Consider the following 277873-nt stretch of genomic DNA (forward strand, 5'->3'; position numbering starts at 1 on the left):
AAATCTTTCTTTTCGGAAAAAATTTCATCATTTCTAGAATTGTATGCTGGAATTTTTCGTTCATTCCTTTATCGGATTATTTGTCGAAACCAGTATCTCGTCGGCACGAGAATAGAGATCAGACGTCACCGCGTGAGATATATCGACACACACACACACACACACACACACACACACACACACACACACACACACACACACACACACACACACACACGCACGCGCGCGCGCGCGTATATGCTTCATGGACGATATCGGAGCTGTCGTTTTTGCGTCGAATTACGCAGAAGAAAAGGAATCGAGGCTGGAGGATTGGCGCGCGGCGCGGCGAGAACGTGCGAGTTAGCTAAGAAGGTGCAAAAACTAAACAAACATCATGAAGGGTAGAACAAAGGAAAAGATCGTAGACTGGGATCACTAGGATGATCGAGTATCGCAAAGTTGCAAGATATATTGAAGAAAAATATGCGGGGCGATTACGCCTTACTAAAATTATCCGCGACGGCTAAAAGCGATCGAGCATTTGCAAAAGTGCAAAAGCTAATATTTGTATGCATAATATGTAATTTTAAATAAAATCTCAAGTATCTCTTATCGACGGGACAGATCGATTTGAAACGTTTCTGCTCCATGTCGATCGCTCGATGTCCTCGTTATCATCATCGACAGGATGACACGGGACAAAAGTGGAAAGCATTCCAAACGTTTCGTCCGGATTATTTATTATGAATTATAACTGCAAAAGCTAAGTATGTACGATGCAAAATGCAAGTCAGATATATATTTAAAAAAACGGATTTAGATATGCTAAAAACGATTGACCTGCTGTATAGATTTGTACCAAATTATCTATTTCTTTGCGCCTCGTATCTATTCAAGTTTACGATTGTTATCAACATTTTAAACAATGATGAAACCATATGAGAAAATAAAACTTAACATAACGTTTCGCGCGTGCATTTTTTAAGAGTCGTATACGACAATTAAGAAGGATTCGTAGCGCCGCATCTATAGAGATGCGCACGAACGAATACGAGAACGAGATAGATACACGTATACGTACTACGTAGTATGAGAGAAAAGGTTTAACCAAGTTTCTTCGAGCGCGAAGCCAATGTTGATTCTCGTCATCATTAATGTAATCCAAGAACAAAAATAACAAAAAGTGCATCAATGAGGGCGTAATAGAGGCGAAGAAAACATTTATAAAGATGTGGAAGAAGGGGATGAGCAGGAAAAAAGAACGGCAGGAAAGAAGGGAAAGAGGAAAAAAAGGAGGACGAGAGAAGGGCAGAGAAGGAGAGGATCGGCTATATATATATATATATATATATATATATATATATGTATATGTATATAGGTGACTAGGCGCTTTCGCATGCGGCCCTTCGCCGCGTCGCGTCTCCGTTCCCGTTCCCGTTCCCGTTGTACATTTGCCATGCGCACATGCGCCACAGCCACCCCCGGAGACATCGGAGTCGGAGAGCGATCCTGCGCCCTGCCGTTACTACGGGGGTGCGTCCGTACGTAAAAGCCGGCGTACGCTCCTCGCCAACGACTCGCTCGTCGTCGTCGCTCGACTCGGCTCGGCTCGGTCTGTACCTGCTCGCATTTCGTTCGCGCCAACTTGCCGACTTCGCAATTGCTTCGTCTTGTTTCGTCTTTTCGATCGAAGCTCGACCACGGCCGCGGCCGCTCCGACCGCGCGACCTCGATTCGAATCTCGTCGATTTCGTCGATCTCGTCGCCCGTGCCGTTGCCGTTGCCGTCGTCGCCGAGCTCGTCTCGAGAATCGCTGAAACGCTCTATCGCTCACCACCGACGCGACGCGACAGTTCGGTGTCGGCATTGTCGGCTTGATATTCACTAACAGCGAGTTTCAAGTTTCAAGTTTCAACGTATCCCAATGTTGAGACATGACAGTTGTTTTAAACGTGAAAAGTTTTACGAAATAGAATAGCTTTGCGAAAATGTTTGTTGGATTTTGCCCCAACCACCAGTGTATCTGCTACGAGGAGTGATTTCTAGAGGAAGCTATAGAGGAGAAGGATCTGCGGGAACAGACGGCCGCGAACGAAGACACCCTCGTCCTTGTCCACAGAGTGAAGCTCGATTGCTCTATCGGAGCTCGCCTACGTCCGGAACGGCAATTTAGTTTACGACGTTTACGACGTTTAGTATAGCGAGAAAGTGCATTCAACCATCGCTGCGACAATCGCTGCGAGACTCGATCGTCGTCAACGAATCTTCTTTAATCGAGAATCGAAAACATAGTGAAGGGTTTGCATGCGCGCGCGACTTAATTCTCCTACTTGGTCATGGACTTTCGTTCGTCTACTAGCGTGAATATTAGAATATTAGAATAGCTGTTGCTGACATGATGATTCTTAGAAGATAAAACGAGATGGAACTTGAATTTCGAACAGAGTGAGTAATGTGACACGTTTAATTGATCCACTAAATAGAAATTTTTTATTTCATGTTATCAAGTTGTTTTCATTTGGAGAATAACTCGATTTTTTCTCAATTCTTTAATCTTTATAATCGTTACTTGCATAAGCATAAGGAAAGCATATTAATTATTTAACAGGTCGTTGAGTTACAATGGAATCAGCGATTAGTATAATTTAGAGATTGCTAATATTGTAAAAATAAAGTGGTTTTTATATAGTCTGCAAACGATTCTCTGGTCTTTCTCCAGCTTCTTTAAATTTTCCAACTTGGTCTAAAAATCAGTGTGTAGAGTTTCATAATTGAAAAATTACTCGCGCGCGATTTATTTAATTCGTGATTTATTCAATTCTTACAATCCGATCGTTCAAAATTAATCACCTCGTATGTCCAACGGTCGAACGTTCATTTTTCATAAGGGACGTTTCGGAGCAGCCCCTCGGGGTAATGACTGTAAAGAGCGAACGTGATTCGAGGTGGTCATCGTGCTCCGATTCAGAAGAATTCTTCCAACGACGCCTGTCACGGCCCGTGTGATGGGCGATGGCCGTCACCGCGGCAGACCGAGAATCGAGAACCGAGAACGGATGCATGACCATTAAGTGACTCGCGAACGATAATCAGTGATGCCGCGCGGAGACGAATTTATCACGACGATTTTTCATTTCAAAAAATACTTTCTGAAAATGGTCTTTTTTGAGAGAAAAAAGCGACAAAGAACTGACAAGACGAATAAAATAATATCGAATAGATTTGCAGTCTGCATTTCGCGAAGCGAGGGAAGCATCATGCTTTCGATCTTGCTCCGTTTTGAGAGAAATCAGAGTAGCGAGTCGCTCTCTTCGGTTGAGTCGACTTATATCGGTCCGACTTACATCGGTATATCGGTATGTTCGACGTAAGCCATACAAATCGATTATAATCAGTCGTCATAAGTGATACGGGCCAATCATAGTCAGACGGTATCGAACGTGAGCGACGGTATCCCAGACCATAGAACCCTATGTCAAACCGTAGAGCTTGTCGACCATAACGTGACATTATTATTAATGATAAGTGATAGACCAATTATAGTTGGAAACTTGTTAATATTGTGTTGTATATGTATATGTATTATACACATACGACGTGTGTATGTATTATAAAAATATCATGACAGCGGACTAATGAAACGTTGGTTTCTCATTGGAAAGACAAATACGAATCGTTCGGAATAATTGAAAAAAATCAGCGCTTCTAGGCACGATTTTACAAAACTCCGCGTGGTCGCGCGAACAACGAGGTGACGAACAAGTTTCTTCCACTTTAGCGGTGCGATATGCTCCGCGAAACCACCGTGGGAATTTGAGGACCACCGCGTTGTGTCACGTCGCGTCGGAAACGCGAAAAGCAAGAAAATTTTCAACACGCGAAGCGACCAACTAATGCATTGGAAGTTATCGCAATGCATGCGCTTAATATTTTTAGCGTTTTGTCTCGTTCGCGCGACGTGGAAATCTGGAAACACATGTGGCGATTGTCAAAGAGAAAAACATCCTCCGCTCTCTCGTTGCGCGGTTCGCCAAATACGATATTACGATATTACGATATTATCGATTTAGATTTGTGAAAAACAAAAAAGATATTGTCATTGTCGTAAACAAAGTAGAGTATCATGAGTGCACACTCCTCTATTTCAATTTGTATGCACCCCTATTTATTTATACCCGTGATTAATAATTGGCGAGACAATTTTGCTTCTTCGAGCAAAGTTAATCCTTGCTTCCTGATAAGAGCATCTCAGCGAATGAACGTGCGATACGCGACGCTTTCGAAGATCAAAATAGGAATATCTGATTATGCTGACAGATTATACTTATCTCGAACTTGATGCGCGAAAATTGTCCGAGCGAGATTGATGTGGCACTCGGCAAAATTTGCATTCGCTTACACTTCTCCTTATTACGTGTATCGCGAAAGATATTACGTCTCTCATCACGAAAGTAAAGCCGAGATTCAATTACGAGCAAAATCGAATTTAAAAACGTTTGTCTTTCCGGCCGACAGCCGCTCTCACTCGAAAGTAAAGCGGGCTCTCCTCGTGCAACATTCATTTAACGTCCATCTCGAGGATTACAAGCTTTACACGAAGCTCATTAAATTTTTAACATCTCGCTTAGCAAACGATAGATACATATCAAACGAATGAGCGCGAATGCAAGCGAAAAATCGCGTTTCGTGGAAAGTTTTCGAGTTTACGAGCAACCTCCACTTCCTCTCCACCAACGATTTGTTTTTGTTCCAAACAGTTTTTCCCCTCACAAATTATGCCCTCGTTTTCTCGCCGATTGACAAGTGGATAAACTAGCCTTTGCGTGACTTTTTTTAATTTCGAGGAAATTTCTCTTTCTTCAAAGAGAGTGATCTATGCCGCGAGTAAAAATTTAGTTAAATTTCCTCTCGGATCAGGTATAGGACTCGACTTACAAATTCTCGATGCACAATTTTCCATTTTAATTCCGTCTTTTTAATATCTCCTTTTAAATTTCTACATTTCTCTCTCTCTCTCTCTCTCTCTCTCTCTCTCTCTCTCTCTCTCTCTCTCTCTCTCCCATTCAAAAATACATTCGTGCATTCTTTCCTTTCATGTATCGAAGACGCATGTTTCGTCATAAATGTAATACAGCATGTATGCAGTGTACTATGTTGTACTGTGTCCTATACATAATACATCTTTTCTAAAAAAGAAACACCAAAGAGAATACCTGAAAATTTGATATTGCGCGAAGGGAACCAATCGCTTTAAAAGACCCCTTGTGCGGTTTCTCGATATAAAGTTTTGTCGAAGAAAAATGAGGCAGTAAGAACAAGAAGGAGAAGTAGCCGAGAAAGGAAATAAAGGGTCTTACAAAGGGATACCCAAGAGAGATTCTGTATGGCAAAGTGACAACTATACGCGCTTCGACATTATGAATTATCTAGCTTATAGTAACACCTGCGCTTTTACTCAAATTTCACCTACATTTTTGAAGCACTATTGCGTTGCTTTTGCCTACGAAGCAAAGGAAACATATATAAAAATTAAATAATTAAGAACCTATATAAAAATATATGATAGAGAGAGAGAGAGAGAGAGAGAGAGAGAGAGAGAGAGAGAGCAAAGCGGATAGGAGTATCCTTTTTACCCTCCTAAGGAATATTTTACCTTTGTTCGCCAATAAGATAAAGCATGAGTGTGTGTGTGGTGATGTAAGATAAAAAAAGGCGAAAGACCAAGTAAGAAAAATCTGGATGCATACAGGCGAACAAATAGTGATCATAAATATGATAAAAATTCGCTCGATGCGACCAATGGGCTCTAATTAAATGCTCATTTGGATGCATCTGCATATAATGATATCTCTTCAAAAGGTACGTAAAGCGATAAAAGTAAGATAAAGTTCCATGGAAAAGTGAAAGTAACTCGTGAGCGCGCGACCGCTTGAAAATAAATCGATGCCAGACTATCCATTTGATCATACATTCGCCCACGTACTGCAAAATTCACCCCTTTTCTCTCAACGGATACCCTGTTAGTTAAAGGGATGTTGAGGATACAAACATCAGCTCTGTCCGATGGAATATGATACATCGCGCGAACCAGCTATCGTGCGTGGCCGGTATATGCGTTTTAATTAACATCGTCAAAAGTGGAGCACTCTCTCTCTCTCCCTCTCTCTCTCTCTTTCTCTCTCTCTCTCTCTCTCTCTCTCTCTCTCTCTCTCTCTCTCTCTCTCTCTCTCTCTCTCTCTCCTCGTGTTCGTGGCAAACGTCACGAGCGATGATCCCGTTAATTCTGTAGCGCAGAGTACGCGCGTCGGTTAAATAAACTTTTCGATTGAAAACCGCGTCCCACGCGAATTAATTGCAAAAACGCGTGAGATCGCGCAACCTCCCTGATGCGCTCGCCGCGTCGCGAATACGATTTTTCCGGAAGTCGCGTTTCATTTTCGACGACGAATGATACGCTTTGTTGTCGCTCTCGACGGAAGCCGTTGGGAAAAAGCTCATTCGCGGATGCATCGCAGAGCACACATTTTCTCACACTTTATTCGGAGCACGAATTTTAAAATTTAAGAGAATGAGGATACACCACCGTTATTATTGTTATTTTGGTGATGCACGTGATGTATAGTTGTTCTAAATTAAAACTTGATTATGTGTATGACGCGACTGTGTATCGCATGTTGATTAAAAATTATAGAAACCTGAAAATTTTTTATTTACATGAAAAATTTCTATCACGGTAACTAAACAAAATTTGTCAATTTAGAATTTAGTGTTTCTTCAATGATTCTTACTAAATTGTTTTTTACAATCCCACTTTATTGAAGCCATCATCCGGTGGCTGTTTTGCATTTTTTGCATGAGATAGAATAACGGAAAAAAATTTTTTATTGCAAAATCAAGAATACGGGAAACGTAACGAACAACCGAGAAACCGCAAGCCGTCCCTTATTCTTCACCAAGCAAGAGAAAGACTTTGGGGGGGAAAAAAAGATGAATTTACTCAAGCACAGGCCAAAAGTTAGATTTTTGCTGCATCACATCAGGAAGAAGAAGCAGATCGAGAGATAACGAGTGAAAAATGTAATACGCGTAATTAACTCAGTCGACTACGTCATCATTGTCTAAACATTCCTATAACGAATATAATACGATAAATTTATCATTTCTAACGTAATCGTAAACATGGGCAACTATTTACGACATAACATATATATGTCGAGTGTATCGTCACACACACGTGTACGACTCGTCTATAAGAATAAATTCTGTGATTAACAATAAGACAAAGTCGATTTATCCTTAACAAAAAAAACTGATGTCATCTTCTTGGCATGTTCCTTATTTTTTAATAAATAAGAAATGGATATAGTAAATATCCTCGTGTATATGTATTATAATTAGGTTTTAAAATAAAATAAAATGCTATCAGCAAAAAATCTACTTGTGTAGGGAACTAATTAAGAACACGCTTTATCATCTATTTCTGTTTCGATAGCTTAGTTTATAAAATGACTTTTATTCCGTTGACACGAGAGACCCAATGGCGCGTACCCCGTTCCGTCAATCAGCCCCGTACATTTGATAAAGCAATCGTCACCGTGTAAAGTCGAAACACGTGCAGAAATAGCCAGCTACACGATCGACCCCCTCGGTACTTATATGTATATTCACCGCTCGCGCTCGCTCGTTACAGAAGCGCGTACATCAGATGCACGGTGCATAATAGGCGCACTTGCGCGACTCGACTCGACACGTCACGCCTCACCAAAACGGAGAAAAGCGGAAAAGCGGAGACTGAGACGGAATGCGAATTCACTATCTCAGATCACAAGACCGCGATAGAAATACCTGTAAATGACTGAGAAGCTGAGAGAGAATAAAAAAAAAGAGGGGAAAGAGGGTGAATATATATATAAATGTATCCAAGGTAGGAAGAGAAGAAGATAAGAGTCAAGACGGAGAGAACGAGTTTCGAGCGAATAAGTACGTGTTAGATTTTTGAGATTTGAAGAGCATCAACGACGAGCTACCTGCTTCGTCTGAAAAGGGTGTCTCGTCTTCGCGTGTAAAACGAGAGGGAAATATCAACGCGCGATTGGAACTCGTTACCAATGTGACGAATTGGATAAACGTTCGATTCGAATATAAGAAATAAAATAATTGTTCTAGAGGTGAGACATTTAATCGACATTTAATAATTACAATTTAATGCAGGAATATTAATTTTTAAAATTTTTACTTTATATACGACAAGATGAACTTTAGATAAGAGAAGCATTAAAAGTGCAAGATGTGTGTACTTTAAATTAATTTCTATTTACTCTAAGTACCTGCTCTAAGATAGAGAGAGAAAGAGAGAGAGAGAGGGGGGGCGAAAGAACGAGAGAACAAGAGATCTTCTGTCTGAGAGAGAATAGAAGATATATATATATATATCTATATATATAAATAGAACATGTGCGAGAGAAGAGTAAAGAGCGAAGCGTATAGTATATACGTATGACACCATTAACAAACGAATGTGTACGTATGCGTATGCATATGCGGTGGTTCCACGTGTAGCTGTGCGCGCGCGAGAAAGAGATCCGCGACCGTCCCAGTTGAGGCATTGTACCACGGCTACCGGCGATAAGGCATGAAATTAAATTCGACGGAATGTGGGTCGTCGTGCCGTACGACTCCTTTCGCTACCCTCTATGTCACGTCCTGTCTGACAACAAGAGAGTGCCGGAGAGATACATTGGTACCTACCTATCTGCATGCACACATATAGGTATATGTATCGTAAATGCCGTAACTCTAAATAGTCGCTAAAAGAATATTTTTTAAACTGCCTAAACATGAATCTGTACATTGTCTATACATTGATGCCGTAAGGTGTCCCACGGATCTTGCAAATCGCTTTTCATCTATGAATTTTTTAATTAATTTGGAGTTAATTTGTTTTTTAATTTCTCTCCGATGAACGCATGCGATTACAATGGATCGCAATAGAGTCAGCAACTTACAATTAGCAATTTCGTCGAATCAAAATCGTCAAATAACGATTATATTCTTGCTATTGTGACATGTCGCTTTATTGTATTGCGGCGAAAGTACAATTTTCCTTCTTTTTCTCGCGAGCGTAAATTGATAAGATATCTGAATTGCTATTTTTAATTTTTTTTTATTTTTGAACCATTTAACACGTTTTTTCGCGAGGCACGTGAATGATTGTGATCGCTGTGAAAACGCCGGAAGTGTGTTTACAAAAAAAATGGAACACGCTGTTTCAGATATCTCGATGCCGTATGATGTACTATCGGACTGAAAACAAATAGCTTTGGAGATACACATGTGATCTATAGAGAGTATGTCAGAATCTAAAATAGATTTTCTCTCTTGACAAAAATCAATAATTTTCCAATTGCCAATTGCAGATATACAAACGCAATGTCTTAGTCTTTACTTAACTTGAAGTAAATTTCATTTCAATGAAACTTTTAGTATCGAATATTAAGAGTGCGATGAGAAACATGACGTTCTCTATCATATTTTCATTGAGAAAATATTAAGGAAAGGTATTGAGAGAGATGGAAGAAAGTAGATTATATAAAGGAAATATCGATTAAGATCAAGGTCGGAAATTTTGGGACATACAATCGAGATGTGCGAATCATCTTTTATAATTTGAACATAAAATATGTGCCGTTATCGCCAAGTGCTCGTTACATTAGGCACCGTGCCATATACGCATCCATTGGCATTAGTCGACCATACGCATTCGTTTAATTGAAATATACGCGCAAGCAAATATTACGTAATTGCGCTATCGGCTATTGTGGTCTGGGATCGTCATAATGCACACGACTGGGCGTGAGAATAGATTCGAACTTTTATTCCGTATTCACGTGAAATAATCAAACGTGGCAGGATTAACTTGTGTTTTAATTAAGAATGACGAATAAATTTAAGTTCGTAATTAAAACAGATTTTCCTGCGCGGCGGATACTAATCCAAAAATGTTCTCTAATGTAGGGCATACGAAATAACTACGAAGGAAATACGATTGGACCATATCTCTGGATTGTCCGATTTTTGCGGGTTAAATCCTCTCGGTAATATTCTCAATATAATAGTGATCCACTATTATCAATGTCTGAAAGTATTATAAAATACTATTTTCGTTTTACGTTTAATTTAATGAAAGAGCAATGATAGAAATTATCAGTTTTATTTATACTAGTTAATATCATTTGATACTATAGATACTAAATACCACTTGGTATATTTGACGGCATGTTATACTTGTATGTAAAATTTTAAATAAAATGTACGTAACACTTTTTCATTTTTATACGAGCTTAAAGATGTAATTACCAACTTGGATCAATTTTAAATATTTCAATTGCGTGTCAAATATTGCACGTTTAATTTAAATCAAGCACATACCATATTTGGATGCATGCTATTGTGCGCGAGCTTGAAAATAATATAATTGTCAAATAAAAACAACCTTTAATATTTCAGATTGAATGCCATTTGTGCATCAAAATATCGAATGAAGCCTCTTGTATATTATATATTATTCATAAAGCTTCGTGACGTTGACATATAGCCCAAGTCAGTATAGCTTTGGGCGGAATGCATTAGGCCGTCTATACAGCGAGGCAGAGATTCGAGTCTGTCAAAAGTCAAGGTGTGCCCATCACGTGAAGTAGACGGAATAAATGATTTTCCAATACTTATACTTATAGGTACGGTTAACCGTTTAAAGAAGAACTATTTCTCTATCTCTATTACAATGGTATTGTGTATCACTGATTCCAGAATTATATACAATCGTATGAAGATGCAAACTATGCACTTACCGTCACATCTTAACAAGCTCACAGAGATCGCAGTTACTGCTAGATATAAGATATACTTCCACTGACAGTTCCCGGGGGGTAATATACGCATCTCAACTCTACAGTCACATTGTCGTGTGGTAATCGATTGGCACGCGAAAGGAATTCCGGGCGTTTAATTGGAATTTGTGTGTGAAGCGTAGTACAGTATATCTCATTATCTACTGCTATAACCATACTTAGGGAAACGGTAGCGTCGTATAATACGCGGCTTGCCTGCATCGTTCTCTAATGACTATAATATCCGATTCGAAAATACCCGATTAACTACTAAATATGGATAACAACTACTATTACTACTACACATTATATGAAATAATCGATTATGATTGCGACAAAAATATGATGTTTAAAGCTTTCTTTTAAAATATTTCTTCTCAGTTGGATTTTAAATGAAAAACTTATGTTGAATTGAACTTTATATGAAATAAATTAAAAAGTATCGAAACCAACTTGAATGTGTACCTAATTACGACTTTATAAATTAATAACTTTAGCGATTAGTATCATTAAGGAAGACTGGAAAGGAAATTCATATCCAATATTAAACAGTTTTATTATCAAAATTAAAAATTAAAATTAATGCTCAAATAGAAGCAAAAGAAATCAATAACACATAAATAAAAAGAAGAAGATACGATATAATCTTTTCACATTTGGAGTAATTAACTGCTTTCTTCTCTCTCTCTCTCTCTCTCTCTCTCTCTCTCTCTCTCTCTCTCTCTCTCTCTCGTCAATTTACGATTGATTTCTCTGCTAGAAATGGATTAGAAAACATATTTTAAGAGCAACATTGACAGTAGTTTTAGGAGTAATTCTGATGAGAGAAGATGACTATTGTACACATTGAGCGAATGCCCATCGGCGCGACAACCAGGAAGGAATTCCATCCCATAAGTAGCGGACCACGCTTAATTGGAATTTATGCTCGTAGTGGTACATAAGCCACCCTATAGACAGGCACGTTGTACAGCACGGTAGTTGATAGGAAACGCGGTAGCACCGCGTAACGAGTTAGCACAAGTAAGCGAGAGATGACGAGAGATGAGGGGGGGAGAGAGAGAGATAGAGGGGCGGGAGGGAGGGAGAGAATGTCGAGAGGGTGCCTTCTCGTGGCCCTGGCGGCTCGCAATCGATAGCCAAGCGGCAGTTGGAGGCGTAGAGGTCGGTGCGAGGGTCGATGATGAAGAGAGGAACAGAGAAAGAGCGAGAGAGAAAGAGAGAGAGAGAGAGAGAGAGAGAGAGGGAGAGATGTGTACTGAATCTCTCTCTAATCGCTTCCACGGAGACTACCTAGTTAAATAGATGCATGTCCGTAGCTAGAGAGAAGCGTAAGACCTATTTAAACCAAACTCAGATCTGCTATAAGGTTCAACCGTGACTTTTCACCACTTTTCGATTAACTCTACAAAATAAAGAGACCTTTTCTAAGCTTTTCGATAAATACCGATTTTTAAATACAATTCTAATAGATGGCATTACAATTAAATTTTCCAGCTGAAATATTCATTAACACAATTGAGTCATCTTTTAATATAAATAAACAACTAGAGGAACAAATGGGGTCCAAAAGCATTAATTGAACGTGTACGGAAAATATGAAGGATTTTAAACACCGCCGATTTTCCACTTAATTATCGAACTGGAAGTTTAGTCGATCGAATAAAAAACGACAACAAATGTATCAAGTTATGCGGTTAATGATGTAATTAAGGTGAATCGTTACGGTAGAACCAATGGGAAAGGACGCCGAGCGCGAATGCCTAATTAGGTATCTATCGATCAGGTTTCTGCGCAATCATTATTTAGATATAACGACAGTTTAAAATTTTTATAAAAAATTTTATGTAGATCCTAAGATGCTTTTGTAATTTTATACAGGAAAGGAGCAATATGCCTAATTCATAAATGTACAGAATGGAAAATCTATGCCTGAAAATGTTCCGAACTCAATCGATATTTTTATAATAGACTCTTGGATGAATTCTGATCCGCTTTTTTGAAGGAAAAGAGTTATTTTTGGAAAGCGTCATAGTTTTTTACGATTCTTTTAAAGAATATGAGACAACAGAACATGATAAAGTTGAGACATTGTGTAGAATGGTACGAGACCGTGGTTAATCTCCGCATTCATCGAGTGATAGTTAAATTCGTAATCTTGTTGATTCTCCGCCTCTTTCGGGATTTTTCTTGTCATTGAAAATCTGATTTATCTTGCTGATCCAGCCTTGCAACTCGTAGTGAATAATAGAATATGCTGCCCCGAATGAAAAATAAGGACAGAAAACGACGATTTCAACTCAAATTTCTCCCAGAATTTCCCTTTCCGACAAAATTATAGATAGACGAATGCAGATACTTATATATATCGTTAAAAATTAAAATCCATTACAAACAATAATATACATATAAGTAAGTAAAAGAGAAAGAAGAGAATACATACAAAATAAACGATTTTAAAAAAATTCCGATTACTTATAATAAAAGTCCGTATTAGAAAAGTTAAGTAAGCTTATTGTAAGTCCCGGTTAAACACATATGTGCTTAATCGAGATCGAGATCGAGATCGAGATCGTGATCGTGATCGTGATCGTGATTACAGGTCAAGCAGCCTCGCACCGGGTGGATGGCGACGACGACGGTCGTAGGACGGCGACGGTAGAACAACGTTAGAACGTTACCGCTTGCGGCTGCAGCTGCGGCGTCATCGGTCGCTGCACCTGCAGCTGCGGCGGTGGCGGTGGCGGCAGCGCAGCGCGGACGGCCGCGGCGGCGACGATATAATCAGAGGACGAAACGATGCAGAACACCGGCGACTATTATCAAAGGGCGCCGAGATGTTGTCCCGGTAGAAGTGGCAACAACAACAACAACAACAATAGCGCGAGCGGCATCGCGGGCGGATCGGTCCGAGGCGCGGAACTGCTCTGCTGTTGTTGCAGTTGCAGCACCGCTACCTCGACCAAGACTCCGGGGCTGCTGGCGAGCCTTGGCGTGTGTGTGCTCGTCCTTGGCTACACCCTGCTCGGCGCGTTCGCCTTTATGGCCCTCGAGGGAGGCCTCAAATCGGTGAGCGGTCGGAGAATCGACGACAATTAAATCGCCTCATCCCAGCACGAACTTAGACGACGTTCGACGTCGATACTCATCGGAAACGGCAATGAATTATAAAATAAATAAAAACAAAATTTACGAAACAAAATTAATGTCAATCGAACAATCGGAATTTATCATATATCATCGCGTCAGCATTGACCCTGACTATCTGACTTGTTTTATTCTAGAGATTTGACTCTTAAACTGAAGATGATAAAAATGAAACAAGACTAAGTTTTCCAATTAAACATACGTTTACACATTTACGTAGAAATGTAACATTTTCGTATTTAACGATTAACGCTAATCGATATCGAAGCACTTGACGCTAAAAATTGTTTGGCAAAAAAAAAGATTATTATATAACCGAAACGAACCGATCAACTGAACGGCAAATTGCCGTTGATATGATTGATCGCTTCACGATTCCGATTCGCTAATCACGCAGGAATAATGATGATATCTGTGCTTCTCTCTCATAGGATTCACTGACCGAGGTTGCACCCTCGAAACCCGATGGAGCTTCCTACGTGCCGCCCAACCTGGAGAACGACTCCGCCGCCACGGAATTGAGAGCACGCACGGTCGAGAAGCTGTGGAGCATCACCGAGGATCTCAATGTTCTTTACAAGGAGAATTGGACTCGTCTGGCGGCCCGAGAAGTCCTCGAGTTCCAGGAGAATCTAGCTCGCGGCCTCAGGCGCACCTCGTACGAGCAGATGCCACCGTTACCTCCGCGGTCCCGAGACCATTACAGCGCGGACAGACGGCTGCACAGTCGACGATGGACTTTCAGTAGTAGCTTGCTGTATTCTCTGACGTTGATCACGACAATAGGTTCGTCCAAATTCAGATGGTCGCGTTGGAAACGCGAAAAGGTCATCTCTCGACTCGCGTATATTGTTCAGCAAACGTCAAACGTGCCCGTTACGTGCTCGCCTCGGCGCGGCGCACCCGGCACAGTCGGCACAATTAGCCGAGACATTATTAGCTCATAGCCACGAAGGTCAAGTACTTGCTTTTCCCATGTGACATAAATCCCGCGAAATGTAGAAACAACGGTTTCGGTTTCAGGATACGGTAGCGTAGCGCCACGCACAGTCTGGGGCCGGCTCATTACTATAGTCTACGCCTTGGCGGGAATCCCGCTGATGTTGGTCTACTTAAGCACAGTGGGCGACGTGCTCGCCCGAAGTTTCCGTCGTCTGTATGGGCGTGTGTGCCGGCAGCCGCGTAACTGTGCGCGAAAACAACAACCGCCGCCGCCACCACCGCCAGTCGGCGGCATAATGGCTAAGGCATATCGCTACGACAATCACGTGGAGACCAAGGGAAGTGGCAACTACTACTCGGCAAGCAGGGAAAGCTCATGCGACGATCTGGGTATCCGCAGCACTGGCAGTGCGATCCTGCTCGACTGTGGCAGCGAAGGTCTTTTGCACGCCACCACCAGTTCGACAGCCGCGCTCCAGGTAATGCTGTAACGATTAATCGAAATTATATTACCGCCTCTCTCTCTTATTGTCAGAAAAATCTTCTCTCAGAAATGTAAAAAAAAAATTAATATCTTTCTCGTTACCGCGACATTGTGATATTGTGATATTTATTCGAAAGTTCGCACTAGAAAATGCATGCTTCAAAATGATAATTCCGACGAGAAATGGCCATCATTCCCTGTAACTCGTAAAGAAATAATTATTAGAAAAATTATATATGCCATATACAACTATAATTAGATTAATTAGAGTTGTTACATCTACTTTAACATGATCTACTTAACATCTACTTTAACAATCAATTCGATCACATACGACACTTAACTTACTTACGTCACGTATCTTTCATATCGAATCTTTCTCGTCGCACGGGCTCAGGATGTGACAACGGGCAACGGCAAGCGGCATTTTCACCCGTGCTCGCTGTCCTTATCATCGACCTCGTCACCGGCGTACATGCTAGAGGCCAACCCTGTCAGGATACCAATCAGCCTGTGCCTGGCGATAATGCTGGTGTATATATGCGGCGGCGCGGTCATGTTCAACCGTCTGGAGGGTTGGAGCTTGTTGGAGGGCGGGTACTTTTGCTTCACCAGCCTTGGCACGATCGGCTTCGGAGACCTGATGCCGGTGGGACGTAACGCGCCCTCGACCACCCTGGAGGAGCTCAGCCTGTGCGCCTGCTCGCTCTACATCCTCGCCGGGATGGGCCTGATCGCCATGTGCTTCAACCTCGTCCAGGAGGAGGTGGTACGCGTGGTCAGGGTCTTCGGTAGAACCTGCGGCATGTCGTCGGGCGTGGTGGTCGGACCTATCGGTGGTACAGGTATCCCTGATGAAGGCATTCGGTGGGGAATCAACGATGAGAGTCTTCCACGAGAAATATAGAGAGAGAAAAAGAGAGAAAGAGAGAGAGAGAACATCGTGAACCGTTAATTATTTTGGCGACCGTCACGCACTTGTCGCGTTCATAAACTACAGCGACATATACAACAGTTCTGTAACAATAATTAGTTAACTCAATACCAAACCGATAGATAAATGCATCGGTCAGACGGTAATCGCTACGTTGCGAGACAGTTTTATCTTCCGAATGCCTCGTTATTTTACGTAGTAAAAGTTTTCGTATTACCAATGCCAATCGCGACCGAAAAAAAAAACACTGAAAATTTCCGAAAAGTACGATCGAAAAACAACAGCGCGGTTGTTGTACGACCGTCGAAACGAGTGGCAGTCACGAGTCACGCGTGGTCCCTCTCTTTTTCTTTACAGCAAGCGCCACTTCCGGTCTCAAGGCCGACCTTGATGATGGAGGCGGCACCAGCGACTCGCGATTGTCTGAACAAGAGGAGGAGGCGATCGCCATGTCGATGGTGCCGGCCGGTTCCTGACAGCATCAGGCCAGGAGCTCCGGCGACGGCAAGCTCCTGGCCCACCCCTCGAACACTGCCATAAAGTTGTCGCCAGGCCATCATTCGCTGCCGCGCAAGAAGACGTTGCCGTTGGACGCCGCCGGAAAGACGGCGAGCAACTCGTCGTCCTTAGGCGTCAGCGTTCAGCAACAACAATTCCAACGCGGCCAGCCGTTGAGAAGGAGCTGTTTGTCGCCGACGCAGCATCATCATCAGCAGCAGCAGCAACAGCAACAGCAACAGCAACAACAGCTGCCTCATCATCATCATCAACACCGACAGCAGGAGAATTCGTTGCATTTTGAATACTTTGTGCCGCGCAGCGTTAGCGAGTTTAATCTCGCGGCCGTCGTGACAGACATGGCGGTGCCGCCACCACCTCCTGCGTCGCTTCTTAGACCTTCCTCTGCAATCACGCCATCGGTCGCCACCACCAGCCAGACGCGATTGCTGGACGGTGGCAGTGGAGGTGGTTGCAATACCGCTACTAGAAGTCGTGAGAAAATGGTTACGTTTGAGGACGAAGGGGTCAGTTGCGGCATCACCTCGACACCCACCAGGAAGAATTTGCCCACCTTAGATAATATCTTTATGTGACGTGTACCGCAGATTTCACAGATGTTGGAGCCCTTATTGCTGTGGATGGACGAAAGTCTCGGAATTTCTACACCTCGAGTCTAAAGAGACAAACAACGACAAATACCTAGTCGAAAGAAATTTTGAAAGAATAAATGAATATGTGATTGGGTGTAACGTTAACAATTGAGAAATATCGGCAGGGAATTGTTAATCTGATGATTAGCGAGAAGTCCTTCAATGTTTTTGTCAAAAAGAGAAGAAGAGAAAGAATTGCCCGTATTCCGGACCGAATACATAAATTGAAGAACAGAGTGGTTGATATCAAAAATTAAAAATAGAGTCATGGAACATAAATAGTAAAAAACAAGAACACATACTCACGATTTATATAAATTCCAATTGAAAAAAAAAAACAGAAAGAATACGAAAAAAGCAAAGAGAAACGAGATGACAGAAAGATATCGACAAACCGTTGCAAAAGATTGCATATCTGTATAACAATACAACGCGATGATCTCTTTGCGAAAAAACTAACAAAGGAGTATTGCAAATACCAAACGTAGCGAAGGGTGTGAACAATGTTAACACAATTGATAAAGAAAACTCTAAACGGAATCCGACATTATAGGAAATATTTTGTTCTCCGATACAACTGTTGTCAAAAAACATTTAATATGAGTTTTCGGCACTAAAAACTTTTTTCTCATTACCATGCACACGAGAAGAGATTGCCTAAATGATTGTAAAATCCAAAACAATATTTTAAGGACGCTTGAAATATCATCTGACATCTGACAGACATTCTATTTCTGTAAATATCTTTTAGACATTGTTGGGACATATTTGCGTTCTTTTTAGAATCATTTTTATGTCTAACAAATTTTTTAAGAAAGCTATAATATATATTCCACTTATTGTTAGTTTTATTACATATTTTAATTTGCGATGTTAATATAAAACGCATAGAAACTATATAAAAGCGAGGAATAAAAGACAAATACCAGGTAAACACTCGAAAAGACAGGAGAAAAATATTTGAGATTGAGATATGTTATAATCGACAGATATAACACTGAAGAATTTTTCATAATAATGAAAACTTCTTTTCGGCCGAATGTCGACTGTATATTTCTCATTATTGATCGAATCGTAATTATCGTTGTCAAATTACTTGCGCGCAGCATAGATTATCTGTCGAGTATTTGAATTTTATGTCCGATTGTATTCCGAATATTACACGAATAGTTTGTACATATATTCAAAAAATATATTGAATAATTCTAACTTGTACAATATTACCCTATCATATATTAATATATGATATTATTTGTGTGTGTGTGTGTGTGTATGTGCGCGCGCGCGCGCACACCCCTATAATAATTGAAAGATATGTCTCTTATGTTATTCTTTTTTAATTTTAAATAATTTGTATAACGCATCATAATTTTATTTCATAACCATTGCAATTAAATAATTTTAGACCAATTTTTTATTCTTTCTTATTGTTAGTAGATACACATATATTTATTTATACCATATCTACTTACAAGATTTATCTTCTTATATAAGAAGAAAAAAAATTGAAAATATAAAATCACAAAAAATCGATACATTAAAGTTGAACGAAGAATAATTCACGGTAAGTTGATTAGAATTACTTTAGTAATTAAGATGTATACAATAATTTTTTGTATAAGCAAAAACCGATATCATCCAGTTGTTAATTCGAAATATTGAAATCTAATTTGCAATTTTTTAATTACCCAATTAGTGGATATACTTATTGCGCATGATGCATATCTGTTACGTCATATGTACACTGTAATCGTTATATAATCAACTGCAGTATTTGATAAAACGCTATTTGGTTTATATAATATCCGTGCTATTCACATTAGGCGGAAGATTGTTATATCAGTGCAGTCAATAGTGTCGCATCACTGAATAGCACGGATATAAACCAAATACTTGGCGTTTTACCATTTCGAAAAGTGGATGTGGCTACGTAGTTTCTACGTCCACGGCAAAATGGATGTGATCGTAATGCCGCTGCGAATCAGCACAAGACACACTTCTGCACAACGCATAATGCGTAAGCATAAAAAAATTGATTGGTTAGTACTTAACTACAGAAGTAACGCTCGCGTATAGTGCTATAAGTTAGAATGAAACAAATATATGTTCTTTCATTCCAACTTATAGCACTAATTCAGAAGTGCAGCGAAAACGAACAGACCAAAGAGAGTCTGGCCATACGGTAGCAACTTTTGATTGGGTCGCCATTTCTTGGCAAAATCAAGAGAAACAGAAAGAGAAAGAAATATAAAAAAGAAAGAGAAAGCGATATAAAAATATATTCGGACAATGGGTGCGATCTATGTACACTAGACTAGGACTAGACGCTTCAAGAGCATTTTGTTAACATTTGTTTAACATATATTTGATAAACAACAAAAATAAAATGTTTCCAAGAGCGTTTGGAGCGCCAAGTGGATCGCACCTTTAAGCCGGTTCTACAATACGTCGCAAACGATGGCAACCTATCGGTAGAGAGAAGGATGAGAGGCGCAAATCCTTCTCTCTGCTATCGGGATACGCGCTCGTCAAGCGGTCCACTCTCGATTGGCGGAGTCCGCGGAGTCGATTCGTCACTAGTACCTAGTACCTAGTACCTAGTACCTAGTACCTAGTACCTAGTACCTAGTACCTAGTACCTAGTGCCTAGTACCTAGTACCTAGTACCTAGTACCTAGTACCTAGTGCCTAGTACCTAGTACCGCTAGTACCGCTAACCGTCACCGTTTCTGTGTGGCTGTGGCGCCGTAATCATCACGGTCCGAACACAGCGAACACTCCGAACGCATCGAACGTTCAGCCGTTTCTGGCATTCATGTCCAAAATTAGTAAATAAAGACGAACGAGATGGCAGCGTTCGAGCCGTGCGCCGTGTCGTCGTCCTCGTATTCTTCGTCTTCTTCGTCTTCCTCGTCTTCCTCCTCCTCTTCCCCCTTCTCCTTCTCCTCCTCGACGACCTCGACGTCTCGCGATTCTCGCGAGGAGTGCTCAGCAAAATGAAGTGGAAACGTGCCGTGTGTCTCGTGATTGTCCAGGAAAGCTCGAGGGACCTCACCGTGTGACCGGCAAGTGACAAAGGCTCTCGGTTCAGAGGAATCAGGATTCAGAGGGTCAGAGGGTGTGCGTGAGACATTTACCATTATAGTGCGGTATCAGTCTCGGTCCCGCTCGTGGCTCGCGTTCGCTGGTGGCTGGTGGCTGGTGGACGGTGGACGGTGGACGGTAAAGACTTGCTCGAGGATCGCGAGGACGGACAAGCGAGCGGACAGTCAGTCGGATGAAGCCTGGAAGAGCGAGAGAGCGAGAAAGAGAGAGAGAGAGAGAAAAAAAGAAATAATCCGCGCTCCAGAGTTCACGCTGTAAGGTACGAATTCCCGCTATTTTTAGCCGGGCCGCCGCGGCCGCGGCCGGCGCGAGCGTGTGTGCATGCGTACGTATGTGTCTTCCTCGGCGACTCCCATTCAAAGCTTTCCATCGTCACCGTGGGCGACCGACATCCGCGACGAATTTATTATCCGTTGCAGTCAGGGAGAACACGGGAGAGAGAGAGAGAGAGAGAGGGAAACGAAATGACGAGACGATTGTTGCCGCGGAGGCTAACGCTAGAAGCTAGAAAATCGTGATAAACCTGCTGACGCAAATGTCAGGCTGTCCGAGAATAATTGGAGGATATCGGAAAGAGAGAGAGAGAGAGAGAGAGAGAGAGAGGGAGGGGAGGAGGGTGAGAGGTATTGCAATGGTAGCGACGAATGCAGAGGAAAGTTAGAGAGATTTAAAAGAGACATTGGAAAGGCTAAATTTAAAGAGAAAGTAATCGTAGGAAGAGTACCTAGGGTCTAATTTTATGTGAAACGGCGTATCGTGTTATTTTACCTTTACTTAATTTGCCAGGAATTCTCTTTAATATTCCATTCTTTTAGTTATTTCAAAAACAACCAATGTACTCGGCCGATATCTCAAGTGATCTAAATATTGATATGTACAAATGCTCAAAATCAAAATGACTAAAAAGTACAGAGAATACTACAGAGAATTGGAGAAGAAAGAAGAAAAAACATACGTGGAGAGAATGCCGACGAAAGCACGTATACATATATTTAAGAGAGGCAGATTTTCTGAACGTGGTGTCGCCATGTTCTTTTTAAAAAAAGATATCTAACAGGAATAAAGTAAAAAAGGTAACGTTATTTAAAAGCATCACTGTATTGACCTTATTGAAAGTACTAGCAATCTCTCGGTATATTTTAATTATACGTACGCAGACGCACTCTTGACAGCATTACCTGCATTACTAGTTGAAAGAAAATGTTACAAATATGATTGTTGTTTCTCTCAGATCTCGCTATTGTGGACAATATAGACTGATGTGAGCGGTTCAGACGGTTGTCGTCGCGCGGTTTCCTAATGATAAAAGAGGAGCTCAGCGTGCTCGCCCACGAGAGGACCAGAGAATGACGCGCGTGTACGTAATCGCAAGCTCGAGCCTACTGTTCCGTAAATGGTTTGTTATCAGAAAGAAATTTCTTTGAGGTATCGGAACGCTATTTTCGTCGATACGGTCATGCAACGATAGCGGCCGCTCTCGTAAATACAATACACTGTACGTCCTCGTCGTGTTTCGTTTCACTCGATCGAGTCGGATGTCGAATGTCGAATGTCGGACTCTTGGAGAGATTCTCAAAGAGTCGCAAAAGCCTCGAGGAGACAAGATAATAGGTACTAAATGATATTACGATATGTCCTACCTAGTAGATCGTGATCGCTGAATCTCCGGAATGGAATTCCTTGATGAGATTCTCGACCAGTAGCGACCGGAGTGACCAGAGATCGAGTGATCGGCTGATTGCGCGCGAAGAGAGGAAGAGACGAGGGTTGGAGAGTCGGTCCTTGGAAATCAATTCAAACCGCCGACGCGACGGCGACGGCAACGGGAGGAGCTTTGCCGTCGCGAATCTACGCTCGCTAAAAATACCGTAACGCATCGAGCGAGCGACCGATCGGGTCGGGAGTGTATCGAGAGCAGAGCGGGCGAGAGATTCGCACCCATTTTCATTGCCGATTTTTCCTAGTTCAAGCGACGTAGTCGCGAGTACTACGGTCGAACGAAGCTTCCGTATTCCAGCCGTAACGTGAGCCATCGCGACGTCGTCGCGTCGCGTCGCCTTCTCGGTTTCGTTCATCCTTGGCTCAAGCACCTCGAGCTCGAGTCAGCCGTTATCCATCGGGCGATGCATTAATAGCCGAGCGACGAGGCTGAGGCTCCTGTCTCGAACGACTCGGACGAGGGCAGAATCGCTCCTCGCCCCTCGGATCTCGGATCTTATCTTCCAAGCGCTCGCGCCGCGGGAGGCGAACCTTGCTGGGTGCGCGCGACGAGATGTCGTCAGTTTCATCAAGTCGCACTTTTCCTTTTCGCTATCTGTTATAATTCCCGATATTGAGCATCTCGACGACTAAACACCGAGTGTTTGCTTTTGTCTTGATTCCTTCAATGTGCATCATAACTGACGATGAGTCTCGTCTTCGTCTTCGATCTCTTACAATCTTACTCGCAATCGTTAGTAACTCTAACACGGAGGTCGTCGATATATCGGTATTTTGTGATACGATTGATGGAGGATTGATTTGACGAGATAGAATTCAACCGTTTTGAAAACGTTTCACGTACTTATGTCTGTGATTTATGCTTTATGCTTTACGTGATGCTTGTGGTAATTCGCCGGCGAACCAGGCAGCGTCGAGGCTTGACGAAACTGTGGCGTAATTTATGCGAGGGCTATTTTGGCGACGAAAAATTCTCTCGAAAGACTATGAGAATTGGCTGCTTGACTCGTGATTCGCGATCGTTAGCACCGGCCAAGTAATAATAATGTCTTTAGTCGCGAGAGTGAAATTAATCTCCGATTGCAGAGCTAAAGTCGGCGTAAGTCACGTGTAGACTAAAGGTGGAGTAAGTACTCGAGAGAACCGACTAGAGACTAGAATTTAGAATTAGAGTTTAGAATTTGAGCTCGTTAATACATACCATACTGTCCATACCGTATATCGAATTAACTGACAATGAGCTCCAAATACTGTTGTACGTATCATTGTTATACTGTTGACACTTTCGTTTTACATAGATTATATAGATTATAGCCTAACAAAATCAAGTATGAGGAATCAGTAAGAGAATATGTCTAGCTCTCTTTGAGGAAAGTCTCTTTTCTCGTTTTATACTTAATCTTCCATTTTTCCCAATAACATACTATTCTATCGCAGGTGCTGAGATTTTTTTCTGCTATTTTTGATTTACATTTTATTGTACTTAACAATTTTAACTTTACTGTCATTTTATCGAGTCTCCTTCAAGGTATTCCACTGAAATACTGAATACGTTGATTGTACCGGCATGTGATGCCCATCATTTATACATAGATATCAGCGATCGATGAAAAAATGTAGACGATTATTGTGCTCAGTTAACGTATATTTTACTAAAAACGTTACCCTGAAGAGTTTTTCTGACGAATTTTTTAAATTAACGACCAAGAGTCTTTTTGGTGTAGGGAGGACAAGAAGACAGTGCGGAGAAGAAACCCACCGACGATGGGTCGGCACGTATACTGGCGTCTCGACGCCTGAAATAAACTTGCCACATTCTGCTTCTCTCTCTCTCTCTCTCTCTCTCTCTCTCTCTCTCTCATCTCTTCGCTTTCGCTTTCTTCATTTCTTAATGTAAGACTCAGATAGCTATAACCACCCTTCGCCGCTGTCATCCTCGTTTACGAGAGAGTAGGACGTCGTCCGCGTCGACGCGACGGTTTCGCCTGGAAGACAGAAAGCGACTAAAGAGAGAGAAAGAGAGAGAGAGAGAGAGAGAGAGAGAGAGAGAGGGAGAAGAATCGTGCTATGATAATGTTAATATCTCGACGAAATCACAGTGAAATTGAAATGTAATGTACAAGTACACGTCGGAAAAACATTTGAATCTGTGATGTGTCTTCTTTTCAGATAAACGCGGACAAGATGGTTGTCGGAGAAGCAAGTATACATAATATAATGGGGGGGATGGAGAGCACGGGTGGCGTGCGCCTTCATAATCACAAGCGGAAGCTGAAGCAAAGGTTTGTAAATCGATAATTGATAAGTCGCGTAACTCACTCTCTTTTCTGCTTATAAAGATGCGCTTTCAAGTAGCTTCAAAAAATATGAATACAAACAAGATTCCAATATGCAGTAATTGCCAAGTATAAACAGTTTGAGATGAATAAAAGTTTAGCGTAGCACTGTAGCCAATCCAAGTAGCGATTAATCCAATAGATAAATAGCAATTGCAATTTATTGCGTTCCACAGTCAGATTCGGATAGACCGATTTTCAGTTAAACCGATTAAACCGTCTGATATATTATCGTCTCGAAATGTCTCGCAGGTTCGACATTATAAAGAAATTAGGACAGGGCACCTATGGTAAGGTGCAATTGGGAATAAACAAGGAGACTGGTCAAGAGGTGGCAATAAAGACAATTAAAAAATGCAAAATAGAAACGGAAGCTGATCTGATCAGAATACGGAGGGAGATACAGATCATGTCGAGTGTTCAACATCCGAATATTATTCACATTTACGAAGGTAACGTTGTTTGTGAAATATAACATAATGTATTACGATTTGAATGATACAGTTAGTGTAGGAGTGTGACTTATACTATTTATAAACTAGTTATTAATCTTATACACAATTAGCCTCGAATAAATTCTCCTTTATCTACGTGACAGCTGATAAGTTGACACGTAAGAAAAGAGAATCGATCGATTGATATACGTAGGTATAGGTGTAGGGTGTAGGTATACGATTTTGAAATTAGCTTCAATCAATTATATTGCCTACGCTCTTGCCCTTGCTTGGGGGCTTATACCCACAGCGAGATTCTTGAGAGACAATCTCGCGTTGTACTTTTACTTTTACAGTGTTCGAAAACAGAGAGAAGATGGTGCTGGTAATGGAGTATGCGGCCGGGGGAGAACTATACGATTATCTAAGCGAGCGCAAAGTTCTGGGCGAGCACGAAGCCCGCAGAATATTCCGGCAGATAGCCACCGCTGTTTTCTATTGCCATAAACACAAAATCTGTCACAGAGACCTGAAGCTCGAGAACATTTTGTTGGACCAAGTCGGAAATGCCAAGATAGCCGATTTTGGTCTCTCGAACGTGTTCGACGAGCAGCGATTATTAAGCACGTTTTGCGGCAGTCCGTTATATGCGAGTCCGGAGATAGTGAAAGGAACTCCTTATCACGGGCCGGAAGTGGATTGCTGGAGTCTAGGTGTTCTACTGTACACATTGGTCTACGGTGCTATGCCCTTCGATGGGTCCAATTTTAAACGACTAGTCAAACAGATCTCACAATCCGATTATTTCGAGCCCAAAAAGCCATCCCGTGAGTATAATAAGTATGCTCGTATGCGCGCGCGGCCGCGGCGTCGACTCGCGCGGCTCTATAAATTACGAGAAATTGTTGTCAATTTCTCGGATATTGAATTAGCATAGGACTCGATAAAGAATAAACTCTCGTACTGAAGCAAGTTTTTTATTTGCGAAATTTTTATTAAGTAAATAGAGCGACAATTCGATTCTATTCAACTCAATCGATCTTCCTCTGCTTTAGCCGCTTCGCCGCTTATAAAGCAGATGCTCACGGTATGTCCCGGCAGACGTGCCGATATCGAGAGAATCTGTACTCACTGGTGGGTGAACGAAGGTTACGAGCAGAATTGTCTCGATATCGCTGAGGATTTGGCAGCTCAGACGCCAGTTCGACTGGATCTGTTGCTCTCTCTGGTGCCACAGTCGGCCAGCGCTGAGAAATTGCTAGTGGGGGGCGATCAGCAGGCAGGCGGGGATGTCGCGAATAATGTGTCTTCCGAAACTTTGGTGCCTACTAGATGTCATTCGGTCGGTAGCTTAATGGAACTCGATCAGAATAGCTCCGACAGGAGGATAAGAGAGTTGTTCGAGGAGGAACAACCGAGGTCTTCCGCGGCTGGAGACGCTAAGAGAAAACTAGAGACAACACCGTCGATGGACGAGACGGCCGCGGCGGGCGTGAAGAGGAAAGAGAGGTCCAGAAGGAAAGAAAAGTTAGACGAGAAAGAGCCTAGGGCGTACAGATCTTCGTCAAGGTAAATCCTCGTCGAGATATTATAGATATATTTGTCTTGAAATTATTTTCTAATTGGCATGAAAATTTAATTTGTCCTAGGCATCATTCGGCTCCAATTCCAAATTCTATTTCGGAAGAGGCGATGGAGGTGGAACCGGCAGCCATTGTAACTGTTCCTATGAGTAAGACTGTTGATTTTGATAAAATAGAAGATACGGCAGCTTGTCTAGAGCTGATCGAAGAATCGAAGGAGAGATCGTCAAGTAAAGAGAGAAGTAAGACTCCGTTGATAAGCGAATATCAACAGTCACGTGAGCCATTGTCTACCGAGAGCGTTCAGCAGATCTGTGAGATCGATCGAAAGACTAGCGATGAGCGAGACAAGTCGCAACAAAAGTGTACCAAGTCTCCTAACAATAGTTTATACGAAGACGTGATCGAGAGGATTGTTTTAGAAAACACAAATAAAGTAGCGAACGAGATAGCGCTTAACAATAATAAGTCAGGCAATATGGAATCAAAAGTGCTAAATAAAAGCGACACGAACGTCAGAAACGAGACGTACGTGTCGCAAGATAACGTGCAGCAATTAGAACCAACGGAGAACGATTTTAAAAAGCTGAAAGAAAAGGCACTCTCCTTGGACTCTGAGCTGTCGAATGAGGTGGCAAACGCTCCACCTGCTAAAACCGTCGAGAGACGGCGCTCTAAAATATTTGAGACAGCTGAAAAGTTCAATCAACTGTCGTCTACCGCGGAAAACGAGAAACCTAAAAAGATCTTTATTCCTGGCGTTAATGTAGGAGGAGCGAAACGAGCCTTCGAACGAAAGGCTAGTCTCTCGTCTATAACCACACCACCACCTGCGAAAGTCAGCGCGTCCAAAGTTATCATCGATGTACCAACCAACAAGAAAGACGAGAAGGACGAGCAGAAGCTGGCACTGGGAGATTGTGGAGATCGAGAGATGGTTACCGAGGACAAATTGGATAAGCGAGATGAAGCGAAGAAACGCGCTGTCGATATTATTAGTGGTGCCATCGGTAAGCCTCCAATGCAGAAGAAATTGAACGGCTCGCCGCTTCAGATATCGCCTCAGAGCCTGGATTCCAAGAAACTCGGATTGAAGATACAGGTTGCGCCGAATGACGTGCGATCGGCCACGGTGTCGGTCTCTACGCCGGTCGAGACGAAATTCGGCCTTGATGTTAAACCAGCGGCACCGGAAACAACTGTAAGTACGAAACTCAAATGCTGCTGTTAATGTATTTCATATCATTTCATATCATTCGATTGTCTACACATTCGGCTCACATCTAGTTTTGTTTTCTTTTCTTTTCTTTTATATTCTTTTTTTTTTTTTTTTAATATAGATCACAAGTACGTCTGACACAACTGGCGTCGAAAATTCGCAGTTGGAGGAACCTAAGATATCTAGTAAAATGGAAATAATGTTAAAGAGTGCAACGTTACCGAGACGAAAAACAAGCAAAGCTGAAATTACATTGTCCGGAGTCAGGCCGCCAGAAACTGTAGCGTTCAAGTCTGAGGTAGAAGCTAAGATTGATGCTTTTCAGCCGCAGAAATTGCGCACGCAAAGATCGGAGGTGGCGTTCCCAGTTGCCGCAGCGGTGCCTCATGCAAACAGAAGTTCAAGCTTAGAACCAGAAGGCAGACCTAAGGCTGCACCGCCGAAAGAAAGAATTATACCTATCCAGGTACAGAGAGATCAACAGTGTTTATTTTGGAAGCATACATATACTTTTCTAGAGTTTGAGAATTGACAAAATAAGGATCGATTTTTTTAACATCTGCGAAATTGTCATGAAAATTATAGGTAGAGGCTGGACTTGAGCGTACACAGCATTCGTCCACACCACCGCCTAAACCGCCAATGTCCCAAAGATCGATGTCTCAACGATCAGATTCTCTGTCTCGCCAATCGACCGCCGATTCAGACACGGACAGCGCTCTCGGTTCAACCATAGGACCGGAGCCAATCAGGAAGAGTCCTAGAGAGTACATAATTCCTATCGCGGTAGAGGGAGGCGGTTACGTTACTCCGAGATCGGGGAGTCTGGAGCCGGAGAATAAGACTGGCACACCGACAAGTACGAATCCATCGAGATCCCGATTCGGTAGACCAAGAAGAATGAGCTCTCTTTTATCGGACGCTAGCGAAGACGAGTCTCCCTTCTCTCCGTTGCATGGGTAAATAATATAGTTAATCTTGACATTTCGTCAAATTCAGTTTCGTAATGATTCGGTTTTAAGTTTTGAGAGCGTCAGCTCGGCAACAATAAATCATAAATTCAAGATTTTACGAAACTTAAATTTGTATAATACTTCTTCTCTCGACAGGGAGGATTTGTTGCAAAGACATATGCATCGGTTGAGGAGTTCGCGACCATCCAGGCAACCATCCGAGCACGCCGACAGCTTGTCGTCTGGCGAGGACGATGATGATGACGGTTTCGAGTTATTGACTGCTGAAAACTTGTTTTCCACATTGCTGTCCAGAGTGCGAAGTCTGACGCAGCGACTCAACGTTGATGATAATCGATCTGCTGGTTTCCCAAGCAGTAGACTGTTTGGTAGACTCGGCTCCCAATCATCGCAAGCGTTTTGGGGTCTTAACAAACCGTTGTCCAGGTAAATACACAATCTCAAATTATTATTCGTATGAGTACTATGCTCATCATTTTCCAAAGTTAAAATTAATATATCGCACAGGCATATATCGAGAATAAGACTAGATTAATACTGAGATCTCGAGATACGTTATTTAACTGGACTAACTTGTTATTTAAGAATGTTTCACTTTGATAATGATAATGATGAGAGATGATGGTTTTACGCTTGTCTGTGCAAGCTACGAGAGCTATGTCGAAACACGGACCATGACTACGTGAGTCCAATTGTACAGAAAGAGATTGTAATAGAGAACTTAGTGTACGCGTCTGCTAGCTGAGATACAAGTAGTAGGAATCGCCGTTTAATAAAACGAAATACAGAAATTGCAATTGGACACACGCTACAAGCAGGTTAAAAATTAGATCGCATTATTTATACGTGTACACGTTTGTGCCAACCTAATTTCTCCCACTTTGGCTTAACCATGCGCCACTTGAGATACCCGAGAGTAGTGTACAGGTTGTGAAAATAAACAAGCCCGAAATACCTGCTATAGGCTGACACTCTTTGCTTCTTGCCAACATCTTTGCACCTTGCCAGTACTGATAGTTTTGTCTTTGTAGACTCCTGCTTATTTTGCACTCTCTCGTTTCACACAAGATTTTCCACTCGATGTGAACATCTTTCTCTCGCTATCTTCTTTCTAACATATGTTTTCCTAATGATCTACCATAGAGCTAATTTGTCGTACATACATCTGCATAGAAGTGACGTTTTGTCGTTTTCTTGTGCGCACAGGCGGCTGTCGGAATCGCAATTTAAACATTCTCTGAATCGCGATGCGGATATATTTTCGAAGAGAGACTCCGCCAGTACTTCCAATCCCGGAACTCCAAATAGTCCTGGATCGCGTAGCACACCTTCCAGAGAGAGTGTCTTTGAAATCGGGAACAACACCTTACCCAGAGGTAAGAGAATACAGTCATATTTTACAATTTAATGTGGTACCTTACACGCGAGAGATCGTAGAATAAATTATACGCAATGATTATACGTAATGAAAGTCAGTGTTTAAAGTGACATATTTCCTCAGCATTTAAATAATCTACGAATCCATTGTTGATCAAGGTCCACTGCAAATTGTACATGCAAATATTTAATGTTGTAGAATGTTGATCCACATTTTTACAGAAGCCAAAGATTTTGTAATTTTTTGCCTTTTACCCAACTTGTCTATTTATATATATATATATATATATATATATATATATATATATATATAAATGTGTGTGTGTGTAAACAAGTTGAGTATCTTAACGATGGATGATAGAAGCTTCTGTTAAATCGCTGTGATCATCATGCTATTTCGTTACTAGTTAAACTTATTAGCCTTGTGAGAAAATGCTGGATGGTATTCAGTATGCATCTCTCCTAGTATCTAGCTGTTGTCGAGTCGTTGATAGACAAAGCACATCTTTTTGTTTACTTTTACCCTTATTGTTTCTGTATTTTTTCTTACTTCTCTTTCCAATATATTAATTTTTTTTATTTCTTGCCTGAACATGTTTGCGACTTTTGATACTAACACCTTATAGATTAATTATATGGTTCATGTTTGGCACAGATGGGTATACGTTTGGAACAGATCTTTTATTAATTGCGATTTTATAAATTTGAATATTTGATTCGTAAGAAAAAAAGAAGAAAAAATTACATAAATTGATATAACATTAAATAATATTGACTTGCATACATATATAAGTTATACGCGTGCGCGTGTGGTAATTCTTCATAATGTGTCGGTACCTCAAGAGATGAATGTAGAATCCAAAGAAATAAGAGAAAAGAGTTACATGAAAACAGACAAACACGGATCGTTTATTTGCCGAAATTACTTTAATTAGGATAAATTCAAGATGATGTTCTACATAATGTCCTAAATATCTTTCTTTTCCATCGTAATGTATCTTAAAACAAAAAAAAATCCTATTCGTATTTCATTCTTGTCTCAAACTTCAGATTTAACTTTTAAGTACCGACATGTTATTAAGAATTATTCTATATAATTCTCTTAAAAATATAACTGAGGGATTACAAATCTCTTTTACAATACTATTTTTAGATCCTGCATGCTTCTCAAAAGCATGTTTGCATGACCCAATTTTTTGGGGTGGGGCAACCTACCTAATAAGTTTAATTGTTTATTTCTTTTTTTTTACTTTTATTTATTCAAATCTACATAAAGCTGTGCAGGGTCTGTAAGTCTGTAATGGGGTGGTTGCAAATTAATTTATTTTTTAATACGAAATACACTTATATGTTTGAATATTGAGAATAGCTAATAAAATAACAAATAGGATCTGTCCCCAATAAATGAAGGAAACATCAGGAAACATTAGAGTAAAAAGCAAGCTCACTCTGCCTTACATAGAACCTTGTAATATGCCATAGTTATTGCAATGCACTGCCGCTGTTGATTTTAATTATCTCATAACATCGTAGTAGCAGTTTCTTCTTTTTCATTCGCTTAGTGTACATAAAAATTTTGGAGCATGTCTGCATACATATCCACATACAATGTACAATAGTCTCAATTCCACTACCCAAGACAGAAATCCATTTTATTATATCCATTTAAATTTAATTCAAATTCATGCATTAATTTACGTCTATCGTCGACTCTTCAATCAGTAATTTAAAATAATTGTTTGTTAGCACTCTCGTGTGCATATCAGAATCGTAGTAAAAGTTTTATGATTTTTTGACATGATTAGCTTAACGACAGGGACTTCTAAAACGACCTTCTTTTTATTTACTTATGAGAAAATTCAATCGATAACGTAAAGTAGCTTTTGTTTCACTATAGTCTCGATCCCGTTTCTAAGAATGTAACAAAGTTACAAAAATACAAAGTAAAATTATGCAATTAAGGATTAAGGAAAATAATCACGACGATAAGAGAGAAAATATAACCTTTTTTGTAAACGATGTAAATTACAGAAAATTGTCAGAAAATCCAAGGAAGACCCTGTTTAATTTAATAATGGCATTTAGCCATTAAGTTAGCAAACAATTATTATCAAAGATATATCATTAAAAAAAAAATATTTACAAACAGCGTCGTTTTGTGATACGTTGATTGACGGCTTTATTGACGGTTGTTGCAGCGACCGTGCGAGTGACTCTACGTAGGCGGGCTGACGGTAATCCCCAGTAGACAAACCAAGTTAGGTAGTGATATCTTGTATGCCTAATTCGAAGTGAATGTGACGCCAATAAAGTCGCACGTAGCCTTATTGTATAATACATCTGAGAATATATAAAAGAAAAAGAATATAAGGAATCTTTCGCCGTTCGGTGAAATCGCGCACTTGCCCGATGTGTTTTTCGAACATGTACTTGGTTCTTTATGTTATCACATAGAGTCTCTCTGATCGATGCGTCCGGAAAAACGGTACAATTTTCATCACGATGGGAAGACATACGCATTCTCGCATTATAAATGATTTTGCTTGTGCGCAACAACGTACAAAGCTCGAAAGCAATATACACTTTTAACACCTTTTGTTACGTGCGTTTTCAATGAGATCAAACATCCGGTTCGCGAGTCTTTATGAATCTTGGATTACTTTTGGTATGATTTATTCTTGAGTGTACCGCAGATATATGTAAATATACATATTTGGATAAAGTGATATAAAAACATAAAATAAATGAGAAAGTACACGACAGTGTACATATTTAATGCATATTGAACCGATGGTGAGTGAGGTGCGTATACCTATAGTTTTAAGCACACCGATTGTACTTGAAAGCTCCGATGTTAGCGAGTGACGGCCATAAACGTGATGCGACATTGTCCAGCATTGGAATAAGTCATACCGAACCCGCGCACTCGCAAAAATCGTTATTAGATAAGTTATCTGTTGCCATGTTTTAAAAAACTCGAGAGTAACTTTGTTATACAAAAGAGAATTATCTATGTGACATTGTTATTTGATAAAAAAGGGAAAAAATTGTATACTTGCAAGCGCGGAAGCTAACCCTTGTCTGAGATGGCTGATATTTGTTGTGTTTTTAAGAGTTTAAATAACAGCGTTTTTATTACTTTATATTGTCTTCGCATGCTTTGATGTAAAAAATGCAATATATATATATTGTATTTAATATTATATCCTACTGTGTGTGTGCACTTGTTATTCTGAGTCTACTCATTTAACATACTGTGATTTAGAAATGTACCAAGTCCAAGTGATATGCATATATGTATATTTATTCTACAAGACATAATTTTAATACTATTACTTTGTGTGTTATTTGTTGCTTGAAGTCTATAATTGTTTCCCCGCGAGGAGTAATGGGGGAGAGAGAGAAAGAGAGATGTAAGACGAACCTTTTAGTTGCATGGTCACTGTTAAATGAGTATACACTTGTAACACACTTTCTGTATTAATATTTAAATATAAAAAAAAGATACGGTATGTATACACGCTAGTGCTACAATTTCGTTGATGCATATTTTCAATGAGCTATTACTTGTACATGATTTTCTTTTAAGACTATTTCGAAATCTTCCACTATACTCTAAGTTCATATCCCGCAGAGCGTAATAGTCACGTTTAGAGAGCTTCCATGACTTGAAAATATACATCGACGTATATGAATACAGTTGCACAACGTATAGCCATACAGGGAGAAGACATCCGGTGAAATTTGACAAAATTTTGGAGGGAGAGGGGGAAAGAAAGAGTGAGAGAGTGAGTGAACGAGTGAGCGAGTGAGCGCAAGAGGGGATGTCTCTTCTTATTTATTACATTTTTCGACAAATTTTATAAAAAGGATTTATGTATGTAGAAATAAAGGTGTGAAAAAATAATGACATTACGAGAGTATTTTTATGCATACATCCTACAACACAACAACAGCAACAAGAACAACAATCACGCATATGTGCAAACACATATATGCGGACACACACCCATGTGGGAATATGCATAGATTCTGTCTCGATTGCTTTCAGATAATGTAGAAGAAACACGCGAAGCGGAAGACATGGAAGCGGAAACAGCGGCGAAAATGAGGAAAGAAGCGCAAGAATCTCTGGAGCAGAATTTCACTCCCAGCTTGGCACGTAGATTGAGTAGGCAATTTATCGAGCAAACCCGACAATCCGTTCCGCGTTCACCATCATCCGCGCGCGACAACAACAGAAACAGTTATCAGTCGCCAACGAGAGATATGGCGCAAAGTCTGGTAGGGCCGAGCGAGGTCGCAAAACGTTACTCCACGTCCACGTCCACGACCACGACTTCCGATCGGACCGAATACAGAGGCAGATCGCTCGATCGAGGTATTAGGAGGGCCAACAGCTTGCTAGAGCCATGCAAATACGATAAATCGGAACGGCACTCCCCACGAAGAAGCATCAGCCTGTTCGACGACGACAACTGCGATGACAAGCTATTGCCGCCTCTACCGAAGCATATAATGACGCTCGGTCGCAGATACAAGGAATCGGTTAGATCGAACGTCATTGGTAACGTGAGGCGAGATAGCTTTCACGGTTACAGAACGGACAAGATCCAGGAAGAGCCCGGCGACGATACGCACCTGTCCGCCTGCGGACTCAAAGAGGACATGGACAACATTACGGAGGACGGTTCCATATTGGAGGATACATCGATATCCGGGTGCAACTCGAACGCTACGTCGATGAACAACACCACCGTCACCACCACCATTACCTCAAGCCAGTCGGCCAGATCCTGCGAAATCTCACCCACGGAATCCTCGTCGAATCTGGGTGACTACGGCAAGTCGGTCTGCAGGTCCGATCTCTCAAAGAGTTTCGAAAACCGATTGCTCGCGGCGGAGAATCTAATCAAGGAGTCGAAATTGAAGAATTTGACGTCGCAACAATTTAATCCGAATCTCAACTGCAATTACAAGGATACGGACAAGTGCGACAAAGAGACTCTGATGACCATTTCGGATCCATTGTCATTGGGATGCACCAAGAGACGCAGTTGCATTCCGAGTCTCAGATTACGTTCGGGCTCGTTGACTAGAGAATCGAGCGTGAGCGTGGACCGCGGAAAGTCGCTCGCCGGCTCATCTGACTCGTCAGTCGGAAGCGTTAATCAGGAAAGATCAATTCTGAGCAAACTCTTCAGAGGCAGCGGCAACGGCAACGGTAAGGAGGCCGAACCCAAGGACCCAAGCAATAGAAGCCAAAAACCGAAACATCGTATCTCACGCTTCTTGCGACCGGACTTTTTCGACACGCCGCGAGAGGAAAGTCAGTACGTGAAGGAGAAGGAAGCGCAGAGAGCGGCGGAGAACGAGCGTCGGAAGTCGCGGTTCATGAGGCGAAAAAATGAGAGCAAGGAGCGCAAGGAGGACGACTCGAGGGACGAAAAGATCTGTAAGGAACTGAAGAATGAGATGAACGCGCTGCAAAAGGATAAGTTGGACGGTGTCGTCGCGGCCGCCGCTTTTTCCTCCTCCTCTCCCTCTTCCTCCTCGCCGTCTTCCTCTCCCTCCTTCAAGGACAAGTCCAACAAGGAGGAGAAAAAGAGAGCGAAGACCGAACAAGGCTCGAAGAGCAGTTTTCTGCATTCGTTGGAAAAGAAACTGGAGAGATTGCGCTCTAACGATGAGACGACGACCAGCACGGCTGCAAAGCCGACGATGAACGGCGGCTCGATCTCAGGCGATCTCACGAAGGAACACGAATTGCGTGAGTGCTCCGCGCCGCCCGTGTCCGCCGAGTGTCCGTCCGCGGAACCGAGCTTGTCCGAGGTGAAGAGAACGTTGAGCGTGGAGGATCTCTCGCGTCGTGGAGGATCGAACAAGGACGCGAAGAATGTGACGCCATCCAAGGGACGAGTGACGTCGGTATTGGGACTGTTCAAGACGAACGCGGATACCACCAAGCGGAACGCGAACGGCGGCAGCCGGACGCAGAATGCGATTATGAGCAAATTGAAGAGGAGCCCGCCCAAGACCGTCAAGTCGGTCGAGTCGTCTTTCATGGAGGAAGACGTAACCGCGACGAGCAAAATACCGACGAAATTCCCTAGAACCGACAATAAGTCGACGAAAAAGCTCCCGGAGAACAAGAGATCGCCACCTAAGGAGAAGATAGGGACCGAGTTGAAAAGATCGCCGCCCAAGGAAAAAGCTAAGGAAAAAGAGTCGATCGCTAAGGAAAGGAAAACTTTGGTGGAAAAGCAATCGAGGGAAATTAAAAGAGCGCCGGAAAAAATGGCGCCATCCTCAGACTCATCGGCGTCGTCATCCGTGGATAAAATAAAGCTAGACAAAACAGTGGACTCACCGAAGAGAAAGTCGTTGGACCAGTCGGAATCTCTGCGGAAAATCGTGGAAGATAAGCACGCAGATTCCATCGTCAGTAGCGAAGATAAGAAACTGATAAAAACCAAAAGGAACATTAGCTCTCTGGTAGGCATGAGGAACGAGTCCGTCGCGACAAGGATCGACAAAGGCGAGAATGTCGATAAAGTCGATAAGAAGATTAAGAATTTGGTCAAGCCGAAGGAAGATGCGGCCTGTGGTAAAGATGAGATCGATGGTTCTAAGAAGAGAATAGTGCGCGTCGTGAGGAAAGTCGTCAAAAAATCGTCCGACAGCTCTGAGAGCAAGTCCGACAAAAAAAGCAAATCATCGAAGCTGCCAAATGCGAAGAAACCCGTGACGATGAAGAAGGAGAAGAGTCCCGAAGGTCCAAATGTCACGGCACGAGGAAAGGAAGGTTCGATTTCGATCGAAGGAAACGATCCCAATGATCAGACTCCCGCGGCCGCGGCCGCGACACGGGCCAAGTCGGACTTGCCGGAAAAGCCACCCATGAATGCCGATCATGCTACGGAAAATACAAATGCGACGCGGAGTGGCATTGAGGAAACCCGTACTGCATCGGATAACGCCGATGTAAACGATGTTAAATCGCTTGCCGCAGCCCCGCGGGCGAATTCTCAGAACTGTCCAAGTTTGAGCGTTTTGCCGCGGGACTTGTCAGTTCCCGCGGTTCCCACGAGTCCCGCAGCTCGGATCGACTCGAGCTTCGATATCTGCCAGTCGAGGCAACAGCCGTTGGAACAACCTCGGCCGAGTAGGGCGAATCTGAAACTCGATCTGTCCAAGATACCGCAACACGCATTTAGACACGCGACTCCCAAGAGAGAGCCGGACTCGCCTAGGTCCGTGTCACCCAGGGCAAATCCCGCCATCCCATCTGTCGGATCGCCTAAAACGGACGATCCGTTAGGGAGGAGTGGTTCGGACAAACTGATGGAGTGCTTGTCCAAGATGACGCACCACGCCAACATTACCGGCAACAAGATAATCATCGATAAGCCGTTGCGAGCGAGGGACGTCGCCGATCTGAAGCGAGAGGTCACCGAATGCGCCAGGATCATAGAAAATCACGTGGAATCGCGTGGAAACGATCCAGCTCGCTCCAGCCAGCGAGCCGTCGCCGATCAGGCATTCGTTTCGGGCGAACCGAAAGAGATTGTACAGGACGAAGAATCGAGAGAGATCAAGCTGAATCCTTCTCAAGGGATCAACGATGTTAACCACGGAGTGACTAAAGAGGCTAAAGAGCCACCGGATGATTGCACCAGCGAGATATTCTCGCCCGAGGAGCCCGAGAGTTTCGATTCCTGGTCAATCTGCTCGGCTGACCTGAATCACAATCGCAGCGATTTGCACTCGCCGACATCGCCGTCGTACTCTCTATTCATGCGTGGCGACAGCTCGGAATCGGTGATAGATCGAATACGAAGGCGCAGTTTCTACTCGAGATTCAATGACCGAAAAAGGCCATCCTTGACGGCGCCGCCACCGGGAGTGAGCAGCGTGACTCTGCCTAGAAGATTCAGCTTCAACAGTTTTAGAGAGAGGGACCGCGACCGAGACCGATCGTATAATTATGGAGTTCCCAGGATGAGGTAAATTCGCTTCTCTTCGAGGCGACTTTTCGCCCGTTTAAATATAAGCTTGAATATATCCGTAACTATAGATGAAATAAGAATAGGAAGAATAAATCGAGCTACGTTTTTAATTCATAAATCACTTTACAAATCAAGAGTTCTCCTACCAACCGTTGCGAGTAATTAAAAATATTTTGTAGGGCGAAGGACAAAAGTTACATTTTGTACGGCGACGACGAGGTGTCCTCGAGGAAATCACCGGTCGACCGAGAGAGATGCAGCGACGCATCGAACATGTCGTTGCACGGTCATCAGACGGAAGCGAGAAAGTTGTTCGATCCTTACGGTAGTACGGGCTTGCCGTCTTCCTCACACGAGTCTCTCAGGAGATACGTGAGATCCCCGACGCTGGACCTCGTCGCGTCTCGCGCCAAGTATCACAGCACGGACGTCATTGCGGACAACGATCTCACTCGAGTCCCCTCGTACAAGAGTACCCTGTCGAGATCGTTTCTGAACGACGGTGTTGCGGACTCTTCCTATTGCGGTAGAAGCACGTCGACTTTGCCAAAAAAGTATGGCTCCACCGTCAGTGGCCTAGAACCGAAGAGCGTAGAGTATTACGAGGAGATTCTATCACCGAGCAATCCCGATTATCTATCACCACGCGACACCTGCCGTTCGCCGTTGCTGGATACCTATCTGAGCAGATGCGAAAATGGATGTAATCACAACGGCAATTTGGATTTGCAACAGTTTAGCGCCGATAAATCAAGAGCCTGCACGACGGCGGAGATCGCCGTAGAAAGGGATAGTAAGCTGCTTGGTGAGCAGAAAAGGTATGTAATGAGAAAATAGCAAAAAGTCGATGAAGAAAAAAGAACGAGCACATCCACCTATCCGCATAAAATTAAATTCTCTGAAGTTTTATTTTAATTATCGAGCCATTAACTTGAAAACCTGAAAACCCATTTTTACTATCGTCAATCGCCTTCGACAATTTGTTTGTTTAATTTTATATACCTTTTGAATTTTTCGTCTTATTTAAGATTTAGCAGTGTAACATTATAATTGTGACCGCATGAAGAATTTCTCTTTTTCAGAAACATAATGCAACGCTTCAGCGAAACGAGGGATACGTCCTCGACAGCTGCGGAAATCCTAACAAATATATCTATTACCGAACGAAATTGATTTAATTCAGGCAAAAAGTAATTTTATAAAAAGATAATATAATATGACATTTGCCGAACACATTTTACTACAACAATTTTATAATACAGATTTGTACGAAGATGTCTCGCGCTTTTTCATCAGGGCGATGAAATAGTATCGCGATGGCAATAAAAATGGAACCATAAATATCATTAAATTACTGAATATACAAATCGTCATATTAAATGCTTGAAGTTTGAAAATTACTGTTTTAGATGCTAAAATTCTCTTTTGCGGATTCTCTAATAATCGAATTCTATCTGAACCCGCAATTAATTTCGTTTAACACGGAAATGAGAGAAATTTTAATTTATTTTTTTTTCTTTTTCAACATCTACATAAAAAATTGACAAAAAAAAGGGTGATGGAAAATATTTCAATTATTTTTCACCGCCCGAAAATGTTCAAGCTTTTCTAACATCGGAACATTGTAATTGCATTGACATCTTCTCTATGACTAAACGCAGATTAAATGAGTATTTTGTCTCCGATATTTGTAGAAATATAAATGTAAAAGTTCGCCGCTATTCTCCTATTATATCGCAGCGACAACAAGATGCGAAAAATCTTGCCATTTAATTCATCGATTTAATTTGCGTTCCAAAGCAATTTATCAACTTGATAAATTTAAACTGCGTGTAATAGGGGTTTTTTTTTTTTTTAGAAAAGTATATCAGATGAATCTTTATCAGTCTATCTTTTGTCGTAATTATTGTACATATATTCGTAGGGTGAGGATAAAAATAGCTTTTAAATACATAAATACTTTAAGAGTAACCTGTCAAATACATTATTGACAGCATATTGACATTGACCGCGGCAAGAAAATTGTCTCGCCGGCGTCATAGCGTCACGGTGTAACGTCAATTAACAACCATTTAACGAATCGCTGATGATCGAAGCAGCGTGACGCTTTAGGGCACGATAGGTCAAAGACTGGTAAAAGAAAAATCGCGAAAAGAACTCGCACGTTTTAGTTCCTTACGCAAGTATCGTTTTATACAGTCAGATTTTTGCGATTCTCCTTTCTGTATTTTTTCCCCCTATTCTCTCTCCCAGTTCGCTTCCATCGCGCTGCTCTTCTCATTATCTCACGTCCGTCACTTGATTAATAACAGGAGAGCGGAATGAGAAGACAAATTGGAAGAGAATGGGAAAACATAAAGGAAGAAATATCAAAGTTTGACTGTGTACTTATGAAAGCAATATCGCTGATTGGATCGATCAGAGATCGCGGAGAGAGAGAGAGAGAGAGAGAGAGAGAGAGGAAACAACGATGTTACAGGCCTGAAAGCTTCTGACTGATCAGCCCTACGGTCTTCCGCTTGTTACGTATGTGTTTTCTATTGATATACATATTTTAAAATAAAATATCGATACTCTTCAAGTACTTTGTCTTCAAGCCTTTGTCCGTTACTCTTTTTACCTTTCACGAATGCGAGTGCTATTCAACAGCGTGATGTTGAATAGCGACGACTGATGCACAAGTGCAGACTGCGAACAGTGCGAATAGTGCGAATATAAGAGACCTTGAAATTAGTTTCGAAAACAGTCAACTTTTCTGCTCCGTTTGCGAAATAATAATTTAATCGTCTAGTTCGCGCGTTATTTGCAAAAACATCCAGAGAGCTTAATAATTTTGAGGTAATTTTGAATAAATTTATGACAGCCAATTTGCTGGATATAAATGTTTAGTATAACGCTCTCCTCTCCGATTTTCTTGTGTAAAATAGTTTATTTTTGTGTGTAAAATACATTCTGAGAAGAAAAATCGTCGCTCATGTCTCGTTTTTTTTTTTTTATTTAATTTCAAAATTTTATGATGTCGGTAAGTAGCAAAATAATAATTTACGTTTTTAAAATACTGCGCAACTTCATTTGTTACTATATTCACAAATTAAGTTGTCCGCATATTCATTAACGGTGCAGCGAAATAGAAGTGATGAAGAAGGTCACGTGACAACTGTCTGCTAATTAAATACAAAATATGTGCTTAAAGCAAAGCACACACATGTGTGTGCCCTGCTTTAACGAAAATCACAACTTCTATAAAGCAGGGCATACACACGTGTGTGTTTTTTAAGTACTGCGCAACTTCATACGTAAATTATCATTTTGCTACTTACCGACATCATAAAATTTTGAAATTAAAAAAAAAAAACGAGACATGAGCGACGATTTTCCTTCTCAGAATGTATTTTACACACAAAAATAAACTATTTTACAAAATTTCAAAAAAATCGAAGGAGAGAGCGTTATACTAAACATTTACCCAAATGCGTAAGCCAGCTATCCAACGACTGATTTATTTTTCTTTTTCGTAACTTGAGGGTAAATTCGTGAATTGAGAAAGCATTTTAATCGATTTTATTTTCTAATTGCGTCATGTATATTATTTTATGTGTCTGTAAAAATCTTTTCTAGGTTTTTTATTTCGCGCGCGAGATTTATTTTATCTCGTGTATCTCGGGAGAAAGGAAGATTACATGAATAAATTGATTATATAAGAACGTTTAGTTGCTGGCAAGCATCTTCTCAGATACGTTCACGTGTTCTCCGCGTTGGTTAATTAATTTCTTTTGATTTTGAAAATCGAATTATATATATATATAGTATATATATATATATATATATATATATATATATATATATATATATATATATATACGTGGAGAAAGAATTAAGCTTTTCCAATCAAACTTCTCACAGCTGTTTCTCGTTCTCAATAAATTGCCTCATCACGGCAATTTATTGGAGCAAGAGGAAAAAAACAATTTCCTTCGTACGTCGAACGCCATATCACGAATTATCGCGAATAATTATCATGTTGTAATTCTTTTCTTGGCGAGGAGAAGGCCGCTTGCGAAAGTCGACGACGCGAGCGATAAGCTATAGGATATAAAAGAAAAGGCCGATTTCGCGATGAATCGGCACGCATCACACAAACACGTATTCTTGCATATATGTATTTATTGTATATGTATTTACATATACAATATTTACATATGAGACATAAAAATAAATATATGTGGGTGCGTGTCGCGCTGTAAACACACATATATACATATGCAACATATTGAGCGGAATAGAAACAATTGAAGCTGAAAAAAGTAGTCAAGTCTCCGTGCGCGCGCGGAGTTTACAGATTGTAGGTCATACGTTGGGGAGGGGGGCGGAGAGGGGCACGGGGAGAGGAGACGAAATCCGGTGGGGGGAGGATCGAGCCATTCTTCCGACTTCTACCTTCTACCGCAAACTAACTGGACACGCGGTGCGGACGCGAGTACTCAGTACGGCAGTTTCTTTCTCCCGCAGGCCGCAGGTTCGATTCAGGCACGACTTGCCAGTTGTCAATTTTGCCATTTCGCTACGCGCGCGGTACGTAAGAGAAAGCGAGGCGAGACACGAAAAGGCGCGTCCCTCCCGTATGGATGTATCGTGATCGACCGATCGATCGCGCAACGCGACTATACGTTGGATTACTTACGTTTCGCTTCGCTTCGCGACCGCGACACGGCGGCGACGGCCGCGGCCAGGCGCCCACCACGCGGACGCGGCGGTCCGGTCCGCGCCCCGCGGTCGGCGCGGCACGACGCGACGCGGTGCAGTCGCGCGGCTTCTTGGTATATGACGCGACGTAGGTAGGTACGTAGGCACGTTTCTCCGCGCAATACGCGCAGACAAAATCTTGATATTACGTCAAAAGAGTATGAAAAAGAGAGAGAAAAAGGAAAATATAGACGATAATTTATCGATTTATAGATATCTGCATGTTTACTCGCGGATACGTACAAACTTACAAAATTGGAAAGATAATTGATTGGAGGCGCGTATTGAAGGCGAGGCGTTGAACGTTAAATTAAACTCCTCGCTTTTCCATCCTGTCATCTTGTGTCGTCTGTACGTATCACGGTATCGATATTAGTGCCGTGTTATCAATCCGTATCACAGTCCACGTGAGTAAGTAAACCAAGTGTGAGTGCGACGCCGACGAGTGTTTCCGGAGCGGAACAAGAAGGTGCGCATCTCATATACGTTATACGTGTACGCGCGCATGGACGACCAGGACTGATCAGGACTGAGCAGAAACCAGGACGACCAGGCGGGTTACCGGTAACGTGGCCATATCACCAGGCGATGACGACGTGACCTTCGATTTGAAGCGGGCACCGCTCGAGGGGGGCACCATCACCATGTCGACGAGTTCGCTCTTTTACAAGGACAAGTACGCGGTAAGTACTTGCGTATGATGCACGTGCACGGTACCTACGTATATATGTTTCTCCTCCGTTCCGTGTGTGTGTGTGTGTGTGTGTGATGGCCGTTTTTAATTATCGCAGTCAGCACTGCCTATAAATAAATAAGACGCTCGCATATTATCGGTATGCAAACGGTAACGCAAAAACGCTCAATCTTAATTACCGCGTGTGTTGTACGATAGAATATTTTTCACCGTACAGAAAAGTCGCGTGGCGCGACAAATAATAGTCGAAAGGTCGACAGGTATAAGTTATTTAAAAAATATCTATCGGTCAGACCGGAAGAACGATATAGTTAGACAGCGTTCGCGTCACCCATCACACCCATCAACGATGCGGCTACTCGGCTGCTCCTCGGCGCGGGCGCCTCGGTGCCCGCGCGCCCGTATAGCGATGCTCCGCTTCTGTGAAGCGAGAAACTCCACGACGCGACGCTGCAAAAGCGGTAAAAGCGGTATGTACATCTGTTTCTATAACGGCGTGCTTTCACTCTATCCTGACGAATCCGGCAAAATCGCACGCGTGCGATTGCAGCGCAGTGCGCAGTTCCGCGTCTCTAAGTAAATAATGATATCGCCGATCGCCGTTGATCGCGCGTGTACCTACGATACCTACGTTATACCTATACCTATACGAGCTGAAACGTAGCCGCGGTCAATCGGTTATTATCCACGAATGACTAAAGCCGGATAATTATATCGTCGTGCAACAATCGTCTCGATCGGCTGCACGGTATCGTATACTCGTGGCCGCGGCGTATGGCGTATGTGTTATATGTAGGTATATACGTGTATCGGTATGCGTGTGTTTCAAGACTTTCAAGCGCAAGATTTCCGCGGATGGTTGCGAGTTGCAACTCGCATGCAACGCGAATATGCGAATATAGCGCGTTTCTGACTACACACGCACGCGCGCGTATTCGACACATCTATAATGCTTTCAAATGCTCCACGATAAATTCGTCCCAAGATGAAACATGAAATTATTTTATTCTTAAATAAGTCCAACTGCATTACACACATATATACTATAGCGTTAATCAGAGTGACTAAAATCACATTGCGATGTTAAATATATTTGGAATTTTGCATTTTAGAAGTGTGAAACTGTTGAAGCAGTTTGTGTAATTACGAACAACAAAAAGATAATCCCATCAGAGAAAAACTCTAATCAATGTTGATGGTTTTTCATCTTTATCTCACGTCGAGATAAAGATCTCGCATGCGACACGCAAACACGCGCGCGCGATAACCGATTTACCGTTTCACCATCATCGCAGAGCGAAGCAGCATAGTCAGTGGCATGCTCGCCATTTACCACTGCAATCGCAATGTTGTAATAGTGGAGGCAAATGAGACCAAAAAAGTGCGTTATCTCGGAACCGATTAAAACTACTCGGATTTGAAAACTGCGTTTTTTTTTTTTTTTTTTTTAATGTAGGTAATTAAAAACACTACAATGTTTATGGGTTAAAAATTGACGCTTTAAAAAAATAATTAAAATAAACCTGAAAATTTATTAAATAAATAATTAGCGTCAATTTTTAACCCATAAACATTGTAGTGTTTTTAATTACCTACATTAAAAAAAAACGTTCAAATCCGAGTAGTTTTTACCGGTTCCGAGATAAAAACCTAATTTGCCTCCACTATAATGCGCGCGTTTACGCACTGTTTATACGCAACAATTAATGTTGACGGTTAACTATAATATGTATCACCGGTATACGACTTGAGAACTAGTCGCCGAGTCTCGAGAGCTTTTAACGCAGTTTTCAAACGCTCGCTCATCGAGGATCCTGATAAATATGACAGACAGACGGGTACATAATACACTGTCAGATATAATTTTGCTGCGCTGAGAGTTTCCGCGGTCACAAGGAAACTCACAATCAGTCCCGAGCAATGAATCCCGCGATGCGGTGAACCGAGAGCCATCGGGCCGATCGTTGCGGAGAGCCCCTCGCCTCGGGGGTGAAAGTCTTATGTCAGAGACATACATCTTATTATGCCGGACAAGCGCGTGACCCACGCAGCGGAACGGATTCCGCTCCCACGGAAAGTCCAGGAACGTGCCCCAACGTGCTCCGTGCTCTCCTCGAGAGAGAGAGAAAGAGAGAAAAAAAGACGCTCTCAATTTCGTAGCGGCGCGACGCGACGCAAGTATATGCTAATAGCTATACTACTATATAACACACGCTTCAGTACGCGCCTGCAGATGTATATATATAATACCTGCGATCTCGAAAGTGATCCGAATGATTCCCATAACGATAATCCTTACACGTTGGTTCACATTTTAATGACCGCTTCCGGTACAAGAATCGTGTAGCACGATTCAATTCCTTAATTTAATTAATTGTTATATATAATAATGCGTGCATTAAACGTTATATAAAAATGTCGGTATAATAGCTACTATATACTGTACCTATGTTTTATTGTATCATTAAAATATCAATTGTGAAATGTTATCATTAAAACTCGTTAAAACGTTAATAATATATTTTCGTTATGAAGCTAGGCTGATTCGCATTCAATTTTTACTAAATTCTCTATTAATCTAGACGATTTGATCGTTTCTTTCGCGAAGCAGCAAAGGATGAGAGAGAGAGAGAGAGAGATATTCCACAACCTTTTGTGGAATTTTGTTATGAACGTAACTCCTATTACTCGTATATCGCCCTGTGCGAGGTACGATGGCCAAGTGTGAGAAAATGCAAAGTAAACGATCGATCGGCAAACCAGCCGTCTTGCATTACGCCGATCGATCATAAGGCGGATCGGATCGTGCGAATTATTGCGATCGCTATAATTTTTCACCTCATAAAGGTTGCTGCAATGGTCGCGATGGACACGCTTGTTCTTGCTGGTATACAATCTGTAATCGTTCGTGCGAAATAATAATAATTTTCACAATTCGATCTCTCAAAAGGGATCTCGCCCAGGGGGTCGCTCAGGGGGGGGGGGATTTTAGGAATTTTAATTCGAAAATTCAATCAAGGCTTCTTTGTAGATCCGATAACGTTACAAACCTGATATTGGCAGAGATGATTCCTGATCGGATCTCAAGACCCATTACACTCTAGATTCGATAATGATACATATGTACTCATTGATATACTAATATACATATTTTAACTCGAATTGAAAAACATTTACCTACAGAATTCTAGAATCTATAGATTAAAGTTATGAGATTATACAGGGAGTTTCGGAACTAGTAGGACAATCGAAAGTAAAAAAATGAGAAAGATAACGGGTAACAAATCTTTTTGCACCGATTCTTTTTGAGAATAACAATTTTATTACACTTGTTACTCGTCTTGTACAATATATCTATATATGTAGGTTAAACGCTTACGGGGGGCGCGTAGTTTTTGCGTTTGTCACGTACCTGTTGTCGAGCGGACGCGCGGTGTCGAGCGCGGTGAAAGAAATACCGGTTCCGGTAGACGCTTCCGGTCAGCCCCGACTGGTTCCGGCGGTCCGGCTGTAGTACCGCTACGCGATATCGTACGTTGTATTGATATTGCCTAACGATAAAGCATGTCTGTACAAAAGAACTGATCCGTGCAAATTAATCGAGTCTTTTCTATTTTCTAACGAAAATTATCCTCGTGTCTGTTTCAAGTAAAACTTTTGAGGGACCAAGTACGAATCTCTGCTTTGGAAAAGCTCGTTGTACCGTTTGACAAAGCGTTTGACAAACTTGTCGACACATTACCTACAGAAAGTTCAATTGCAATACTTAATTGCGAACAAACTGTCTAGTTTTGAACACAACACTTAATCCTCGAAAGCCACACTCGGGTTTTCAGGGACTCCAACGAAATTTTGAAACTACGTTTGGAGCTATTATTATTTATATTTTTTAATGTGTATTTTTTGGTAATTCTTTTTTACAAAAATTCCGAGATTACCATCATAATTCTCAGAAAATTTACGATAGACGGAAAAAAAACATTACAATACGTTGATTTTTTCAACTAATGAATGAAAAATGGCTGGGGTCTTCCAGACCCCAGTGTGGCTTACACATATGTAAAAAATAAGTGTGGCCTGCGAGGCACACTTAACAAAAGTCGCGTCAGTTATCACTGATCAAAGAGACTCATTGACACCAAACAACGTAAAACACGTAACGATATTCGTATCGTATCGTAACGTGTGATCTCTTTGCGTGTGATCTCTCGTCGTCGAAGGAAATGGCTTTATGTGTATGTGTTCGCGCTTGAACAACGAAAACTTGTTAACGTTATCTATATTGACATCATCGCGATAGAATGACTAACCATCGCCATGTTTTCTTCTAAAGATTTTCTGATCAATCATTCAATCTTCTTTTTTTTTAAATTCCAAAATACGATAATTTACAACACTTTTCTTGAACGTGACGTTTTAAAAATAAGTAATCTCATATAAAGTTTTACACACACACACACATACACACGCTACCATAAAAAATATAGATTAAGTTTCACTTCTCGTCTCTCGCGAAATAAAAGAACCGAGTCCAAATTTGTCGAGGGATCCAATGCAATGACAAGGTAGGATGACGAAGCGTGCGTCTTGCGCGCTACCAAAGACCAATGTTTTATCGAACGATGTAACGGGGCATAATTCCCTGCGCGTGCGTTTTTGCGTGCGGTGCGCTTACGCGCTATTCCGCGGAACGTATAGTAACAGGTTTATGGCGTACAATTATCCGAGGATGACGTTTCCCTTTATTTTTTCTTTTCCCTTCTTTTTTTTTATCTCTCTCCGTTCCGAACATTCAGAAGGTCAAACTAGATTATTTGTGAGAAGAGAAACATCTCGCCGGTACTTTTATCGCACGCGTTGGCCATTTCACGGTCTACAAAAGAGGAGATGCCTCGGAGACGTACTTTATGCGTACTTTTAAAACTTTTTTACGCGAATACGAAATAGAGAAAATAGTAGATCGCACACCATTTTTACGCGTAATCGTAGGCGAAGTTTACGCAGAATTTAGAATAGTAAATTTTAAAGATTGCGAAATTTTTGTCGAACATACGCGGTTGATACGTATACGTTGTATATCGGGTTGATCGAGTTGCGAGCCTAAAGTGTATCTTTTAAGCCGTTGTAGAAAAGTATCTGAAATTGATTGAAATTCGAGAGAGGGACTTGGACATCTTGGAGAAATTTGTCGAGTTATTAGATAACGTGATGTCGCGATGATTAATAATAAGCGATAAGCAACAACGATTTCGTACGCGAATGCCGCTTCGGGCCAGTCAATTTTTATCTTTAGCTCGCGTAGGTAGAACGTCCAAACTTTTCAATGGTCAATTCACAATATTGCTCTATCGATCGAATTCGTTGAGCCACAAAAGATTATCTCAGTCAAGAATTAAGCGTTTCGATTCTTAATCGTGGATCAGTTAATCGATTAATATAATATCTTCGGAATTAGACCAAAGTTAAAGGATTGATAGAGGACTTTGAAAGGGATATAATTGCGAGACGAGTCGAAAGCTCGAAAGTTGAAAAAGACCGTTCACTCGTTCTTCGTTACGACACTTTATGACAATCGGTACAACGATAACGCGATCGCGTATGGATATCGTACGTCACATCGGCACGACGCGACGTTAGAATGTTTCCGGTCTCACGTCACTGGCTCCCCGGTTGGATTCGTCCCAAGTCCCAGCAAAACTCCCACGTGAGTACGTACAATATGTGGTCGGTAAGAAAAGACACGCTGTGTTATGCGCGCCTGTTATTATAGCGGTGTACTTTATTCGGCTTCTCTTCTCGATATGCCGGATACGCGACACGTGTTCGAAATCCGCTATACGCGTCATATAAGAGCGTCATGTGTCACGAAAAATGCGCACACGTATTTATTTATACGAATTTCCTGGAGTTGGTCGCTATATTATTTCGAGCACTTTTCTAAATTAGTAAAAGAAAATAACGTCGATATAGTCGATAAATGAGAAGTAGCAATACAACCCTTGGTTGTATTAAAAGATTACGGATTGGACAGATTGCCGCGTGCTTATTAATGATTCGAGAGTGGCGAATAACGTAAGGTGTGTAAGAGATATTAATACTTGAGAAAGGATAGGAAACGTCAGCCGCATACGCGATGTTTCCGTATATAGTTTCAATACGGCGCGGGCGGCCTTTCTCAATATCCATAACCCATAAGAGCTGAGACAACCTGCGCCCAACAAGTTCACGCGTGAAAGCTGATTGCTCTATTAATTTTACATAAATAATTTTCCTAGACTAGCGCGTTTCCTGTAACACCACTTTCTCAACATTTTTCGCACGATTTGTCGCTATCTGATATATACCTGCTTTTCCGACGTCTCCGTGTAAACTCTGCCCAATATACGTATCTATACTTTTCAAAATCTTCTATACGTGTTATGTATAATATCCAACGATAATTATCGCGTTTCCTTTTATATTGCCACCGTCGTTCCTTCAATATCGATACTGTCGTAACGTTGCCGTTGCCCGGCGATTTCCGCTATCGTTATTACCGCGGTTAACTACTCATATGTTTCGTTCGTTAGTCCCCTAGGCCCTAGGCAAAAAGATGGCAAAAATGGCAAAAAGATATACCTAGGAATGTACTTTTCGACGAACGCGATTTTCGGACTGCGCATCCTCGTGCAGTCAAATGTGCTTAAAATACAATAAAATTTACCTGCATATACGCATATAGTATATAGAAATGTACGAGGGAAAAATGTCACCAGAGTTTCAGTTCTTTCTATTGTCGCGATCGATTCTTATCGCAAGATGCACGTATACTCTGTGTCTTTGACGATAACGTAACGCTTACTTAGCATAAAACAGCGCGATGCTTGATTTATTCTGGTTATTTATTACCATGTAGTACGCATGATAAGAGCTTTTAGATAGGCACGCCAATGGTTATACTTTGCTTAATAAAACTTGAATTATTCGAATATTCTCTTTTTAGCACATTATCATATTTAAATACTTTCATCTCTATTAACAGATTTGCCGTCATTTTATGACAATTATTTTATTTATTCCGAATGAAGGTATGTGCATTTGGTTGATTATAAAATTTAATATAATGAGTCACTCTAATGAGCAAATATACTCTATAAACTTGATAAACTTTTAATTAGATGTAAATATAGATAAGAGAGGAGTGTTCAAACTCTTATCAAAGGTACAAAAGGGGATGCAAATACGTGCGTCTCCCTTTCTCTCTCTCTCTCCCCCCCCCCCAATGCAAGAAGAATTCGGCGCGAGATACTTGCGTTACACGACGCACGCACGTGGTGGTGCAACTCTCGTTATGCGACACGGGCGAACGAGCCGGCAAGCGAGAGTGGAGAGGCGAGAGATACCGGAGTGCCTAAGGAGTGGCGGGCTAAATATAATCCGTAGATCAGAAAACACGCATACAAACTGCGTAATCCCCCGCCTAGAAACACGTACGTTTAGTCGTCTTAAAACTATCCACTGCTCGTTACCATTCGTTTTGGGGTTACACCGGTGCAGTGGTGCACATGCCAGTTCTTTCTCTCTCTCTCTCTCTCTCTCTCTCTCTCTCCTTCCCTCTCCCCGTTCGGCCTTTGCGCGTTTCCGCACTCTCGTTCGCGTTCCCGTTTCCCGCAAGCGCGACAAACGGTCCGCTCCGCGACCGCTGCAGTGACTTCGGTGCAACGCTCGTGCACGTACAATGTGCGTTTTACGCGCGTAATACACGCGCCTACAATTACGTGCACCTGCACACGCATCAACGACGGTGTGTTTCGATTATGATAATGTTATCGAAAGATTCTGTAAATTCAAAAGATTAATTCTGTGGTCTATGATCGTTGCGGCGATCGGGAGGCGCTTGAAATCGGTAGAAGAATTCAGGTATCTTATATTATATGCGAGGAGAGATATATGTGACGAAACGAAACTTTGATTAATTCTCTTTTATAGTGTTTGGACCTTAAAGTACGGTATCATTCTGTATACGCGCGCGTTATTCTTGTCGAAGAAAGCATATAGTATATATATTATAGACATAGTGCGTTTCCAGCGCGTCACTTTCGTGTCTTTTAGCATCGAATTTTCATTTCCGACGAAGACAATCGACGATCACTGAGCCAGTAAGATAAGAATTCAAAGTTTGTCTCAACGACAAACCTCTTGGTCAAATTTCTTGGTCGTACGCGGTCAAGTAGTGAAACTGATCGAAATCAAGATGAGTCGGAATCGCGTATACGGAACGCGAACTCGCGTCAAAGATTAAATTAAATTTATTTGGGAGATGTTATACTCTCTCTCTCTCTCTCTCTCTCTTTCTCGGTAATGTACGCCAAACTACATTATAGTCTTGTATCGCACACTTTGATTGCCTAATATTACGTTATGTCTCTCTCTATACATATCCTGCCATATTACGTATCTCGTATCTCGTATCTCGCATCTCTGCCCTCTGCCTTTCTTGTACAAGATCTTGTGTATTTAGCGTTATACATCTTGTCTAGGTACATTTTGTTTTTTAGTGCTGCCAAATGCTAACTAATTGTAAGATTATAGTTAAAATTATACAGTAATTTAAACATTAAAATGACAACTTTGCGAGGGACTAGCTTTGAGTTGTAAAGTTTCTGCAGTATTTTCGTGATAACCACGTTGCTTACTCGAGCAACAGTGGGAATGCCGGCGAATGGCCTCAATTTTTACAACTTTGTAGAGCGGAATGCTAAGCGATCGTATCGCGCGCAAGAGTTTTCATATCAGAAGAAATATATAAGAAGTCTTTCAAACAAAAAAGAATCTCTCGTCTCATATGTGAGAGGTTTAGATATATAACAACTATATTTCGTCAAGTATCAGAAGGAGGGACACCGGAAGAAAGAAAAAAAAGGACAAACAGATGTGTAGATTTGTTGTTCCCTAATAGTTATTTTCCTCCGATTGCTACGAGGCGAAGGCAAGGAACGAAACACATAAATTAAAAATGCAGAAAAACACGGCTGTGTACTGTGTCGCGAAAGTATCTCGCGAGAATGAAAAAAGACCAAGGCAGCATGATCTCTCTAAGCCTCTAAAGCTTAAGCGATCGCTTTGTTCCGACGCGTAATAATATCGCGCATGTCGGTAGAAGAGAGGGAAGAAGATGAAAGGGGGAATGGAATTTTGGCTAATTTGAGATCGAATGGAGGATTCTTGTATTGGGATCGAAAACGAAGCAAGCGTGCGTCTCCACCGCGGTGGCGGTGCCGCGGAACCGCGGAACTCGCGACGATTGTGCGACAAACGGTATGCGTAAGTGCGTACACGCGGTATAATACGGACGTAATTGTTCACCGCGGTTGTATAACGTGGCTTCCAGGCGGCCTCCGACCGACAGTCGTCGTCGGAACGTCGCGTCGCGCAGCGTCGCGTTCCGACACGAACGCGTTGTGAAAACTTGGGCGATATTCCGCCGTGCGGCCGTCGTTTGACATCATTCGAAGATATCGATCGAAAACCGGTGAAATACTGGAAATGCGACGATCGGGCGAAAATCGTTCGGCGACCGTCATCGACGACAAGTGCGTATCAGCGTATCAGAAAATTACTTTCGAATAGCTGGAGCCTCGAGTGGAAACTCGAGTAATCGTCATCGCAATTAATCGTTACGTTCGAGAACAATTGGAGCATTCAGTCGGTATTCAATTTGTCGAAACAAATTTTGCACTTTTTCTTCTAAAATGCAAAATGTATTTTTCTCTACTCTAGACGATATCGGTCTTTCTACCTACATCTACATCTACGATGTCCATCGAACGGGAACGCAAACGTGAATTCTCGCGCTCCCGTCGCGTGTCGCGTCGCTTCAGGATAGCGATCGCTTTTTGCTCGTTATGCGAAATTGACCGATCTTGAGCGACTTGAGCTTCGATCCGACCATCCGTCTCGTTCGCGGCCCTCGCGCGCTATTCAGGGCGCAACGTGACGCCAATTGCCAGATTGCCACGCGCGTGATAAGCGAAGAGAAGAGAGCGTGAAGCAACGAGAGAAAAAAAACAACGGCTAAACAACTATATTTAAACAAAATTGGAACGCGGTACTTCGCACCGTTCTCGCGCACCCGTTCCCGTTACATTCGCTCGTCATACGGCTCCGAGTAATTACGTAATTACGTAATATGTAACACCGACCGAGGACGGTGCAACGTGCGACGACGTCGTAGCATCGTGGCGTCGTTCGTTTGGATTCGTGAAGGCTCGCGGCAGTCGCGGCTCGCGCGCGCGTGATCGGCGTGATCGTGCCGTCATCCATTCGCTGCTTCCGTGCTCGACGTCGCGCTCGAATGAAACGTTCGCACATGTACGTACATTTGTGAGCGTATATGTACACGCGTGCTTATAATTCTCGTATGAGCGGACGAGCGGACGAGCGGCCGAGCGGCCGAGCGCGCAAAACCGCGACATCGTTCTTCAGCCGTTCTCCATCGCTCGTGACGTCGCATCGTCGCGTCGCGGCGTCGCGGCGTCGTCGCACGTGAGTCGCGAGTCGCGCGCCAGTCACGTATGCACAGTATGCACACGTTAAACCGATATGACTCGAAATATGATAGAAGTAGACCAACGAAAGAGATGGGCAACGCGAAATTCAACGTATATCCGGTTGAAATGTACCTACACGACGCCACTTTCTTTATCCCGCAGGAGATCGTCGATTCCACGGCGTGGTGCGGCGTCGCTTCGCTTCGCGAAGCGTCATTACTGCCGCGGAAAGTCGCGTCGTTCTGTTTTTTTTTTCACGTCACGCATTGTACGGTATTCCACTATTCCGCTATACGTTCCATGTCTCCTGCTAATCGCGGTACTAAGTTCCACTAAACTCCTCGCCGCGATCTAACAGCAATTGACGCGATTGAACAAAAGTTGACGATTTGTAGCCGACGCCGCGACGGAATTTACTTGGTCGGCTAAGAGTATTCGTCGGAGAAATTTGAGGCTTATGCTCGCCTAGTATTCTCGCTATAAGCCAAGTTTGTGGGACGCAAGAGATACGTCTTGGCGATACGCGTAATTACGTGTGATATATACATATATTATAGAATGCAGAAAATTGTAACGAGCACAATTGGAATGCGGTAGATGCAGGATGTGAGAATTTCGAGACTAATTATACTTTTCTCATTCTTAATATAAACGAAATTTCGGAAATTTGTCGAATATGGAATACAGGAATGTTTAGATGTCGCCGACTATTCCTTCGATAAGCAAATTTTGCGAATCGCCATAAGCGCGAATCTCGCGCAAAACGAAAGCGAGCTTGCGCAACTTGTGACGAATAAAACTTGGAATATTATATGCGTTGAAGGAATTTGTGTAATGTACATTAGTTTGTGCGTGGTACGAAGGAAAATGCAAAAGTGCCATCGGGAATTATTGCCGGGCTATTACGCGACTACTTTCGTACGAAGAATAATTCAGAGATCTTTCACCAACGAGGTCATGCAGCGTGGGATGTTAATCGGAGTATTAATTACTCTCACTTTCTCACCGCTGATGCAGAGACAAAATAAACTTAATAAACTGATCGATCGACGCCACACCGTATGGTGTCGCTTCCTCCGCGGACGGATCGACGAAAATAATTAACGTCCAAGATCAAAAGACTTTTCTCTTCGTTCGAAGAAAAGAAAGGAGCGACGTGTTGTCTTGCGTTGGACGCTACGTTGATTAACGAGCAGTTTTTCCTATGCGTTATGTGTTATGCGTTATCGACAACGCGTGACGTAACATAGCGACACACGTTTCACTTGATTATTGTCCGCCGTGATTCGACCGTCATCTCTTACGATTAACGTCGTTCCGTTTCGCAACGATATTCGCAAACGGAGAGAAGAGAAGAGAACGGAAAGGTAAAGGCGAAGAATATCGATTCCAGAAGCTGCAGAAGGCTCGCGTCACCACACACGAGAAAAAAAGAAGGATTTTATATGTATCAATATACTGTATATAATATATAACAGCGCGGAGAAGATGAACGAGATGCGGCACGTTTTGACAGGTCTGAAGACTCCTGCGAAGAGTTCGACCTTGAGCAGTGGCATCGCGAGTGCTGCAACGGCAACGTGGTACGATGTCCCGATGCCGATTATCGTGCATTGTCATGAGTTCCACGAGAAGGCGGAACGCCAAGACAAGAGCGACGAAGCGAGGAAGAACCGTAAAAGACCCTCCGAGGACGAGATGGGAACGAGGGTCGTCGAGGAAAATACGAAGACCGAGTTCTTGGGGAGAGAGAGTCCTACGAGAGTCTGGTTGTCGAAGGACGCGACGTCGAGTCGACCTGGAGGCCTCGCCCTGTCTCCCGACAGCGTTGGCGAGGTGTCGCGGAGCGAAAGCTCACGAGCGGAGACCGTCGCCGTCGCCGTCGCGAGTAGATCGAGTCGAGTCTGTGTCTCGGACAATCTCCAAGTGAATCCCGCCGAGTCTCGCGTGAACAAGAGGACTCGGGATGAGAAGAGACACAGTACTACGATGGAATTGAACGCCACTACGACACTGAAAACGGACGCCGATGGAGTCCCGACGATCAGTTTCAGCTTTTTACGCGCCGGTGAGAATTTTCACGAGAACGACGACGAGAACGACGACGAGATTGTTATTCTGGAGGTCGACACGAGCGATCAAGCTGACTTGTCGGGAAATCAGTTGTATGACTTTCCTAAGAGCGCCATTCTGGAAAGTAGTCGAGCTTCCTTGGAACGACCCGGTCGTGATAAGGACCAAATAATTTCGGGCGAATCCTCGTTGCCGGCAGCTCGTCAGGATCCTTACGACCGCGACGTGCCGAAACTAACGTGCAAGGACGTATCTTGGAACGAATCGCGAGAGGAAGAGGTGCCGACGATCTCCAATACCGATCTCGAAAACGATCAGAAAAACTACCAAGTCGCAAACGCGATAGTTTCGCCTGAAAAGAAGAACCGACAACGAGACCGGATGAAACGTTCCACCAGATCGCTCAAATCTGGCAGAAGAAGCTACGGCGCGTCGGACAGCGACGGTTACGACGCCGGCATAGCGTCGATGTCGGGTTCGTACTCGGACCCCGAGTGCCCGCGTGGCGCCGGCGGCGAGGAGGCAGCGTTGTCGGAGAGCGGCGGTTCGGACCACGGCAAACGGCTGAGGTTGCAGAAGCGACGACTGGGCAAGGCTTGGGGCAGGATGCGTAGCTGGTTGCGAGAAGAAAAGACGAGGATCGGCCAGGTGGTCAACAGGCACGCCAAGTTGCAAGCGGTCGGCGCGCTCAATCCTGAGGTATATAGTGTCGAAAAATTGAAAGAGAAAAGAAAAGATAAGAAATCTTGGCGCGACTAACGATAAGTAAACTAGTAAACGTTAGTTAAAGTCGATCGAAAGTAAAGATTATTGATAAAACTATAAAAAACTGCGCGCCCGTACTTTGTTTTCAGAAATGTTAATTTGAATCCCATCCGCGGGGCTGATTCTCGATCCGATTTTCCAAGATGATATTAAACGTGTGTATATCTTTGTAGCATTGTAGAGACCGTATACCGTAACAGATAAAGTAATAGATGAAAAGAATCAGCCGAGCTGCTTAAATCGTTAGTCAGTCAGTCAGTCAGATTTCAACTAATGTTTATGGTCACGCTGCTCGATATGAAATTCAGAGCGTGAAATTCGCCGTTGAGAAGCGCGAAATTTATAATTTATATAACTCATCGCTTTAAATACGACGTTTACACTGGACCTTTTAAATTATGACCTTGTTTTGCTCTCGATTTAATTTCTTCACACATTTTTCCAAGGATCCTACGCTCGATCGTGCAAACAAGTGCCGACGTAATTAAGTTAAATAACGTGATACGAGTTTTTAAGATTTCCGACTTGGCGATACCTCGAACGTGCATTGTTATAACAGTTAAAACGGAGAAAATGCACGGGTTACCTATAATTCTCGCCTTTGATAATTTCGCGCGCAAAAGCGATGAGTTTTCTAGCTTGCGCCATTTTACTTGGACCGATGTTTTATCGAGGAAAATTCTCGCCTCAAGGTGCGAAGCAATCGTGCCACTCCCGTGCAAACATCTAAGAGCAAGCAGCGTGGCTTCTACGATCTGACGCGGGCTCACACCCAGGAATCTGGCTCGATCACCAGGGTGGAGGAGTTTGGTCTGTCGTCGGTGTCGGAGGAGGTGAACGTTTCCGATGATATCGAGAGGCCAACGTCAGCATCGCCCGATTCGGGAAACACATCGGCGAACGACGCGAGAAGATTGCGCGGCAACCTGCGAAGAAAGACGGCTAGTTCGGACGATATTTTGGAGAACAATAGGACGAGGTTGCAGCTGCCAGGGTCTTTTAGCATGGATAAGCTATGCTCGCGGGTGACGGAGAACGACGAGATGAAGGTGACGACGGCGACGGCGCCAACACCAGTAGTGACGATGGCGATGGCTGGGACCAGTGGTGATGCCGAAGCGTCGAGGGACTACGGTGGGAAAAGTGGTCTGATTAAGAGGAGAATGCTCGGGTCAATCAGAGGGTTAATGGCCTCGACTCATCTGTTGCAGACCTACGAGTCCGACGAGGTACTTTGCGCTCTTGTTGTTTCTTTCTCTCATTACCAGGATCCAGTACACGTTTGTGCGGTTGTTGTACACTTGCGTACCCTACGACCGAACGTGATGCTCTTGAAAGCTAGAAAGAAATATGCGAATGGAAAGATAGATGCGAATGAACAAACAATAAAAGTCCAAAACGAGTGACTGTAATGAATTAACGTAACGCGAAAATGTATCTCAAAAGATGTACCTCTTGTACATATATAGTTTTTTAAATGTTTGCTTTATACGATTGTGCATACATTAATATGTTGGTTACATCTGTCTAAGACGAAGGAATCTCTTACGAAGAAAAAAGTTTTCTTCGTAAGTCGCAAATGTTTGACATTTACCGGTCACAGCACGTTCGTCACTGGATATCTAAATGATATTGACACGTTTCCACGAATGTTTTACAGCAAATACAAAGTAGCAATTTCGGCGAGACTTTAAGAGATGCAAGCGCGATAAATCAGCGACACGGGGCATATGTCAGCAGTTCTGATGTAGACTATTGACATAATTAACGCATTTTAAGAACTTCAAATTTTAAAACGTAGTCGTCAAAGATGCGATTCACAACTCAAGTAGTGAAAATAAATTATACAAATCGTTAGCGCGCGTCAATAAATATTTACGCCGTAAAAATAAAAGGCAAAATAATATCTAAATCAATTTCAAACACGGAATTTCATTATAATTCGCCAGTTTTGTCAAGTACCGACTTTTTGCTCGGCAAAATATTTCTAGGTGAGAAAGGGATAGTCATCAATGCAAACCCGTCATTTGATCATAATGTGCAATCGTATTACGTAATATCTCTCTACTGATAAATGGTAATAGTAGTAGTAGTAGTAGTAGTAGTAGTAGTAGTAGTAGTAGTAGTAGTAGTAGCAGTAGTAGTAGAGGAATTAACCGGTAAGAATATTACATTTCCGCCATCCGTGTGTCTGCATATATACTCTCACAATTATAGCGCGTATAAGTTATGCAAGACGTTAAAAAGTCACACTGTCTTAAAATCTTAGAAAATGAGTCGGCAATGAAGTTAAGATACATTCCTAGTAAATTCAGCGCGTCTTTTTCAAATATGCTTGTTTTCCTTTAAAAATATGTATATAAGTACATGCCGTTATATCCCGTGGACAAATAGCGCGTGCTCGTATAGCTGATGCGATTGTGTGCATTCACACACTGGGTAACGGTAACGATCGAGATAAAACGAGTTGGTGTAACTATTACCAATTCGGACGGCTAAAAGGTTAATCGATACAGTCGATTATAGTAGGTTTGTCGATGACGACAAACGGGCGTGCACTTGCAACAGGTGGTTTATTTTCACTCGCCTCGTCTCGCAATGGACAGGTCAATGACCAATCGCCATCGAATCTATATTACAGCGCACTTTACGTGAATAAAGTAGAAGAGCACATAAGCGATCTAGCATTCCCGAAATAATCATGATATATGTATGGTAATACATGTAACTATAAATTGAAGCGTATTATGTATTATGTAACTATAAATTAAAGTGCTCGCACATTGGCTCACTTGGCTCACTTTTATTGGCCAATTTAATAAAAATTAATTTATTCGCGCGTCCAACTCATTTTGAACGCGTTAATACGAGAGAGTCCAATCGAAAAAAAAGGAAAAATATACGGCACAATTGTAAAGCCAACCCCTCGTATTAACGCCAACGTGCATGCCAATCGCTCAATGCGAATTAATCTCTTACTCTCCTCGATCGCATCTTCAAGCGAGACAACGCGTGCGAATTCCCCCCGAATTTCCGATGGGCTTGCCTTTTATCTCGTCATATCGGAGCACATTCATCTATACATATTTATCGTTAAACAAAGGAACTTTCATCGTCACGAGCGTTTCTTTGTTCTTTCCGATTGTGAGTCGCGCGTCATCGTCAACCCGTTAAATTGTCACGCCCTAATTTTGTAATAATACCACAAGTACATAATCAGAAATGCACGCGATAAAATGCAGACAAAAATGCATTTCACCCGAATTCTACGCAACAATTAGTTTGCGCAGATTATCTTATAGGGCACGGAGCAGAGATTTTACGTTCAATTGAGGCTAAAATACTTAATGGATCGTAAGCAAAACAGAATTTGCGTTCAACGTTTGACAGACCTTAATGAAAATTATTGACCGTGGCAACAATTGTCGTATATCGATCGATGCAGCTCGATGACAGCGTGACGCTGGTAATAAAATTGCTCGAGATATTTCTAAATGCAAGAAGCGAGCGTCACAGTATGTTTATTTCGCTTTCAACTGATAATTTTGTTCACGGCGTTCGTGAACGAATTATACGTCACACGTATACATATATGTGTTTTCATATCGTCTAAAAAAGTGCGCGGAGAAACTCATCGACTCCTGTGCCACGCTATCGAAAAATTCGTGGCTGAATGTAGCTTGTACAGTCTCTAAATACGCTTACACGTGCATATGATTTTCAGGACACATATGAAAACACGTATAGGGAAGGCGGTCAAGCCTTGTGCATCGTGCATGTGCGCATTTGCGCGCGCGCGCGCGCTTGTGCGTGTGTGTGTGTATGTGTGTGTGTGGTTGTGAAACAAAGTCGGCTATTTTCTCCGCGTAACTTTCCCACACTTTCCATACTTTGCTCTTGCGATGCTTCAAGGCATGCTCGTACCTGGCCGCTTACCGCCATTTCTCTTGGACAGTCGATAAATCTCTCGATCGGACAAGCGGCCATCAAGTAAAATTTCAACTCGGGGAAAGCAGAATTAGAAAACGACAAACGACATTTTCGATATTGACGATTTGGAAATTAATTATTAACATTAACCTATATTTTTCAAGATTTATATTTCTTAGTTTTTATATCGAGTTTTATATTTTTATAGATTTTACATGCAAGATTTACATTTTACGTGTACAGATAAATTTTAACTGAAAAATTTCAGTAAGGATTTATCGAGAAAATATCAAATCTTTCGACAAACGTGTTCGATGAATAAATCTTTCGGTACATCACAGAGATAATTAAGAATCAGGATTTCACAAAATGGGAGAAAAAAATTTTCCATGCATGACAAATCCGCGTAAATCACGTAACGATGAACGAAAAGCATTCTAAACGCGCTAAAAAAGTCTGTTATGGTGAAAACGATTTTCGATGGAAATGACGTCATCGCTGCGAGAGCATCACCCGAAAAGCCTCTCGTAAGAGCGAAACGCGTTACGAAAAAGCGCGCAAACATCGATTTCTATATAGAGACTAATTTATTTAACTGACAATTATTATCAATCGTATATCGTATTTAACACGCCATGCTCCAATAGCTCCGTAGAAAGGCGGTTTTCCATTATCGGCGTCGAACTAAATCTTATTTGAGCGAACGTACCAATGAATACTCGACAAACTCGCGATGACTATATATCGACAATTTTGTTTTCTTCCGCTATAGTTCTATGTTATGTACATTTGATATGTATATTTGTATATATACGTATGTGTACATATATATAAATTTATCGTATCTTTGTGTATATACGCATCTAGCTAATTAACACGCAACTCTTTGGACTTTCCTCAAAGCCTATGCGAGTCAACGCTTGCTTTCACCGAGTGCCGCGGGCTTTAATTCGAATCAAGTGTCAGTCACCTTATAGCGCGGCAAACGAAAAGAAGTGCGATATCCGATAGCCGCGGGAACGTTTATCGTGCACAAACAAACACCTTTCCATTATAAGCTGGTGTTTTACGATTTTATCATTCCCGCAGCTTCCGGGAGTCTTAGAGAAGAGAAGTTTCCTTTCTCCATAAGATATGGCAATGTTATCCAAGTTGGAAACGGTGCGCCCGTTAAGATACAAAAGGATTTAATAATGAGAAAATAAAGAGAAAGAAAATTACGCGTACAAACAATGTCCATACATATGTATTACACATATCACAAATTTTTTATTCTCGTATAGTATACATTCTTGGATAAAAAAAGAGATAGAAATGTTTTGCTTTATATATGTATATATAAGTCTGCGCATAGCTGCAGGATGTATTTTGTAAACAAAATAGAGTCAAATTAATAGCGTTCGTGCAAAAATACCGTTTACGATATAGTCACATGCGACAAATATTTGAAGAAGCTAAGCAAAGATATAACAGCGACAAATCAAACAATTGGATGATAACCGATAGATACATGTACATCGATCCTTTATGACTAGAACAATTTCCGTTGTAGGAGAAGAACAGCGTAAGCGTGAGAAAAATAATGGTATCGGTCGGTACAAGACAGCGGTATAATGTTGCATACAATCAGCCCGTGACGCGGGTTACCGCTATCTTATGCTTTCCCCTCGAGAATCGAGTGTATTCGAGTTAGGCGTAGAACCAAACAAATCAATATAGTATAGATTTTTATCTCTTGAAGACGAAATGATAATCTTAAAAGATATCGAACTTTCAAAGATCCACAAGACTTGTCTACGAGAATGATAAAATATATAATTCTGTTATCGCTATATATATTCATAATTAAACTGTATCAAACTTGCGATAACTCGGTGCAAATTGATATTTACTCTGTATTGTCTTTCTTTTACTATCGAATTTTTCCAAGTAACACTTTGCGCACTCTCTCTCCCTCTCTCTCCGAATTTTATCGTACGTAATAGAAATTCTCCTTTTGAATTTTAATACGACGCGGAGCTTTCTACTGTGGTTATATTTAATGACGTTATAAAGAAATTTTAGGGCGATAACGCTGAATATGAAATATATATCAACTTGATATTATTAAATTTATCGCGAAAGAGAAATATCTAGATCTAGAAGATAGCGAAGCGGAGCGTTTTTGTAAAATCCTCTTCCTAAACTTTCTTGCTTCCCTTTTTTATGCCATCAAGTATGCCAGAGTCTCATGGTTGCGCAACTTTTTAATTGCCTCCTTGTCACGTGCAGGGAGGACAAGGTGGCTTCGAGGACGTGCGAAGGTACGTCAAACAAGGAGGCGATTTTTGCAAGGAACTGGCATCGATTCTTCACGAAAGGTACTTGAACTTGTTTCCTTTCCATCGTTCGTCATTTGCGCGGGCGCGATTTTTCAATAGGGAAAATATATGTTTCAGAGCCGAACTGGAAGCTACGTACGCGAAAGGGCTCAGCAAACTCAGTAGCAAGCTGACAAAGGCCTGCGCCAAGGATCAAGGTGACTGTCGGTTCTGTTCGGTACAAGAGGTTTTATGCCATTGCAATCATTGCATCCATTGCGTCGCGTCGGTTACTTGCATTCGATTCGATCAATAATAATACGTGATAATTGCAATTATATTTATTTAACAATGAGATGAATTACAATTAGAGTATCCAGAATATCTCTTTATACATAGCGAGAACTTGACTTGATTTAATAAGTATAGATAAGAGCATCGTAAAATTTTTCTGCATCGCAAATATTATTGGAAAAATTCATTTCATACCCTACATATATGTATATATTACATTTATGTATATTGTAGATTCGATGCGAGTTTTACTCCGCGAAAGATATACATTGTGCAATGTATCTATCATATGTATAAGTGAGTTACCTGATTAGACCTTTATTTAGATTTAGATTTTGAAGTAAGAATCTTTGCTCTCCTTTATATTATTACCGCTCTCAGTTTATCAGGCCTACGAGGCCTCTACGAGGTTTATCTTTTCACTTTTCGAGCGTATAGCAAATAAGTATCCATCGATGAGAGAGCGCGGCGCGAGATTAGGCAAGATAGGCGGTGCCCATAGCAATATCATCTCCTCTTTCGTAATGCAGGTGGTAATAGCAACGGAGGTGTGAACGAGGCATGGAGGTGTGTCGGCGAGGAGATGGAGGCTGCGGCGGAAGCCCACCGACTATGGGGCATCGCGTTAAGCGAACAACTCGCCAAACCGCTCAGAGTAAGTTAAGAGTGAGTCTCTTGTCAATAGTCAATATTATAAGGAGATGAAACGGTGCCTTTATAATCGTGATTTATAAAAACGAAGCTTGCGATGGCCGCGAGGAAGAAACTAGACGCGCGCAACCGCGTCGACTTACGCAACGTCGCGTCGCGTTGCGAAACGATGATGATTGATTAAACAATTATTAAAATCGGAGATTGCGCGCGTGAGGAAAATTTACCCTGGCACGTTATCTCTCTCCTCTCTCTCGTCTCGTCTCTTACGAATTACATTTCGAATTACATTGGCGAAAAGTACGTGTCGAATCGCAAATATTAAGGTGGCAATTTAGTATATGAGATTACATATTGCTCCGCAGACAGATACGTTTCTAGACGACTAGACGAATTTTAAGCCGACTTTCTTTTAGCGAAAGCTCGAACCGAAAAGACGCACGAAAAACGGGGTGATTCGATGACCGTAGGACGTAGGTAGGACGTTTACATCTCATGAAATGTTGAAAACCTCGAGAGAGTCGAGAGAGGAAAGGATTCGACTTCGCGATCGAGAAACGAAAGGCGATAACGCGTATATTGTCTCGTGTGCAGGTGGGCGTAGCTGAGACGCAGGGCCGGTCGAGGAAGAGCATCGAAAACTCGGTGGACAAGGCGTCCAAGTCGCTTCAGGAATGGCGTGGGGTAACGGCGAAGAGCAAAAAGCAGAGCTTTGCGTGCGCGCGCGAAAACGAGAGGCTACAGGATCTGGCGCGGCTACAGACCATCGGTCAAAGCCAGCAGAGCAACAACAGGTCGTCGAGTCATCACATGACGGAGAAGGAAGCGAGCAAGCTGGAGGCTAGACGGAGGAAGGCCGAGGACTCGTCGCGCCGAGCGGACACCGAATTCTACACGGTCAGCGTGAGAGCTGAGAGGGCCAGGCTCGAGTACGAGAGCACGATGAGGAAGGGCGCGAAGCAGATGGAACTGCTCGAGGAGGAGCGACTGAGCGCCCTGAAGGACCTCGCCAACGTGTACTTGACGCACTTGCAGGCGCTCGCTCCGCGATTGCAGCAGGTATAATACGAATTAATCGATTAACCATCAGGGAGCCCCGCGGAGGACTACGCCCACCCTCTTTATTTCTCTCTATTATTCATTTATATTCATTTACATTCGTCGGGCCTGAGGGCCTGAGCCTGACCTGACAATAAGTATTATAATATTCAACGTCTCACTTTGAATATGCATGTATATTATACTTTCTCAGAGCGTCGATCGCTTGTTGACGCCTGTGCGTAGCTGTAACGTGTCGCAGGATCTAGAGATCCTGAAAAATCTCGTACGCCGAATGGACAATCACGATGTGACGAACGCGGAACAATTGCTGCCGGATTTCTACGCCGAGCACGTCACGCTGGCGATGAATCGCGAACGGCGAAAGCAGGCCTTGGTGAGGGTGCTGCATCTGATAAGACAAGATCTGGAGAGGGAAAGACGAGGTAGAGAAGGTCTGGAAACGTTACACCGAGCCTTTGTCAAGACTCCGGCGTTCGCGGCGGACGAGAGCACGCAAAACGTGACGGACAAGCTGCATCACGTACGCGTCTCCTTACACTTGCATATATCGCCGTAATACTTATCTGACGTAGTTAGATAGGGAATTATTTCGCGCTAGTGAATAATTGTCACGCATATATATGTTTTTGCAGATGCGCTCGATGTTGCTATACTTGGAGGCGGCTAGATATAAAGTCGGCGGTACGCTTGCCGAAGTGGAAGGTAGCAAACGGAGCAAACATCCCTTGTCGGAGCATATCTTGGTCTCGAGAGACAAGCAGGGTTTGCAACAAAGTGTTCTCAAGGTATAGTAGCGCGCCAGAGAAATTTATATATGTAAATCAAGCTCGCGGAGTGCGCGGAACGATTATCGGGCTGAATTATATTATCGGACAAACGTACTACTTGCTCTAAACTTTTATGTACAAAATCATACGCTCTCTCGATAAAATGAAGAAGACAACGCGTTCTCTCTCCTTGCAGATTCCTTCTTGGACAAAGAACGAATCTTTCGAGATTCAGGACAGCGATGACGAACTCGAGATGCATTTGACCAAGGATCAGAACGCCGAGACTCGCGATTGGGCTGATCGAACCGCCGGTGATGGCAATTCGGAGAATCCACCGGACGAGGATGATTTCAGCGACTTTGACGAGTTTAGCAGTCACTCGGAAGACAACAACAACCAGATTGATGGTACGGAAGTAGCGACGGCCAAGACTGAACGCACGGAGCAGTGTCGAGCGATCTATCAGTACTCCGCGAATCTGAACGACGAGCTCAGCCTCAGTCCGGGAGACCTGATAACCGTTCGTCAGAAACAGCCAGACGGCTGGTGGATAGGCGAGTGCAGAGGCCGTACCGGCATATTCCCTGCCACTTACGTCCAAGTCATTAATTAGTAAACGCGAATGATTTATTGTCGATTTGCTTGGACTACACGTTGAAAGAATTTGAAAGAATTCCACATGACGCGATGACGATAGTATCCTCCTATATAGGAGCTTCTTCCATCTGGCTTCGTTAAATCAAGCAAGAGTATCATAATGTGCCAATAGCGTTACACGCAACGATTACTTTGTACGCACAAATCGAGGGTATTTCAACCGCGAACTCGCTCAAGCCCTCAAGCTCGTATAAAAATTAATTGAGAATTAATACCATACCAAATAGTAGTTACCACCCCGCATCCGATACGTTTGGTGTCGACAAGGTCTGGCGGAAATATTTTAATCGTGTCGTCACACTATTTGCGTTTATACATACGTTTATATCATTCTTACTACTATACAATTAATATTTCTTTGTGTACCGTTCTGAAAAAGTTGATCCGAGTTACACACGTATCTCGACTCCGAGTATTTTTACATTAATTCTGACAGTGCATTTTAACTTATCGTGCGTATATATTACCTATTTTTGTCGAGATATGCGATACATTATGTTTGAAAACTTAATTGCACGATCTGTCTTACTGACAAGAAATCAAGTTACTTATTCCTTAGCATGAAATGCTGATAAAAATTGTATTGATTTTTTTGTTTACACTGATAAATTATGTTGTCATAATGACTACGATTACTTATTTGTGCACTTAACAATTATATTCCTTAGAGCTGTCGCTGTATTTCCGTCTTGGGAATATTACTTTTCAAGCATGCTGAATACATATCTCATTTTTAACGAAGATTATCACATTACGTATGATAACGTTCTCTTTGTAATTTATTGAGGAATTGTGAGAGAATAATAAGTATAGTGGACTCTCAAAATAATTTACGCGAGAGGATAAAAACGCGCGTGCAAGGGTAGACCGAGGCGAATCGAATTACTGATTGTTGGTGAATTTGGCGAGGATCGGTGAAGGGATTACCGATTTTTGCTTAAAAAGTGTATAAGATGTACATGTAATTTTATATAGAGTATTATTAAAAGAAAGTTGTTTTGAATTTTGCGAGGTAAAAGAGTTACCGATTTCTGCTTTAAAAAAATGTGTAAGTTATTTAATAAATATCTATTAATAATTATATATATATATATATATATATATATATATATGCATTTAAAAAACAGGCTTCCTCATAGAGGAAGCAATGTACAAGTTTCCACTTGCACACTTAAAAACTATGAGGAAGCACGGTGCAAGTTTCTACTTGCACACTTTTTTTGACTATGTTTTTTGAATTAAGGAAACTAAATTCAAAGAAATCAAATTTCTTGCAAATAATAAATTTTTCGTTCAGTGTAGGTGTACATGAGATAAATGATATCAATAACGCTTTATTTCGCTTAACAAACTGTAAAACAAATTATAGCCAATCTTAATACAGATTCGAATTAATCTACCTCCGTGTAACGTCTTTTGCTTTCTGTAATTGCAAGCGGTTTTATCATAATTTGCCGTGTATATAGAAAAAGAACTTCTCATTGTTTCGTAAAATTATATACATTTCTTTTTTAAGAGGGGCTCTGATAGAGTCCCTCTGTAAATCGGAGTCTGGGCCAACTTGCAATTTAAAATATAAGAGAGAAAGAAAAAGCGATATACATTCATATCGCTTTCTTTTTTTCTCTTATATCTCTTTCTCTTTTTGTTCTCTTGCTTTTGCCAAAAAATGGCGAACCAATCAAAAGTTGCTGTCGTATGGCCAGAGGCTTATTAGAGAGACTCTAGTTTACGAGATACAATTATTTAAACAATCGCAAAATGATGGAACCTTGTCAATTTTCAAAATATCCTGAAACTGATTGCGGAACTCGATGCGGAATCGTTTATAGTCGATTGTATCAATGATTATCATTTTCGCATTCTTAAAGGTAAGTACGTGGGGACGATGGGTGAACATGCAAAATTTCGAAAAGAAAAAGTACCGTAATTTGAAAATTCGTATATTGTCAAGAACAGTCAAAATCCCGCAAGAACGATATTCATGTAACCATGTTTTACGACCACCATAAATATTCAAACCGAAAAAAAAAACAGAAATACACCTAAGCGATATGCATCCGCAATGCGTTTTTTAAGCAAAGAGCTGAATTAAATAGATATTTCATTAAAACGTGATTACTTTTATAAAGTAAAATATGTAAGATTATCAATCATAAAATTTCACGTTTCTTTTACTCACCGGTCTGTCATATCTTTACTGCAAAAAGCGTATTTTTATCTCGGTGATATTGAAGCGTTTAATGCGAGGTAAACTGCGTGTACGGTCGATTAAGTTAAATACTTTTACCATAAAAGACTTAATTGAATTATTGTAATCAAGTTGCCACCGTTTAAAAGAGATGTTAACCGTGATTGCTATAAACATCCAAGTGAGACAGAAAACAATTATACGTCTAAATAAGTTGCATCGATAATGCCCTCGTGCCGTGCTGATATATTGATCAGAAAATATTTTGTCCGAGACAGGTATATTATTAAAATCACTGCCGGAATTTTTAAATAATGGAGTAACAAACGGAGTTCTTCATTATTCAAAAATGATTGATTCGCGTTGAAATGAAAAAAATCACTCACCGGCCGATGCGCAACAGCGGAGTTATAAGTTGTGACCCTGCGTTGATCTGTAACAGAAATATTTTTACATCAAAGCCGTGCAGTGCCCAAGATACGCGATACTTGTATCGTACGAGTAATAAATTAACGCGTCGAGTATAATGTAAGGACGACGCACGTCGCGCTTGAGAAAGTGACAGAATCCGCCACAGGACAGCAAAATAATAAACGAATAACGCGCAAGTGCTCACCCCACGGTTGCTCCGCCGTCACCCGATGCCTCCCAGACCTGGTGGTCCTACTCCGGTGTCGCGTCTCTGTCGGCGCACTCACTCGAGTCACTCACGACTCACGACGCGGCGACGTTCGCGAGCGAAAATCCCAGCTGACGACTACGATATAATACTTGCTGCACCGATACCAGCATCTCCACTGCAAAAAAACAATAATTATAAAACACTGAACTCTCTCATAGAACTGTCGAAAATAATTGTTAGAACCCCGGAAAACGGAAAGAATCGCGGTGTCATTAGCGCGACACTTCTCGCGAAACGTCGCGCTGCGCTGGACGCGGATAAAAATTGTTCGAAACTTGTTAATTGATGGGATCGCATTCGCGAGCGCGCGTACTCGCGTCGAACAAATATGAAGCGTTGCGTACTTACTTACAGGAGAGGCGAGGCGCGATACTCCGATGCCTCCGATGCCTCCGATGTGTGCCTCGATTTAAAATTGTCTCGCGCGCCAACGCCGGCCTCGATCGCGGGTCGATATTTCCGGGATTCCACCGTCGTGCTCGTTACCACGTCACACACGTCACGCACGTCACACACATCACACACATCACGCTCGTTCGCGACCGAATACCGAATACGATTACGTCGATTACGATCGAAGCTGATCGAAGGATCCACGCCGCGTCGCGACGTCGGCGTCGCAACCGTACCGCGCGACGTCTCGATGGGAACTGATCCCCACTCCTTACATTCCTTCGCGCGACGCGCAGCCGGGCGCGCGCCGAACTCTCTCATCGATCGATACCGTGCTACCGCCCGCGCCGCGCGCCACCCGTCATGCCTACCGTGTTGCATTCATCGTTTGCACATGTATGCACATTTTGAATTTTCGTTTGCACACTTCTAGTAAAAAAGTTATTAACAAAACAATTTTGGGGGGGCCAACTTCACATTAGCCCCCCCCCCCCCCCAACTACGAGCAACGTAGATCCAAATAGTCTTGATCGATAGATTTCTCGCCGAATAAAAACGACGGTGGCGTTGTCGTGCACGCCGCGCGCCGGCATGTCCGGACTCGGCGATCTAGGTCAAGGCCATTTAGAAAGTAAATCGATAATGTACAGCTGCTCGTCGAAAGTAGGTCAAGGTCAAGGCCATGTGTCGCTGGCTTGGCGCGAGAAAAAAATGTCTTCCCTATCGTTTATCGCAAATATCTGGGCAACCACCCAAGATATAGAGATGATTCGAAAAGGACCGTTTAGTTTATACTCTGCGCTATTGGAATATCTCGATTTTCTTACTAACACGTACGTCCTTCCGTTTATTTAACACGATCAAGCGCGCGCGTGCCGTAAAAATCGGGCGCCAAATGATTTCTGACTTTCATAAAACGCTTATATTTCGGCAACCGTAAACGATAGAAAGATGATTAATGAAAGACTTTGTATTACTTTATACTTTGCCCTATTGGTATTACTCAATTATATTAGACACACGCGTATGTACTTTCGTTTATTAAAGCAATAAAGCGCGCGCGTGCCGTAAAGATCGCGCGCCAAATGATTTCTGACTTTCATAAACCGCTTATATTTCGGCAACCGTAAATGATAGAAAGACGATTAAAGAAAGACTTTGTACTTTATACTTTGCCCTATTGGTATTACTCACGTGTATTACTTGCACCGCGCGCGCGTATGTACTTTTGTTCGTTAAAGCAATAAAGCGCGAGCTGGCCAAAAGAATCGTGCGCCTCGCCATTCATCATTTTCATTAAACGCGTATATCTCGGCAACCGCAAACGATAGAAAGATAATTTAACTGTTACTCGTTAGTTTGAAATCTGTATATGTACATTTCGGCAATCATAAATGATATATAGAAAAATGATAGAAAAACACAACAAAATGGTTTTAGCCTTTTTTCTCGTTTATAATGTTTTTTTAAAGCTGATTTCGTGGATTTTTGCTAAGTATTTTTGTTGCGCGCCGACTCCTAATAATATATAGTATTTCTTATGTTTCTTATATTTCAAGATTACCTATAACTTTTCGGAACACAGCGTCTTAACGAATCCATATATATAATATACTTATCGCTATTATATATATATATATATATATATATATATATATATGTAACAATAATTAAATATTAATATGTATTGTTTGTCAAATTAGTAATGTTTTTATTAATTACTTTTTTATGTATGAAAAACTGAAACTGCGAATGCGGTGCTCGTGCTTGGCGGAAAGGTTATAGAAGCTCCGAAAAATGCGACGAATGACACTGCAATGGACATATGACGACATATCTCGAGAAATACATTTATTTTAACATTATACGAGAATTCAAGTTACTTCCTTAGCGTAAAACGTTGATACAAATTGTATTGATTTTTTGTTTACAATGATAAATTATGTTGTCACAATGACTATGATTATATACTTATTTGTGCGCTTAACAATTTTATTCCTTAGAGCTGTCGCTATATTTCAGCCTTGGGAATATTACTTTTCAAGCATGCAGTATACATATCTCATTTTTAACGCCAAGTAGTTCTCTTTGTAATTTATTGAGGAATTGTGAGAGAATAATAAGTATAGTGGACTCTCAAAATAATTTACGCGAGAGGATAAAAACGCGCGTGCAAACAAATATAAAACACGCGGGCACGCGATTATTTGTATTGTGCAAACAATCAATTATCCAGTAAATATCCAGATATAATAAATTATTTGAGCATATTTCCACAGTGCACGTGCCGACACATTTATTTGCAAATAAGTTGTCTAGTGCAATGTGCAATTTGTCAATCCTCCATGTCGCCAAGGTGATCCTGTTGCAGTTGCCTCATTACCTCCTCTATGACATCGGTGCTATTGGCTGTACGACAAAATGATTGTAACAAGATTGCCAAATAATTACGTCATTATTTAACGCGAGTACTACAACACATTTACCGCAAAATGGACTGATACTGGCTGTAGGCACGAAAAAGCTTCCACGCTGATTGTATTTTTCTGCTCTAATGCCCATTTCCGTGCAGATGTTTCTATCGCATGGTTCCGCGATTATTTGTAAAAGATGCCTGTATGTCAAATTCCATTGATGTGCCCAGAAACTGCAATTGTGCGCGGTATCGGATATCAAAGATTCAGTTAGATAGACGTAAGAACGTCCGTGGCTGCATATCGCTCGTTGTATCTCTACGAGTGCAATATAATAACATTTTTTTTTTTTTTTTTTACTCTCGTTCTTTAGTCCAGCTAATAATCGTGTTACTAGCACTAACCAGTTACAGGAATCGGTAAATAATTAAAGTACGATGATTCCGATTTTGCACAGCCAGGTTGTGTTTTACCGCCATTTGGATAGAAATCAATGTGACCTATAATTAGGATAACGATTAAAAAATTAAATAAACGAGTTTTTCGTTGGGAACTTACGATCCCAAAATTATACATCGTTTAACAAGTACGTCGAAGAAAAAAAAGGAGAAGAAAAAAGTGCGCGACAAGCTATTGATGGATTAAGCTTCGATCAACGAGCTACCTATAGCTTCGGGTAAGCCAAGACCTAGACTCGTGAGTAATCTGCCGTTTGTATGTATCACGTCAACGAACGGTGCGTCACTTTTATGTAAGTGAACAGACGTGTCGGTATTGCGAAAACACGGCTGCGCTGGATCCAAACCGGTGATTCTCTGCACAGCCCATCTGTTCTGCCTTTTGTTTAGCTCTCTCGCGGTGAATCCGCAAATGTGAGCGCCAAGACTATGTCCTACCAGATGCAAAGGGCCCCAATTATTCACGCCTGTCCCGTTATTGTTGATCGTAGCGTTTGTTACGTGTTCTACAAATCTAGGGTGAATACGAGCGGTACGGTTAGAAAGCTAGTACCAGTACCGATTCGTTCGAAAGTGTCTCTTGGAGCTTCTTTCGAGCTTGTTGTATTACCTAGTTACAAATTACTATGCGTATACCGCAATGCAATGTTAGCTTACGCACTTTGATACTTGATATCCCACTATTCTGGTGTTAACCGCTGCTTTATAATAATTCCACGTATTACCGCCAGCGCTCCAATCTATTATCACCACGTTGATGTCACCCTGTACACATAGACACGTACACAATTCCATAAGAAATAAGCGACCGTTTAAAAAATAAGATCGCGATCGACGGACTCACCCATTCGAGTAACGCTTTTTCCATATCTCCGATCCATGTCTCCCGGCCGTGAGACAGGAAACCATGCACTATGATCACCGTCCTGCGTTCTATCTTGAAGTCTGTCCATTCTAAACCGAACTGCTCGCCGAGCACCACTTGCGCGCGATGCGGCTGCTTCCTAGAGGACAGAAAAAACTGCACGTCCAGGGCGTCACTCCCGTTAGGCTTACTCCTGAAGAACCATTCCAGAGCCACCGCGACTGTCTTTCCCAGCCCGAAACAGTCTACTTGCGACGACTCGCTCGCGTTGCCTACGCGAGTGTATGTAAAATTCGTCAGGGTAGTCTCATTCGATAGAGGCACAGCTTTTGCAACGAGTGCCGTTTTGTTCGTTGCATATTCAAGAAGCTGAGACACGTTCGTCGCGTGCGGATTCCACAGGCGAGAACACTCCCCCATGGAACATTGATACGACACGGCAAACGCGAGAACGATAAATATCATCGTTGTGCACCTTAGCCCGTTGACTTGTGATGTGACGGCACGACACGGCATGGTACTTGTGTTACCCTCGATTAATATATATATGTACATACGAAATACCCAATCGTTACATTTGGCTAGATAAGCCACGACTAATCTACAGAAAGTCTCTAGATAAACAACTTTTTTTTCGGTCTCGTACGGTCAAAGCGACACTGATTAAGCAAAGAAGACGTGCCCTCTGATAATACGAATTATCCGAGAAGCCGACAGTCTTGTTGTTATATACATACATGGTTCGCTCAGAGAAGTGAAATAACGATTTAAATTTTTCAATTTTAATCGTGCCTCATTTTTCACGGGATACTTCTCTTTGTATCCTGTGATGTATCAATTGAAACTAATTACACAAAATATTTCTAACACAGACATAAGTATAGACGGACGTAATTATTATATGGATTTTATGGGAATTTATTTTCATGAAATTGCATAACATTTACATTTATACATAACATGTCTTTATAACGATGTACGATCTGTACATTATTATTAAGGAAAAAAAAAAGAACGAGTGACGAGTAATTTTATAGGCAATTTACACTTATGTAGATTGGCAGATTATTTTCAAGTACATATTTTCATATTTTAGAAAATATAAAAAAATCTTGTGAAGAACTTATCAGTATAGTAAAAATCGATATTAAATATTAAATCCTAAATCCAGAAACAATATTTCTATATACGGTACATATTTCTACATACAGTAACTATTGTTGTCAGGATTTTTCTTCTTTCTGAGGATAATTTGATGATGAAAAAACGAAAATCGTACGTAACAATTATATGTTAAATTTCTGCTTCTTCCAGTTCCGTTGTCTCTCTTTCTTCTTTCGCTGTTGATAAAATTTCCACGTAAAGATATCTTATATATTAATTATTCATAAAAAGATAAAACGATATTTTTACTTACTCGAGGTTGCTGAAACTGTGACTGATTTGCGTTACTTTGCGTACTGCCACCTTGGAAGCTGCCGAAGTCTACTGATTTGTAATCGAATTTTTCGGATGGCAACATACCCCGTTCTTTCAGCAGCTTCTCGTTCGCTTTCTTATCGCCTTTTTTCCTAGCTCTGTCGTCGAATTAAAAACTTTGTTATTAGTATGGAATATGTTATACATATTATATAGTATTTTCTTTCCTAGAACAAACAGCTTACCTTATCGATTTCACTGTTTCAGAATTATTGTCACTCTGAACTTGCGCGAGGCTCTCTTGTATCTCCCGTTCTTCGATCGCTTCCCGTGCTTGTTTTGCTTTCTTGGACACATGCATAGTTCCAGCATCCAAATACGGTGTCGGTACCGTAGAAAAGTCATTGTCGCCCTTCTTTTTCTGATACTCATTTCCAATATTAAATTTTCTCTTCCTTTTTCCGCCATGTATCTGGCTTAGAATTAATTGCTTAGATTTATTCTTCTTCTTCTTTTTCGGTAGAGTCGCAACTTTATTTGTTTGAGATACCTGTTTAAAGTGCTCATGAACTCTATTTTTACTCTCGTTAATCTCAGCCTCGTTTACATATTCGTTCTCGAGTTTTACACTCGGACCCTCTTCTTCTTCTTCTTTTTCCCTCTTTTCTTGTCGCGTCTCACGTTCTTTAGTTTCCTGATCCATTATCATTGGTATGACACATTTGTATCTCATGAACGGGCTTATAAATATAGTCTTCTTTTTATCTTCTCTCTTACTGCCTTTCGTTCCATCCTGAAATTCGTCCTGAAATAAGAATATAATTCATTGAACATTTTTGCGCGTGCGTATATATCTATACATGTACATTATATTCGAGAAGCATTTTCTCTCCATTTATTATCTTATAGTTATTTTCACGCTATATTACTTCACCTCTGATGTAACTGGTGTATCGAATATCGTTACGGTAGGCTTCGCCATCCGACGCACGCTTGCCTCTGGCAATGATCCTGACACGGCCGTCTTATCCAAAAGACATGGCAAGTCCGCTCTCGCTTCTGTGCCGCTCGGAACATCGTGCGGTATATACAGGGAAGCCCCGGTGTCCGTCGCGTGATTCTGTTGCGTCGGTCTCTGCCGAATATCCTGCTCGAGAATAGATTGTACAAGCGGCTGCTCCCTAGCCTTCAGCACTATCTTGTGCATTTTCAATAAGTTTTGTCGCACTAATGGCGGGATTGGATTACAACATGCCAGAATACCCTGCATCTCGCGTGGCAGGGTCTCGGCTATGTTGAGCAGCATGTGGTTCGGTAACACGTAGCCGATACTGTCGTCCTCCTCCCTCGCGGTGATATCTCGCCATCTGTGCAATTCGACGAGCGCATACATCTGCTTATTGTTGAAAGACTTCTGACTCTTCCTGTACAGGTTGACGCAACTTTCCTCCGTCCAAATTGGTTTTGCGTACGTGCGCTTACAAATCTCGGTGCTTTGATCGTACACAGCCTTCAAGATATTGTTCTTGCCGTTAGCCACGTCGATCAACTCGTTCTTCAGCACGTCCTTTATGTAAAGTAGATAGTGCGTATCTTCTCTCGCGTATCTCATCAGTTCTAACGGTAGAGGCCTTATACGCCAGTCGGCCAATTGAAACTGTTTATTGGGATCTATACCGCAATATTTGTTTAACAGATAAGCTAGATTGAGATAGGGTAGGTTGAGCTGTTTCGCGGCTCGATGGGTGTCAAACATGTTGACTACGTAGAGCGACAAGTCCCTTTGAAGCCACAAAATGTCCATGTCGGCGCCGTGAAAGACCTTGAGGATCGAAGGTTTCGTAAAGATTTCGTTGAGTTGACTTAACTCTGATCGCAGGGTCAAAGTATCAATTAAATAATCGGTTGTTGTCGTTGATATCTGCATTAGGCAAGTTATGCCTTGAAACGTTCTGTAAGAGTGGTGCTCCAAATCGACAGCTATCTCCTTATGCGTTCGCAGATCTTCCAAGAGAATCTTGATATCGGCTGGCTTGTCGATAAATATGACGTCGGTATCGTCCAACGACTCGTACTTGACGGGTATCGTCTTGTTCAATTGACATTCCGGCGTTTCAAACTTATCCAGCTCAAACTCGTAAGGGTGATTGAAGACCTCGCCGTGTTCGCCTTCCTCGACGTAGAGAGCCAACGGCTTCAGGGAGTTTGGTTTCTCCTTGATTCGAGGCATCCATGGCTTCGGACTATTGTCAATTTTATCTTTGAACATCAATTGTGGCCTTTGTACATTTTTACCACCCAACAAGCGTACTTTCTCCGAACTAGCCGAGACTTGGTCGGGATGATTAGTCCTTATATTCCAAGCGCCATTCACAACTGATTTTGGAATTTGCGACACGACCAATTCCACCTGAGGATTTCGTAAAATTCCACTTTCCTCGTCCATCAATATATTCTGTAGCAGAGAGAGAGCAGGAAGAAACGATTAAGAAACTAAATTTATATGACGAGATTCAAACTGATGCCGGAGTAATTATAAGACGCTCACAGCTTGATCCAACAGCTGATCGTTGGTTTCCAGTAAAAGATCAAACTTTTCGTCCACGCCTCGAGTTTGGATGTTGGTAGAGCCACCAGCTATTTTTATTACGCTCTGCATCGTAGCCAGAATTCTCTCTGTGTCTTTGCGTTTAGCGTCGTTGAAGCTTGGAAAGCAAGCGTAGTAGTTGAAATTGTCTCCGACAGGCAGATTATTAGCCGCTTTGATTCCGGCTCTCATAGCGTCGAATGCATCCTGAAATACATAGCATTTTAAGATTGTATATGATTTCTCATTTTACTTGCCAAGATTTTTACGTAAAGGACTTAATCCTGGCGAGAGGGAGTAGGGGAAGAGAGGGGCTCACGGGTCTCGAGCGAGGGCCGAGGAACCATACCTGAAGGTAATCGTCGAAGGTTGGATATCCAGGAATAAGGCGGGTCGGTAGCCCATTCTTTTCCTCGGCTTCGATATCGTCATTTCGCGAGACACCCGCCTCACTGTCCCAATTTTCGGCAAATTCCATGTTTGCCGCACGCACCCTCGCTTGTTTCTCTCAAAGCTGTCCTCTTCTTAATTCTTTCGTTGCGACTGTGGTGTAGCGAGCGACTGGCGAGTATAAGCGACCAAGAGAGGCTCATCCACTCTGTAGTACACGCTCCACGATCTTCATTTTCAACAGTTTTCGATTTTCGAATGTTGGAGCTGTTAGAGGTTATCCTCAGTCTCACGTTCACGTCGCAACGGTGCGTGGACCGTGGACCGCCAGGACCGCCTGTTTCTTTTGCACTGGCTGAACTAGGGGTGCGTTCAGATTTCTCATTCTGAGGGTGAGGGTAGGGTGGACCGGGAGTGGGCGGAGCTACTGTCGGGTGGCCTCGGTAGGCTGGAGAATCTGAACGCACCTAGGGGCCGTATGAAGGCGCCACACAAACAAAACGTCTAACAACAAATACCTAACCTTAATGGATCGCCAAGGAATTGTAGCATTGGCTGTAACTATGAGCAATAATTTTTTACAAGAGATAATGGAAAGTGATAGTGACAGCAGTAATGATAGTGATGCCTCTGACGATGAGTTGGATATGCGAATACATTTGCAGTTGCGAGGACCCCAACGTAAACCTGCAAGAATTTTAGATTATATAGAACGTACAATCCCACAATTTCATCATGAACAGTTCAGACAGCATTTTCGCATGACACCTACAACGTACAATCGACTCGAACAGAGATTGGCACCAACTTTGCAAGGAAATATTGGTGTGAAACCTCCCATTCCAGTCAGGAAGCAATTGCTTGCAACCCTTTGGTTGCTGGCTACACCAGATTCCTACAGGTAAGTTTCTCTTAAATATTTTTTTAAAGAGACAGTGAAAACTATGTAATTACAGGTTTTAAAGTGTATTATGTTGATATGTGATTTACGACCAAGAAAATTAGAACTATGTGAGTATGAAGTATGAACCTTGCCTGTAAATAAATATATTTGTTTCAGGTCTGTAGGGGAAAGATTTGATATGGGCAAAAGCTCACTAAGTGTCAGTTTTATGAGAGTTGTACAAGCCTTGAACGACATCGCTGGAGATGTCGTACAGTGGCCAAGAGGAGACAGATTAGCAACAGTGAAAGAGAAATTTCAGAGGTTGTCAGTGCTACCTGACATAATTGGAGCTGTGGATGGTACTCACATTTCCATAAAGCAGCCACATGTAAGTTTTTTAGTTTAAAATACAATGCAAATATTTTATTTTGTTGAGTTTCTCCAATATTCTAATCATAATATGATTTTATGCGTAAAATTTGTTGAGCAGGTTTGAAATTAAAATAAACATTATCTCTGAATACCGGATATGCTTAAACTTGCCATGATTTTTTTTTCAGAAAGACTCTCTGTCCTACAAGACGTACAAGAAAAACTATGCTGTTATACTTCAGGCTATATGCGACTCTGAGTTGGTGTTTCTGGATTGCTTTACCGGTTACCCAGGATCTGTCGGTGATATAAGGGTGTTCAGGAATTCTGATCTTTGGTCAGAAGTGCAGAGGGATAGACAGTTATATTTCCCTAACGAGGAATACATCATTGGTGACAAAGCTTACCCTGTCTTGCGTTGGTGTATTTCTGCTTTTCGTGATCGTGGTAATCTTACAGCGGTGAGTACGTACGAATGAGTCCCAGTTACGCACAGAACAAATCGGACACAGCAGGTTAAATTAATCGGACATAATAAGAAACGGACAAATAACGGTTGGAATCGGACACAGGGCCAATCGGACACAATTTCTATCGACGAGGTGAAACGAACTTCGCTTCGTGCGGAAAGTTGTAAACCTATATGTAACTGTACAGTTATAGACCTTGTCAATGATTTAGGGCCGGTTGTTCCAACCTATTGGTAAGCTACCTAGTAGTTAAATCATATATCTATCTTTGTCTAATGTAAGAATAAACAAAGACATATATCTGATTTAACTATTAGGTAGTTTACCAACAGGTTGGAACAATCGACCTTTAAAGCACCGGTCGATATGTGTAGATCTCGATTTGCGTAGAAAATTACAAACCCATGTGAAATTGTGTCCGATTAGCATTGTATCCGATTCTAACCGCTATGGGTTCTTATTGTGTCCGATTCATCAACCTGCTGTGTCCGAATTATTTTGTGCGCAACTGAGATTTCCCGGTACACCGTACGCACATACTTTCTTTGGATCTTCGGTGCTTGTATCTATACAATCATATTAGTTTTTCATTTTTTAGTCTTTCTCACATGGTAAACATTTTAAATTTTTTTGCTGCATGTCCAAACCATGAAATTATCAGGACATTTTTCTTTGCAGGCTCAAAAAAGATTCAACGACATACTGTCTAAAGTTAGGCAAGTCATTGAACGGGCTTTTGCATTGTTGAAAGGAAGATTTCGGAGGCTGAAGTATCTAGACATGAATAGAACGGACATGATCCCTTTTGTGATAATTGCTTGCACAGTTCTTCACAACATCTGCCTCGAAAAACTTGATGAAAACATAGAAGAATACATCATAGAAGGCCAGGAAAATGAAGTCCATGCTGTTCAAGACCTAGTGGCAGATGAAGATGATGCTGGTGGTGTGGCAAAAAGGAATTATCTCGCAACGCTTGTTTAGTTTAGTATAGTCATGTAACACTTCTAATCATGTATTATTTTGTCAGTAAACAAGGTTTCTTGATGGAAACTAAAGTAATTGAATCAAAGCATAAATATTTGTTATAGAACTGTATTTATTCTCAATCATGTCATTTTACTTAGAAAATATATATCCTTAGAACTTATATATTTAAAATTATATATTACAAAAAATATATATATCCTTAACATAACTCAAAGTGTTTCTCAGTCTTTAATCATTAAATCATACTAAATACCTGAATTGACAACATATGCAAAGAATCTAATAACCCCAATAATACTTGAGGTAGCATCAATCACAAAAAAATGTAACTCCTATATCTTTTGTATGATAATTAATATCCTACATTCTTACTATTAAATCATGTCTAAATTCTTTTATACTTTTAACATAAAAATATAGGAGGTACATAAGAGCTGACAATATTTAAAAGAAAATCTTAAAAATATTTGAGGTAAGACCATCCTTAAAAAATCAAACTCTTCTATAATTATATACAATTAATTTCACACAATTATGTGAGTTTGATTTTTTACAACTTAAGAGACAAGTACTTAAACTATTAAAGATTAATATAAAAAAAAAATACTACTAAATAATAATAAGAATAATATTAAGAGTAAATGCAAATTAGGAACAAAACAAAAATTGCACAATAAACGGAAATCATCTCAGACTAGCTCGAGAACTGTATCAAATAACGAAATCATACATTAATTTAATCTTTGGTCATAGACCTTCTTGGTCTCTCTAGTAGCCAACGGAAGTGTCAAGTGCTTCAATAATATGGAACTCCACAATAAAAAATAAGAGAGGAATTAAAGAAAGTAATGCACATTGTCAAAACAGAGAAAAACTATACACCACTTACAACTCCTATAACTTCTCTAGGAGTCGGTTCATTGCACTTTGATAAACCTCAATGGCACGATCCTGTCGCTCCATACGCTCAGTGTGCCTCTTCTGTTGCGCCTCTTCTTTTTCTTAGATTCCTCTGTTCTTATGGTAAGTAGCCTTTCAATGTTTCTTTCAGTAATACTTTTCTTTTTTTTAGATTTAGGAGTAGAAATACATCCATTTTCACTGTCGCCTTCACTGCTGCCTATGAGTACAGAAGATGCACTTGAACAGTTCTGAGTATCAAATTCATTACGCCTCTTTAGTGTTGAAGCTATGGACACAGGCTTCACAGCTGGCTTATCGCCAAGAACATCATCCATTTCGTTATAAAACTTGCATGTAGCAACTGGAAGACCACTGCCCTTCTCATTCTGATCCTTAGCTTTTACATAGTGTTTTCTGAGGTCCTTAAATTTGTCTTCACATTGCTGTCCGGTATAGTTCCAGAATGGGTTCTCTTTTTTTAACTTGCTAGCTATCATTTCCCAGACTTTTTTGTTAGTAATGGTAGTGCTCTTGAAATAGCTCTCATGTCCTTTCCATTCGTCAATGAGAGTTTTAACGGCATAATCATCCTTCCATGACGCTGCACCTGTGGCAAAAAAAAGAATTGGTAATGAATAAAGCAGACAAAGTGCATAAGAAGAAAAAAATTACAATATAAAAAAATGCGTATGTTTACCTTTCTTGCTAGAGATGTTAACTGTTGACTTTTTATTTTCTTCAGAATTTACAACAGGCTGTTCATCGAACAACAGTTCTGTTTCTGGCACTGAAGTCTCACCTGTTTACCAATAAATATATTATTTGAGAAATAATTAAGTTATTAAATCAGAAAATAATTAAAAACAACTAGTTGTATTTCTTATATCGATCCAGCTGGCCAAGTTTATTAATATTCAATTCACTATTTAATTAAATTTATTATTTAATATATTAATTGAATATCAATAAACTTGGCCAGCTGGGTCGCATAAGAAATACAACTAATATATTATGTATCTTTAAAGATTCGTCGAATAAAATAGTCTCACATACAATATTTAGTAAAACAGAAGTTACTAAAACCAATAACTTGCCTGAGGAATTTATTTCAACACGCAGATTGAAAGATGCTAGATTTTCAGGTGTTAAATCAAGGTACACCGGACAATTATCTGTTGAAATAAAAGAAAAATAAATCATTTGAAGATTGACAAAGAATTGCATAAGTCCACCGTACAAGCTACGTTACGTTAAGTACGTAACGAATTTCTTTGTACGTTGACATAAACTTGGACTTATGTCGAATGTGGCCCAGATGAAGAAACCATTCACCATAACCTCCTGTTGTTCAGAACGTTAATAAAATCACATCAGTAAATAACTTACCATCATCGTTCCATACGACCAGTTTATTATTCTCAATAAGTGGAGAACCATTCTCCGTGACCAGGAGCTTACGATTCATATTGTAAAATTAAGCACCCTTCCCCTCACTTCAGAGTTCAGTTTGCTATTCGCGCACTTTTCTTTCGACGGCAAAATCTACCCGCCGGCACCCTGTGTCAGAGACAGAGTGCTTTCTCCCCTCACCCGGGTGTGTTGGCGAGGAATCTGAACGATACACTCGGACGCCACCTGGGTGAAATAGAAAGAATCTGAACGGCGCTTGGGTGGCTTGGGGCACCCGGGTGGAGAATCTGAACGCACCCTAGGCTGAACTGGTGCACTTTTTCGTAACAGTACAGTAAAGTTTCGACCAATCGCGTTGCTCGATTCGTAAACGTACGGCCGTACGTTCCCGATTCGAACAACGTGATTGGTCGAAATTTTACTGTTAAAACGGGGAGCACACACTTCTGCACAACGCATAATGCGTAAGGTCCATACACCATACACATGTGCATAATAAAATAGACCAATCAATTTTCTTATGCTTACGCATATGCGTTGTGCAGCAACATCGAGGAGAGAAGTAAAGGTTATCTGTTCCTTAAAAATTCTACTTAACCTCTATCAAGTAACCGGCACGTAGCGAACACAGCGAACGCAGATAAAAGGAAAGTGTCAAAAAATTGGAGCCCCCAGTTGGAGGCACGGCGATAGGAACGTAAGAAAACCGGTGACACATAGCACTGATAGCACCCTGGAGCACGTGTTGTATCTCATCTACAATGTTGTCCGTAAATAATATTAAACTGATTACTTTCGCAAAGCATTCTGCGTGGAAAATGTACGGAGGTAATACGTATCGTCATTTGAGAGCCTGTCGCGATAGGTACAAGCTGGCGAAGCTGGTTCAGACTTTCAATTATTCAACCAAGTGCGACAGGAAGAAGGATTTTGTTAAACCGTCCCTCGATCCCAGAGTCGAGGCACTGCGAGAAAAATTACTATACTGCGACTATTTGGATCGTCGGAAAGTGAAAATTAATTACATGAAGCGCTTCTTGTCGAAAAAAAGGATCGAGTACGCTGAGAAAAAAGCACAAAGCGACAGGCTGACAAACGTACCCATCTACAGCGTACTCCTGGACACGAGAAATGACGAAAACGACGAAAGCCACGAAAGCCACTTTCGTCGGGAGCAGGAAGATACGAATACGGAAGAGGATATAGCGAAACCACCCGTACATATGCCGTACGCGAGTACAGATCTGTACAGTAATGTGCTGACGGACACATCTTTGAACGAGTCGAATAAAGGTAATCTTGATGAAAAGACGATATCGTTGAACGACAAGTATAAAGCTCTGTATGAAAGATATTTAGAGGAAAAGGATGGAGTTTTAGGAAAAGAAGAGCTCACTTTGCTCGATTATTTAGAAGAAACGGATAGAGATGCGTCATGCGAGAGAGATCTTCCGTCGAGTGTTCCGTCCAATTGGATGGTAGACGTCGAGCAATACGACGATGCTTCGTATCAGGACAGTACCTGGCTCAACGATTACGGAACCCCCGATCCAACCTCCAGTCTCAGTTCCGTTCCATGCGGTGGATGTGGCGCCTTGCTGCACTGTAAGGATCAAGCTCTACCAGGTTACTTGCCCTCGGAATTGTTTCGGAAGAGGAGCGAGAAGGAATTGCGAGTTATGATCTGTCAAAGATGCCACTTCATGCGGTATTACAACACCACGTTGGAGGTGAAGGTATCCGCGGACGAATACCCGGCACTTTTAAAAATTATAAGAAAGAAGATATGCGCCGTCATTCTGATGGTCGACCTTACTGATTTTCCGTGCAGCGTATGGCCCGAAATAAATAGCGTGCTGAATCCTTTGACCCCGGTGTTCGTCGTGGGGAATAAAATAGATTTGCTGCCCCCGGATTCGAAACATTTCTTTACTCACGTTAAAGATTGCCTCTCAAAGACAGTAATGGACAGTACGGGAATCAAGAAGGAAAATATCAGACACGTGGCACTCACGTCTGCAAAAACTGGCTACGGCATAGAAGAACTTATAAATAAATTGCACAACATCTGGAAATACAAAGGTAAGAGGATACAAAATTTATCGACTATCGTCTAGGTCGCGTCTAGACTCAAGGACTAGGGAGACAATATACTCCATATTTGTTATATTTAATTAATATAATTGTAATTTAGGAGATGTTTACGTAATCGGTTGCACAAACGTCGGAAAGTCTTCTCTGTTCAACGCTCTTCTACAGTCCGATTACTGCAAGGTGCAGGCTGTGGATCTTATACAACGCGCAACCATTTCTCCTTGGCCGGGCACAACGTTAAACTTGCTGAAATTTCCTATTTTAAATCCTCTCAAGTGGCGACTTTACTTGAGGACGTTGCGATTAAAAAAGGAACAGCGGTACAAGTGTGTCGAAGAGAAATTCCGAATTGATCAGTTCAAAGCGACGCGTAACTTGGAATACGCCACGTTGCAAAGTACGCATCGTATGTGCTAAATGCAAAATTCCTGTCATACGCAGTTGCGTATAATCGATTAAAAATTTTTGCATTATTATCGGTGGATAAAAGTACATCTCTTACGCATCTTCTAAATTTAGGTCACATTGGTAGGACATTTCAATCAAAGTCCGGGCCTGAAGTAGGAAAAAACGATCCGTTCGTGGAAGGGAGATATAAGAAGCATACGCAACAATTCGGTTTTGACGAGACTAAGGAGGAGTACAAATACAGTCGCTGGTGTTACGATACTCCCGGTACCATTCAACCGGATCAGGTGTTGGATTTGCTGACGATGCGAGAACTTTTGTCGGTTTTACCGAAGAAGATAATTTCGCCTAGAACTTTCGTTCTACATGTAAATCAAACGATATTTTTGGGCGGAATAGGCCGATTGGATTATGTAGAGGGCGATAGTTTTATTAGGTAAGGTGCAAACTTACGATTGCCCCGATAGTAATATAAATATAATAAATAATAATAAATTTAAGATATCCAAGTATGTGTTAAAAAAGAAAACGATTGCACACGCGTCGTTGTAGGTGTACAATATTTTCGAGTAGCGAATTGCCGGTAACTTTAACTCGTACCGAGGATGCGGACAGTGTATACAACGAGTTACTCAAAACGGAAGTGTTCGTCGTACCTGAAAACAGTCCGGACCGATTGAAACATTGGCCGGCTTTGGGATCTAAGGAAATGGAAGTTACTGGTCTCGGAAAGAACGAATCGATCGCCGACGTTATTTTATCCAGTGCGGGTAATTTGACGTTACAATAAATTTACGTTTGCGCCGATCGTTGTCTTCCGATCTCGTAGCCATAGTTTTATAATTGTTACAGGATGGATCGCGATCGCCGCCGAAGAAGCCGAGCGTGTCTTATTGAGAGCTTGGAGTCCACAAGGTCGCGGCTTACATCTAAGAACTCCGGCGCTTTTGAGAAAATCTGTCGCTCTACGTGGCAATCGAATTTCAGATGCGCCGACATACAAAAGCGGACGCCAAGCGTACAGAAAATAAATATCTTTTTTATACGCAGTTATACGCAGTTACTGTACGCATATATCGTACATAATACATCCAAACCCACTCTTGCATTACACATAGGTATACATTTGCGTGACAACGATTGAACGACAAGTTCTAGTAATATTTGTAGATATAACTTACACATCTCAATTAATACTTTATATAGTTAATCGCAATTAAAATCTTCCGGTTCTTTCACTAAATAAAATTGCTTTGTTCGATATATATATAATATCACGGATATTAAATAATCTTTCTCAGAATTTTATAACATAAAGATATAAAAATCGCGTTAGAAAGATCTGAATGGCAATAATATTTTTCACGTCAAACATCGACCTCCTGCGCGCGCATTTTCGCCTGCTTATACATTCTTTTGTAAAATTTTTCTAGATTCTTATAAAATCCGCGGCCCGGAGAATAATCTCGATCGCACTCCACAACGCTGAAATAACATTTTCAAATACATTTACACGTTGTATCGTTACAGATGAAGATAATTTCATTTTTCAACGCTACTTACTCGTCCTTCGCTCCAGTGGCATACCATTTTTCTTTAGTTTTCTGAAGATTTTCAATTTTAGTTTGCAATCTGTAAAAACATAGCGATCGTAATGTGACAAACGTTCGAGAAATTGATCTGTTTTCAATCGACTCACAATGGCATTGCCGCTTCTTCTTTCGCGTCGAATACGTCATTTCGACGAATACAACCACGTTGTCTAATCTCAGACATATTTCTGCAATATCTTTGCTTAGCGTCAACATATTTCTCGATTATATCAGAATCGTCGTGGGATTTCGGGAAATAACAATTATACTTGAAACAAACTGGACAATCGTCCGTAACGTGGGTATTGTCGAAATCTGGTCGACAAGTGCGTATGGAATTTCTCCTTATTGAATGATAACATTGATCAATTTGCGATCCCGTCTGATGACTCGTGGCATACGAAGGACATTGGTGAGAATCGCTCGGTCTCTGACGGTACCTATTTGGTATTCACAGTATTTACACGTAACATATACAATGTTTATATTTTACACATTAATAACACGTGACAATAATGACAATAAGATCCACTCACGGTCGACAGCTTTGAGATCTCGGTTTACTCTTAGCGTGACACACTCTCCGTTGCCTTATAATACCTTTAATCGGCCTTTTCCTCTGTCCACATGCCGTTTGCTGAAATTTACACATAAAGGATTGATATTAGAAAAATTCGCGATTCTCAAGCGAATGCGATAAAAGAAAAAAAATTTTCAACGACACCGATCTGTAACTATGAAAATACCTTAGAGTTAATCATTTTTGGATTGATGACACAACATCTGCTCGCACTCGTGTCGTAGTAGTCCAAGATTTCCTCGACAATCGTTTTGGTGGAGACCTCAATTTTGGGCGCTATGATACCCTGAGGCAAAAACGACAGTTTTGCCCTAGCGAAAAGTGTTTTTATCCCAGATTAAAGAATTGGAGAGCAAGAAGAAGAACAAAAGACATACGGGAAAGCATTTAGTCGGCTCCATCAATAGGTCTATATCCACACCGGCCAGTAAACCTTTGAAGCATGGCGCGGGATACAACAAATCTGTCAAATTTGTCTCAAACGTTGCCAGAGTAATGCCTCGGCTAGCCGGCGTTGCCCACTGTATCAATTCCGCGTAGAAAAATTCTCGCTCCAAGGCGCTTTGCAGCTCCGTCAGGGAACGTCGTCGAGTAAAGATTTTACCGAAGGTAACGTTGTCGTGGAACAAGAGCGGGAAAATCGGACTTATCCTGTCGGATTCTGCACAGGAATCGAGGATGTTGATTCGCAGAGCCACTTTGCCATTGGGGCACAGCCAAACGCCGGGGCACGTTACCTAAAACCGCCGTGCGCCGTGTGCCGCGCGTGAGAATGAGAATTGCGAGTTATTGCGAGACAACTGCGAGGCCGCAGCGCGACAATATCGCACGATACGTACCGCGTGTACATCTAGCTGTACTTTAACGCGAAAAGCTCTACCTGCCATCCCGCCCAACTGTCCAATTTAGTTTAGACAGTTTCATCAATCGTACGATATCGTCATTGACATTGACATCGACAGCATTGTGGACACCCGGGATGGGCGGGATGACGTACGTCTCTGTACCACGGATCTCACTATATCGCTTCGACAGCTTCACGATGGACGATAGCAAAACGCGAATTTTCTCGACAAGTTGAATATCCGTGTCCAGATCTTACTTTCCGTTGGACTTAATTCGATAAGAGAACGAGTTGTTGCCAGGAAACAGTGAGACACAACATCACCGCGCTCGCGGCTCGCGGCTCGAATCAATGTATCGAATTTTGTCGAGTTCTGACTTCTGGCTTGGCTTATTCTGGCCGACCTTAGCGCGATTAGGTTTCGCTGAAAGATCTCATCCCTCGCATTAACGTTTAGATATATATATATTTAAAAGAATAGTTTGTCGAACCTTTAATTATAACAATTAAGCGACATTTTATTCCATAATTTGTTGAAAACTATATAATGTCTATAATCTATAATCAAATAATTGTCATGTTTTAAATGGCACGCCAGCGAATCTTTTTTCCGGCGGACCTCTCTGCAGTTTTCGACGTACGAGTTCACTCGCGATAAAGTCCGATTGTTTCCTGGAGAAGCGTAATCGTGGATCCTTGGTGACAGGTACCAGCGGTACGGTGAACCAGCCGTATCTATGTATATGAATCAAAACGGTTCGTTATTACAATTAATAGTATAGTTATTCTCAAAATTTTCATTTACTCGTTCGTCGACTCACTCCATGTTCACCGCCGGCGGCCTAAACGAATAAATGTCTTTGGGTATCATCTCCGTCTGTCGTTCAATCAAGTCGATGTCGTCATCTCTAACGTCAGACGGGGAGAAAACATCGTGTTTCGCATAGAACTTGCCGGTTAACGATTTTGTACGGGTAGTAGGCACAAATGTTTCTCGTACATTTATCAATTTGTTCTCCTTTCCATACCTTTCTACATAGAAGCGCAGTTTTATCGGATTTATCAGCAAATTGGCCGCCATAAATTTATTCAAAATTATCTCAAAATTATATATATTAAGCTCTCTGGAGCTGTTTTTGCAAATAACGCGCGAAAAAAACGTAAAACGTTATTATTTCTCAGGAAGACGGCTTGACGACCGCGGCACGGGCCGCACGGGCGATGTGGCCCGCGCAAGTTGCCAGTTGGTCGATTGGCCGCGAGTCGCGAGTCGCGAGCCACACCGATCGAGAGATCTCGAATCCCGAATCTCGATTCTCGATTCTCGATTCTCGAATCGGGTCCGCGGCGCGCGCGGCGCGGTGTGCGAGGTGCGCTACGCGCTACGTGCGCTGTGTGTTTGTTTCGTTCTCGTTGCGTGCGAAGCCGTCGGAAACATGACGCAAGAAAGCCAGTAAGTATCCTAGGATCGACGTTAATTGACGCGGCGGTTTGCGTCGCTTGACCCGCGAACGAGCTCCGCGACCGCGTGTCCGCGTATACAGCCGCGGTCAACTGTCGCGGACGTACGAATGCCGCCCCGTTCTTCTCCGATCATCGCCATGTTGCTGGAGCGGTTTTATTGATTCTCGAACTTTCCAGACGAGCGACGATCTAACCGCGGCGGTCGGCGGTCGGCGGTCGTGTTTTTCTCGAGCGAAAATTCCTGACGCGATTATTCCCTCGCGTCGCTCTCCGTCGTTTTCTATTTGCCTCCTCTCTCTCTCTCTTTCTCTCTGCCTCCTTCGCCTTTCTACTCTAATCGAACGGTCACGATGGCGCGTTCCGGAGGAGGAGGACGGTGGCGACGGTGACGACCGATGACCGATGACTTTCGTTTCTCAGGACTCAGGGGTGCTTGTCGCGTTTTCACCTGGTAACCATCCATGCGATTAACTACGCTCTCGACCTCGACATCTCGATGCGTCGCGCACACGTAATGACTCGAGGGCGAGCTTTTGTCCCTAACCTATGAGGATACGACGGGTCTTCTATATATGTATATGCGTATATGCCTCAACAGGACGCACCGTACACGTGGTGATCGGCCGATTTACTCACGCGATTTTCTACGATGCGTAATAATGAGCGGAGTAGGGTATAGATTTTAGACGTAACGTCGAAAATTTTGTGAGAATTTTGTGCGTAATCAATAGTCGAAATAATCGTCAAAAATTGAGAGTAGAAATTGAAAGAGAGAGAGAGGTAGGGGGGGGGGGTACAAAAAGGAAAGACTCGATTTCGACCAGATCGGACAACTTCTACTTTCAAATTTCAATTGCTCGAATCCGTTTTTCGATAACTTTTTTCCCTCACCTTTCTTTTTCGAGCTAAACAAGATTTGCCGAAGCATGTCCGAGAATCATAATTTTTTTCCTACCTCGTTATAATTATAATAATTGAGTCGAATATATCTCGAGTATTGCAAGTTTTACTCTTATCCTATACGTTTAATATTTATCTCTGTTTCTCTTTTACAACTTTTGCAGGATACCTCCCCCACCGGTCATGTGGGCTCAAAGAAAAGATATCTTATACGTTACTATCTGCTTAGAAGACTGTAAAGATCCTATTATCGAAATTGAACCGGAAAAGATACGCTTCAAAGGAGAGGGAGGAACGGATAAAAAAATGCACGAGGTTACGATTAATCTGTACAAAGAAATTGAGCCCAGCAAATCCGTAAAAAATTTGAAAGGCAGGACTTTTGAATTGATTCTCGCTAAGAAGGAAGAGGGACCATATTGGCCACGGTTAATTAAAGACAAAACAAAGGCTCACTGGTTAAAGAGTGACTTCAACAAATGGAAGGACGAGGACGATACCGACGACGAAAGTAGCCCTCCAGATTTAGAAGAGGTAAGAACGCACGTTGCATATTTATATATACGCGTATTCATAGCCCGACCCAAAAAGCAACAAAGGCGTGCGTCGATTGATAAATAACGATACTTTCTCCCCGATTTCGTAGATGATGCGACAGATGGGTGGTCTGAGCGGTTCCGGTGACACTAAGCCAAATTTCGAAGACTTGGATGAATTAGGGGACAACGATGCCGATAGCGACGATGAAGATCTTCCCGATTTATACGACTAAAGCGATAAAAATAAGATAATCACACACACACACACACCCACATCGATCAAGTAATTAATTACATTAAAGACAAATGGCAACCTAAGGATAGTGCGCTATCGGGCAATATTTCAATAGGCTTTGCTGTTTGTATCTTCAATTGCAAATTTGTTAAAATGGCCGTGTTGCGAATAGCAAACGGGACGCGCAAACTGGACTGAAAAAGGAAAAGAAAAGTAAAGAAAAAGAAACTGTAAAGATTGCAGTGCGGCAACAGTCGACGAACAGTAATACAGCTCTCGAAGAACCTCCACAGGTCTCTCCCGCCTCCCCTATTAGCCTGTAGTTGATATACTAAGTTATAATGGACAAGCTTTTTTAATAATGTACTTGTGTAAAATAACGCAAGAAGATAAAAAGGGAAAAGAAATGAAAATAACCAAAATTATCTATAGAATTGTTCATTTTGGAAAATTCTGCATAGCGCTATTGGCAGACGTGATCAAATGTTATAAATGGTGTCTGAGATAAAAATATCGATACTTTATTTACTCTGTCTTTCTCTCTCTCTCTCTCTCTCTCTCTATCTATTCTCTCGATCGAATCGTTCCGTTTCGTCTCCATTCCTACCGAAATACCTCCATTCTTTGTGAATAAAACTCGTGGGTGTTTCGAATTTCGAAGCAACGTTGCGAAATGTATAGACGTTTACATATTTAAAATACAAGTTGCCAATTTGGGTTAATCCTGGATGTCGCGGATATTGCCGGACTATGCGTGGGCCACGATGTACAACGCGACTGTTGGTCGACATCGAGCGTCGGGTCGTTTAACCAACGATACTAGACGCTCCGCGTAAAGCCAGATATCCGGCCGTTATGTCCATCGGTAAACTGCGAACCGTTGCGAATTCTTCGGCAGTGGCATAATATAATTTAGTTTGTGGATCCGTGTATCGTGCCTGTAAACGAAATGCAAATTATTTATTTAAATGCAGTTTACCGCGTTTACGAGCTGACAGCGTCGCAAGACGCGGGAAAGCGTAAAGGTTGGTTTTTATCGATGATTATCAGAGATAATTTTTACACTCACCGGTAATCCGGAAATATCCGAGTATTTCTTTGCTGGTTTGAAGCTCGGCGGTGCGTTGATAGAACTGTCTGAAATTTATGCGAATTTACGTTACAATACGATAGGATAGTGTTTCTCTCTCTCTCTCTCTCTCTCTCTCTCTCTCTCTCTGAATATTTAATACATGTCGCAAAACTATATTTCGCTTTTAGTTACGTGCAGATTATTTCAAGGTGTTTCGTTACAGTTCAAATTATTCCCGACTAATGTATAAATGCAATGACGAAAGGAAATAAAATTTCCGGCGCACTCGACGCATACAGTGTTTTACTGTCGCTGGCCATGGTAACGAACGCTCCTGAGCCAAAACTTGTTTCAACGACCGCCAAGTGCGTTTCTTCCCGGTGGTGCTGGTCTGCCGAAATTTCTGTTGAAACGAGCGGTTCTTAAATACGGGCTGTGGTTTCTTATTGGCCTCGATTATTTCCTCGCTCGCCATCTCTCGTGATCTTCTAAAAAATAAAACAGACGGATATAATAAATGAACGCGAGCGTAGAGATCCAGGAGGAACTTTACGGCCGGAACAGAATCAAATCGGAACGAGAGCTTATCTCGCGCCGGCAAAAGAATTTATTTTTATATTCGCAAAGAAAAACAAAGAGGATACGAGGAGCTGCGGGGTTATCGCTTTGCCGTACGTAACACTCGCGTAAACTCATCGTCAACCGAGTCGACCCTACACCCTACACCGCCTAAGCTTTCGAATCCTCGCGCGACGGATCAGAAAGTTTTCAAGCGAGAAGTTGGTGGCTCTTTAGCACTCGTCGTTAGCAAATTTTAGCAGATTTCGCAATGTTGGCGATAAGAATTGTATCGACGAACGCTATCTACGTGACTCGTAGCGAGCTATTGCTCCGATATTCCATCAGTCGTCGTGTATACCGTAAGTACGGTATAAGCGTATAGTATATACGTATGTACCTACCTACCTTGTTTTATCGACAAGAAAATCCCAATTTATAAATTATCACCCGTTGACCGGGCCGTTGAGAGACTAACGAGCGAGAGGTCAGAGGTCTTGATCTGATTTTAAATTACACGCGATATATCTTAAAAGAGACACGAACGTGAACGAAATTTTTTGAAAACTTGCGCTGATTTTTTTTGGTCAAAGTGAGAGAGATTATGATAGATGGATAAAATCGCGCGCGAAGGACCTATAGGGTGCTTACGAAGAAGCGCTCGGGGTTAGATTTTGGTATAGCATATGTTAACCAAAACCTAACCCCGAGCGCCTCTTCGCAAGCACCCCTAACCTAACCTAACATAACCTAACCATTGAACCAAGCGGAGCAAAGTGGAGGGGAGAATTGAACGCCCAATGAACGCACAACGCACAACGCACGCACATCTGATACGAGATGCGAGGGGGGCGAGGCGAGAGGCGAGAGGAGCGTTATTCGTTCACCTTGGCGCCCGCGTGTGAAGGTCGAAAGAGTAGATCGTGGACGCGGAGTAGGTAGGTAGGTAGGTTCGAGGGTTCACGCTCGACGAAAAGAAGATTGCTCCGTTCGTTGCAGGTCGGCTGATCGCACCCCAAGTGTCGCGAGACGTGCAAACGAGAAAAATGGGACGCAGATTCTTCGTTGGCGGTAACTGGAAGATGAACGGCACAAAGAGCGAGATTGGCGACATTGTCGCGTTTCTCAAGACCGGGCCACTCGATCCTAACGTCGGTACGTAAATGCAACCGCTGTAGAGACGTAGATATAGTCGTTCTAGTCGTACTTTACATCGTCCACGGGATTACGAATTACGTTTCTCGTCTCGCGAATCGCGGGATAGCGTCGAGTCCCGACAGTGTTAAATTCGACACACCTGACGTTATATCCGTTATCGTTATTTACTATTTATCCCGAGTTTTTTTTCTTTTCCCTCCTCTCCCCCCACTCAAATTAAAATCGCAGAATTGTGGACATTTGGATACGCGAGAGGAGAAACTTACGGTGAAGACGATAGAATTTTTTTCACAGGGGACAGGGCGAATAGACGAAAGGAAAAGATAATAAATATTAAAAAGTCGAAAAACTGTCGAGTTACGTTGTTACGGAATCTTCGGATACGTTCGCAAATTTAACAGTCTCGTCTGGTTTCTCATTCGACACGAGCCGAACGAATCGGCCGTAAAGGTAAAGAAAGGCAGAAAGAATAATACTTTTGTAATTTTTAGAGGTTGTAGTTGGCGTTCCGTCGATATATCTCACGTACGTGACCTCCGTCGTCCCTAGCAACGTTAGCGTTGGCGCGCAGAACGCGTACAAAGTTCCTAAAGGAGCGTTTACCGGTGAAATTAGCCCGGCTATGCTTCTGGACAATGGCGTTCCCTGGGTAATTCTTGGCCACTCCGAGCGTCGAAACGTCTTTGGCGAAACGGACGAGTTAATTGCGGAGAAAGTTGCGCATGCCTTGGAAGCTGGATTGAAGGTAGATATACATAGGTATATGTTGTATACAACGTATAGGAGAATCGATTATTTTATATTTAAAAAGATGACGCGCGTGTGTGCAAAGTGCGTATCGTACGTATCAATATAAATACGATCGCGCGTAATTGTCGCGAAGGATAGAGATAGAGATCGCTTTTGGCTTTTCTAGGTGATCGCGTGTATAGGCGAGAAATTGGAGGAGCGCGAGGCGGGAAAAACCGAGGAAGTGGTCTATAGGCAAACCAAGGCGATAGCGGATAAAATTAAATCTTGGGACAACGTGGTCTTGGCTTACGAACCAGTATGGGCGATCGGCACAGGTAAAACCGCGTCGCCGCAGCAAGCGCAAGAGGTTCACGACAAATTGCGGGAGTGGTTGTCCAAGAATGTCAAGTCCGACGTCGCGCAAACTCTGCGAATCATCTACGGCGGTTCCGTAACAGCAGCCAACGCCAAAGATTTGGCGAAGGAGAAGGACATCGATGGATTTTTGGTCGGCGGCGCGTCATTGAAGCCTGAATTTGTACAAATCGTCAATGCTCGTGCTTGTTGAACACGCACGAGATTATAAATTGTATCGCATATCGGATGAAATTGAATTCTCTATTAGGATTACGCGCGACAAGTTGCTTATTACGTTTCTGACGATGAGAAGAAAACGGATCATACATATACGTATATAGCCGTTCCGCGCGATTGAATGAATTCCTCGAACGAGGGTGGAGGGTTCCGTCTTCACATAATTTTCACGCCAAGTTCTCAAGCTCTTGCAACGTAGCCACGTTATTAGGGATGTTGCGTTGTACACACGTGATTCTTACGGTACTGCAAAAGATGTACTCGAAGATGAAAGATCGATGCGTCGTCTAGCAGCTTCTCTCCGTATAGTATCGGAAGTATTGTAAAAAGTAACAAATAAATGTGGAAAGAAGAAAACTTGGTACTTTATTTGCGCGACTCGTCAAGGATTATTTGATTAAGCCCCTTACGACAACGCTCTTTGGTACTTGAACATTTGTAGTGGCCTTGAAACGGTCTTGCTTCGCTCTCGCGCATGCGATATCGGTAATAGCTTTGAAAGATCGAGGTTCCCAAATTGCCAAGTCAGCCAGTGACTTTCGATTCAATAGAATGTTACATCTCGTTAATCCTTCTTTAAGGGTCGCAAAATTTATACCGTGTTCGCTCGCAGCAGCTTCTAGCCTCTGTTCCCGCAGCTAAAAGCAAAAAGGAGAAATGGTGTAAATGTCTTAAAACTTTAAATAAATGTTGAGAGCTTTACGCGCAATTCTTATTCCTACCCCCCACGTATCTCGGTAAATTTCATCGTACCTCCGTCATATCTTCCTTCTTCAATTTTCTGCCTCGAGTGCAATACGTTAGAGCTCTGTGTACGTTCCTGATAGCTATACCGTAACAATTTCTCTTTCTGCCGAAATAATGCTGAAAACATATTGAAAGTTTCCCAATTTATTTATCGTCTTATCGATACGCATTGCAAATTCACGGTCAAAAGCATTTAGAAATATCGAGAGCCTTACCGCGGCAAGCTTAAATATTTTCCGCTTTCGCCAAAATTCGTCGGGCCCGCGGGCTCTGATTAAAAGGTTCAACGATAAGAAAACCATGCTTAATTGTAAATCAATCGATCGATCCCAGTAAACTGCTTTAAAAACTTGTAGTTACAAGGGGCAGGCAGGTTACGGTTGCGTTGACGTGAAAGGTTACGTCGTCGGTTGCGGTGAGAGTAGAGAGTACCGTACTTGAGAGTGCAGTAAGAGTGTGGTATGCGTGTGTGTGTGTATATAGGTCTGCTCGTTTTAGCTGAACTTGTTGCACGGTTCATTTTTCCTCTCTTTCTTTTCACGTTGGAGAGAAAAAGAGAAAAGATGAACTGTGCATCGTGCAACAAGTTGAGAGTTGAGCTAAAACGAACAGGCCTGTTATGTACCGCAGCGTCCGCACCCGCAGCAGAGAGAAACCTGTACGCTGTACGTATATACGTACGTACAGCAGTGCCGTATACGTGGTATATCCTAAATAAATATAGACAATATCTAATATCGATAATGAAAAATTTGTTTGTCCTTTCCGGAGACTCGAATATATTATATACTTAAATGTGGGGCAAAAATATTGATACGTCGCGAACTTGCCTGCAACGCCTTACCCCGAAAACGAAACCTTTTTAAATTTTCTAATTCTATATTGCGTTACGTTAAAATAGAACGGCGAAATTGAAACGTTTGTACGATTTGTACGCTCGATTATGCCCGTCCTGGCTGTCGGCTGTTGGCCTTGTTAAGGGCCACAGAGGTATCGACTCGGGAGATCTGACGGTAAATAAAACAATGCCGAGTATCGTGAGACGATTAACAACTTTATTAATCGCGTTGTCAATATGGCACCAAAACGAAATACGACTTTGATCGGATATCTCCTAGGCATCGAACGATCAATAAGGATGTCACTGAATTGTTCGCTACACGATGGATTTAATCTTAATATCACAATCCGAGACACTTTTGAACCGAGTCAAAAGCTTTGCATTTCCGTTCGTTCTGCTAGATTAGCTAGATTACATTATACGTCTCGCACACGCCTTCGCGTTCCTCGAGCTTTCAGCTTCAGTCCTCTTTCCTCTTTTGCGACTGACACGGTCAGCGAGATACGAACAAAAAGATATGCGATGACACAATCAGCGAAATCACAAATCACGATGGCTTGCAGGATGGAAATCTTTTAATACCGATGCACGAAATCGGCTTCCGCCACCTCCGTTTATTTTGACTGTTCGCGTTGCACTTGGCGCGATGGCTGTTACACGTGGTTTTTCGATCCTCGCTAACGCGATCCAGCTCTCGAAGTCTTCGTTCTTCTAAAGAAAAGGAAATCTCGATTATAAATTCTCTGCGTGTCGTACGAAAAGCGCGTGGTTCGCGACCGACACTCGAAATTTCGTCCCGCGTCGCGCTGCCGCGAGGAATCGAGGATGTCGTTACGTTTTAATCGACGGTTTATTTTCGAAGAGAAAGAAGGAAGACGAAAAGAAGGAAAAATATCGACCAACGTAACGCGGACGTACCATTCAGCTGATGTTCCGTATAGTATATGGGATTGTCATCGACTCCATAATGATGCTCCATCAGGTATGGCAAGACGGTCATGCTATGGCATCCATTACTTTTAAGGGGAGGTATGGGTACTTCCCGTTGCGTTTTAGAGTGCTCGCACACGGTCCACGCGTGTCTTTTAACCTGTTGCAACGTAAATCTTTTATCCGCATCTTTCTGCAACATTCCCTCTACGAGCGACTTTAAAGGTTCCTCTATTTCTTTCGGTACTGTATATTCACCCCTTCCAATGTTTTCGTACAATTTATATATATTGTCTCCCTCGAAAGGATATAAACCTGTGGTTATGTTGTACCTGTAAAACTATCGATACACCAGTCCGATCTTTCGGCAATGTCGTAGGTTTACGCACGAGCGTTACTTACAACGTAACTCCGCTACTCCATATGTCCACTTTGAAGCCCGAGAAACTTTCGCAGCCATTTGCGATTTCTGGCGGCTGAAACGCCGGTGATCCTTGACCTATCGTACACGTATCGTCTTTGGAAAACATGTCTAATGCCTAGCACAGTGGAGAGATGCGTAATCACAAATATAGGAATAAAAAAACACTCATAGTTGCAAAATGTATGTGCGCGCGCGCGCGGCTGTGTGTATGCGTACGAGTGTGTCCGACACTTTCCGAATAAATATAATTTTGTCCGCATGTCGATACCTTTTTTTGTCGTTGTTATTGTTCTTGTTACAAACATCGGTCTTAATAATTTAAATTAACAAAAAAATGCGTACAACTTTGTTCGACTACGCGTTAGATAAGAAGTTGGAAGATGGAGTTTGTACCTCCGCGACACCAAAGTCACTAATCTTCAAGGTACCATCTAGGGTTAACAATAAATTTCCAGGTTTTATATCTTTGTGAACTATTCCCTTACTGTAAAGATATTCTAAGCCATCCAACAATTGACAGAAATAATCGTGTGCCTGCCAAAGCGGAAGCTTCTTGGTCGGCGTGCTTTCCAACATGTCCTGTAAAGAATCTAATAAATAGAAATCTAATTGTCGTTAACATTCATGCGAGCCATTGTTACAGATGTCAAAAGCGACAAGTTAGCGCGCAAATACGATAAGAATGACGAATGATGAATTTTCAGGTATTATCGTAAATTCTTCGTTTGCAATTTAATCGTACCATTTGAGATGAGAAAAATCTTAATATTGAGATAAAGTATCTCGGTGTTACGATTCAGTCAGCGTCAAAAGTTATACCGATACATTTCGAGCGACACGTTCACTAGCTCTTACAAAATATATATATATATATATGAAACAAATACGATTCAATATCAAATTGAAATAAAAATCTTTCTTCGTACCAATACATCTAATACGATACAAAACATTGCTCGCGCGCTCTCTCTCTCTCTCAATACTTGTATATAATTATACGAGTCAAATACAAGCATAAATAATTGTAATCAAACGTAATAAACAAAGACACGATCACACAATATTCATCGTTCTTAGCTCCATTATATATCGAAAGTAATCGATGCGTAAAATTTAGGGATTACAGAATTAAAGCGAATGTCAACGCGAAAGCACAAAGCTAACGTGACGTGCAAACTTGAAATAAATCAATGTTTCCTTTCGACGTCGATAATTAAAGTAGGATAAACAATCATTTTATAGAAACGCCAAATCGATATCTCCTGAAATTCACCCCAAATATATTAACGCGCGTGCGACGCGCGTACAGCAATTTAGAGTAGAGTAGGTAGGAAAGAAGGTATTCGTATGAAAATTTACCTGTAATCCACATACGCAGAATTCCATAACTAGGTACATCTTTTCTTTTTCATCGTTGTATAAAACATCTACGAGATTTATTACATTTTTATGTTTTAATATTCGCAACAATTGTATTTCCCTGTAAAACACCAATCGTTATTAAGATAGAAAAAGGAGAAACGCGAAGAAAGATATTGCAACGAAGAAAGGATTTCGTCGATGTATTTGTGTGCGTAGCGCGCAAAAAAGAAAAAACGCACCGTTGAACGTTCTGTTCCCCGTTCGGTATCCTTCGAAGTTTCCTCTTCTTCAGTATTTTGACCGCCCTTCGGCAAAGCGTCTGCGAGTCCAGCACCTCCTTCACCTTGCCGTAACTACCCTCGCCAAGAACATCACCCATGACGTATTTACCGATAAATTTGCACTTTTTTCTTTTCTCCTCGTATATAATTTGATCCGAATCGACTCTGTGGAAAAACATGTTAACCTCGTCCAAATCGTAGTTCGGATCGTCGTTGATCCACATGACCGGTTCGATATCGCGCAATATATCGTTCTCCGCTTCCTCCTCGTCAGGGTCGCATATCGTTATTTTATTGTCCATTTTTACTCCGTCGGGGAGAGCTTATAAACTACGGGATAAAGAGATCACACGAGTGATTTAACCTAAAATACAACCGGCACGATCATTGTTGTGAACACTGGTGGTGGTGGGATGGGAACGGGGCAAGGTGGAACCCGTGGAACTCGTGGAACGTGGAAATGTGGAATCAGGGAATAGGGATGCGCCATCGCCACCGCCAAATGCGAAGCTAGCCGACAGCCACGACGGCACGCGGCACACCGCGAGGCTGACGCCGCTGAGGGCTGACGAGACAGTGACGCGTGTTAGTTGTTCACTTTAGACGCCAACTTTTTCGAAGGAAAAATTATATTAAAGGAACATAATTATGTATTATATAAGACCTGTAAGTCTATATTGATTATTGCGATTTTATTGTTTATCGTAACTAATCACCGACGTTCGATGGTTCGATTCAGGAAGAGTTGGAGAAATTGAGGAAGGACGCGATGGAGAAGCAGGTCCTGCTTGATCGGGCACCGGGCACCCAGAGCTTCTAAATTTACATGAGGAACGGAAAGCAGCGCGACTTCTCGTACTCAAGATCAATATCGGCAATCGCGCTTGAAAAAGAACGAGAAAAAGTAACCAAGCTTGAGGGAGGTAAAAGAATGTCTCTCAAGCTTGATTATTTTTTCTCATTCTTTTTTATCTGCTGCCTGATTAGCAAAGAGAAAAAATGTCAGAAAACCAGCTACGGATTGAAACGTTTCTTTTCTTGGGGATAAAAAGGAAAAAGCAGATCATTCAATTGAGGGCACCTGTAAAAACATGCGATCTTTATTTTTTGAAATAAGATGGCACAAGATTCTGATTATTTTATATATCGGTGCTAGGAAAATTTCTTTAATTTTGAGGCAATAATCTTGATCTTTTGTCTTTGAACTAGATTGTACGTTTGCAGTCTTATGACGTGAGAAGCATAATTTTATGGGCAATTAATAGTTCGAATTTTGCTTACAATTTCACATTAACGTTCCGGTTATTAAAGAATTAATAATTTTATTGTACATTGTTGTTATAAAGCAATTCTTTACACATCTCAGAAATAAAAAAGAGAAAAATAGCATTTTTGATATATTTATTTAAATAATTTCAAAATTGCATAATTATTGTGTAAATGTTAAATTATATAAATGTCAATTCAAATGTATTTAATTTTAAGCTTAGACATTTCTACTGCTATTCCAAAAAATTTAATTTTGATATTTTTTTTATACCACGCAATGTTACAATTGAAATGAGACTGCCAATTTTTATCTAAAAATTGTCTCGAAATTGTATATGCCGCACAAGTTTTTCCGGATCAGCCGATTGGCCATCGGGGCGGAAAGGGTGCTCTCGGGACTTTGGGAATTCTCTATCCGACAGCCAATCGGCGCGTCCGAAAAATCTCGCGACAACGTTCGAAGCGCATCGAGCGGCGCTCGAGCGCACCGAGCGCACGTGGTGCGCGCGTTCGAGCGGTTTGAGGAACGAGGAACGCGTCATGGAAGAGAAAGACGAGAGAAACTTTAGCATATACGTAATTCGTATTTAATTTAGTTAATTATTATGATTTAATAAATTTGTTGATTTTCGTACGAGATAAAGTTGCGGCGGCGATATATTTCAATTCGAGAGGATATTGACGAGTTTAGCATCCGTGACCTGTGTTCGCTTAGCGTTTGTGTTAACCTGTATAATGTAAATAAATTTGATTTTTCGACGCGAAATGGCCAAATACGCGTACTTTTTGTCGCGTGAAACGTCGTTAGGACTCTACCAGCCGAAACCTTCAAGATTTCTGCGTACGTGTAGCCGAACGTTGAACGTGATACGAACATTTGCGGATGACGGACCGGCTATCGTCTTGGGAATCGAAACGAGCTGCGACGATACGGGATGCGGAATCGTAGATGCCACGGGAAAAATATTAGGCGAAGCGATAAATTCGCAACATCTTACTCATTTGAAGTAATCACGACTACTTCGCGAGTTGTTCACGTTTATTAAATCGATATTAATTCAGTACCGTTGACTCGTGGACTGCTCGAGAGATTTGTGAAATCAAATTCGCGTTATATATTTATAACATTGAGTGATTAGATATGCGAACGTACTTGTATGTTATTCTAAAAGTCTATAAAATTTAATCTATATCTTCGAAATAAATGAATCGTACAAATCTAAAAACTATTTGAACGTTTTCCAGCAAGTTGTACAACTCCTATTCTCATTTTTAGACACGGTGGCATAATACCTACGATTGCCGGTGAAATGCATAGGAAACATATTACTACGGTTTGTGAGGACGCCCTAAGATCGGCGAATCTAAGATTAAGAGATGTAGATGCCGTCGCAGCTACAATTAAGCCAGGTCTTTCCTCGTCGCTTGTCGTTGGAAATAACTTTGGCAAATATCTCTCTAGGATCGGTGACAAACCGTATATACCGATACATCATATGGAAGCTCATGCGTTGACCGTACGGATGGTGCGGAAAGTATGTTAGAGCTAATTTATATGTGTTAAACGCATACATTGTATCAAACAAATTATTGATATATGTATCTTGTAGGTAGACTTTCCTTATCTTGTTTTGCTTGTATCAGGTGGCCATAGTTTATTAGCGATCGTTGAAAATGTTGATAAATTTTACTTGCTGGGTACTACGCTGGATAATGCACCTGGAGAAATTCTGGACAAGGTATATTTTTCAGTTTTCGTCCATCGCACGTTCAACCGTAAATTGTTTCGTCTTGAAATTGTCTTCGCATAAACAGATTTGTTTTCAACTTTGCAGATCGCTCGTAGGCTGAAGCTCGCGAATTTACCGGAATTCTCGCGTATGAGCGGTGGCCAAGCGATAGAAAGCGCAGCGAGCAAAGCGTCAGATCCAACTAAATTCGTTTTCGAACCTATCTTAACTAGAAAGAGAGATTGTCAATTTAGTTTTGCAGGTATAGCGAACAAAAGTTTTAGATACGTTGATAAAGAAGAAAAAAAATTTGATGTTGCCGATAGCACGGCAATTCCCGACGTGTATAATTTCTGCGCTGCCCTCCAAACGTCTCTTACGAAACACGTATGTCTCAGAACGCAGAGGGCAATGGAATTTATTAATAATGCGAATTTGATATCGCAAGAGAAGCGAACCCTGGTACGCTTAAAATTATGATCATTAATTTCCGATTATTTCTCGTTCTTACATACTCGTTTGAATCTAGGTAATATCCGGCGGGGTGGCTTGCAATAATTTCTTGGCAAAGGCTTTAGAAATTGTTTGCTCGGAAAAAGGCTTTAAATTTGTTCGAACTCCACCGCGTTTGTGCAACGACAATGGTGTAATGATAGCGTGGAACGGTGCGGAAAGGTGGACGGCGAATACAGGGGTTCTCCGAGATAGAGAGGAAATCGAAATGGTAACTGTCGAGAAAAATGCATCGTTCGGGGAAAGTTGGGTCGAAAGAGTGCAAGATGCAAACATAAAATGTAAATTGGTGAAATTAAATAGTCTTTGAACAAATATGCAAATTTCTATCCAGTCTCTCCACTTTGAAGTCCTATAATAAAAATTATTCAATTAAAAAAACATTTAGATCTCTGCATTTTTTTTTCTTTCCGCCGAGTCATTAACGTTAACATCAGCATTATCTACAAAATATTTATTTTCGTACGTTACAAATTTATACAACGGTCGGCGTGTGCTCTTCAAATTTCCGGTTTATCCTTTCCATTAGTCGAGAATCCAAGTTACCGTGTTCAACAGCGTGTTTCTTCTCTTCATATTTATCCAACAAACTCCGTATTCTGTCTTTGATCGCTGCTATCGTTTCTTTGTCTTTCGAGATCAAGGATGTCGGCAAAATGTCGTCAAAACGTATCACCTGTTCGGGCCGTATTTCCTCCGGACACGTAGACACGTAGCTCGATAGATCGTGCAACGCTGGCTTAATTTCTTTGAGAATATTATCAGCATTGTCAGTGTCCATTTTATTAATTATAATCATGGCTGGCATTCGTAATAAATCAGGTTTGTAAAGTTCGATCTCTTTGTTCAATAAGACCACGGTTTCCAAGCAGGATCTATGCCCATGCTTGGGTGACAATTGAAACCCCTGTATATCTACGATAAACATAAGTAGCTTTGTTCTTTCAATATGTTTCAGGAACTGGTGACCCATCCCGATATTCATGTGCGCCCCCTCGATAAGACCTGGCAAGTCTGCAACGGTGATCTCTCTTAAATCGGGGTACTTCACGATTCCTAATTTGGGCCTTATGGTAGTGACTGCGACAGAAAAAGTAAGATCTCTCTCTAAATTAATGAGCATAAATGAAATAATCTGATAATTAATTAATAAAATATGCGAAAAGTCTTACAAGGATAAGCAGCGATTTTAGGCTTGGCATTTGAAACCGCTGCCAAAAATGTACTCTTGCCAGCGTTGGGAAAGCCAACTAATCCGATATCGGCAATCAATTTCAAATCTAACTTTATCGTCTGAGATTCTCCCTTCAATCCGCAGTAGCCCGTTTCTTGGGTACCACCTGCGCCACCTCTGGCTACTAATAGTTTCGAGTCCTCTTCGTTTAATTCTCCTATATAAATTTTCCAATAAAAATAAAAAGAAAATCATGACGAACGAAAAAAATCATATATAACTATAAGTATAAGGCTTTAAAAATTATGCCCACCTAACAATACTCCATTCTGATTATATATCACGATGCCACGTGGAACTGAAATAATCTTGTCTGTACCAGGTGTACCTATAATTCCCCTTGCCGAGCTGTCACTCCCCGAATCTGCTGCGACTCGTTTGGTCTTCAAGGTCTTGAGAACCTTCTCCAATGTTAGTCCATCTTTTGCAACCACATATATATTACCCCCTGCGCCGCCCAACCCACCGTAACGAGACAACCCAGCACCTCCTGTACCTCCCCTAACGTGAAGGCGCAAGGTGTCGATGAATCTGGAACGTAGATATTTTCTTGGTAGCTACAATCAAACGAAGAGTTCCCTTTGTCAGTTAATACACGCGTATAATCGTAAATCTTGTAACACTTAATTCACCAAGATCTACCTAACCTAACCTTTTTCACGCAAGCCAAAACTTGTGTCAAAAACACCATTGTATAAGTGTTATAGCACGAATATATAATTACAATTATTTTTTTATGATCTTACACTCTACTTTCCAATTTATTTGCGTATATTAAGCGATATAATCATTTTGTCGCGAGAGGTTACTCGCTGTTGCATCTACTTGCTGCAACAAACACGCCACTCGGCCACTTCGACTAATCGACTTTATTCATCGAGTTTGTATCTCGATTCTCGATTAATATTCGAGTTGATCAAAAAGTTGGCAAGTTGGTCTCTAGGTGGCACCTCAGTCTTTATTTCTGTCAAAATTAAATTTATTCTGAAATTATCAACGTAGTACGATTGTGATTAATTAAGACATCATTATTGCTGCAAAATATTTATTTCATGTCATGTAGGAAGCTTAAACAAAGAGATATTTTATTGCGACGAAAATAATAACAAATATTTTGCGATTCCCAAAAGTTTAAATTCTTAAAAATTGATAAATTATAAAAAAGAAATACTATGCAATTTGTACAAACGTCAAAAGTTGAAAATTTTATTTAACGTCGATAACTGTCGGACAGATATCAATAACTAATGACAATCGGTAAAGTTCCATACATTTTTACTGAAAAATATTTTATTAATCTCAAAAGTTTAAATATTCAAATATTGCTAAAATTATGAAAAGAATAAAATAAGAAACAAACGGATACAGAGCAATTTAATTTTTTGTTTGGCTCATAATACACAGATACTTACAAGGTTTATTAAAATTAGGTAATAATTATAATTTAGAATACGAGATTTCGAATTACAAAATATCAAGTCTCGAAAATCGAGAAACAATTGGGAGAATATAAGTAATCGGCAATTAAGGAATTTGTACTATATATATATCTAAAATTCCAAGAATTTTCCAAGATTTCAAAAAATTGTGATTCCAAAAATTCGGGATTAAAAATCACAATTTTGAGATAGTCTTAAGGCTTAAGGTGTTAAAATTTTAAAAACATCTAAAAAGACCGTTTTTAAGAAATATTTTAGACACGCGTGTTGTCTAAATAGATAAATATAGCTTATTATTTTGCTGGCTACTTAGAAATAAACCCACGTGACGAAATAGACGCGACGCGACGGAAGTCTATTACATATCGCGGCATAAATATTTCATTGGCGCAATCACATGATGTCTAAAATCGCAAAATACTTTTTATTTAAACGAGAACAACATAAAAAAAAACACGGTTCAATATTTTAAAGATATTAAGCAACGAAAAGAATTACGACTATATGAGAAAGAAATTAAGTATATTATATACGTATACAAATGGAAGAGATAATTAAAATTCAAGAACATAATAAGGCCAACTCGCGGTCTTGATTCAATTGCAAGAATGTCACAAAACAAGAACAATAAAATAATGAGGAAAGAAAAAAAAAGATCTCTGTCATCTTCAAATACATCTTAAATGCATCAAATACATCGTAACAAAATTAATATTAACGGTCATTTTATTTATATAAGTCAGCGTGCGTGCGATAAATCTTAAATATTAATTAAGCTTCATCAAAGCTTTTCTAATTTTTTGTTTTTTCTTCCACATTTGTTTCTAAAAAGTGGATATTGCGAAGGACAAACTGGACAAACGCGATCTACATCTTCAGGAAAGTGAGTCGCAGTTAACGGGCGATTCTCCAGGAGCTGAACAGAGTTGCGATGCATATCCTCAGGTCAAGTGAAATCAATTACGAGAGCATCGCGCAGCGCATCAATTGATAGCGTCGTCGGAGAAACGAGGGTCGAGGGAGATCTTCTCTCTTCTCCGATGAAACTCGGAGATTCGTCTAACGGTGGAGGCGCGTTCGCGAAGCGAAGCGTTAAAATTAAATCTAGCCAGAGGCCGTCGGCGACGATGAGTCGTCCTCTCAAGCTCAGTCTCAAGAGCATCCCCTGGCTGCACGGATGCATTCCGGTCACCGATCGACCTAGCGCATTCCCCGCCGCGAATCTCTCTCCTTCCCCGTGAACCGCCCTCTCTTTGTGCGACGCGCACCCGAAAATCTGCGAACGTTCGAGGATCCCTCGCGAGACGCTGAATTCGCGCGAACTCGAGGCTCTCGATCACCCTCATCTAAAAACTTTGCCGAGGTAATGCTTCGTTGTATTCGATCCATTGAGATCCAAATTTATAATTGGAGAGCACACAATTTCTCGTCCTTCCTACTCGTTATACTCATTAGCGTCAACTTAATCGTAGAGCTTCTCTCACTATTTAACACACATTGTCTACCGTCGCGTAGATTAGGACATCGGGGATACTGTATTCAGTGCGCATACTTGAAGCGAATAATTAAGTTCTGAGACAATGCGGATCTTACATTTTTACAATGCGCCAGGATTAGCGGGATACGCTGCGTGGGATTTAAACGCCAATATCATCGTTCGCCGTCCAACCAGATCCGAGAGAGAGAGAGAGAGAGAGAGAGAGAGAGAGAGAGAGAGAGAGAGAGAGAGAGAGAGAGAGAGAGAGAGAGAGAGAGAGAGAGAGAGAGAGAGAGAGAGAGAGAGAGAGAGAGAGAGAGAGAGAGAGAGAGGAGAGAGAGAGAGAGAGAGAGAGAGAGAGAGAGAGAACGCTCGACTATGCAATCACCAGAGGACACGTACTGTCAATTTTCCAATGTTTTCTCGACTCGATTGGGATTTACGGGGAATTTCACCATGCGTTATTGACAATATATTCTATTTATATAAGAGAGAATCGGATAATCTTAGAGATAAAAAAATTTTCTTTATTCCTTTTCAAGCTCTGGAAAATGTGCGTAAAAAAATATCGACGAGTACTTGAAATTAACATCTAGACTAAACGTAGAATCGATCTGGCGAAGAAGTTGCCAGAATTTTTGTCGTCCAATCGTTGCTGAATGGTAGGACGAGGAGGAGAGCACACACGTATGCGAGGAGTATGTCATCGGGTTACTAGCCTTGATCGTCGGCCAAATACTTGACGGGGAAAGCGCACCGTTGTCACGCTACTCGTGCTAATTTTACGTACGCCACGTACGACGCAGAAAAACTATGAAAATTGACAATAACGGCGGAGCCTCGTGACAATATGTAATTAATTGCAGCTTCAACAAGTTGTTCCCCGCAAATGCTTTTAATCACGCGACTTATTTATTTGTCGATAAAACACTCGCACCATAACGATCACATGCGCTAGAATCGTACATCTTTAAAAACATATGTCCGCATACGCAAGACGTGGAGCGATACAATTTTATTTTATCCTGCTTTTTGTCGGTCTAGAAAATAAGAAAATCTTTCATTCTTAAATGGAAGAGGACAAATTGAACTTTGCGGTTTCAACTTTAAAAGTCGCATTTCCGACAGATGGACCGAGAGGACGAGGACTTTGGCGAGGGCTACATCGCGGAATCGCACCCGTTGAGGCCGACGCATCTCACGGTACCGCTCGGTGGACGCTCCGATTCGCGGGCACCCAGCATCAGCAGCAGCGTCAGCGATCTCGACGTTCCGATATACGCCAGAGAGACCACGATACCTCTCTCAGCGAGGAAGGTAAAGCTCTCGTCGCGATGCGTTCGTCGAACGAACGAGCGACGTATATATATATATATATATTTGTTGTTTCAACAAACAAAGCTGAATACGCATGAAATTAAATTCGTTCCTCGAAATTAAACACGCGCGTCAAAGTGAAGTGTGATGAGAATTTATAACGACGTGAGAAAATTCAAGTCCGATAAAACAAACTCTCGATAATATAAGGATTTTAATTTAGTATTAATTTTATTCATTTTTACGTGTTCTTAATTATTTACGGCATTACGGCATTTTATAAGTAACTACGAAATGTTTTTTTTTCTCCCGAAGAACAGAGGTTCTTCAATTCTTCTCAATGCGCGGTCGATGTAAGAGTTGCGTAAGCGAAGCTGGGAATTGATATATATCATTCAATCGGAGGGACTCGAAAATAATTCGCTTGCTCCTTATATCGAAAGATGTCGCGGTAATGTTGCCTAGACTTGTGCCGTAGCACAATCTCCGATTGAACGCGAGCGCGTGAACGCGCCGTTTAAATCGGAGCGCGGCAGACAACGAATATAACGAGGTGCGCCGAACCGCGAACGGACTAACGGAGACGAGCACCTATATAACGAAACATGCGCTAGCGGGAAAACACCCTATTTTTAGAGCAATGTCGAAATCCCGTGGTTATTCGAAGTCAGGTGGGCGGACATGCGCGCTCACGCGCGCACGCACGTCTCGCGGACTTTGTAGAAATGATGTGGAAGAGACCCGCGTCTTCTTCAATCTTGTTTACGAGGTGGCAATGGTGGCATCCGCGCGAAACCCGCGTGCGTCGAGCAGCACGCGCTTTATCGAATTGCAAACTGTTGTAGCTGCATCTCGAATCAATTGGGTCGCTGCAATGTTCTTCGTGTCGGTCATGCAACATGTTGTACTATCTCCGTCTGAAATGAAATAGATATGTAATTAGACGTTGGAGCGAAAAGGAGAAAAGATATACAAAAGTACAAAAAATAAGAATAGAACGAAAGTTCTCTGACTCTGGAGGCTTGTCGTAACGTTATCGAATAACACGGTAGTTGAATAGCGCGGTAAAAAATTATGACAACCTTACTCTTTTGATCTTCAAAATTACATATGAATCCTAAATATCGAATAATACGGCGCTTTTTCAATTAATTATGTTATTCGAGAGTTATATATATTACGATCTCGCGAATCCATCTCGTTTTGCGATCAACCCATTGCGACCGACCGCGTCCGGCCGATTTATCGTCACATTCCATTCGTGTTTTTTTAGGGACCGATCGAAAGTGTGTATCGATTAACGGTGTGAGAGTAGTGGATGAGTGTCGAAAGATTGATTTTTAGTTCCTCAAACGTTGACAATTGTTTTAACGAACGCCCAAACGCCGCGACGTGTGCTCGCGTACATGCGTTGCGCTTAGGAATTTTCTCGGAATACAGGCCGGCGCGGCGCGGCGGCGTCTAGAGATGATTATCACGTCGGATTATTGGCAAGAATTCCACGCGGCGTGTGACTCGTTGTAAAGCTCTCCTCGCCTTATACCTATATATATTTTTCTCAAGTGCAATGTCGTCGCGCGAAAAATATTAAACGCTCTATAAAATACGTTTAACATCCCTTCTCTATACCTCTATAAGATCATCTCATCTTTTTCATGCGTCACAAAGCCTGGGGGGGGGGGATCTTTCCTTTTCTTACATTTTATTTCTTTCGAACATTACGCCAATGAATGCAACAAAACACGATTGACGAAGCGTGCCCGCGAGTGATGCAACAATAAGCGCGTTGCGCGCCGGGCCTGTACGCGCATTTGATCCAGGTTTAATGGTGCTCCAGGCAGTCGATTAATTTGCTCTCGGTGCGTATCACCGCGGCTAATTAAAAAAAAGAAAAATATATAGTGACGCGCTCCAGGCACAAGGTTGCTACCGCCGTTTATCACTTTGGCTGTTGTTTGATATGACAGAAATAGTCCTGTATCCGCGTGCACGCGCGATAATCGCGCAATAATCCGCGCGTGCCGCGAATCGCGTTCGCAGTCTCAACAGGTGAATCGGCGCTTACGGGCGACCGCTCATCGATCGAAGCAGGTTGCCATTGTCTGCACGAAAGGCACGTGCAACTGCGTGCAACTCTGTCTCGAAAGTCATTTGAATTTTTTAACTTAGAGAATTTGTGAAACTAACTGCCGTTTCCTCGCGTTTTTAGTACACCAGGATCGACGGTCATATTTTTAACTTGGCCCGTACATGTCACCAACTATTGAAGGATCAAAGTGCATATGTATACCTTCTTGAAATTCAATGCGAAGGCGGAGAGAGACGCTCAGTCGTCGCGGCTCTTTTACTGGTCGATTCCGGTGGGTGTGCGCGGAGGCACGTGAATCGGTTCTGTCTCTCCCTATCTGACGAAAGCTGCGGCGAGAGTGACGACACATTCGTCGCAACTGCGCGGGATATTTGCTCGTCATAAAAATAGAAAATTCTCTCCGCTCTTCCCTCTCGCAGGGAAAACGATGTTAACGCGCGATCCGACCGCTCTGTTGCGCGTACGCCAAATGTATCCTCGTCTGAGCCACTTTCTTGCAAGAATGCACCTTCTGCAATCTGAAACAAATGTATGATTTTCAAGAAAAAAAAAGATAGGATATAGAAAGCAAGTGAATCGATCCAATTAGATCTAACAGATTGTAGATGTAACAATTCTATCGAGATTTTAATCGCGTTTTCATTTTCTGCGGCAGTAATGTTAAACATTAACTGCTCTTACTTTCGTTTACTTACTTATATATTATTATTATCTATTACATTATTATATATAGGGCAATCATAAAAATTTAATCTTTAAGACTACACAAAATTTCTAATCCCGATTGATCTACTTAGGTAGAATAATTTTCCCTGCGATAACGAACGATGTGTAAATCGAGCCTCTCAAAAACCGGCAGCGCAATGAACATAGGAGATTTTAAAGATTTCGACTATCTTGAAAACTAAGCTCTTCTTAAGCTCTCGTGTATAATCGCGAAGATTGTAATTACGCATTAACGCGTCATTGCGCCGTATCAATCGATCGTCCAGTCTCAATTACAGCTGTTTCCGCTCATTATCGTTCGTCCGGTGACAGATTGAACGCGATAAGGAAATTATTCGATACAGCCGTATCGAGTATCAGAATCTCCACGGAATCGTAAATATAATAAATTGTCAGCCGAATCAAACTGGGTATCGGGTGGAAAGTAAGAGAGAGCAGAAAGTAGAAGAATCCTCGGTTGAAAAGCATTATATTATTTTACTGATTTATTTTATAGAATTTCTTCAAATGTGCGTCTTTGCATCTCGAGCTTATTCCTTAGGTCATGATTCTCAAATGTCAGGATACGTCGCGGTCGATTAATTTCCTTTCCCAATGAGGAAATTACGCGTCACTGGCTGGCCCGAGGGGGTGCGTATCATTTTCTTTTTCGAGTGTCGCGCCAGCCGCATTCGGGATAATAAGATGAATGTTCGGTTACATTTTCGTGCGATCGCGTCGGGCAACGGCAACGTGCCAGCTCTCGGCGACCGTTTTGCAGACGTCATCGGCCGCCGCGCCGCCGCGCCGGCGAGACGCGGACTTTTTCGCGTAGGATCGAGGATCGAGAGAGACCCCACGCACATGTGCGTGCGTGTACGCGTTCACCTTGCGCACACTCCTTCCTTTCCTTTTCTTTCCCTTTTTTCTAAAGCTTTCTCGTATTGTAATTAAAGTAAGGGTACCAATGCCTGGACAGTCAGTGGACACGTACCTATGTCTGGACACCTTTATCATTTTATCATTTTATCATTTTAGTCTTCAAATAGGACTAACGCGAATTAACGTTTGGATACTTTAACTAAAGTTTCAAAATACAAGAAATATATTTTTATCTTCGATTTTAATTCGCGTTATATTTATTTAAGGACTAAAATGATAAAGGTGTCCAGACATATAGGTATACGTGTCCACTGACTGTCCATCAGGCATTGGCACGTTTACCTTATTTCGTAATGAAACGCGACTGTTTTGACTGACGATATCGTTAAATCGGTTAAATAATATTGTACATGTAACGCGTCTCTCGTGTTTATTTACATTCTCAAGTCGTAAATACGAATATAAATCGTGTCACAAAGCTACGAAGCTCTTATCATCCTAGTGAGGCGCAACAGCGGAAGGGAATTGTGACGTTCGCATCCCCTCCGTATCGTGGATTTCTCATAGGCGAATCGATAAACCGCTTATATATGACTCAGCTATTCGATGACCATCCAATTATGTTTAAGAGCGATCGTCTTCAGTCTCGATATAGAATCTGCTAGATGTACTCGCAGAAAAAGAATATTCGTATTCTCTCTCTCTCTCTCTCTCCTCTCTCGCATAGCAAAATTTTCTATATCTTTGTTCTTTATTATGCAAACACTAGAAGTAACATTTTTTTATGTTGAAAGAAAGAAATACTCCCACCCGAAAGTAGAAAGTATTATTAGCGCATTTTTTTTTACCAATCTGAAGTAGAGCCAATTTTTAACACTAGCTCGTGTAGAGAAAGAGAGTCTCTCGTTATCAACCGGAACGTTGATTTTTTTAAACAACCCCTCCCCTCGTTTACTTTTCGAGACGCTCAGCAATTCCGTCGTTGATGACTACTCATCATCCCTACGATCGACCCTAAAATCCATACGTGCGGTGAGTGATGCAATCGCGAGTCAATCCGCGCGGGAGTCTCCCCCGTTACGTGGGTGGCAGCATGAAGGGGTGAAAAATGTTATTAGCGCGCTTGCGCCCTGTGATCGGCCGATGGGGGTCGCACCGGCTGCGCCAACCCTCGTCCGTGGGGGGTTAAAGGCACGCGAGGATCGAATCGAGCCGCGTCAGAGTAGACGAGTCCGCAGTCCGCGTTTCTTGCATCTCATCCGCGTAGTGCGTCGTCCGCGAGGTGAGTTTGCGAATATTTCCTCACGTGAAACTCCGCACGTGATTCTTCCGCTGATCGTCAGAAGAAACGCTAACGACGGCTGTCGTGTCCGTGTCGCTAATTCGATCGCGATCACGCACGTGACGTTTTCGACATTCTCGCTTGGGTTCATCGAATTGCGTCGATGCCGTAATGTCCGCGGCACGGCCGTCGAGGACAAATACTCGATTCTATCAGAATTCAAATCCTCCCATCGCACAATATCGCCGAGTCGAATTCTTAATGATCGAAACACAGAAAATGTTCCTTGACTTCATCTATGTATGTGTTGCGAACCGTCAAAAAAATTTCAGGGTTTAACCCTTCGGGTTTTCACCTGAACTCATCAAAGTTGTCCCAATTTCAATCTCAAAGATTTAATTAACGTCTATGGAGCACTCGTGTGTTTCACACTATTACTGACATTGTCGTACAAAATTCGCGCGGACGAGTAGGGTGGAAGGTATATATCTGTTGACCTTTACGACTGACCTTTGCTATCGTTCAAGCCGGATTTTCCCCGTGACGTTGGTCGGCGATAAGCGTGATTGTATAAATATGATTATTTTTAAGAGAGAAGAACGCGATAAAGTTCAGTAGTAAACGGAAGGCTGAACGTACGGTTTCGTTTCCGCATGAGATACCTCGTAATACTCTATTGTAGTTGCGTGGCACCATTATGTCGTTCACATCGCATCGTGCTGCACGCGGCGTGCGTAATTCGTTTGATAAACATCATAATGTGCCTTTCAGTCTATATAGAAATACCTATAATTATCTCGCCGTTCTCGCCACCAAATAGGCGATGTAACTAGCGATGACTGTTACACAATTTGCGTGCTTAAATTAAATTCTTTTTACTGCAGGGGATAAATTATATTTTTTACGCTGAAAGCATTAACGCAAATGAAATTATCTTCGGGAAAACGCGGCGAGTACCTATTACCGCGTAATTATATAGCGACAAACTTTAAGCACTCTTGCACACATTTAATCCTGATACGTGATCGAATCGCTTAACAATGAGAATTAACCATGTTAATTCAGATGAGATAAAAATTGATTAATCAATCAAATTGATGCAATCAGATATGTCATAATTATCAAACTTTTCAATAGAGGAGAGAACACCTTAATTGACAATTGAATTAATTCTACCGAACAAATTCTGATCATAACTAGATTAAGAAAAAATTTGTACATCTAATAATTTCTACTTAAAAAAAATTATTTTTTTTCATCTGTGGTTTATCGATCATTTAACAATTATTTCCTTATAGTACCTACTTACTTCTATTGTGATGTTTCCTTTCTAAAAAGTAATACTTATCGCCAACCATTTTGTAGTTCCATCACGTACGCATGTCGATCATCTTATCGTACTTGGTAAATGCCTAACTAATCAGATTTGCATAAAATAGTTCGAAGGAGAAAAAATGTCAGAATAATATAGAAGAAGCAAGAATAGAAGAGCAATTGTATCATCCTGTCCCATCGACAATATAATCGACAGATAAGGTTTTTCAAAGGGAGTTTTCCGTACAAATTACCTTTAACACACAATTTCTGTTCCTTAATGATTTTATTTAACGGAACGCGTAGAGTAGCATTTTTATGGAAATCAATATTTATCGTAATTTTGTTTAATTCTTCAATAATATTCAACTCTTATCTCATCAAATTTCGTTCCATCATAAAATTTTTTCTTATCAAACTTCTCCGTGGAGCAAAATATAACAAAATGGGATTTTTCCGCGTAAAACGAGTTCGTTATTGTGAATGTAACGTTTGTGCATAATGCACTTTGTCGCGATATAATTCAGAATATTTATAAATAGTAATTTTCAATATAAATTTATCACGAATATATTACCAATTTATAAACGTGACAATTTCAACAAATATTTCAAGACTACATTTTTCTCATCGTAATGCTCGTAAGATAAATTTTTTCACGATCTTTAGTCAACGGACAATCATAGTTGATTGCGTCACATTTGCATTTATCATTCTTATGTGAGTTTTTTGTTTGATATTGCGTAACGATGTAAACGGTCGTTCGTTCTTACAATTAGTCGATCGATATCGCATTTTGTAAGACATTCTAGTGGTGAGTTACCGCGAGTTCTAAGAGTAATTTTTATCGCCGTGAAATGACTCCTTCTCATTTTGGAACGATATTGACTTTCGGGTCTCACCCGAATTTGCACAGAGATATCACGCCACATAACGACTACGTTTTTAGAATCCCCACTGACTAACTGTTCGTTTTCTATTCTTTCAAGCTATCATACGATGGGCGTGGAAAAAGAAAAGGTATCGTATATAAGTAGATATATATATGCGTAATTCTCACGTCGGAGGCGTAGCCAGAAATTAAGCGGAATTTGCAAAGATTTTACGTAGCTAATTTAATGAGTAAAATCATGCTTTACTATTATAATTCTTGTTATTGCGTTTTATTTGTTATAATATAAACATTAAATATAAAATAAGATTTAACGTTTAATTTTTTTCTTTACGTTTGAAGAAATATCGCAAGAGTATCGATAAAAACTTTCAACAATGGTCTAAGTTACTACTTTAAGTAATGTTTGTGTTAAAAAGATTAAAAAATTTAGCTGAGGTTTAAAATTTAATTATCTCCAATTCTCTCTCTTAAAAAATGGATTAGACCCCCCCCCCCCAATATTGCATTGAATTTTTCAAATATACCCTCGCGCTTCCTATATCCATCTACGCCTCCTTCGTTCGTATATGTCACGAGATTGGTGTAATTAAACATTTGGCTCTAGTCAAACGACGATATTCAAGAACGGGCGACGACGCCAACGGCTTTAGCTCCAACACCGAAGGTAATCCTCCCTTCTTTCATGTTAATTCTCGGGTATAATTGCTTATTTGCTCGATTAGTCCAGTGAACAATATATGAAGAGGAAAATTGATATTCCCAGATATATTTAAAAAATATCACTATTATTTTTTTTACCATGGTGTGACTTGCAGAAACACTGTTTTATTAAGTAAATAAATCGCAATTGAATTAATAAAGATTATATTTGATTCTTTTTTATTATTAATTAAGGGTGCTTTCCATTTACTGACGCACAAATCATCAAAAGTGTCACTCTGTCTTTGTTACTCATTGAATGCCATAAAAGACAGAACTTGTGTCATTAAATGGAAAGCACCCTAAGTGAAACAAATCTCTCTCATAATTTATAATTTATTTTATATTTCTTCGATGCAAAATATTATTAGGCAATACCCGAGGATTAAATAAATTAACGAGATGAACATTCTTCATCGTTTAAAATTACAATGCAAAATATTTCACGAGAGCTTATCTGCCTTGTTATAACCGGTCCAAACACGATAACGCTTTGACATTCGCTTACGAAAATTCTTATGAAATTAATCTTACAACTCTTTTCGTCGTATCTTTTCTTTTACATGCAGACCGCCGCGGCCGATAAGGACTGGGTAAGTACCAGCTGTTACCAAGCATTCGTTGTCGATAGCCCTCGTGAAAGTGAATTACGATCAAGCATGCATCGCTCGAAGAAAAATGCGTTCGCGTAACATGACGAGTGACAGGGGAACGACGTTGTTGATGTCTCGCCAAAGTCATTGACTCGCAAATTATCGCAATATCTCGTCCTCGTCCCGCGTTCCATTAGCGAAATATACTGTCGGATATGTGTAAGCGCGCGGGTTCTGAGAGATCCCGCGTACATATACGTACATATACTATATAGATAATCGAGAGACGATTGAAATAAAGTATTGAAGATTACCATCACTGTGCCAAATCATTATGGGAGTAATAATGTCGATATAATTGCCATATATTGACGCGCGGCTACCGAAAGCGAGCTGTGCCACGATAAACGCGACACAAAGTCCGCAAAAGATAACGTTCTATCGCGGCAATGTGTTGAAATTTCGGTGATATATCGGAGAACGGAGGTCTCCACCCAGACATCGGCGATTCAACCTCTCGCTATAATTCGCCGACGATAAAAAATATTTAAAAAGCGTTGAGATTCTCGGTGTTAAAAATATAACACTGAAAACTTCGGATAGTGAATTACATTACAAATTAATATCGACATATGAAGCAATATTAAATGTTTTCCCTTCCGTTTTAATATTATTCCTGTATTGTCTGACGCAATGATTAATATTTATTCATTATTTTGTAACAATTTAGTATATATATATATATAATAGATAAACAATATTGAATAAGTGGCATTTTTCGGTAGACGGTTTTATCTTGAGAAAAATCGAGAGATTATTCGTTCGCGACATAAACAGTGAGATATCTAATTTTAAACGTGGATGACAAATTGACGCGAGACACGTTTGTTTGACAAGTCTGGTTTAACAGAGAGCCGTTAAATTTTTAGAAAGCTCGACTTTGTTTCTTGATTATCTCCTATATACCGTCAGATGTGGCGCAAGAATGGAGGCACATAAGTTTAGACCCGGTATTTACATGCAAATTGGATCTCGTGTTCGTCAGCTTCGGCCGACGTATTACGACAATTAATAACAATTGCTTCTAATAGTGAATAATCGTGTCTGCCTGTCTGAGTCTAAAATCTATTCGTATTATTGATATATTTATAGCAACTCTTAATCATTAATCTAAAATAGGGCGAAGAAGATGAAACAAATTGGTGTTTTAAAAGTAATCTCTTCTCCACATCGCACTTTTACTCTTCTCTCCTCTCGATACAACGCATATGCACATTGCACATACAAACACATACACCTGACATCCTGTGTTTATTTTATACTGAATTATGATATATATTAAGTGATCAGTGTTTCGCTTTAATTTGATAAATATTTGCGACGATACAATTGTGTATAGTGATAAGATATTGCACACTACCATACTGCTATTATTCGTGAGTCAGTGTTCGCGCGCGGGCGCGGCGCGAAGCGTTTCAAAGATCTCTGCGTCTTCCTCGATTAAACGATATATCCGAAATTTGATACATTTTGAGATGTATAGTAATATTTCATTAAAACAATACTTTTATATTTATTCACATATTTAGTTATTGCTTTCAATATCTCGAATAACGTTGTTACACGGAACAAGTGTATACCGTGTCGGAGGCGGAGACGAGTTTCGAAGTCGGCCATGCGAAATTCATCGGGACATATGCGCGAAGTCGCAGAAGTAGTCCGCTTCAATGCGGCTTAATTGTAAAATTGACACGTACCGACATGACCTAACCCGGCTTTCATTAACGGACCGCGTCCGGTATCGTGTGTACTCCGGTGCGGACCGTCCAAAAGCGCAAAGTAAGAAACGCAAAGAGGATCGCGTCAAAGTGCAAAGACTAAGAGATGCTCCAAGTATTTCCACGTGTATTTCCAGTTTTTTTTTCTGAGACGACAAAGTGCGCGTGTAACGTTTGCTTAGGATCCGTGGAATCGTAAACATTATAATGCGAGCTTGGAATATTTTCTGGGAGTTAGAGCATTTTCGGAGAACACTGGTGGGAATGTTCCACGAGCAATATTTTAAGAGTACCTAGAATGCATTATTTCACGTGGGCCAAGAATGATCCAAAAGTATTTTCTGAAATGCGAGTATTTTAAATACATATTTTGAGAATAATCGCGAAAGAGGGAAATTTTGATATTGGATTTATATTTTGTACTTTAAGAATACTTTCTCATCTCTCTTCTTGTTTCTTATACTTAATAATAAATCTCTGTGATATACGCCCGATCAATCGTAGATCAGAAGAGTTTCGTGTGTAACGTGACGCGATGTTGTTGCAATCGGCATTTCCGCTAATAATAAATATGCGTCTCTGTCATCACGCGATATTTGTATCAATTCCTGCCTCGCATCGCAAAACACTCCACAGTTTTTTCCCGTAATACGAGTACGACTGCGGGATCACTCCGTGTCCGATTCCCGAATCAACCGCGCAGTTGGATCATGATCCATGCGTTTTCCTCGACGCAAAATCAGAGAGCTGTCGCGAGCCGCAAAATTATTTGTCTGATTTTCATAGATGTCCTTTCGTACTTGAAATTAAGTAATTGGAAATTAAGTTTGGAAACATTTAGCTAATTATTATGAATTTCAAAATTATACATGATTCCACCAGAAACTTTCGCTCTCGCCGTTGCTTTCGCAGGTCGAGTATCATTAGCGAGTGCCGTGCGTTTCGCGCTCCAAACTGCTCGGTCATCCGCGCGCTATTTCGTTTCTTTTTTTTTTAGTGGGGCAATCCCCCCCATCGTCGCGGTAGGGGTACGTGGGACGGTGAAAGGTTCATACGACCGGAATCCAGTCTCAGGGTCGCCCATTCGTGCTGTCGTTGTATCGGTCCAGGAGAAAGAGGGGGACACGAAGGAAGAGAGCGGGGTCTTTTGAAAATCCGGCTTCGGTTACACCATCGCACACGAATATCGACGGCAGTCGTACGCGCTCACGATCGTAGTACGGAGGTCTCGTTCGTCATCTCGGGATTTTTCTCCGCTCGAGCAAATTTTCGGAATCGTCGCTCTCCCCGCGTTCGATATTTCCGAGGAGAAATTATATCGTGAGAGAGAAAGAGCGATTGCATCCCGAAGAGAGACATACAATTTTAAAAGAAGTAGAACGAGACAAAAAAAAAAGACAGAGGAAGAGAAAACAAAAAGACAAGTGTATCGAGTGACGCGCACGGATTATTTGCTTCAAGCAATATGGAGCTCAAGGTAAAACTCTCGAATGAGAGAAGACATCTGGTTTTTTTTTACGCTAAAAATAGATAAATTTTACTAGCTGGCGAATTTATGAAGCCGATTTTTTTAGCGTAGCTTTTCGAACGTACATTTAAACCTCGGAATTAAAATTTTGTTAAATTGAACTTTAATTAAAATTGAAAGAAGGACACGATTTTGTTCACTATTCGTTATTCTGAAAATTCGATTTGCGAGAAGCCTGTCTTCCTTGATCGTTAAATATTTAAAAGTTATCAGTATCTTAGCATTTTAGTTGAAGAAAAAACGATGGAAATTGGACGAAGAATCACATATTTGTGCAAATTATAAATGTGCCTCTTATATCAAGCCACCAAGGTTTCTCTAAAGGTTAATTTTGAAATGGATATGCAGCGAAACCGGATAAGAATATCGTACTTTTCTACTCGAAACGACTAAAATAAAAGTTTGCGAAAAGGTCGATTCGGTATATTTTAAAACGTATAACGATCGTAACTACTGTCGAACCTCATCAACATTTTACAACCACTTTACCCCAAGATTGAAAACGCATAAAATTATTCGTGACTTTAATCGGCTGTGCGTCCAAAAATATAATATGTCTAAGATAAATAAAAGATATATTCCAGACAATCCAACCATCGCTTGTAACGCCCATGACTGAGAGACTATTTCATACGTTTAGACGTTATACATATATATTGGAGTCAAACGGAGCACGCCAATCGATTTGTTCGGTTCAATAAACTCTTCGCTCGTAAGAATTTACTTAAATTTTAGTCCCTACGTCTTTTCCTAACTTTTCATATTTTCTATATACAAAATGCAACAAAAATATAATAATAATAGAGTAGTAACAGTAATAAAAGTACACCGATATCGTATTTTAAATACAGTTACTTCTTAAGCAAGCCTCAAAACAAGGCAACAACGTGACACGTATGATACTAACTGAAAATAAACACGTCTATATAAATATTTACATTTAAGAGTTTATATTTTGGAGAGAATTAGTAAAGGTGGCAAGTATAGATAGCGTAGTGATCTGGGGAAAAAAAAATCTGATTTCGTTGTACAAATCTTTAATTTTATTTGAAATTCAATGCTTGCTTTTCGATTTCTGCGTTATAATCATTTAAACCAAACTTTGATGCAATAATGCCCGATCTACAATAGCTGTAGTAAGCTGTAGTAAGCCTCAAGCCGTTTCGTGAAGTAAAATTACGCATCGCAAAAATATTGCGAAGAACGTGACAAATCCATGATCGTTGATCGTGCAATTCCAAAAGTCACAAAATATTTTGTTTAATCTTTTTTTATAAATAAGAAATTTTATATCGAAAACTTGAGATCTTTGAGTCTCGCGTGCTGCAAAGGCAGCTTCGCATTACGCAGCGATTGGCTGCGATTCGATAATCGTCAAAAACGGAGGAAGTGCCTCGTCAGTGCTCTTTGAATACAACGTATGAATAACGAGAGGTACTCGAAAGCTCCCGTTGAAAGCCGCGGCGTTATTATCATTCAGGCTTTATTTTCGCGGATTGTAAAGTGATAAGCTATTATCGCGCGTGGAATTTAAATAAAAAATCCTTCGGCGAAAGAATGGAATCGGCTTGAGAAATGTTACTCATGCGGAACAGAATGACACAAGCGGCAATTGATTCTTTTGTCTACCTGGAGCACGCGACATTTTGCGTTCTAAGGTGTTCGTAACACTTAACACAATCGGCCTACAATTAACGATTAACATTATACCTAAAACGATTAGCGCTGCGCACCGTCATCTTCGTAGAATTCTATAAGAAAGAGGTCACGCGCGATTATCATAATGCGCAAATAGTCATCGTTATTAAGTCCTACTACGTATCGCATCCGTCATTTTGCGACTGCATAAGAGGCGTTTATGTTAATAACCAGGTGTGCCACAAAATCGCCTTCTCTGCAGCGTCCAATCATTCTAAGAACGTGCGACACTTTTTGCTTAAGAAAACCAGCGAAACCCAGATTTAAAAAAGACAGTTTCGAAAAGTCAATGTAAAAGAAATAACAAAAATAAAATCGCGTGCAATTCTGCGAAGTATATCGGTAGAAATTAGCATATCTTACATCTAGACTTTTCAATAACACGAGCGGTGAAACCTCATCCGCGATGACCGCGATACGTCTTGTCTCGCCTTGATAACGACGCAAAACGGCTGTGTTCCATAATACCGAATACCGAAACCTTCATTTGGAAGGCGCTCATTAAGCGCCCCCCTTCCAAACCGATATATTATCTCAGAAGGAGGGCCATTAGGTCGAGTACTTTCTATTGCCTAACTAACGGCAAGTGGATAATACGAAACCCTTCTATTTTAATCAAGCTTCTCCCGCAAGATCTATCCTGATAATAAAAAAAAAAAAAAGAACTGAAAAAGAAAATTGAATCACACAAGAGAGGAACGGAAAAGGGAATAAGCAGGATATAGAAGATATAGAAGAGAGCGATATACTGAGCGATTGTGAGCGGAAAGAGTGGAAGAGAAGAGACCGATATCGGCGATATCTATATCCAAGAGGCAAGAGCAATCGCGGACCTTGTACGGGGGCGCGTATTCTTTTCGCGGGCGGGCTCGTGGCCCGTCAAAATTAGCGACTTGGCGAAGTAACCAGGGCAACGGCGTCTCGAACGTTGCTCGAAACGTCGGCGGCGCGTTTGTGCGTGTACTCTGCAGGCTATTTTTAACACGTTCGAGCTTCCCATCGTCGAGCTTGCCGTGTCGCTCTCTCGGGAGGCTCGACCTGCTCGACCGCCGGCTGCACCAATCGAGCAACGACACGCCTTCGCCACGGCCAACGTAGCTGCGAGAGGATTTCCTTTACTTACGCGGGCACGGTCGTTCTTTGTGACGCGAGATACGTCACGGCGCGGCGGTCTGGAACTTTGCTATACGTGCGAGGAACGACGAAATATCCCCTTACGCGATTGCTTGTGTATGTAAATATACCCGTCGTGCGTACCGCGCACGTTTACAATGCTCACATGCATATATACGCGCAACCGGGCCAGCCGTTGCAACGGCTTCTAAGATCATAGGCGTCGCTTTCGATAAACGACAGAGTAAACAACATCGTCGCTTAAACGAAGAGTTACTTTACTACTCCTGTGCAGGTTGATATGAGATACGTGTCGAAAAGAATTCATTTTGAAACATCTTCGAAATTATAATTTACAACTCTGCAATTTATATAAGCTCGAATTCCTTTCCTCCTATAGCAAACAAAAAGATGAATTTTTTATATTTGAAACAAAGTGTAACATTAAATTAAATTCAACATTTAGCTATTAGAAATAGACGAGCAGAAAAGAAAAAAAAATTTAATTTAAAAGCTAATTTTCCACTTTGATGCCGGTGGATTAGAAATTCAATTTCATGGAATAAATTTCTGTCAATTTTTCTTTCGACTCGGCTATTTTTCTGCAGAAATTCTATCATTCTGACAAGTTTCTCATGAATTTTGTAGTAGAGAAGAGAATAGAATATGCGTAACACACGCACATTTTCTACCTAAAAAAATTGAATTAAAAAAGTTTAGCAGAATTTTATTCTTGCGAAATAATCTTGAGATAAATTCGAAATTGTGACACGAAAGATTGCAAGAGCAAATTGATAGTAAAAGGTAACATAGAAACGTGAACTCAGGTCGTTCTCTCCCAAGGTTTCATGCCTGCATGCATTCGTCGACCATAATCTAGATCGGTTTAACCGCTGTCTCATGTGCGATCGATATCACTCAATTTTGTAGTAATACGCATCTCCAATTGAACATCGCGTATTGATTACGCCTAAGGGTCGACACTCTTGCGCGAATTCGCGTAACATATACGGGTTTCAATTTTTAACATTAAACAGCGTTTATATAGCTGCTATAATATATTAAGAGTTTATTTTAAAGTCGAAATTAAATGAGGAATGAGAGATTTGTTATCAATTTGCATCTTATCGATGAGATTTTCTATTTAAATCGACACTTTCCCCCCTAACTCGCTTTTCCATTTCTATACTTCAACATTTTTGTTTCACGAAAATTATTTCGTTTCATTGGCTTTGCACGCTCTCTTAAATATACATATATCTACATTTGACATAAATGTACGTGTGTGGAAATTAGGTAATCGTAAATCTTCAGCAACGGCAAACTATTTAACATCGGCGACTTTTTACGTCGGTATAAATTTACTCGGCGAATCGCTTTATATTTAGCATTGGTAATCTCTTTAGTCGTGCCTCTGTACGATTATGCACTGGATAATGGAATAGATATCGTCGCGTGGAAAAATAGGTGTGTGCTCGCTATTTATACTTTCTACCTGATCGCGCATTTTTTTTGTTTCGACGGTAATCGCAAGTGTACGTGACATAACGTTGCTTTATATCCTTGCTGAAATCAGATGAGTTGTGATCGACGCGATCAAAAAAATATATTATTCGAAATTATGAATTTCTAACTTGCGATATCTGCTCGATGCTTAACTAATCAGTAATGGAATATTTTTATTTCTTTCTACTTCTATTTATCCATTTTATGTGTAACACATTGCATATTGAAGTAAATCTATTTATCTTATACTATCTCGATCAGATTTTAAAAACAATCTGTATTTCGGAGATCAGATATTGCAACGTTGCAAATACGAATCTCTATATATATATATATATATATATATATATATATATATATATATATATCGATTCGTATTAATTAAATAATTTTCTCTAATTGTAAGTATAGTAAGTTTTAAAACCTTCACATATTGATTTTCTGCATTGTCTCTTAACCGTAGAGAATTTCGTACGTTTCCATTCACATTAATAGATGTTAAATAATGCGAACCGTCAAGATTTAAACTCGCGAATCACTCTGATAAATGCCTTTTACATAACACTTTTTTCTTTGCATTTTTTAGAAGTCGTTTCTATTTGCGAAGCGGTGTCGCGATAGTCTTCGTTATTATTAATGTAACGCGTAGACTTTGTTGTTTACGACGGTAATTGCGAATAAGCAAGAGAAACTGCAAGAATGTACGGTGAGACGGTTTATTTTGCGAAATTCGATAACTTTTCATCGAAAAAATGTTGCTTACACGGATACTTAATTAAATTTGCTCGTTTTATTTGCGTGAAAAATTTACGTGACGCGCGACCAATGATCGATGCATCACGAGATAGGGATTTAGCACCGCTGATGTGCGTAGATCTCTCATTTGCACCGGCGCGGCGCGGCGTGTAAAAAAAAACGCGAATATATCTTTTAGCGTACTCATTGTCAGTATAACGTCAAGAATTATTAATCTGTCGCGAAATCCAACATTTATGATATACCGCGAATGTAACGTTCGGACGATTTGCATCTATCTCTAGCTTGTCCGGGTAAACAAGATTTAATTTTGCCGCATCAATTTTAAGAATTGAATTATTTCAAGCAGATAAAGATCGAAGAAAATAAAATCGTAAAGCGGAAAATTCCTGTCACATAAACACTCTAATAGATCTGTTTATACTTTGCTGCTCTCTTTCCATATCCGCAATAGAATAAGGACGCAGAGATACAGAGGACAGAAAAATGAAATTTTTCGAAGCGAACTACAGCGAATAGATAAATTACAATTAAGTAATCGCCACTTATTTCGTAACAAGAGATTAAAGTCCGATGTACAATCTTGACGGAACAGAATTTCTTTCGATAAATTACAATCTCGGCGCATAGTACATAGCATTGTTATCGTACATCCGCGTACGAAGTACACTCGGCCGTCGGATCACCGACGTCAAAGAAGACTCGCAACATTGTCAAAAATGCATCGATAAATATTTATGCAAGTGCTAGCATATGTAAACATACGATGCTTGGGACAATACGACGATAATGCATTTGCGATGATTCTGCCGCGCGATTGACCCATTTTTTACATTCTCCATATGCGATCGTCGTGGAATTTAGAGAATTGATTATTTCAATTATTTATCCCAATCAAAGAGATTTTTTCGCCGATTTATATTCTCGATAATATCGACGTTATTAATTGAGGCGAGTATAAGACCTAACATTGAAGTAAACCCCCTCCCCCTATAACAATCCACGAGAAATAGACGAGTTAAGATAAATAAAAAGTATAATTCATATCTGCAAGATTGAATAATGAATTCTCGCTATTAGCGATTTATCTCTCTCTCGTCTCCTTTTTTTTTACTACGTTTTAGTACTTCATTGAATACCAAAAAAGTATCGATACAAATTCGTTTTAATAAGATATAATTTGCACGGGTTACGCCATTGCTTGGCACACAAGCTCACGCGCGTAACGATAACGAAGTGTCGTTTCTCCATGGAAATGATGTGCGAGTGTGCGTGCGCACGTACACGTTTGCACTATGCAAATCCAACAAAAAAAATGAAGTAATATACATATCGTAGCGCCGTGTTAAATAACACGAACACATACGCTCGTATGTGCGGTATGCGTGTATCTTCCGGGTGGACAGATACGTGTGCCGCGAGTGTTGCGTGGCGCGCTGGTATAAGAATGGTCGGCGAGGATACCGACCCATTAGTCTTCGGCACGTGTTCCGAGACACTGGAGTACGATATACTCTACATTGAAAATTGAAACAACACCGCGAGGCAAACGATCCGACGCAACACTCACGCTATTATTTCGTCTATTGCGCGCGAGTCGATCGGTGAAAGTGAAATATCGGAACGTGCATAACAGTGCGTATATTAATTTGTGCGTGGCAAACCTACGGGATGACGATAAAATCAGCCGACCTCGAGGTGCCATATCTGAGAAGAGCGGTACGCACTCGACTCCGAAAAAGTAGAGTATTAGAAAGGGAGAAGAGAGAGAAGGACTCCATTTCTACGAAATTGGATAACTTTCCTTTTAAAATAGAAACGCTTCTTTTTCCCCGTATATATATATGTATATGTGTATAATATGCGGGAAATGAAAATAAAGATATGGAATTATTGACGAGATATTTCCTGTAAATATTCCGCGGTTCACTACTCGTACAATACATGTCGATTCTTCCGACTTGATTCTGAATACCGGGCAATATTTATCACATTATACTTGCGCGTTGCATATTCATCGGTTCATTAATATACGCCTTATCGATACTCGCATTTTAAGAACGAACAGCGACGCGTCGTTTCAAATATGCCAAGGAAATATTCCTTACTAAAATTATCCGTAAATATTTCTCTTTAAATATTAATATTTTAAAGTTAATTGTTTAAAAATTAATATTTTAATATTAAAATTGTGCGTTTTTCGAACAAATATTTTCCCTTCCAATATCAGACTAAAATAACGTATTTGACATAATATTCTTTCGGTCGATAACTCTAAAATAAAATTTCCCATATCGATTTCTGCCGTAGGGTCTCAACGGCCGGCTAGCGTTCGCTATCGCGGCGGCCGCTCTCGGCTCGTCGTTCCAGCATGGATACAACACCGGGGTAGTTAATGCACCTCAACAGGTACGGATACTGACTTAATCGTAAGACATTCTCAAAACATGTTACATTAACCATTTGCAAAAACGTTTTGTCAAAACTGTTACATTTGCTTTTTCCTAGTATATATATACATAACAATAACGGTATACAGCGTATTATATCAGAATCACGAGACCGTAAAATATTCGTGACGCATAAAAACGAAAAAGAAGTAAATGACGAGTGAAAAATGATGAAAATTACCTTCGTTAGCTTATCGAGGACTGGATCAAAGACCTGAAGACGAATCGCACGGGTGTTCCAACGGAAAAGACGGAGGTGACGTTGATCTGGTCGTTGGCCGTATCGATATTCTGCGTCGGTGGAATGATAGGTGGTTCTTTGGTGGGCTGGGTGGCGGACCGCTTCGGTAGAAAGGGCGGTCTGCTGCTGAACAACATCCTGGTCCTCCTGACGGTGATTTTCGAGGGTAGCGCCAAGGCGGCGAAGAGCTACGAAATGATAATCGTCGGCAGGTTCCTGATCGGTATAAACTCCGGGCTGAACGCTGGCCTGGCGCCGATGTATCTGGCCGAAATTTCGCCCGTGCATCTGCGCGGTGCCGTGGGCACGGTCTATCAGCTTGTCATCACCATCTCGATTCTGGTATCGCAGATCCTCGGCCTGGAGCAAATCCTCGGTACCGCCGAGCAATGGCCGTTACTGCTGTGTCTGACGATCGTACCAGCGATCTTCCAGATGTGCACGTTGCCTTTCTGCCCCGAGAGTCCCAAATACCTGTTGCTTAGCCGCGGCAAGGATATGGATGCGCAAAGAGGTAAGGATCGAAGAGTATAATTTATTACAGCGCGCAAATAACGGACGTAGGATGCAGCTTATTAAAAAAAATACTTTGAAAAGAGTTTATTCCCGAGTGTTCGGTCTTCGAAATCGTGAAACCGTGAATCGATCGTCTTTTTTGAATCCGTCGTTTCGAACGCGTCATCGCGTAGAATAGATTCGAATTCTTTGTTCGACACTTTTTCGCTCCGTCGACTTTGTCCGACTGTTCGTCTTTCTCACAGAAATCGTTTTTTTTTTTCCTCAATAGGGCTATCCTGGTTGCGCGGTACGATCGAAGTTCACGACGAAATGGAAGAGATGCGGGCAGAGTACGAGTCGGTGAAACTGGTGCCGAAGGTCACTCTACGCGAGCTCTTTGTAAATCCAACGCTTCGCATTCCACTATTCATCTCGATCATGATTATGTTCGCCCAGCAACTATCCGGCATAAACGCCGTCATGTTTTTCTCAACGAAAATCTTCAGGATGGCGCAGCTCGACAAGAATGCCGCCCAAAACGCCACGATGGGAGTCGGCGCGATGAACGTCTTAATGACCGTCATCTCTTTGGCGTTGGTAGAGAAGGCAGGCAGAAAAACTCTACTCTTGATCGGATTCTCCGGCATGTTCGTGGATACCGTCTTACTCGCCATTTGTCTCGTATTCGCCGTGAGTATTCTCGCGTCCTTTTTCAGTTAGTCAATATAGAATATGTACAACATAGCTCTCGTTGAGATCGCGCGCGAACTTTTTACTTTATACGCATCGCAGGAAACGTCGCGGGCAGCAGCGTATTTCTCGATCGTGCTCGTCATCATGTTCGTCGTCCTCTTCGCCACTGGACCGGGAAGTATTCCGTGGTTCCTGGTGTCAGAGTTGTTCAGTCAATCCGCCCGACCGTCCGCCACCTCCATCGCCATCGCCGTCAACTGGACCGCGAACTTCGTCGTTAGCATCGGTTTCTTGCCGCTGCAGGAAGCGCTAGGCGCTTACGTGTTCGTCATCTTTGCGGTGCTGCAGTTGTTCTTCGCGATATTCATATACAAGAAAGTACCGGAGACGAAGAACAAAACTATAGAGGAGATCAGCACCATGTTCAGACAAATATCGTATCAATGAAGAACATAGTCCAAATGGGCAAAATATTTTTCAAGAACAAAGTCGGCACGATGCGACCGCGTTCGTTCTCTTCGTCTTTCTCTGTCCGCGTCGAGAAATTCAGCGTCTGGTCTGGCAAAAGTGGCACGCTATTCTACGCGCTTCCAATATTCTGTCCGTACGCAGTTCATCGAAAGGATACTCGGTGAATATTCGTGCGTAATCGCGATGCGCGCTGCAATGTATTCGGCGTAGTTATAACCCGCAATCGTGCCAATCCATATAGAAATCCGGGAACCTTAACTTTTCGTTATATAATTATTTAACTTTTTGGCGTGTTTCGTTCTTAGTTTCTTTAACTCGGAAACTCCGTTCCAAGTCGAGTCGCACGAACGCGCGCACATTTCACCCTGGGCTCTTCGTCAAGTTGCAAACTTAATATCAGTTCCTATATGTCGCATCCAGCGAAGAAAGTTATGGGAAGAAGAATAATTGAAACGGGGCGCGAAACAGCTTACGGGAAACACGATTCTTTTGTAAAGTCTTTTCGAACAATAATGTACGCCGTTACCTGCACGAATAATTACAGTTCTAGTCATGAAAAGACCCGTGGGGACGGAGTACAACGTTGGAAGAATCTTATGCGCTGGCTGATTTTATTTTTATCACCGAACCTCCGATTCCGTTTTACATCGACAGATCCGTATCGCTTCGCCAAACGAATTTTTAACGCGGTATGGCGCGAAGTTGTACACTATGTTTTAAATCAATTAATCAATAATCGAGTACAATTGGGGTATTTTTTATGGAACACGGCAGTTTTATGACAACGGCGTGAAAAACTTGCTTTCCCACTATTGAATAATCGCATCGCATTATTGTCTAAAAAAATTAAAAAAATAAAATAAAATAAAAAATAGAAACGCGATTATACGTCGATGAGCGAAGAGGGTATATCAATTGCCGTTTTATGAGATATAATTTGTAATAGAAATTTACAGAATATTTTATCATACGTAAACCGAGATGTAAGTTTTATTCGAACGAGTATGGAAAGAATGCCGTTAGGATAATTGTAAATAAAAAAATATGTAAAGACTAGTATTGCGCGTAGCGTAGGAAATAATTATATTTATATGTATGCACGTAGATTTGATTAATGTTTAAGAATGTATCTCAACGTTGTCATATTTTTAAGTTATTTTTAGATTAATTTCAATTTGTGTATACGTATAAACGTAAAAGAAAACATACCAAACGTAACTCAGGAACTTAGCTGATCGTTATCTCGTAAATAGGAGGTGTAGGATACAACGTTTTATATATTTGACGCTGTGTCCGTGCCTCTCAAGGAATACTCATTTTACGTAACAACCGGATTTAAACGGATTTATCGTAGAAAACGGAAGGCGTCTAAGTTTATGATAATAACGTTAAATAAATAACCGATTTTTATCTATTACGTTCGAAAGTGTCATTTGAAAAAAAAAAACCTTGATCGATCAGATCTATTATATATACATATATGTATTCAGGATGTGTTATCCACACACGTATATACCATGTATATTAATCGCAAACGATTCAACTTGTCGCAAAACTGTAAATAAATGGCGCGGCGTGCACGATAATTCCGAGATAATTCTTCTACTTTATATACCGTACATACGTTGTTTTCTCAACAAGCATACACCTTCGTGGTTATTTCGGCGAGGTGAAGAAAACGATGCTGTACGTAAAGCGCCGGCAAGCCGCAAATCGACCGCGATCGTGAAAAGAAACTTGCGTGTGCGCGCGTTGGCGCCTTTGCTCTCCAATCTCTTTTTCACGTTACCCTATAATTTGTATAAGTAGGTGCCGGCCTCTGATGGAGGAGAATGGAGGAAAATACCGACGGTAACCGATCGCAAGTCCGGAGTCCGGCGGCGCGCGGATCGTCCCGTCTGACGTCTCGTACTCCCGTTTGGTCTCGCTGGAGATTGGAGTAAACCAGTAAACGCGAAGCGGAGGCGCCGCGCTCGCTGCTCGCTGGCGTTCGCGATCGTTCGTAACGTTGTTGTGACGATTCCTCCTGCGACTCCCGCGAGGACGGCGGTCGAGACTGTCGAGACGAAAACGGCGACGGCAACGACGGCTGCGGCCGGCGGTGGCGGCGGCGGCGGCGGCGAGCGCGTGGCGCGTGGCACGCTCATGCTCGTAACGGCCGCGGATGCTCGCGGTAGCCGCCGCGAGAGCGTCGGCGACGGAACCGCGACCGCGGTCGCGTCGAGAAGATGTCAAGCGTCGGCTCGCTGTCCGAGCGACTCGTCGTGAACGGTGAGAGGAGCGTCGACGCTGCCGGCGCTGTCAGCGGCATTAGCGGCAACGGGGCCAACAGGGGCGGAGCGGGCCGCGCGAGCGTGGGCGGCAAGAGTGGCGGCGGCGGTGGCAGCGGTGCAAGTGTCTTTATCTTTCGCGAGTCTCGCGTCGGTGGTGGCAGTGGTGGGAAGAGGAGTAACGATAACCCCGATATCACTGGGAACGGAAGGGGGGTGCTCGCCGTTGCGACCGTTCTTACCGGCGGCGGCGTCGTCGGTGGCGCCGCGGACGGCCCCCGCGACGCGACGTTGCCCGACGCCCGCGACGCGCCGCGCGCGACCATCGCGACGCCAGTGAATTTCTGCCGCGAGACGACGGTACCGCGCACCTGCGGCGGCGGTCGTCGCTGTTACGTCTACGCCGCCGACGCGCTATCGTCCTCGATCTCGGTGACAGGCGCGAGAACGCGCGCTCCCAACGCGGGCAGGGACGACTTCGCCGCGACGTCGACGGACCGCCGAGAGAATCGCGAGAACCCGCCGGACGCCGGTAGCGTCGACGCGAGACCGCTCGGCAGGGGCAGGAGCGGCCACAACAACGTCGCTACCGTCGTCATTGTTGACGTCGCGCCGTCGTTCCGCGACATCGACGACGAGGACGAGGACGAGGACGAGGACGAGGACCGTCGCCGCTGCCACAAGCGCGGCAACATGGTCGCGGCGATGAACGAGCACCTGTCCAACGCAACGACGACGACGACGTCGTCGCCGCTGGCGGTAGCGAACGCCGTTCGCGCCGGTAACAACCCCGTCGCGATGTCATCGTCGTCGTCGTCGTCGTCGTCCTCCTCGTCGTCGTCGTCCTCGTCGTCGTCGTCGTCGTCGTCGTCCTCGGCTATGACGACAGCGACCGCGACGAACGCCGGCGGCAACGGCAACGGCGATCCCTCCGCAGCGACGATGACGATGGGCAACGTCGGGAGCGGTGCCAACGGTGCCAACGGCAACAACGGCAGCGGCGGCTGCACCAGCGCGCGCAATTCCGAGTTTCAGGAGGTGGACGGCGACGTCAAGAGCACCGCCACCACCGGTATCCTCAGTTTCCCGTGTGACTTCGATCATATGTACGCCAGCATGACCGACGGTGCTGCGCCGGCCGCTGCGGCCGCGGCCACCGCTCTCGGCGTCAGTCCGCTGCGCGGCAACGAGAACCGTCGCGACGATCTCGCCGAGGTCAAGCACCTGAAGGAGCTGCTGCTGCTCCACCTCGACCTTATCCAGCAGCAGTCCGAGCAGATCGTCACCAAGGACAAGCTTCTCGCCGCGCTGCGCCAGGAAAACGAGACGGTACACGCCCGGGACGACGAGCTTCTTTTAGTTTTGATCCTTCGTCTTTTTTTTTCCCACACATTTTTTTTCTTTTATTTATTTTATTTACCTTCTCTCTCTCTCTCTCTCTCTCTCAACCGACGAGTCTCTCCTCTCGCGCGACGGATCGTTCGATTAAAGAAAAATACATTCTGCGAAGTTGCGTGAATTCGGATCTCGGGGAGGTGGAGATCGGAGTTTTATTGTACGCGCGAAGACCCGCGTGATTTTTTTCAGTGATTCGATTACGGTTGCGACAACGTCGATGTAAACGAACGCAGAAAAATGTTTGAATCTCTGATCCCCAAATGTTTGTATTCGCAGAGTGGAACCGACTGCCGATCCTTTCGAACGCACCTACCTCCTATAGATATTCGTTCGATTTCTTTGGTCGTTGTCGTAAACCGCGAACTCGACCCCTGGACGGACGCATGGAGATATCTATTTTAGCGCGAGGAGCCTTTCAATCTCTTCGAAAGTGCGCGCGCTTTCATCTTTCAAGTCGAAAGATGCGGAACGAGGCGAAGAGTGAGTGGCGGGTGAGTCATCGAGCGAGTTTTCGATTCAAAACCCGATTCGTCCTCCAACCTCCAACTCCAATCCCGTTTGCCCGCGGCGGTCGCGGACTTTTTGCGTAAGCGTGTACTCGAGAAAGAGAGCCTCGTTGTGCCCGAGCCCGACCCGCTCGTTCCGCCGTCACTCGATCTCGAGGCTCTCGAGATTCGCTTGCGCGGCGGGCTCCGGACGTTCCGCCTTCGCGCTCTCGTTCACGATTACGCGCATATTTCCGAAAAAATCGCGAGAGACGTCGACGCGCAGCTTGGAGCGGCTCGCGGCTCGCGGCCCGCGGCCCGCTCTCGCTTCGCGACGTCGTCATCGACGATAAATAAAGAGGCTCGGGCGCACCAACCTAAGCGCGTCGCGCGTATTCCCGTTCGCCCGCCAATCCCGCTCTTTTTCTGGCCGTGGCCGCGGAACGCCGGCGATCCGACATCGATGGCTTTGGCACCATTTTGTAAAAACGCGCTGCGCAGTGCGCGCACGTGTGCCCGTGCCCGTGATGCCCGCCGCGAGTGTCGATCCCGCCCGCTCCGTTCTCCCTCTCGCGCGGTCCGCCTAACCTAAGCGTCGTGCCACGCGGGGAACGAATTGACCGTGAAGGTCAGCTTGCGCGATGTCAACGTGCGGTGGCGCTACTTCCGCATTGAGACCGCGAGGAGAGAGAGAGAATGTGCGCGTGTGTGCGATTGAGAATGCGAGCCGACGCGAGCGTGGGACGAGGGCTGCGAGTTTGACGACGTTCTGCGCGTTTTCGCGGTTTGAAAATGACGGTTGAATCGAGGGGGGAAACCGCGATCGCGCCGCGCGGCTAAATGGTGTATCGCCGATCGCGGTCGGGAAACCGGCGCGGGTCGGTCCAGTTTCTCGAATCGTGCCCCTGCCCGCGAGCGACGCGTTCGTTAACGGCGCGAGTCTATCGGACTAACCTCCCTTCAGGTGCGAGGGTACCCGAGGATGACTGAGGGACGTTCACGGTCCAGGCACGGTCCTTCGATTTAACATGATTTGCGAGGAGAGAAAGATCGTGTACGGACGGTACACGAGAAGTGTAAATAACGTTTGTAGAGTTTAAAACGCGTGTAAAAACGATCGCGAGACTATTTACTAGGTTATCGCGTCAAACCATGGAAATGGGGTTTGTATTTGTCTGTTGCAGCTGAAACTGCGTTTGGAGCGTATGGAAAGGCGGGTGAGCCTTCAGAAGCTGAGGTCCGAGTGTAGCGAGAATTCAACCGGTTCGGAACATTTAGGCGCCTGCTCGCCCACCAGTGTCAATTCGGTCAACGTACCTTCGACCAGCGAACTCCACGGGAATGTTCGGTGCGAGGGTAGCGACACCCTGCGCGAGAGCTTCAAGATACGCCTCAACACTAGCGGCGGCGTCACCACCGTCGAGCGAGAACCGCACGATAATCGTCAAATTAAACTGGAGATAAAACGAGAGGTTGATAACGAGACGGGGTTCGAGTGGGAAGAGAAAAAGAAGAGACGATCGGACCCGACTCCCTTGTCTACGGGGAGCAAAAAGAAAAGAGGGCTCTCTTGCTCGTCCACCGTCGGTAACGATGGAGCGCGAGAAAAAATCGTAGGTCAGACTTTGCGCGAAAACGATAGAAAGAGCGACAAAAAGGCGAAATCTCTCGCGAAGAAGGAATCCTTTCTCGCGACGGAGGAACACTACTATACAGCCGTAGGAGACCCGGCTTATACGTTACGTTTTAAACGGTCTAGCCCAGTAGAACCGAGTACGTCGTTAGAAATTCCAAACTGGAGAGTGAAAATGTATACGAGTTGTTATACGATGGAGGGAACTGAGAATTTGGATGATGAAATTTTTAATAAGAGACACTTGAAATTGGAGAACGACGAGAGGAGGAGAAAGCGGTGGGACGTACAAAGGATAAGGTTCGTAAAATATGCTCGACGTCCGTCTCTTCGAGAGACGGGGGTTACGACGTTCACTGACATATTTTGTTATATTAGGGAACAAAGACATATAGAGAAGTTAAAACAACGACAGGAACGTCAAAATCATCAAGCTACGTGCTACAATACCAATCATACCGGTCCTTGTCCCTCGTCCATGGAGGAGGAAATCGTAACGTCCTTGTGGCCTGACGTAGAACAAATTCAAAGTCTCCAAGTGGATTCTCATTTGCCGGTAACTGCGTTTGGCGCTCCTATTCCTAGTTTCGCTCCAAGGTAAGGGGGTCTATTTCTTTAAACGTACAGATCTTGCGTAGTTGATAGGTTAAATATTATAATCGGCATAACCTTTATCTTTCAGTGAATTTTCTTTACCTTGGTCAAATATAACGCGAATAAAATGTCGACGTCCTAAACGTTCAACGGGTAGAAGAAAATCTACGTGTAGAAGAAAAGTTTAGGAGATATACAATTTTTTTTTCTTTTTATATAAAAGTGAACAGAACTGATTTTATCGGTATCGTCGGTTTTAAACTCTTGAAAATACTATTGCTCCCTCTCGCGCCATAATTAAAACAGTTTTTCGTTGCGAAATAGGGGCACCAAAGATATTTTTATTGACTTTTTAAATTTGTGCGATATAGTATAGTTTATCTATTTTTTTTCTACATTTTTATTTAAGTAAATTCATTGACGATACTTGTTTGATACATCTGTCTTATTTACATTTTGTACTCGGTGTTGGTCATTTTATTTATGTAACTGTATCGCAACGTAACGAAATATTAATTTGACGTATTGAATATTTTTTCAACTATATATATAGACCATATTTCCGTCTTATTTTCAGTGAGTTGACGATATTTGCAAAACTTTTTTTGAACGCTACAATTATGTGTGGAGCACTTTATATTATTTTGTAACCGAATACATTCTTTGCTATCGATTATAAAAATTGATTAATGAAACCATGTCTGTTGATAATATACGCTTCGTAAAAATATGTTGTAAAACAATGTTACATAACGGAAGAATATGATTTTGTTTATCTTGTGTAGCCCTTCTTAATATTTTATAAATTTTGCATTTCTTAATAATTTAACATCAAAGAGAATGATATTCTTGAACAATTAAGCGTTGTCGCAAAACATGCGTTTGGTTAGCTCTAAAATTTACGGTACAAATGTATAGTATAGAATGTTTCAGAAAATGTGCGCTTCCTCTCACCAATGGATTATTGGGTGAAATTGACATTCTCTTTTGCGAAAATTTGATGGCCTAATGGAATAACTTTCGTAAACTTTTCGCTAAGGAAACATTCGAGAAAATCTGTAAACGAAATTGGATCGCCTTTTGATACAATCTATGTTGTACACTTATTAAATTACAAATGAGATTGTTATAAGTGACCTCGGTGTAATAGCGTCTGCTACTCTTGCTCCCACGCATATTGCATGCTGGATGTCAAAATCCGAGAGACAGGCGGAGAACTTTCGACATCGTGAACAATTGTATAGTCATTGATATCGCGACTAGCACGATCAATTCAATTAAATTTAAAGTTAACTATACTTTGATGCGCATTATATATTTGGTAAATGAAATTATATGTATGTTAATTTTTTCACGAATTTCTCGTGCGTATCTCCAAATATTGATATATCTGTTATTAATTACTTTACGGTTTTGTCGTAATACAAAACTATATCTATGTATACATATATGTACCGAATTCTGACACTGCATCCTATCCGAGACGATTTGTGATAATTTCGATTTTATTTGCGTTACGAAACTCTGTACTCTTATGAATAAAAGGGATCGACGCAAATGATGGTTGAAGCAGATAACGATATATAATTTCAATCTGCTGTGAATATCGGATAATTTTTTAAGATGTCTTATCCATAATAATTTATCTTGAATGAATGAAAATGAAAATTGTATATATTTTTCTTTAGAAATAGATTTTTTTACGTTCTACTTTTTAAGGAATATATATATATATATATATATATATATATATATATATATATATATTCTGTAAGATAATATATTAACCGTCCATGAAAATTAATAGAATTTCATGAACAAAACAGCATTCGATGCTACGTAATTATCAATATCCTGTAAATGACAACTTTTCTAGCTGTGGAGTTACCGATTGAGTTCTTAGTACATCTATAAATGGATATATGCGACACATAACGTTTTATGAGAAAAAAATATGTAAATTATTATTTTCTAATGTATATGCGTCAACAAAGAGAATTTTGTTATGTCGGCAGATGTACTGTGTGTCAAAAGTTGTATGAAAGTTTCTAAGAGGGACGTAGGGAGAACTCTCCAATGTCACATCCGCCTTAAACGTCCTGCTGTGTAATATGACATCGAGTACATTTTAGAAATAAAAAAGGACATTGACGAATCAACGGCTTCATTGAATGTGCACAAATTCCTAGATTCAAACGTTTAAAGGGATAAAAATATTCATCTGTAAAACTCGCGCGTGCGAATGCGATGAAACGATCAAGGATAAGAAAACTATTGGCGAGTAAAGATCGTTCAAGAAGCGCGAAGGGTGAGGAAACATGTAACAAGAAAATTATTACTCAGGAAGTAATAAATTATTACTCAGAAAATAAATATTGTTTCAGTTATTTTGCATACGGTCCACTAAAGATTAATATCGGTTGAGAAGCGTTCTGGATGATGGCGTCTCAAAAGCACTTTCTGTGCACAATGAACGGTCCTAACTCGTCATACTCCTGCCTAGAGATCCACATTTGTTGAAACGTGCTCAGACTGGCGAGGATCGAGCCGCCAATCCACACCGAGTATTTCCTTTCGGGCGGCGCGATTACTTTGATCTTCATGGTGGGCGGTGCGAGGGTCGTTATCTCCTTCTGCATCCGATCGGCGATGCCCGGATACATGGTAGTGCCGCCCGAGAGCACCGAATTAGCGTACAAATCCTTACGGATATCGACGTCGCACTTCATGATCGAATTGTACGTCGTCTCGTGTATGCCGCAGGATTCCATACCCAGGAAACTCGGCTGGAACATTGCTTCCGGGCAACGGAAGCGCTCGTTGCCGATTGTGATGACCTGGAATCAAACCGTTATCCGTTACGTCTTCGTCCACTGACCGCGCGGCTAGCCAACCCATGACGAGTTAACACTCGCTCGACGCAAATGCGCGCGATTAATGCTAATGAGCGTGCACTACCTCCTTATCGTCGTTCATTACATTCAGATTACATAGCTATCTATATTTCTTTGTATCTATATATAATTCAGACATCATTTTCGAGTTAACTTAAATTAGCTCTGTAAAGTTAGAGGCTTAATTGAAAAATTTCGGTATAATTGTTGAAATTCTGGGTCTTTCTCAAAAGATCTTGAATTTTTTACAAGCGCAATTTAAAAGATACAGTTTTCACTATCGAGAAGTATTCCTTTCGCGTTGATTACGCAATACGTAAACGGTGCATTCGTAGGCAATAATAAATAACGTAAGTAACCAAAGCATTACCTGGCCATCCGGTAACTCGTAGCTCTTCTCTAACGCAGTCGATGCGGCAGCTGTCGCCATTTCGTGCTGGAAGTCCAAGGCCACGTAACACAGCTTCTCCTTGATGTCACGCACGATTTCACGTTCAGCGGTAGTTGTAAAGGTGTAGCCTCTCTCGGTCAGAATTTTCATCAAGTAATCTGTCAAGTCGCGGCCGGCCAGATCCAAGCGCAAAATCGCATGAGGTAAGGCGTATCCTGAAGAAAAAAAGAAAAAAAATACATTGAGACATCAAAAGCACACGATTGACATTGATCCTGATTTTTAGATCGCACAAGGCATCAACGAGTATATCATGAGAAATCGAAGCGAGAGCAGGGAGAAATACCTTCGTAAATCGGTACCGTATGAGATACCCCATCGCCGCTATCCAGCACTATACCAGTCGTACGTCCTGACGCATACAAAGACAGGACAGCCTGAATGGCAACATACATAGCCGGAGTGTTGAAGGTCTCGAACATGATCTGCGTCATTTTCTCGCGGTTGGCCTTAGGGTTCAGGGGAGCCTCCGTCAACAAAACGGGATGCTCCTCCGGCGCGACTCTCAACTCGTTGTAAAATGTATGATGCCAGATCTTCTCCATGTCGTCCCAATTGGTGACGATACCGTGTTCTATAGGATATTTAACAGTGAGAACTCCCCGTTTACTCTGCGCCTCGTCGCCTACGTAACTATCCTTTTGTCCCATGCCGACCATAATGCCCTAAAAATAATTCTTGATTAAAATATACCATGCTTAATCAAATAAATTTATCATTATCTATCGGATATACCTATATTTTTCATACCTGATACCGGGGTCTTCCAACGATGGAGGGAAACACGGCTCGAGGTGCGTCATCCCCGGCAAACCCGGCTTTGCACATTCCCGACCCATTGTCAATCACCAACGCAGCTACGTCGTCGTCACACATTTTAGAATAATATTTAGCGGATGATTTTAGCAATGTCGAAGCAGAACGTGAATTTTTCTTACAGTAGATAAATAAATAGAACAACCGAGAGACTAGATGGTACAACGTTCTCGCGTGACATTGGCTTCTGAAGCATTGCGTTTCTTCCTAGAAGAGTTGCTTTATATGAGCTCCCCTTCTTCCGCTCACAGATCCACGCACACACGTATCTCTTTTTATACGACGACTTCAGAAAAATGAACAATTACATTTCATAAATTGACTAACACCAATAGATTTCCTTTACATCGATAAACATAGAAAGAATACTTTCGCGCTTATTGTTAAAAAGAAGATTTACAAGTTGACTGATTTTGGTAAAACCTGTTTATAAATTTGTAAATTACACAGTGAATGTATTAATAACGAGAATATAATCTGCAAACATACAATATATAACTTTTATATAACACAGTTAACATAGCACAATTTAACATTAAAAATAACGTGCGCATAAATAATATAAATAAAAATATATTTAAAAGTACGTTTCGCTCTTGATATAGTACAACAGAATAATACAAGTATTACAATTGTGGTTTGTCATCACTACGTAATATGAAAAGAAATAGAATTTCAATAAATAGCATTCCTTTCGTGCGTTTCTTATTCTTTAGAAGTTTAGAGAAATATGTATCTATATATCTTTTTTAAATAAAAGACTTAATTGCTCTTTAATGTATGCCAATTATAACTGGCATCTACTGTTTAGTGTTATCCTCAATAAATGTATGAAGTTCTCGCGGTAATTAGAGCATATATTTTTCTGCATTCCTGCAGTCGCATTGATCTCTCTGCAAATCTGCACTAGATTGCAATCTTTTTAAGCGTAACGCGCGAAGAACGTAATTTTATTTGTAAAAATTTTCCAAGAACAAATTTTATTTCAACAATGCCTTCTATCATTGAGATCTATTTAAAGATAGATTTCTAAATGGCAAAATAAATCGAGCTAACAAGATTTTATGATTCAATTATAGAACATAACTATTATTCGTTCAAATCCTCTCCATATATGTCACAGATTGACAAAGTTAAACAAGAAACGATGAAAGTAAGGGAAGCTCATAAAGTTAACGGGCTAAAAAGTCTTAATTGCTCTAAATTGTCTCCCATAAGTGTGTGCATTTTTCTAAAAATAGATAATCGAAGTGCTCGCGATGAAGCGTATTTAAGAAACGATGTTACGTATTTTTAGAAGAATGTGATATAATTATATTGGCCCTTCAACAATTTTGTCAACTTTTACTATGTGTCATAGAATTATTCAATCAAATCAGTTTATACTATCAATTTATACATAATATTGGATGTATGTATATATATATATATATATATATATATATATATATATATACATATATATATATCAATTTTGATATGAACATATGATGCAAATTTGTTGTCTTATTCTATCTTATTCACATCACTTCTAGATAACAAGCTTATTCCTTTAAGAATACTTTACAAACCAACGCGCATTACAGAGAATCACCGTTCCATAGACTGATCGCCCACTAGAGCGATCTTTATAATTGCTGTATTACGTTCCTTAATTAACTGCTCGACTAATGATATTAATTAGGCTGTGAAATTAAGTACCCACTTCAGTTTGAAGTTTTTGCATAAACCACTTTTGATATTTTTAACTTCATAATGCTATAGTGTATAACATAATAAAAAGGCCACATATAAACAATTTGCGCAATCAATATGTGAAATATATGATAAAGATTATACAAGCGATACTTGCTTTACAGCTATATGCATTTATGTACATACACACGCATACACACACACGCACACACACGCGCGCGCGCATAAGAAATCGATTGAAACAAATGTAATAAATACGATATAAGCATTTTTTCAAGAAAACAAAGAATAAAAGATAGATAATCGAAGAATAGTAGTATAGAAGTTCTTATTTTTTATAATTATTCCAACAGGCACTCCCACACATGTGGATATTATATTATTATTTAATTTTACTTTTATACAAATATTGCACAAAAAGCAGTACGATTCCAAGATATGGACTTTTTTTAATAAAGCAATATAATACTTTATAATAAGAATAAATTAGGAAATATTAATTGTGCGTGTGTGTCAACATTATCATTAACAACAATTTTTAAAGTTCTACTTATCCCAAAGCCCGACTTCTTTCATACGCGTTTGAAAGTACTTTTCCAAAGCATTGGCACAACGGTAATAATCAGTGTCAGGACTATTATACAATCTACAGTTGGTAAAAATCCGCAACATGTCTGCTATAAATAATTTCTTTATTACATAATATCCTGAATTCAAACGATCTTGCATCGTCCTGAGATCTGTAACATGAACAGATATATCATTGTATTTTGGTATTTTTATATTCGGTTGATTTTTTTCAGGTAATAACCAGATAATTATATTCATCTATTTTAATCAGTTAAATGTATAGACAATTTTCTTAAACTCACCCATAGGATATTTTATGTGATCGTAGTAGTCTGGAACATCATTCTTAACTACAGGTTTCAAAAAAGGCCACGCCGTGCTGTGTTTTTTCACGCTGTTCAGAACACCATTCAATGTATTACATAGAGATTCTGGCACGTCCAAACTCGTGTCCATTGATTCTGAACCTTGCATTCCTTTCGCCACACCCCTCGTTCTGGTTTGAGCGCAACTTTTCCATCCAGTTTCATGAATCCCCGGGATACTCTCGATAGGGATTCCCCTTAAACCCTCCTTAAAACACGTTAAGCCAGGATGCACTTTCTGTATTTCCTGTTGTCTTTGGTGAATCAGCTTTTTAACTATTTCCTTCTGCTTCCTGATAACCGCCGTAAATTCGGTATATACAATTTTCGGGTTTAACTCGCAATGCATCAACGTTGCTCCGACATAATATTTTATGTACCCCTGGTGCACTGACTTGGGCAGTTTTATATCTTTGCTAAATCCCTGTTTCTTAAAGTATCCAATAGCGAAGTCATCCGCAAATGTAAGAAAATGCAGTATGTTGTTCTTAATATGATAATCTTTCAACATATTCATTAAGTGCGTTCCATAGCCTTTTACTTGTTCATGGCTCGTAACAGCGCAGAACACTATCTCTGTAAAACCTTGACTTGGAAACATACAAAAACAAATCCCACCAATTGGACGACCGTCCTTAATCAGGGCTAGGGTTTTATGCTTTCTGTAGGACAAAGACAAAGAATATTGTTATCGAATACATGCGTGGTGTAAAATAGGTAAAATTATTCAACACTGATATTGAATTTGGATATTGAACTACTCACGGATCAAAAACAAGCTGAGTGATGTATTCTTTGGGCGTTCTTGGTAATTGATGGCTGAACACATCTTGCAGTCCTATCAGCCAAAGCATAGTCTGCTTAGACACCGGTCGTGTAAGGCTATTTCCAACTATATGAAATTCTATTATCTTTTTACTTTCTTCCATCTTAGCGGTTTCGTCCCGTGGCACATTTGGTGGAAATACTGTATCAGAACCAGACATATAATTAGTGTCATTAATAGTTGCAACAATTTCAGCAATGGTCTCATCCGGCAGATCTTGAAAAGTTTCTTCAGTTTTTCGCTTCTTTGCGTCGAGACGCCCTTCGGCGTTTGGACGCTTATCCTGTATTTTCTTGATTCCAGAATTAATATTTATCGTTGTAAAATTATCTTTTTCATTCGGAGTGACGGTAACCTTTTCAAATTCTCCTGCTTTCCTTGCTTGAGCCTTTGAGTCCAAGGCAGTTTGAAAGTGAGAAGGCAGAAGTTGTTTAAAGTCAGGATTCCAAATGGGGGATTTATCAGAATAAATCTCTACTTCCAGCAATGAGAGAAACCTTGAGTATAAAAGATTATACATGATTCAGCTTGATATTTATAAGTTATATATGTATATAAGAAATGGAAAAGAAAAATGTGTTGAACATACTTAGGAAAATGCGTTAAAACCAAAACTCTCTTCTCCGGCGCTATTTTGTCTCTTTCATTATTACACTTATCCATTAATTGTCTACAAACTGATCTAAATACAGCTTGTAACAGAGACTTCCCAAAAACCACAGGAGTGTCGTAATGCGGCAAGGAGTCGCAAAACGCAGGTACATGACAAAAGACGAGCCAGCGGGCATAATTAACTTTGTAAATAGAAGCTTCATCCGTATTAGTTGCTTGACACCGTCTGGCACTGGGTGCTTCAAAATTCCAAAAATTCAGGCAGTGTAAAAGCATCTTTGCCATGTCGTACATAACTTGCCATTCTCTCTGCGGCAAATGACTAAATTTATACAAAACAAAGTTTGTTACTGCCTTCGCTATGTTAGGTCTTTCGAATGGCGGCTTTCCTAACGGGCTTCCTTCCGCAGTTGGCTTTGTCATAAACAGGATACAATTCCTCAATAATTTGTACAAATAAATATATACTTTCTTAGTATCGGGATCTGCCTCCCTGTGTGTACACGCAAAAATGTTGTCCGCGTCAATAGCCATTCCCAATAATCTGTTGATTTCCTCGTCTGACTGAACCGGTAGATGCTTGATGTGATTTTCTAACGGATGAGTACATATCTTGCACAGATCTAAGAAATTTATAACGGGCTGTTGTATCTCGCCTTTCGGCGATCTTATGAACGGTTGTGCGTTTTTCCATCCCGTACATTTGCATTCATCCGCCTGACAAGCGCTGTAATTCGCGAGCTTCAACAATTTCTTTTCTTGCGGCCAGTTGTACGTCTGCTGCTTGCGTTGGTGTATCCTTTGGAGATTACTCGTTCGATTCACTTGAGTCTGTGGCTTAGCTGTATCCTTATTATTATTTTCTTGCTGCAAGGTACAGCTGACAGGTTGTTCCGTCTCTTCCGAAGAAGCCGCTCTATGAGAATTGACGTCCTCGGATGCCATCCTGCAAAAAACCCTATAACATTCGTCTTATTGGTTTGAGCAAATTGTACTTGTAACGATCTCATCGTATATCATTAACTGCAGTAATAACATTTTTAAGTAACTTACATGAATTTACACGCACATTAGAAGTTCAATTTTACGTGAACCAGGTTAATTATATTTCTATTCTCAATGATACACTTTGTTCAACTATTCAGTGATATTTGATATAAATAATAATAAATAATAATATCTTCTGATTTAAATAAATATAATTATAATGTCTGTAGAATTGTCATGCCAGCAATCTCTATTCTACAATTTGTTATGTTATTAGTACGTCGATATATATACAGGACAGTTTTTGACAGATCAGGTTATATGGAACTGTTCCCTAATGCTTCCTACACACTGTTGCATGCATGCAAGCGCATGCTGCGCTGCTGCTGCTGCTACCTGCTACATCAGGAAATGCGGCATAAATGCATGTCCAGGTGTCCACACAACGGCCAATTGTTTTCCATTCGTTGATCATTACCATTTTTCTGGAAGTAATAGAGTATACCGCGCGGATGATGATTGGCTATCGCGCGTATAAGCGATAAAGTAACCTTAAAATTTCTAATACATGGATTAAAATTTTTACTCGGTTGATTTGAGTCTTCGCCAAGTGAAGATTTCTGTTAAATCCGAAATTGTCGTTACTCTAAGTTCACATATGCAATATCGAACTTTAAACTCAAAGTTCCACAAGCAAAGAAACAAATTTTAACCTATAACCTTTGTCCTACCTGAGAATATTCTCCTATATTTGAAAGTATTGGCAACTGTCCTGATTATCGTGTTAGTAAATAGCTAATAGAGGGACAATCAATAATAAATAAAAATTCATTTGTTTTTATATTTTTTGTATTATGTCACAAGCACTTAAAAGCTCTACTTATCCCACAGACCAATCTCTTTCATACGCGTTTGAAAATATTTTTCTAGAGTATTGGCGTAGTGATAATATTCGGTCTCGAGACCGTTATACAATCTACAGTTTGTGAAAATTCGTGTCATGTCTGCGATAAATAATCTTCTAGTTACATAGTATTTAGATTTTAAACGGTCTTCCATAGTCTTGAGATCTGCAAAAAAAAAAAATTATCATATTAATTCCTGATTATTAAGTTTTCTCATTTTAACAGTAATTGTTTATTTACATTTCATAATTTATCGAAAAGTAATTTGATCGTTCTGAAAATGTGCATCTTTTTTGCTCACCCATTGGATATTTTATATGATCGTAATAGTCTCGGACGTCGTTTCTATCCACAGGTTCGAGGAATGGCCAAGCTGTGCTATGATTCTTCACACTGTTCAGAACACCGTTCAAATCTTTATAAAGGGCATCCGACATATCCGTACCATCTACAAGTTCTGAACTTTGCGCTCCTTTAGCCACACCTCTCGTTCTCGTTTGAGTGTAATTCTTCCATCCGGTTTCGCGAATCCCTGGAATGGATTCGACAGGAATACTTCTCACACCATCTTTAAAGCACGTCAAGCCCGGATGAACTTTCTGTATTTCCTGTTGCCTCTGATAAATTAATTTTTTCACGATTTCCTTTTGTTTTCTCAGTACCGCTGTAAATTCGGTGTATACTATTTTAGCGTTTAATTCGCAGTGCATCAATGTCGCTCCTTCATAATCTTTGATGTATCCTTGATACATCGACGTCGGCAGTTTTATATCTTTGCTAAATCCTTGCTTTTTAAAGTATCCGATGGCAAACTCATCTGCGAATGTAAGAAAATGCAGTATGTTGTTTTTGATGTGATAATCTTTCAGCATGTTCATTAAATGCGTTCCATAGCCCTTCACTTGCTCTTGGCTCGTAACAGCGCAAAATACTATTTCAGTAAAACCCTGAGTAGGAAACGTGCGGAAACAAATACCGCCGATTGGACGACCACCTTTTATCAGGGCCAATGTTTTATGCTTCCTGTGTGTGTGTGAAATAATGGACTATCACTATAGATAAATTCTTACAACGAATTAACATAATCGTTATATTTTTGGATGATACTCACGGATCAAAAACGAATTGGGATATATATTCTTTAGGCATTCTGACTAATTGATGGCTAAATACGTTGTGTAATCCTATCAGCCAAAGCATAGTTTGCTTGGACACAGGTTGCGTCAGACTATTGCCGACAACATGGAACTCTATGATCTTCCTGCTTTCTTCAATTTTAGCAGTTTCGTCTCGTGGAACATCCGGAGGAAATACCGCATCGGGTCCACACATATAATTGGGATCGTTAATAGTCGCAACAATTTCAGCGACAGTTTCCTCTGGCAAATCCTCAAAAACCTCTTCACTTTTTCGTTTCTTCGCGTCAGGTCGTCCTTCGGAATAGGAACGCTTTTCGGGAAGTCTTCTTATTCCAGGACTAATATTTATCGTTGTATAATTATCTTTCTCGTTTGGTGGAACGGTGACTTTCTCAAATTCGCCTGTCTTTCTTGCTTGCTGTGCCTTTGATTCCTGCATGGCAACTTGCAGATGAAACGGTGGTGTTGCTTTAAAATTAGGATCCCACATGGGTACGTTATCAGAATAAATTTCAGCTTCTAGCATTGAAAGAAACCTTAAATACAAATAATTATATATAGTACCTGTGTGAAAATTACGAAAAACCAAAATTAAGAACAGAAAATTGATTCAATACATACTTAGGAAAATGTGTTAAAACTAGAACTCTCTTTTCCGGCGTTATTTTGTCTCTGTCATTATGACACTTGTTCACCAGTTCTCGACAAAGTGATTTGAATACGGCTTGCAACAGAGACTTTCCAAATACTGCAGAAGTATCGTGTTTCGGTAAAGAGTCACAAAACGCAGGCACATGGCAGAAGGATAGCCAGCGGGTATAATTATGCTTGTAAGCGAGAACTTCGTCCGACGTAGCTGTTACCGCTGTTGCTTGTCTGGCACTGGGCGGTTCAAAATTCCAAAAGTTCAGGCAATGTAAAAACATTTTTGCCATGTCGCACATGATGTACCATTCTCTCACCGGTAAATGATGAAATTTATACGAGACAAAATTCAGTACCGCTTTCGATATGACGGGTATTTCGAATGGCGGCTTTCCAAACGAGCCTCCTTCTAAGGCTGGCTTTGCTCTAGTTAAAAGACAATTCCTCAAAAATTTATACAAAAAAAAATAAACTTTCTTAGTATCGACATCCCCTTCTCTGTGTATACATGTTAAAATATTGTCCGTGTCAATAGCCATTCCCAACAATCTGTTGATTTCTTCGTCAGATTGAACCCGCAAGTGCTCGACGTGATCTTCTATAGAATGAGTACATATCTTGCACGAATCAGAAAAGGTTACGAGAGGCTGCTGTATTTCACCCTTTGGCGATCTTGTAAACGGTTGCGCGTTTTTCCAGCCTGTACATTTACATTCTTTTGCCTGACAAGCGCTGTAATTCGCGAGCTTCAACAATTTCTTTTCTTGCGGCCAGTTGTACGTCTGCTGCTTGCGTTGATTTATCCTTTGGAGATTACTCATTGAATTTACTTGAGTCTGTGGCTTGGTTGAGTTTGCATCCTTATTATTGCTTTCCTGCGACGTACTGGTAACGGGTTGTCCAGTCTCTTCCGAAGAAGCCGTTGTATGAGAATCGACGTTCTCGGATGCCATCCTGTAAAAAATCATTAAGTTCGTTAAATTAAGAATCATATATAAATCACACTTTAGCTACATAACCACAACAATAATTTTTCGAGACGGAGTAATACGCACACTTTTATAAACTCACGTTACAAATTTTTATTGGAACACAAACAAAATAGGTCGCAATTTGGCGTGAATCAAGTAATTATACTCTCATTCCCAATCCTGTTGTTGGTTTACGTATTGAATAACAAGTATTCAATATTCTTTTGGATTAAATGGTCGATTACAAACGTTTTTATAAGTTATTCTTTTACTGTCATAGCCACATTTTTTAAATAAATTCTTGGTTCTCGTTGATTTAAAACAATGCTCTAATAAGGCTCTAACCGAGGGTTAGGTTAGGTTGGGTTACACGAAACTACACGTATGTACAATTACGCGTCTAAAAATGCGTGTGAGTCGAGCATAAAGAAATTCGCGTATTGTCACATAAAAAAAGTGCCGCTGTGCGTCCAAAAAGATAAGGCAAAAAGGCAAGTTACGGAACGGCGAAACGCGCGCGGTTCGTTTTTTGCGTCTAGGCGTCTAGTGATTTAGGTTAGGAATCGATAGCACGGACAGCCACAGAAATGGCGGAGAATTTTGGAAGGGAAACGCCACCGATCTACAACGAGGAAGTCAAGACTGCGGGACAACCGTTGTCGGATTTCTTGTTGCAATTGGAGGATTATACACCTACGGTATCGATCCATTTTCTTGACGAATAACGTTCTCCAAAGAAATAAATCTTGAATTTGTGGCAATTTATGTGTTTACCTTATTCTATATCATACGCATTAAGTATATCCCGTAACTTTAGTGCCACTATATATTTTTTTACGTCAACAGGTTCCCGATGCCATCACCGAACATTATTTGCACACAGCTGGTTTCAATACCACTGATCCAAGAATGTAAGTATAAATGCGATATATTGGTTAAATCATCCTGTATATATTGGATAAAAGTTTTGTTAACCCCAAACATATTTTTATCTGCTCGGTAAATCTATTGAACAGCGTTATATGTCGTTAAACGACTTCTTATCGCTTCGTAGAGTACGCCTGGTGTCCTTAGCGGCGCAAAAGTTTATCTCAGAAATTGCCAACGATGCGCTGCAGCACTGCAAAACACGCGGTGCCAATCAGAACACAAAAACAAAGGGAAAAGACCGACGTTATACTCTGACTATGGAAGATCTGACACCGGCGGTTGCGGAATATGGCATAATAGTGAAGAAACCACATTATTTCGTTTGATCGCTATACAATTTGATACGCGCACTTGGTTAAATCTTTTAGAGAGTCACTAAGAATCAATGTCGTATAAAAATAATACCTTTCCTTTTTATGAGGGAAAAGTTTCATATCCGTGCATGTTTCGATTTGAATATATTGAATAATTTGATAATGTCTGAGAATTTCTACTTTATCAGGAACAAGTCCCCTAAAACGTTTTAGTTTCATATAATTACATTACTCGTGGCACGAATATAAATATACATACATCTTGTTATATTATTGTATCATTGCTAGGGTTTTTGTAAGAGATTGAAAAATAAATTTAATGGAAATTGTCGTGCCGTATCGGTTTGTGTTTTAATATTTAAATAAATATGTACAAAATACCCATCAGAATCCGCGGGGGCGGTGGAGGGTCTCTATTGGTTGACATGGTTCTAGCGGATGTTAGTTAAAACCTAAGATAAGAACTAATGTTTAATTTATAACTAAGAAAATGCAAAGTCCAAAATTTTGCATTTAATCGCAATGACATCCGGTACAAGCGGGACGGCCTTTAAAAATATTACTTACGTATACCTTTTCCTCGATATACTGGTATACTAGATTAAATAAAATTAAATTATGCATTATCAGATGAAAAAATATCGCGCAATTAATAACTAATCTATATATATATATCGAATAAAATATATTTGATAACGTGTTGTTTGTTACTGACGTTAAAAAGTTAGTAGTGACTTTACCGATACGTAACTCAAGTTCCACATACGCTCACAGTGCGGTGCGCGACATCTCATATATGTCATATGGAGAAATTCATGTGTTATATACAGAAATATAAAATCCCACGAAAAGATATGCAACGAATCAGAACAAATAGTTGAGTGAGTTGACAATTGGTTTTTAAGCCGTGTGTTATTCAGTTAATGGGCGCATCATTCGCTAAACGGAGTAACGTCAAAATGAACGAGTACGTATTAACGTTATTAGCTACGGTGTTTAACCTAAACTCTCTCTCTTAAGCCCATTCTACAATAGCCGTAAAAGTATGTTTTAAGACGTAAGCAGTAAAAATTGACCAACTACAGCCGATCATTCTTGGATTGTAAAAATCCCATTAGTCAATAGCTTCCTGCTTACGTCTTAATGCATACTTTACGGCTATTGTAGAATGGGCTTTAAGCACCTGTATAATCTTTTGCCTTGTTCTGAGAATAGAGAATCGAAAAAGGATGCCAAGCAAGGTCAGTCGAACAGCAGTACGAGACCGTTGTCCATCGAGGGTCCCTCAACCTCCAGTAACGCCGAGCGAGTCCCATCGCAACCGTTATCGAACCAACCGAGGCAACCAACTAATTTGCAAGGATTACTCAAATATGCTATGGATGCGGCACAGTCTGATGATACGGAAAATAAATCGCCGGTCTATCCTTTGGACGAAGAAGTATAAAATTTAATTTAAAATTATACGCATTATCTACTTGTTCGTATCTGACGGATGTGTTTGTATCGTTCGTATGTTGCAGAAAAAAGCGTTCTTGAATGATGCATTATCATCGTTAACGGTAAACGTGATAGAGGAATTGCAAAAAGCTGTGCAAATCTTATCTAACGTCATCGATTTACGGTCGGACGATGATTCGTCGGAATACGAGAATACGTTGGAAAGGATGGCAGATTTTGTAGACAATATTGACATAGCCAATGATTTTTATAAGATTGGAGGCTTCTCGATATTTCAGCCATGCCTGAATTCCTCGCACGGTAGCATCAGATGGCGGATAGCTGATATTATCGCTGAATTAGCCCAAAATAATCCATTTTGTCAAGACAAGCTATTAGAAGCTGGAGTATTTCCCGTTTTGTTGTCTATGATCGATTCAGATCCGTCGGAACAGGCCAGGATAAAAGCTCTGTACGCAGTGTCGTGTAAGTAATGGAACGTCGCAATGTCCGTCTTTTTATTATTATTCTTATTGATTATATTTTAAATACAGGTATAGTCAGGGGACACCCAGCGTCATTAAAGTATATGGATACGAACGATGGTTACTCGGTACTTTTGCGAGCGATGCAAAGCCCGGTGGAGAAACTACAAATAAAGTCTGCATTTTTGCTTTCTAGCTTGTGCGGCAAGGATGATTCGAACGTAAAATATACCTTGGTAAAAATGGGATTCGTAGAGCAAGCGGCAGGATTGCTGGGTAGAATAAATTTACAGCCGGCAGTCAGGTAACGCATCTGCGGCGCATGCATTTCAAGAGAACGTAATGATTTCTCGCATTATTTTCCTCGCATCCGATATAAATCGAGGATTATCTTTATCGTAGGGAACAACTGCTGAGAGTGCTCAGTAGTATGGTAAACGATAATTTTTTACCGGCGCTGAAGGAGTGTCGCCGATCACAATTGTATTTAAGATCCACTTTGGAGCAACTGTTGACAGAATTGAAACCTGTGGAAAACCAGGACGAGATAGACATGTGTGCCGAACTCCTGGATAAAGTATTTTTCGAGCCGGAAACGAGTCAAGAGAGATAACACACGAATTTGTATCATTATCTTTCCTCTAAATAAACATAATGTTTGCAATTCTAACGATGTGCTTTTAACTAGTTTCAGATAATTTAAAGGAATATACAATGTGTATGGATTTTAACGCAAAACTATTTCTTAAATGTACCGAGCGATGAAGCAAATCTGAATATTTTGTTCTGCAAATCGATGTTTGAAGTTTGAACGATTAATCCTTGCCCCGCGCTCAACTTTTATAAACACGATTGACGACATTTGTTTTTGAAATCTTTCACGTTCTGAGTCGCGCGTAACTTCCTGTATTTTAAACACGTGCGTATGAACCAGTTGGCCCTGTCGCGTAAACCTTTGATAGTACTGATCGGTGTTTCCCGAAATTAATCCGATCAACGGAATGCTCCCGCACGTCCGGTGCGTCACGTCAATCAGGCGGTTCGTTTCATCATCCATCCCCACCATCTCTCCGCTGGCGTGTACGCCAGATACTCCGCTACTCTTCTCTGTCTTCCCCAGTTCGCTGTGCTCTCCCGACGCCTTTCTCTCTCCCTCCTGCTGGCGCGCGTCCGGTCGAGTTGACCGAACGTTAGCCGGTTGACACAGTCGACCGGCAGCTCTCATCGGATCTTGTTAAGTGACTCGCCCTTCTTCCGGGATCCTCCAAATGTCTCGGGAATACTTGAGCATACGTTCGCTCGAGATCACGAGACAGTTGCTGACAGATCGATCTTTGCGGAGCGGATTTCTCTGACCGACTTGATTCAGGATCGATCTTGAGGATCCAGCGCATCGCTGATGCAGAGTAGACACGCGAAACAGTCGAGATGACGGCAAAAAAGGAGCCTTTTGTAATTATGGTATTCCGTCGACTATCGGAGCCGCCCCGCGAATTAATAAATTGAACACGGAAGAACGCGGCGAGTTATCCGCGAGGGAATCAGAGACGCAAACGCGTGCATCAGCGATGATTGAGAATTGATTCGGCGATCACCGTGTCGAAAGTGAAACTTGTCGTCAATTCGACTACGTAGAACTGTCACTGATCCGATAAAGATCCGACAAAGAGCTATTGGCGATCTCCTACAATTGGAACAAAATTATAAAATAATTAGATTTTTGTTTTGATCGGAAAAAAAAAATTTACTGCGTACTGCATATCTATATAGAAAAGAAAAAATATGAGACCATTCGAATTGAAATGGATTTTTCATCGAGAGACACGGATTCGGAGAATTCGAACTTTTAGAGAAACTGAGAAAACTGAGACACGCACCAGATAAAGGTGTATTAGCGCGTTTTTTTTTTAAATTACGAAGAGGGTAATCACAAGAAAAAACTTCGTGACCATCTTGTACGAAGAGGATATAAGGGTCGCAACGTGTACAAATTCTTAACGGATAAATGCAGGGATATAGAACGTGGAACATTGAGTTCCCTATCTACTATCAGAAACGAGATAAAAAAGAAATAAAGAAGATAAAGTAATAAATAAAAAAAAAAAAAACACGGTAGAGACTCGCTCGTTACTCGACTTTCTTTTTCGCGAGAGAGCACAAAGATGAATAGTACGCGAGAAAACGAACTCTGGGTATTTGGATATGGGTCGCTCTGCTGGTATCCCGGTTTCTCATATACCAGAAGCACAACCGGCTACGTGAAGGGCTTCAGCAGGCGGTTCTGGCAGGGCAACATCACGCATCGCGGAACGGCCGAAAAGGTGAGCCGAATTGTCCCCTTTGGTCCTTTCTTCTTTAGTCTTTAACTACCGTCGAATACCGCATTCGTCATCCATGACCGTGATAGAGTCGATTCCTCATTGATTTCGCACAATCTTTTGTTTGGTTCTTTCTTTTTTGACGATAAAACCGAGACGGTTACCGAATAATATGTAAATAATTTCACGTCTGACGAATAATCGGAACAATAAATATTTCAGAAAATGTCGCAGGCGTTATCTCGATGATAAATAATGGAAGTTATATGGCAGTGCACACACTTGAGAGGCGATTGCTTGCTAGAGTTAATATATTCGTGTTATTATATAATATTATTTACGCCGTATATTCGGTTAATGTTGTAAAAACGTTGGTCGGTGAACGTTGAAGAATTCTGCAATATGATAAATTTAAAAACTGTTAAAACTTTGAGATATAATTCTGGTATTCTAGTGATGTCATTACACTCATAGTGACTTATACTAATTTTACACGTCAACTTCTCGCGTATTAATGCCTGACGATGTGCATCTTCAGTTCACGTGATAATAAAAGATCGGAACAGCTGTACGGACTTTGGATAAAGCAAACATTCGTGGCAACGAGACCCTATCGATACGATAAATAAAATAGCAAACGAAATCTCACTTATATAAATGGTAACAAACAGTAATTAATTATGCTCTTCAATCAAAGAAAAGAAAGAACGCGTCCCCTACATTCGCCATCACGTTACACTCTATGTTTTTACAGATTGGAAATATTACGTGGTTCCGAAATATATATGTTTAACGTAAACACTACGTCAATGTATGCGTGTTACATATGCGATAAAATATATAGAGCGCTTTTATATCTCGAACAAAGTTAGCTGAAATTGGTAAAAAAGAAATAAAACTTAACAAAATTACTAACAAAGTCGTAGATGTCTGGCAAAGTTGGCGTTTACACTTTCTTTCGTTTAAAAGCTTTTGCTTATCGTTAACGTTCTGCTGAATTCAACCCTTGGCGAAGATATTCGCAGTATTTGTAATATATTTTTGCGTATGAAAATATGTCCCATACACTTTGCACGTGATTTTTATTTTTAGTCATTTGCGAACTCTATTAATATCTGAATTTTATTGCGCTCGCCGGTGTATACAGCGCATTCTTTTTCTGGCGCTGGCCAGATTCCAAAAGCGTGCAATACATTTTTCGCGACATTGATCATATACACCGATATATGCGCGATTGTCTGGGCTTGATAAGAGTCCGTCGACATGTACGTGACTCGTATAAAATTGCGAATTTGAAGGACGCGAATTTGATCGTTGATCGTAACGTGCGCAAAGTAAAAATTGCACGATTACTCGAAATTCATTTTGATCCTCTTTGTTTTAACACGCACAAGAAAACTCGTGCGCTTCATCACTTCCCTCGTTGTGTCTTCTTTGTTTCACTTATATATGTTTCATCTTTTCCTTCATTACCTTTTTCAACTGAAATCGATTGAAGAATATCTTGATATTTATAAAATTATTATTAACATGTAATTACATGTAATCATATATGTAAAGATTAAAATGTAAATAAATATTTAGCAGAAAATCGCTGCTTTTATTTGGATATGAGACTTAGTTAGAGATTGCTTTAATTCTAGACACTTTTAGAATAAAATGTTCCCATAAAAAGGGTCTAATTGTAAAAGTCATAGTTTCCTTTTTCACGAAGAAAGGATAAATGAATGTTGCGGTAACGCGTTTTGTATTACACTTGCGTATAAATTACGTGAAATTGTATATACAACCAGTTATAAACCAGTAGTAACCGATATCTTCAATGAGAGATAAAGCTCCGTGTCGTGGCTTACTCTTTGTTTTGCCTTTCGCCTTTTGCAACAGTGTGATATGTATTTTCCGCTTATATACATAGTGATATACAATTACAAACATATAATAATATTATATAATTTTTTGATAAAAAGATACATGAAAAGAAATGAAACGATACATAATTACATACATGATATGCATATCTATTTGTCTCCAGAGAAAACATGTTCTATATGCGTATTTTGTCCCACGTCGAAAAAATTTTTAAACACAAATTAATTTAATTTTTTCTATCTGAATAATCTCTTAATAAGATCGACTGTTACATCTTTATGTCGTTGTTCATAAAAAATTATGTTGCAGCCTGCACGAGTCGCCACCCTAATCGAGGACAAAAAGGTATACTTAATTTATTAATTGCGTTGTGTCGCAATACAAATCTTGATCATGGGAATCGTGTGTGTAATCGAGATTTTTTTTCGCTGACAGGCCGTAGTTTACGGACGAGCGTTTCAGCTTGAAGACAGCGCGGCGTTATCCTATTTGGAAAACCGCGAGTGCTCCTTAGGAGGATACCTGACGACCATCGCGACATTTCACAGCCGGGACGGGGACAAGCAATTCCCCGTGGTAATTTACATCGCCACTAACAAGAACGAGCAGTGGCTCGGCGAGGCATCGTTGCAGACTATAGCGCGTCAAATTACTGAATGTTCCGGTCCGAGCGGACATAACGTCGAATACCTCTTACGGTAAGAGATACACATAACGTAAGTTGTTTTTTAAATTCATTACTGTCTGACACGTTGATAACGTTACAAATTATAATACAAATTATAATATATAACAAGACGGTAAAAATATTTGTCCAACTGTTGTGACAGCTTGGCGGAGTTCGTGCACCGTTACTTGCCGGAGGCGCACGACGAACATCTCTTCACGCTAGAAATGCTGGTGCGCTCGCAAATAAAGGAGAAGAGCATGTGCCTGGCGACGCTGATGGGAAATCGCGACTTCGTCGTCGACCTCGACGTCGAGGACGCGGAATCGGCCGTTCAAGCGGAAGAAGTTAACGGGCGACCCCGCGAGAGCTCCTTCCAGTTCAGCGCGCGGATCCCGTCCAAGAGCTTGCGTTGCGTAAAAATGTAGCCAATTGGTCAATTAGACATAGCTGTATTTTTCAACTTCAATCGCAGATTGAAAGTATGATAGAAAATGAAGGAAGCGGCAGCTTATTTTTTTTAGGAAAAAGCGCAACTCGAGTATGAACTTTGTGCGATGAGAATGTATGAAAGCGTGAATTATAATAGCGAGATCACATTCTCATATAGGGATATTGACTGAATCCTAAATTAGAAAAGCATGTAGTTGAAGAGAAGCGTGTAAAGAAATGAAGCTACAGTTTAAATTTAAATTTAAAAAGTTGCAAATCTTTTTGAGAATACGATCTCACTGCTGGTATGTATCTCCTTTAGGAGGTGTTTGTGAGATGGCTGTGTTAATTTTGTAACGCGCACAACGTGCTGGACCACGTGCACACCTAGATTGAATTTCTTCGCTATTTTATAACACTATTACTCTTTATTACGTATTATTTTTAATATAAGACAGCGCTATCTCTCCTGCTATTTTAATACACTGAGAGTTGTAGTCGCGGAGTCACGGATAAAGATAAAGAAATAGCCCTTTCTTTAAAGTCGTGAAAATTCCTAACGTCTAAGGCGTGACGAAAGGAAAAAACGTTTGCGTATATGTTTATGTGTGAAACATTTACGGCAGAGACACCGTTTATGTTTTAAAACGGTACGTTTTGGTATTACGAAGTTTTAACTTGCTCTTATACATCGGTTAATTTAAATATATATATATATATATTGACATATTTCGAATATTGTACATATGTATATTCATCTCCAATAGGAATTATGGTTTTTTTTTACCATGTCCTACACGCATGTAGATAAAAATAATTAATAATTCATGTATATAGCGTTATAATTTATTAACATAATAAAATTTAAAGTTAGCATCTGTAAAAGATAAAAGACACAAGTCTCAAAGTTTTCTAACATACGTCGATAAAATAGAGAAATTATTGTTGACTATTGATATGCTAGCGACTTTGCGGTTGTGATCTTACTATCGATAATATTGCTACCTTCTTGGACATAATTTTAACACTGAAATATATTTACATATTCTTTATATACAGAAACTGATTTTTATCTTGTTCGATAAAACATATATTTTCCTGATTATTTTATCTCAAAATTATCCAGAAAATTATGGTGGTTACGGTACTTCATCTACATTCGATCATTCTCCCTAAGCGAAGATATCGTGAGACGGCAAATTTATTTACACACAGCCTATATTTTGATTTTCTCAAAACACGTTCGATCCGCCGAGAAATTTATGAACGGTACATCGTAATATGGAACAGCCATTCATCCAGCCGCTTAGACTCTCCATGAATATTAGACTGACCATCCTACGGAACGTTGCGCTGCATTTTAGCTACCATTATTTTACGTAATAATTCGAACGTTCAAGTTTTAGAAAAAGATTTCCTGGAGCACACACTCGATAACGGTATTCTAACGGAACAATAGTGCCTTCCCCGCGTCGTTCTATTAGCGATATTATGTCTATAATTGCGTTATCGATTATCGATTTAACCTGTCGAAATGATCGGAGACGACACGCGTTTCGCTGAAAATCGAGCGAATCGCCGAATTAAGTCTGATAAAGAAGTTGTACGTGCAATTCCATCGGTGATAATTAATTAACAAGTAAAATATCAATTGACATAACAGAGAAATACTTCGGTTTTAATCTATGGTCAAAAACACATCGCGTAATATATAAGCAAATAAAATTTAAACAATAAGCAAACCGGCCAATTACAATCGAGAGTTTTTACAATTTTCTTTTACAATTGACAATTCTTGACAATATTACTATCTTATCGCCATTTATAGAATTAAAAACATCGTTATGTGTACGTTAATGCAAATCATGCTCTCTCAAACGAGATTTGACAATAAAGAGTTTTAAAATGCTAGGCTGTTTGCCTACGTTTTACATTTCAGTATGCAAAACTTTCTGCCGCATTTTGCGTTTGCATAAATTATTCAAAAGAACATAATTAATATAACTATATTAATAATTAGATTAATAGAATACTGTAATCTAAAATAATAATTAAAAAATAGCAAGAATTTAATTATGCATCAGTGCTGGAGACGTTAGAAGACAATAAAAGTTAATAGAAATAGAAGAATTAATTCGGATGATAAAGTAGGCGAAACTCAGGTTTCGCACCGCGAAATCTCGGAAATTTACTCCTGATATATCAGGAAAGCATGTTGTGCAAGGAGGTTGTCCGGGTTGCAGTAGGTATTCCGAGCGCGGGTGTTTTGCCACCCCACATTGGCTAATGCCTCCTCGTAATCACGCTGCTATTGGTCAGAGCGCGGGAGCCTACTGCCCCTCCTATGCACACCTGCCAGGGCTCTGATTGGCCGTAGGCTGGGCATCCTCGTCGCGCGCCCGGCGCGCCGTTTCAATGGCGATGGAGACGTGTCGCTGCTCGAATACATACTAAGAAAACCTCCTCGCTCAACATGCTTCCCGCGTAACAGGAGCGATTTCTGAGGAATTACAGACGACTCCAAACTCGAGATTCTCGCTTTCCTCATAACCTAAAATTCTTTTCATAATTTTTATGATCTTTCAAGCGCCAAACGAATGCACGATATATTTCTCGTTATTACTTAATCATAATTTAATATTAATATCTATTGTTTATTAAATTAATAACGTTTTTATTAATTACTTTTTTATACATATATGTATGTATACTATATACATATGTATGAATAACTGAAACTATTATACACGAATTAATGCAGTGCTCGTGTTCGGCCGGCTCGGCGGAAAGGTAGAATAATCAAGCTCCGAAATGCGCTGAACGACACTGAGTCATATCTCGAGAAATATATTTATTTTAACATTGTTATGTATGCTTTAACGCGAGACTTGCTCTCTCAGATGTAATTAGACGCTAAAGAGTTTCAAAATGTTGCTGCATAATGTTAGATAACAAGAAAAAAGTAGCCACGAATGCCGACTGGCGGCGTTGGGTGACAAATTCGGAGCTCCGAATGCCACACGCGACACCAAATAAATCTCGAGAAATACGTTTATTTTAATATTATTATGTGTTCTTTAATACGAGGCATGCTCTCTCGAATGTGATTAGACGATAAATAATTATAAAATGCTGTCGCATAATGCTAATAGCCAGCGAGAAAGAGGTAGAGGCGAATGCCGAAGGGCGGCGTTGGACGACAAATTCGGTACTCCGAAATACCACACGCGACACCAAATAAATCTCGAGAAATACGTTTATTCTAACATTGTTATGTGTCCTTTAATGCGACGTAGGCTCTCTCGAATAAGATTAAATGATAAAGAGTTATAGAAATAAGACGTGTTGCATAATGCTAGCCAACGAGAGAGAGGAGATAAATGCGAATGTCGGAAAGATATTAGAAAACTCCGAAATACAATAAACTTTTTATCGTGCAATTTTATTCAAGAATTTGCATTATAGAACACATAAGAATGTTAGAATAAAGATATATATCTCTCGAGATTTATATATAACCGGTGACATTCGTCGCATTTCAGAGCTTCTAAATGATTTCTGACTTTCATAAAACACTTATATCTCGGCAACCGTAAATGATAGAAAAATGATTAAAGAAAGACTTTGTACTTTATACTTTGCCCTGCTATTGGTATTACTCACGTGTATTACTCGCAATTATATGTACTTTCGTTTATTAAAGCAATAAAGCGCGAGCTGGCCAAAAGAATCGTGCGCCTCGCCATTCATCATTTTCATTAAACGTTTATATCTCGGCAACCGCAAACGATAGAAAGATAATTCAAAAAGCACTTTTTAGATCGTGCTCTACTCTATATCAGAACTGCTCACTTTTATTATCGGCAATCATTTATTTTGTAATTAGCGCTAATGCATGGATGTATGACATCTAATGTGATTGCAATATCATCAATGATACATCTCACATTAAGAAGGAAGCTGTGACAGCGTAAACGACGCTGCTTTGGAAGCAGGCCATTCGCTACTTAAAATAAACCTTTAAAAGTCAGCAAAAACATCAAAATATTTACGATAGACGTTGATGCCGTGTATACGCCGCGCGCCGGCATTCCCGCGACTCGGCGATCTATATAGGTCAAGGCCAATGTAGAAAGTGGATCAATAATGTACAGCTGATCGTGACAACCGCCCGCCGCTCAAGTAGGGTCAAGGCCATGTGTCGCTGGCTTGGCGCGAGAAAAAAAAGTTCTCTCTATATCGTTTATCGCAAATAATATATATCTGAGCAACCACCGAAGATATAGAGATGATTCGAAAAGGACTGTTTAGCTTATACTCTGCGCTATTGGAATATCTCGATTTTGTTACTAACACGTACATCCTTTCGTTTATTTAACATGATAAAACGCGCGCGTGCCGTAAAAATCGGGCGCCAAATGATTTCTGATTTTCTTAAAACGCTTATGGGCCGATATGACAGTCTCCGATTGACGTGATCCTCCGATTAAACTCACTCTGGCATCTCTTTCTAACTGTCCCCCTAGAAAGAGACGAAGAGTGAGTTTAATCGGAGAATCACGTTAATCGGAGACTGTGATATTGGCCCTATATATCTCAGCAACCGTACTTTCGTTTACTAAAGCAATAAAGCGCGAGCTAGCCAAATAAGAATCGCGCGCCTCGCGGCGCCGCATTTTCGCGCATCATTTTCATTAAACGTTTATATCTCGGCAATCGTAAAAGACAGAAAGATGATTCATAAAGCACTTTTTAGATCGTGCTCTACTCTATTAGAATTGCTCGCTTTTATTATTGGCAATTATTTATTTCCGTTTATTAAGACGAGAAAACGCGCAAAATCTTATAATCTTATCTTTATTTTCATTAAACACTTATATCTCGGCAACCGCAAACGATAGAAAGACGCTTCAACAAACACTCGTTAGTTTGAAATCTGCCCTATTGGACGTAGTCATTATTAATACTGGCAATTTTACAGTTTCGATTACCAAGACGAGAAAGCGCGCAAGATCTTAACGAAACGTGCGCCGAGCGACTTTTTATTTTATTTTAACATTTCCGAGCTTCGACCTTTCTCACCGAGAGCCGCGGCGCCGGACGGTATTCGTGCGGCTACACATTTCTTGTTGGCTAGCATTTTGCAACAGCATTCTAAAATTTTTTATCGTCTAATATTGTTCGAGAGAGTATGCGTCACATTAAAGGACACATAACTATATTTATAGATAAACTTATTTCTCGAGATTCAGTCGGTGTCGCGTATCGTATTTCAGAGCGCCGATTTCAGAGCGCCGAGCGAAGGCATATGCAGCTTTTATTTTTTCTCGTTATATCATTATGCAACAGCATTCTAAAACTCTTTATTGTCTAATATTGTTCGAGAGAGTATGCTTCGCATTAAAGGACACATAACAATGTTAGAATAAACGTATTTCTCGAGATTTATTTGGTGTCGCGTGTGGTATTTCGGAGCAGTACCGAATTTGTCGTCCAACGCCGCCCTTCGGCATTCGCCTCTACCTCTTTCTCGCTGGCTAGCATTATGCAACAGCATTTTATAATTATTTATCGTATAATCACATTCGAGAGAGCATGCCTCGTATTAAAGAACACATAATAATATTGAAATAAACGTATTTCTCGAGATTTATTTGGTGTCGCGTGTGGCATTTCGGAGCTCCGAATTTGTCACCCAACGCCGCCCGTCGGCATTCGTGGCTACCTTTTTCTTGTTATCTAACATTATGCAGCAACATTTTGAAACTCTTTAGCGTCTAATTACATCTGAGAGAGCAAGTCTCGCGTTAAAGCATACATAACAATGTTAAAATAAATATATTTCTCGAGATATGACTCAGTGTCGTTCAGCGCATTTCGGAGCTTAATTATTCTACCTTTCCGCCGAGCCGGCCGAACACGAGCACTGCATTAATTCGTATAATAGTTTCAGTTATTTATACATATATAGTATACATACATATATGTATAAAAAAGTAATTAATAAAAACGTTATTAATTTAACAAACAATAGATATTAATATTAAATTATGATTAAGTAATAACGAGAAATATATCGTGCATTCGTTTGGCGCTTAAAAGATCATAAAAATTATGAAACGAATTTTAGGTTATGAGGAAAGCGAGAATCTCGAGCTTGGAGTCGTCTGTAATTCCTCAGAAATCGCTCCTGTTACGCGGGAAGCATGTTGAGCGAGGAGGTTTTCTTAGTATGTATTCGAGCAGCGGCACGCGTTCATCGCCATTGAAACGGCCCGCCGGGCGCGCGACGAGGATGCCCAGCCTACGGCCAATCAGAGCCCTGGCAGGTGTGCATAGGAGAAGCAGTAGGCTCCCGCGCTCTGACCAATAGCAGCGTGATTACGAGGAGGCATTAGCCAATGTGGGGTGGCAAAACACCCGCGCTCGGAATACCTACTGCAACCCGGACAACCTCCTTGCACAACATGCTTTCCTGATATATCAGGAGTAAATTTCCGAGATTTCGCGGTGCGAAACCTGAGTTTCGCCTACTTTATCATCCGAATTAATTCTTCTATTTCTATTAACTTTTATTGTCTTCTAACGTCTCCAGCACTGATGCATAATTAAATTCTTGCTATTTTTTAATTATTATTTTAGATTACACTATTAATCTAATTATTAATATAATTATTAATTATGTTCTTTTGAATAATTTATGCAAACGCAAAATGCCGCAGAAAGTTTTTCGCATACTGAAATGTAAAACGTATGCAACAGCATTTTAAAACTCTGTATTGTCAAATCTCGTTTGAGAGAGAGCACGATTTGCATTAATACATAAACAATGTTAAAATAAACGTTCGTATTTCTCGATATTCTTGTTGTTTGTCACTTTTGAGAGCTAGTAATCTTTACGCTAAACGGTGCCCGACGCCCGATCCGACGGCACTTTTGTCGCTATTGTTTTCTCGTTGACTAGCAGCGTAATATAATTAAGATCATACGTTTATTTATAAAAGTGAGATGTATTTACTTTATTAGTTAATTTGTTAAATTAGTAAAGGGAATAAAATAAAATGTTTTATTAAAAATTTAAAATGTTTTAATTGTTTAGACATTAAGTGCCTTTAGTTAGACAGAATCAATCAATATTCTCACGGCTTCGAACGCATTAATATTGTTCTATTTGCAACGACGATTAACGTTGTTTCCTTCGAAGATTTTCTGACGGATTAAGTCGACGGGATAAATATCGATCGCTGTCTATATATAGAGCTGTGCCTCGCGCGGAGGTCAGGATTAGTAAAGTTTAGTAAATTTGGCACAGACATACATACATATACACATATCGACATTTTGTTTAATGCAATATTTCGACGTTTTAAAAAACACTTTGAACATATTGACATTATAATAAAAACTCAAAAAACAATCTTTTCTCTCTCTCTTTGGTTTCTTCTATCCCTATTTTATATATAATTTTTTTAAATTTGGTTGATTAGAGCCAACTTTATACGCAATCAAAGGTTCATATACGAATTTACGAAAACAAAGCTTCCTCTATGAGGAAGCGAAAAGAAAAGATATTCTATTCATGTAGCCCGTTTCCGTAACGTAAAAAAGACGTAATAACGCGTCGTTCTTTTCTCACGCATCTTTTTTCCCTGATCGATCAGTAATTGGAAATAAATATAAATAGCAATCTCGCGCAGCGTATTGGATATACATATACAGTAATAGAAGCGATTACGGTTAATTTCTCACTTATCCCTTCACTCTAGTATATATAAAACAAAATTTGACTTCTCGAAAGTATCAGATATGGAATTTAAATCGGACGTTCATGTATTTGATTTCGACAGCGACCAATTTCTTTGAGCGGATTTTCATTCACCTAAATTCTTATGAAGCAACGTTACGGCAATCTATATAATCCGATTCTTCAGCGATTACGTCAGGCCGAACATTGTTTTAGTTATGTCGATTTCTTACGATAAAGAGAAATCCGTCTGCGCCGTTGAAGTTATTTCGAGCCGACTCAAACAAATAATAACGACTTAAATATATCCGCACGGTCTTTACAGAATATAGACATATACCGGCGTCCGTCACGCATCGTGACGTTAGAACCAGCCAGGTATCTCAGGGATAACGTTACTCGGTAGCACAGTGCATCTATACTGTCCTATGTAATTGCCATATAAGAAGAGACCGAACAAATCGATTAAAACCTCTTTACAAAATATAATATGAAAATCGCATTAAAATTTTTTATCAAAACTAAGAAAATTAAGATGATATATAGAAAAGCATCAAATCGCTAAATTCAATTTTTTTCATATTTAAGTCCTTTAATAAATATAATTTAAACTTGTACAAATTGCTTATATGTATATTTATAATTTTTGCACAGTAGAATAATAATTGCGCATTATAAAAAATCGTCGAAATGAAACATACAAGATGTTTGCAACCAATAGACGTATGAAGTTGAAGTCATTCGTCATTAGCGTACAATGAAAGTACAATAGTCTTTTTCCCCCTCGATAAGCGCGTGTATCATATGGAAATTTACGTAACGACGTGCCGTGCTACCTGTCCTCTTGCGTTGCAACGATATTTACTGTGAAAAGCGAATGAAGACGCTGCTGCATGCAACAAATTATGGATATAGCCGACATGAAGAAGTTAACAACTCGCACACGAGCCAACTCGAGCGTGTACGGAGTATACGCTTCGTTTCGCTGAAATAATAACGAAGATCCCCAGACCCGGCTCGTGTCGTCACGGTGTAAGCAGGAATTTCTTGCTCTCCTTTCCTTTGTATTTTCACCCAAAATTACAAAAAAAAAGTTCCCGCAAATGTCGACCGCGCGCGGACGAAACTCCGCGAGTGTACGAAATTAATACAAAAGACGTGTACAACTCGAAAGACTTGGAATTGAATTTCGCAAAAAGCTGCGCCTTCGTTGCGCGAATTGACTATTTAAAATACCGTACACGTGCGATATACATAACAGTAGTTTCGAAAAACTAAAATCATCCGTTTTAATTAACCTTATATTCATTCGTGTTATCTGTATATCACGATTTCTCGTTTATCAATTCGTGTAAGTCAACTAGAGGCAGTCCAATTAAATTTACAATCGACTTTTACCGATCCGTCCTCTGTTTTTAATTTTTAAATCTTGTTCCAGAAAATTGGTTTGTTTCGAATCTCTGGACGAGTATCGCGATTACGTGACACACGCGATGGTGACACCCACGGCTCCTCAAAGGCTATGGGTATACGGCGAATTGCTCAGCTCGCGCAAGAAACGTCCTACACACGTAAAACTAGTCGATTTTATACGTCAGTTTCAAACGCCTGACAACGATTGACAAATCAACGATCCGGCAATGCCGATCGCGCCCGCGCATGAAAATGCATAGGCAATAGCGACAAAAACTTCGTTAAGGCCATGCACCGACTCAAGGAGCGTAAAATGTGGCACGTTACGCTATGCAATACGTGACAATCTATCGCTCGTTGTTACGACATCAGTAAAGTATCTTGATAACAAATAATCACATTATTTTTCCTTCTTTTTTTCGTTCTTTTTGGGGTTTAAAGCTAACTTATCTAATACGAATCTTGTCGCTAAAATTAATAATTTAGCATTTTAGGCACTGTTTTTTTTGTTATTTTTTCGCAACGCTAAGTACTATTTTTGTAGCCCCTTTTTTCTAAGTTATGTCCTTTGTTTTTCACTCCAATTAATTTATGCGTTATAAAAATATTTCAGCAAACGTGAAAAGATTAAAAAACAGACACATACGTGTAAAAAATGATACTAAAAATAATCTTCTTTTAATTCAAGACTTCAACAAAAAGTACTTTTAAGTCAATTAATTACAATGGGAGAGAATATAAAACGCGTTAAACGAAAGCATTCTGCAACGTTGCAAACAATTAATCGTAACTATCTGCTTTTATAAATATAACACTATGTTACACAAGTGTCTCAGAGAAATTTCTCTGAGAACCGTGCAACCGCATCAAGACAATGCCGTGGTTCCCGTGGATCATAAATACACGAATCAAACCGTGCATTAACATACATCTTGCCACAATTACACGCGTTTCTTTATTATTACACATCGAAAAACTTTCGCTGCGTAGACATTTTTATTTCCTGCCAATTTTCACGGAGCGCTCGTTACATCTTGCGACTTTTTCTCATGCACTTCTCTGACATATCCGGTTTACGATTCGGGAAAGAAGAGATCAAAATTATTGCGGCAGTTATCGTCGAAACAAGAGTAATCTACGACAATTCTGCGTGCGCGTATTTTGCTCAAACGATCGAACGATCGTATAGCTGTCGAATAATGTAACAAAAATGAGTATGGTTTTGCGGGTGGATTCTGAAAATAATTTAAAAAGTTGCACATTACGTCTGACCTTCCTGTTTTCCAGACAATTAACAATCTCTATTAACATATATAAAGTTACGTTTTTGTTATCTCGGATTTGTCTCTGTATTTTATATGTTTGACGCATGTTTTCTCAATCCACGTCCATAGACGCGTCGCGGATCGTGAGGCAGGTAGCACCGGCGGATAGACAGAGAGGCGCGAAGTGTCAGCTGCGACGTCCCTCCTCGGGAAGAAAAAACAAGGCCTAAGAGGGGATAACCATGAGAAGAGTTATCCTTGCTTGCGTCATCCACCTGCCGCGCCGCGCGCGCGGTATCCGCGTCCGGTACCGTTTCAAGTGTCCGCTGCTCCTCCCGAGCTTCGGAGGATGACACTTTCGCGCCTAATCGCCCGTAACTCGATGATCTTGCTAATTAATTTCGCTCCTTTCCTCTTCCAGAGAAGCGGACGTTGCTTATCGGGCGACATTAGTTTCAGCGAGACGAATCACGACGGTTATTTCTTCGTTATTGTTGAGAGATTCCATCGGATCCTTCGGTTGCATCGAGGTGGCAAGTACGAAATGCCAACGCCGCATATTCGCATTCGAGAATATTATTCAAAGTTACGCAAGAGCTCGACAAAGCACTCGTTAACGAGATCCGATCATTCAATGATACACGGTTTCAATAGAATATATCTCAAGAGGAGTGCGACATACTTTACACATTCGCATAAGAGGTAGAAGTAGAAATATATCACACACACACACACACACAAGTGTTTCTTCTTCTTCAATTCTAATAACGTTGTAACTGTTTATAATTCTTATAAAAAATCGTTAGTTACATTAAGAGATTTGAAAATTAAACTTTTATATCTCATCAATATCAAGCTTGTCGAGTTTTACAATACTTATAATATTGTAAAATTTTTATAAATTTTTTTCTTATATAAATAGCTAATTTTTCTTAAATTATTTGTAACTTGTAATATAATGCAATGGTTGCATGTAAAAAAGACTCTTAAATACAATATAATTGAATACTTTTTAATACTTTTTTAAATATAACAATTTTGTTTGCTCAGATTTGTAAAACATTTTATTGCAAACACCTCATTAAATAAATATTACAACATTATATAGAAATAAGTACAGGTATATGTTAAGAGAGAGAGAGAGAGAGAGAGAGAGAGAGAGAGAGAGAGAGAGAGAGAGAGAGAGAGAGAGAGAGAGAGAGAGAGAGAGAGAGAGAGAGAGAGAGAGAGAGAGAGAGAGAGAGAGAATATTACAGAGTATTACAAAGTATTACAGAGTTAAATCGCTTGTCTGAGAAGAGAGCAAGGTGTGATCTTTCACAAAAATCGAGACGGTCGGACGGGAAGGTTAACGCGAACGGCACAAGACGGAGGTGACATGGTCACGGATTGGCCTAGGCCCTAAGGTTACGACTTAGCTTTGCAGCCGGGCTTTCTAACACGGTCGTGTCGGTCGTTGGTCGGTGTCGGTGTCGGTGTCGGTGGTAGTTCTATCTCGGCCATTGGCAAATCTCGAAGGAGTCCAATGCGCGAATAACGCGGCCGCTTCGTGCGGCTGATGGTCTCATTGCATGGGACGAGAAGGTGGTGGTGAATGCGCGACGGTAATGCCGATGTTGAAAAACGGTGGAGAAGGAAGTGAACAACTTTCACGCGACACCACCACCGACGATGACGACGACGACGACGACGTGGACGATGAGCTTCTTCGTATCGGAATGCTACTGCGTCAGTGTCGGAGTTGGCGAGGGAACAGAAACTTATAATACGACCGTTATTATACCCCCTTAATCCCTTCGAACCCTTGCGTTTGATCGTCGGAGATATTTCCTAGTCAGGTCGCGATAAATGATCACTTGAGGGAAACTGTTGTATGAATAATCTTTCTCACTCAAAATAAATTTTTTTTCTTGGAATAAAGTACGATTAAATAATAAGAAAAGAAACAAATTAAATTTTGCTTATTATGTTATAAAATTGTTCAGAAACCAATCCGTTGTTAAAAAAAAACTATTAGCGATAAATTTTATTTGATGATATATCAATGTTTTGTTTTCGTGTTCTTCGAACAATTTCTATTAAAAATATATAACTGTAATAGAGAATGTCTTTTTTGGATTCTCTGCTGCTTGTTCGGAATCGTTTCTGAACTAGTGACCTCCGTTTCTGTAGCGAGGATTCGAGGAGTCGCGCGGAATCAGGTTTTCTCCCAATTGGAGCGATTAAATCTAAGCAACACGGGATACCCCTTCTTCTTCCGGCGTTTAAATTCCCTCGGCGTCTGATAGACGTCCCTCGCCGTACAAGAGGAGCGGACGAAGCGAGGTTCCCCATACACGCATCGCTAATTATTATATTAGGGATCCCGCGCCGCCGGGATCTCCGCGCGCGCTCTCCTGATTCTTCATTTTTCTTCTTACGCAAAATAGACGCTTCTCTTCGATCCGTGATCTCGCATGCACAGCCGGACGGGACGGACGGATGTTAGAATCCCTTCGCACCTGAAAGGGTCGAACAGATGTTATCGTAAACAGGTGAATCTCGGATACCGAGGCGCGCGAGATCTCGATGCAATGTCGAAATAAGCGGCCAAGCGTCTTGCGCTTATATACGTCACAAGGTGGACATCGAATGGAAAATAAAACTTTTTGCTCGCGCTAACCGTCATAAAAAAAAATTGATTAAAACAAAAATAGTCGCTGATTAAAAAAAGAATACGATATGTAGATTCCTTTTTCAATTTAGGAAGATATGTTCAGAAAATCGACGATAATATTCTGTTCGTAATAGACACATTTCACGTTTTACTTCTACATTTTTGTTTCCCCCCTTCAATCTAAAATCTAAATACATTTTATAGAATAGAATCATGTCGTGTACGTTACACGCTCTGTTCTGGGATGCAGATTTTTGTTAGAATAAAAGCCCGGCTGTGTCTCGCGGACGAGGCAATTTCCTCTTAATCGGCGTGTTTACGAAGATTAGGTATATGCTCTAGAATCGTGCGCCTGCGGAGCCTAATGATTAGCCTAATGGGAAATCCGGGTCTGCTCTCTCCCTACAGCGTGGGGTCACGGAGTTAGTCTGCAGGTGAATTCTTTTACTCTAAAGTAGTCAACCTCCAGAGATTACTTTGTTCGAGAGATGGCAGCTACCAGCCGAGATTTCACCAGATCGAGAACGAGAGAGGGAGAGAAAGAGGCAGAGCGGACAAAGAGAAAGAGAGACGGGGACGTGTCTGATTATTGGCAAAATTTAACCGTGTTAATTTGCGACGAAGCTTATCAAGGGGAAGTGTAGCCTGTTATATAATTAGTACTGTTTAATAGGAAGTCTTAACGCGAGACTGCGCTTTGTTTAATAAAGAGTTACGTAAAGCACTCATATTTTTCTGCTGCCCACTCGAGTGCTATTGAATCAATCTGTGAGTGGGAACCATGAATCGTGGATAATCATTATTATTATTTTTCTTCACTCAATGCTGAGAGTCTGCAAATATTCCGCTTTCTAATATCTAAAATAAAATAAAATGACAAATATAGAATAGACAATCGTCATTCACGCTTGTTTCGTCGTGTAATTTCCAGCAGCCATAAAAAGATATGAATTGAACGAACAAATAAAATTACCCAAAAAACTAAAGTGGAAAGACACATCAGCGGAGCGAAGAAATTCGCTCGCGGCATTTTCCAAGGAAAATAACCGGATGAACTCGTCGCGCTTGTGCTTAAAGTGCGCGACAGTGCAAAAAGGAAACCCGCCGTGGGGAGAAAGAAAATTGCAGCGTGCAAACACAATGAGAGTGGGATAAATATAAGCGTAGTCTTTAATACGGGGAACGCGCGGGAAGAGAAAGAGAGATACACAGGCGGCATGGCGGCACAACGACGTCACCCGCAATATCGTTACCTCCGGGGCGCATTTACCGTGGCGAAGGACGAGCCTTTACGTATCATCGATTTCCACCGTGAGAGGAAAAACGGCAGTCGTGCGAGGCGATTGAAGATAAAAATCGATTGTTGTCCCTGAGCGGACAGATCGAATCACGCATATACGCGTACGCCGCGCCGCGCGTTCAATTCAATGATTTCGCAAACGAGATTTACGGCACTATGACTAATCTCATGGACAAGACTATACGAGATATAGAATATTTCTTGGGATTAGTGAACGGGAAGTCACGGATGTACTGAATCGCGTCGGGATAGATTTATCTTATTCGTAGCTCGAAACTCGATTTTTTTTTTCATCGTTTAAAATTATTTTGATTTCTATTTATTAACATTTTGCAGGTCTCGTGTTAGGATTCGTTTAAAGTTAAGCAAAAAAAAAGTTTCGTTGACTTTCCTGAAAGTACACAACACATAAACCGTGTACAAAACGGAATAAAATCAAGATATTATATGCGCGGCGTAAATTCGCGTATAATATAAATATAAAGGATCGTGACGAACGTATTGTCGCTCGCGGTCCAGTCGCCCGCCTCGTCGCCGTCACAATCGGACGATTACGTTGCACGATGAGGAATCGATCGGTGCCATCGAGAGGCAAAGTCGCGGACAATAACGACGCTGTCGAAGGTGGAGAGAGTTACGACGTATGGCGGCGAGTTCCTTGCTCGCGCGCCCACCCTCGGCGTCGGCGTCCAGACACTCGCTGTAGGCACTCGAATCGGAGTTTCGATTTTACAGTCGAGCGGAATTAATATAAGTAGAAGTACGTAATCGTGACGTATCGGGGATTTACAAAGGTTAAACGATGAAAACAAGTAAAATAATGAAAGACTTGACCTTAAACAATTAATAATTTGTATTATAGATTAGAGCCATATTATTTATAATAATAGCGCAATTTCTGCGAGATAAGTCGAGGTAAATCGCAAAATAATTTGATTGCGGCTAATTACGATTCGAGGCTGATTTTTCGCTCATTTAACGGATCCTGTTAAGGCAACGGAGTAATCTCGCCTCACCTTCAATTGCCGCATCATCATTGTCGTCGCTGCAGTCATCAGTTCGAGGTAGTCATCATGCGCCCTGGCGATCTCGTGCGTCCTATATGCATTGGCGACTGCGCGTCCTTACGTAATGCGACGACGTGACGATAGTTTTATTCATGTAACAGGCATGGCCGATTCCGCAACCAGTTCCGGCGCGATGACCACTCCGTATAGTAATCAGCTGAAGAGACAAGAGACCGTGGTAAAACAACCTCGATACAATCTTAATTTCTATTGTTATATCGTTAGACGCAAATTATGATAATAATAAAAATTTTCATTATTTGTGTTCTTGACAATTTCGATTCGATCAAATTCGATAGAAACTACCTGCATTCCCTTAGTTAAGTCTCTAATATCTATTATATCTATAATTCTGCGAAGATACATACGATTTTCACGTGCACCTAGAATATTTTATGATATATAATTTCACGTAATATAACATACTTTCGAATAACGTAACGTACTTAATAATACCTCGATAAAGATATTAACATAGATCTCGATGGAATCATGGGATTAATGAATCGTGATAAACGAAACTCGAGCTGCGTTCACAGGAACCGTAATAAGCCCGTAAATGCGAAAGTGGCGTTGAAAAAAGCAGACTTTGGAGAAAATGGCGTTACGAAAAAATCACGGGCCGTGTTATCGTCGGCCATTCGTTACCGAGGCACTTACGCGCGTGTGCAAGAAGCGAGAGCATAATTAGAAAGTACAAGGAGGCTCCGATCAAAGAGAATGCGGCGTAACGCAATGCAAGTGGAATTCCGTTTGGTTTCCGCGATTGCGATTCTACTGTGCGAATCGCGCCGCTCTTCGTACGAAATGCCGGTCTTGACGATCGAAATATATGACGAACAGAAATAAACTTATATATTTAATTTATAATTACGCCAGATCTTGGACGGGTGAATCTGCAAATATTTAAACTTATTTTGAAAGATAAGATAAGGTATAGAAAATTTAAACGCAAGATTATAGAGAATCTTTTCTACGAAGGTTATCGAGAGTAGCACGCGTAACATAAGATATACTATTGAAAGAAAAACGAAACCTGTCGAGACAAATCGTTGCAGGCACTACAAAGTGATAACGTCTCAATAAGATGTCTCAATAATTAAACTTGGTGGTGATGTCAACGGCTACTCGACACCATTACATGCTCACTCGGTGCTCATCTTTTTACGCTGCTCCTAATCAACTCAAGATATCGACGATACCATTTCATATAAACACCATATCCAAACTAATCATTCCTTACCTAGTTCCTAGTATACGTTCGAATTTTGATTGAACAAAAGCGAGATAGAGAGAATAAAGGAATCAAATTCGAATATATATAAAGAGCTCTACTCGGGAGAACGAAAGAAAGGAGGAAGAAAACGTTCTTTTTCAGAAGGAAAATCAGTCAGTCGATCCGTCGCTATATACTATAAAAATTCTTACGTCTGTGAAGTATAGTTGAGAGTCGCCTTTCTCTCTGATTCATCAATCTACTCCGTAAGCTCTACCCGGAAACAAATAGTGACTTGTTATAGATATTGACTTTTAGCTTTATATCTATCATCTTTTAAATCCTATTTGCAACAGGTGTTTACTGTTTTCTGCTTAAACACTCTTTTGATTCCTTTTCGGATTCTTCCGGATCACGATATAATTTCAGTATACGGTTCTAGAAAATAATCGATCGGTTTCTAGTAAAAAAAAGGTTGTGATATATCGTTCAACACTTCCGGAATCGACAGGACAGGCGGGCCACAGTGTCCCGATTGAACCCTGATCTAGTCATCCCTATTTACGTCATTTTACGGACTTCCCGTCCTTGTTCAGGTATTTTTTTTTAATATTTCTCTTGCCTTTTTACGCTAAAAGAAGTTCCCTAAAGTCTTTCTTCTCTATCCTCTTTCAACACATGTGTGAACATAAATTCTCAGAGATCATCACGTAAGGTTTAATTTCAGACAATAAAGATTTTGAAACTTACCTAAATGAAGAATAAACAAACGTTATACATCTTGTGGAGCGTCATAGCGTTCTTATCGAAGACTGACTCACGTTTGAAGATCTGCAAAATACATTCGACTCGCGGCATGTATCTTGGAGAATTGACCTGCGGAGTAAAGGCATCTATTTCGTTTTTCCATGCCGTTTTTCCAATCCTTATATAATTCCTGGGATTTAAATTATATTCTGGGAGTATTCTCCCTAATAAACACAGACGACAAATGTACGACAGAATATTGGGCTGATGAAAATGATCGTCCCTTTTTCTTTTCATATATACAAAGAAATAAGAGAGGTGTGTATACCTTGGACACTTTACGTCACTAGGTATCCGCATAATTCACCCTCGATCGCCGTCCTCACTGAAGGGAGAGCACGACCCATCGTCGCCCGATAGAGAGAAGAGAGCGTCCCATCGTCAAAGCGACGACTATTAATAAATATATCGTTCGACCACGGCGCGCGGCGCTATCCCGAACGCTGGGATATAGGCTCCCGCTGGTGTACGCGGAACCTGCGGACGCTCGTCTTGCCGTGCATTCGCGCAAGTGTATGCACGCGTATATATACGCGCGCACAACACACGTCTCATCTCATCTCACGTGCACGATGCGCGGAGATGAGAGAAGAGAGGAAAGGATGCGGGAGAGGATCCGTGCCACTCGGTCATTGGTGAATGTACCGTGCCGTACCGTTTCGTACCGTATGTACCCTCGGCCTCTGTCGACGGAGAAGATGCTGCGGTATCTTCCTGATCCGATCCGAGAGAGGCATCGCGCGAGAGAAACTTTGCGCGTGTCGTCGATTAATTAACGGAGGACCCAGAAAACGTGAAGATATATATTCGCATAGCGATACCCCCGGAGAACGTAGAAACGACCCTGCAAATAGCACTCCGCAGATATATAACTTCGATTTGAATTCCTATTACGACTGTATAATAAAACTATTTTATAAATTACGGATACAAGTAAGAACTTACGAGCATAAAATGTATAATATATATTGGCTCTTCGTCCACTTCTTATATTACTTCTTCTATATATATGAAAAGAGGAGTTATAAAGCTTATAAATAGATTATTGTTCCCCGTTATATCACGTAGGATAAAAAAGATTCGTTCCCCTTTTTTCAACTATCAACAATATTGATATATAAAATAAATTATGTAAACATCACTTATTGAACCCGCGTAGCTTGCATTTCTTTTTAAATATAACAGCGATACAAAATTTTAATCTTAATTTAATCTTACATTTTTATCTAAAGAAAACGATATAGAATAGAATAGAAAGATTGCCTCTTTGCTTCCGTATCCATCATTTCTTCGTGCAAGTATGAGCACATATGAACGCGCGTACGGGAATCTAAACTTAACAACCGCTTGTACTCTCGCGAAACGTATGAAACGAAGCGGACAGGAGGCAGGAGGAAAATCGACTTTTCCTCCTTGCACACGGCGCGGCGCGACGCGGCGGAGGCACGAGAGGTCAGAAGGTAGCGAAGTACCATATCTCGTCGGGTCGGGGCTGGTTTCTCGCTTCGGAAAAAGTGGCGGCAGCGGTGGCGGCGCGGCGGCTCGAGAGGTCCCGGGAGCCGCGACCCCGCAACAGCACGCGCGATTCCCAACGGTCGGAGATCATGCTAATTTATAGAAGTAATTTCGATAACGGCGGGATTAGCGGACGCGCGTACCTCGCGTCGTTTCGCGGGTAAAAGCCGCGAAATTAATATCCGCGCGCGCGCGCGCGCACACAGAAAAAGAGAGATATGATAAACATTGACTAAATCGACTGCACGATTACAATTTTATTGTACGCGAGATTGTATAATGTGGATAACTGTAAACTGTAAAAACAGATGAGACGATGAGGCGCCGCGCCGGGATGTTAGCGAGATGATATCGACAGACACGAGGAAGTCGTCAATCCCGACACATATTATGCACGCGCCGCGATTGAAATGGACCCAAGACGCTAACTCGCAATGACGCGTCATACAGCGCGCGTTAGTGTCGTGAATGGTGCGTACGCGTTATAACGAGAGGCAGAGAGGCTGCTTATAATTTTGAACTTTTCGGCAAGTCTTGTATGCGATGCGATACATTTTGTTTTTTTTTATGCAACGTCATTCCTTCAATCTTGTTATATAGGTCGCATTATCGTCGACGTATTCGTCGCGACGATTCTCGATCGCGCGCACGGCGATCGGCGGTTTCGCGAGGCCGAAATACCATTTCCTCGCATCTGGCACCGAGCGGGGTCAAAAGGTAGCGAAGCGCCGGCGGGTCCGGTGCGGGTTCTTAACCGCGGTCGTAAAAAGGCGCGCGGATGCCTCGAGAGCTGGCCTCGCGGTGGTTTCCGACGCGCTATAGAGGCCCCCTCTTCCTCTTCCTCTTCCTCGCCGTACAGTACAGCGTGAGTCGTTAATGACTGCGCGATGCGCGACTCCCTTCCACATAACGCTAATCGATTGCTATATATTGTTAATCGTTTGTCGTTGACAAGTAAGTGAACTATGATTTTCTATAATGTTCGTTAAACTGGTCAAGTGTGATCGGACTACTGTAGAGTGACTAAAGCGAGTATTACACGCTCCATCTTGTTTGGAATAATGGAATAATTTTATATGAAACAGAAAGAGATATACGACTACTGTGCAAAATGTTTTTATCGAAACAAGTTATTTTTCATACACTCTATAAGTATAAAGAATACATTGTAGCAACATATCCTACGATTTATCCAAAAATTTTTTTAAAAGATGGAATTTAAATATTTTTTAACTAATAAAGGCATAGGTAACATAGGTTGTGCAATTTGGAAATTTAATTTCAATAAGAGACCCTTTTTGGCTTTCAATTTTCAGCTTACGTGTTTTCTGTTAAATACATGATACGTTTAACATCTAGACATTTATCTTTATACCTCCGGTTGTTGGTGTTTTAGACGCGCGAGTCCTATTTTATCGCGATTTTACTGAAAGAAGACGTTCTGTTGGAGGTATCATTAACGCGTCGCGGCGTACACGCTGCGCTCGTAGAATGTAGGTAAAGCCGGCAGCGACGGTGGTAGACCGTTAAGACTCGATCGTTTAAACATACGACAAGAAAGGGGAATAGCAGGAGGTGGAAGCGGGGGCGAAGGAGACGGCAATGGAGGAGGAGGAGGTCGGAGTCGTGCATACTTTGCGTGAAGGTGTGTGGAGTTCCAAATGTCAGCGGAGGATCGCTTCGCTGGAAGGAACGGACGTGTGCGAGTGAACGTTACGGCCGCGTTACATTGAGAGAGCCAGAGAGGTGCCTTCACCCTCTCGGAAAATCCTCTGTCGGCCACCTACGCGCGCTTCTCGCCCATAATCATTTTCTAGGAATTACTGTTACGACGATCTCTCTCTCTCTCTCTCTCTCTCTCTCTCTCTCTCTCTCTCTCTCTCTCTCTCTCTCTCTCTCTCTCTCTCTCTCTCTCTCTCTCTCTCTCTCTCTCTCTCTCTCTCTCTCTCTCTCTCTCTCTCTCTCTCTCTCTCTCGTAACGGACGAGATGGACTGCGAAGGTGCGATTAAACGCGAATGCGAAAGACGCCGTAATATCTTCAGCAAATCGCGCGATTTTAATTGGTTACTTTAACGTTATCTATTTTTTCGTAGCGCGATTAATTCATGTTATTTAATCATAAAATCATATATACTAGCAATTAATTGACTACGCGGTAACTCAATTCATATTATGATTTTATTCAGTTATCAGTGGAAACACGCAAGTTAAAACTGAAAAATGATTTAGAGATATCGGAGTCGGAAAGATATTCGTGCTGTATGTACATACGATTCGTCCGTGGTATCGTGGGACAGCGAAGCTATCGAATGTCGAACGACCGGCGACAGCGCGGATTTCCGTTTGTCGATCAAAACACAACATACGGACAATCAGCGAGCGGGTCCGGCTCGATCGGCCTTAAAAAGGCCCGAGGTACGAGTAAGCGATTTGCGCGAGCGAACGAGCAAGCGACGATAATGGACCGGATCGTCGATTCGTACGTTACATCGTCCGCCACCTGCACACGCAGCGAGAGAAAGAGAGAGCGAGAGAGAGAGAGATTGCCGCCCGGTACCATAGTCGAATCGTGGGAATCGTCGGATTACATCCGCCCAATTAATTTTTTCGCCGGTACCGACCCTACGGTTTCGCATGGCGTTCCCGATCCCGAACCGGGAGGGAGGAGAGAAGAGGAGAAAGAGGAGGCTACTGCCGCTGCTCCCGTTTTGTTTTTTATGCGCGCTCGTTTAACTCGATTATGCCGCGGGATGCGCCTCGTAACTCATAACGCGACCTGGGTGCGATGCAGCAGCAGCAGCAGCTCCATCCAGATCGTGCGTGCGTGTTACGTAGGTATTACGTCGATCCGGCGACGATTAGACTCGAGGAAATCGCCGTTGCTATAGTTAATAAGACTAGTCCCTTCTGGATGCGGCCTCGGGCCTCGGGGGGCCAGGGTGAAAATTCAAGCCGATTATTTCCCAATGAGAAAATCTTGCCGCTCTGCCCGCATCTTCTCCGGGAGTACTGCGCACATCGATATAGTTATCGCTCACATTGTGGATAAGAAAATATCAAAACTGAAAGATCACGCAGAGTTCACTCGCATTATTATTTTCTCTTCGTTTATATTTGCAACTTTCTTCTTAAATAATTTAACATTTTACTACCGCTATATACGGACCGTTAAGTAAACTACTCGCAGCTGAGGTTGTACTCGGGGAGGAAAAAAAGAGCAGCGGCTCGTTTTTTTCTCGCGTGCGCGGGTCGCGCAAGTTCGAGAGAACGCAACGTGCACCGCACACGCGTGCGTATTGCCGCGGCGCGGCGTGACGCACAAGTGCGAAAAAGTAAGAGGCCACGCGCTCGCGCACACGCGTACGCGGTAAACTCGTCTCTCTCTCTCTTTCGATTCCGTATGTCTTTCGAAGGACTTTCACTTGCCCTCCGCTTTGGTGCACATCGCCGAGTGCTGAGTTTACGAGCACGTGAGGCACCGAGCATAATATATATCCTCCTCTTCTCTTCGCCTCCGACTCTTGTCTTGCCTCATCTTCACCTAGAATGAATGCATCGATGGAGCGACGGATTTAAACCAACTGTGGGTTCAGCTTACGAAGAAAACGAGCCGCTTCCGCCTGAAACGAATAATACGTAATATTAGAAAATATATTTTTAAGATACTATGCAAAATCTCTCTCGTGCCACTGGAATTATACGGAATCTTTTTCTATCAATTTAATTCAACATGATGTACATATAAATTTGCGAGAATATTTTTATACTTACGTAGTTTGATCTAGGATGTTGTTTTATTGGTACCCGATCTTACAAATTTGATCGAATTTCTTCCACTGCAAAATGACGTGTATTGCTCTAGAACTCTAGACTAAGTTTTCGATATAACCGAAGAAATTCTTAAATAACTGTTGAAACTAGAGATAAATTTCGTATCGATTCGCGCGGAGGTCCCACCTAAAAAAGGCAAAGACAAACGCAATAATTTCGACGACAATGTCCGTTGACAGCTATCAGCATGTATGACACGAAGTAATTTTTCAGGTCGTTGGTTCCGATCGGACGGAGGCGCCAAATTCTGTCCTACGATATGGATGATGTCGATGGTGTGTGGATGTGGTTGGCGTCGGTATATGGTTAGTTTTCGTGGTCGTTGAAGCGCGACGGGGATCGCGAAGGGCCGGTCGTAACCCTATCCCTGATCGATGGCGACAGTTTGCGACGGTCTGTCGGTTCCCTTCCTACCGTAATTCGGCGCTTTCGCCTCGTTGCTTTTCGATAGATTGGAAGAGACATCGCGCCTCTACGCGATGAGATAAACTCCAAATATATACCGCACGGTTTTCGTATCCATTTTATCAGTCGCGATTCTTGGACGTAAAATATTATAATTTTAAATTTGTTAATACGAGAACATTTTTATCTTTACTCTGTTTATTAAAAATCGCTCTCTCTTCTACAACAACTCTTAACCGCATATATGTATAGCATCAATTCATAAACATTCATCGACCAACAAGATGAACAAAACGAGCAACGATTTCGCAAATTGGCGTCTCTTTAATACACCTCCTAGAAGAAGAGACGCGGTGCTCGAGTTTCAAGTCAATCGTGACCAGCATCAGCGAAATCGTTACTCGCATTCGCTCATAACAAACTATATAAATTTCGCGAGATGAATCGCGATCAACGGCGGCTAAGTATCCAGTCACCTCTTCTGCCAGAGGGAATTAAGGAGGGATAGATGAGAACGAGGCTAAAACGAGCAAAGTCGATGAGACTGGATATAGAGCGTTGTCATCGGAAGACAGGACGAGCCAGGGTGTGTAGGAAGATGCAGGAGGGAGAGAAAGAGAGGTAAGACAAACATGAAGAATGCCACGGCAATCGTAATGGGTTTGCAGCAGCGGCAACGGCAGCAGCGGTAATAACCATCGCGTATATAACGACACGATGAGTCGTGGGTAGCTCTCGGCCGATGGACTCTCGACGGTTTTCACGAGGTTCCCCGGTTTCTGTCCGTGGTGTACCGAATGCACGATCCTTCCGAGCTTGATTACTCGAACCCTTTTACCACGAAGATGGGCAACGAGATCGTCATGAAGGGATCTTCTCGTCGCATTCTAATAATGATCATATAATTCCTCTTATCATTACACAATTATTTATTTATTTTCAATTAAAATACCTCGCGTGATGCGTAAGATAATATCGAATCGGAAATTATTTACTCGAGGCTAAAATATGTATATCGACATATCGTGTAATAATACGTGAGATGAAAATTATTTTATTTGTTGAAATTAAAACGCTACGAGGAACGACAGTTTGGACTCTTCCGTTGCCATTAAGAAAATGGGTTAAGCAATACCCTTCTCACACTTGTACGCATATACGAATGAACAGGTGCTTTAACGTTCGCAATTAGCAGGCAACGATCACGGCAGTGCGTCGCCTGATGTTTACAAACGCTCCGTGTTTTACGCGCAAGAATGCACGAGAAATACTTCGTTATTAAGATTATACGGGTGTGACACATACAATTTCACCATGTTTCTCTTGTCCTCGTATATCAACTATCGCGTTTCGGAATCGGCATTACCTAAGCTCTGTAAAAGTCATCTTTCTTTGGAAATTGTCAGAACTTGGATATATTATAATTAATAGAATCGATATCTACTTATTTTTCCAACTATACGATTTCTTTGTATTAATAAATTTCTTTTTAAGTTTAATACTTTTCGCGTTGATTACTGAAGGATGGTACGCATCATCGTTAAACAGCAGGACCAGTTTCAATCCCTCGCATCTCGCATCCGGAAGAGACGACGCGCGCAATAGCGAAATATCGAATCCGAGATGGGCAGCGCGAGCAGTTACACAGTTACATAAAGTTGTACGGCTTGTCATAAAGTTGTATGGCGATATCTCTCTCGCATCATTCCGCGATGATGCGATTTTCTCTTCGCGACTTTGATTCGTTCGACGTCGTCGCCGTTTAACCGAGTCCTTTCTCCCGTCGATCTTCCCACAAGCGGCAGCAACGCGAGCTTTCCATCCCGAGCTCTCGTGAGTGCAATGCTGGCACACCGACGCCGCGCCGCAGCCTTTGTCGTCGTGCGATTTATTTCGTATCCTGCCTCCTTAAGCGCCGCTCGTGCGACGACGACGAACACAGAAATAGCGACGAGCCGGTATCGGCCTGGCCTCGAAACGAACGAGATTAAAAAGGAAGCAGGAGAGACGAGAAATACGACAGCTCATTTTTTAATGTATCATTATTAATCGTCCACTGTGTCGTTTGCGTGACATCGTTATATTGACAATTCATCTATTTACACGTTTCATATTAATAATAATATTAATAATTAATAATAATCGCAATTGTATAGTCCTACTACAAATATACAGATGTGCCGCGTGTATGTCAGTGTATGTATACGCTGTGTGTGCATATTATCTTCTTTCTGTTTTATACAAAAACGGGGTATGGTACGCCTGCGGGATAGTCTTTACAATCTTCGTCAATGCCTCGTCGCGAACGAAAGGCCACTATCAGCGGAAAACACTATTTTCCTTTTTCTCGCGAATACGCATCGCTAGTACGAAAAAAATTAATTCTAATTCGAAAGTCTTTTAAACGTCGTTGAAAGAATCTAATTGGGAGCGGGACAAGGGGATAGACGGATGGGAATGATGGAGACTGTTCAACGATAGCGAAACGTATCAAATTGTCCGAAGGAGTGTAAGTACAAAAAATGACAACAGCTTTATTACACATCGTAATTCGTACAATATAATCTCGCATTTACACGCACGTGTTTCTCGTTAATTTGGAGTCTGTACGCGCGCGACGGCGGCCGTCGGGGGCTCAACGGGGGTGAAGGAAAGGATTGGAAGATGGAAGCCAGATGGGGATTGGATTCATCGCGATTCTTTGATCGAGCCGCAAATGTCATCGCGCGCGCGCGCGCGCGCGCGTATATGGTCGCTGTTATCTAAAATAAAGCGTTACCGATTACGGTACACATGACGGTCACATAATCATCATCACAACGCAAAAGAAACACCCTGTTTGCGCCACCGCGCGCGAACGAGACCCGAAAATAAACCTGACTTAGTCGGTACTTGCATTTCGTTTATTTAATTATCATTATTTCGTAACAGGAACATCATCGAATCTTTGTTCGCTACAATTCTCTCCCTCTCTTTCACTCGTCCACTCTCTCACTCACTCTTTTTCTCTTCGTACATTACACACGCGCGTTTTTAAAGCGATAATATCGTCATCACTGTCATCGGCGTACTAATCGCCATTTATTTATTTTTTTTACGCCGTGTAAAATCGTCATCAGCCGTCATAAATAAATAATTGTCATAATCGACCGTGCAGCATCAACATACAATAATCGTCACTTATCTATCACGCATTCATGGGCGAAGTCAGCGAGCGTTCCATCGAAATAAGCGCGGCTAATGGCGGTGAAAATGATGGAAGTTCTGTAAAAACCGAATTGTTTCTTGTTTCCTGATCTCTCTAGATTTGTTTTTTTTTTTCACACAAATGAACGCGGACAACACGATTTGATTATTTCACGGATTCGTCCGTCTGGCGCGAATAAACGCGGAAGAGACGACCGAATCCGCCGAAATCTCTTAATTTTAATCGCAGTTCAAACGCCGGTTCCTCATCGCTTTCCGGAAGTATGAATCCTAGAAAGAGACAATGCGAGAATCCACAAGATATCTAAGAAAAAGACATCTGAAAGATTAGAATGTTCTCTTTTAAAGAAGTGCTGAACTTTCGAATGTCCGAATTATCTTTTAGACATCTCTGCGAGATAATCGCGTTCGGGAAGAGAAGTTTGCGCTACGATTAGATGTAATCGATGAGAATTCAATCCGACGTTCTCTTCGAATCGCCTCTTTAGCCGATTTCGATGCCAAATCACTTCGGAACAAATCGCATCGTCGTCGAAACGCTGTTGACGATGCCGGATATCTATTATCTCTCACTTCATTGTTCATTTATATATATTTATTTTTCTTTATTTATATATATATATCTATCTCTATCTCTATATATATATATATATATATATATATATATATAGATATCTGCATAATTTATACACATCCGTTCGTCTTTTCAGTCGTACGTAGCGCAAACAATGTCTCGTCGAACGGTACATGTCGTTTGTGTAGTAATTATAGGATTCGTAGAAAATTGATGATTTTTTTTCAACGAAGTAAAGCCAACGCTACGCGATTTCTTTGGAATTTTTCAAATTAATCAATAAATTTTTCACTATCATATTCCCCTAGATACAAGTTGGGTTGAATTCGATGAAAATATGTCAAAGAATTTACAGGCTTCGCATGAACGGGCTTTCTCTTCTTGCAATTACTCGATATTTATTTATCTTTTTCTACGAAAACTATCTGCCTAACTATCGCGTCGTTCAATTTTCACATATTAAGTTTATTCGAATTATCGCGATGGAATGACGACGTTTTCTGATTAAGAGGACGGAACTTTGTTAAGAGTCATGCGTCGCTTCCATCCTTCCTTCCAAACGTTCCTTTGAGCCGGTTGAAAATTGGCGTGCAAACGGAAGTTTAAAGGATCATTCCTCGACCAATCAGGGTTATCTCTGAAATGGAGAATCCTAAAAGGTCGAGGGAACGTTTCCTTTAAAGTGTCATTATAAATAATAATCTTTATGCTTTTCATCGCTAGACGTCATTGCGGTCACTGTTACAAGCGGAAGTTCATGCGTCGGTATTTTTTTTCTGAGAAAAGAAATGCTTTGTAAAAAAAAAAAAAAGGAAAAAAGAAGCGATGTTACACGAAACATCAATTCCGAATACGAAAAGACGACGTCGTTCCAAAGATGCTAATCCGTCGTTAAACTTTCTCGCTCGCAATCACACATACACATGCTCATCCATTTTCACACGCACACGAATAATATACACAAAAGATCTTTCGCTGTCGTATTCTTGCCCCGGTCGGCAGCTCGATCACGCAAATTCGAAAAAGAACTAATACCGAGAACAATGATAATGCGACACGATGTAATAATATTAATAATAATAATAATAATTAATAGCAATCAGTAATACAATAAGTAAATAACAATAATAATAAATTAGTTCTGTACAGAGTTTCACTTTCGAGCACGATATAATATTAATACCTAAGGATGGGTCGGCGGCTGCCCGAGGTAACCGGCCGACCCCCACAGCATCGCGTTAATTCTTCTCCTTGTCTCTGTCGCCTCTCTCGATCAGCCCCGATCGAACGTCTTCGGTCAGTCCGACATCGCTCTCGTACCAGTATAATAGGGACGACACACCCGTGGATGGTAAAATTGGCCGATGCAACGCGTATTTCTCCCCGAAACGATGATTCAATCGCGGAGTCCCACCGGCGACTAGCGGCGCCAATGCTCATGCACAAGTACTTCGCAAAAAGATGTAATAAAAATTTATATATATATATATATATATATATAAAGAAAAAAAGAAATAAACACCCGGAGGGGCATCCGAGACAAAGGCGTCGCCGTCCCGGAGGGTATATATCGCGGTGGCGCCGCTAGAGAAAAATCGAAGGAAATCGAACGGGGTGGTCTGTCAATTTACGCGCACGGAGAAAACAAGATCCACGATTCGCACACGCACACGCACACGCACTGGCTCTATTTCTCTTTTTCTCTCACGCACTCTTTCTCTCTTTCTCTCTATCACTCTAAGTAGGGGGAATCCAACATCCCGAAGTCTACTACACTTCCGTCGCGAGCGTCGCCGCCAGCGTGGCGTCGTGCCTGACGTAATGATCGTCTATCACGTACACACCGCAATTGCTGTTGTCCGTGGCACCGCCACCGCTTCCCGGTGGACCACTACTACCACTACTGACGACACCGGCGCCGTTGGCTTCCGATATCGTCGTCGGCCTCTTCATCAGCGCGGCTTCCGCGGCGCAACAACTGTCCGCCGCATTGCCAGAGGCAAATACGGACGACCTTTTGGCACTCTCCAGGACCCCGATACCGAAGCCTAAGCCGAGACAGTCCTTCTCCTTCTGGAAGAGGTGCGCGGACGCCCGGTGGGCTGCCGCCTCCGTGTTGAGCTGTTTCGTCGTCCTTGTTGTCCGACCGTCTTGCAGCACTGGCTCTGGCTTATAACCCGAACACGAACTATCCAACGTCACATCAGTCTGGAACGACGAGTCTAGGTCGTCCTGTCGCGACGCCGCCGACGCCACATTGTTGACACTTTTACTAGCTGTCCAGGTGTTTTTAATCATGTGCGCGTCGCCGGTGCCTAAGGCGCAAACGCTACCGCCGCCAGTGCCGATCAGGCCGCTACCGGCGCTGCCGAGGAGAACGCCGACGCTGCCAATGCCATTGCTTCCGACGCCGATGGTACTGGCGCTGCGTTTGCTCATGCTGCTGTGCACCGCGTTCCTCTCGTTCTGTAGCCTCGCTTCCTCGTCTGCCTTTGCTTGCTCCCGCTTCTGTCGTCTCTTCATGCACATCACCGCGACCGCGGCGAACAGCGCAAAGGCCGGTACTGCGGTGGAAAGAGTCGCGATCATTACGAGATGTTCCGTAGTCAAGCTGGTCTTTCTGGAGGCGACGTGCTTCGATAAATTTCCGGGCCAATGGTTGTTCCCCGAGGACGGTTCCGCCAGCGGCACGTTCGCGGGCGCGGACGGTGATGCGATCGGCGGTACCACTGCAACGCCGGCTTTGTCGCTGCAAGTGTCGCCGTGCCAATCGTTCGGACATTCGCACAAGAATCCATTGACGCGGTTCCGGCATATACCGCCATTCTGACACGGTGCGCTCCGGCATTCGTCCACATCGACGCTGCAGTCCTTGCCGGTGAAACCGGGTTTGCACGTGCAATGATAGTCGTTGGTCCCAGAAGTGCATCTGCCTCCGTTCGCGCACGGTTTCGCCAGGCAGTAGTCTACCTTGTCCTGGCAGAGCCTGCCGACGTAACCCGGTATACATTGACAGCGGAAGCTGTTCACCTGGTCCTTGCAGGTGCCGCCGTTCAGGCACGGATCGCCCTGACAGTCATCCACGTTGATCTCGCAGCGCTCGCCGGTGAAGCCGGCGAGGCACGTGCATCGGTAACCGTTGATATGGTTCGTGCAGGTGCCGTTGTTCGCGCAGGGATTCGGCGAGCATTCGTCGACCTGCGATTCGCAGTCGGTACCGGTGTAGCCGGGCGGGCAGCGGCACACGTAGCCGCGCAGAGAGTCGTCCTCGCAGGTGGCACCGTGTCGGCAAGGCGAGTCCCGGCAAGATCGCGTCGTGATCTCGCAGTGTCGACCGCGCCAACCGGGTGGACAGGTGCAACGATAGCCACGGCGATGTTGCTGTCTAGAGTACGACGATAACTCGGTGCCATTGCCGTTCACGTAGCTCACAGACGGCGACTCCGTCATCGTGCAGGTACCGCCGTTCAGGCAGGGCTTCGAATGACAGTCGAAGAGCGGCGTCTGGCACTCCGTGCCGGTGAAGCCTGACGGGCACGAGCAGGTGTATGAGCCCTGGCCGGTGTTGAAGCAGGTGCCGCCGTTCATGCACGGCTTATGATTCGTGCAATAGTTGAGATCTTGGTTGCAGAACAGTCCGCCCCAGCCTTCGTCGCAAGCGCATTCCCAGGGCTTTTGGCAGGTACCGTGGAGGCAGCCCGGGTATCGAACGCACTGATTGCACAGTGAGCCCTTCCAGCCGTTGTGACATCTGCAACAATACGACAGGACATGGCTCTTTAGCGATGCTCGGATGCTCGCGCGCGATTACGTTAAAATAAGAAACAAATCAAAAGGCTGACACGTATCATATCTATCTACAGTTGGATACCACCGGCAGAGTAAATGGATGACGAAGATATGTCACGGTTTCCACGAAAGCTGAATCATCCTCGGAGATAAATCATTCTCTCCCTACTAGCTGTATATATTATCGGATCCTGTCAGGACAGTGCCCAGCGAGATTGGCGCTTGGATGGATGACCCACGCGTTGGTATTATTAGGTCTGGTTAGACCATCGTGGCCGTGTTTTGACAGAGATCCAATCGTGAAACGAAGTTTGGGTCTGCGTACTTCGATATTCGAGTCCCTCCCACCCTCTTCTGTCTTTCGTCCGTCACGAGTTTCGAGAAGAGTTTCACTGGTGATGGACAGAAGGCAGTCACGGGTGCAAGAAGAGGATCGACGAAACCCCGTGAACGAGGAGAGCTCTTACGAGAGGACGAGAGGGGGAGAGAGAGAGAGAGAGAGAGAGAGAGAGAGAGAGAGAGAGAGAGAGAGAGAGAGGGGGGGAGAGAGAGAGAGAGAGAGAGAGAGAGAGAGAGAGAGAGAGAGAGAGAGAGAGACAAAACGAAGAAAGGACAAAGGTCGGCGACGACGCACCGAATGATGTGTATGTGTATATGCGGCAGGAAGACGAGAGAGAAAAAGATGGCACGAGGACTTCTCGGTCGAGTCGCGAAGGAAGAAAAGATTCGCGGTTTGTACGCGGAGAGGAGGATAACCGGCAAGAAACAGAAAAGAGGGGGTGGCAACGTACGACATGGAATATCTTAAAAGTGGATAAAACCGATAGAAGAGAAAGAGAGGGAGGTAGAATGAAATGCCTGGTGAAGGGTGAGAGGGTGGCATGCCAGGAGATGAGGATGATACGCTGGTCGGCCATTACATTACGTGCGGGGGTTATGCCTCACGAAGGTATGAAGGAGAAAGAGAGACTAGGACAGACAGAAATAACGAAAGAACGAGAGGTGAAATGAAAAGAAGATGCTACATGTGTGTGCCCTGTGAAATGTACACACATTACGAACACATATGCATATACAAAGAAGCAGCTTCAATGTGTGCATAGAGCGCACACGAGCGCGTTGAGAAAAAAAGAGAAGGGATAGAGAAGGGACCGAAAGTGGCGCGAACGGGAAGAAGCAGTCATTGAAGGGTGGGGGACAGGGGGCCTGGGATGCGAGAGAGACAGAGAGAGAGAGAGAGCGGGAGAAGGACAACGGCGAGGAAGAGTTCACGGAAGAGAGAGGGAGATGCGCGGGACCGACAGGGACGGCGCGGCGACGCGGAGGGAGCAGAAGAGTAAAGAGTAAGGAGGAAAGTAGAAGGGGGGAAGTAGAATTCTGACGGAGCGGTGGGGGATGAGTCGTCGAGTAGTGTGTTCCCACGGTTCGAGCCTCGGCACGGCACAGCCGTTCAGTATGCGGGTCAAGGAAAGGTTACCCTCCTCTGTGTGCGTGCGTGCGCTCGCGCGCGCCTGCTTACGGTGCCCCACACTATCGCATGTATCCGCATGTATATACGTCACTACACAGTCGCTCTCTCGCTGTGACTATCGTGGTCAGAAAGAGATAGTGAGAGAATAAAGATATGGGGAGAGAAGGGTAAGAGAGACAGGTAGAAAAAGATGAACGAAGAGCCGAAGAAGAAGCAAAAGGAGGAGACGGCAGAGGGAAAACTGCAGCCGTGGACGTTGCATGACTATACCATTAAGTCCTATGTACAAAGTAAAAGAGAGAGTGAAAGAGAAAAACCGTCGTGAACTAAGAAGAAGAATAAGAGAGAGAAGGAGAGAGGGGCGTGAGGCAGGGTAGAGAGACAGAAGGTAGTGGTAAAGAAAGAGACGAGACGAAGGCAAACGGGACCAAAGGGGGTTGGAAAGTCAGCCGAACTGTACCGCGCGGATTACTCGTGATCGTTGGTTACCGCGAGAGACGAAGGTGGAAGGTGTACTCCTAGGAACGTGTACTCCCCGAAAGAACGCCGGCGAGCGGCGTCCACGTGATCGCGCATTCTACTTTGCGGCTAGGCCGCAACAGAATCGCGACTGTGCCATAATTACCACCGGGGGATAGGTCATGCACCGACGAGGGCGAAGGGGAACAGAAGAAGGAAGAAGAGAAGGTAGAGGAGGAGGATTGGCTCTCCGGTCGGCTATGGAAATCTCGCGCGTATATCGGACTCGGTTAAATGTCTCTCTGAAAGAGACGAGAGAGAACGACTTCTTTCTCTCTCTCTCTCTCATCTTCTCTTCCTCCTCCGCCTCTCTTTGCGACTCTGTGCCATCAGATGCGAGGATATCGCGCCACGTTCGAGACGCGTTCGAGTGCGTTCTTTGACCTTTGCCTGTTGTTATGCGGCTATTTAAACGGAGTCGAATCGAAATAATATCGCGAAGTGTGACAGAAAATCGAGAGATTTAATTTTGACGTTCACCGAGAAAAATGTAAAATTCTTGTACGTGCATGTGACTTGTACTTATATCACTGGGATATACGCGCGAGGGAGAATGAAACGATTCTAGGATACTTTGTGTAGGACCAGCGTTACTGAAATCGTGACGTGGATCCATGAGCTGCTGGCTGGCGTATACCTTTTCGAAACCGCGCCGAACGATAATTTACGATAGGTATGCGCGTAATTATTATCGCGCGTACATGCATATACGCCGCGGCGGTGCATACAGAGGAGTGGATGCACCGTGTCGGGGCCCAGGAATTTAGTTGGCGGTTGTATGGGGCGGCGCAATGCACACACACACCAACACACACACACACACACACACACACACACACACACACACACACACACACACACACACACACACACACACTCACACTCACACACACACTCACACACCACAAGCGCACGTGCAAGTATTAGGCGAATGCCGGCGTATGTATACTCACATGCATTCGTTGGGTCGATTGCAGTGTCCGTGCTGCTCGTCGCATCCGGGCAGGCAGCGGGCTGAAATGAGTAAGAAAAAATCCAAGAGGTTAAAGCAACTCTCGGCGAGAGGTCGATCGCGTCCCTCACGACTGCACGAGCGAGCGGTGAATGCGGTGTATATACGATAATATACGTCCGATGGGATGCATACACGCGTACGGTAGTTCGTCCTTCTTTACATTTCGGGACATAAAATATAATACTTCTGTGCTGTAATTGTTTATAGCATGTGATGCTGTAATTAGCGGTGATTAAGTTCGCAACAACCGAATAGTCCAACTGACCTCTGACTGACTGAAGATTGCGTTTTATTATTTATTTTTTTGTATTTCTAGCTTTATTTCTACGTTTGCACTTTTATTATGAAATGTTTTTAATTTGATAAACTTTATCCTTTTTTATATCTAAAATGCTAGTCATAATAATTAAAATTGAAAACGTTAATACGGGAAACGGAAGAATTAACAGGTGGTGGTACCTCACAAAAGACGCGTATTCCATTTGTTTATCGGGCGAGTAAACCACAAACGAGAATGACTCGGTCGAATTTGAGGGGACATGTGTAACGGCACCCCGGATGCGGGCCGTTTAAAGGCGAGGCGAGCGACACGCATCACGTGCGGTATAGCGTTCGCTTCTCGTATCGCCTCGGTACCTAGTTGACTAATTTACCTGCCGCATACGTAAACTCGATGGCTACCGGCCAACTACCGAGAGCGCGAATTCCCCCTTCCTCACGAGAAAGGGGGGGGGGTATTCGCGAACTAGACGACGCACATCGAACGATGCGTGACACAATTTCATTACCCTTGCGATCTATCGCTGGTATTCCGCGCCGCGTGTAAGTATGCGAGGAATCGATGGATTCACCCGTTTAGATTCCTTCTTCGTCACCTTGTTAACTCTTCCAGGGAGACACGACAGCGCGATAACCAACCACGATTTCGCGTGGCCAGTTATCAACGCAAGCAGACAGGTTCGAAAAACGTTAAATCCAAAATTCATGTCTGGATACTAATGTATTGTGCAAGAAAGTTAGAACATTAGAACAGCATCAATCATGCCGCTGTTATTATCACAGGGATTAATTGAACTTCGTCAGTCTGATAAAACGCTCGATAAAAATAACGATTTTGTCAACGGCGTCGAGACTAAAAAAACCAGGTTGGAAATCGAAAAGAAAAATCCCGGTATACGCTCGACGCCGGTGAATGAAAGGGTTGAGGGCGGCGGTTCGACGATTCCGACACGGTTCGGCGCGAAGCAGGGCCGGCGAGCAGGGCTAGGCAGCAGCACGAGGGCCATGTGACCTTGGCACCGAGCGCAACGGCCCGACTCTCTTACTCGCCATGGCCGGTCGGATGGACGGACGGACGGACGGACGGGACTTCGGCACGGCACGGTGTGGCGCGGCGCGGCGCGGCGCAGAGCGCGGTATAGCATGGCACAGGCCGAGCGCTAAGGAGTATGGTATTTATAGAGCGGAGAACGAGAGATACGACCCCCCTTAGCCCCGCCGTCAGAGCCGCCGCGATCTCTTCTCCTCGTGCCCTCGCCGGCCGTCGGTGTATCGTCGACGAACGACCGAATCGCAGAGATTCCACTGCGATCCTCCCTGCCTCCGCCATTTCCTTCTCTCCTTCATCCTCTTCCCCTCATGTATACCACCTTTTCGCCATACCGTTGCCGAAGAAGAAGAAAAGGGAAGAAGGGTCCTTTTCTCCCTGGCGAGAGGAAGGAGATGCGACGGGGAGAAACCAGTGACTAAACAAATCTCGTAAGCCGCGACAAATCTTGCCCTTCGAGGATTATTTACGACCGATTTGTGGCCGCTGCGATTTTTCGAGATAAAACCTTGCGAGGTGGGCTATAAATTCGCCGTGTGTTCTCCTCCCGCGGAACGCTGATCTTCCAAGCCGACCAAAGTGTTCCGAGAAGAAGACGTCGAAGATCCTCCCGCATTTCATTCGACACGATATTTCAACGATGCGTTTCTCAAATTAAGCATTGTGTAGAGTATCTAACAGAATATTGATATGAGCTCTCGAATATAGCCAGCATTTAACAAAACAACGAGCAATTAAATTATATTTATATATAATACAACGAAATGCAAATTATACATCCCGCAGGGCTTTATGAAACACTGTGAACGATTGAAACTGGTTATTGGGTCAAGCTGGTAACGATAACACGAAATAATAACAATTATTCGTTTCTATTTTAATATCTGTACATTTTACTGTCAATTGAAATTAATAATTAAACAATACTAACTAGCTTGTTTTCATTTTCATATCATCAAGCTGACCTAATTAATTAATTAATATTTACTTATTATATTTTGCTATATATTAACTATTACTTCACCACATATTTTTCACGGTTAATTAAAATTACATTCTGAAAATTGTGGACGTTGATGCAATTGAGAAATCGTTCGCTTTAATTTTAAAAATATTTTTTTAAATACTCAAACATAGGGACAAATCTTAGTTTAGATATTTGCATAAAACAAACAATTAATCACAAAATTAATAATCTATATAGGTGATGAAGTTTTAAAAAATTATTGCATGTAAATGGGCCTATTGAATACTATATTGAGACCATATATATATTGAATAGCAGGTAACATACACACATATAATATATTCGCAAATGTCATTCTGAATGAATCTGCCGACTTTTGCACATCGGTTCTTTTAACGTCTGAAACGTCCTGAACAGAAAAAGAAAAAAAGACAAAGAAAGACATACGTAGCCACACAGCCCATTGATACACCGTACACCCCGAAGTTTTCTGGTTCCGCAACGTACTTATTGATTTTCTATCCACGGCCACAGATTTCCTTTCAAAACGGTCATCAGCACCGACCTCCCTTGGTGAAAAAGCACTGTCCACCTTCTTTTCCTTTCTCAAAACCTCTTTCTTTTCCTTCCTGCGAGAATAATTGTCACCGTCTTTTGCCACGCCTATATATATATATATATATATACATATATATATACCTGCCGTATTATGGCACACTACCTGCTAAATGTAGCCCACGAGATTACTTATAGAAGTCAGATGAAAGAAGAACACCGCCACAATTTTTCTATAGGATATAAAATATAAACAAGATTTTAGTATTCAAAATTTTCGTTGACTCGTAAAATCACTTATAAGAGGATTATAAGAATTAGTCTTTTCATCGAAATTACATGTATTGTGATCAAGTTTTTAGGTAAAAACCAATACGAATTTTCGATTGAATAGCATATCCCTAAAGGCTATTATTACTGCCTGCTTTATTTAATGATGATCTCGTTAAAGTCTAGGTCACTCTAAGCTAAGCCTATATCACAATTGGTACGATTCGACTTGAAAAGTTCCGTCAGGTAGACCGAAAGATAAAAGGGGACATCGAAGGTACATTCGGAAAAGTGCTGCGTTGCTCGCAGAGGGGTAACAAAAACTGCGGGAATAAGAAGGGACGGAGGAAAGAGAGGGGAATAGAGGAACCGGAATGTACGTGGACTGCGAGTGCGAGTAACAGGGCAGCTGTTAGTTAAAGCACCGTCCTCTCGATGCAGCTGTCAGGGCCCAACTCGCTCAGGCCGGCTCGTTCGCGCGTTGCAGCTGCTCTCTCTGCGCGCCCGCCAGCAACCCCTATATAACGCTTACGTATCGGCACCCCCGAAAGAGTTCGACTGCTTGCGGCGTGCCCGATCGTCTATTCTCGACCTACCGACCGAGGCACCCCTCTCGCACCAAGGGGTTAACGGGATAGAGCGAGTTAACCCTTCGTCATACGCGATCGAAGCCGTTGCAGAGAAAGTGCATGTTCGGCAAAATGCGACAATTTGGGTCGCGACAATGTCCGATGACAAGTACTTTCTGGATATCGACTTAGATTAGACGAGGGGGTACAAAACCTTAGACGAATGGATGAGAAAAAATAGATGATAAAGCGACTCCGAGCAAGCAAAAATCATATTAACGCACTTACGACATCATTAATCTCTTCGGAAGGTGACAATTTTTACGTAAATCCATCTATGATTACAGTATCGTAATGATATAATCAAATTTCTGTGTACGACAATTTCTGTACTCTAAAACATTAACACAAATACGTGAAAAAAATATATAAAAAATGAAGAAAAATGCATTGTTAAGATTCGGGAAGATACAACGCGGAAGTAGCGAAATCGAACGCGAGATACGACCGTTTTAGCAGATTCCGAAGAAGTGAAAGTCCTTTTGTGTTCTCGCGAGACTCGTTCCGAAGGAGAGTCTGCCGTTCGTGATTTATATCGTCGTATTTCCTGACGTTTCGCGGCCGACTGCTCGTCGAGCGAGAGCGCGACAGTGATTTTGCCGCGTCTTGTTAGGCTGCATAATCGTGTGAAATATTGCGGTAGCGGACAATCGAGGTTTATTGCATATCATTACTTTAGTAAACGCGTTTCGAAATCGATTTTCTTTTTACAGTCTCGTCTGTTTTACCAGCAGAAAAAGTGCGATATGAATTAAAAGTCAAATGTCAATGAAGATCATTGGTTGTATTAAAAATTATCTTAAATCCAACTTTTTCCAATATTGGAAAGTGCGATACAAGTTCTAAAAAATTGTTCGGACAACTGACCCGTCGAACGATAGTCGAAGAATATCTACAAAATGAAAAGTAGTCCATTAGTAATCGGCGCGCGAACTTTGTCGATCGCGGCGGCCCCGAGCACTCGGTGTCGAGTGCAACGACCGGGGACCGACGAGGCCCCCACACACGGAGAGACTTCGCCTACGATCGATCTTTCACTTCGATCGGATTCGAGAAAGTATGGAATTCGGGAACCGAGAATTGGCATAAACGAAGAAAGCTCGTGGGAAAGTGGAAACCTCGAGAAATATGATCCAAGACGTAACGTATCGCTTCATACATTAAACTCGTAAGATTGAACAACGTTATAACCTTCAATATTGCTGGAACAGATATTTTCTATGCGTAAAAACGTATGAACGAGATAGAAAACCAGCTTATGATATTCATATTATCTTTTACACAAAAATGAAAGTTATAGATTATCTACTTTGAAATGATATGGGATTTGGGATCACGTAAGATTACTACACCATAATTTAAGTTATACAAACTCCAGTTCCAGGATTAAACAGACAGAATGATACATTGCTTTTTCCCGAATTTTTTTCTCACATTCCTCGCGAAATCTGAAGACGTTATTCGACGACACTTGGCGTGGTCGGAGAGCAACGGCTAGCTTTTGTCTGTTCGAACAATTCGACACAATCTGAAAACGAGTCCTGGATTCTTTGAATGAAAAGTCCCTTCCTCTGGTGAATAAAAGCACCTTTGTACGTACAGGTCAGACGCAGTCGGACACCAGGTGCGGATACGAACCTGTACGCATCAGAGGCCAGGAGCTTCGACATCGACGACTGTGACTCCGGTAACAGACACGACCGTTCCATCCGACTCGCGCGGAGTCTCGACCGAGTCTCGACGGAAAAGGAGAATGAAAGAGAGAAGAATGAGAGAAAGAAAGGTAGATCGTAAGAGAAAGAGAGAGAGCCACGCACGAAGGCAGATTTCGCCCCCTTGCCTCTTTCGCTCACACAATCTCGGATCATTACGCGTGCACACGGATTAGGTCGCGGTCGGCTCGCAGGTACGCGAGAGTGAAAAAGAGAGGGATGCTGCAGTAAGAGTAGAGAAAGAGAGCTCGCACGAAAGAGGGAGTGGAAGAGAGAAAGAGAGGAGATACTCGCACACGCGCGAGCCAAGCGTGGGAAGCTGCTGCACGCTTCGAAGTCTCGGCTGTGCCGCCGCGCGCTGCAGCGCACCACCACCACCACCGACTACACCGGGCCTCTCCTTCGCGCGGCGAAACACCGGGCTTTGAAAGAACGTAAAGAGCGAGAGAGAACGCGAGGAACGGTTCGTTCGGCGAGCCGCGCCGGGCAATTCGCGAGAGTATCGTCGTTTACCGAGGTAGCGTGCATATTCGACGTCGGTAGGGATCGCGGAGGCAGCAGCGTTGCCTGTTAATAACCGCGTGCATCGCAAAATCCTTGGAAGAAATGCGGGATTACGTTGAGAGAACGTAAAACAAGTAGTCTTTAATAATTCTCTAACAACTTTCGTAATCGCGTCACGATTCATTCATCAATAGTGATTAGCCGTTACTTGGTAGGTTCTTTTTAGCCTAAATGATTATCGTTATTATTATACAAATTGAGAAAGATAAGACGATATGTCTGATGCGCGCGTGCAGTCGTGATAGAGAACGCGGAAATAAATAGCGGCCAGGGTGTCGCGCTACCGCTTAAAATACGGTGCGGTCATGAATGCCAGAATAATGAACATAATGTACTTACGGGTGTTGCAATAGTCGCCTTTCCAGCCAGTGAGGCAAACGCGCTCGCCGCTCGGACTGCAGCTATAGTGGCCGAAGTTGTCATCTCTCGGCCGGCATAGGTCCTCGCAACCCTTGCCGTAATAGTGCGGCGCGCAAGTCACCCTATATTCATACTTCATTTGCGAATGGGCGCTCTTGTATTCGTCCACGGTCCAGTCTGGCCCGACGTCCAGCCACTTCTGGGTGGTCAACCGCGTGATCAGTACTTTCTCTGAAAAAACCATGAGACCATGTTTCGTTTGAGTAATTTCGATATCAAGCTATTCAAACTTCCTTATAGTAATCTTATATGGTATCTTAAATTGCAAAGTAAGGCATTAAATATGTATATATATTTTTTATATTACTTTAGAAACATCGTATCGCTGTGATTAACATAGATACATCAGATATGCCGATAAAAAAAATGTAAATCGCTAAATTAATGATGGGTTCGTATCAGGTAACAATGAGACACGATGTGATAGTAATTAGTCGACGCGATCAGCACTGAGGCAGAGCGACGAGGTGCACCGCTACGGGTACCCAATGATGCGATCGAAGTGCATCGGCCTCCGGGAGAGAGGAGAGAGGGGAGAGAAGAAAGAGAGAAAGAGAGAGAGAGAGAGGAGGGGGGCAGACCGGACGTTCGTCCGCTATTGCTACTCTGTTGGCGGCACGCATCCGGCACAAAGAGAGTAAGCGAGTATACCACGTTGCGGCTCTGGGAAAGAGGCGTCCTTCCTTCCTCTCTCTTCCTTTCCTTCTCTCTTATCCCGTTCCTCTCTTTTTCTCTCACTTCAGTCTCGTCTTCGCCTCTGGTTCGTCTTCTCGTCCGGCGTCTCTACTCGCTTTCGTGTAAACGAATGGATGAGCGAACGAACGAGCTGAGGCTACAACCTTCCTTACACCAGGGCGCATTATCGTAATAGCTCCAACAGATTAGGATCCGGGGCTACGATCAGGTGCCCTACCGAAAAACCTGCATCTCGCGGCACCAGTTTTCGGTGCACGCGCGTGTTAGTGCGCCTCGCTCTCGCACAGCCGAACCGGTAGCGTACCGGGGCCCACCGATTCCCCTGCGGTCTATCTCGTATAGTAAGATCAATAGCGTAGCCGTGAAGAGACACGAACAAATCCCAATGATTCGAAAATATTATTCAAAAATTATCACTGATGGATGAAGAGAGTATATGATAATAACTTGAACAACGACAGTTTAAAAACTCTTAAGTTTTCCGCAATCTGTGCTTCCATTATCATAGAAAAAGAATTACGCGATATCAATATTTTCCAAAATTATTATTATTATTAAACGCATCTAAAAACGCGATTACTAAAGTTACTTCAAGAATAAAAGTTCCTTTAATAAAATGTTTTTTTATGTGTAACTCCTTTATTAATAAAATAACTTATAGATATCATTATTAATATATGATATTAATTGCAAAATTAAAATATTTTATTAATATAATTCTCGTATTGTGGACCGAAAAAATTCTGTAACTCAAAAAGGCTCAATTGATATTGCTGTCGTCTGATAACGCGATTTGCTGACAATGAGAGAAATCCTTCGATCACACGCCACTGGGTGCACTCTCTTTCTCTCTCTATTTACCGCGCGCATCGAGAAGAAAGAAACGAAGAAACGAAGAAACGAATGAGCGAAGAAAAGAAAAAGCAAGGAGGGAACAAAAGGACGAAGGTTTTCATCGATGGCGTGCCCGAGGATACTTAAAGAGGGAGTCAGATCAGCCTCTCTTCCCAGAAGGGAAGTGGCAGTCGGCGAAACGGGAGTCGAGAATGAAAGAAAGAGAGAAAGAGAGAAAGGAGAAACGGGAGAAGAGTGAGACGAGTACATCTATAAGAGGGAGAGGCAGTTTATTGGGCTATCTTCCCAGGTGATGCTGTTACGAGTTCCGAAAACGCCGATGTTCGCACGCTACATCGCTCCAAGTTCGATTCTGAGAGAGCTCCGCTACTTGAAATACGGGGAGCAAAACATAATCGAGAATGAATTGATTTGGAAAGACGTATATTTATATTAAAAAGATAATTCATTATAATCATAATTATTTAGAAACAACTGTCCTAAATAATGTAATCAACAAATCTCTAAGCAAAATAATCACCACAGTACCATCGGTATTTTCATTAAATAGATATACATATTTAGGAAGTTGTTTGAACTTTTTAAATCCTAACAAATGTCAGAGACTTTCGGAACACGAGTATGCAAGATGTACGCGTATATGATGTAAGTATGTAACAGGGTCGAGTTGAGCCGTTCCAACGCGTAGTCGCGGAAAAAATTAATCCACGTTTACATTCACTGAAAGATGATTACGTTGCGCGCTACCAACCGTGTATCGGCAAAGTTACAACTTCCTGCTGCTGTTTCCCCCGGACGTATTAGGATGGACATTGGCTATACCATGAGAGATCGCTGCCGCTCGTTTCTACTTGACCACGGTCCGCGCACGTATACACCCGGTAAACACCCGGCGTGCTCGAGGCCAGACCGATTCAAGATATTCATTAATGACGCGCAGCGCCGGCGCGTAGCAGACATTTTCTATTGTTCATTCAGAAACGAGCGGCTGCCGAAGAAGTATAGCTTCGAGAGAAAGAAGGAGAAAGAGCTGGCACGCAGCCAGCGGCGTTTTGCCTCCGCCGCGCTGTTTCTGCGCGAAAAAATAATGCGCCGATTATTTAGCGAAATGGATCGTAAAACCCGAACGCGACGGATTCGAACTTCCGAAACGCCACCGGCTCCGCCTCCGCCTCCGCTCAAGTTTAGCAGGTAGCCTCTTGGTCGCACAGTTTCGACAACCGTGACTCAATGTAGCTCCAGTCGTTTTCTAAGTATATCCTGATAAATAATTCATTTCAGATAACATAAAAATTTTTAACCCATGAAATTAATTTAAATTGAATTCTCTAAACGGTCTAAACTTATAGACTAATTTTTTCTCCAATTTTTAAGAAAGTGGACTAGACTATTGATTTTCATTGACTTCCTCAATCAAAAACAAGATACAGCTTTACGATCTTTTTTCTCTGTCGCCGGTTGACACATGTAGTGCGCAGGAAAGACGGCCAATTATCGCCGTCGTTATTATCATGCGAAAGAAGGAAGGTACGCTCTCCTGATTGTAAGCTAGGCTCGTTGGATGCGCTCGTATATATACTCGGTGTCAAGTTACTTTCAGCGCGATGGAAGATGAGTGTACTACGGTTACACAGGAAGGAAACACTAGTGCCGCCGCCGCCGCCACCGCCACCCGGTATCCGTCGTCTCTCCTCTCTTTGCTCTCACTTTTCTCTCTCCCGCAGCTCTTGGTCGACGACACAACGGTATGACATAACGGCGACGCGTTGCCGTAATAACGCGCAGTTACAAACGAGGAACGACCAGCGGCAATAGAGACTGAATAGAACAATGAAAATGCGACGATTGTTCGCGGAACAACGGCCGATCTCCTCGACTCTCGTAAAGATTTACCTGAATCTAAAAAAGTGAAAAAAAGAAATTACACTCACCGGCCGATTGATGTGTGCTGTTGTCCGTATCGTGATAAGCTTCCACTATCAGCGAGAATGTACCCTGTAAACAGAAAAAAGGTTACGTGAGTCTCGTGCGTTTCTAATCAGAATAATAATAAAAAAAAAAAAAAACTGCCGCCGTATAATCGTTTAGGAAAGCAAAAGGAGAATTCAAAGAAAAGTTTCAGACGAAATTAATAAGTCTTGTAATTAGGTTTAATGCCGATAATTAAAAAGGTGCGTCATTCATATTTTTCGACCGTGCGCACTTTCGAAATATAACGGTAACGCTAGAGGAAATATTTCCGTGGTGAAAGGGTTAACAACAAATTAAACGTTTTGCGACGTGCTGCGTCACGTGCACACCTGCCACGCGTTGCCACGCGTCCGCCCGCCGGCGGAACGACGAGCGTGCACATCAAGAACGAACGAGGAGAAACGGTTACGCGTCACTGGTAAAGGGAGAGGGGGGTCAGGGAGGGGACCCGCAGAACGCGAAAGAGGACAGGAAGGGGGCCGACACGCGCGAAAATCACCCCCTTTCGAGTTATCGTCCAGGCACGAGGGAAATTGCAACCCCACAGGGGTCAACTTCCATATAACCACATGAGGTACCCTCCGTGTAAATCACGCGTCGCATTGAGATACACATGCGCGCGTGCTAAGTGCGCCTGACATGTGAAAACTACGATCAATTGCGCTAAATAAATCATCTACGAAATGTCGTTAGCCAATTTGTCTCTGCCAGCTCAATTTACGTTGATTCTCCCGATTTCACGAAATGTTCGGTAATTTTTTAAAAACGTTCCTGTATTGTCGATTAACTTGCTCGACTAATTTCTTTTCGTCCTATATGCTTTTAATTAACAAAATAAATATCGTTCAATTACGAATTCGAAAGTTAAGAGTCTAAAAAAAGAAATCTGTTCCAAAGCGACCGTGGAACAGCCCCCCCCCCCCCCCCCCAAATGTGACGGGAAACGCAGGAAACTTGGGTGCCCGTTGTACACACATGGCCGTTCCGAGCGACGTAATTTAAAGGCTGAGGGATACCGAGTAGAGATACTCGAAACGACAGCTCGTAAATACCGTAATGATGTTCCCCCGTCGCCGAGAAACCACACGAGGCACTACAGCACTACGGTCACTTGGACATGTCGCGACGAGAGGCCACACGGTGTAATACACGTACGTGCTGGACGCAGCATACCCTATACTACACGTATGTGTGGTGATAATACGTCGTTTAATTATTTAACGTCGCATGAGCACGTACGGTAAACACAGAAAGAGAGCACCGCGCGGCTCGCGGTATTATGCGCGACCTCGTTAGTCGTTGCCACGCGGAGAATAATAAATGTTTATATCCGCCGGCGTCGTTATTCCCGCCCGTGTTTCGCCCGAGTTCCCGTAAACGAGTCTCCCTCGGTAATCCCATGGCGAATGTCATCTCGCACATGGAAATTTATGCGCGAACTCCGTTACGCACCGCGCTCTCTCATCTTCCGCGAGATTTCCTTCCGCTTTAAACGCAATCTCGACGTGCAAAACGAAAACCGCGAGGCAAAAAATAATACAGCAATAAGATTATACAGTATATAAATGTTGAAATGAATCAATATTTAGATATATGTGTTCGGTAATGAAATCAAGGAAATATTTATTCAAATTTTATCTATCGACTTTTCCGGCAAGTAATTAGTTTCTTACAAGAAAACATATTATTATTTAACATTATCGATCATTATTTCCTGCATATTTCACATACTTGTATGGATATTTCCACCTAAAATTAACTTTGCGGTGTAAGTATGGACCGCGTACAGGTACAGGTACGCATTCGCCCTTCGCCGCGAAAGGGTTGAAGGACGAGGGAGCAATTTGTCTCCGCTAAAAAAAGCGAATGGAGAAAGAGAGAAGCGCAGGTTGTGGTGCACCACACACACACACACGCGCACACACACATATTCACACATCTTTCACGACGAGATACCGAATGTGCGAGACGTAGTTCGAGACCGGTCCAAGGCACAAGAGCCTCGAACACGCGAGAAGGGCGAAAAAGCGAGGAACACGAGGGCAGAACATAGTAGGCGTAGACGGAAGCGAGACGAGAAACACAGGGCTATACCGCCTTTTTCTCTCGCGGCAAGGACGCGTCTCGAAGTTTAGACACGCGGGACGTGTACTTAACGAAAACGAGAGAAAAAAGATCGTACCTTGTGGTAAGAGCAACAAATCAGGAGCAAAAGAGAGAAAAAGGGAGAGAATAAATCGCCGAGAAGACAAATGCCACCGTGATCGTCCGCTAATTTATTACGGGGGATTGGAATGAAATCGGCGAGGAATCGCGACCAGGCGTTCGAAAAAAGGCGCGGTTCTCTGCGGGAACAATGCGCCTCGGCGGGTACGGTGTGTGTTGTGTGTACGTACGTATGCGTGTGCACCGGTAGCGGCAGCGGCGATTGCTGACGACCAGCGCGACGCGCGGTCGCGGAAGGCGGGCTGAGAAATCCACAGGACGATAAAGACGATCGGACGAGGATATGCCCGAGAGGGAGGGAGGGAGGTAGCTAAGGAAACGCGTCCTAGCCCGATCCTTTTCCTTGCGGACGCGAGGGATGACGAGGAGAAGGAGGAGGAGGAAGAGGAGGAGAGAGGGAGGGAGAGAGAGAGAGAGAGAGAGAGAGAGAGAGAGAGAGAGAGAGAGAGAGAGAGAGGGAGGGAAATAAGAATCAGAGAAGTCCTCTCGGTGCCGACGGTGCGCGTGCTAGAGCGAGAGGCCGAATACGACAGAGGGAGAGGCGACAGGCGCGGCGCGGCGCGGCCGCTACGATAGAGCGAGAGCCGGCAGGCACTCGCTAGAACGAAAAAGAGAGGAGAGCGAGCTGTTCGCTCGCTCGGCAGTCAGTTCCCACGGCTGCGCAGCATACCTCCACCTTCTCTCGCCTCTCTTTTCCCTTCTTCACCGCCGTCAGCCCGAACCACCGTGCCGCGCCGCGCCGCTTTGTCGTTCCTCTTCTCGGGCCCGCGTGTGCTCCTCTTTCGATCTCCCTCTCGCTCTCTTTCTCTCGTCGTTTCTCTCGCTTCAACTCTCACGCAGACCGTCCTCTCTATCGAGTGATTCGCTTCTTCTTCTCGTCTGTTTCCTTTCTCTCTTTCTCCGTCGACTCGCGTTTCTTCACGTACAACAGGACGTAGCCTGCAATCTCGGAGCGCGGGCGCGTATATGTACGCGCGTATTAATCATCGCGGAAGACGGTCGCGTAGAGGAAAGAGGAGAGACGGAGAGAGCGAGCGGTCTACATGTAAATGCATCGTCGTCGGCGGCAGAGTGTCGTCGCTCGTTATCCGCGATTTCCTCTTCCTCCTTTCGATTCGAAGGCGGCCGCGAAAATTTCACCATCGTCCCCGTAGTCATCGCGGAAACGCGTTACCTAATCCCCGAGAACGCCCATCGCTACGCGCCGAGCGGCGCGACACATCCAGGAATGAAAGGACGCGGTAAAAATAGACGAGTCAGACAGAAGGACACCGATAGGCACTAGGCAGTCGCGATACAACCGATATGTATATGTAATATTGTAATATGAAACCGAACGTGCGAACGCGAGAGAAAGAAATATATCGCAAGTGTTAGAGTCGAAATCTTTCGGAATATTTTCAAATTATATTTTAGGAAATAATAGAGGGTGTTACTTATAAGCTGTATTTCGAAATTAGAGAAATTGGAGGCTAGGCGAATATTCCGAAAAGTAACATTGGATAATTACTCGCGAGTGGAATCAACGTGAATGGCTCCCGCTCTATTCCTTCCCCGTTCGCCGTATAATGCGAACAAAAGTCACGCTTTCACGGGCCATTCTTAATGCGAAGCGACGCGACCTGTTTTATTAATGCACGCTTCGATCGGACTGGCCATTGCTATTTCCAACTTTCAACTCTTATTGTAATCAATTACGAATCGTTGTTCGCGTTGCATACAAAAGTTTCGTTATCGATATGAAAAAAAACATCAAGATTCTTCTTTCGTTAAAAAAAAAAAGAAAAGAACATTATAGTTAAAGTTTTTTCTCGATTTGTAAAAACGGTCGTTATACAATTGTGACACTGTCATATAATATAAAAATGATTTTAGGAATTAACCGGAATTAAACGACTCGCACGATGGAATCGATAATGACATATATCACTCGTGCGACCGTACATCGTTCAAGAAACGAGCAGTTGGTCAATCAGTCAATAAGGTTCACCCACGCGCGTGCATCAGGTGACGCGTACCTGCCCGATGACCACGTGACGAGGGAGAAAGGGTGAGGGCAGATACACGCTTACAAACCATATTTTCGCTTTGTCGATGGCGCGTCATGGGGGAAAAGACAAAAGTTGCCGAAGAAAGAGTGACTGGGTAAACAGTGACGTCTTGTGACAGGAATTTCGATCGAATTCTACGGAAGTAACAATTATTGAATAAAGCGTTATCACACTTTTTACATGCTTGTTCAACAGACTTTGTATACTTAGTCATTCTGAACATAGCGCTCCAAAAGTTATATGAAAATGATGTTGCGTGAACACCATCGCGAAAAGTGACAATAAGCAGCCTTAAAATAAAAACCTATTTTCGCTATTATTATGTGAGGCGCTCTCTCTCTCTCTCTCTCTCCCCCTCCTTTATATTTAAGGTTCCTTTTTTTTATAGCCGGGAAGAGCATATGCGCGCGACAAAAGAGTAACGGGAAACGAAGGTCTGGGAGAGGAAATGGGATGGATTAAGAAACGCTTCCGCGTAAACGGGCGATGTCGTAATAAGAATCTGTGAGATGAGAAGATCGGAAGTGCATCGGGGAAGCGACGCACCAGCCGTTACTCAATACTTTTGTACTCTCGCGGGCGGAGTAAAACTTGAACTCGATTGCAGCGAAAGGAAATTTGCCGAGTTTTACCGTTACAAACAAATAGCGTATTGCTTCGATCGCAATTCATGGGGAATCCATTCTATTGTTATAAATCCTTTTTAATCTACGTTGAGTATATTATTTGTACAAGAACAAGAACACATGTCATCTGTCAAATAAAATCCATTTAAACAGTTATTAAAAATTAATTAGTATAAAAAAAAATGTAGAAAATATATATAAATCTTCTAAATAATAACAAGTGTATCCTTTCGCTAAAAACATGTTCGTTGATTTCGAGAGAAGGTCTCGAATCGAAATAAAACTTTGTCGACGCGTAATAGGTTCTAAGTTCCGTAGTTCGTGCTGTGACACGCACGCGAAAAGGAAGAGAAAAGGAGGAAGGAAGGAAGGAAGGAAGGTACCGCACGCAGACATAGGAATTAACCGCCGGTAGAGAAAGAGGTCGATCGCGTGCGAGCTTGCGAGACTCGCACGCGCGGCGGAACTAAAAATACGCATCAGCGGAGTTTCGGGAATCGAGCGTCGCCGTCGCCGTCGCCGTTGCCGTCGCTGTCGCGTCGTCTTTGTCGTCTCCTTTTTCTCCCTTCGCGTCTACATAATTCGTGTTAAATGTAAACCGCGTCGCGATGCGTCGAATCACCTATAGCTACTGCCGCCACCCCCCGTATGCACGTAGTCATTCGTTCGTTCGTTCGTTCGTTCGACCTTTCGCCGCTCGTGCCTTCGTCTGGGACGCGAATCACGCAGCCTTTTCGGCCGTGGGACCCACGGCTCGCCTGCTCGCTCGCTAGCCGCCTTAGTTTCGAGCCCCACCTTTCCTCTCCCTTCTCCCTGCACAACGCGATTCCCGCATCACTTTCGCGGCTCCCTCGTCCTCTGCCTCTCGCTGTTCTTCCTCGAGTCTCGATCTCGCAATCGCGTTCCACGAAAACGCATTTAAATATCATCTAATTTTTAATTATATTTCCGTTGATAACCGAGACACGTGTACAATCTTGTTGCTCGGTTATGTCGGAAGCTTTGTTAACCAAAACATTCGGAATAATTCGAGAAAGAGCGAATGTTGGTTGTGAGAATAGTAAACGTAACACGATCTAGAATATAGCAAATAGTAAAAAGACTTACCGGCCATGTGAACTCGAACGGGAACCTGATGGGGTTGGTGAAGCTCGGCAAAGCGACGTTCGCGCTGAGATTAATCCTGTTCTCGCCGAGAACGGGTGTCACGACGTCGCCATACGTGCACGGCGACGTAGTGTCGATCTTCACCTGGTATTGCTTCAGGCAAACTCGAAACCTCGTCTTACAGACCCCCGAGCACTCGCCTGTCTTGGACGCGCTGCCGGAACAGCACTTGCCCAGGCTGTCCTTGCCGAACTCGTTCACGAAGGACTTTAGCCTCAGCTCGAACACCCCCGAGGCGTTCACCTGTAAAACACGTGCGTTTACGGACGTTACTTCTTCGAGAGGGTATACGCGTAAGCAAATCAGTGCTCGTCATTTCAGCTTATCGACGTACAAAATTTTCCGAAGCTTGTGACGAACTTAAAACTGTAGATATTAAAAATCGAAATTGATATTTAAAACACGACGTTTAAAATCGTAGAAACATTAAAATCGCCAAATATCAATTCTAAACGAAGATCTTTTATTTGTCTTAGATAAAAATTTATCTTAGATATTACGATTATGCGTTGAGAAAATTGAGAATTATTGTACCAACTCGCGTGAAAAATATCTTAATATAAAGAATTAATCGCGAATATTGGAAATCACGAAAAGAGCGTTCTTCGGGGAGTCTTTTTGGCAGCTGTAACGCGTGCAATCGTAAAATGACTTTAATAACGGTGGATCTGGCCCACAGTTGGCGACGAATCATCATGGGTCACGCAAAAAAAGAACTTTGTATCAAACAAAGCTCTCTCTTTCTCTCCACCCGCGAGACGGGGGACGTCGCCGTCGTCTCGTGCCCCATGATGCGAAACGCCGCAGGAGCACGTGTGCGCGCACGTTTTTGCGAACGCGTGTCACGCACGTCTCCCAGGAGGAGAGAAACGAGTCGATGCGACAAAAACCGTGGACCTCTCTCGCTCGCTCGCTCGTTGCGCGAGAACGTATCCCGCGAGAAGCATACAGTTCGTCGTCGCGCTTCGCCATTATAATCGAATTGCGAAAATACGCCACGATTTACCGCAGATTCGACGATTCTGGTTTTTGTCTGCGTCGAATAAATTCGAGCTCGGTTCAGTAGTCTAGTTGGTCGTGTTCTTTGCTCTGCCTTTAAGATCTAGCGATCAATGACTTTTCAAGCGTTCCAAATGACTCGTTTTATTAATATAATCTTAAAATCTTTATAAAATATTAGTAAAGAGAATTAATTAGTATACGTAAAGAAAACATTAATATAGCGAAATATATCTCACGCGCAAACATATATCTTTTTTATGTTTATGTTAATTCAGATGTTATTTTTCCGAGTAAAGAAAGAAGCTCAAAATGAAAATTTTTCCTTGCCACTTGACGAACTGCCAGAGCGCTATTATTAAAGCCGACGGATATTCCTTTTTGAAACGCGTGGATGCAAACCGCCTGCAAAAAGAGGCCGGCCGACCAAGCTCGTAAATGCATCAACGCTCTAGTTGGCTCGCGAAGCGCTGCTTTAACGAAATTACCGAGCAGAGACCCGGCTCGAAGCGCAAAGCGAAAAACGGCAGAGCGATTAGCGCGTTTTTCGGCGACGTAAAATCGTCGGCGATTAACTAGCGCGCCATCGTCACGCTACTAAATCGCGCCGCGACTTTGCGCCTTCCGGTCGAACGGGAGATCGATCAGCCTCTGTACATCGTCATTATCGTCTAATATAAAAACGTGCGATAAAATATCTAGCCAACGAATAATTGCCGAGAGAAAAAAGCATGTTAGTCAAGGTTTAACGATTCCTTCGATACGTCAATATCGGTCGCGATTGAGCCGATATTACGTAGTGCAAACGGTACGTCAGACACGCGTCTCTGATTTTTCCTAGCCTAGTCGTCGCGACGCCGAGAACACCGTATATACGCAGAGACATGGCGATCGGTGTGTACGTTACGTATAATACACGAGCGTGCACACGAATGCGCTTCCGAACGAAGCTTCCCACGAGATATCGTATAGCCGAGAGCGAACGGTAAGTTCTTTAGCGATGTTCGAACTCGACGAGCTCGCGGCATTAGATTTCCTTTATCGACCTCCCATGAGTCTGTCGCGATCGCGTATCTCGCGCGCATCGATTACGCGCGCCATTAGCAACCTCGTTCCGTCGCGATCCGTCATCGGGAAATGGAGTAAGCGGTACAATCGTGCGTAATTTAAATCAGCTGACGTGCAGATACATATATATGGATAGAGTATCACACCGAATAAGAACTTCTATGTCGTACGTAGATCCCACGTACATTTGATATCGCGCACAGTTGTGAACGTCGCGATCGACAAAGATCCCGTGTCGCGTCAAGTTCGAAAAATAAGATATTCTACGCGACCTCGCGAGATAAAAATAAATGTTGGTTCGCGGATGCATAGTGTATCGCGCGAAGCAAACCGAACGACTCTCGTGGCAATCAGCTATTTTTAAAGCGAAAGAATGAATAATACATTTACATTTATATATACGATTTACCTCGCGTTTCAACGCAAAACGTGAGGTACGTTAGCTACCTGATCCCCGGCTTTATTTACTTAGAGACGAACGTCGCGTTCGATGTCAGACAAGCGTCCTCGGCGATAAGAACGGGTCTTTGTCGTCGATCCACCATCGCCGCACCGCGTTTGAAGCGGCCGGGACACTCGATGCAATTGCACTCGTCGCGAATCCGTCCCGTTGGTTCGCGTCTCGCGAAAGTAAACGATTGAACGAGCACGCGCACCGCACACACGTCGCACGAATACGTACACATATACCTCACGCACCTCGACGCTGCCCTCGCGATGAGGAATCTCATTTTTGGCGCGCTGGAAAGTTATTCTGGGAACGGAGAATGGCCGCCACGCGTATTTACGGATATACACACGGCACCGCACCGACGCGTTTCGGTGCGTTTCGTCACGCACAAAACGATTTTCGCCGCCACCCGGGCCACCCTTCGGACGCCTTTGAGGCGCGTCTCCTTCGGGAGGTCGCGATCGCGACACCTCGCCACCCCGCACTGGACAACAAAGGACTCCGACTCTCGCCAACGATCGGCAGGATTCTCGCAAAGATCTTCCACGAAGATCGAAAATAAGCGATCGAGAGAGAGAGAGAGAGACACAGAGTCTACGCGGTTTGAAATCATCGCTAGGCGCAACATCGGGGAGAGAAGAAAAACGAATATAGAGGGAGAGGAAGAGAGAGAAGCGGGGCTAGACACTTCTAAAAGAGTGCATCCAAATTTAGAGTCGGGTGCACCGCCGAATACGCCGTTAGGGACTCCTTCGGATAGTAAGAGAGAACTCTTCGAATGGTGAAAGAAAATTTTAGAAGAGAAAAAGAGTACCCTGGTTGTGGGAGAGGATAATATATAATCAACAATTTTACAAGATGATAAAATTAAACTGTCACACACTTGAAAAAAAGTAGGAAAAAATATTAATAAATGAAAAAAGAAAAGAATAGAGAATAACTGACCGCTAAGAACAAATGCGACACTATCGATATTAGTTGACAAAAAGCGTAGGTAGGTATATTGTCGATTTAATTCGGTTGCAGAAATTGACGATTCTAAAAGCAAAGTCAGTTTTATGCGTATTTCGCTGTATAGCGTATAGTATCGAAGCTGGTAAGCACAACGCGCTAAGAGATAAGCGCGAAGGTATAGTCGAGCTCACGCACAAACACGAAGGATCGTGGTAGACAGAAAGAAGAACGCACGAGGAATGGAGGAGGGGGGGGAAAGCCGGGGGAGACATCTCTCCCAGGAAGAATTCCCTCGGAATCCGTGCGGAGAGAAGAAGAAACCGAGAGAAGAAACGAGCCGTATAATACGTGAAATGCATCGCTCGTCGCATTCGGAATCGGTCGTTTGAGAGAAACGATGTAACGTAAAAAAAAGAAAAAATAACGAATTGCGAAGCACCAAAGGAAGAATGCGAGAAAAAAGTCAAGTCGGTTCTCAATTCCGCGACTGTCAAACGCGACGGAGGCTTCGACGAGTATACGGGAGACGCACGCGATCGCGGATAATTTGTAACTAAATAAACCGAGAGAAACTTTACGTTTTATTTTCACGCGGGAAAAAGAATCGGAGTCGCGACTGCCGCGTTCAACTCGATTCGATCCTTCGATTTACGCCATTAGCCAGTAACCGGAGAGCAAGCTGACACACACACACATTTCCCGTTAGCCGAATGGAGTTAGCGGCTCAAGGTTGAACGATTAGAAGATGAAAAATTCGGCGAGGTCAGGGATATATCGGCGAGAGCTTTCGTCGTTATCTTTTTTAACGTTAGACGCGGGGATTACGCGGAGATTGTTCATCGGGCGATTTTAATCGGGTCGTGCCGCTTTCGCGCGAGTGCGCGACCCGAGCCTCGAACGTATCGTGGACAGTTACGTCGAGTCTGTTCCGCGGCGCCTTCCCTTTTCCCGCGTATATCGATAAGTTTACAACAATGCCGATCTCTCTCCCTCTCCCTCTCCCTCTCTACTATCTCTATCTCTACGAGCTGACAATGAGATGTAGCGTATATATACACCTATGTAGCGCATACGAGGCGGCGCTTGGTCGACTTGGTTCGGATGCCGAACGTTGTCGTGCCAAACTCATTCATCGAATCGCGATGCCCAAGGCCGACCGTGCCGACACAAACCCCTCCCTGATGTCTAATAATTACAACAACGCGCGTGACGAGTACTACGTTCGGGGTTTACGGAATAATCCCTTCATTCGTATACAAAGTAATTTCGAGGAACGCACGTACTCTCGCGTCATTTCCGGGAATCGGACGCACGTATACGCGTACGTCTCGTGTTTTACGGCAACCTCGGCACCTGGCACGCGCGGCAACGTTCATGTCCCTCACAACAGATACGTCGCGTTTCTCGTCTCCGTCAGATCTTCTTGCCGGAGAAATGAGGCTAACTTCAATCAATGTCCGCGTAAACTAAAGTCCGCGCGCGCGCGACGATTCAAGTTGCCGACGGCAAGCAAGGAGGAACTTTTGAGACGCGGAAAGTGGAACGTAACGACGAAAGAATCGTAGAACGGAGGACTTACCGCTCGAGGCGTCGGCAGGAGAACGACGGCGGCCGTCCACACGAGCATCGCGGTCCACATGTTGACGCGTCGCGTATCCCTCGGTGTTTACACGCCGCCGGCGCTTGCCCGGAAGGCGCGGATGTGAGCGGCGATCCGCGCGCGTTCCGCTCGCGTCGTCCCGTCGGCCGGTCGGCGTTACCTGCGTCTCGCCGCGGCACCGCGGGGCTGCTGCATAGCCACGATCCCGCGTGCCGGGATATGCGTTCTCGATGTACGCGAGCCGTCGCCGCGCGAATCGACGGACGACCGAACGAACGAACGAACGAACGAGCGCCGGACCGGGCAAATAAACCGCGGCTCGATTCAACTCGTTCACCACTGTGCACTCCGGACGCGAGCGCGCGTATACGATTTATTTGGCCGGCATGTATACGTACGAACGAGGTTTTCACTTTTTACACACTTGCCGTTGACATTGACACACTTTATTCCAGATTCCAGTATATTATCCGTGGGACGACGGACGCCGAGGAGTTCGCCGGGCGGAGGACGAAGCCAAGAATCCTCTTTCTTTCTCTTCCTCTCGCCGCGGACCGTCGCGAATCTCTTCCCGTTTTCTTTTTCTCTCGTATACGAGTCACAACCAACCCGTCGCGGTCGTACCTCCCATCACTGACGACGAACTACGACGCTCTCGTCCTCGGCAATCGTCGCAACAACGACGATTCGCGCACTGATCGCCCGCCGTCGCGCCGCGAGGAATACTCCCTTGGCGATCGGCGGCAGCGGGCAGCGCCGTAACGGGGAAGGGCGACGAAGTAGGGCCGACGGGGGGAGAAGCGAAGAACGGTGGGGCAACCGCCGTGGTAGTGGAGGTGGCTCCGGGCTCGCCTCGCGCGTGCTTGTACGAAGAGTCGAAGATGAACGACGGCGCCGCGCGGCGGAAGGCGAAGGGGTCCTCGGTCCTCCTCCTTCTCCTCGCGCCGTTCGCTCGTGGAAAGGGGGAAGAAAAGGGCCGGACGGTCGGAGGTGGACGAGGGGATACGCCGCTTCGAGAGACGTCGGACGCTAAAAGACCGCGCGCGACCCTCGAGCGGATCAAAGTTCGGAAGGGGTGCGCGACGCTGAATCGCTGCTTCTCCGTCCTCTCTCGCTCTTGTCCAAGATGTATCCGTACGCGCGCGTCTCGCGCCACTGACCGACCGCGCCAACGCCACACCGCGGCACTCGAGAGAACCACCACCGCCGACAAACGCAGAGGCAGCCAGACAACCAGGCAACCGTATCGGCGCGGGCTCAACGACAGATGGCGATCTCTCTCGCGCGCTCCCGGCTCCCGCTCCCGTTTTCCCTCCGAAGAGAAAGAAAGATTTTACTGCTCCCGCGCGACAATATATACGTATGCGTTTTTCTTCACGGCTTCGCGCACGCCTGCGCCCTGGACGTGGACGGCCGGCCGGGTGTGCGGGGTGAGCGACGAGTGGTCGCGCGCGCGCGCGCGTGCTCGTCACAGAGTACAGCCCTCGACTGGAGGTAGCAAGGCCGGGTGCACCCCTACTTATAATTGTGGTCCCGCCGGTTCCCCCCTGGCCCAGCAGGCGGGAGGGGTTGTGCCCGCGACCGACCGAATCGGAAGGGTGGTGGGTATAAGCGGCTGCTTCGGTGCGGGCGCGGGGACCGTCCGAGGGGTGGGGGGGAAAGGGGCAACGCGAGAAGGCAAGGCAGCTGCAGGCCGGCTGCACGCGCCCACCCCCACCACCGCGCACGTAGCCCCTGTACGACACCCCGTAGCCACTCGTGCGGACTTCTCGCCCGCCTGCCCGTCTACTCGCCCCGCGCGCGCTCGCTCCCTCGCTCGTAGCTGCCCGCTAGCGGACACCTCGGGGCGCCTGTGCCCCCTGCCTGCACCGCCCTTCCTGCTTTCCCGCGCCCCACGTTCACGGTGGTACGGCTCGCGATCGTCTCTCTCCCTCTCTCCTCGCCCCTCCACACCGGGAGCGATAATTCGTACCCCGTCTACGAAACTGGCGGCACGCGCCGGGTGCCACCACCTCGCGCGTGACGTCATACCCTTCTTTTTAAGCGTGTTCGGCGCGTTACGTTTCTTACGCGCGCGCGCGCGCGCACAAACGAGGCAACGTACGTACGCATATGCGTACGCGACGCGTATATGTCTGATGCGTACGTGCGAGCGCGAGAACGCGGACGTGCGTAGCGCGTGTCCGGCGTCCGGCGTCCGGCACGTCGAGCTCGGAGCTGCGGATCATTCGTTCGTGATACGGCTGATGCCGCGCCGAGAGGCGGTCGCGAGATATCGCTTCGTTTACCCATATAAGTAATGCGTCTTACGCGATGGACGATTGCGACGAATGAATCAGATTGATGTACGCCGTGGCACGAAAATTGAAAAATAAACTACGATTTACTGGAACGTTATATTATTTTTGCGATTGAAACTTACTATGTATAATCGAAAGTAGAAAGATAATTATCGATTTTATTTGCTCCATTATTTACAAGGCTATGAAGCGTATGGCAGTAAAATGTTGACGACGGAAAGTAGTTGACACTGTAGATACAAATTTTTGACGTTACACTTATACATTTTCTTTCCCAATCCAAATCCATATAGAGGAAGCAAGAGAATAAGAAGAGAGAGAATCGCGCTTACGCAAAGTATACGCATAAGTGTACACATCCACGTTTACGCGTTCGTGTATTTATATACTCGCGGTTGAGTGTTTTTCGCCCGTATAGCACTCGTATATATACGCACGGGCGAATCCATTGCTCGACCCCCTCCGTTCTTCCTTCGACCGTCGCTCTTTCATTCATACACGCGCAATGTCCAGCGCGCATAAACGCGCAAAAGTTTACGCGCGGCCAAGACCGCATCGCGGTCGGCGGCACGCGCACTCGTTGCCGCCGCCGTTCGCTCTGGTATGCGTGCACTTTCTCGCGAGAACGAAGAGAGCGACTCGATGAACTACCGTCGGGAGTTGCGGATTGCATTTCCGCCGTCTACATCCCGCGGGAACGAGAGATTTGCCGGGGTTGCACGCGTCGGTCAGTAATTTCGAGCTTTCGAGCATTCCGTGTGACACACCTCGTACGTCGCGACAAACTTCATAACTCTTCGCAACCAATAATATATATCTATATCGATTTATAATTATAACTTTAACGAAATATATTATGCGCAACTTAAGAGGAAAATTTTCACAAATCTCGCAAAATCTCTCGACCGTGCGATTTACCGTTCGCGGTATATCTTTTCTTCGCAGCATCTGCGGCGTGCTACTTGCGAGCTTGGCGAAAGACCGCGCGGTAAAACGCTTGATTACTTACCTTCGTTTGTTACGCAAAACCAAAATATGGCTTAATTCGCGAATATTATCGAGTTTAATCTCGGGCTGACGGCGACAGTTGCTTCGCTCATTTTTTGTTGATATCTCAGAAGTGCACCCCTTGATCTAATAACATTTTCGTTTTTTCAACTTATTTTAGTGTGTCGAATGAGCGTCGTTTTTTAGCTCCAAGCAATAGCCTACAAGGTGGGCGCGAGGAAGAAGAAAGACGCTACCCACGTGTGTGAAATAAGGAAGAAAAACGGGGACATGGGGGACGATCGGGGCCGGAAGTGGTTTCATCTGGCTCCCCCGTTGGTCTGACCTGTTGAACCACCTCGTGACCGGAAGTACACTGTACAGCTACGGACACCGTGGCGCGGTGCCTCTGCTCTCCTTCGCTCCCAAGCCTTCCCCCCGATGCCGCAACGTGCGGCGAAGAAAACAACAAAGGCTTCTTTCTACCGCCAACTTATCGCCACATTGTTTACCTGATTACACGACTGTGATCCTTTTACCGGTTCCGATTTTACACCGGTGGCTTTGCTCTTTCTTCGCGGTTCCTCCTCTGTTATTTTTTAACTGATTTTAAAACGTGTCGCGATAGATTTTAATACGATGTAATTGCTTTAAATTCTTAAATTTAACTGTAATTTGTCGCAGTTTTTAATCGCGAGAGAAACTCGCGCGACTTGTACGGTATAATAAAAAAACAGGATCTTGATCAATCTTATAATAAGAATATGAGCCTCTTTGGAGAAACTATAAACGTCGATAGTATAGTCTTCTTAATGCTCGAAAAATCAAGAAGCTATTTTGACCACCCAACAAAATTTTTTATTGGGAGAAAGTTTATCAAACTTTTTATGGTTGATATATACAAGTAGTAGCAAGACACCTTGCGTGTCCAGTAATAGCATGGAACGTTATACTCGTATGTGTGCGTAGGATGAGTTCAACGTTCTAAGGGATATATCATTGTCGAATTGTACGCGATAATTTATAAACTTGTGAAAGGCGATGCGCGTCGATACGCGACGCTCAACCTATGTTCCGAAGGTCGTTCACGTACATCGAGATATTGCTATTGCAACATCGGCGATGCGATCCGCTATGTGGTACGATTAATCAAGGTTTGGTTTTGAGAAAGTCTGTGTATGAGTATCGTAAAAAATGTTAGAAATTTCATCAGATTCCATATGAATTTTGAAATATGTAGGCAGGTTTAAAATACGTTTGCGTGCAGTGTTTACAACTCGAAGCGGCCTCATCCTAGCGATGTAATTTCGATGCGCGTACGATATATATGGGGAGACGCGTGCGTGCGTCGGCGTCGCGTAGTCGTGTAGTCGAGTAGTCGAGTACTTACAGGCGAGGGAGAAGTTGCACGCGTCGTCAGCTCGTCGGTCGCGTTGCATTTGCAACAGGTCGGCAGCGGCGGCCGTTCTCGCTCGCAACGACTTTGATTTTTGCCTCGCTCGACGAGCACAATTAACGAAAAGGGGGAAACGCGTGCTCTTTTCCGTCCTTCCTTTCTCTCGCGTGCGCGTAACGCGCGTCGGCCGATACGAACGTGCAGAATCGACGCACTCTCTCGCATCTGCTTTTTCCCTTCCTACTTTCGCGCGCGCGCGCGTTGCAATGAGATCGTTATGGCGTACGGACAGGTTGATTGTGTTAAAGGAATGAGAGAGAGAGAGAGAGAGAGAGAGAGAGAGAGAGAGAGAGAGAAAGAGAGAGAGAGAGAGAGAGAGAGAGAGAGAGAGAGAGAGAGAGAGAGAGAGAGAGAGAGAAAGAGAGAAAAACACCGAGAGCACGTGTATAGGGGTTGCGTTTGCGTGGCACGTACGACGCGTGTTGCCAACGTCGCTTGCACGCGTGCATGCGTACGCAGCCGTCGGTGCAACCGAGAGAAAGAGAGAGATAACGAGGGCGAGAGATAGATAGATCGAGAAGGCAGAGAGTTGGCAGATGCCGCGGAGAAAGAGAGAGCGAACAAGGGGAGAGTAGCACTTGTCTTTCCCTCCTGCTGTTGTTGATGCTGCTTGCTGTTGCTGGCGTTCATAGTTCATAGGCGCCGAAATGTAAATATGGTAGAAGTAAATAGATATAATCGATGAAAGTCGTCGAATCGTAGATCGGAAAATTGACGATATCACGGTATATGTTTTATCTAGAGAGAGATATAAAAAAGTCGATATTACATATACATATATGAATCATCGATAAGCGAGGAAGGACATTTGTTGTATGATATTATGACGAAATTATATATGATTTATAAGAGTCCAAGAAATATTTATTCTATTCAATTTATAAGGCTCCAAACTATCTTGTAACTGCCATGTAAGTTCACACGCAGAATTTAAGCTCCACGTATTTATCAGTAAATTCGGTAAACAATTTTTTTTTTACCGTTTCCACGAACGGCGATGTGCGTTCGAGCCGAAACTGCACGCCAATGTACAGCATCTTTGGACGCACGTCAATCTTCTCGTATCGGTGCTCGCGCATTTCTGACTATGGTTCTGACTATGAAACCGCCGCTCCGCAGCAGATGGCCGGGGTCTTTTGCGCCTCTCCACACTTCCCACGTACTCTTGTCTTCGCTCTTTCTCTCTCCTGTTCTCTTCTCTCGCCCTCCATGCTTTCTCGTGAGCAGAGTTAAATTTACTAACCCATATGGCGCCCCTCGCGCCCCCTCCCCCCCCTCTCTCTCTCTCTCTTACACATTGACCGTTTTTCGAAGTAAGCGCAATGAGAGAACCAATCAGCATCACGGAAAAGCGTCAACGATAAAACCTCTTACACGGTTTTTTATGAGTAAATTTTCTTTTTGGAATATATAATAAGATACGTTGAATTTGTCGGTCCTGCCTACTTGGCAAGACTTGAGCCGGGGGCAAAATAAATTCACTTTCTCTTTCTCTTTCCCATCTATACAGGCACGTGCGTTCTTCGACATTTACCACCGGTTGAACCCACAACTCGGCGGCTGATAGGATTATCGCGCGATGCGTGCACCGATGTCGAAATTATCCCGAGAGCAGTTGCCGATATTCTACCCGGCATCTGCTTTGATGTAGCGTCAAACGAAGTCGGTAGCGGCCCTCGGGTTCTCGGAAGACACGGTCACAGTTCGCGGAGAACTTTTGGTGGTTCCTGACCGATTTCTGGCCGACGCTCGTGTCGGATATCGCCGACTTCGCTTGGCGAAATAGCTCGAAACCGACGTAAGCCGCAATCGCTATTTGGAGTACTCGATTTATTTTCGTAGCTTCAAAAGCAAGAACCGTTTTAACTACACTCTAAATCCTATATCGTAAGATCAGCTTTATACATAAAGAGAATTGAGAAAAGTAGTGATGAGAAAGACCATAGTATATTAGGTACATAAGCATACTAATAATTTTTTTTGTTTATTTAATACTATCGTGACAAATATATAATTTACATAAACGGTTTGTTACTATTTACTTTATTTACTTTATTTACTAATATATTTACTTTATTGTTAAATATTATCAACTTTTATCATTTGATAGTAATTATATTGATAATTATATAGTGGATTAAATGGGAACGATCGATAATACGAACGAACGGATCACTAGAAACCATCGTAAATTACTTGTACGTTCCGAGGATTCGTGTGCTGCACCCAATGACACCATTGATCGACATGTGCCCCGCCCAAATGAGCTAATGACTCATGGAAGGTTATTCATATCCATGATTTTGAAAACTAGAGCGAAGCCTGTTTCCGTATCGGCGAATGGCAATATGCAATTGACACGAGGCCGAAAGGGGTCACCGTTATAAAAGACGCGAAAGAAGGTGGCGAAGCGGGCGTTAAAAGCCGACGCACGCGTGAGTTGGATCGTCTTGAACGTAAATAGCGAGAGATCGAGAATAGAGAATTCTCGCGCGTCGCGTCGATGGGAAGAAATAAAAGAAAAGCTAAAAATAAGCATATTTTCTTATGCAGACTTCACGCAGGCGAATAGTTCGATGGGTGCTGGGAATTTGCGTCACGAGGCTCGCATATAAATCCACGGGATAGAGATTTACTTCACTTATCACCTGCTACCTTCGTGAAACGCTATCCCTTTGATATCGCTTTACACGCTACGTGATTATCAAAGTGAATCGTGTGTACGCCTCGCTCCGTGGGCGCGTTAGCGCGTAATATATATATATGTATATTCCTTCATTGCAACAGTCCAATATGAAATCGTCGATAATTACGACATGCCTCGATTTACCTAATCGAAAACAAACTCTTCTCTTCACAAGTGTAATTTTACGCGCGTTTATTTTTTAAACAACATCGCTCATTAACGAAATTAGAAAATATTTTCTTGTAAGTTCTCCTAAATATTTAACAACTTGATAACCCTCGACGAGAATATATCTTCGAAATAGCAGATAATTGCACGGTTTATTCCGCCGATCAATATTATTGAGTTTTATTAGTTTGTGCATATTGGCTGTATAGGCAACCTTCCGGCGCACGTAAAGCCGGTATTAATGTTAATTGGCAATCATTTCGCGTTAATGTTTCGCCTCGCGTGCGTGCCGAGAACGGCGCATTATCTATGTACCATGTTCTAGAAATAAATATCGCACACGAGGTCCCTCGTAATAATCATATTCGCATACTGTTAGACAGGTAAGTCAAAATCAGATGTACAATTTACTGTGTTCGTTTAAAGGAGCTCATATATAGATGCCTACCGTAATACCCGATAATTTCGATTTTTATATAAGTATTCGTAAAATTTAATATTTAGTATAGATATCTGAATTGAAATTCAATTATCTACGTTATTTCTGTCATTACGGATTAATTGGCAATTTTCTTTGACGATTTTCCTATTTAATGCTAACAATGCGAGACGAATATCGATAGCCGAGCGTACTTCAGTATTCCTCTAACCACTCTAACGTCAACATCTACCTTATACGATAATGCGTGAGATTTATCGCGGAAGGAAATTACGGTGATCGGCTAAAAATAGAATGGGCACGACGGCGGAATTCCCATGCGACAAGTAACGAAAGCGGGAAAAGAATGGAGCGAACAAACAAGTGAGTGAGCATGCGTGCTATTAGCACGAATGCGCGCGGAAAATCGTGTAACGCTCAACGCTGTACGGTGCGGCGCGGGCGCGGGCGCGCCCCGCGAGCGACCGCGACGGTGCGCTCACCGCTCACTCGCGAGAAGCGTGTGCGCAACGATCGAGCACAGTAGCCGCACTGTCGCTAGTCGCCCTCGTGCAGCTCGTGCTGTTTTAATAAGGCGGCTCGCGCGCGCGCGCGCGCGTGTACACGAACGTAAAGCCAATTAAGGCGCGCGCATAAGAGACCGCGGCACGCACGCACGCATAAGAGATTGCAGCATCTGCGAAGGTTACGATTATGTATCGAGACGACGCATGCCGCCGAATGACATACCACAAGCATTCCTCGGGGCGCCCACCGACAAATAATTTAAGAAATAAGTATGAAAAAAATTGCTTTGACGAGAATGTCGATTTGCTTCTAAGGAAAATTTCTCTGGAGAATTTCTACGTTAATATTTAAAAAATCCCAATTAATTTTTTGTTAATTAAAAAATATTATAAAGAATAATTTTTTAAAATCTGATGATATTAAAATTTCACGTGACTTAGCTTTCACTGAAATATATATAAATCGTGCGTGTAGTCGGTAAAACGATTGTTTTTAATAAATCGCAAAACTCATTCTTAAATTCGTTGAATTGTGTCGCTATATAATTGTACGCACGAACATTTAATGAACCTAGTTGCAGTGATGGAAAGGCCATTAATTCGCGCATCTCAGTCGCACACCACAGGGAAGTGATTTATGCGCATTGCACGTAACTGTTATTTATAGTAGCTATTTTATCGCTCGTCCAATGCTCGTGCGTACGGCTCGTGAGTCGCGAATCAATTTACTAATTGCGAACTCGGCCGTAATCAGCGGCAACAACGAGTTAATTCACTTTATCACTGTCCTTCGTTATATCGCGCTGTAGAAACGCGTCATATAACTTTGGAGTTACTTTGGATAACTTTGTATAATTTAAACAAACTTTGCCTTCCAAAACCGTACGACTCCGATTGAAAATCTTTTTCAAAGTTGTATAAAAAACATTTCTCTCGTGCGCAAACATCCAATGTAACGTTATAGAATGACAAAATATTCCATCCTGTTGTAATGAAAATTGTGAGAGAGTTACGCTCGTAGATAAATCGTCATTCAAAACAAGTAAATTGGGAAGATTATCAGTGCTTCCGCAAATTTCACGGCAAGCACAGTAAAAAAATTAAAAAAATGGAAAGAAGAACATAAGAGGAAGAAGGAGCTGGCCACCTCCAAGAAAAAACCACCTTTCAGAGTGGGTGTCATTCCGTCACTCTTGCTGGTACTCACCGCCAAGCAAGAGTAATGCATCGATTAAAACACCGAAACCACAGAAAACAGAACAAACGATGAAACAAACGCCACAAGACAAATACACACCAGAGAAGTGTTCACAAACTTCTAATGGTACCACAAAAAATTTAAAAACTTCGATATAGGTCCGAGGTTATCGTCAAATAAGCAAAACTCGTCGCAGAAATTAAATCAACCGACCATTTGTGATTCAGATAAATTAAATGCAATTGAAACAGACATAAGAGCCTGGCAGAAAGAAAAAAATTGTTCACCAAGCCGCACAGATCTTATTGTCTTTTCACCGTATTTCACACGTAGCCGTGGCAAGAGGAATTCTGAAAAAGAGGTATACAGCAACGGCTACGGTATATCGATAGGGCACAGGGCACATACATACTCAGTCCTATTACTCGTGCCCGAGCGTGGTGACTTCTCTTCATATACATGTGTGTTGCGCACGTGGATTATACACATTGTATATGGAACCTACAGCTTAACGCCGATTTCGAACGGCAATTTTTAGAGAAGTTTTCGTGGCAGACATACTCTCGGTGGTTTGCCATTGCCTTCCGAGAGGAGAACGAGCGAATAAAATTTTCTAGCTCTACCAGGAAACGAATCTGGAACCTTTGGCTCAATAGACCAGTGCGCTGTCTACTAGGCCACGCTCGTTCTCACAGGGCACACCGAACGAGAATATATTATTTTGCTCAAGGGACTTACTCGCGCGCCTCGACACAGAAATATTTCTCTCTTTTTCTCTCTCCTCTCTGTTATCTGTGCGTATATATAGTAATATATGCATGTACGTATAAAGCCACAGGAGAAGCACGAATGTAGTTAATTGATGCACCGGCGCAGTAATGGCCGCCGTTAAATGATCGACGAGGTGCGCCGCAGTCGCGGGATAATGACGACGCGGCGAGAACTTCAGCTAAATTAGGCGCCTTTGTGCGACGTCGGGCGAACGATCTTTCTTTCTCTTTCCATCTCTTTACATTGAAACATCCGCGCGTTCGCGTTTACGTTTACGTCGTGACATTGAATTATTAATTAAGTCGTAGCGTGGATATGATAAATGCAACGTTAAACGCTCGTGCATACGTATGCGCGGATCTCGCGGAAGATCTCGCGGCGTATCGGGCGAAATCACGAGTCCGATTAATCGAAGCGCCATTACGCAACGGCGCTCATAAATGATACAAAAGATACCAGCGCCAGGGCGTTATTAATTATACACGCCGCAGCACTGCGCCGCGCGCCGGAGGGAATTCTCTCTCGGTCGGGGATTTGCACGCTTCATTTGCGCGGTCCGCATTAACGGGGACAAACAATTACGCGAGACGTCATATTGACACGATTGCTGCGTTTCATGACTATACGGTGGAAATTATTTCGACAAATGGCCCGATAATATGGGCATCCCGTGCTCGTTTTCGCATTATCAGCGTATTGCCTGACATGACAATTTATTCGCGTTGTTTATACATCAAAAATATTATTAATTATTAAAAGGGTATCGGATGAATTCACTAGCCTATAAAGTAATTTATATTTTTATATAGATGTGATTTCGTATCAGACGATAATATTGCTAAAATTATAACAAGGGATACTGTACATTAGCGTCATAAGCATTCTTAATATAGCGACGCGGATTTATTAGCTGCGACGGCTGCACGGCACTTGGCAGGGCACGCAGGCCTGCGAAATTCGGATAGAGGTGAGATAGGGGTGAGCTAGAGGGACGATTCCGTGCTAACTAACAATAAGGGACGTGGATGCGTGGCCGAGACAGGTCCAGGCCATTATATCCCCGACACAATGCCTGCAGCCGGGGGGAGCGCAGTGTGCGCGTCATAATAATCTGTCACCCCGTATAGCACCGATGCGTATGCCGCATAATACGCGCCCTCCGGCCGAGAGAGAGAGAGAGAGAGAGGGGGGGGGAGAAATGAGGATTCACCGCACCCCATCCATCGGTTCTGCAACGAATGACGTTAGAGACTTTTGCGTAGTATAAACTCGCTAGGGAAGAGTGTTAGAGAAATAACAGAGCAAGTGTATGTGTGTGTGCATTTTACACGTATAAGTGTGCGCAGCTTGTCATAAAACATAGTCTTGTCATCCTGAGAGCGAGAGAGTAGACAAACATAGATTAGACAATTGTATTTTTAGACCGATGTCCTCTCTGATGCGAGAGAGCATGTCATCGATAAGCTTTCGTTCGTCTAAAGTTCGTCGAGAATAGTTTTTGATGAAAATGATGAACTTTTCGTGAATTAGTTTTTAAGGGTGCTGTTATAGATTAACAAGAACCTTTTCTTCATTTAGTTTAACTTGTCTTAAAATAAAGATTGCTATTAAACTTTAAATTAGATTAGTCCTCTTAGTCTTTCTGATAAGACGTAGCGTAGCAGAGCGAAATAGTAGACCGGAAACAATGGAATTACTTATAATTTTTTTGTACTCTAATTTACGAATCGAGACGTGGATACGCTGAAGTCGAAAAATGGAAAGAAGGAAGACGATGAGAGAAGCAGATGACGCGCAATCGCTGCCTCGGCCTCGGTGTGTGCCGAATGTTACATGGTATTAGGAAGGTGAACCTTTGAATTAGGGCAGTTGGCAAATATCCAGATTAGGGAGCCACCACGCGAATTTCGTTGAAAGTCGGTTATTTCGTGCAGTTTGTGCCACAGAGTTCGAATTTGTTTGAAAAGAAAAGAAAACAAAAAAGTATAACTATATTTGATTTGTAATATAACGTCGCGATCAATTCCACAATTATTTCACTTAATTTACCGGAGTTTAATATTGACAATTTCAGCAAAATTTATTATTTGCACGGATACCATCGATACTTTTATCGAGAAAATCCCGACTGACAATCAAGAACAATTGCAAACGAAATTAGTTCTGATCTTTGTGTGATTTCAAAAATCTTTTGTGTAATTTCTCGCAAGGAATTTCATTTGCTGATTCGTACATACATATTCCTGATACGTATCGAGCTGGGTGAAGGCTGGCAAAATATCTCCCGGCCACGCGCGAAATATCAAGCTGGCAAATTAGGTTTAAATATTTCTGCGAGACATTATGTGTTTCGGCAAGTTGCAGGTGCAGCCAAGTAACACGCGCGACATAATTATACCGGCAATTTGGATATGCATTATGCGGTTCAGTATACTCAATTTCTCAATTCTTTTATCATACCCTTGTCCCGGTACATAAATAACGCGAATGTTTCATTCAATTATTTACTCTTTGCTCTACGTTAAGTTTATTATACGATTTATATCTAAACAAGAAAATTAATCGGTACGTATAAACGTCCCATTACTTTACCGACAATGTTGCAATTATAATTCCAGAGAAACGCGCGACAATTTCCCGCCATCTCTGGCCGTACATCAGCGTAAGAAATACTACCAGAAACCACAGTCAAATTAAGGGGCACCAGTTATCGTGTTCGCGTCACGAAAAGCCGTACTCTGGGAAAGCAAACACGAAAAAGGATTAAGTCGAGTGCTTGCGAATCAAACAAACGTATACGAGATTGCTTTTTCGGCTGTGAGAACTCTGCCGCTCGTGCAAACGGAATATAATATCCGTCCCGCGTCCGTAAACGTGCGGAGAGAGAATGCGCATTCTCACTCGGTCCTTCCTTCCGGTTTCTATCTGCCGTCATAAAACAACGCCGCTGTTACACCGGCACGAAATCGCGCGGATTCACCTGTCGTCGCGTAAAGTTTTCTCGGAAGACCATTTCGGAGCGACGAATGTTAAGACTGTAAAGGGGTAGTTAGTAAAAGTTAGAAAGCTCGAAAATAGATGTAATTTTTAATAGCAATTTAACTCGGTTCACTTCTCCTTCTCCTCGAAGAGAAAAAAAGTATGTTGTGCAAATGCAATTATATAAATACATTCTACTTTGGAGGTCAGGGTGTAAGGGAATAAATCGAGCTGTATCACGAGCAGGAGGGACATCGGCCAAGAAGAAAAGGAGTCCGAAAGAACGGAAGGAAGAGGGAAAGAAAGAAGGCCCGACGCCGGGAGAAACAGCAGCTGCAACATCACGTATCGCGCTGGGTCTGCGGATTCGTAGTGGGGATATTGTGCCGGCAGAGTCACTCCGGGAGAGATTATTATCGCTCGTATCAGGCGCCTCGTACGCACCCGCTGCCCTTCGGGAGAGATCGGGCGCGTGGCACGCGTGCCGTCTCCCTACCACGCAGCCGTGTGTCCTCTGAAGAAGAAGAGGCTCCCGTAAATGTTTCCGCACCTTGCCGCCGGACCCCACGACTGACTCGATCTTTACGCGAGATTGAGAGCACCATTCGAGTATCTTTAGAAGCAATTTGAAATGAGTTGCCTCAGTTCTCTTTTATCGCGTTTAAAACAGTTCAGCATTGTAATGGAAAATATCCTCTCTGTTTTTTTTATTCACGATAATGTTCACGGTGTTCACAATTGAGTAACTACTGAAGTCTCCTTAAGCATCAATTAAATATCTGCGAAAACGAAGAAACACGACAGAATTATTTTTATTCGTCTATAATGAATCTACTCTACGCGTCAAGCTCCAACGGTCTTTTGTCTTGGAAAATCAGAAGAGAATAATTTATAACAGTTTTGCGAGAAGTCGCTCCGTCCTCGCTTCATCCTGCGATTCGAAATGAACACAATATTCTTCGCAAGATAATCTGGAACGCTCCGTATTGACAGCTGCGGACGAAATCGCGATTAAGCAACCGAGACTGGATGTCTTCTCGGTCTCTCCAGGTGGAATCGGAATACGTGCGTCCACTTATGCCCCGAGGGACTATCGACTGCCCTCTCTCCCAGAGTCCCTCGATCGACCCTCGATGAATCTTTACCAATCACTCCGAAACCGCACAATGGTATTAACTAGATCCTACCGGAAGATTACGAGTCATTACGTGAATCACGCTGACCTCACGATGGGCCTACGTTAGAAACCGTCATAAACACACCCTCATATTTTTCGTCACGTACCTCCTGTGTCGTTGTAACAATTGGGAAACGGGAGATCCCCCGGAAATAAACGATCTATTCTGTCGATTCAACAAATGTCTCAATAAAATGTGTTCTCGCCTAACGGAACGCAATTTTACTCGTTTAATAAAACACTATATATTCTTTCTGTCGAAAAAAAAACCCGCTACTTGCGGAAGTTATCTCAGACTCCGCCGATAACTTTATGAGTCAAGGTGCGAGATAATTGTGAGATAACAATTGTAATCAGAAGGACGGAATATTTCTTCAGAAATATTTTAAAAGAGTTATCTAGACTGGCCGTTTTTACTGTCAAAGAGTAAATCTTTATTTTCTCGGCACACACACACACACACACACACACAAAACTACGTTGAGAAGATTAAATAAATAAGATTAGATATCGTAATCATAATAGCTTTATATATACGAGAAATGATAAATGTGTTCAATATAGTTGATCACGAATGATCGATGGATTCGGTCTGTAGCGATGGAAGCGCCCGTACTTCTCGATCTAACAAAGACCAGGACACCATCATTGTCTATGTTCACGCTCCCTTCATGATCGTCGCAGGACGGACCCTGCGAAAAGGGAAGGGACGACAATGCTCTCGATAGGTACTCGAGCAGAGCGAATCAGAGCGAAAAAGCTCGCGATTTGCATCTGACTGCAACCTTCGCGTTTACCTGCCTGCTGCTCTCGGCACCGGGAGAGGGGATGGAAGAAACGAGAAAAAGAAAGATCACGCGGTGAGAAAGAAGCATCTGTTCTTGGGTTTTCTTCAGCTAAAAGGCCCCGTGGGAGTGGTACAACGGGAAAAAAAGGACAAGGAGGATGCGGAAGGAGGGAGTGGGACAGTCGAGAAGCCTGCTGCTTCTTCTTAAAACGAGACGCGTCCTTAGTCGAAGAAAAAGAGGGAAATATAGCGGGCGGGAGGGGAGGCGAGGCACCGGTATGAAAAGCTTTTCCTGATACGCAGCTGCCGTTCTCCAAGTTCATTGGAAATTAATTGGTCTTTCGAATATATAGGAACTATTGAGTTCGATCGTACGAGGCTCTCTCTCCTCGAGAGAGTAAAAAGGATAATAAGTCGCACCTTTTGTGCCTGTCGTCAGTTTGTTCGATACCACGCGTCCTGTAATTGGCGATGTACTCGAAGAATAGAAGATTTCTCGTCACAGAGTAAATGCTAATGAACAGCCTTTTCAGTCGGCGATGAGTCATAGCTCGCGTAAGCATTCGAAAATCCAGCAACATGCGAACGCCAACACGAGATGCATTTCTTTTTTTTTTTTTTTTTTATTTAAGATCCACACGATCGTCTCTCTCACGGTCGATTTGGTCACACGCCGGACAAACTAATTTCCATTTACCTGTATATATGCCTTCTCGAGAAAGCACGATGCACATACCAAATAAAGAACGATAATATAGACGCGTTTAGATTTGACATTTTTTTAAATTTTAGATCGACCTGAAACAAAATTTAATTCGGCTGAATCTCCGTTTTTTATCCATTAATCGTTTATTATTTTATTTAACAGCTCAAAGATTGATAACATCTTTATGCTTTTTCACATTTTTCTTTTGTTTTTTTTATTCTCTCTTTTCATAAGAAGCTGCACAACATTCTATATACATTCCGCAAGTATAATTCATTCGACCTTTGTATTCAATTTACGAATTGAAATCTGGCTGAGAAGCCGCAACCACTTTGGCGATCTCGCGCCGGAGGCGTCTCTCTTAACAGAAAAACAGAAACGCGCGCGTTGTACGCACTCCCATTAGCGCGATGAATTCGCGTCACGTACACGCCGCGTGTGGGAACCGTGGAACACAATACAGTCGTACGCGCGCTTACCTTTATGGCTGTGACGAACCGTCCATTGTTATGGTAAAAACAGCCGATACATGCGCTCTGTCGCCTTAATCACCGACACGGCATCGTCGCGGAAAAACCGTCGAGACGATTAAAATTATTGCTGATCGAAGACTAGAATTCTTAAGAGGTATTTTTTCAGTTAATCGGATTAGTAGAATTTAACAAATAATCGCATTGCTTGACGTTATATTATAAATGTATTATAACACATGTCCCAGTGTACCGGGCGAACGAGCGAACGAGCGAACGAGCGAACGCGCGTTCTCCGGCGTCGTCGTCTATACCAATTAGGCGCGGCCGCGGCGGCAGGTTACCACGAAATTAAAGCATTTATTTCGGCGTGCGAACGCACGAAATTAGCGAAGCGAAACGCGAAACGGGCCCCGCGTATGCTCCCTTTCGCACTTTCAGCCCCACGATGCACTCGGTGCATATGAGCTTCTTTAAACGGAGTGTATATTAAAAGTATCCATGATTTTTTTAAATATGCGTTGACGTGTGGATTTCGCACGATTCATTTTTTCTCCGTAAATATGCTAAACTCGCGGAGAAAAGTTTGGAACTGAATTCGATAATAGGAACGACGATTAATAGTATTTTGTTATCCATTCGCAGCCCAAGGTTCAGTTCGCGGTAATTTTAGCTTTGCGGCTTGTAAAACTTGTAGAAAAAAGAGAACCCGAGACACACCTGGCATTTGCCGCTGGCAAATTAGGATTTTGCGAATTCAGATGTGTACAGTTAAGTGTTTCTACGTACGGAACAGGTTGAGCGCGTTCGCACTTGCGAGAAGAAGCGTATAGCTTACTCTCGGAACGAGACTATTAATCATCATTCACATCGTTAAGCCATGGACGCACTCTTGCGATCGCGGAGTAAATATGTGCGAGTTTTGCGTGTAAAAAGACGATGCGTGTGGGTCAATTAACGGCATCGTTATAAGGCATTGCGTTGAGATTCCGTTCATAATCGTGAGACACGGCAAATAGATTTCGTGAAAAAAACACGAACGGACTAGTTTTAATTAAAGAAATTAAATATAAAACGATATTTCGAGAAACGACGGACGTAACATTACATGCGTATAAACAGAATCTAGTGCAAAGAAAAGAGTGAGAGAGAGAGAGAGAGAGAGAGAGAGAGAGAGAGAGAGAGAGAGAGAGAGAGAGAGAGAGAAAACTGCCAGCACAACGTGTGCAAATAATACGGTGCCTAACTTTGACAAAACAGAGAAAAAAATCAAATTTGATATCGTTAAGAAATGCCTTCTTAAAATGAAAATCTTAAAGATATACGCTCTTATATATATGTATCAAATTTTCTTGAAAATTTGGAAATTGCGAAATTGCGCCGCAATTAAACCCCGGCCGACTGCTCGCCGATGCGATCGAAGGAAGAGAGAGCCAGGGATACGGCGCACAATATTAATTCATAATTATGTAATTACCCTTCTAATTACAACACCGTGCGTGTGTTAAATTATCCCACCGTTGAACGTCTTGAACCAAAGATGAGACGCGCGCTCCCAAGGACGTCGTAATTTCGAGGGTCGAATTTACGTACGCGAGACAATAATTGATCAGGAATTTTCGGAAGACGCATGAAGATTGGAAGATTAACTTCGCCTTACTGGCGAAGAGTCCGAAAAGTTTTGCGATAATCGGCGATCTATTCCCGCGTGACACGTATCATCTACACATCTGACAATGACAAAAAGAGCTGCTTTAAACGCAAGGACAAGAAATCGTCTGGATTTCAACCTTTCACGCTGCAATTGATGATTTCGGTCCACTAATTATTGCAATTTTATCGATCTCTGAACTGTATTGTAGGATCTTTTATCGCATACTTTGCACAATATAATTCAATCTATCATTCTTCTTCGAAAAAATTTTAGGCACGCACGTGACGCTTTCCGGAATGATCGAAATTTACATCCGAAAATTAATTTAGAGTCCCAGATGGGGAGACTGGAAAAAGCATGCGTTAAATCAATTATCTCGGACTTTGAGATATATAACGGGAAAATGAAGAGACGAACGAGGCATGGAAGCGATCCGGCTTCCTTCATTAGCGAGCATTCGAGTCCATTTAGTGAAACTGACCATCTGACACGCTGTAACGAACCGTAACTTGGTTGATCGCGTGCGTGCTCTTCTCCACCCTCCGATCCTTCGTCAAGATACGTTGTTTCTTAATTAATACAACGGGCGTTTAGCCCGATGACGTTTAATTGATCGATGCTTAATTTGCCGTTTATCGAAACGACGACGACGACGACGACGACGGCGACGGCGACGTCGCGGTGAGCCGACGACGAAGAGACGACCGGTGGTGAGAAGTAAACAGGAAGTCATCCCCTTCTCCTGTCTCGTGAATTCGCGACAAAGCACGGCGCGAACAACAGAAAACTTCGGTTCACGATTCCTCTCTTCACGGCGGTTTTGTTTTCGGCGGCAAGAGGTTCCGGTTAATACAGAAGCGCCGATCGACAAAGAGCAGGCCGAAGAGAAGTGAAGCACGCGGAAGGAAGCGAAGTCGCCGGTCTTTATTTCGCGCTCCCGTCTCGACCGCGAAGTACAAACGGAACTTCGTTTCTTCGCCCGTGTGCTCGCTTTGAATGAGCGTGCGAAAATCCGGAAGTTCTCCCGAGCGTCAAAGGGAACCGAGAGAAGTAGTAGGAAGTTGAGGGAGTTCGACGATGGAAGGGAAAGGAGAAGTGAAGACATCGAGAGAGATCTTTTTCTGGACGGTCCCCGGCCCCGGTCTCTCTTCGGGTACGGAAAGAAGCGACAAGCCTCCCTTCGTAGAACGTCGTCGATGTCGAGGAGGGGACGACGAGTGGACGCCAACACGTGTGCCACGTGAGAGTGCGAGTGGGACAAGGTGGTTGTGTATATCCTTAGCGCTCAATATAGCGGAAGCCAAGGTGGTTCCAGCCTCCCTGTACGGGCCACTTCCGCCCACTACCTCTCGACGCCTCTTTCTCTTCCTCCCTCTTCCTCTCATTCCTGCACCCCTACGCGGGAATACTACATATCCTCCCCTTTGTTCTTCCTCTCTCTTTCCCTCCATACAGGCGCGACTGCGCGATTCCGAAATTTCTTTACTCTCGTTCGATTTCCTCTCGACATCGCAAACAATGTTTACCCGAGTTGTACGACATAAAACCTTAACGACGACAACGATTATCATTGAAGATTGAAAGTGCGAACATAAGCAAATATCTTTAGTTCTTTTACGTATATTTTGTATCTGATTGTAAACATGCTGAATTTTTAATACCTTCAACAATTTTTACATTATTGACCTATTAACGTACAAAAATTTCTTTGGATGATCGATGTTGAAACAAATCAAAAGCCTTATCGGAATTTAATATCGTTCAGTCTCTGCAATTTTCACAGACCATATAGTCGCCATTCGATCGTGATTCATGAATCTGCGCGGGTACTGATGCCCATCTAAAGACTCCGTTTCGCAGATTGTACCATAAGGCTACTGTCTGACATGAGAAAGGAGCGTCAAGGATAGCTCACAGAATAATGAAAGAGATTCTTCGACAGCCGGTTGTTACGCGCACCAGAAGGTGCGGCTGTTTACAAGATAGAAACCGCCAGATATTTGACTCGGATGTCGGAAAGCGAGAGACAAAAAGTTCTGCGAGAACGAACTTCAAGAGTACGAGAAACGGCAATCAAAAATTGGGCGGACTAAAATATGAAGTAGAAAATAATAAATAATCACGCACATTTTTTCGCGAGATTAATTTTAAGCTCTGGATGTGTGACTCTTCTTGATAAAAATATAGGAGAAATAATAGGGAGAAGGATTGGATATAAGACGAGAGATTGAGAGAGCGAGCTCAAGGCCAGATGCGAGATGTACAGACTGAACGGAAGGAAGCACTTTTTATTATTTTTGTTGCGCGTCTCTTTTCGGGCCCTCGAGAGCGAACGAGAGCGGTAGGAGCGGAGTGTGGCGAGAGGGATAGAAGGTAAGAAGGGAGAGAGCGGAACACTCCCCCCGGTGGATGTACGAGGGAGGCAGAAGCTTCCTGTCTCGCATTCGAATGTGAGATCGCGTCGCTGTCACGCTGTATGAGCGTGTGTCGACACGGACACGTGCAGAAGGAAGTAGACGATACACGGGACGGGACGGGACGCACAATGAGAGACTTTTACGTGCCGGATTAGTCCCCCTCGGATTTAATCTCTCTGTTTGAACAGGAACTTGAACAATTAATAATGAGACCTTCACCGAATGCACGGCTTTTCATCTCGCGGGACAGGATGTCGCCGTAATCGTGAACGTTGCCATCATCGTTCACCGAAATGCCCCGCATGTGCAATCGGAAATCACCGGTTGCCTTTTCACGTCTTTTTGCGCGAATCTTGGTTCGCTTCGAATTTCAATAATTCCAAATTTTGATCGTAAAAATGTGCATCATCCATCGGAATTTCTGATAAACTTCACCTCGATAGATAAAAAAATCCATTTTAAGAAATATTTAATTTTGAATATTGGAAAGTTTTGAAAAAATATGTTAAATTAAATCTGTTGATAAGAATAGTCATCTCTGTGTGTCGCTTGTTAATAGTTTAAAATATATATTAATTATGCAAACGAGAGCGGAAGGAAGCCACAACAAGGCATCCGGCGGTCAGAATCCAATAATTGAGGTGTTTGGTTTGACAGTCCGACTTTTGTCTACAATTTCTCTCGCTTTTTCACGACCATCCTAAGGAATCATCCTGCGGAACTGCGTCCTAGAGAAAGGAAGCCACCGGGTGTCGGGACGTCTAGGCAACAGGCTCCCACGGATAGGTGGAGGAAGGACCAGCCGATTGAGCCGATCCGACTGGCAGAAGCCAGCGGCGCGGCGGCTACGGAGCAAGAAGAAGCTGCAGCCGCTCGCTTTTTGGGGCCCCTTCAGCTCGCTCAGCTGCCGGACCTTCCCACGCTGCGCGTATGCACCTACCTCTACCACCTACCCATCTTACTACCTGACTACTCGTCTGTGTGTGACTGTGCTTACGCGTACGTATTTTGACCGTTTCGTTGTAGGAGTGCGGCTACTACGCAACAGCCGAAAATGTGAATCGCGAATAAGCGCACGACGCATATGTTGGTGTCAGGTACGCACGTTTAAATCGGGCCCGTTTTATAATCGGGTTCACCAAGCACCTCCACCTCTCTCCTACATCATGCGAGAGGAAACTGAAAACGTTTCTTCCCTCGAAAGAACAATTTTGAATGGAAATAAACTTCAGACGAACGTCATGAGATGATTATATGTTTTCGTTGCATTTTTGCAGGTATCCTTCTACCATCATACAAATTATATTTACCCGAATATTTATTTAACTATCTATAAAAATAATTTCATATATATATATATATATATATATATATATATATATATACACGCGATATAACGAATTAGCCCATAATTTTACAACTATATTAAGCAGCACACATATGCTATTCAAATAAATTTATATACATCATTAACCTTAATATTTTCCATGAGGTAATATTCAACAACATCTCACCGGTTTAATATAATTGTTAATTATTTAGCGTACCTTCGACATTATCGTCATTATCGCCGTAACAGATCGCAACTTATTGATACGATTCCACTGTGTGTCGTTACGGCAGCGAATATATATCGCTTACTCTGTTATTAGCCGGACTTTCAGAGAGTGCAATCGCTTTATCACTTCAGCGTTATTACTTCCTTATTTAATCGCGAGGAATTGAAGTGAAAAATGTGCATAAGCGCTCCGTACGGACGTTGTACACGCGATTTCGCGCGCAGGATCGCCGCACGATGCTCACCTGCTGCGTTGGTTGCGTACGAGCTACCTGCGAATGGATCGGCTCATCTGTTCCCTCTGGAGATCGGTGTCCGTGAAGAAGTATTACAGACATTGGATATAGATTTGGCGGAGCACGAACGCGAGGGCGCTAAGGATTTCGGCAAAACACTCTCTGCGGTTTTCACAAAGAGAACGATCGCACTATTATAGAAAGAAACATAAAAAAAATGTTAATTTTTTACGGAACGCATTGCACAATTGATATACACATTCGGAAAAATTCTTTAAAATATAATCACAGGTATTTGTCGATTTAAAAAAATACGCAGGGTTTGTCATATAACATAAATTGTAACATCGAGAACTTAGAAATTTTGTAAGAAAGCTTTGAACGAAGACGGAGAAAAAAAATAAATTTTTAGATCCTTTTTCTTCAGGTGCTATGCCTATGCACATATATATCGGTCGAAATACAGTTCCACGAGATACGCACGTACGAGAGCACGCAAGAAAGCAGTCGCGGGTGCATCAGTCGGCGTAGGATCCTTTCGCACAGGGCTCTCTGCTCCCACGCCCAAACGCTTCACGATAATGTAATTCCTTTTAACCCCGCTGAACCTCAAAAACCGTGGGATGCTGCCGCTTGCTGCCGATGTAGCCTGGACCCGCGAGGCAAGCTGCATCTCGCCTCTCCCTCGTCATCGGCGATTTTTCAAATTATGAGCAAACGATAAAAACGCGTCAATTCTAGCGTGCATAATGCTCCACATATGGCGCTAGAAAATGATATTTTCTATTTCTATCGCAACTTTCCTGACGTACATATGGTTATTTAAGAAGATTGAGTTACGCAAATTAATTATCGTCGATATAAAATTATAAAGTTCCTTTCGCTCCTCGAGAACATCTATATAAATTACAGTCAATAAACGTATGTAATAATAAATCAATTTAATACATGTTTGAAATATGTAATTAGATCCCGATATATAATCTTGTCACTGTAATTTGCGAGGATTTGTAAAAATTTTGCTAAGAGTAAATAAGTTGAAGTCGGCTCACTTTCAATCTTAAGATATCTGTCGAAAATAAAAATTTCGCTACATCCGGCGTTTCCTTTCGTGCGGAATATCGATTGAGAGAAACGAAAAAGGACGGGACAATGGGATATTCTCGCCAATTGCGTGTAACATTCGAAGCCACTAATTGCCGTCGAGAAACGAAAGTTTCGGTTCGACCGAAACATTACGCTCGTTAGAAAGGCCGGGCATAACTCTTATTTGCTGGGAAAAAATCGATTTCTCGATAGGCGCCCGCACCAGAGGCATTTCGCTAATAACAATTATTTCTAGCTTAATTCCCAATTCGCTATTGTCGTGTCGAAAATGGCTCTATCGAAAAAAAATCCATCTGTTTTTTTTTAATATCTTTTTTACAACTTTCGTTTAATCGCCGTAAAGCCTGATCTACAATGTGTTCTTTGCTTTCTGTTTTCTGCTCTTACCTCTTTGCGACTATCTCGTATTTCGCAATTCCGCCGCGTAATGCGATGTTTTTTGTTCTCTGTCGCCGAAGATAAAAATTGACGAACTTCAGAAGAGACAAGAAACAACACGTTACGCGACGGAATTGCGAAATACGAGATAATCGCAAAGAGATAAGAGCAGAAAACAGGAAGCAAAGAACACATTGTAGATCAGGCTTAATAGATCAATATTTTTAATATTGTAAGACATCGCGTTCGTTATTGTCACTTTTAATTGCATATTCTTTTACGGTGCTTCTCGAAGTATTTGCTTTCTAACTGGGGTTCGTTTCAATAGTTAGAAAATGATAAGAGCATCGTTGGCGTCCCGGCACGTGGTTTCTAAAATTACATCGCGTCGTACGATTTACATTTTACATATTTCTCTCCGATATCTCCCTTCTCAGCCTCGGCGCCATGTGTACGCTACAAAAATATCTGAACGACGCGGTTGCATCACCTGCGCAAACTGTTACGAAGATGTACACCACTGTTACGAAAGCTCGAGTTTTCTGCCGGTTCTGCAAAACCTGGGTCCCGGTTTCGCCAGGCTCATCCATCTCCAGTGATAATACGCTCATGGAGAGAGGGAGATACGTGTGCGAGCGACAGTATAAACAACTTTCCACTGCTACAAACGGAGCAGCTGTGAAAGTAGAAACTTTTTAACTTACTGGTAATATGTATAAATGTAATAAAAAGGAGCTGCGTATACAATGATCGTTCGCTACGTAAAACGCGATGGATTTTAGGGGAAAGAGAAAAGAAGTTAACATCACGCATAGAGCCGCATAGATAACGCATGAGTATGTTGCAACCGGGGCTGCTTGCAACACGCGGACAAAATGCGTTAATAAGACGTACTGTTGTATAGCTGAGATAAAAGAATAGGAAGAGAAGAGAGGAGGAAACTCGCGTTCTTATGGTATCATGGGAATAGGTACGTGGCCCCATTGTAATTATGGTCAAATGAGGTGAAATATGCAGATATGCCTTCCTGCGTGAAATACCAGTATTTCATAATTATTCGCAAATATGAAAGGAAATTGCGGAAGATGTTCCTTGGAACAATCTATTTTATATTCTTCAAAAAGATATTTAATTAATTATAAAATTAATAAAACTAAAACTGAGATTATTCGTCCTAATTATTTATAATTATTACGATATTTTTATGTAAATGTATAATAATTACAGTTATAACGGTTTGCAAAGGTGTCAAATATTATTTATGATAGAGTGGTTTAAATTTTGAGGGCCCGAATAAAAGAGTCAACCGGTATATACTTTAAACGGTACTTTAAGCACATTAGGTTGTCACAACTATATCGCCAAATGTCGACGTCTTCTCAACGTAAACTCTCAAAAAGTGTTGCGTCAAAACCATTCGTGACGCCGTAATGCGAAAGAAACGGGTAATTGAGAGAAAATGATATGGTTAGAGGGGTAAAGTAGACTATCAAACTAATAATAGTCGTACAAGTAAAAGTGAGAAAGCGCGCGTCATTTTAATAACGATATGACATTAATGTGCTTGTACAGAACGGTGATTTAAAATCTTTATAGTTTAATAGTTGAAATCAATCATAGAATGTCTTTTTACAACTTCTTTTGTAGAATATTTCAATTAAAATAGAAAACTTAATTAAAATCATGTTTTAGTAGACATATTGATATCATTGATAAGTGCAAATCTATTAACACGCCTTTAATCTGAGAATTAATTCGATTAGCTCTTTTTTTAGGAATTAAATCGTTTTTTTCTGTCGATTAATCTCGACTGTCTACGTTAAAACTTCGAATTATGCGTATGCAAACAGTAATCCACACATGTGGTGACGACGTGATACGCCGAGGAAGCACCAACCGCATGTCGAGCAGAGGGTGGCCACGACAAAGATGACGACGATGACGACAATGATGCTGACGAAGAGAACAAGAAGGATGGAGAAGGACGAAAAGGACTCAGTTTGATAGTGGGGACGAAGGAGCGCGCCTTCTGCATGCGCGCAACGGAGACGAGAATTGTGCAGGAGCAGCGAAAAGGACGAGGAGGAAGCGAGGGGGATGGCGTGAAGGTGCAGATGGTGGAAATCTCGGGGAATAAAGCCCAAAGCAGGAAAGAGAGAACGAGAGATAAAGACAAAAAAAAAAGAGAACTCCGATCCCTGGAGGAAGGGAGGATGGTTTTCTCTTTCCTTTTTTTCTTCGAAGATGGGGAGAGAGACACGGAAGGTGAGTAGCACCTGGTGGTTGTTAGGGCCGGTGGTAGTGACGGTGCCTTCTGGTAGTGGTGTCAGTGATGATGATGGTGGTAGTGCATGATGGACGATACAACAGATGCGCCAAAGTACCTATTCGCATGTAGTAGATATTTAGATCATGTATGATCATATCGAACATGAGTGCGTGCTTGCGCGCGCGCATTTGTAAGAAGCTGAATGACGAAGGATTATCAATATTATCATAAAATTAATCCTATAAATGCGTTACGCACGTTTTTAAAGCCACAAGAGAGAAGGCAAGAATATTGTCGGGTGGGCATGTGTGGTCCAGCTGGCCCACAAGAGAGACACGATGTCTCGTGCAACGTGGACCGTCGAGAAGGCACTTCCGGTCCCTGAGCATGACACTTACCAGAGACGTTGAGTCCTCCATTTTCTTCCTCTTCCTTCCTTCGTCAACTACCTCTTGATTCTCATCCTTTTAAAGTTTAAGAACCGAAAGAAGAAAAAGAAAGAAAGAGTAGATCAATTTTCTTACGGGATTGTATTTAGTGTTATTGGGCTTCCTCTTCATTTTATTTAATTAATAACTGTTATTAATTCTCTCTGAAATAATATAGCTACGATGTACTTATTTCGAAATATGTTATATATTTCGCTATAAGTGTTTACTTATTTTCCCAATTAATTGTAGTAATTATTGTCCTTTTCATAAACAATTTTACAAAGATTACATATTAAGGAAACATACAAGAATTGTCACATTTGTGAGTATTTTGAATCTTTTTTATCATAAGCGTTATATCCAATTTTACGCAATAGATAAATATGCTTGGTAAATAAGTAGATAATGTTGAGAAGTCATGACGCCGGCGCGGTGCGGCAATTTGAGAAATCAAATCGATCAATTGCAATGAGAACTCAAATCTAGCAAACTTATTTTCACTCTCTCATAATAAGATTTTAAAAAATTTTACTGGATTGACTGGATAGCTGCAAAAATAATAACAGAGAGATATCTTAAAAGAAAGAATAAATTTCAAAACTTACAGTGTTGAAAACTGGAAAGCGTAAAGTGAAATTGTATGATAAATCATATCATATTTCCATATGTTTAAGGCTTAATTCCAAGATAAGATTCTACGAACGTATAATGTAAATGTAAATAAACACAAGTAAAATCCAGCAAACGGATGTAGATTAAAAAAAAAGAAGAATGATGCGAGTGAGGTCGTAAAAATGTGCAACGACAGCGTTCCTATTCCCGGACGGAAAGGATTGCCAGGATTCTCTGGCACCCTCTTGCTGCGCGCCGTCTGGCGTCGGGAATAGCTTTTTCCCCGGGCTTAATAAAAGAAAGGGGTGCGCGGGATCCTCCTGTTCCTGGCATGACGCGAGATTTGTGAAGCTCCTTCGCCCTACCCTTTCCCAGCCCTCGCCGCGTTCGTGTTTCTCGCCCGCCTCCGATGAGCAGGAAGGAGGAGGAAGGTGGAGACCTTCTGTCGGCCCAGAAGGTCCTGCGGGGTGAAATCTTCGGTAGCGGAAGGAGTCAGTCGTGCAGCGGGGACCGATTGAGCAGCAGCAACGATTGAACGGGCCCTGGCCGACTAACCGGCTGGCAAACCCTCGTCCTGTTGCGATCGCTGCCGACAATCTATCCTCCTCCCCCTCCTCCTTTTTTTCGATCTCTTCCCCGCGATTGCGATTCCCCTCGAAATCTGTGTTCTATTCCGGACTCTTGGCCGAATCCTTTCTTCCGGTCCCCAACACCTGTCTGCGTTAATCTCGCGAGTGAAAAATTGCGAGGGTTGTGAGTTGTGAGATTACTGAAATATTCTATCGCATGATTTTAACGACAGCTGACATATCTCCTACATGCTTTTTTTCAAACTTACTTTAATTTAATTTAACTTGATTTATTTGCTATTTAAATACATAGATATTATCTTATATTTATTTACGTATTATTATTTCCGTCATTTATATATGCATTTTTACATCTAAATTTATTAGACAATTATAAAATTATTAAAGTTAAAGAAATAATTACGAAACCTTGGTAACTATTAAACGCATGTAACTGCATATAATTTATTGTCAGGACTCTAAGAATATGAATCTATGATCAGATTATCTCATATGTAAATAAAGAAATGTTTGAAAAAGGCAGAATGAGAAGTGCAAGAGACGTGAACGCGTATGAAGGGTAAAGAACAGCTGCAAGACATCTTAAAAAGCATGGGGAATCTTTTGAATCAAGGCCTGGGTTCCTCCCTCTCGTGTCTTTCCCCGATCTTCTTCATCGGTGCAACGATTAACGGGTAACGGCCGTCTTAATTCTGAAATATGTGCGGCTGTAAGGAAAATACTTACTTAAATTGCAACCAAAACTAACCATGCAATAAATTTTTTTTAATCCTCCCGAGCAAATCGCTTGTAAAATAAAAGAGTGTAATCCATAAAATATGGATACAACAAATACATCTTGCGAGATGAAGCAAATTATGATATAACAAATATGTCAAGATGCACATAGAGAAATCCATTAAACAAATTTAAAAAAATGCAAAAATGACAAAAGTAAAATTCTCAGGCGATTATAAATTAAACCTAACTGAACACCAGGCTATCAGAGACGATTTTCCTATCGAGAAACTGATATAGTCGTTACGTTCACATGTGCACCCGTCCCTATATTTTTTTGTACCTGCAAAACTTCCCGAAGGCATAGTGACCTTCTCAAAGCTGTATATGATCATAATCCTCCTTATCAGCTGCTCGCCTTTGTTTATAATTTTATCGAGGCCGATTATTATCAGACGGAAATGTTTATAATAGGAAAAAAGGAAAATGTTCATAATTAACATCGCTCTAAATTAATACCGTAACAATGTTGACGCGAAACGAAAGCTCGCGAGAAAGATGACTTCTTTCGCGAACGCGACCCCGTCAATCGATACCATTAATCCTGGCTGGCTTTTTCGTACGTCGGAGTTCTCGCCCCCGCTTCTCTTTTACACCCTCGATGCTATCTTTCGCCCTGGCACTTGCCCGGGTTCTCAGGGGACTTTGTGGTTCGCGAGAAGAACGCCCATGGGTCCATCGCGACCCCATCGTCGACTGATGTTGAAATTCCCTCGCGAGCACATGTGCACCCACGAGTATCGAGGAGGTAACAGTTGGCGCTCCTCCACGGGGCACCCTTAGAGACATTCGCCTCCCCCTCTTTTCTCGTGACTCATTCTGCGACTCGTTTTGTAAACGACGAATTCGGGGCTTAGTCCTATGGGGAAAGCTTAGCTGAAACATTTGTTGCGCGACGCAAGTGCATTGTGAGACAAGGGTGTTCTAGAAATCTGCCAGTCATCGGAAATACGTAACGATTTTCAACAGTTCAAATAATACGAACGATATAAAATTAAGCTATAAAATAAACCACAATCCTCGATAAAGAGTGTCCGACTGGTGTCCTTGCATTAAACAGGTTCATAAAATTAGCTATTACATTATGTCTGTACCGTAATAAAACTCGCTATTTGACGTCCAGGTTCAATAGGTATTTCCATGAATTAATTTATAACTTGTATTATGGCCAAATTAAATTGTAAACTATATTATAACTTTGTATTTAATGTGCAAACGCACGAGGCAGAGCTCGCTGGGCACAAAGGTAAAACTTTCGAGATAGAGAGAATGGAAATATCCACGGAATGTCGGAATGTCGGAGTGTCCAGCTTGCTATAGCTATATCTTTTCCTCATCCTATTCTGCCGCATTATGGTAACATTATCTCACTCGTGCGAGAAAACCATCTTCACCGCTATATATTTTATCTCCTACTTGGTCGTGTCTGATAAGTTCAGAATGTGCTTAGAGAAAAAGCTTGAGATTGAAAATCGGGACAATCGCATTACTTAACGAGATTACAAGATCTTAAAAAACCATTTCCCACATATTAAATTCAGTTAAATGGAACTGATAATTATATGCGTGCCCCGCGGACATTTATTTTATAATATTTAGGATACAACGTTCAAACTATACAATTCATTTTTCTTCCCGTGTTTAGTTTTGATATTTAAAGCGAAGATTCACCGAGTTGTTTAATCAAATCTATAAATCTTGACGCAAAAACAATTTTATAATACTTAAAGTAAGCATCACAGATTTCGATTTAATAATTGTAACTGCAGGCTATAGGCAGAATAGGAAAAATCATTCGAAAATACTGCCCGCGTGGCGATATGAAAATATGATATTCGAGAAGATGCGGAGTCGACGGACGAGATGACACAGTAAGGTACGGTAAGGCACGGCACGAATCGACAACATTCAACCCCTTACAGGGTCCGTGTAATTCTCCCTACCCTATACCCTTTTTTTATTTGACTTCGCGAAACGACAAGGGAAATTAGATGTCGGGATTATGCAACTGAAATGTATTACAGTTGCATTTGAAAGTCGTAATAGATGTTAACAAATTGAAAGATAATCGATCAAAAAACTGAAAACTCCTAATAAATATCACACAATTCGCGCGTATGCTTCACTGTATAAATAAATTAGTATATATATAGGTTATTATATTAAAAAAGGATACTCGAAAGAGTTGTTGAATTGTGTTCAGCGTTGAATTAATCTGACTGTAATCTTTCACGTTTTATGCAAAATATAGATTTTATATAATTAATATAATTTGCAATGTGTGTGTGTGTGTGTGTGTGTGTGTGTTATCTCTAAAGTTTAGAGCCCTCGATAATGTATCTCTTAAAAAGGGCGATTAAGTTGATATTAACTTGATCGCGTATTTTACTTTCCTTGTTCAAAACTTGCCCCCATTAATCACAGCCATCTGAGTGTGTGTATGTGTTTATCGGTTAAAATAAGCGGGATATAACTTATAATCAGCGAGAATAATGCTGGAGGCATGTCGGTGAGAGCTCGGAACATTGACAGCTGGATCAAGCGCGCGCTGCATCTCGATAAAAAAGATAACTAATGGAAAAAAGGACGAAGCAGGAACAGAAAAGACGCGTAAAAAAGGCGGTGACGAAGAAGAAAAAGAAGAAGACGAAGAGAATGACGATGATAAAGACGAAAAGAAAAAAAAGGGGGAAAACCGAGAGAGAGAGAGAGAGAGAGAGAGAGAGAGAGAGAGAGAGAGAGTACGCGAGTTCCAAAAACCTAAGAAGAACATCGATCGCAGCTGTCGCCTTCGCTCCGCACCTGCTATTGTCCGCCTCGTCTTCCAGTCGACGACAAGTGAGAGAGACCGACCCCTTTCCTTTCGTATGTCACGTAGCACGAGACGGAATGTGTTAACACTCGCTCGCTCGCTCGCGCGCACGCACGTACGCACGCATGCATTTACGTGTGTGACGTTCATTGCGTGCCCACGGTCCACGTGGCATTGCGTGAGGTCGTCTTATCGGATATACGCACCATATCTCTTTCTCTCTTTCTCTCTCTAATTAGCGCGAGAATGATGAGCACATAACGACGCTTGTTCCAGCACGTTTCTATATAGTCTCGATGTTGCTTCATATGAGAGAATTAATTATTTCATTAAAAGCAGACTATTTGAGAAAAATCCTATTGCTTGTGATGCAATGACAATCTTGGTAATGACGATTTTACGTGTCTATTGTTTTTAACAATGTTTTAACAATGTTAAAACAATAACATTGTTATTATAATATAAAGAAATTTTAAATACTTTTTAAATCTTATTAATAATTGGAATAATTGTAAAGAATAATACTAAGCAATAATTTTCATTTGTAGTTGTATACAAAATACAACGCAATGCTACGTACGTATTATTTCCGTATTTGATGATCAAAATGTCGGAATATCACGACTTATTTATATACGCGACATTCAACGATTGTCATTTTAGATTCACGCGAAGCGAGATTTTGTCCTCTTCAATGCGAATCACGCGTGGAATTTTCAGGGCGCATTATCGCATCGCTAGCGAGTGCGAGAGTTGACGGCTTCACAAAGACAGACGCGCATTTTCGCGTTTTCCACCTCTCGTCCATTTCGTTAAGTATCCTCTTAGACGTAGTGGCTGAAGAGGAGCCGCTCCTCGAGCGATTGAGTACGTGCCGCGGAATGCCGACGAGGCGACGGCGACGGGATAAAGACGAAAAGGCCAAAATACGAGATATCCACGTTCGAGATGAGTACTGATTTTCATGCGTCGCGTCTCACTGGAAAAACTTGCCCGAATCGTTTCTTCTCGAGAACTCGAACACCCTATGTGTATTGAACACCCCCCCCCCCAAATATATTCTCCCTTAAATTCTAACCGTGACGTATCTACAACGTGCGCAATGTCGCAACGGTCGTTTCGATAGGTGAGGAGTGAGACACCGGACCGGGGGACAAAGGTGAAACTCGGAAAGGTGAAATTATATGTATGTAAAAGCCGCAGTCGCGTATAAGACGCAATCGAATCAGGAGTCGATTACGATCGAGGGAACCATTTCCATGTCAGGAACATTGAAAGATGCGATGTGTCACTTTTAGACCACGTGCAATTCGCATGTGCTGTACGCATTTGCACGCGTTATGTCTTACGCGAGAAATGGCGGTCATCGTTAAAGGTAAAAAACATTCGACACCTCATATTTACTACGACAATAGTACATTTCTGAATATTAATTATCCTGGGCCACGTTGTCCATGTGAAATATCATATTGCACGTCTCGTTCCTCAATTTATGGAGATCTTAGACACTTTTTAGCAATCAAACAAAATAAAATTACAGATTATTACCGAGCCTAGCGATACGGTGCATAATTCGCAGGTCCATTTATTTTACGATCAAGACGTGATGTCACCGACGAGCAATTTAATATTCGACAAAATGGCACGCACTTATACAGGGTATCCTGCGTCCATCACGTTGAGCTTTAATGGCAGATTTTTTAATTTGGAGTTGACTCTCCTTCGAAGAGAAACTTTGAATAATCATCGATTGAAGATGAAGAGTTCACAATATGCAGGGATTTCGCGGCTAAGACTCAAGTGGCAGAAAAAATAGCAGAATTATATTCGCTAATTTAATTTCTTATTCCCTACAATTTAATTCCAATTACTTCGCGCGTCATTATTGTCGAGAGAGACTCGACTGTGAATTATCTAACGAATCTGTCCCTCCGAATCTCGTATCGAACACCCTGTATGCGTATTCGCGTCGACGTGCGTCTGCAATTATGCGGAAACGATCGGGTGGCGTGCATCGAACCGCAGTTATTAACCGATCGTCCAACAGGTGCAGCCTGTGTGCACACAGGCTGCTGCATTGTGTCCGACACGGGCTCATTACGCGGGAAAGTTGAAGTTGTTGAAAACGCGCTCCGACGCGGCTCCAGAAAGTCGAACGAAAGCAGTTCCCGCATCTAATCGCTCAACAATTTAGCAAATCCAGGTGAGATACGTGTCGCTTGCACGGCTCCGAGTCAAAAAGTCATCGTTCCCTCCCTTGCAGGTGACGGACGCGCGCTAAGATGCCAAAGTGCCGCGTGATTCCGAGAGCCTCCTGTCCACTCTCCGATGAGATCCTCTCGCGAAACCGTTCGCCGATCTCGATTCGCGACACCGATCACTTCGTTACCTCTTCCTTCTATACGGATATCTTTAATTATGAGCACCGGAGCATCCCTCGTTATTAACTCTGCACTTCGTGAAGATGATGAGTCGAATATATATTATGTGAAACTTTTATAAGTAAAACACAATAAATTTATAATTAAAAAAATTATAACCAAAAAGAAAATGTGATCATAAATTAAAGGAGTATGTAAATATAATCGCGACATACATATTTTAGGAGAGTTTAAAAATACATTTTTTTTCGCTTCCTCGAGGAAACCCTCGTTGAGGGCAGGGGCAGCTGTTCATCCTCGGCTTGCTAGCTGGATTACAGTCGGGTCTCTGTTCCCAAAAGGGAGAAGAAGCGCGTACGGACAAAGTAGCGATAAAAACATAATCGATTTCGCTGTCCGCGGAAGCACAACTCAAAAGAAAGAGAAAGATAGAAAAAAGGGGGACTATGAAATTTTTACAGGGTACGACGCGATTAATTAATCTGAAAATCCTGCTGCAAGAACTGGAAGTTTAGCTCGATCGATTTCTTGAACATAGAATGAAAAAAAAAGGTATGAAAAAAACGGAGCAATGACTTCCCTGCGAGGGAAACGTAATCCGATTATCGTCACGAAGCATGACAAATATACAGATCGTATTAGGACGTGACTATTATAGTGACTTTTAGTAAGAAGATTACGAATGCGTCATTTGCTACTGTCCCTTCGTTTGATAAATCACGGAAGAAAAGAAGATGGCTTTATTCATTGCATCATTTTCCCGCTACTACGTTCACATATATTTTTTAAAATTTTGGTTATAACTAATGACAAATTTAATATTTATTGCATTAAAAAAAAAAAGATAAAGCGTGCAAAGCGTAAAATGAAACAAACTGCACAGATTTTCGTAAAATAATGATAGATGAATTTAAAATTTAAATACATGCAATGTCGACAAATTTAATCTTGAGAATGCTATATTTAATTCCTTTTTTTATTTAATTAATAATTTTAGGTGCATTTTTTTTCTTATCAATTAAATACAAAGCTCAACCTTGTGCGTAATATCAAAATTTATATTTTAATTTGTAATAATATAATTTGAGTTATCTCGATCTCGACCTGCGTAACAAATACCGAAAGGTGCAAGTTCATCATTGAAATGTAAAACACTTGCCTCTTTCTCCAAAATATTTACGAGGTAAAAAATGTTTACCAAGTATATCATGGAAAAGTTGATTATCATAAAAGATATCGAACGCGTCGTAGAGAGGGGAAAAGTTAGCGAGAAGCCGATGAGAGAATTTAAATCATCCTCGTTTCGTGAGTTTGATTGTAGATTTTACATTAAGGTAGCGATCCAAGATCGGTATACTTGAATGTTGAGCCTCGACGATACTTCCAGGCGGGTAGTATATTAGCGGGCGGGCTGGCAGCGAAACTGGGAGCGAGACGGTGTAGATACGCGTAAGGAAGCGTAACGCCTACGTAGAGCCGAGCCTCTGACTCGCGACTTCCGGTCAAGCAGCAGGAAGCACGCTCGGTGCCTCGCCGCCACCGACGCTCGACTTGCCCGACGTCCCCGTCCTTAGACCTGGCTATACCCGAGCCAGGGCTTTATATTTGTTGCAATATTTGAATATTCGATGCTAAATACTTTGGCAATTGAATTAACGTGAATACGGAATCATATTTAAAATTAATCTTACGAATTAATTAGATTTATTTCATTCTCACGCCAAATCTTATGATCTCCAGTAAACTTAGTACAACGTAAGAACCTTGGGCTGCGAATGGATAACAAAATACTACTAATCGACCTATTGATCCAATTATGCGAACGAGTCAACGAGAAAATATGCAGTCGCGATCGTTTCTTATTTTACCGAGAGAATTTAAACGCCCGAAGAAGAAGGGGTATCCCGTGTTGCTTAGATTTAATCGCTCCAATTGGGAGAAAACCTAATTCCGCGCGACTCCTCGAATCCTCGTTATCAGAAACGGAGGTCACTAGTTCAGAAACGATTCCGAAAAAGCAGCAGAAAATCCAAAAAAGATATTCTCCATTGCAGTTACATATTTTTAATAGAAATCGTTCAAAGAACACGAAAACAAAACATTGATATCATCAAATAAAATTTATCGCCAATAGTTTTTTCTTTAAAAACAGATTTTGGTTTCTGAAAAACTTTATAACATAATGAGCAAAATTTAATTTGTTTCTTTTCTTATTATTTAATCTTACTTTATTCCAAGAAAAAATTTATCTTGAGTGAGAAAGATTATTCATCCAACAATTTTTCCCTCAAGTGATCATTTATCGCGACCTGACTACTGCTCTCTTCTTATCTAGGAAATATCTCCGACGATCAAACGCAAGGGTTCAAAGGGATTAAGGGGATATAACGGTCGTAAGTTTCTGCTCCCTCGCCAACTCCGACACTGACGCAGTAGCATTCCGATACGAAGAAGCTCATCGTCCACGTCGTCGTCGTCGTCGTCATCGTCGGTGGTGGTGTCGCGAGAAAGTTGTTCACTTCCTTCTCCACCGTTTTTCAGCATCGGCATTGCCGTCGCGCATTCACCACCACCTTCTCGTCCCATGCAATGAGACCATCAGCCGCACGAAGCGGCCGAGTTATCCGCGCATTGGACTCCTTCGTTATTCTAATTGGGTTAATATACTCCGTACCCTAGACGAACAGGAAGAATCCCCGGATCATAAAAAAATCAATTAGTTAACTAATAGTTAGCTAATATTAGTTAGCTAATATAGTTAACACGAAAGGAGAACAAAACTGTTATTGATAAGCAATTTGAAAAACAGATTAAAAATAAATCGGAATATTATTACAATGTCCTAACGCGTGTTGTTGCCATTATTAAATTTCTAAGCGAAAGAGGATTGTCATTGAGAAGTCACGATGAAAAGTGGGGATCTCCACATAACGGTAATTGTCAGTCATTGCTGATTCAAAGCCGGATTTAGCACATACAGACCAACTTGCAATAATTGTACGATACTGTACAAAAGAGAAAATTTACGAAAGATTTTTATCGTTTTTAACTATTTATAGTCACGCGGGTTTTTCTTTATTCAACACTTTAAAAAGTTTTTTTTAGAAAAAATAGAACTTCCCATTGAGAACTGTCGTGGCCAGTCTTATGATAACGCTGCAAATATGAGCGGAAAATATAACGGATTGCAAGCACATTTAAAAGAAGCAAATAAGTTTGCTGATTATGTACCTTGTGCGGCACATTCTTTAAATTTAGTTGGGACACAGAGGCAGTAAATATTGTATACCTTCTATCACAAGTTATTTTGATATTGTTCAGCAATTATATGTATTTTTCTCGTCATCTACGCATAGGTGGGATATGTTAAACCAACATACAAATTTACCTCTTTCCATAAAAAATCTTACAGTCAGACAAGATGGCCTAGTCATTATGAAGCTATACATGCCTTAAGAATGAGTTACGACAAAATTTTAGACACTTTAAAAAGTATTTTTCAAATTAATTTAGAAAAGACAGATTGTCAAATGAAAGCCAAAAATTTATATAACAAACTTTTGAGACTAGAAGTTGCTGTATTAACAGTATTTTGTACCGTCAATTGTTCTTAAAAGTAGTTGGATGTTTTTTTAACGAGAATATAATTTACAAATGCTCCAAGAGATTCGAGGAAAAGATACAAAGTTACGGAATGCGTTGTTTCAAATTAATTTTTCTTTATTCCAATTTTCGATGTAATAATTCCGTGTAAAGTTTTGAGGCGGATACAACGTACCGTGTAACAACCGCGCGTCGGATGAAGTGCGTACGGTTTTCTATACGCACTCGCGCGCAGGTAGCACACGCATCCGCTTCTATTCACTCTCGAGACCGGCTTTAAAAACGGGGTAAGAAGAGCGAGATCGCTTAATTTCTTCCTCGAGAAGTCCCGTGGGGCCCCTCCGATAATTAGAATCGGCCGACGGGAGAGAGCGGAAGCTGCTGCATACGTGCGGCGCGGCGCGGCGACCGGCCGCGCGCCCTCATGCGTGTCACACGCACACGCGTACATACACCGTCGCGTCACGTCGTCGCTCCTCGTATCACCTCTGCCGTCACTGCCATCGCCGCCGCCGCGCCGGTGCGGCGCGGCTTCGGCCAATTAACCGAATTTAACAGTTTCGGCGCCACGCGGCGCGTACTTCATTCGATCTCGCGCTTATTTATCTGCCGGTCTCTTTTTTTCACATGCCTTCCTCGAACGAGGAAGCAGCGACTTCTCGGAGCGCGCGAACAAGTTTGCAAACACAAAGTTCATAAGAGTACAAAACTGGATTCACTGTTGGGTCGAGAAAACTCGAAAGTTACGCGGGGAATCTTGTTTCAAGGAACTCTAATAAACATGCCCGAGATTACCGCGCGTGTGTTCTCATACATGTTTCTGCTACTAATAAAGCTCTCGTTGACACATTGACCATCAGAGCTAATCTCTGTTCTGCATATCTGGGTACAATGTCGAACGTGTTGTGTTTTCTCATAGTTATTCACACGTGTATGATTTGTCCGTTAAAATGAAAAGACTCAACGATGCGTATGTACCATTAAAAAAGATATAAACTAATCGCGCAATATTTCTTAATTCTTGCATTTCATTATCAAAGTAACTCCTTTTTTTTACGGTAACTACACATATCCTATGTTGGATGAAAGAACGATAAGTTGCACGAGCTTTCTTTCTGTCTGACACGAGTGTTAACGTTCACGCTACAGCCGGCGAGTGTTCTCCAGTCTCTAGGTTTTATCGTCAAAGTACCACTTGCCTTATACGCGTCCGCTTCGCAGTGACTGCGATTCTTTTCTTAGCATGTGGATGTTATTGTTCTCCCCCCCTCGTCCGAAAATTTTCGAGGGGAGCGGCAAACTGAGGAGGAGGAAGACGATTTCAGCGGGCGGAGGAAGAAGGATCTTCTTCGACGGCGGATCCCTGCGAGGGAAAGGGTTGGGAGGTTACCCAGGAGTCGGCTGGGGGGAGCTTGGGGCCTGGTGGGACGGTGCCCGAGAAAACCTGCATCAACACCTCAGGTAGAGGCAGGAAGCTGTTCTGGGTCCCGGGAGTTTCCTTCCCGGGGAGCCTGCCCTGGAGCCTACAGGGAAGAGGACTGAGTCCTGGACTTCCGGAGTGCGGTTGGGACCGAGAAAGGACGGCGCCCGGTAACCTGTGGCAGCAGCCCGGGGTAAGGCACTAAGGCAGGAGGTCGTCCCGGTACCCTGAAATCGCACGACAGATCGCCCAGTCAGGAAACTGCCCTTCCGGATTGTCGGGACGACAATCTTGAAGAGGGAGGGCAGTATTACGCCCGCGCTGAAACAGCCCTTAACTCCGAGCTGAAGCGAGCGGTCATTCCGCAGAAGTGAAGCGGTCCCTTGACAACGGGACATTTATTGATTTATTATCGTCTGTCAGATTGTTCTCGAGCCGCGGAATCTTTTGAACGTGTGTTCACGCTCTCTGTATCGAGCCTGTTTTAATAAACGCTAACCGAGTTCCTTTTGTAAAACGGTGTTCCCTTTATTTCCACGGGTCACGGGAGTGAGTGCGCGTGAGAGTGCGAGCGTGAGAGAGTGCTTCGCGACGAGCGCAACAATATAAAGTCATCGACGTATCGAAAGTTGTTGTCTAAGTTTCCTCGCGTATATTCGTCGTTTCGCGTCGAACCCTGAATTATATTAGTCGCGATTACAACGCAAGGAAAAAATAATTCACGGTTGGCAAATCGTATTTTCGATATCTTAGAAAATTCTTTAAGACTTAAATTTTACGCATGTGACACATTTTTACTAAGTGTCGTGCTAGACGTAACTGTTAAAAATTGTTTAAAAAATAGTTAATTACCGGAACTATTTGTAAAATTGATCCTAAAGCATAGAACTCTTGTAGAACTGTCGAAAATAGCCGCTAGAACTGCGGAAAATCATCAGCACGACACATTTTTACTAAGTGAGTGCGTCGGGTGATGTGCAGCGAGCGAGTCGCGACGTGCAACGGTGTTCTGTTTGTAAAAAGAAGAGAGGAGAGAGGGACAGGAAAAAAGAGAGAGAGAGAGAGAGAGAGAGAGAGAAAGAGAAGAGAAGAGAGAGCACGAGAGACTGGCCAAGAAAAAGCGGTTGACAATCGACGGTGACGTAAGTCACGTGTAGAACCACGACCACTGCTGGAGTTCCTTTCGCTCATACGTGTATATGTGCATGCGTACGCATCGCGGAGAACACACTAACGCGCTTATATCAATTGGGAATGAATAGGGTACTCTCAAGTCGGGTGTCTGCCCAATGCGTCCTGGACACGTTCAGTTGACGCAACGGAAACAAATGTAACGTACATGTACACGCGAGATCTGTCTGTACAAACCGCAGTTTTCTCGACAAAGCTGGAATTAATTCTTGGCTGACAATGAGAGAAATTTCGCGACGGATCAACGAGTTTCGCATTCACACAGTCTTCTCTAATATCGGATAAATTAATAGATTTTGGTTGCTTATATATCTTACAAAAAGATAAAACAAGATTTCTCAGTTAATTTTAAATAAACTGGTGGTCTTGACTCGAGTTCCGAGACACCTAATTAATATTTTGATAAATGTTACAATCCGTTCCAATTTTTTCCAGTTTTTTATAAGAAATATCTCCAAACGATACACAGTTCCTCATACAGATTAACATTGACGGTTCCGGAGCGTTCACGTCGCAGTTAACGAACTGGCGGGCGGTGATATTACGAATCGTAGGAACATACCGTTTCCTCAAATGCGTGCGTTAAAGAAGCGTTTAACAGAAGCTTGGCTGGATATCGCGATCTCTATTTAATTCTTTACCACGCGCGTTATCCCATAACGTTTCATAATAGTGTTGTTGGTTCACCGCGAACGAACGAACAAACGAACGGCGGGCGGCGCGCGCGCGCGAGAGAGAGAGAGAGAGAGAGAGAGAGAGAGAGAGAGAGAGAGAGAGAGAGAGAGAGAGAAAGAGAGAAGGCTCTTTCTTCCTTCTTCTCTTCCCCGCTGGCGCTACGGCGGATGAATGAAGGAAAGGAAGAGTAGTAATCCGATCGGCCTTTACCAAAACGAGCAACGACCGAGCACACGGAGTAGGCGGATGTCGGTGAACGTCGTCATTAGCGACAAAGGAAACTGGTTCGCGTACAATAATGCCACTTCATGTGCGCGCTCGACACACGAGGGATCGATCGATCGTCTCGTCGTGCGCTCTCATCATGTGTAATCGTTCGTGTGCGACACCACCTTGCCCCGCCGAGATTTATAAATAACGTCGCATTGGCGGGAATAAAATTTGACCGGAACAAAAAAAAGAAGACTTTAAGACCATCCGATATTTATTTAAAGTCCCTTATTTTTAGTTGAAACATTTTGCGCGCGCATAGATCGCGCGCGTATAAATGATTCATTTTAATTTATGTTTCGTGCAAAAAGTATACCGTTCGAAAGGTAATTCACCAAGATAACGAGCAATTTGATATCGAGTCTGTAATACGAGAAAACAGCTCTATAACAGGATTAAGAACGCGATTTTATCTTCCCTCTTACGCTCTCCCGCGACTATGATCGTCCTTGAGGAACGTCGCGACGATAATTAACGGCGAATGGGATTCCCACGAAATTTTCGTGACACGCGACGCGAAGCGAACGCAACTCCGAGCGCAGGTGCAGCGACGCAACGCGTGCACCGGCATGGCACGTATAAGCAACGCAACGTAACGCGACGTAACGCAACATGGATAATGGGTGTGCGTGATGGGCGGCTAACAGGAGAAAGAAGGACGCCCGAAAGGGAAGAAGGCGAGAATGCCAGGAGCGGGGGCGGCAGTTAGAAGAGGAGGAGGAGGAGGTGGTGGTGGTGTTCGCCTGAGAAAGGAAGCAGCATCCGAGCAACGCGGCAATAAAGGGCTCGTTTCGCCGGTGCGTTGTGGGTATTATATTGTGCCCGGAGCAGCAGCACGGTAGACGGAGCACAATGTAAGCGGTGTATCCGCGATAAAGACCCCGGGGATAGGGATAGGTATATATCCGGGACACGATGTTTGGCGATCCGTCGTGGATATTGATGCAGACACTACCGTAATAGTATGGTGTATTAACTTTTTACCATCCACATTATGCTCAAACACATCAACGATAAATTGTTTCTATTTTCTTTTATTTTATTTAATGTTATCAGGTCGAATATTCCTAACGTAATAATCATTAATCGATTTATGTGACACATAATTTAACACATATGACGCACATAATTTAACTGGACGTAACTGTTAAAAATTGTTTAAAAAATAGTTAATTACCGGAACTATTTGTAAAATTGATCCTAAAGCATAGAACTCTTGTAGAATTGTCGAAAATAGCCGCTAGAACTGCGGAAAATCATCAGCACGACATATCTTTACTAAGTGTCGTGCTAGACGTAACTGTTAAAAATTGTTTAAAAAATATTTAATTACCGGAACTATTTGTAAAAATGATCCTAAAGCATAGAACTCTTGTAGAGTTGTCAAAAATAGCCGCTAGAACTGCGGAAAATCATCAGCACGATACATTTTTACTAAATGTACATGAGCGGAAAATATAACGGATTGCAAGCACATTTAAAAGAGGCAAATAAGTTTGCTGATTATGTACCTTGTGCGGCACATTCTTTAAATTTAGTTGGGACAGAGGCAGTAAATATTGTATACCTTCTATCACAAGTTATTTTGATATTGTTCAGCAATTATATGTATTTTTCTCGTCATCTACGCATAAGTGGGATATATTAAACCAACATACAAATTTACCCCTTTCCATGTAAAAAATCTTACAGTCAGACAAGATGGTCTAGTCATTATGAAGCTATACATGCCCTAAGAATGAGTTACGACAAAATTTTAGATACTTTAAAAAGTATTTTTCCAAATTAATTTAGAAAAGACAGATTGTCAAATGGAAACCAAAAATTTATATAACAAACTTTTGAGACTAGAAGTTGCTGTATTAACAGTACTTTAGAAAAAAATTCTTGAGATTCTCTTCTGACCGGATAAGGGGCCCCGAAAAGTCACCATCCGCCTCTGATTCGAGTTTTATAATTATCATACGTTCAACGAAGAATTCCCGTTGTAGAAAGAAAAGACTGGCAGAATCATACGATGGTAAGAAATCGACATTGATTAAAAAAAACTTTTTGTTTTGCATTTAAATCAAAAATTTGTATTTTTATAAAGTTGTAATATACTTGATCGTTGAATAATCATCAAAATATGTAGATATCAAATCTCAATAAGATGTAACAAGTAATATAATTGAGAATTAAGAAAATGAAATTGAAAAGATAAACGGATAAAAAAAAACATGTAAGTTTAATATACATTCTATTTTCCGGAAAGTAAAGAGAAATTTTTAAAATAGTAGAGACTAAAAACATATTAGGCTCTTTTAGCCATTGAAAAATCTGTTCATCTTAAACAAACTCGACGCGCGACATCGTGACGGAATACACATTTTCAAAACTCACTTCCGGTCTGTGTCGTGGTATACCTTATACAGCGAGTGGTTCACGGGAATCGACTCACGTGACGCTAATATACGTCTACGTGCCTTTTTTTGTGAAACTTTTCAAAGACCACCAAAGAAATAGCCTACGGGACCGGAAGTGAATCCGCGGAGCACAGGTTGGGAGACACTGCTTCGCTGCACGAATGCGTGCTCGATCGACGGCGCAATTAAATTCTCTTTTTGCTTTCGAAGGCGGGGGACCGCTGTCTCGAGGCTGACGACAAAAGTGCAACGATGTCGAGTGATGTATCTAATTTTAGCTTCGCGTTCGACGCTCGTTGCACATTTTTCATAAATTATTCAACAAATGAGTAACCATCAATATAATGATCGACTAGAAAAAATGGCGTATGAATGAATTCTCAGTTATCCAAGGAGTCAGATCGCAGTAAAAATTCGAAAGGATTCGAAGATAAAGGAAGAGAGCTAAGAAAAAGGAGCTTAGAAACAATCCTATAAATCTACACCTTTGAATCACAGTCTATCTAAAAGTATAATGTTAAACATACTCTTCAAAAGTTTCCTCACATACTTTAAAACGATAAAAGCAATTCCAAATCAGATGCTTAAATAGAACTTCCGAATGAATAATGTAGATTTTGAATGAATCTTTTATACGATTGTCTGTGAACAAGAAAAATAATTGTCTCAAGAAAATTTACCTTCAAATTGTTCTATCGCGTACCTAAAGAGGTACATACCAGTGTTTTAATTTATAATGTTTTTTAATGTAATGGTTATAAATTCTTTAACTTTAATAATATATATATATATATATATATATATATATGTCATATCGAGAGAAAATGAGATAAGTGTTTACACAAGCGTCAGCTAATTCGAGAAGAGGTTTGAGTTATTTATCAGGGTACACGCTACATATCCTTACGGGTATATCGTATCTGATGGCGCCGGGGGGGGATAGTTTATCGCGTATGAGGATACATATTTAAGATTATGTCCGGCGAAGTAAGATTGTGCTTTTTTACACGCACGGACGTGTAACAGGGCAGGGGCGAGGCCTTAATTTGTAAGGGCGACGCACGTTCGGCGTTGAATCGCTAATTTCCGTAACGAAATTTACCTCGGTATTCGCGGAACGATCGGCGTCGAGTAACTGGCAAGCTCAGGAAGCGGGACGGAGAGACGGAGGAAACGGCGATAAAATCGTCCGAGTCGTTGCCCGAAAACGGGCAAGTGGGGAAACACGGGAAGACTTCGGCGCATCAACGGAGGATCGTGCACACGGGAAGCAAGGTGGAGGCAGTCATTAAACGAGGCCATTAACTCGATTGCCTTATGTCGCGTTGCGCGCGAATTAATTTAATCTCTTGAATTGAAAATCCCGAACGGGTCCTGATGATCGATACGTCGATGTCGACGGCGTCATTGAACAAAGAGCATCGAAGGATTGTTAACGCGAATAGTTTTGATACGATGTGACAATAGCGACTGAAATATTGACGGAACAATTAATTGGCGTATTGATAAATAATTTACAAAATTGCGAAAAGGAGATAAGAGGATATATCGCGAATAATAAAATATTATTTTCCATCAATCACTCTCAAATCGTTTTCAAAGATTATTTCACTAAAATTAATGTCGAGACTCTCGGAACATTTGGTGCGGTAGAATACTATTGACTGACAATAAATATCGATCGTCTGATGGCGTTGCGTTGATAACGAGGCGGGTTATCGAACTGGCACGGCGAAGAAATGAGTATTATTCTCGAATCGCGCGGTACATGTTTTAGATCACAATACGGGGGGGAAGGGGTCCGCACATTCCCATGACAGGAAGACTGAAATTAGGTTCCCCGTCGAGTGCACGGACCGAAAGAAATTTCTACCGAGAGCTTTCCCATAATCAAGAAGCTGAAGTTTGTGCCTTCTATTATTTTATAGGATTTCTCAATATTAAAAAAAAATATATCTGTAAATACTGGCAATTAAAAGTTGAATTGCGCGAATAATAAAGTTCGTGTAAAATTATATAATGAATATGTTTCATTATAATATCGGCTACCGAGGAAGTTGAATTTTTCATTTATATCATCCGGATGTACGGTTGAGACCACCTTCGTGGCATTCCCCTTCGTTCTATATTCATGCCCGCGGTAAGGTAACGAGTTAACATTAAGGAGAAACTATCAAGAGCAAAGAATAAACACAAGTTGATCGGCCGAAATATCAACGTCAAACGTGCTGGTTTACAACAATGTGTACGGTTTTCTTCTACTATACGATTCCATAATGAACAACGAGTCATAAACAGCCAATCAAGAAGGAAGCCAAACTGTTTTTCTGAACTCGAATTGCTGATTTTTGTTATCAATGCATCGACTATTACCGAATATATTTCTCGTGTAATTTATAGCGAGCAAGATTTATTGTAGTTATATATCGCAAGTAAATTCGTATATTGACAAAAACTGATTTCTGGAGAAAAAAAATGAGAAGTTAATTATAATAGATTTTATTATTTATCATTATTACTATTTCTTTCAAATGTCCGAAAAGGTTTAAAAAAGTCGCTCGTAGCGTTCTACGAATTGCGACGGTGCTCTCACGCGAGATACAATTATATGCCTACCGTAATTAATTGATCAAACGTAAACTCAGTTGCTTCTCGTTACGGTCACGAACCTGTTTCTATCCACTCAGTCCAGTGCGGTGGATTTGTCCCGGACATAAAGCAATTCAAACTAAATGGAATTATTTAAGTAAGTTTTAATTAACGAGTACGAAACGTCAAGTGTTAAAAATGGCTTAAATCATATTTATTAAAATTAAAATTGTCAGCAAAGCCCATTCGATCCACCCTAACAATTTGGAGAATTGTTTATACGCTAAACCCACAGGGATAAGAGATGAAGGGACATAGCTACATCTAAATGTAGTATCCCAGTACTCGAATAAGGAACATCTTCCTTACGCTTTCTCTCTGTAATCGCCAACATTTGACGCGCGTCAATTTCGCGATATTACACGGGGAATTTAAGACGCACTGTGTCGACGAGTGGCATTATACCACCAGTGAACAACATCGCGAGCATTCTATACTCTATATATAGCGAGGCGTGTACCTGCTCGGCACTCTCGAAAAGCTGCGCGGAAAAGCAAAGGAGGGCAGAGCGGAGGTGCGCAGCAGCTGGCCTCACCGCAACATCTGGCGGCATCCGATACGTATATTCGGCATCGCCACGCGCCACTTCCAATTCCCGACGTCCTCTCCTGTACCTCCTCTTCTCTACCTCTCTCTACCTCCGCTTCCTCCGCTTCCTCACCGTTTCCCAATTTCCCTCGTATCGGCCTCGTTATCAGCTTTCCCGCCGATTCGACTTTCCAACGTGAACTTTTTCCTTCATATCCGCGTCGTTAGCGTGTTTAGCGCAAAACGCGACTGAACGCGAGTGTTACTCGTCACAAAAGAGTTTATTTCATTAGAGTCATCATACTTAATTACCAAATTATAAAACGTAATCGATAAATATGAGGTATAATCCTAATTTTATTATACTTTCCGTCTAAAATATGTACCCAAACAATGGAAGATAGCCCAGGTAATTATAAACCCCAAACCTGGCAAACCAACAGAGGATGTAACCTCGTATAGACCAATTTCGCTTCTATCTACTATTTCCAAACTGTTTGAAAAACTATTACTAAAACGCCTTATGCCAATTATCGAAAGCAAGCGGTTAATCCCACCTCACCAGTTTGAATTTAGGGAAAAACATTCCACTATTGACTAGGTGCACCGTATTACTGATATCATAGAAACATGTCTGGAAGAAAAAAAGATCTGCTCAGCGGTGTTCTTGGATGTAGCACAGGCGTTTGATAGTGTCTGGCACCAGGGCCTGAAATGGAAGTTAAGAAGATATCTCCCGAAATCCTATAGTCTATTACTAATATCATATATAACGGATAGGTACTTTCGAGTTAAACAAGATGATAAATATACAAGCTTTCGTAAGACTAATGCAGGAGTCCCTCAGGGAAGCGTACTAGGACCGATATTGTATCTATTGTACACGTGTGATATCCCACATACTAGGGAGGCTGTTATCGGCACGTTTGCAGATAACACGGCCCTCCTTCTACTGGATCAACTGTAGAAGAGGCGACAAGCAAATTACAGCGAGCATTAAACAAAGTTGTAACATGGACCAAAAAGTGGCGCTTAAAACTCAATGAGAGTAAATCACAGCAAGTAAACTTTACCAATCGTAAATGTTCCGCTTTACCTGTCTATATTAATGACATGGCCGTTCCAATGGCCAGCACAACAAAATACTTAGGTATGACGTTGGATGCCAAACTGCGATGGAAAGAGCATGTAAAAATGAAGAGGAAAGAATTAAACATTAAATTTAGCAAAATGTACTGGCTGCTAGACCGCCAATCGCAGCTATCCATATATAACAAATTATTGTTATATCGACAAGTTTTAAAGCCTGTGTGGACCTACGGGGCACAGATATGAGGCTGCGCTAAAAAGACTCATATCGAGACAATACAAAAGTTTCAAAACAAGGCATTGCGCTGTATCGTGGATGCTCCTATTAGATACATACGTATGGACCGTCTACATAATGACTTAAAAATCAAGCCAGTTAGTGAGGTAATTACGGATCTTGCCGCGAAGCATGGGCAACGTCTGGCAAACCACAGGAACAGTGAAGCGCATCAGAACTTCTTAATACTACTGGGAGGTTGAGAAGGCTGAAAAGGAGAAAGCCGAACGATCTCGCGGCAACAGATGAATTGATGTAGGCGATCATTAACTCAAGCCAAATGTGTCGCATAAACAGTTAATTATTATTATTCAAGTGAACAAATACTCGTTACATGTGAAATGTAGTTGTATTTATGAACAGTTTATACTGTTGTTTAAACAAAAAAATTTTAAACTGAAATTAATTACGATATTAAATTCAAAGAAGTGCATAAATATCATTTAAATGAACTTTTAGGAAAGTTGAAAGTTATGAAATTAATACGTGAATATTATCGCACTCAATGGCTTATAATGTTAATTTAAGACTTATATAATATTGCTGCAATGTCTTTAGCAGCGCGAAATCATACATTTACGAGGTAGAATCGCGCAATCAAAATAATTGATATATACTAATTGGCAGACGTCGTCGAAGGAATAACTGCTACTTCGCTAGCTGCGATTTACTTGTTGATTTTCGTATAGATCTGTGCGATTCGGTCGCGCGACAAACGTTGACAAATTAATCTTACAAGTTCGTTATCTATTTCCTCGCAATTACCATTTTCTCCCTATCCTCTCAATAAGTACGAAGAATAAATTATCTAAAATTAGAAGTGAGATACAAGGAAAATCAATCTGCGTAGATCGTAAAGGAAATCTGGTTACATATCAATTAACGATTCTATTTAAATACCTCAAGATGAAAAATACTAATCGTAGATAGAGCAGGGTTGACAATGACCTTGAAAGAACTCGTTTCGCGATTTGCACCTGCGACTGTCACGATTTGTTTTTCGATCGCGTATCGATCTCATTGCCGCTCGAGAATTAATTAACCGCACAGATGTACCAGGTAATTTAAAATGACACACGGCGTCCCGATATGATCACCTCTCATCTTTATGGGCGTCAAATATCCGAGCTTGCTCAAAAGAGGCAAGCAGTGAAAAGAATCGATGAAAATTTCGCGAAAGTCCACGTTGAAATATTTTTGTGCGGATTTATTTATCGTCTAGAAGATTACGTCCATCGAAATCTAACGGGCATATCGGCGAGAAAGCAAGAATGACAGGTAGTCGCGGTATTTTTTAGCACACGACACCTGCCGGCACCGTAAGACCTTGTAAATATAAGGTGGATGTGACGGAAGATGAAATTTAAGGAAATTGTAGGACAAGCGCCTATCTCTGCGCGCTTAATCGCGCAGCGGAATATTTAATTATACAATATTTTGTGGTCTTATATATATATATTACGATACGATGCGCAACGATACTTTTCCTTGACCACTGCACGTGATTCTCCGAGTGAACGACTCGCGAGATGCTCGAAATCGTATTTCGATCGTTCGAGTTTCACGAAACTGGACGGTTGTCGGCCTTACCGTCGGCCTCAAAGTGTTAATTAAAGCAATTAATTTGCGCGCACGTAAGGCAACGCGTCAGCTCGCTCGCCGCGAGATTCTTCCAAGCTCGATGCGGTCCCTCCAGTTTCGGGAAATGATCTCGATTCGTTAGAACCTTTTGAATTAACGACGTGCATAATCATAGCCGGCAAGTGTCCCGGCCGGTCTCCACCGGCGAGTATCACGATACTCTCACGGTGCATAACCTGAATGCACAGAGCGAATATTATACGATGCAGCCGGCTTCGGGCCCGTCGCCGGTGTGTAGGTACGGGGCATTTACTTACGGAAGGATAGGTACTCACGACAAAAGCGTGTTTGGACTGCCGCTGTGCCAGATGCCGGGAGAAAGAAAGATGGAAGAGGGAGACACAGATAAAGAGAATGAGAGAAACGGGCGGGGGGAAGAGGGGAGAGAGAGAGAGAGAAAGAAAGAGATTGTTGCTTTTATGCAGGTTTTCACCGTCTCCAGATTAGCGATCCCCACGATACCCTGCCGGTCGGAGATATTTCGGAGCAGAAGTTCGTCGCCCGTCATTGACACCTGCGCGCACCGGCGATCATCCAAAGTCGGCTCGCGTGCGCGACGCGCGAGTTCGCTAACTTCTCCTCCCGTATGCGCCGCACGTCGAGCTAAACAACTCAGGGATTAAAACCGGTTTTACTTCGATAATATTCGATCCTCGATATCCCATGGACGGTAAACGTGATAAACGTACCTTAAAAAAAATCACAATTATATCGAATCGTATTTTAAAAAGTTAGAATACAAATTTAGCCTAAAGCCTAAGATTGAACAGCCTCGCTGCCCGCACACACAAAATGAATTTCACTAAGGACGACATAAGTGTTCTGTATGTTAAATAAAGATTTGGCATATGTAGGATGACACGTCAAACTTACAATCGAGAGAAAGTGCGATCGGAAATGGAGGATTTTTTCTGTTAAAGATAGGGTTTGGATCGGAAATCCGCAGCCCTTCGCGCTTTCTCTGGTACATCTGGCATGCTCATTTTCATATAGAAACCGGAAGACCCTCCTCGTCTTCGGTAGCTTCCCTTTCATGGTAAGGATTCACGGCTCACACGCGTGATTCGCGACACTACTTGTGATTCGCAGACGCAGCACAAAATGTTCCTGTATAAATCATATCGACTTGTATGATCAATTTTTACACAGAAGTATGGATTAATTTTGTAGAAAATATAACACATTTTTTCCACGCTGTCATTATGCAGATATATTTTGTAAAATCGTATTTTATTAAACGATACTATGAGATTTCGTTGATATTTCACTAGCAGCGGAACATGCTGTTGTATATTTTACATATGAATAAAGAATGGGTTTTCCTCGACAATGTCTCGACAATGTCTCGACAAAAAAAAGAAAGAGGGGAAAAATAAGTACGGCGCGTGGCATCTGTAAAAATGAAAAACTAAAATCATGTATGAGAACCAAGGAAGGAAAACCACCGCCACATGTTCACGAATAGAAAAGGGGAATTAAGAATGCCACCGGTGGTTGTAGGGTGGTCTTAGAAAACAGCTGAATATCCTAAGCGGAAATCATGAATACTAAATTTTTTTGTTATATTATTCGGTTTCTAGCATTTTTACTTCAAATTGTAAGTTTACTTCGTTATGTTACGCAGGTTGAAATTAAGCATAACTTAAAACTCAAGAATTCTAAACTATTAATTTTACTAAGGCTTAAATTTCAAAGTCTTAAAATTCTCATAAAATTCAATTTTTTAAATTTGAGAATTTAAAGGTATAATTTTTAAATTCTAAAAAAAAAAGAAAATTTTTTCCACGTTAATCGTAAAACATTCCTTGTTGATGAGATCGGTGAAGAGAGCGGTTCCAGTTTATGAATTTGTCGCGCGTGAGTCGTTTGATCGGGCGAGACTCTACAAAGAAGCGCCGAAGGAGGTGTGAGGAGAGAGGAGGAGCTGATCCTTCTGCCCGGCACGTGCCATCTGCCAAAATTGAAAATCTTGAAGCACGCGCGCCGTGTGCCGGCGCGGCAGGGGGATAAAGGAAACGGATGTAGCTATGAAAGGAGGGGAGGCGAAGAGAGGGGCAGGGGACACGCAGCGCGCTCGCGAAAGATACGAAATAAGAAACGTCTCTGTGAAGTTGGCACCTCACTTTCAAAAATCGAAAGTTTTATCAACAGTTCCATTTGCACCACCATAGTAAATAGCTGTAACTCTTGTCAAAACGTATTTAAATGCTCGGAACTATGTGAGAACTGCCGTGAACTCTGAAAAAAACGATCGAAATTGTCAGCACCCCGTATTTCTCGTAAATGAAGTGCTGGCGGTCAGATTAAAAATTTGTTTAAAAATACTTAATGACCGAAACTATTGCTAAATCCTATCAGGAACTGTAGAACTCTTCGAGAACTATAAAATATCTTGTTTAAAATTAATTTTTTCGAAACATGAGGTGTTACGGGAAGTTAGCACCTCATATTTTCAAAATTAATTTTTTTAAACTAAATCATCGGAACTATTTGTAAAACCTATCAGGAACTGTAGAACTATCGCGGGTGCAAATGGAACTGTTGATAAAACTCTCGATTTTTGAAAGTGAGGTGCCAACTTCACAGAGACATAAGAAACTGGGCCCGGGAGAGTCGCGACCGACTGCCTGTCGGTGTCGGCCGGAGGATGGGCCTTTTTGCCTTGGCGAGGAGAGAAGTCGGTGGTTCTCTTGTGCTCTCCTCCTGGGAAGTAGCGGCAGATGTTCCGACTCGGTTGGCGCGTGCCCGCTGCCACTTGGCTGCGAAGAAGACGGTGCCATCTGCCCCGTCTTCGTCCCTTCCTCCCTGCCCTCTTCCCTGCCATCCACCCCCTCCCCCTCTTTTCGCTGGGACCCCGCTGTCCCCTTCCTCGCCATCGTAGCGTGCGTACACGCATCGCTGCCACGGGGCAGTGATACGAAATTGCTATCGGCCACCGAGAATGCACACAGGCCCCTTTCTTTATCCGCGAGAGTGCTTGTTGACCCACCGGCGGCTGGGACCGACTCGATAAGGCTGCGTCAAGCTCGCGCTCGCACGATACTCCGGATTATCGTTTCAAAATTGTAAACGCTTGGCTTCGGCGAACTGCGCTGGACTAACAATGAGTGTTTCGAATGGAAAAAACGATGGAAATCTTTCTCTATCAATACAAAATTCTGCGCCACGTGCAAATAACAACATCGACGTCTCAACGACATACACGCTCTCTGATGACATATCGTACAAATACAAAAAATCCCATTTTTTATTCAAATATCTCAACTCATTTATAATTTATCGATCATATATATCGTTTATTAAGTCACTGAATAGTATATCATACATCAAATTTAACTTATGAAGGAAAAAAGAAAAAATTTCATTCATGTTACATATAATTTAATGCTTACGACAGATTCGAGACTTTTTCACTATTTTCTCGTATTGCTTCAATATACTATTACTAACGTGATAATTCCTGTGAAAAATTAAATCTCGTTTCTTCTCGCTCCTATTATGAATCGGTATATGATTGCAGGGAGGAAACAGGAGTCTCAAGTCACCGCCTTGATACGATCCCCGAGCGGATTTTTTAGCTGGAGAAGCGCAACCGCGTGGTATCGAGCGCACGGTGAAGAAGTATAAATACCGAATTAAGCGGTTCTCGATCGGCCGTACGCATAAGCCCTCGAGGGAGCGTCGTGCCGTGCTACATCGTGCATAGCACATGTAACACGCGCACGCGAGAGAGTGAGCGTGCGCGAGCACGCGGTATAGTAAAGTGCGCCACGCGCGCGTGCGAGCGTATTCTCGGCATCGAGCTTGGAACGAGACCTCACCTCATGAGCTCAACCTGATGCCAGACCTAGGTCGATTTCCGCCTGTCGCGGAAATCGGACAGCTCTCTCTTTCTCTCTCTCCCTCTTCCTCCCTGCGTGCACCGAATAACACAGCCGATCACTGAAAATCGGTCCGGCGCAGCGCGGCGCGTGAAATGTGCACATGAGAACCGCGCGGGCGCGCGCGGCATATGGCATTCGTTGCATCGGATGCAGCAGCAAGAGCAACAGCAGCCGCAGTCTGTTTCGGACAGTTGTCTAACTTTTTCCCGTGGACGTCATTTGGGCGGAAGAGGGATTCGCCGCTCTCGCGAATGCCTGTTCGAAGGAAAGAGAAAAGAAGAATCTGTGCTGCATATATATATATATATATATATATATATATATATATATCATGCTTAGAGATCGCCGGAGCGTAAATTCGAGCGCGTCTCTTTTTTCAAAGAGATTGTCGACAAAATACCTAAAGATTTAAAAGAATCTTAGCGCGAAACTATATGAAATCGTTGTCTTTTGCCGTACGCAGATGTGCGGGGGTCTGCTGGTCACACCCTGCCGACCACGCTAATTCGTCGGCAGAGTCGCGAGTCGATGTCCAGCCTGCTGAACTCGTGTTGAAAAACGTAGTCGAGAAGCAACAGATGGCATCGACCTTGCCGCGGCGCGGATGCTGCATCTGGTCACGGCGCCTTTGTCAATGGCACGTGCCGCACGTCCTATATATCGCGATCTGCACTGCCGAATCCCACCGCCGACCGTATTGAGCGGCGCAGCCTGTCGTTCTCGGGTTAAGCCGGATAGAAGGTCTCGGCTTTCCTACCGGCGTAGCGCGTGAAAAGATTTTTCCTGTATGAAGCCATCTGCGGCTCCATAAAAAAAATCTCAATTTCAGGTAGCACTACTGAAAATCAAACCCGTACCTAAATGTTTAAAAGAGTCGCTTTCATGCGCGATGTTTCTGAAACCACCAGCGGCCCTTGAGCGCCCGGTGTATCATCGGGTGTATCTGCGATACGCCAGCAGATCAGAGGCGATTATATTTGAATAATAAACGCGAAGAAGACGGATGATCTACTATATTCCGGATTGACTGTCGGGCCAGAAAAACCGTTTTACATCGGAAAATTCGACAAGTAAGATAATTGGGATAATTACTTGTATATATATTTGGATTTATATTAAATTTCGCCCGTAAAACGTCATTATTCACACATATTTTGAGAATAAATAATAAATAAAAGATTGTATTGTCTGTGTACGTTATATATAAATCAGCTTATCAGCTACTGACATTAAATACGAGTCCGTACGTCTCGTGTTCCAAGTGTTTTATACCAAGAGATGTTTCATATTTAGGTAAATATGTAAATCCACGCCGTGATTGTAAATCGATATCCCGTGCAGTGCATAATACGAAATCGATTTATCAGGTTATTTGATGAATTGAATGCTCTCGCGTTTCAGTGATAATGGCACGTGTCTTATTATTAATCCGCATTGATACGTGATACAATCGCGGCTGTCAATGAAACAGAATCTCAGTTATATTTGGTAATCGCAATATATATATATATGTATATATATATATATATATATATATATATATAATTGCGATTGTTAGTCTTAATAATTAATTAAAAGTATATATATTTATATGCGATCAGAATTGACTTATATACAGTTGATCGATAAAGACAGCTGTAATGTAATTCGCAGAGAACGTTTGCAATTTTGAGCATGTGTCTGTAAGACTTTTGGCCTCATTTCAACGAATGCCGAACCCGTTCGACGACCAGATGCGAAAAATCGTTTCAGGACCCGGGACACTCCGTAATTAATAAGCCGATAATTCTCGGTGCGCGACTGCTTTCGCGTCGGGCAAATCACAGTCGAGAAATCTGTGCGCGTACTTTCGTTTCGTTGCGAGTATCCTGGTCAAGGATCTTCGCTTATCGTCGTATTTCGGCGTTCGCGCGATCATAAACAGGTGCAGCGAGAAAGAGAGGAAGAGAAAGAGCAAGAGAGACGCAAAGAAAGACTCAGGGGATGTCGCGCGGGCAAAGAAGAATTTCAGATAAACCGGCGTGATTGGTGCATCGTGTGGGCAGCTGCTCGTACCCCCCCCCCCCAATTAAAATAAGTGTAGTGTCGTAACAGGTGTCGCGTGATTATACGAGAACGAGGCAGGACCCGGCCAATAAATATCGCTCGCGATATCCTAGCTGATATATATATATATATATATATATCATATATATATATATATCATATATATATACATATATAACCCAAATGTGCTCGCATGCGAGCGTACGTCTTACCGTCGAACGCGTCAACCGCGAGTCATCTCTGATACGCGCGAATGCACCTGCGGATTTTTACTAAATTAATAATCCGGCAGGGGAAAAAATTGGACGTGCGTCACGTTACGATAACGCTATCGACAAGCTATGACTTCAAGATTCGTTCGAATCTGCTTGTTAAATTTCAGTGGATGTAATTACATTCAAAACGTCATCGTTGAGATATTTAATGTTCAATATTGAAAATAACAACTCACCCACGCATAAAAAAGCAGCCTCGCAACACAACAGTCGTGAAAAATAAAACTCAACATATTTAAGTAATAAAATACATAACATTTCAAGAAGTAAAAATAAATATTATAGCGAGGTGATAGCGCTGTAATGAGCGATAAAAAAGGAGAATAAAGTAAATATAGATAAATTATCACAAAAGTTACCTTCCTCGAGTAACGAGCGAAGGAATCACGGTTCTTCCACCCTCCTCGCGAAGGAAGCTATATAATCTTATTGCTCGGGCATGTGCCTCGCACGGGGTACAGGACGTATACACGAGGGGAACAGCAGCAACAACTCGGTCGAGTCGCAGAAACCGAGGGAGACACGCATGCATGCGCGAAGAGTGGTAGCCTCACGTGGACGATATCTCGTCGTGTGCACACGTGCGTACGCATACAACCATTTTCCACCTACCAGCCTACAGACCTACCACCGGACCCTCTGTCCGGGGCCCTCTATCCGTGCGCGAGGCAGGGCGCTATCCTAGCACACGGTGGTAGCACGTGCTCAAATCCGAGAGCAGCTGCCCGCTCGTGAGGACAGACAGGAAGGATATTCGCTTTCGACCCCCTCCCCTCCTCCTTCGCCACTTCACTTCCTTCCTATCTTATTCTCTTCGAAGATCGAGGATACCTATGTCCCCTTCTTCTGATGGCGAAGAAAAGAAAACCGGCGCGGCGGCACGTGGCTATGTAGAGATGAAACGTTACGATGAAATAATTGAAAAAGGTCGGGGCAGTCCGTGAAAATTCTCGGATTATTTTAATAGCAGAGATAGGCGAATTAATCGGGTATTGTTATTTGTAAAGAAAAAAAATTTCTCCGACATTTTTGGGTTTAAAACGAAATCACCAAAGTGACAAAAAAAACATGGAAAGTGATAGCTCATATATCTGGAGATTTTAAAGAAGTTCTTAGATAAGATCCAGGTAAGAAATCTTATCATTTCAAATAGTTGGTATATACACTTTCTGTAAAAGCTCGCTCAGTCCATTAGGCTGACCCGAACATCGGGATTTTTAATGCTGCACTAGCTTTTGTACACGCGAAAAGACGCGTTAAAAAACATTCTCAACGTCGCAAAGTTGACCGCTCACGCCCCATTTGCATTCTATGTTTAGTTACGAGATATTAGTTATGCGCGAGAGTTCTGTTCAAGGCCTCCCTCTACTCTTCTGCAACGTTAAGTATGCAGATTCGAATTACCGCGTTTCGAATAAAATGCAATCAATGCTTCACGGTCGCAGGTTAATTAGGGTATTCAGGAATTCAGCTACTTTCTAGGACTACAGGCTCGTCCTGGCGGAACAAAGTTGCTTCATCTTTTCTCATTTTCTCTCTAAAAATTATGGCGAGTCTAAAAGAACTCGCTCGAAAAACCTTACGCTACTTAATATAGCTAAATATTTGCGGAATAAATTCTAAATTTTACATAAATTCGTCTACCTTATTTTTTTACGAGACTGCGACGATTACAGCCGCGCAACCTGCTTAAAGGATAAGAAGAATCCTCGTAATCCTCGCCCTCGAGCCTTTCGTAGCGCCAGAAGACACTTATTACAAGCCTATAAACGCGGCGCTTGCTCGCGAGAGAAGTATAAAAGAAGAAAAAGAAGAAGAACGAGTGGCCGGTAGCCAGCCCATTACGCCAATGAGCTCAATTTTTTCTTGTTTTGAGGTCCTAAATTCATATTTTAAGTTAAGATATTTAACTCTGAAACACCCTGTATACATACATAATTCAGAGCGGATGAATAAAAAATAAATTCTTTCTCGTCTATTAATCAATAAAAAACTTTTATTTTTTAAAGCTGTATAGCAATGTTTATTGTGCGTAATTGCAATTAATGTTTACACGAATTATGAGAGTGCTCGCATACAATTTGAAAATCACTTTAAGTACTGATTGCGTAAATCAGAAGAATATTCAACCTGATTACTCAGATACATTGATTACACACACATAATCGAAAATTTTTTCAATATAATTACTGATTACTTAGTGTAATTAGTTTATTAGTTATATTTTTTTTATTATAAAAATTGTACCAGTAACTTTATGTATATTTGTATAAACATACATCTTTGATCTTTCATCCTTCTCCACATGTCTTTATTTCGATATTTCAATTAAAATAAACGAAGTATCGCGATCAATCATTGTTTTACAATTTTAGAAATTACTTTTCTTATCGTGTTGTCTATTTAATTCTAGACTTGCACCGAGCTCTTCCAAGATCAATAAAAGACAAAGATTTTGATGACATTATGCTATTTAAAAGCGAAATAGATATATTCGACCTGATAAAATCGCCTGAACGAGAAACAAAACTAATAGATTTTTGTGAGTAATTATTACTTTTATTAATTATTATTTTATTTGATTGTGTTGAGCAAAGTATAATAAAAAGGTTTTTAATACCGACTTAAACGCTCTAATTTGTCAGTTTAAATCGCATTATGTGAAAATTATTGACTTCATGTACGCGACAACGTAAATTTATTCGTGGTGAAATTTTCCTGGTCATTACTTTGTTCCAACTGGTGTTACAATTCCGACTGGAAGAAGTACCGATGATGATTCATCTTTGACGATTCATCTCGTTTTTTTTTGTTATCGATCTGTTGCATATTTTATATCGCAAAAGTTTGAGGAAAAAGGATAATGTTCAAAAATATAATAAACCAATCCTATTTTGCGAATAATTTAAAGTCATAAACATACCTATCATAAATACCTATATAAATTTTTGGTAATCAAATTAATTAGTGAGTTTTAGAGAGCTGGAGCAATCTGAGATTGGTTCGCGAATTGTTCGGAATCGATTCGTTCGGATTTAACCATCGACGTTACGTGTTCTCGGTAGAGGCAGACACGCATATAGTCTGCATAGTGCGTTCGCTGTCATCGCGAGAAACTCTCGATATTCATCGTCAGAGAACTCACGACGGCGATGTATATTTCGCAGTGCGAGAAAATACATCGCCGTTCCTCCTTTCACAATCGTGCAACTTTGAGTCTCGCGACGGCACCAATTCTAACGGAGACGGTACTCGAAACGACTCGAGAAACGAACACTATACGAAGGGAATGAGAAAAGCGAAAAATAAAAAATTGTTTAAATGCATTTTAAACGCGATACGCAAAAAGTTGTGAGAAAAAGATTATAATTGAATAAATTATCGTTATAGAAAAGTCAGCTTTAAATTTATCGATCGAAAAATCGTACGTGGATGTCAACATAAAAAAATTGGGTAACTTTACACACCATGTGGTGTCTTGGTTGAAAAATCAGGCGAGAACGAAGGGACCATGAATAAGGCACGAACGGCGAACTCGTAGCTGCGGCTAACGGGACAATTAACCCTGGTCGTAGAGTAATTAGATGATTGAGTTAACTCTAAAGCCGGGTTAACGCGACCCAGGCGGAGATTTGAGCCGATTATGTCAGCGCGACGCGATATAAAACGATAAAACGCGTGACATTCGCGAACAAGATTCGCGAGCCATCGTATTATTTAACTGCGATATATTTTGCATAAAAAAAGAAAAAAAAAGAATAGTTTTGCAAATTTGTTGACGGATCTGATAAAATAAATTATTTGAAAATACTACCACACAATTTATGGAATGTCCTTGCATTTGCTGAAGAAAAGGAAATGAGATTAGACTGAAACTATGCGAAGAACTTTAAGGAAACGCGGAAACGTCGAGGTATCCAGGAATTTTGCCAAACGGCTGATTAAATCGGAAAGTTCAATAACACGTCGGATGGCGAACCAAGAAAGGAAAAGAAAAAGAGAGAGAAACAAAGAGGGAAAGATGGTAAAAGTGGAAAAAAGGAGGAGGAAGAGGAAAGAAAAGGACGATAGAGAGAATCTGGAAAGGAAGAAAGAGCAAGAACGATCGGCACCTCGGAAACTGCCTCGTTAGAACGGAAAGCCAGCCGAGGAACTTCAAATTCCACTTCGTTCTTCCTTCTCGCTATATGTACGCACGCTCATAAAAGCGTTACGAAAATATGCGTACGATAATATAAAATGGGTGCGCGCATTTGCGTAATGTCGTCGTGAATGCCCGCCGCTCCGTAACAGGATTCTTATAAGGGTGCGCGGAGCGTATATGCGTCTTCAGTTAGCAGTAACATTACATTATACGGCACGCAAATGGAATTATCAATTAAAATTGGTCATAAATGCCTATATAAAAACTCCGCAAACTTAGGTAGAAATTTAATAAATTGTACAATCATTGTGTAAAAAAATTTCTTTGCGATGTAAGTCATGCGTATATGGTACGTCGTCTCTTAGTTGCGTATTATTTCGTGCACCATTTTAATACGGTCATTATGATGGCGTGGCACGCAACGAACGTCAATTACACGCGCGCGCACATTACGCGTACACGCCACTTTCGTTACGGGCAAATTTTTTTTATATAACCTTAAGACCATTCTCGACGCTCGAATCCGATGAATAAAAATTACACGAATGTAACGGACTTTGATCGGCGTTAACCTTGATCGCACTCCACGTGCACGCGACAATGGCTGACGCATGCCGCTTTGCACGTCCCGATCGTAGATGATTACATAGATTGCGGGAATGGAATTACGATATGCTCGTTTTCAGTCGCATAGCGTATATTCGCGTATACTCGGAAAGGACGATAACAATCGTTTCGAGGTGACGGACCTCGCCGGACTCGTGGGATATCGCGCTCGTGATACGTGGAAGAATCACGGTCGTTGGACGCCCCATTGAAATTTTGGAGCCCGCGTGCGGTTGTGCGTGCGTGTGATGTCTGAATACCGATGACGATGCATCGACGGTTACGATCTCTCGCCTCTCTTTGAGGTGAGAGCATCGGACGACGTCGCTCGTACGTAAAAAAAAAAATCCAAGGAAGAAAAGATAGAGCCATAAGACACCTGTCATATTTCGACATTTGATTCCTTATAGAATAATTAAAATTAGAATTTGGTATAAAATTATATAACGAATTTATATTTCAAATTCTGTGCTATATGTAGCATTCTCTAGAGCAACTAAAAAGAATAATGTTAAAGTTAAGGTCGTTGAGATCAGCAATCAAGGACATCTTATTGAGGGAAATTCAAAATCTTTTACAAAAAATGTCGTATATCGAGAAATTTTGTAAATTTACATGTAAAAAACATTGGAGAGCCAATTATTTGTAAAAAATATTATTATCAACATTAGATAGTATCTTGCTTATTTGCAAGAAAAATTTTCAAAATATTGCGTTTGTAAAAAATATTTTTTTTTTACATTAATTAATAATATTAAAATCCTTTTATTTTGTTAATAAAAAAATTTATTTGTTAGATAATTCCTGAGCAACCTTGTTCAACAAACTCTCTTCGGATGAATACAAGGAAGTATCCCCCGGACCATTTCATAATTCTCATATAATAATGTTCGTATTTAATGAAATAATAGAATGCAAAAGATTACTCTGACAAATCATTATATGGTTTCCGGAATAGTTATTACCGAAAATATAATATGCTAATAAATTAATAAAACGAAATGCTTCTAAAGAAATTTTAAGAGCTAATCTTGCAATATATGTCGCTACATTTTGTGTTTCGCGAGGTAGAAAAGCGCCACGCGAGGTTAGAGGAGCACCTCGCGAGGTTAGAGGAGCACCACGCGAGGTACAGAAGCACCCTCGCCTTTGTAGGGACATAGGTGATTTCGTTGTAGGTTTATCGCCGTGCACGCTGTGAAATTAGCGCGAGAACAATAAAATTCATAATTCTCATATAATAGTGTTCGTATTTAATGAAATAATAGAATGCAAAAGATTACTCTGACAAATCATTATATGGTTTCCGGAATAGTTATTACCGAAAATATAATATGCTAATAAATTAATAAAACGAAGTGCTTCTAAAGAAATTTTAAGAGCTAATCTTGCAATATATGTCGCTACATTTTGTGTTTCGCGAGGTAGGGGAGCACCTGGCGAGGTACGACCAGCATCACAATGATATTTCGACTTTCCACGATTTACCCATAGGATTAGTGTAAGTGGAGTGAAGTGGAAAATTTTAACCGAGAACACTAAATATGAACAAAAAGGTATATTTCCGAGCGTTTACTATCAACAATAGCTACAGGTAGATATGTGGAAAAGAGTTCGCACGAGAAGTTTAGGTGAGTGTTACCGATTCAAAGCTACTGAATTTCGGCAGTTCTTATTGTATATTTCAACTACAATACTCTTAGATTTATATTCGAAAACGACAACAGAATTACATATTTTTAAATTACTGCGCTTTTCGCTAGCCTCTTAATTAAGCCAAAAGCGAACGACGTTAAGAGATCAGCAAAACACAAAAATTGTTAGAATCATTTGTTTCCTACTGCATAAATATATATACGGAAGAAATTCTTTTTGTATAACATTCATTGTTTAATTCGTCTCCCAGACGATGTTTGAAAGTTTGAATCTTTGGATCTTTATTTTTTTTGTTTTCTTTTTGAAAACAACGTGACATTTTTCCGTAAGATAATAAGAATTTAAGTCACACGAAGGAACTGATTATCTTTTATATATGCATTTTTTAATACTATAAAATATTTATAAATCTTTCACCGTTATTGTAAAAAAAGTAACGTGCACACAACGCAGCGAGGCACAATCTACATTAATGTACATGTATATATTATGTGTGTCAAATAGAAAATAAAAACGTATAGCGAATCAGCTTCTAGTCAAGGCAGACCGAATATCGTTTTAGAATTAGAAGCGGTACTTAATATACGTTGTAAAAATCAAATATAGATCTGCAGCGGAAAAAAAGTAGCCTTACGACAAATTTAAAAAAACCAATACCATAAGCCTTACTCAGAAAAAAAACCCATTATACTTTGAGTGGAAAAGACTGGTTGCGTATTGCGGATGAATTTAATGAAAAATGTAATCTTATTCCTCCACTGCATAGGTGCTATTGATGAAAAACACATAGTAATGCAAGTAAAATCAGTAAATACATTATTTTTATTTACGTTGACGGACCGAAACGACTATATCAAATTGAGCGTAACCTTCGCGAAACACCTACATTTGAACGTTTACACTCGATTAGTATTTTTTTCGTATAAGGGTTATGTTATTCGTCTTTGAATTTTCTTGTGTTAATACTACAACATTAAATTCATTAGAAATTCAAGTGGATAGTCTCACCCGATGCCTCCCAGGCGGCCCAGGCCTCCTCCTCCTCTTTTCGATCCTTCTCCGATACTCCGAACTCCGATATCGCGTCCGGTCAGCACTCAGCATCTCTGTCGGCGTCATCACTCACTCACGGCGCGACGCGACTCTCATTTGCGAGCGAAAATCGACGATATATCGTCGCTTACGATCGCTTTCGACACTTTCGACGCTTTGCACGGCACTCCCGGTATTAATCTCGCGACGCGGCGCGTACTTAATTACACGGCGACGAAAAAATTACGTCGGAGAAGCTGCGAACGAAACTAATAACGATCCGCTCGACGCCCGCTCGTCTCGCAGGTAGACGACGACATATGGCGGAGAGAATTTGGCGAATCGCGCGGCCAACTTCACTCGCCAGGAGCAACCGTCTCGCCGCGAGTCGCGAGAACGCTACGCACTTGATTAAATCACCGTGATTTATCAACACTTGTCTCTCTCTCTCTCTCTCTCTCTCTCTCTCTCTCTCTCTCTCTCTCTCTCTCTCTCTCTCTCTCTCTCTCTCTCTGTCCCTCACGATCGTCAATATCATCGAAACACGATTGAACGCGATACGAGGTTAAACGTACGACGTTAACGCACAGAGACTGCGATGCGATTGCTAATTAAACACGGCCGCGGTGTCACTCGATGCAGGGTATCTTTCCGCACCGAAAACGCGACTGCCAACTTCATTCTGAAGCCGTCCGACACGACGCGAGACGCGAGACGCGAGACGCGAGGTGGCGAGATGCGAGTCAAAAGTTGACAGCGTATAAATTCCGCGAGAAGCACTTGTAGGTTGTTCGTAATCTGAACGGTCGAAGCCGGCGATTCGTGTATCACTATCACTCCGCGACGCGACGCGATCCGAGAGGACGGTCCGGACGCGTTAGAACGGACTCGCGGGCGTCGCGGTAAAAACACGGGGTACGGGAGTAGCGGAGGGTAGACCGACTGAGCGCACACCGACCGCGCGCATCGCGCTAGTGAGCTAGTCATCCTACCCCCACTCCATCCCCACTACTCGTGTCGCCCCGCGCGACTCCGAACTCCGACTCCGAGTACGGCGCGTACGGAAAACTCTGACGTATCGAATATTCATTTAATACACGTGCTTCACGAAATTCATACGGTTACCGAGATATATCGCATTCGATTACGAATGATCGGTCTCTCTCAACCGTCAACTTGACTCGCGTCGTGTCGCGTGACGCGTGAAGCTTTCGAATGAAGTTGCCGTCGTTTTCGGATGAGACACGAACGCGCCGCGCCGCGCCGCGCCGCGCCGCGCCGTGTTTGATTAGCGATCGCAGTCTCTATTGG

The 277873-nt window shown here is 42.2% G+C and overlaps 27 protein-coding genes and 2 long non-coding RNA genes across 57 annotated transcripts; 14 read left to right on the plus strand and 15 right to left on the minus strand.

Moving 5' to 3' along the window:
* Window positions 1-1481: 1481 nt before the first annotated feature.
* LOC143903571 (TWiK family of potassium channels protein 18) lies at window positions 1482-16869 on the plus strand. The gene is made up of 6 exons (XM_077417249.1): window positions 1482-2427; window positions 13471-13937; window positions 14447-14801; window positions 15039-15436; window positions 15839-16286; window positions 16733-16869. The coding sequence occupies exons 2-6, from the start codon at window positions 13668-13670 to the stop codon at window positions 16849-16851; spliced, it is 1590 nt and encodes a 529-aa protein (XP_077273375.1). The 5' UTR covers window positions 1482-2427; window positions 13471-13667; the 3' UTR covers window positions 16852-16869.
* LOC143903570 (uncharacterized) lies at window positions 16855-17873 on the plus strand (the record flags this gene model as incomplete). Its single annotated transcript, XM_077417247.1, has 1 exon — window positions 16855-17873. A coding segment is annotated over one exon (615 nt), but the record flags the coding sequence as incomplete, so codon positions are not given.
* Window positions 17874-20291: 2418 nt separating this feature from the next.
* On the plus strand, window positions 20292-41110 carry Nuak1 (Nuak family kinase 1). 8 transcript variants are annotated; one of them, XM_077417359.1, is made up of 16 exons: window positions 20292-20890; window positions 21447-21704; window positions 21863-22027; window positions 24520-24632; window positions 24939-25138; window positions 25477-25947; window positions 26176-26689; window positions 26770-27904; window positions 28248-28388; window positions 28508-28881; window positions 29032-29322; window positions 29543-29578; window positions 30103-30272; window positions 34325-38279; window positions 38462-39100; window positions 39365-41110. In XM_077417359.1, exons 3-16 carry the CDS (start codon window positions 22025-22027, stop codon window positions 39453-39455), a joined length of 8133 nt encoding a protein of 2710 aa, XP_077273485.1. In that variant the 5' UTR covers window positions 20292-20890; window positions 21447-21704; window positions 21863-22024; the 3' UTR covers window positions 39456-41110. The 8 variants fall into 8 exon arrangements, with proteins under 8 accessions (XP_077273485.1, XP_077273477.1, XP_077273479.1 ...); XM_077417351.1 differs by having other exon boundaries at window positions 20293-20890; window positions 28044-28388; window positions 39365-41108; XM_077417353.1 differs by having other exon boundaries at window positions 20293-20890; window positions 21863-21988; window positions 28044-28388; window positions 39365-41108.
* A 10268-nt stretch (window positions 41111-51378) lies between these two features.
* Nost (Nostrin) lies at window positions 51379-67839 on the plus strand. Of its 2 annotated transcripts, none has more exons than XM_077417366.1 (10): window positions 51379-51618; window positions 54936-57020; window positions 57779-58315; window positions 63288-63376; window positions 63455-63534; window positions 64141-64265; window positions 64856-65320; window positions 65514-65843; window positions 65956-66108; window positions 66287-67839. In XM_077417366.1, exons 2-10 carry the CDS (start codon window positions 55737-55739, stop codon window positions 66704-66706), a joined length of 3483 nt encoding a protein of 1160 aa, XP_077273492.1. In that variant the 5' UTR covers window positions 51379-51618; window positions 54936-55736; the 3' UTR covers window positions 66707-67839. The 2 variants fall into 2 exon arrangements, with proteins under 2 accessions (XP_077273492.1, XP_077273490.1); XM_077417364.1 differs by lacking the exon at window positions 51379-51618 and adding an exon at window positions 52053-53291.
* A 4013-nt stretch (window positions 67840-71852) lies between these two features.
* LOC143903621 (phospholipase A1) lies at window positions 71853-74319 on the minus strand. Its single transcript, XM_077417394.1, has 6 exons — window positions 73733-74319; window positions 73550-73653; window positions 73095-73402; window positions 72835-72930; window positions 72503-72748; window positions 71853-72425 (listed from the first exon to the last, which is right to left on the minus strand). Exons 1-6 carry the CDS (start codon window positions 74306-74308, stop codon window positions 72352-72354), a joined length of 1404 nt encoding a protein of 467 aa, XP_077273520.1. The 5' UTR covers window positions 74309-74319; the 3' UTR covers window positions 71853-72351.
* Window positions 74320-74645: 326 nt separating this feature from the next.
* Window positions 74646-78500, minus strand: Rrp6 (exosome component Rrp6). The gene is made up of 6 exons (XM_077417270.1): window positions 78109-78500; window positions 77721-77966; window positions 76107-77627; window positions 75418-75977; window positions 75171-75330; window positions 74646-75093 (listed from the first exon to the last, which is right to left on the minus strand). The coding sequence occupies exons 1-6, from the start codon at window positions 78235-78237 to the stop codon at window positions 75040-75042; spliced, it is 2670 nt and encodes an 889-aa protein (XP_077273396.1). The 5' UTR covers window positions 78238-78500; the 3' UTR covers window positions 74646-75039.
* A 10-nt stretch (window positions 78501-78510) lies between these two features.
* On the plus strand, window positions 78511-81075 carry LOC143903589 (uncharacterized). Its single transcript, XM_077417291.1, has 4 exons — window positions 78511-79050; window positions 79210-79423; window positions 79596-79868; window positions 80556-81075. Exons 1-4 carry the CDS (start codon window positions 78677-78679, stop codon window positions 80859-80861), a joined length of 1167 nt encoding a protein of 388 aa, XP_077273417.1. The 5' UTR covers window positions 78511-78676; the 3' UTR covers window positions 80862-81075.
* Window positions 81076-81349: 274 nt separating this feature from the next.
* On the minus strand, window positions 81350-83487 carry LOC143903595 (uncharacterized). Its single transcript, XM_077417304.1, has 4 exons — window positions 83157-83487; window positions 82865-82942; window positions 82468-82569; window positions 81350-82377 (listed from the first exon to the last, which is right to left on the minus strand). Exons 1-4 carry the CDS (start codon window positions 83233-83235, stop codon window positions 81785-81787), a joined length of 852 nt encoding a protein of 283 aa, XP_077273430.1. The 5' UTR covers window positions 83236-83487; the 3' UTR covers window positions 81350-81784.
* A 163-nt stretch (window positions 83488-83650) lies between these two features.
* On the plus strand, window positions 83651-86731 carry LOC143903582 (nitric oxide-associated protein 1). Of its 2 annotated transcripts, XM_077417279.1 has the most exons (6): window positions 83651-84473; window positions 84561-85262; window positions 85375-85671; window positions 85794-86118; window positions 86235-86452; window positions 86535-86731. In XM_077417279.1, the coding sequence occupies exons 1-6, from the start codon at window positions 83942-83944 to the stop codon at window positions 86711-86713; spliced, it is 2253 nt and encodes a 750-aa protein (XP_077273405.1). In that variant the 5' UTR covers window positions 83651-83941; the 3' UTR covers window positions 86714-86731. The 2 variants fall into 2 exon arrangements, with proteins under 2 accessions (XP_077273405.1, XP_077273404.1); XM_077417278.1 differs by having other exon boundaries at window positions 83651-85262.
* Window positions 86232-88978, minus strand: LOC143903590 (uncharacterized). Its single transcript, XM_077417292.1, has 7 exons — window positions 88694-88978; window positions 88232-88591; window positions 88021-88140; window positions 87811-87911; window positions 87382-87714; window positions 87246-87314; window positions 86232-87167 (listed from the first exon to the last, which is right to left on the minus strand). The coding sequence occupies exons 1-7, from the start codon at window positions 88739-88741 to the stop codon at window positions 87050-87052; spliced, it is 1149 nt and encodes a 382-aa protein (XP_077273418.1). The 5' UTR covers window positions 88742-88978; the 3' UTR covers window positions 86232-87049.
* A 149-nt stretch (window positions 88979-89127) lies between these two features.
* LOC143903599 (uncharacterized) lies at window positions 89128-89861 on the minus strand. Its single transcript, XM_077417310.1, has 2 exons — window positions 89520-89861; window positions 89128-89433 (listed from the first exon to the last, which is right to left on the minus strand). The coding sequence occupies exons 1-2, from the start codon at window positions 89777-89779 to the stop codon at window positions 89274-89276; spliced, it is 420 nt and encodes a 139-aa protein (XP_077273436.1). The 5' UTR covers window positions 89780-89861; the 3' UTR covers window positions 89128-89273.
* A 149-nt stretch (window positions 89862-90010) lies between these two features.
* On the plus strand, window positions 90011-92360 carry P23 (cytosolic prostaglandin E synthase). 2 transcript variants are annotated; one of them, XM_077417305.1, is made up of 3 exons: window positions 90011-90151; window positions 91227-91596; window positions 91709-92360. In XM_077417305.1, exons 1-3 carry the CDS (start codon window positions 90135-90137, stop codon window positions 91832-91834), a joined length of 513 nt encoding a protein of 170 aa, XP_077273431.1. In that variant the 5' UTR covers window positions 90011-90134; the 3' UTR covers window positions 91835-92360. The 2 variants fall into 2 exon arrangements, with proteins under 2 accessions (XP_077273431.1, XP_077273432.1); XM_077417306.1 differs by lacking the exon at window positions 90011-90151 and adding an exon at window positions 90427-90613.
* On the minus strand, window positions 92259-94188 carry LOC143903600 (INO80 complex subunit C). 2 transcript variants are annotated; one of them, XM_077417312.1, is made up of 4 exons: window positions 93871-94188; window positions 93206-93396; window positions 92906-92973; window positions 92259-92774 (listed from the first exon to the last, which is right to left on the minus strand). In XM_077417312.1, exons 2-4 carry the CDS (start codon window positions 93381-93383, stop codon window positions 92643-92645), a joined length of 378 nt encoding a protein of 125 aa, XP_077273438.1. In that variant the 5' UTR covers window positions 93384-93396; window positions 93871-94188; the 3' UTR covers window positions 92259-92642. The 2 variants fall into 2 exon arrangements, with proteins under 2 accessions (XP_077273438.1, XP_077273437.1); XM_077417311.1 differs by having other exon boundaries at window positions 93875-94185.
* Window positions 93639-96307, plus strand: Tpi (triose phosphate isomerase). Of its 7 annotated transcripts, none has more exons than XM_077417297.1 (4): window positions 93657-93828; window positions 94466-94621; window positions 95116-95369; window positions 95541-96307. In XM_077417297.1, the coding sequence occupies exons 1-4, from the start codon at window positions 93738-93740 to the stop codon at window positions 95922-95924; spliced, it is 885 nt and encodes a 294-aa protein (XP_077273423.1). In that variant the 5' UTR covers window positions 93657-93737; the 3' UTR covers window positions 95925-96307. The 7 variants fall into 7 exon arrangements, with proteins under 7 accessions (XP_077273429.1, XP_077273423.1, XP_077273426.1 ...); XM_077417300.1 differs by lacking the exon at window positions 93657-93828 and adding an exon at window positions 94242-94416; XM_077417299.1 differs by lacking the exon at window positions 93657-93828 and adding an exon at window positions 94242-94412.
* On the minus strand, window positions 96292-97124 carry Mrpl20 (mitochondrial ribosomal protein L20). Its single transcript, XM_077417309.1, has 3 exons — window positions 96913-97124; window positions 96704-96814; window positions 96292-96588 (listed from the first exon to the last, which is right to left on the minus strand). Exons 1-3 carry the CDS (start codon window positions 96997-96999, stop codon window positions 96340-96342), a joined length of 447 nt encoding a protein of 148 aa, XP_077273435.1. The 5' UTR covers window positions 97000-97124; the 3' UTR covers window positions 96292-96339.
* Window positions 97125-97730: 606 nt separating this feature from the next.
* Window positions 97731-101102, minus strand: Lkb1 (Lkb1/serine/threonine kinase 11). Of its 2 annotated transcripts, none has more exons than XM_077417288.1 (6): window positions 100494-101102; window positions 100252-100372; window positions 99286-99471; window positions 98871-99007; window positions 98457-98800; window positions 97731-98246 (listed from the first exon to the last, which is right to left on the minus strand). In XM_077417288.1, exons 1-6 carry the CDS (start codon window positions 100835-100837, stop codon window positions 98086-98088), a joined length of 1293 nt encoding a protein of 430 aa, XP_077273414.1. In that variant the 5' UTR covers window positions 100838-101102; the 3' UTR covers window positions 97731-98085. The 2 variants fall into 2 exon arrangements, with proteins under 2 accessions (XP_077273414.1, XP_077273413.1); XM_077417287.1 differs by having other exon boundaries at window positions 97731-98249; window positions 100494-101095.
* A 1207-nt stretch (window positions 101103-102309) lies between these two features.
* Tcs4 (Threonyl-carbamoyl synthesis 4) lies at window positions 102310-104362 on the plus strand. Its single transcript, XM_077417289.1, has 5 exons — window positions 102310-102811; window positions 103081-103339; window positions 103415-103543; window positions 103640-103996; window positions 104064-104362. The coding sequence occupies exons 1-5, from the start codon at window positions 102570-102572 to the stop codon at window positions 104355-104357; spliced, it is 1281 nt and encodes a 426-aa protein (XP_077273415.1). The 5' UTR covers window positions 102310-102569; the 3' UTR covers window positions 104358-104362.
* Window positions 104363-104419: 57 nt separating this feature from the next.
* On the minus strand, window positions 104420-106148 carry LOC143903588 (GTP-binding protein 10 homolog). Its single transcript, XM_077417290.1, has 4 exons — window positions 105934-106148; window positions 105535-105838; window positions 105220-105438; window positions 104420-105127 (listed from the first exon to the last, which is right to left on the minus strand). Exons 1-4 carry the CDS (start codon window positions 105970-105972, stop codon window positions 104523-104525), a joined length of 1167 nt encoding a protein of 388 aa, XP_077273416.1. The 5' UTR covers window positions 105973-106148; the 3' UTR covers window positions 104420-104522.
* A 1735-nt stretch (window positions 106149-107883) lies between these two features.
* On the plus strand, window positions 107884-132117 carry LOC143903585 (solute carrier family 2, facilitated glucose transporter member 1). 5 transcript variants are annotated; one of them, XM_077417282.1, is made up of 8 exons: window positions 114337-114472; window positions 116776-116806; window positions 117286-117345; window positions 117950-117973; window positions 128663-128761; window positions 128993-129557; window positions 129831-130231; window positions 130334-132117. In XM_077417282.1, exons 2-8 carry the CDS (start codon window positions 116786-116788, stop codon window positions 130679-130681), a joined length of 1518 nt encoding a protein of 505 aa, XP_077273408.1. In that variant the 5' UTR covers window positions 114337-114472; window positions 116776-116785; the 3' UTR covers window positions 130682-132117. The 5 variants fall into 5 exon arrangements, with proteins under 5 accessions (XP_077273407.1, XP_077273408.1, XP_077273409.1 ...); XM_077417283.1 differs by lacking the exon at window positions 117950-117973; XM_077417281.1 differs by lacking the exons at window positions 114337-114472; window positions 116776-116806; window positions 117286-117345; window positions 117950-117973 and adding exons at window positions 107884-108083; window positions 109326-109514.
* LOC143903602 (uncharacterized) lies at window positions 109827-116044 on the minus strand. The gene is made up of 3 exons (XR_013258755.1): window positions 114828-116044; window positions 111805-112121; window positions 109827-110431 (listed from the first exon to the last, which is right to left on the minus strand). It is a non-coding gene; the product is annotated as an uncharacterized LOC143903602 (long non-coding RNA).
* Window positions 132118-132930: 813 nt separating the features above from the next.
* LOC143903583 (uncharacterized) lies at window positions 132931-137296 on the plus strand. Its single transcript, XM_077417280.1, has 4 exons — window positions 132931-134304; window positions 136043-136791; window positions 136870-137088; window positions 137174-137296. The coding sequence occupies exons 1-4, from the start codon at window positions 132934-132936 to the stop codon at window positions 137271-137273; spliced, it is 2439 nt and encodes an 812-aa protein (XP_077273406.1). The 5' UTR covers window positions 132931-132933; the 3' UTR covers window positions 137274-137296.
* Window positions 137297-138807: 1511 nt separating this feature from the next.
* On the minus strand, window positions 138808-142627 carry LOC143903592 (actin, clone 403). The gene is made up of 4 exons (XM_077417296.1): window positions 141181-142627; window positions 140717-141095; window positions 140350-140585; window positions 138808-139922 (listed from the first exon to the last, which is right to left on the minus strand). The coding sequence occupies exons 1-4, from the start codon at window positions 141304-141306 to the stop codon at window positions 139533-139535; spliced, it is 1131 nt and encodes a 376-aa protein (XP_077273422.1). The 5' UTR covers window positions 141307-142627; the 3' UTR covers window positions 138808-139532.
* A 49-nt stretch (window positions 142628-142676) lies between these two features.
* On the minus strand, window positions 142677-146662 carry LOC143903579 (histone acetyltransferase KAT2A-like). Of its 3 annotated transcripts, none has more exons than XM_077417273.1 (5): window positions 146368-146662; window positions 145292-146260; window positions 144642-145199; window positions 143814-144538; window positions 142677-143681 (listed from the first exon to the last, which is right to left on the minus strand). In XM_077417273.1, coding segments are annotated over exons 1-5 (2448 nt in total). In that variant the 5' UTR covers window positions 146370-146662; the 3' UTR covers window positions 142677-143487. The 3 variants fall into 3 exon arrangements, with proteins under 3 accessions (XP_077273399.1, XP_077273397.1, XP_077273400.1); XM_077417271.1 differs by having other exon boundaries at window positions 145292-146272; window positions 146368-146661; XM_077417274.1 differs by lacking the exon at window positions 146368-146662.
* Window positions 146663-147132: 470 nt separating this feature from the next.
* On the minus strand, window positions 147133-150876 carry LOC143903581 (histone acetyltransferase KAT2A-like). Of its 3 annotated transcripts, none has more exons than XM_077417277.1 (5): window positions 150736-150876; window positions 148967-149944; window positions 148318-148881; window positions 147508-148229; window positions 147133-147371 (listed from the first exon to the last, which is right to left on the minus strand). In XM_077417277.1, exons 2-5 carry the CDS (start codon window positions 149941-149943, stop codon window positions 147178-147180), a joined length of 2457 nt encoding a protein of 818 aa, XP_077273403.1. In that variant the 5' UTR covers window position 149944; window positions 150736-150876; the 3' UTR covers window positions 147133-147177. The 3 variants fall into 3 exon arrangements, with proteins under 3 accessions (XP_077273403.1, XP_077273402.1, XP_077273401.1); XM_077417276.1 differs by lacking the exon at window positions 150736-150876 and adding an exon at window positions 150062-150321; XM_077417275.1 differs by lacking the exon at window positions 150736-150876 and adding an exon at window positions 150048-150321.
* LOC143903601 (transcription initiation factor TFIID subunit 10) lies at window positions 150525-151544 on the plus strand. Its single transcript, XM_077417313.1, has 3 exons — window positions 150525-150659; window positions 150808-150872; window positions 151016-151544. The coding sequence occupies exons 1-3, from the start codon at window positions 150549-150551 to the stop codon at window positions 151215-151217; spliced, it is 378 nt and encodes a 125-aa protein (XP_077273439.1). The 5' UTR covers window positions 150525-150548; the 3' UTR covers window positions 151218-151544.
* A 429-nt stretch (window positions 151545-151973) lies between these two features.
* Window positions 151974-155252, plus strand: LOC143903591 (hsp70-binding protein 1). Of its 2 annotated transcripts, none has more exons than XM_077417293.1 (5): window positions 151974-152172; window positions 152409-152646; window positions 152729-153131; window positions 153200-153434; window positions 153533-155252. In XM_077417293.1, the coding sequence occupies exons 1-5, from the start codon at window positions 152129-152131 to the stop codon at window positions 153741-153743; spliced, it is 1131 nt and encodes a 376-aa protein (XP_077273419.1). In that variant the 5' UTR covers window positions 151974-152128; the 3' UTR covers window positions 153744-155252. The 2 variants fall into 2 exon arrangements, with proteins under 2 accessions (XP_077273419.1, XP_077273421.1); XM_077417295.1 differs by having other exon boundaries at window positions 151975-152172; window positions 152421-152646.
* A 40-nt stretch (window positions 155253-155292) lies between these two features.
* Window positions 155293-159468, plus strand: LOC143903597 (putative glutathione-specific gamma-glutamylcyclotransferase 2). The gene is made up of 4 exons (XM_077417308.1): window positions 155293-155451; window positions 157627-157662; window positions 157753-158015; window positions 158148-159468. The coding sequence occupies exons 1-4, from the start codon at window positions 155293-155295 to the stop codon at window positions 158410-158412; spliced, it is 723 nt and encodes a 240-aa protein (XP_077273434.1). The 3' UTR covers window positions 158413-159468.
* A 10409-nt stretch (window positions 159469-169877) lies between these two features.
* Window positions 169878-176351, minus strand: LOC143903635 (uncharacterized). Its single transcript, XR_013258760.1, has 4 exons — window positions 176153-176351; window positions 175828-175953; window positions 173811-174018; window positions 169878-171339 (listed from the first exon to the last, which is right to left on the minus strand). It is a non-coding gene; the product is annotated as an uncharacterized LOC143903635 (long non-coding RNA).
* An 8591-nt stretch (window positions 176352-184942) lies between these two features.
* On the minus strand, window positions 184943-214400 carry Delta (neurogenic locus protein delta). 2 transcript variants are annotated; one of them, XM_077417406.1, is made up of 6 exons: window positions 213299-214400; window positions 208188-208490; window positions 202138-202201; window positions 198575-198826; window positions 192150-192210; window positions 184943-189168 (listed from the first exon to the last, which is right to left on the minus strand). In XM_077417406.1, the coding sequence occupies exons 1-6, from the start codon at window positions 213356-213358 to the stop codon at window positions 187188-187190; spliced, it is 2721 nt and encodes a 906-aa protein (XP_077273532.1). In that variant the 5' UTR covers window positions 213359-214400; the 3' UTR covers window positions 184943-187187. The 2 variants fall into 2 exon arrangements, with proteins under 2 accessions (XP_077273532.1, XP_077273533.1); XM_077417407.1 differs by lacking the exon at window positions 213299-214400 and adding an exon at window positions 211014-211255.
* Between the last annotated feature and the right edge of the window lie 63473 nt (window positions 214401-277873).

Source organism: Temnothorax americanus, unplaced genomic scaffold, assembly GCF_048541705.1.
Source record: "Temnothorax americanus isolate GAGA-0224 unplaced genomic scaffold, ASM4854170v1 Scaffold49, whole genome shotgun sequence".
Taxonomy (NCBI): Eukaryota; Metazoa; Arthropoda; class Insecta; order Hymenoptera; family Formicidae; genus Temnothorax; species Temnothorax americanus.

Bases quoted from the DNA above. Each gene is read 5' to 3' on its own strand.
- LOC143903571 (XM_077417249.1), top strand. From the start codon at position 13,668: ATGCAGAACACCGGCGACTATTATCAAAGGGCGCCGAGATGTTGTCCC. The intron at 14,802-15,038 runs GTTCGTCCAAAT...TTTCGGTTTCAG, and splicing joins GACGTTGATCACGACAATAG to GATACGGTAGCGTAGCGCCA. The intron at 16,287-16,732 runs GTATCCCTGATG...TTTTCTTTACAG, and splicing joins CGGACCTATCGGTGGTACAG to CAAGCGCCACTTCCGGTCTC.
- Nuak1 (XM_077417351.1), top strand. The intron at 26,690-26,769 runs GTAAATCCTCGT...AATTTGTCCTAG, and splicing joins GCGTACAGATCTTCGTCAAG to GCATCATTCGGCTCCAATTC. The intron at 39,101-39,364 runs GTATGTAATGAG...TCTCTTTTTCAG, and splicing joins CTGCTTGGTGAGCAGAAAAG to AAACATAATGCAACGCTTCA.
- Nost (XM_077417366.1), top strand. From the start codon at position 55,737: ATGAACGAGATGCGGCACGTTTTGACAGGTCTGAAGACTCCTGCGAAG. The intron at 58,316-63,287 runs GTACTTTGCGCT...TGTCACGTGCAG, and splicing joins AGACCTACGAGTCCGACGAG to GGAGGACAAGGTGGCTTCGA. The intron at 65,321-65,513 runs GTATAATACGAA...ATACTTTCTCAG, and splicing joins TCGCTCCGCGATTGCAGCAG to AGCGTCGATCGCTTGTTGAC.
- LOC143903621 (XM_077417394.1), bottom strand. From the start codon at position 74,308: ATGTACATATATATATTAATCGAGGGTAACACAAGTACCATGCCGTGT. The intron at 73,403-73,549 runs GTGCGTAAGCTA...TATTCACCCTAG, and splicing joins GTGGGATATCAAGTATCAAA to ATTTGTAGAACACGTAACAA. The intron at 72,931-73,094 runs GTAGCTCGTTGA...TCCTAATTATAG, and splicing joins TGGCTTACCCGAAGCTATAG to GTCACATTGATTTCTATCCA.
- Rrp6 (XM_077417270.1), bottom strand. From the start codon at position 78,237: ATGGAATTTGCCGAAAATTGGGACAGTGAGGCGGGTGTCTCGCGAAAT. The intron at 75,978-76,106 runs GTGAAGTAATAT...TTCTTATTTCAG, and splicing joins ATACACCAGTTACATCAGAG to GACGAATTTCAGGATGGAAC. The intron at 75,094-75,170 runs GTAAGTAAAAAT...TTTTATCAACAG, and splicing joins CACAGTTTCAGCAACCTCGA to CGAAAGAAGAAAGAGAGACA.
- LOC143903589 (XM_077417291.1), top strand. From the start codon at position 78,677: ATGGATCGCCAAGGAATTGTAGCATTGGCTGTAACTATGAGCAATAAT. The intron at 79,051-79,209 runs GTAAGTTTCTCT...TATTTGTTTCAG, and splicing joins GCTACACCAGATTCCTACAG to GTCTGTAGGGGAAAGATTTG. The intron at 79,424-79,595 runs GTAAGTTTTTTA...TTTTTTTTTCAG, and splicing joins TTTCCATAAAGCAGCCACAT to AAAGACTCTCTGTCCTACAA.
- LOC143903595 (XM_077417304.1), bottom strand. From the start codon at position 83,235: ATGAATCGTAAGCTCCTGGTCACGGAGAATGGTTCTCCACTTATTGAG. The intron at 82,943-83,156 runs GTAAGTTATTTA...TTATTTCAACAG, and splicing joins GGTCGTATGGAACGATGATG to ATAATTGTCCGGTGTACCTT. The intron at 82,378-82,467 runs GTAAACATACGC...TTTTTGCCACAG, and splicing joins TAACATCTCTAGCAAGAAAG to GTGCAGCGTCATGGAAGGAT.
- LOC143903582 (XM_077417278.1), top strand. From the start codon at position 83,942: ATGTTGTCCGTAAATAATATTAAACTGATTACTTTCGCAAAGCATTCT. The intron at 85,672-85,793 runs GTACGCATCGTA...TTCTAAATTTAG, and splicing joins GGAATACGCCACGTTGCAAA to GTCACATTGGTAGGACATTT. The intron at 86,453-86,534 runs GTAATTTGACGT...TAATTGTTACAG, and splicing joins CGTTATTTTATCCAGTGCGG to GATGGATCGCGATCGCCGCC.
- LOC143903590 (XM_077417292.1), bottom strand. From the start codon at position 88,741: ATGGCAGGTAGAGCTTTTCGCGTTAAAGTACAGCTAGATGTACACGCG. The intron at 87,715-87,810 runs GTGAGTGGATCT...AATACCAAATAG, and splicing joins AGATCTCAAAGCTGTCGACC to GTACCGTCAGAGACCGAGCG. The intron at 87,315-87,381 runs GTGAGTCGATTG...ATGTTTTTACAG, and splicing joins GAAGAAGCGGCAATGCCATT to ATTGCAAACTAAAATTGAAA.
- LOC143903599 (XM_077417310.1), bottom strand. From the start codon at position 89,779: ATGGCGGCCAATTTGCTGATAAATCCGATAAAACTGCGCTTCTATGTA. The intron at 89,434-89,519 runs GTGAGTCGACGA...TCATATACATAG, and splicing joins CCGCCGGCGGTGAACATGGA to ATACGGCTGGTTCACCGTAC.
- P23 (XM_077417306.1), top strand. From the start codon at position 90,558: ATGACCGATGACTTTCGTTTCTCAGGACTCAGGGGTGCTTGTCGCGTT. The intron at 90,614-91,226 runs GTAACCATCCAT...CAACTTTTGCAG, and splicing joins GCTTGTCGCGTTTTCACCTG to GATACCTCCCCCACCGGTCA. The intron at 91,597-91,708 runs GTAAGAACGCAC...CCGATTTCGTAG, and splicing joins GCCCTCCAGATTTAGAAGAG to ATGATGCGACAGATGGGTGG.
- LOC143903600 (XM_077417312.1), bottom strand. From the start codon at position 93,383: ATGGCGAGCGAGGAAATAATCGAGGCCAATAAGAAACCACAGCCCGTA. The intron at 92,974-93,205 runs GTATGCGTCGAG...CATAAATTTCAG, and splicing joins GCCAGCGACAGTAAAACACT to ACAGTTCTATCAACGCACCG. The intron at 92,775-92,905 runs GTGAGTGTAAAA...TTTCGTTTACAG, and splicing joins CGGATATTTCCGGATTACCG to GCACGATACACGGATCCACA.
- Tpi (XM_077417297.1), top strand. From the start codon at position 93,738: ATGTTGGCGATAAGAATTGTATCGACGAACGCTATCTACGTGACTCGT. The intron at 94,622-95,115 runs GTACGTAAATGC...TGTAATTTTTAG, and splicing joins GCCACTCGATCCTAACGTCG to AGGTTGTAGTTGGCGTTCCG. The intron at 95,370-95,540 runs GTAGATATACAT...TGGCTTTTCTAG, and splicing joins CCTTGGAAGCTGGATTGAAG to GTGATCGCGTGTATAGGCGA.
- Mrpl20 (XM_077417309.1), bottom strand. From the start codon at position 96,999: ATGGTTTTCTTATCGTTGAACCTTTTAATCAGAGCCCGCGGGCCCGAC. The intron at 96,815-96,912 runs GTAAGGCTCTCG...ATATGTTTTCAG, and splicing joins AAATATTTAAGCTTGCCGCG to CATTATTTCGGCAGAAAGAG. The intron at 96,589-96,703 runs GTACGATGAAAT...TTTTGCTTTTAG, and splicing joins AGAAGGAAGATATGACGGAG to CTGCGGGAACAGAGGCTAGA.
- Lkb1 (XM_077417287.1), bottom strand. From the start codon at position 100,837: ATGGACAATAAAATAACGATATGCGACCCTGACGAGGAGGAAGCGGAG. The intron at 100,373-100,493 runs GTGCGTTTTTTC...GGTGTTTTACAG, and splicing joins GGGGAACAGAACGTTCAACG to GGAAATACAATTGTTGCGAA. The intron at 98,801-98,870 runs GTAAGTAACGCT...ATAGTTTTACAG, and splicing joins TGGAGTAGCGGAGTTACGTT to GTACAACATAACCACAGGTT.
- Tcs4 (XM_077417289.1), top strand. From the start codon at position 102,570: ATGGCCAAATACGCGTACTTTTTGTCGCGTGAAACGTCGTTAGGACTC. The intron at 103,340-103,414 runs GTATGTTAGAGC...TGTATCTTGTAG, and splicing joins CCGTACGGATGGTGCGGAAA to GTAGACTTTCCTTATCTTGT. The intron at 103,997-104,063 runs GTACGCTTAAAA...GTTTGAATCTAG, and splicing joins CGCAAGAGAAGCGAACCCTG to GTAATATCCGGCGGGGTGGC.
- LOC143903588 (XM_077417290.1), bottom strand. From the start codon at position 105,972: ATGGTGTTTTTGACACAAGTTTTGGCTTGCGTGAAAAAG. The intron at 105,839-105,933 runs GTTAGGTTAGGT...GTTTGATTGTAG, and splicing joins TTTTGGCTTGCGTGAAAAAG to CTACCAAGAAAATATCTACG. The intron at 105,128-105,219 runs GTAAGACTTTTC...TTTCTGTCGCAG, and splicing joins TAAAATCGCTGCTTATCCTT to TCACTACCATAAGGCCCAAA.
- LOC143903585 (XM_077417281.1), top strand. From the start codon at position 109,326: ATGGACCGAGAGGACGAGGACTTTGGCGAGGGCTACATCGCGGAATCG. The intron at 109,515-128,662 runs GTAAAGCTCTCG...TTTCTGCCGTAG, and splicing joins TACCTCTCTCAGCGAGGAAG to GGTCTCAACGGCCGGCTAGC. The intron at 130,232-130,333 runs GTGAGTATTCTC...TACGCATCGCAG, and splicing joins CCATTTGTCTCGTATTCGCC to GAAACGTCGCGGGCAGCAGC.
- LOC143903583 (XM_077417280.1), top strand. From the start codon at position 132,934: ATGTCAAGCGTCGGCTCGCTGTCCGAGCGACTCGTCGTGAACGGTGAG. The intron at 136,792-136,869 runs GTTCGTAAAATA...TTGTTATATTAG, and splicing joins TGGGACGTACAAAGGATAAG to GGAACAAAGACATATAGAGA. The intron at 137,089-137,173 runs GTAAGGGGGTCT...TTTATCTTTCAG, and splicing joins ATTCCTAGTTTCGCTCCAAG to TGAATTTTCTTTACCTTGGT.
- LOC143903592 (XM_077417296.1), bottom strand. From the start codon at position 141,306: ATGTGTGACGACGACGTAGCTGCGTTGGTGATTGACAATGGGTCGGGA. The intron at 141,096-141,180 runs GTATGAAAAATA...AATTATTTTTAG, and splicing joins TTGGAAGACCCCGGTATCAG to GGCATTATGGTCGGCATGGG. The intron at 139,923-140,349 runs GTAATGCTTTGG...GTTTGATTCCAG, and splicing joins ACGAGTTACCGGATGGCCAG to GTCATCACAATCGGCAACGA.
- LOC143903579 (XM_077417271.1), bottom strand. The intron at 144,539-144,641 runs GTGAGTAGTTCA...TTTGTCCTACAG, and splicing joins ACTCAGCTTGTTTTTGATCC to AAAGCATAAAACCCTAGCCC. The intron at 143,682-143,813 runs GTGAGTTTAAGA...TTCATGTTACAG, and splicing joins TCACATAAAATATCCTATGG to ATCTCAGGACGATGCAAGAT.
- LOC143903581 (XM_077417277.1), bottom strand. From the start codon at position 149,943: ATGGCATCCGAGAACGTCGATTCTCATACAACGGCTTCTTCGGAAGAG. The intron at 148,882-148,966 runs GTATGTATTGAA...TTTGTATTTAAG, and splicing joins GTTTTAACACATTTTCCTAA to GTTTCTTTCAATGCTAGAAG. The intron at 148,230-148,317 runs GTGAGTATCATC...ACACACACACAG, and splicing joins TCCCAATTCGTTTTTGATCC to GAAGCATAAAACATTGGCCC.
- LOC143903601 (XM_077417313.1), top strand. From the start codon at position 150,549: ATGGCGGAGAATTTTGGAAGGGAAACGCCACCGATCTACAACGAGGAA. The intron at 150,660-150,807 runs GTATCGATCCAT...TTACGTCAACAG, and splicing joins TGGAGGATTATACACCTACG to GTTCCCGATGCCATCACCGA. The intron at 150,873-151,015 runs GTAAGTATAAAT...ATCGCTTCGTAG, and splicing joins AATACCACTGATCCAAGAAT to AGTACGCCTGGTGTCCTTAG.
- LOC143903591 (XM_077417293.1), top strand. From the start codon at position 152,129: ATGGGCGCATCATTCGCTAAACGGAGTAACGTCAAAATGAACGA. The intron at 152,173-152,408 runs GTACGTATTAAC...TCTTTTGCCTTG, and splicing joins AGTAACGTCAAAATGAACGA to TTCTGAGAATAGAGAATCGA. The intron at 153,132-153,199 runs GTAAGTAATGGA...TTTTAAATACAG, and splicing joins AGCTCTGTACGCAGTGTCGT to GTATAGTCAGGGGACACCCA.
- LOC143903597 (XM_077417308.1), top strand. From the start codon at position 155,293: ATGAATAGTACGCGAGAAAACGAACTCTGGGTATTTGGATATGGGTCG. The intron at 157,663-157,752 runs GTATACTTAATT...TTTCGCTGACAG, and splicing joins CCCTAATCGAGGACAAAAAG to GCCGTAGTTTACGGACGAGC. The intron at 158,016-158,147 runs GTAAGAGATACA...CTGTTGTGACAG, and splicing joins AACGTCGAATACCTCTTACG to CTTGGCGGAGTTCGTGCACC.
- Delta (XM_077417406.1), bottom strand. From the start codon at position 213,358: ATGTGGACCGCGATGCTCGTGTGGACGGCCGCCGTCGTTCTCCTGCCG. The intron at 202,202-208,187 runs GTAAGTCTTTTT...TTCTGTTTACAG, and splicing joins CGTTCGAGTTCACATGGCCG to GGTACATTCTCGCTGATAGT. The intron at 189,169-192,149 runs GTGAGTATACAT...GTATTGTTGCAG, and splicing joins AATCGACCCAACGAATGCAT to ATGTCACAACGGCTGGAAGG.